Genomic DNA, 276313 nt, shown 5'->3' on the forward strand with positions numbered 1-276313 from the left:
ATACCATTAGTCTCCTTTATGCTCGTTAACCGGCACTAATTAGTTTTTGTGGTGTTTCTTGTTTTGATAAATCAATAGTCGGTTGATGGATAAACATTAACATTGGAACACAAGTTTACATTAAATTAGCAGATATTTGTTCTAGGAAATAGAATAAATCAGTATACGTCATTGCTTTCATACGTTTTCTATTTTAGCTTAGTTTAAAATAATTGTCATTTTATTTTAAACTATGCTATTTTCTTAAGATTTGTATTCGAATATATTTTAAATGTTATAATAAAGAAAAAAGATTCAGTTGGTTATCATTTTGCATTTTATAATATAAGAATATACCTAATGTCTTAAGGATCACTAGAAGGATGTTTTACATTTTCTAATACTATATTAATTTGGTGTGGAATAAAATCTTCATATCTTTATAATTTTTAAAGATTATTCATTATATAAAACGATTGTTATATTTTACATTTTCTTTGAAAAAAAATTATTTTTTTACATTATTTCTAATTTATCTGGAATATTTTCTAGTATTTATAACATACTTAGACTTTATGCATTCTTAAAACATTTATGTCTGTTTCTACCAAAGTAGGTTAACTTTAATCTCAATTTAACTTAGTTTTTATTTTAATCTAATTTTTAGGACTAGACTAGAAAAAGATAGAAAGTAAGTTAAATCAAAATTAAAGGTAATCTGCATTGGTAGAAATAGACATTAAACGTTTTGTTAAAGTTTTGTACACATTTGTGTACTTTGTATCGAAAATTATGAGATTGTGATTCCGCCAAGAATAATCCTACTTTTAACGGAAATTGTGTCCATTTTTGTCGTACTGGTTGCCTTTCAGCATCGCTTATTCTTACAACAATGTCAGTCGAGAAACATTATAAATTCGTCACAATTTGCTTTTGCGTTAGCCACATCTTTTTTTCTCGGAGTATATAACCGACGTGATTTCCTCGGTCACCGTAATGTCGTTATCCTCCGGGAGTCATATCTCCGGCTGTAATAAAACGCCTTTCCCCTTCTGTTTCTCTCTTTTCGTACCCGCTTTATGCCCATACAGCCGACTTTATCTCATCTTATCTCCACACATATTGCTTGACCTTTCCTCCTTGCATCTCACTGTTTTCGCTTGTCCACCTCGTACGTTGTTTCTCGTCGCTTCTTTCTCTTCTTATCTCTCTTCCGCGGATTCCCTCACGTTCGTTCCTCTTCTCATTCTCATTTCCCTTTTTCTTTATCCGCTTGACCACCGTCAAGCGTGAGCTAACTTGGTCGTGTCAAAATCGATCGCATGCCGCATGATATTGACTATACGTGTGCTGTCACACACGCAGGGCAGATAGGATTTAAATCTTCCTGACGCGGCTGTCGTTACAGAGCAATCGTTACGAATGATCTTTTTGCGGAAATTACGATAGACGCGGTTTTGTCCACGGCGCGTGGAATGCGAGGAGAGAGAAGAGACCGCGTGCCAGTATCCGACGAGAGAATGCGAATGGTTGTGTTCTTTCATTTTTTTTTTATTCCTACATCACGGCTCACACGATTTCTACGAACCGCGGCGCGTGTGCATGACTGTCACGAAGGTTAACGCAGTGATATGTATTACAGTGATATGATCGTACATCACGGGGGACCAGTCGGATCTGTCGGATCTTCGATTGTATAAGCGGGCAGTAGGTGAAGTTGGTCGAGGTCAGACGACGCGGGGGGATACGTCCGATACGTTCGTTCTCGCGTTAATAAATCTCGCGAAGCAGAATCTGTACGTTAACGTTGGTTGATCGGCGAAGAAGAAGGTGCAAATAAGGTACGGGAATACGGTACCACGATTTACTCTCGACATACGCCATATTCTCAAGACGGCCGGCCGTCCCAAGAATGTCATCGGGTAGAAGAACAGGAATAGACACGCAGTACACCTCGCGCAATGATACAAACAGCAATCGTTCCAAACTTATTATCGCCGGTAAGAAACTCATAAATGCTTATGACTTGCTTGTCGGTTTTTGCCGTGGCGTTCGTACGATCCAGTTAAAGCGACGTTTCGCCGGATTGACTCGGCAACCAGCTGGAGATGGACTCCGGCGCGGAGGAGCTGGAGGAGATTCGCCGTGTCCCCGGCTGCATCCTACGAGACAGAGCGAGGGAGAAAGATGGGACAAATAAGAATGTGGGGGAGAGAGAGACAGGACGGCAGACAGGTAGGGTAAGGAGGCGAGAGAACGGGAGTACAAAGAAGAGGTGGAGGAGCCTGGGGAGTCCCTTCAACGTCATTTGTAATACCGGATGGCCTAATGATGCGACTGGTCGTGACAGGACGGGAATAAGAGTGGAAGCGTGCGAGCGCGTCGGAGATTCACCGTGGGTCTCTCCCTCGCGTACCGAGGTACACGAAAGGGGGTATATGGAACGGGCAGAAGAGAAGGTGGTCATACACATCCACGTGTCTTGGTCATTCGATTGTTAAGGACGCGAGGAAAGCCTCGGGGACGTATTCCGCCCGTCCTATGATGCGCGACGGCGATTTGCTTTGCCGTCGTTGTAGATCACGGCAAAGAGGGATCTATCTATCCATCGTGCGCGCACCACTACAACCACCGTAATATATTGTATACGCGAGCGTGACCTTTTTACGATTCGCAGGGAAAAATACGTGCGCCCGTAGAAATTAATCTCCCACCGGCTGCCTCCGCGAGGAGCCACGATAATTTACTCGCGCGGAGGAGGCTATTGTGCTCATTGCCATGTCTCGATCCTGACGACACGTGTGCGACTCGCAAAAAGCTGATAGTGGATGGGGTTCGACATGGAAGGGGTTCGACAGTCATTTAAGAGAGATTGCATGGTTTTTCGTCGATCGTAATATGAAGTTACACGGTTTATCCCATCATCGCAAATGGGATTTTAGTGGCAGATTCTTTGATGAGCGTGGAATAGAGTCCTAATTAAATGAATAAATAAATAGATTTATTTATCTCTTGATTAATTCCCCCAAAATACGTACAAGCAAATCGAATATAAAAAGAAAAATTTACGATATTTATTATATAGAAAGATTGAAGCTTATAGAAATAGAAGTGATAAGATGTATGTATATGATATAATATGTCTCATCTGCTGCTGGAAACTTGTTAGATTTCGAATAAGCATTGCAATGGTAAAATGAATAAGAATTCACGCTATAATTTATTTAAAAAAGTAACGATGTAGGCCGTGGGAATAATACAAGATAATATAATAGAGTTAGTATCAATTACACTCTAGATATTATGGAATTTCTTTATTCAATAATGGGTAGTCTAGTCTACATTCAGTTCCCGGAAATGCTTCGAAATGTAGATAAATACGTGTATCCGTGAAGTTGCGATGCTAAAGTACCAAGTATGCCCTCGAAGCGAGAGGCCACGTTGCACGCGATGATTCCCCCGCGAATCGTGACGATCTTCGACGCAACGCGCTTTTCTTCCCCGCGTCACTATGGGCACGACCGACGCCGCGCCGCGAGCCGGTGCACTCCGGAGCACGGCGTAGCTAATGATGCAGAACGTGCAGCAGTGTTTTCTTGCGGCCAACTAAGTAGCGGGATTCAAAAAAATCGACAACCCGCCGTAAGTTACGTCTGCGTGGTCGTCGTCCAGACGTTAAGAAGTCCACGCAGACGCGCCATAAATTATAGGCTGAGAATAATTTAAACGAAACTCTCCGGGGTTTGTTAGTTTTATTTAACTCAACGGGTGTCGCAGAATTATCGGCTCTCCGATGTGCATTTATTATTCATCGCGCTGATTTATTATTCATCCCGGTAATATGGTATACGGCGGATATATGGCGGATTGAATGGCGGACGAAGCGGATTGAAGGTAGAAATTTGTGCGCCAACGAAGGCATTCAGACGTCATGTTTCCTGCCGGGGAGTTGGCCGAAACAAAGTGAGTTAGTAAACTAGTTTTCAGATTGTGAAGAAGGTAGCTTATTACTTTTATCCATAATTCCCCGCTTTGATTCTGTTCAGCTACTAGCTGTTAGATGTGTGTATGCTATTAGTTGATTATTGCCAAATTAATGATATTACCTACTTTGATTACCTTGCATTTCAAATAGCGATATTTATCCACACTTCGATAGTATGTAATTCAGTGCATTCCATTTATCATAAGATTTTAAGAGCGCGACTTCAGAGTCTTCTTAAATATTTTTTTATTTATATATTATATCACATTTAGATGTTTATAGAAAGATTCGCTGTACTAGATTTTGTTACGGTGCGTTTGCTTCTCTTCCGGTCGGTCAATTCTGTTGGCGTGATCATCGAGGACGAACGATTGAACTTTCTCAGTACGATACCGATCGTGACTCGAGCTTTTCTTTCTTCAATCAACAACGCGACGCATTAAAGCAATCGACAGAATTGGATCGACAATGAAACCGCACGTTGCTTGAGCGCTTTGGTCAGTTAGATTAATCAATGGTGTGCTTAGATTTATCTTGAACCATAATGGCAATACGTGCCGATTAACGATGGTGTTCGTTGATCTTGTACCTTTCGTGCACGCCATAAATGCGCGTTCATTACGGTAAATGATCCTTCACACGGCAGGTTTTTTTTAATCTCAAACATCTCTTTTTTTATTTGTCTTTTTACTTGTATTTTTAAGAGTAGACAAAATGACCGTAGGTAAAAGATTGCTATAAGTATGAGAAAGAAAATAATTATGCACTTTTATAACACAAAAAGTACTCATTGCATACATATTTTTATGAGAGACATAGAAAATTTGCAAAATCTAAAAGACCTACGTATAAAAAATTTTTTGCATAGCTTTTGATATTACTAAAAATGATATATTTAGCGCAGAATTGATATCTTCTCTAAAATTAGAGTTGAGACATTATTTATAGTTTACCAGAAAACGCTAAATTTTTAAAGAAAATTATTAACTTACGGAAACGTGAAAAAATATTATTATTATTATTACTAATACGTTTTAAAGATACGTTTTGGCAATTAATATCATCATCATCATCATCATCAGCCTGTCATTCTCGTCCACTGTTGAACATAGGCCTCCTCAAGGTGTTTCCATTTTTGTCTATTCTGAGCAGTTTCGATCCAGTTTGTCGGGATTATTTTAAGATCATCTGTCCATCGAGATGGTGGCAATTAATATACGAAACGATAAATTAAAAATAACAAATTCTAGTCTTAACAATTATATTAACAAGCATTATGATTTGTATTGTGTGATCCTAATTAGAATAAAAAATTTGCTTTGTTTTTTATGATAAAGACCATTGTGCTGATTTTTATATAACCGCGTTTTACTTTATTTACCATATTTCAAACGCTTGTTATTAGCAGGTAAATATAATGTACCGTTTTCGATCTTGTTATCGATTTTATTGGATGAAGAAGAAAACAGGCAGAAAATAAGAGAATGCAACATCCGCGATTTCCATGGGGCGACGGCTTGGGTAGGCGTTACCGTCCACGAGGAATCGCGTGGGCCTTTCCGGCGCGGCGTACGAGCCGGGTTCCAGCGCTAATTAAGTAGTTGAGGATCGGAGTAGAATACCCGCAATTATCCAGGATTATATCCCGATAATCCAGCGGGCGCTTCCTGCTTCGTCGCCGGGACGCGCAAAACGGTCGGCTCGTACGTGACACGACTTGCACCTCGCGAATTACGAGCGACGCTCTGAGACGCCACTTTCTTCGTGCCGTTATTCTTCCTCGCCGTGGGGCTTCCAATCGGCGGATTTATGCATCAGTAATTACTTTCCTATCCGGCGAGCTAATAGGTATAGGCAAAGCCGATCGTTTCCTAGTTGAAAGACCTTGAAGACGGCAGCGACCACTCAGCACCGATCTTCTTACGTTGTTGGTTCAGTTCTGCGTTGGTAGCAACTGTCAGACCGCCCATCGCGAGCGTCTATCCGCATCGTCTCCGATAAAGTGGTCGGTGCACCCGATAATCCTCGCTGCGATTAATCGACGGAGATACATGCCGATTTTTTTTTCCGAAAGAAAGCACAACGTTCTCGGCTACTTTGATGAGTTTGGGATTTCATCGGCATTACGAACATTTTTCCGATCGGAATAGTATAAGTATAATAAGTAAAATCGTGCCTGGTGAGAAAGCAATTCTCCGTTTAATAACATCAAGCGGTTATTTCATCTTTTAAAAGATGTAAGATACTGGCTGAGAGATTTAATTTAATATATATTGAATTTGACTTCATAAATAGTTAGGATAGGTTGACTATTGGGTTTGTTTGAAATATATAAACTTTCCGAACTTGAAATTTAAATGTTTTTATTTCGAACTTTTCGAACAACTCATCAATTATTCGATTTTTTGCCTCAGAGTTGTAGTTTATTTTCATATAGTACATTTATATTTAATTATATTTATTATAATATTATTTTAATCCTTGTTTCTATTTATACACGCTTTAAAAAAAAGGTAATTTATCGATAAAATTTTTATTTTGTAAATTAATATACAGAGATATTGTATATTAACGTAATATATTCTTGCAATATGTTCGTAAACAAATATCACTTATACATTCGCAATCTATTCAGCTGAGAAATGAATTCTTCAATGTGATAAAAATTAATGAAACATGGAAACACATTCATCTTAAGTGGCACATACCGTGCAAGATGTTGCAATGTACAGATGTGAGTTCTTTCTTCCAGGTCTCGCGGTAAGCTGTTTGCCGATCGCTGACTTGCCAATAACATCGCCATTTGTATAGGCATATAGGAGATGAGGCCTACACGGGTTTCTTACGAGTCAGACTTTGAGACGCGATCCGCGATAGTCCCGGTTGCAATCGCCGCCTCCGAGGACGCATCTTTTCAGAATAGAACGTGCCTTTTTTCGTTCGCGAATATTTCGCGATTGCATTTCCGGCGTTCTTTTTCGAGCGTTTGAAACAATCTTTATATTTCTGCTCTTCTCGAGGTTACCAATTCTCGAAGCTGCCAATAATGCGTCTCGATAAAGCGGTATCTGAAATTTCACGCGATCGAGACCGCAATAAGACCCCTTTAGATCCTCGGTATAATATACGGATACCTTCCGATTTATATCTTTACTTCAGTAATAGGCTCTTAAATTTTTTCCGGCTGGTTAGTATCTCGTTTGTTGCCGTTACGCGTCTGTCTCACTTATTCGAGATTCGTTTTGTGAAAATAGCTCTGTGCAGATTGCAACATGAAACTTGATTTTTTAAATTCCTGATCGGCATTTATTAACGCTCTCAATAACTAAATTGTCTTTTTCTAACTTTCTGGTTTATAATCAAGAGTATATTACAAAAAAAAAAAACAAAGAATAGATTGCGAAATGTAAGATTAATACTATAATCATCATCAGAAGCGATTTTTAATATAATAAGATAAAAAAAATAACCAGAAATTTTGTCAATTTTTTCTATTTGGAATTATATTAACGTCATTTTTAATGAAAAATATATTGATTAATCCTTTGCATATGTGCAAAGAGACTTTTCGACGCTCCGTGTCTCTCTTATGAAGTTTGAATTAAAAACGCGCGGCTTTGCACAAAGGGCCTTTTCTGCATGTTCTTTCTCGATTGTCCGCTAAAACAAAGAGGATAAAAAAGGGTTCAAATTAGTAAAGAAGAATTTTTAAAATATTTTTTAGGATTTCTTAAGCAGTCATTATTCATGTATTTCAAAAAATACTCAAATGCTACGAAAAATTGCGCATTTAAGGGTTAATTTATAAGTCATACTTTAAGTGTCGCATTTACGTAGAAAATTTTCGTGCTACACAGCAGTCGCACAAATGGTCTCATCTTACAAGCATATTTATTCATTTTCAGTTTTTAGCCTGCTAAGATACGTAAATGAATATTTGAAGACACAGCTATTAATTATACATTTGCAATTTTATTTCTCGATAAAAAGATTATTCTCGACGCGGTTTCTTGCGCGTTCGCAAATCTGACAAACGACATGAGTTGCGTTTCTAATATTTTTAGGAAATGTTGTTTTATATGCTAGCCGACGCTCGTTACGAGGCAATAACTTTCGAAGAATTCGCGCTCTTTTCTCACAGTTCTGATTCTCGCTACCGCGAACATTCCGAGGACGGAGGTGGAAAGCCATAAGGAAGGTACAACGGGAAACGATTTCTCGATTCTTCGCCGAGTCACGACCTCTCTCTATGGACGCCTCCTCATCGGTCTTGTGCTGTTTGCGTTCGGTTTATGCTTGCGGAAACTTCTCCCCCTACGCTTCGGGGAGAGAAGTACGTATAATAACTCCCTAAAAGTTTCTTTCCGTTTACAAGCAGGTTAGCGGTAACTTTCGTTATTCGGCTCGTATATTCGGCATGGATGAGCGTATTATAGCTCTATCTTTTCAATCTTCCTGATTACACGCACGAGAATGAAGTAACGAATAAAAAGATGCCTTTAATAACAGAAATCGATGCAAGCTTGCTTCCGCGTTTATCGCTCTCGCCTTCCTCCCCGTCCTGGATGTCGACGAGTCGTGCCTCCGAGATGGAATAGGACGCGAGGTAATTAAGTGGACTGGCCAGTCGCGAGGGTCCATCGTTCTTGTGCGCGCGTATTCCATTAACCGAGAAGAGAGCTCGTAAGTCTTCCTGGCGGGCTTGTGAATCGCGCGGCGCGCATGCATATACGCGCGCTTTCGCTCGCGCGGTTAGCGCAAGGATAAGGAATGGATGGCACATACAACCCCGAGGGAGAATAGGCAAGAAATTTAAGAGACTTCTCTCTCCCTCCTTTTCTCTTTCTTCCTATCGTCTCTTTTTCTCCCTTTCTTTCTCTGCCGAGATCCCATGAAACGAGGCGTTAACGCGCGTGGGAGAGCGCATTGCCGCGAAAGAACAATGCTCGTTCAAGTGTTACCTGTGCGAAATGGTGTTAAACATCACTGATCCGTGCGCTACCAAGCGACGAATAGATTCTTCTTTTAGACGCCGTGTATCATCTGCGTTAGGTGTTTCTCTATTGAGATAAGCAGAAGGAAATACTTATGCTTGACGTATAGACAAATAATTTATCGTTAATCACGTTTCTCCTTGCTACACGCTGTTTCCCGATTGTATTTTCATGATCTTTTACGAAATGATGTATTGTTTCCCGCTAACGCATTTCTCATTTGACGGAAGAAAGTGCTGAAAAGTACATTTTTATTTTCCAGCAAATACTTTACTTAAAATTGAATTTTTTTCGTCAATATTATATTTTTATACTTGTGTTGTTTTTTGCAAGAGAAATTTCAGTTATAACATTCAGTTCTAATTTAATTATACACGGATAGAACGGTTTTGCTGAAGTAAAAAATTATCTAAAAATTTAGCTAGATACAGATCTGAAAATTATTTTGTTGGACCATCAAAACAACTGTATAGAACACTCAAACTGATTGCTAAAATGTCAAAATTTTTTACAGCATTATCATCATACTTCAGCGACCTACTATAATTATTTTGATGGTGCAACAAAATTATTTTCAGATCTGTATCTAGCTAAATTTTTAGATACTTCAGCAAAACCGTTCTTTCCGTGTAGCGTATTCCTTGGCGAGTAATTAACGGCGCTTCGGTGAAATCAATTAGCAACTGTTCTCATCTATCTTGTCATGTCGAAACACTAGCATCATGCAAACACAATGAGATTAAATTACTTTGTAAGTACCAGGTAGCTATTAAATGCTGAAAACTTACAATAATGAACATTCTATTTAATCATATACGCTGCATCTCAATGATCTTTAATGTTTTAACTTTGTTATCGTTTCAGCACTTTCGTGATAAAAAAAAAACATAAAATGTATAGCAAATGCACAGTAAACATCAGAGAAACGAGAAGGAAGTCGTTACAACTGAGACAGCTGTGCACAATTTCTCGCCTGTTCATATTGCCGTGAAATCGACTTTTGCGTAGGAAACGTGATTAAACTTGTTTAAACTCGTTATACAAGCGTGACGAGAAGGCTCGGCACAAAAAGACGCATCCGGTTTTGGTACAGCCGGATCGATTGGCACACGAGGCGAATCGATCGAGAGCATTTCATCTGGCATTACTGAAACGATCTAAGATACCGCGCGATAAAGACTCGCCGCCACGTACTCGATTCGCGAATTGCAATTCACGGTCGCCCTCGTTTCTTCGACCGATCTCTTGGCGCAACGGTATCGGCCATCTCTCTCCCTCTCTCTCTCTCTCTTTCTTTTTCTTAATACATCGCAACCCCTTAGATTTGCCGTTACTCGCAACGAGCCTCTTATCCAGATGTGTGGAATCGCGCGGTGCGGTCGCGGGTGCGCGACGGTAATGGCGATCGTGCAAAACCGTGAATGGGAAATCGTGACGCTCCCTGAGCTCCGGGCGATTTTGTTGCGGCCGATAATTCTCCGGGAGGCGCGGACGCTTAATAGATATTCCCGTCGGGGCCATGAAGATTATTCGTTGTACTCTATTTTTCCTGGCATTTATGCAACGGGTTCTTGTCCGCGCCGCAACAAAAGTCCCTCTCGCCCTACTGGCGCGAGGTAGAAGCAACTTGGGTCGTTAGTATTTCCGCGAGGAGAGATCGCGCCGCGCTGCACGGAAACTATAGTCGGTGCAACGAAGGAAGAAGTACTCTTTGTGTATAATCGTTGCGCTTTGGCAACGAAGAAAAAAAGTATATCCCGTTCCGTCGAGCGCCGGCCGCTACAAAGACCGACGCGAAGAAGGGAGAGTGTTGGAAGGACCGCGTTAAAGAAGCGTAGAAATCGAAACCGAGCGAGGCAAAACCGCTGCGGCCAAGCAGTTACAGGTTGCAGTGGCGTCTACCGCGTCTCAGGGTATAAAGAGAGAAAGAGAAAGATAGAGAGCGAGCGAGGGGAGATAGAGCGGGAGAAGAGAGGGTCTCGATTCGCGCACGGTGGCTTTAATACATGTAAAACGCGTGGAGTGTGCGCTGGCGAACGCGGCGCTACTCCAGAAGTAACAAAACCGCTAAATTATCGGCTTGTCCCGCTCTCAGGCAAGTCAGCCTGACTGCAACCGTGAGCGGGCGAGGTCTAGATAGGCCTCGTCAGTATTCGAAGTCGAAGGAGAATATGAGTGAAGCCGATGTACCTGAAGGATTCAAGCGTGATAGACGTGAGTCATAATACGCGCGGTCGCCTACCCGTTGATCAAACTATTTTTTCCTCCATCTCGTTCTTCGATGATGAAGGTGTAGCGGCGATATATACCTGCGTATAGGTACGTAGTAATTATGTGCGTTGTGTGACGTCTCTCAAAGCCAGAATTCAGAATTCCCCCATGCGCCGCTCTTTTATATATATTCCTTCTCCCGTCGTAGAATACTTGGAATCAAATGAAAATTTCTATCTCGTTCGCAAAGGTATACGACGTAACGTTCATATTCATCATAAGGTTTACTGTAGCTGAAATTTGTTTAGATTCCATATTCATATTTACTTAGTACCGTGGATTTAGTAAATGAAAGATCGTCTCGTCTCGGAATGTTGAATGTGCGATATCACGATTGCGATAGTAGAGAAAGACGCGCAAGTGAGTGCGCTAAGTCTCTATGACGCCTATAGAGAATCGTGACGTTCCTCACGTGATCGTTGCCGCAGTCACGACTTATTCCTACGGTCTCATCGAAACGTGACTCTTAATCGAGGTGACGAGAGATTCTAGATCTTGAGTAACGGAAATCTTGCATTCTTGCCCTATTCTGGCACTATACAATATTATATTAGTCTCTCCTATTTTCTATCGTTATTTTGTCTGATCTCAATTTATTTTTTCAAGAAAATGTATCAATAATCCAATATTTTAAAGGATTCTGAATTTTAACAACCGATAAAAAGATGAGCCAAAAAATTTACTTTAAAATGATATATTAAAAGTGGAAATTACTAAACTTGTGTGCTCAAAAACTAAATATCTATTTCCTAATTTTATAGCGATATATAAAGAATATTGTTATTGCTGTCAGTAATTATTACGCAAAAATTAGGATTTTTTCTTTATTTTTTTACCTGTGAAAGAATTTCGAGACGCGCATGTCTCAAGGTCCTCGGAAACGAATGTAATCGCAGAAACGTAGGCAGTAGATTTGCATATTTCACGGATTGAGGGAGCACGATGGGGCAAGGTGAGGCGCGTTAATAATCACGGAGATCCATCTTCGAGGAGTAATTTCGCGCCTCGACGTGTATTGAAGGGCAACGACTGACGGGGTACATTGCGATGCTCGATTAATTGGAGGATAACCTTCCTCAGCGGTCAGTGTCATCTGCACACAACGAGATCGTTCTGTACGTGTGCACTCTCTTGGGCGCCTTTCGACGTGCCACACCGACGACGACGACGGGGAGAAGAGAAAGAGAAGGATGGAAAAGGGAGACGCGGAAAGGGCGACGAGCGAGAAAAACGTGAAACGATGGCCAGGCTAGAGAATGAGAGAGGGACGAAACGAGCCCGATTAAAGTATAGAGTTCACGTACGCTCGGAGCATCGGGATGTCGGGACGTCACCCGTGGAAACGTTTATACGACCTCCTCTCGCCGGACTAATAATATATGCAAGTTCGCTCGCGAGGTTTATAGTCGGTATCACGATCAACGAATGGTCCCTCGTTTGACTTCAGCGCTCGCCAAGTCCGCGGCAGTACGATAGACAATGAACCGCGGGCAATGATTATTTCTACTATTGTGTCGCTCGCAATGGGGCGTGGAAAACGAGCGCCTTGAGATGCATCGCCGAAAATGACTCTGCAGATGTACGCTCTTCCCAGAAACGTACGTACGTAATAAAGTAACGGATAGCTGCGCGGTGAGTTAACTTGTTAGTCGCCGTGACGGAAGGTAACGACTCTTTTGAAGATCATACGTCTCCTTCCTAATTCGCCCATATTATATTATATGACGTCGGGGAATTAAATCTTAGTTAATTTAATGACTTGATAAACGAATACGAATAACGTTAGAGTGTTATACAAAATAGACGAACGCTCCAAAAATAGAATAAAACAAGATCTGTAATATTCATAACAGAACCACTTTTTATGAAAAAAAGTTTTTAAATAAGTTATTTTAATAATTTTTATGTAAATAACTTTTATTTCATAATATTAATATAATTAATATAAATGTTAGAAAAAGTATATTCTGATATTACTTTTTTGGATTATTTGAAATGATTGAATAATGAATTTCTTTTGGACATTATAATACAATTATAAATGCAATATGTAATGTAATACGTTACGTGGAATACGCAAAAAATTTAGTAATTATATAGTGAACTGCATGCTACATATAGATAAATCTCGTCGATAATTGCAGCCTGAAAATATAAATCTTATTTGAGGATCGATACAAGTACATCCGCTTTCGAAAACAGTTCGTTTGATACAGGCAGGTTCTCTTTCTCTGATGTAGATAGATAATTATCGTTTGGGGATATTCTTGCTTTGTCTCTTGACCCGGAAATATTCACGGGTGGCAACACATCCATTAGATTATCTACGTGCGCTTATAGCAACATTCGGCGCTAATTAAATGCAAGCCCTATAATCAGTGTTACAAGGCATGACGCGTTACGCGTGTGATACGCGACTTTGTTATCCAACTGCATCGTCAGCGTCCGACGCTCGTCGAGTCTGAGCCAGAAAATCGATGCCTCGAAGCGATGATCGTTTTTATTCATTCTCAGCTATGCCGACCGATCTCTTCCTGCGCGGATCATAAGACTGATGTGTTCATATATCATCGTCATGAAACGCTTGTTTCGAATCTTCCCAGGAAAATACACGCTATATGGTGAGATTAGAATTAATTCGGTAAAATTATCTTTGCGTATTTTAAGTTTATCTAATTTCAAGAAAGATGTCAATTAGCAGAAATCGAATAAAGTTTTGTAGATTATTTTATTGAATAAGATTTATATCTTTTCTAATTTTTAAATTGACCGATGTTGATATTCCCTATTTACAGAGGGCTATTATTTTTATATTAGGTTAATAAAATTTACGATTAGGTCACATTTAGTGTTAAATGTGTGTGCCATATATCGCCTAAATAATTTTAAAGTATTTTTGTCTTTAATGCAAAAGTTAGCGCTTTATTGTGTACTCTCTCTTTATTATCTACCATTTCTTCTATTAGATGATATTCTCTGGAGAATATATCGTGTCTTTCGCGTGCCTAGCTGTTAAGTCATTGAATGCCTTGCTATATTGATCGACGTGCGCGATTACAGCTAACTCACCACGATGATTTGCAAGTAATGCGAAGACAGAGGACGATAATTAAATTCATCAAAGAACTCTAAGCCATTCCGCTACAAGATGAACCATGTGATCGTCAGATAAAACATCAATTCGAAAATAAACAATAAGAAAGTATTATTTTTTAGAGAATTGATTAAATAGAAAGTTTATATTGCAAAATATATTGCTGAGTTGCTTTTTTACGTACACAAGATAGTTCCTCTCGTCATTATCGTTAAAGAAAAACCGGCGCTAAGAAAAACTGCTATTAGGTGTACATTAATGGCGCGATGTTCCACACGGATATTATCAAGAACCGACGTTCTTTTTAAACTGTCTATAAATTGCTATAATAAGATAGCCGTTAATAACATTCATATATCTTAAATACTCTTGAAAATCACACTCGTGTCGCGGGGAATACAAATGAGCGGAGAGACCATTTAACGGACACCTGCGTACCGGTCGTGCTGGGTATTAAAGGGTTAACGGTGGTATTCCGAGTCTAGGATAGAACGTAAAAATTCGCGGTACATTTATGCAGCTCATTAAAGAGGCAGGAGAGGCTTGTTTTCGCTAGATAGAAGAGATACGCAACTGGTAGCCCGTCCGAATAATTTCCATAATTGATCAGACGCTCGTCCGCGTTCTAACGGACGGCGAGAAAGTCGCGGAAAAAGTCGTGCATATGCATCGTAACGTAAATTCCGCCGATAATGAGACGGGTAAATATCGGTTGCCACGCACGTTTAACCGGAATGCCTTGGAACGGGCTCGGCCGTTTCACAGACCGGGAGAGTTATTGAATCCGTCCGGTCGCGCTTAAATCGATGCATGATGCGCAATCCGCTCGTTTCTTCTCGCGGGCTGTCCTATGGCCCTCGGCCGCCACTCGGAACGAACCGATGATCCGGCTCACGGCTATATGCCGTATACGCCATGCGCACGCGGGCGTTTCATTACTCAATTAACCGGCTCGCGCGTCCTACGCAGCGCGAAGGATGACGACGTGCGTGTCGTTCGGTCTGTATAGGTAAATCGAGTGGCGGCGTATCGTGTACGATACTTCGTAAATACGGAGGACGTCGTCGTCCGCTCGATGATATGCGGATATTCCCCACCGGTAATCAGTGGAGTCGTGTCTTGCGAAATGTGTATGTCGCGACTTCGAGCGGGCTCTCGAGGACTCGAGGCACTCGAGCGGCCGCCGCCGCGCCGGCCGGATAGATGGTAATAAACAAGACGTCGCATTATTATTATCGTTATTATTGTTACTCTTATTTTGCAGCTGCCGCCGGCGATTTTAATTTAGCAGCCTTGAGATGTAAAGGACGCGCCAGCATCGTGACAATATTTGAAGCGACAACCGTCTCCTTTGATCAAGACGATGTCAGACGGAGCATCGTGAAAATATTTCTCGAGCGATAATATTGCTGCGTCTCTCAGTGATTCACATTCTTTTGCAGATTTTTTATTTGGGTGTCAAAATGTCACAAATGTTTTATGTTACTTCAACGTTTAGGTATATACAAAAGTGTTTAATTATTTTTCTTGGAATTTTTATATCTTTGTACTAGAGAGAGAGAGAGAGAGAGAGAGAGTTTTTTATCCCTGTACATTTTCAATTTCAGTCACGGATTACCTCCTCGATTCCTGGACGTTATAATTACGCGCACGTAAATTACAGGGGTGTAGCTAATAATTTTCCGCAGTAGCCGATGTAACTAGGCGGGAATAATAATAAAGACCGTTAACCCTGCCATCGCTTGTCGCAGCGTCGTTAAGCAGGCTCGCTAGCGTCGTAGGAACTTTACGCGTCGCGGCGACGGTTCTCTCTTTATCCATATTGCCCGTCCCGTGACCGTGACAATTTACTCGTCGTTGTTTGTCGGGTGCTCCGCGCCCCATGACGAAAACGGGATCTCGACGAGGCTTAAGGTTTTACGATGCTGTTTCCGCTAATTTTAACGAGAAACAGTTAAATGTCCCGAGCGCTAGCGCGGACACGAATGTTAAGGAAGCAGCGCTTCACGGTCTCAGGACACATACGCGAAAACTTGCTCTACAACGTTACACGTTTATGTAGCTCATTGGTATGTTAGACCGACTATGTTTGCGCAAGTACCGCTCGTCGAACGTGAAATCGGTGACCTCGCAGGTAAACCTTTAGAATTTTAATCCTCCTTTGCTAAATGTTCCTTTATTTCCCGTTATTCTTTATTATTACACACATCGTTTGTTCGCAAGTTCGCAAAAATCGCAGTTGAATTATTTATTTAACGTGTCCTGATATACAGAGTTGAATGAAGAACATTTCTTTTAAACGGTCAATTAATTTCTCAAGTGTTTCGAATAATTTACGGCGCAATGATGCCGTAACTTATAATGATATTTAAAGTGTTCTTGATAAATGAGTGAGCAAATACAAAAGATGAAAGGAAGGAGGTCGAGTGTCGAAGAAGTGGGCGAAGAAGTGGGCAGCTTATACGCTAGCCGACTGTCATAGGTGGTTACATCAATCTCGTCTGTCAAGGCAGCTGGCAATTGTACGGTACCATGAAGCAAGAAGTACGATACACTCCAGCATTGTTCTCGAAGGCTCTTAGCGTAATCATCCGTATAGGCATGCTTGCGATTTTATAAGTCCGTTGACACGGGAAAAAATAGATGTTAAAGTAAAACGTCGCATGCAAATCTTCTTACTATAATAAAACCTTTTTACTTCTCTTTTAGTTGCGTTTTTGGTAGGGGATTTACATAAAACATTTTTCAATAGTTTAATGAATTATAATACGATGTATAATACGACTTCTTGGCGATAAAACCAATACCATTACAATTTTTCTGTTTAAAAATTTTTTCTCTAAAATAATCGTAATCTATGTCAGATTAATTACTCAATACTCGAAATTTGTCTGGAACAAGAAGATACTAAAAAGGATACTAAAAAGGATGAGCTGGTACACGGTTAGATATTAAGGATTAATATCATAGAAAGAACAAAACTCATAAATAATTCCACAACTCATGCATTTTGATAGTTCCATTATGATTCTGTATAACAGACTCTAGCTCTGATACTAATAGCATCCATAACACTTGTCAATCTTTTATGACGACAATGTTGATTAATTTGATAAATATATTGTCCTTTATTGAAGATAAATTTTATGTTCCAATCGAAATCTAGTAATTTATTGCAGATAAAAATGAGTTTGTGGCGGTTTTCCAAGTCATCGCGTGCTTAAGAGTGCAGGAATGCAACATCTTGCTATCACCAATGACACTCATGTTCTCTTAAATGTATGACGTACTCGATCCGTCTTCTATTTATGTTAAATTGTATAACATTTTCTTCTTGTCTGCATGTTTGTCTGCATTTTTTCCTGCAAAATAACATGGTTATAATATTTAATATATGTTTAAATATATATATAATTATAAAACAGTTTTTAAATTTTAAATAAGCATGCAATTGATGTTATTCATTATACTTGGTTTGCGCATATATTCGATGCAATATAAACCGCAATGATTGCTACCCTTAGTTTGGCACTTTGAAGTATTTATCTTCAATATCTTATTTTGGACGCATAACAAATAATACTTAAAATGTATATACTTTCAAAATGTAATGACGTTTGACAATTTTTATACGCAATTACTCATTCTTTTATAAGAATTTAAAATAATGCATTGTGTGCAAATAGTGCAGGTTGAAAAATTAAAAAGATCTCTTTGAAGTCAAAAGTTTCTCTTTTTTCTTTTAACACGTCCCGTGCCCACCATTTTTGCTTTAAATTCAGACCACGTGTACCACCGGTGACTTACATCAGCGCATTTATTACATGACGTTAAAAACGTATGATTTATAATAAGTTTAAGATTAAAAAATATATTGTTATTAAAATGAAGAGACAACGTCATTTCTACAAAATGCAGTACAAAATAAAACAAGAAAATTTATTTAAATAATTAATAATTTTAAAAAGAGTACAGAGAGTGCTACAAAACAAATAGAATATATAGAATATATAGTTTATATAGAATATATAAACATAGAAAAATATAAAACAAGTTAAATAGTTTTATATAAATAATATGATTAAAACGATATATTACAATATTTTTTATTAATACAAGCTAAACATAGATGATTATTAAGGCTCTTAGAAACTTTTTAGAACTAATTATGAGTTTGAGAGCATACTAGATACAATATATAAATAAAGCAATAAACAGTCTGCTATATGTATATAAGGCAAAATAAAAAAAAAACTGATCGCCACGCCCTGTGTACTACCGTGTACTACATGTATACACGGTGTACACTGTGTACGCGTAAAAAAGAATAGAATATATTTAAAAAATTATTTTATGAAGCGTTTAATATTTCATCTCAAGGCTGGTCTTGACGTATGTTTGGCGTCTATTTTGACATCATACAGCGTGCTAATGACACTCAAAGTTACATTACATTCAGGATGACGAGACTCGATCCGGCAGGTAACATATTACTGCTTGCATTATTATCACTCAATGAAACATGATCATTTCCAATGGACAATTATTGATTTAATAATTTCTTGTGATTAATTAATTAATTATTTGATACTAGTTATTTAGCGAAACGATTTTCTGCGCGACTTTTTTTGTATTAAACAGGGACTATAGATAGGAATTATAAATTATTGTTTAATTGCGGGATTTATGCACGATTGTTAATTCTTTGCGGATATATTGATTAGAATCAATTTTATATCGCGCTTTGTGTGTGTGTGTGTGTGAATTTCTCGTTTACCTAAATGTAATTTGTTAATCAATTTCAGAGTGAGAATATACACGAATCACAGAATTAATTAGTGATTCAAGTAACGAGCCATAATATATCAATCGCTCATTAATTATTAATTCTTGATGCATTAAATAAAATATTTATCAATTAATTTATTACGTTAAATATTTGGTACCGACGACATGTAGGTTAGCATACAGATCTCTATACTCGTTTATTTGAAGTGTATAGAGATATCGCATAACTTTTTGCTGACGATGACCCCCCAATGGGTACGACCTTGACGAGGTGGTGGTGGCTCAGTACTCTGAGGGTTTGAAAATCCAATGACGGGGAAGCTAACAGTACCTATTGCACAAAACACAGCATTGCCATGAATCGTTCAAAGGTTTTTATGTGGTTTATTGCGCCCATCCAGAGAATAGCGCATCGGTTTTCGTCGACAAATTGCCGTCAAGTTGAATAAACGAACCGCAGACGATTCATTGCATTGCACATCGTATTCGGGAGTGCCGCGCAAGCAATCAGACTACAGGACTGCTTTTAAGGTCCGTTTGGATCTGTATTCTCATTCGTGTCGATAATTGCACTTTCAACATATGACAGCGTGAAATCTCACTGAGACATTTGCTGGACAATGTTCTTTGCACGGCAAGTGCATTGCGGCACGAGATGATACTGACCGCATAAACTTCGTGCATGCGTAATATGCATGTTTGCACGCTTTATGCAAATTTAGTAAGTTGCTGGTAAATCGGCTGATTGAGAACACGCTCTGTCTCCGACAGACAATTCGGCCTCAATCGGTAAGAATTTGATCAAGGGAATTATTTTTTTTCTCGTCACGTCTATCAGCTTTATCATTCACCATCCTTGGCACCATCCTTGAGCTCGTATGAATCGCACCTACTTATGTCGACTGAACCAGAGCTTGGCATCGATTTTATGCGGGACGAGAAATTATCTCCTATTATCTAGATTTCCCAGATTGTTAAACATCAGCCATATATATTTTTCTCTTATTTAGTCTACCCTGCTTCATGATATCATCTAGCCGCACTCTAGTGAGTCTAGTGTCTCATGTGAATTGTTGCCAAGTAGTCGAGATTAATGTGATTTTTGTACGGAGCAAAAATCAGCAACGATTGAATTCATCGATCTATTCTGTCTTTTTTCGATTGGGGCTTAACTCTTGCTCGAAGTCATCGTGTATTCTGATTTACTTGTCGTCTCGAAATGCAGACTCGTCTGACCAAGTCGGATATCTTATCATGGGCTTCACAAACGAAAGTGCTGTACAATGTTGTATAAGAGACTTGTATCGATAATTAGTTTGCGCATAGTCGTAATTAACAGCGAATATTTTTTCCGAGTGTTATATCCAAGTACAATCTAAAGAGTAAGCCTGATAATTTATATAAGCCTGATTTATATAATATTATTTTTCATTTGTGCAAAATTATTCTTTTCCATTTATTCTGATTGTTTTAGTTTAATGATGTTTAAAAAATAATTAAAGAAAATAACTTGCGGATTAGAGATTCTGCTGGATTAGCCAGTAAGAAGGACCCTTTAAGAAGGTCACGGGTCAGAAATTTCGCTGGATTAACTAGCAAGTAGGTCGCACGCCGTACGATTATAATCAATGTGTTTGCTAAGGATATGAGGTTTTGCGCAAATACTAACGAATTAAAATTTAAGAGAAAATAGGAATTTATGTTAAATAATGGGATAGGGTTGCTTGGATTACTAAGCATACAGGAACACTAGGACTGCTAGGAAGAGATACTACAGTCAGTAGGGATATACTAATTGTAAAACCGTTAAAATTTTGAAAGGATTAGTAATGAAGCAAAATTTGATATTTTAATTTAACAAAATTATATTTATTTTTAAAAATTAATCTCTTTTAAAAAGTTAAAAATGTGTGATGTGTGTAGAATTGTTAATTATATATAGTATATCGGCGAATGTACTATATAGGATCTTTAGAGATTGGTCCGTTTTTATTGAAAGATATTTTATAGTAAACCTGAAATTCAATGACTATCTAAATTCCCGCAGGAGTGACTGATCCACACAGACACAGGTTTAGGAAACCCATAGACTCAAGCTCGATACACTGCGGTAACACACACACACACATACACGCGCTTTTGTGAGCGATAGTTCAATAAATAGTTGAAGAAAAGTAGAAGTAAAAGTCAATAGCCGGCATCGGTTTGCTAATGCATTTCCGATGTACATTCGCTTTGTAATCGACATATATGCGAACCTTGGACAGGCCATTCCAAGACCAAAGGTACCATGAAACTGATCACTGTTTTGAAAGCATGGTCTTGTTCTCTAGAGAGCATCTCTAATGATGTAGCTCTCGAATATAAATCTTATCTCTTAGTAGGGTTCGCTTGACGAATTTGTCTTTGTTTTCTTTTATTTCCTATTTTTGCTCATTTTTATATTTTTAGGATATTGATTATCAATACCAGTTTTATCAAATATACTAATAATTTATTGTTTTATTAAATTTAATATCAATAAATTTTATAAGCAGATAAAAAGTGTGCAAACAAGAATAGTGAACTACGCACATGCTGTTGTATTTTTTTACAAGAATAAATTAATTTTTTTTAAATTCTATTTCTGAAGTCGGAGATGAATTTTAAAGTAAAGATTAGTTTAACGAATTACTTTGAAGTTTACTTTCGCCCTGGATTTTATATTTAACGAAAAAAATTAGAGAGAGAAAGAGCAGCACCTAAACTTTTTTAACCCAGGAACGGTCGTCTGTGTGTGTGGGGTGATTTTTATTCGTACATCCCAATATCGAAAAAATAAAGCTCACATCACAGTAATTTTAATGTATGTCTTTCGTTTTTAAAATATTTTTTATCTGCTTATTTTATCTGACTAATTCAAGTTGCATTTTATTGATTAAAAGTAATTGATTAAAAATTTATGTATACATATTACATACACGTATAAGATGAAAGAATCTCTTACGACTTTTCTCGTTTTTAAAGTTCAAAGACTTGTGAACTTCTAAAGCTTAGTTTGAGTAAAAATTCAAGATTACAATGTCAAAGACTATCCTTTAATTATTAACTTTTTCTAATTCATAATATTAGGAATAAAGAGCAACGACAAAATTTAATTTCTAACATCAAATTAAAAAAGTCACGAGCATAATTATTTAAGGGGAGAGTGAGGTAACTGCGAACACGGGGTAAACGATACTATTGTAGTACATTAGAGTAGTGATATTCTCCAACTTCTCGCATCCAGCGATAGTCCGATATACGCTCAGTGGTACGAGTACGAGAAGTGGGAGAATATCACTACTCTAATATACTACAATAGTATCGTTTACCCCGTGTTCGCAGTTACCCCACTCTCCCCTACTGCAAAATTAATTACTGCAAGTGTGCAAGAATGTAAACTAACTTTAGGATAAAGATAATAGATAAAGATTTTGGATTTCTAGTGTATTGTAAGAAAAATAGGGAAAACATTAAAAAGATAACAAAATAGTAGATAGAGAAGTAGTAAAGGGTAGCTAGAGTGAAACGGAGGATTGTTTGTAAAAGACTGTCGATCGATCGAGAAATCTAGGCAGGCAGCGTAGGCGGATAACTGTAAAATGGACAAAATATATCTGTCCCGGGAATACGGTGACGCAGACTCAATGTGAGGAGCAAAAATCGGGAACACGATATTCCACTTGGCGCGTACTAGACCTTTCATGGCACGGCGTATAGTGTGGCGGGTTAAGAAATTGAAATCGATTTGGTGGATCTTCTCGCTTCGATAGCCATCGCCGCCGCGGCCACCGCGTCAATGCCGGACGATTTGCCGCTAATTGAGATTAATGCCGGCCGCGAATTCCTCAAGGTAAACGGAAAGTCCGACGTAGACGGGATAACTGCGGCGATGGCTATCTGGTACAACGGTCCGCGTTGTAACAAGACTCGTGCGTACTTAACTGCTCCTCGGGACGAGACGAGTACTGATAACTGCCACGGCGGACGTGCTGTGCGTGCCTGTATACCTGTTTGCCCGCATACCCGAGAGAGAGAGAGAGAGAGAGTCACCCTCGCAGAATCTCTCGTATCTCTTATCGAAGCTAGAACGAACCATTGTCGCACGTTTGTCAATTTTGAATTAATTTTGCGGCTGGTCTTCCTTCTTGCGCTGAGTGATAAAATAAGGATTGTTAATCGGGGCTTTTATTGTCGACGAAAGCGTGAAATAACGTACATCCAACATTATTCTGTATAAACGTACACGGCCAAACGAGAGATTCTAGCGAATGGTTCGCTTCGACTAACATTAGTAAAACTTTCCGTTCATGTAATTGAATTTCCTCGAAATACTGTTCCCACGCGTGATCGATAAGGCTGTGGTTACGGTGGACGTAATATATGTGTGTACATCGGAAACTGGATCACTGATGAATTTAGGACGAATGTTAGAACTAATCAAATATATTGAGGGAAATATAGGAAGAGAACGGGAACGCAATAAAATAAAGTGGATTTATAACGCGTACCTCGGAAAAAGTTTCCTACTTTAATCTTGCTTTTTTTAAATCTAAATTAGGTAGCACGAAGGAAAATTGACAAAATAATTGACAACATATATTTATTTAGTCATAAAGTGCATATATGCGTAATGATATTAATTTGAAACATGATATGAAATAAAAAAATTGCAACAATTACACAGAAATATTCTGTGGCGCAAATAAAAATTTAATTATTATATTATTAAATTATACAACCATCAGATTATCTCAGTACTGTTCCGTATGGGCAATCCAAATTTACAATAATTATACTGCTTTTTCAATTTTCAAACACATAAATCTCTTCCCAATCAAAGGATATAATCGCGGTTAGGATTACATATACCTCGCAGATCTAAAAAAGATTTAATCAGTGATTTATCATGCTTCTTTATACGTTCTGTCCCCTTTTCCTCAGAATTCCGTCTCAATCTTTGGCCAACCGTGGCGTCGCTGCCGGCGAAAATAGTTTAATCATAGTGATTAATAATAATCTCGACTTTATCATTATCGTTTTTTCTCCCAACCGACGACAGCGAACCGCTACTGACCAAAAAGGAAGAGCGCGACACGTCTGCGACCTTGGTAACCTCCGTGGCATCTAATTAGTCCGGCCGCCTCTGCCGCGATGTCTGCAACGGCGACGGCGATGGCGTCGGCGACGCGCCAGCTGCAACGCGGATTAACGGCGGTATTTCAGTAGTCGACGATCTTCTCCATGGTAATAAGCGTACGAGACCGTGACAGCGAGTGTCAGCAAAAACTAGTTTATTAATATGGATAGCACGTTTGGTGTAATCTACGTTCTTACCTCCGCCGTGACGTCGCGTCGCCGCGCCATCCGCGACACGGTCCATCCGGGTCTGTCCTGTCGTTCTCTTTACTACGTGAGAGAGAAACGATGTATTGAAGAAAACGTCCCCCGGATTGTTGCCGTCGATTTTTTTCCCCCCTCGGATACGACTATCTGACAGACCGATCGACCTACTCGCCGCAAAATATTTCACGACGCATTGATATATGGTATCGCGCGCAACTCCGGATCGCCGGATCGATCGTTGTATTGAGAACGATAGGTCGATTCGAAAAGCGCATTGTCCACTTCATTGGTGATACGTTATCAAGTTTATATGCTCTCTCTACCCTCTAGTTGTTCTTTGAGAATAGCCGCTGCGATGCCCAAATCACTTGAGCAATCTACATACGCGTGCGAGATACGTGCCCATAAAAGTGTTTTTTTCTCTGGCAATCTCGTTAAATCTTTAAAAGGATTATATTATACGTATATCCTAGAAACTCCCGTTTGAGTGTCCAATAAAAACCATCTTAATTACAATCTTACTCATCATAAAATCGTTACGTGATAATCTTTAATAATATATTCCGTAATATGCATCTCGCCTTTTCACTTACCGGACTTACAACTTTTTGTTTACCAGCAAAATGTGCCTCAAATTCCAAGTTTATCACAAAAATTATATTTACATATAGAAATTATTATCTTTGAATTTATATTACCATAATTGTTTGCTGTTTTATACGCAACGAGGAAGTACGCGAATTATTCTGAATATTCTGTGTAAATTCTATTTATTCTATGTAAATTTATAGTTTGTTTTATTTCTTTTTACTTTTTTATATTTTATACATTTAGATTTTTATTATAAATGTAATCTCAAGTTCATTTACATAGTTTTGCATAATTTTAAGTTTTGCTAGTTTTATAGTTATGCATAGTTTTAAACTTAGTTTATATAATACAGCCATGTCTTTTGAAGTTAAAGAACGACTTCGGGCGAGTCGTAAAGGCGATCGACACCGCATGCTGTTATATGTTATATCATATGATGCACGTGTGTTTCATAAACTATAGATAGGAATTCCTGAATTGCAAATTGCGATCTAAGACAGGAAATCGTAGTAGGGAAGTGACTGGAAGGTATAAGCTGGGTGTATTAATGCCCCGTTGGCCAATCTGCACGTCATTAGATAAAACTATGCAAAACCAGCCGCAGGACGACAGCCGTCGTCCTCCCGATAACGTTAATTATAGTAAATTATAATAACAGTATTTTTTATGGTATAACACATCCTGTATAAAGCAGAATTGCCTCGCTATGGCAAACTAAAGCAAATAATAATTAGGGAATTATTATGAGAAAAATTATTATAAGATAGAAGTAAAATTTTATAATTCCATTGTGCAAGAACGTAACAAAAAATTTATATGTCTGCATATTTCGATGCACTTATGCAACAAAGATATTTGTAGCGTTTATAAGCAATGCGATATATAGAAATATACTTGATGACAATTAAGTATTTATACAAAGCATATAAAATATTAATTTTAGTTTTATTTTTGAGCAGATCCAAATTTTCAGTATTTTTTCCTGTCATTTTTCTAAGTGCGAGAGAGTGTGAAATCGATCATTATTAGAAAATAAAACTGAAGATATGTTGACATCTAATGTCCATTTTTATCAATGCGGATTAACTCTCAATTTAACCTACTTTTATTTTTTTCTAATTCTTAAAACTAGAAAAGGATAAAAAGCAAATTAAATCAAGATTAAAGTTAATCCGCATTGGTAGAAATAGACATTAGTCTTTTAAAGTGACACGGTCTTTCAGTGGTCAATATTTCTCTTTAGCAAGAAGTTTTTGCCTTTTATTTTCACTTTGAAACATCTAATGTGTAAATTCGATGGCTATAGATAATGTAGGATGTCATGTCGCGAGCATACGATAACGAGAAATCGCGCAGCGGCACGACCAAGTTTGTAGTAGGTATATCCGGTCGATACCCGATCGAAACAGGTGCGCGTGAGATCGGAGACGCGCAAAAATAACGAGAGCAGGTCCGTTTCCCCCGATAAGCGCGCGGCCGGACCTACTTCTCGAGTCAGCCAGAGCGCCAGTCGTCCTCGTCCTCGGCGCCATCCACAGCTCTGCAAGTGCAATCCACAACCGAATGCTTTCACGTCAATAAATGCTTTTAACGGCGATGCAAGGCGGCGATGCGCGAGCGCGATCTTTCCCGGCGCGAGATTCTCCTCTTTTTACCAACTGAAACGGCGTTAATGCGAAAGCGAGCGACCGCGACGGGGGCCTCGGCCGCGACATTCTTTTAACTCCTCGTTCGCGGAAACGACGCGTCAGACCCGAGAAAAAGATATCCACGAGCGAGCGACTCTTGCGCGGCGCCGATCGTGGAACAATATTTGCAAAGCTAATCGTAATATACGCGAGGCCGCTGTCGTCTCTTGACAGCGTTTTTCATCCGCGTTTCAGCGCAAAGGAAACGACACTTTATCGACTTGTTGTCTTATTCGGGCTAAAAATGGCCGGCTTGTTCTTGAACAAGAAAGTATTGGTATTTTTATTCGATTAAATATCAGCAACGTGTGGATTAATGTTACGTGTGTGATTAACATTATTAACAAATATCCGTACTGAATAGTAAAAACCAATATCACTAACAGAAGTAGTAAAAGTTCGGTTATTTTTAACGACTTTTCTGTACAAGAATAAAATTTCACTATAACCAAAGTAACCTTCTTGCAAATTAATCTATTAACTTTATTTAATATCATGACATTTTTAAATAAATAAAGTATTCTTATCACGGCAAGTATTCAGGAAAAATAAAATAGAGATTTAGAACATACGCATACTCGTATACCGATATTTACAAAGATTTTGTTCCATAATTTAGATTTTGTACCATAATTGACCACTTAATTACTGTTTCTTGTAATTAGCAATTTTCGCGTGACACGAGGATATTAATGATCCATCTGATTCAATGTCATTAGTTGAGTGCTCGTTATTACTTGATTATCGGTTACGCGGCGATTAACTGTGGACTTGCTTACTCCGCGGCATTTAAAATATTAATTTATGTTATTTTTCCGCGCGATCTGAATATAAATCGCTCTTTACGGTCGCGGTGGCAAGTGCGTCGATAACAAACTATTCACCGCGGACGTTATCTCCGACTCTCACTTCTCTTTTTCCCCGATCTTCACAAATCAGGAGATTGATCTTCCCATTCCGTTCCTTCGTCTTCCTTTCCCGCTTCTACGACGATTTGCTTCTTTAATCCGCTCATTTGCGAACGCGACGATGTCGTTTTATCGTTTAGACCGGAAATTAAGCGGATACACGCATGCGGAATATTATCCGTACGCGATAATCGTGGGGTAACTCAATTCGCGCTCAGGCAAAAACACCGTGATCGGAAGCGAGTGACGAAGCACGTAGGTGGTTACGTACGCCTGGACAAGTTTACCAGCGGACATAAAAGGTAATGCCGTGAGATAAACGCCTTCGCATGTGTCGCCATGTCAATGACTTCGTTTAGAAGAGACAAAATCCAAAAGCTGTCACAGAGCACGATACATGGTTAAGATGTTTCGAAGCGACACTCTTGGAATAATCGTATATCACTTTGAATTCATTATAAAAAATATCATATTAATGTAAATATAAATTACTATACATAGATGCGTTTTACATATTTCTATTTCTTTAAATTAGTGACTTAAAATAATTGTCAAGTAAAAAGTACTGAGTAAAATTAGTACGGATATATTATTATGAGGATTATTAACATAATTAATTTGTTTGATACATTGTTTGATATATCAGCGCCTCTTTAAATATAATAATTCGCGTGGAGGGTCACACACATAATTACTATTATATAAATATAACAATAAGTGTAACGAAATTTAAATATTAAATATATAAAAAATATATATATGTATATCTAAAATATATTTCTCTTTTCTAAAATGTTTTTTGCAGTGAAAAGTTGACGGTTTATCGGTTTTACTATTTTCCTACTTAAACCGTTCCAGATTCGCTATTTTCGATCCGATGCAAACGAGATGCGAGTGGCGCGGAAAAAGTCACGGTCGATAGACGCGCGCGGCGATGCGGTTTGCGCCTTCCTCAAGGTGCGACGCGAGAACGCTTCGTGTAAATCATGTCGGGCAGGCGGTGGTACTGTGCGAGGAGTGCGCGAGAACTTCGCCTTCGAGTTCGAATTTACGATTCTTCGCCGGCGAAGATAACCGGAGATAAAGTGTACCGGGAGTGCGCGGAGTTACGAGGCCGTGCGGAGGCATTCAGTCGGCGGGATAGCGCCGCGAGAACGCCGCCGTGCACGTGTGTGTTGTGTCCCGCAGCGCATCGCGGCGCCCGAGCAGCGCGTAGGTAGGTAGCTGGGTCGCCAGGTAGGTGGGTTCGGCTGTGGAATTACTTCGTACTTCTCAGGACGAAGGGTTTACAGCTTGCCCTGCCGCGTGAAAACGGCGGCGCCGCGCCGTGCCGCGGCCGCTGCGCACATGCAGTAAAATCCGAAACCCGTCGATCGTCCGTAAAAATAGCTGACGAGTCGTTACCGCTTATCGCACCGTCATACGCGCGTAAAAGGATCTGCCATTTAACGCGGCCGTGTGTGCGAATGCGTTTCCAGCGCGACCTGACCCGGCAATAAACTCGTCGTTAAGCTAAACGCCGCGGTGTTCCTCCTGTTGCTTCGATATTCAATTTAAAGCGACGCCCGGGTCGAGATATTGAATGCAATTGACACGCTATAGTCTGAAGTTACGCCGAGAATAAATTACACGCATAATCGCACAATTGATTGTAAATGATGGTGTTTCACTGCGAGTGTGCGTAGCGATATGTTCTTTGTGACTGCGCATTAGTATGCTAACTACACCTTGTAAACGTACACGTACACACTTATTTTTATCTATACCTTGTAAACGTGCGCGTACACATTTATTTTTAATCGTACATTTTGTAAGAGCGAGATATTAAATTTAGAATTATACATTATTTAAGTTACATTGTCAATCCGCAGATAACTTTTTAATTTTAATTGAAATTGGTCTTTGTTTCAATTGTTACACATCGAAACGTTTAATATTAAAATGAACCGTCGCGACGGATAGGAATTCCGATATAAATTATCAAGAAAAGACGAGTCAACCGTGAAGGCGAGAAGTGGAGAAAGAAGAAAACATTACGTCTTATTATCATATCTGAAACTTTTCGTTAAATTGAATTCCAAGTATCGCGTTCCACTTGGTGCTTGCATGTCACGATAACAATTTGCAAGTGCCCCTTTGGCTTTCGTATTACCATTTGCATGAGATGTATGGATTCCATGCGGCAACTAGACGAATACAAATCCTGAATGATGACGGCGCGGCGTACCGTTACATTAGCGCGATATACGTAGACGAGCATCATTACGTCCGTTCCTACGTCGCGTCGCGGACGGCCGATCGCCGCGGGAATGATAGAGGGCAAGGGTGCTTCCTCAAAATGCGTTATTGCCGTCTCTCGATCGTATCCCCCTGATGTCGGGGCCCCGGAGTAATAGAGAGGAGCATCCTGCAGTCAGCGGGAGTCTGACCCCCGGATCACGACTTACGAATAATAGCCGAGCGGGCGCGCGGGGTCCGCGGGGTTCGTCTATCCCCGCGCGCGGCGCGGATGCATCGATCTTGCGCCTACTACCTCTCATCCCTTATAAGTCGCATGCCAATATCCCACAGTCCAGGAACTCATTATCTTGCGTCTGCCTCAAATCGCCCACGTCCGAAACACATTACGTCCAACGTATGTGGCGTCGTGTGAAAAGGTCGAAAGGCCAGAGACAAAATTCTTATCGGCGTCGCGTACACGACCCTTCTTTCGCTTTCTCATGCTGTTCCCCCGTTGCGCGTTTCCCACGTCCTTTCACTTTCTCTGTATAAATTCGGTTTACACATAATGCGTATCGCATAATTCGCATTAAAACAAATATGTTTTTTTTTTTTTCAGGCTCGCCAGTATATGTATTTCATAATGCTCACGCGCATTTAACAACCGGTTTATAAATACTTAAATAAATGCATATGGTTAAACGTTTTTCTTAAGGAATTCAGTGTTGAAGAATTTTAAGAAAATATTTTTTATTAAATAAGAATTACTCTATTAATTCAATAATTGATTAGTATAATTTCTGTTTTAGCTAATTTATTGAATTTTCATCAATTTTTATAAGAAATATTGTTTTGGTTAATTCGTGCATGAATATATTAGATATTGTTTAAAATTACCAGTAATTTAATAACGTAATTTAGTAATATAATTTAGTAATGTATTTGTAGACAGAATTATGTTATCTAAATTTATCCTTTTATTAAGATTCTCTATTTATTCTAATAAAACGAGACACATATGAAAAATGTACATTTCTAATAAAAACAGGAATAACAGCAGCAGGAGATATGTACGAAACGGAAAGGAGTGACGTATTCGATTAATGTAAACTGATGTCGCTGAATTTTATTTCTGTGGACACAAGCCAAGTCGCGGCGTGGCGACGTCGGGATGTCGACGTCGCGCTGATTTCTCAAGCACGAAAATTGTGGCGTACGTATTTGGGTCGTTTGGCTGGATCGCGAAAATTGCACTCTCGTCAGGAGATAAAAAGAACGGAGTCGTGAGTGGAAAACTTGCAGAAGACGGGACGGCGCGGCGCGGCAGCATCGCGAGAGCGCTTCGCTGCTCGGACGGAATTTCTCCGCGGGCCAGCGAATAGCGACAAGCAGTTCACAATAGATCCTTCGTAGTCTCTCCGGCCGTGTAATTTCGCTCTGGCGGAGGATCATTTACCGTCCGCGGAACTACGGGGTGAGGTAATATTACGCGGAATCATCGTTAAAGCTCTATCATTCTACGGTGAACAATCTCAAAGGCTCGCGGGATGGGCGCTTCATCCTTTATCAAGGGAGAGTGATCGATCTCATTTTCTCTCAATTTCACGTCGGTTGGTAATGCACTCGCGTACATGCACGTGCAGCGCGATACACTCTTCTCTTTCAACGAGATTGCTGTGTCTAAGTGGGGTCGATTCAATAAAAATCACTTTTCCGCATCGCGCTATCGAAGGACGGATCGTGAGATTGGTGTTGCCGCTTGCTGAGCGCGTTGTGAAAAATAGAAGTTGCTTTCTGATGATAGTTCTCGAATAGTAAATGCAATTAATTCTCTCCACACTCTACACATAGCGGTTATATATGCTCATCAGCGTTGCAACGATGCAGTTGTTAACGATAAATCTTAAGTTAGTAAACACATTAGCGATAATAATTTTAGTTAGCACACTTGGATTTTTTTTGTAACGATTAAATATAAATTACGTTTTTAGCGACTTATGTTAATTTCTACCAATGTAGATTAATTTTAATATCGGTTTAACTGACTTTTTATTTTTTTCTAGTTCTAAGATTCTAAGAATTAGAACCGAGATTAAAGTTAATCTGCATTGGTATAGCAATGGACACAAGAAACTTACTGTTAATTGAAACAAATGTAGTAAAAGTTAACAAACGAGTTTTTCAGTTTAAGGATTTACTTTATTTTTAAGTCTTTCTCTCGCTTTTTATTGTTATGTAAGTAGTAACGCTCAGTGGAGTCTCTTTCGAATTTCACCAAGTCCAAAGGATCAGTTCCGGCCTTGGAGAGGTTTGCAGAGACCGAAGAGATCTCTTGATATCTCAAAGAAGATATTGCAGCAGAACGGAACGCGGCCGAACAGAGTTTCGCGATTTTACGCTCAGCCGCGGAATTGCGGTCGTTACGCGTCTCCGCTTGAATAATACCTATACGAGTAGATATCGCGCTCTCTGCCGAGCACTTAGTCCGGTCGCGTCTGGCGAATAAAGAGCACGGTTACGCACATGAATGTCTCGGCGCGGGATGAAATACCGCCCTGTTATCCGACTCGCGCGAATCTCTCGGCATCGGATGCGAGAGTAAAGTTGCAAGGTGTATACTTGACGCGGGCGATAACTTCGTCACGGGCTCGGCGCACCTCCTCTTCTGTACATCATGATGGTGATATTCCCATTCTATGCTCGTTCAGTCGGAACGACGCGACGCGACCAGGATCATTTGATTGTCAGTTAGAATGCTGTCCGTAAATAGAGCTTTTTATTGCCGCGGTTTTGGTCGCGCGAAGATTAAGCCTATGTTTAGTAGTTAAGAATCTATGACCGAAACACAAAGTGCGATAGTTCTCTGTGCTGGAGACGCAAAGAAGAGAAAGAGAGCGAGAGAAAGAGAGAATGAAATCTCGCTTCTTGACCGACGAAATATATAATAACGTTAATTCCGACGCTACGGTGCGCAGAGAGAGGTAGCAGTCCCATCACATATTCCGGCATACGCGACTCCCGCAGCGTAATGCAACCTTGTTGCATTGAATAACCGCGGGATCCCGTACGTGCACAGCGGACCGAAACGTCGTCGCGCCGCATGTAGCCATATATTCGCCTCACGGCGTCGCCCACGGCATAATCCTGACACGCGCACAAATTTCCTTGCGCTGCCTGCCTGCGCTCCTGCGAGAGCTCGCGGAGGAACTTTTCCGTTTCCAGGGGAATGCTATACGGTGCGCGATTCTCGACCCTAGCGGGATTAAGGATGCGTCGACCTACACAATGCACGACGTTTGGCGTATTTAGTATTTAGCGACGCTCATAAGTTTATAGGATTACAGATCCCCTCGGAGTTCATTCTTTCCACCACAAAAGATGTAAATCGAAGCCATTGTAGGACATTTAATGCTCGATAAAACGTACTCAACTCATGAGAGACCGTTCTAACTCGCCAAGGATTTATAATAAAGTTTCTCTTACGGTATAGAAACGTTTTTGCTTAATTAAAGTTTTACAGTATCTACATCATGTTTCTTGAATACGGTAACTGCGCCAGTCACGCTTATTGCGAATAGTAATTTAGTATGCAAAGGGTATTGTGGACTAATTCGTAGTCAATTCGCGTGGGACATGGAACTGTAGCATTTATGCAGCATTGAGTACACTCCAAGCAGAGTATATTATTAAACACACTATATGTAACGGCGAATCGACGTCGACGGTTGATTTACGTGATTTTCACTTGTAAGAGGAGGCTTTGTATGCGTTATTCGCGTCGATTGTACGCCGCGCCGCGACATCGATTTTCGCCGGGCGTGACGCAACGACTCCGTTTTTTGGCGTCAACAGTGAAATAAAATAACGATCCTTAATGGTAACCGTCGGAAAGTAACGAATTTACAACACCGCCGCCGGTTGAACCGCAAGAAACGTGTTGATGGCGATCGTGAATTACAACGGGTCGCGACTTACACGCCTGTCGAACCGGTAGCCAGCGGCCTTAATGGCGCAAGTTTCGCTGATCACGCAGGGGAAACGGACTACCATCTCGCGATTAACATCCGGCCAGGGTTCCGATTTGCCACGCGTGTCACGGAGCACGCAACACAGTTACGTGGCGGCAACCGTGACAGTATATCAGGGGGATAATGGCACTCGCGAATACTTTCGCGAAACATACAATTTGGTTATCAATCTTGCGTGCCGCCGTAAAGCTCCCGTAATGGTAATGAAGGAGCTAGATTAAGTATCATTAAACAGGGGCGTGATCGCGGGGAGCAGAAAAAGCGTGCGTTTAACTGAAATACGCCTATCGGATCGCGCGAGTATAATAGACATTTATCATATATGAGAAAATAGATTGTAGCTTTGATCATCAGCGGGAGGCGTTTAATATTCCCTTTGACGCGGACAGCGTATTCAGGTTTTCGCCTCTGTGTAACACACCGTGTGCGTATATCTCGATAAATGTAAAACGTTGTCGCGGCACCGGTACTTCGGACGGACGCTTTTTGCGCGTTCCCTTGCCAAGCGCCTCGTGATGGTGGCTCTCTCGGCTCTCTTTCAAACCGCTTTCATTAGAGTCTTAATTATCCGCCGTGTAATATTAAGTTTTCGAACTGTTTAGCGCACGGCACTCGGTTACGGTGTAACGAGTCCACGTTACACACCGATCTCTCGCGATTATTAAGCCGGGGGAAGGGGGAGAAATGAGCGCTAATGGAGGCTGTAATTTACAAAGCTGCGCTTGTCGAACGTAACTGGTCGTGGCTTAATTACACGGCTCGCAATGCCTTTTACACGCGTGATATCGTGATGTACGCGCGTAGCCATCCCTCAGTGGGGCTCTCGCTGTGACGCAATCCAGAACGCGGACGTTTTTATTCCTATCCTACTGCTACCTACCGCTCGATTAGACTCTTAAGCAACTTCGTCACGTCGCTTTATTATTTTCTTAGAAATATTGATATTAAACTCCTTGCCGGTTTGTCGCTCCCATCGTGTAATGATTTTATGATTGTCGCTATATTTATACTGGCGGGAAGCAGGAAGGGAAGCGTTATTAACTATAGCGGATAAATTCACTGTATTTAATGATGATCATCAATTATGTCTATAAACCTACGAAAGATAGAGGAAGTAAGAGGAATCAATCGCGGTAATTGTGAGGGCAAATATGACTACAATATTTTTCAAAGATGAAATTGCTGGTTAATAATAATAATTACAATAATGCTAATAAATGTAATTATACTTTGAAAGTAAAGTCTTTATGTCTGTTGAAAGATGTACTCTATAATTTCAGTCGTTACAATTACTGAAAGCAGCGATGCTTTAAACTTTCTAAAGGTAAAAGCAAACCTGATATTTAATTTTAACTAAACTAATAATAAATCTTTTGTATACTTAAAATTGCTAAGGAAACTATATACGCTTGTTTACTACAAGATGTCTAACAAATTTATTTTTCTTGGGATTTACAATAATAGATAATTCTCACTTGTGACGTCATAACTCAGTTAAATGCACGTTCTTTTTGCATGCTGGCAAGTGAGATTCAACTGAGTTTTTATCCACAATCGAGACCATGTGCTCTAATGAATCTAATAAACTCACATTAAAAGTGAGGCTATGGATCTGTATTATTATGCGATAGCTTTGTCACCAAAATAAGCAGGTAAATACAAAATGACATCTTACCTGAGTATAAAATACTGCACTCACATAACTGAGTGACTCAGATTACTTGAATGTAAATGGAAAGCAACTAATATCATATTACCAATTTGTGATCATAAAAATATTTAAATTTGTTTTATACATAATCAAAGTTTTTATTAATTAGTTTTTATTAATTTTTTTATTAATTTAGAGATTATGAAATTGCTGTTGCGCAGCTTATGGATGTAGTAAAAATTACTTGCAACAATGCCTTTGGCTATGAAATTACTATTTTAAGCATTGATTCACTCTTTTAGTGTAGGTCGTTCGAATGTTAGTTTTATTAGACTCACACATGGCGGTGTGCCTTCAGGTGAATTATTTCGCAAAATAATCTCATATAACGTAGAAACAAACTTTTTCTAATTATTGAGAAACTAGTCGTACAAATGTGGATCATGTGGCATAAATATTGACGTCGATTTTAATTTGAATAATGTGTGATAATTATCATTCACGTCGATTAGGAAGCACGTTTATCTGCAGATATAAATAAATGCGTAACACTCAAGCAATTATTGGCAGAAAATTCATGGAAATCGAATCGTTTTCTAATATTTAATGCAATCGAGATATTTATTAGAAATTTATTAATTTTTGACATGAAAAGCACTTCTTTCTTTAGTCATCTATATATCCAATATTTATAGAAAATGAAGGCAATCTTAATTTTCCATTTTAGTTTATGTGAGAGAAGCTTGATTATATCGTCGGAAAGTCACGCGGATTCGTTGATGATATACCGCGTTTGTACAAAAGCAATCGGTCTACCTTGCTTTTACCCACAGTAACCATTGCGTTTATCGACGGAATATCGTGCCGGGACAAAGAGCACAGATTCCGCTACGTTTTACTGCGCAAAAATGGTCCGGTCGATTTAGTCTGCCCTTCTCCTTAGTCGATGGAGCGGCTACCGCCGCGAGATCACGGTCCGACTGGAAAATTGCAATAATAACGGTGATTTCGCGTCCATTTGTCCGCAATGAGTGCACGTTGCGCGGAGCGCGGCGGTCGTGTTCACGGTTAGTAAATACCCGGCTGGTCTATATAATTTTCCTCGTGCCACTGGAAGTGCTCGGTTACCCTCCTTTTTTCTTTCATCCTCTCCGCAAACTTTCCTGGGCGGACATGCGAAAGCCCGCAAGCATTCTCAAAGAAATACTAACACTTCGGTGGATAACGAGCAAACGCGCTGAGGAATGTTGATGTAAGAAAAACCATAGGCATATGATTTGTGCCGATGAACACGCTCGGATCGTACATTTTTTCCCGTTTTTCCGCAAATCTCTCAAATCACGCATGCGAAAAGTGATTAACTTGCAATATTATAGCTGATCGAAGCATTTATAATATATGGTATAATATATGCCTAAGCTATACTTATAACAAAATTAAATTAATGCAATAGTATCACGCAACGGTTGTATCAGCGCTTTCTAATCATTTCTGTATTTATTGCCAAATGATACAGTGATTACTTGTATAAAATTATCACAACGAGCGTGTTAATGTAGATTATTAATTTAAATTACACTTGTTTTGAAGTGTTTTGCTGTTTTTCTATAAAATTTAGGACGCTTTAACTTCGTGTGAAGTATCTATAATTAACAAGTTTTTACTTTAGCAAACAAAAATATAGTAAACATATTATATTATGTATTAAGAATAAAGAAATAAAACGCGATTGATCATCTGCAAAAAATTTTAGATATTGGGAGGATCGTAATATTATATTTTTAATATAATTTCTCAAATTATCATATCAAATTATCGCGTCCGCAATTTCGGTTTTTAAATTTGGATTTATTAAACGCAGAGCGTACGCTGTAACCAAGTTCAACTCGAATCGTACCGCGAAATTCAATCTGTTTTATTAAGCTTTTTGTCGGAAACTGTTTCGTTCTTCGTTGTATATGCAATCCCATTTTATACGAGCGGCTTCGTTCGTCCCGTACGCTTCGTTGGCGAAAGTCCTGCAACGATAAATTGCATCCGAATCTCCTCAGACTTGCAATTAGACGACCGGATAGGGAAACACTTTGAAGTATCGAATGCAATGTTCCCGATACTTGTAAGCGACAATGGGAATAACGGTCGGCCGTAGATCTCCCGCTTTTGTCTCCCTCGATTGGCGAGGTGCGATATACCTGGTATACGCACACCACCTATGTGGGCGCGATACATACGCTCGGACGAGCTGTCGTAAGTGCACGATAACGCAAATCCGTACATGGTATATACTGGCCGCGAACGAGGGCGAGCGCGGAGCGGAGCAGCTCCCATTCGGCGTGCCCCCGGTATATACCCGTATTCGTTGAATTCCAATTCCCATTTGTATTCCAGCCACGTCCGCGCGCTCTTTCATCCAGGGAATATCCCGGTTGCACAGATTGTTTCCGAAGCGCGCCTTGCCCCATGCGATTGGCCACGTGTATAAAGTAGACGTGCCGTGTTACAATATACGAACGTCATTATTCCTGGAAGAGGTACCCGTCCCTTTTCGCGTCTTCGTTAGGAAAGGAACTCGCGTATCCGCGCCGGAACGCCGGAAGGGCGGCTAAACGGAGAGGCTGCTATAAGAGAGAGAGAGAGAGAGAGAGGGAGATCGCATCGAGCAAATTATGTTCGTTTGTCTTCTTGTATCATGCGTTGTCGTCTATTTGGCGATTTCTTGCGATTGGATTTCTTGCGACTGGATAGCTCCCAGAGCCATGATTTGTTAATAATTTGTTAGCGTCATATAGAAGAATATGGTCACGCTGTCCTTTCCATCGTATAAATCGTATAAATCGCGTATTCATTTTATTTTTTTCCTGACAGATAATACTAACGAACATATAAATTACAGTTGCCAATTTATAATGCTTTGATAAATGGATCGTGTTTCCTCTTATCCGTATCACGGCGCGTTTCATTTGCGAACGCGTGCGGCGAGGACTCGCGCGGCATGACGCGACGCGCGATGCAAATAGATAGTTAAGTACGAGCCGGGAATATCTCAGACAAATCTTCGGGATCGCGATCGAAGGCCATCGGCGGGCTCGTAAATCGCGCGTTCTCTCTCTCTCTCTCTCTCTCTCTCTCTCTCTTCTCCCTCTCTCCTTGTCGAAGATAGGCTCTGGAACCGCGGGTTCGAGTCGCTCGCGCGGACGAGTCGTTCCGCTTCGGGGGCGAATACGGGCACGCACGCATTTACGCACTTACGCGCGCGTACGCTCGCACGAATTACGAGCAGCGTATATGCAGCGCGTGCAGCGTATGTGCAACACGCACTCTCCGGCGCGGCGCGGCGGATCCCGCGGATTATACGCGCGCATTTACGAGGGCCCGCTACGGGCCGCGCGCGCGCATGCACGAATTGCCCAGAGCGATGGAGATTCTATCGTCTCTCGCATTGCACATGCGGATCGCATGCATCTCGGTGGCGAAGCTGCAAATTGAACATCTGCCGTCTCTCGTCCGCACGAATGCGCATACGTGTCGTAAAATCCTAATTTTTATCGCAGCGCCCCGTCCGTAACGACCGCGAAACGCGGCTATTAAAATTGCTATCCAGACTCCAACTCGCCGTGTCCCTTTATGATACTTCCGATGAAAACCTATCTCGCGTTGGTTATTATATTTTTAATGCGCGGTTTAAGGTATCGTTTTACTCGTTCGAGCTTTCATCGGACAGTAAATCGTACAATAAACTGTTTACATACCGTTTATCCAGGTTTGAAGATATCCTCGGGAGAAGTTTTTCTTTTTATGTGTAAGATATTTTTAGTTTTAATGTTGTAACAATTGCCAATAACGTAATACTATATTTCTCAAATGAAGCAGCTTCGAATTTATATGAATTTATCTTTTTATTTTTGAGAATCTCTTCCTGAGTTCGTTAATTAAAATGTTTAATACGCTTCACGAATAAATTATTGGAATTTTTATATATTGGCAATTTTTTACACATTAGATAGATTTTATGTGGCAGATATTAATTGTAAATTGTAAGTTACGGCTGAATTAACACGAGAACTATATATAAGAGATGTTTTTCGCTGTCTATTAACGTTCGAGCAAAGCTATTGATTATCTCGAAACGGAGAATGCGGAACGTATTCTCCAATCGAACGCACACATTAAAGAGGAAACACGCGTCTCGTACCTATGATATGAATTAAGTACGAGGTCCGGTCGGGTTTTTCCTTTATGAAATATTTTGAAGAATATCTTCCACAATGAGAAATCGATTAAAATTTTCAATACCTTGTAAAATATTTAAAATAAAAACATACCATTGTTACAAAACTCGACATTTAGCCGAATACTTGGGGCTGGATTATCTTAATTATTTAATTGGCTTGTTATATTCTCTATTTTTATATAATTATCGTAATGTGAATAAGATAGAAAGAACATTGAATAACTGTAAAGGCTCACTATTTGGTACTGTTATTTGGGGCATATAAACACTTTATCTCTTTTCCCAGTATATTCTGAAAATTTCTGGGATATAACGAAAAAGAAAAACAGAAATGAGAGAAGATGTACGTTGAATGAAAATGATACGTACGATATTTTAGAAATGTAATATGATAATGTCGTCGCGACCGGTCATATACAACTTGCAACGATGTGCTTGCGCGCCAATTAAAAAGCAGTGGCGGAAAATATTATTCGCGGATCGAATAGAGATGGTGATGATAGTACCTAGATGTTCACATTCGTTCATATGCGGTTACACGGGAAGTATCGCGCCGACAGTTAGATATAATGTAACTAGCACGCACATGCTGGCGCGATTTATGTCACAAGTAATTGATACAGCACCATCGACGTATCATCGACGTACGTAACAAATTCGCACAAGTTATCGCGCGGAGAAATGAGATTAGCGGCGCTGTCGGGCCGTCGCGTGCGAATTAATCGTCTTGCGAATCGGGTGAACGGCGACTTATTTCATGTAAAGCGAATGAAACCGTTACGGGGCCTTTACCCCGGGAGACCTTAACGAAACCGCGCGAAAACAGCCTCATAATTATACGGCTAAAGATTTTACTGTTACTCGCAACGCGCAATTAACGCGCGTGAGAGATTAGAAGACCATATGTTTCGGTTATAGCTACCTGTTGGTAACTATTTGCCCCATAGGACATTTATTATAATCATCGGCGACGGCGGCTTTCGTCTCCGTGCGGTTTTCCGGACATAAATCTGAAACCTTAAACGAGATGAGTTATCAGTCGCGCTCATAATATCTCTATTTACATCGGAGAATGCCTGTGCATAGCGGTGCTATGCCCTGCAAATTAGCGGGTGTTGCTTTGGCCGACTATGCGATTATTGGATAGTAAAATAGCGGAAGAATCGTTAATTGTCGAGTGGAAGTCAATTAAACGGTTGGCCGTTAATTGTGGATAATAGCTCTCGAGTTCGCAATATTTCATTTATATCGCTGCACGCTGATTCAGCAAAATTATTGTGCGACTTATACTCTATATAGTTTCGTGGGAAGCTCGATCTGGATTCTTTTCCACGTCGCTTGTCTAGATATCTCTGTCTGATAAAAAAATTAACGCGCGTGCGTGCTAATATAATTGCGACATTGGGTATCTGTGATCGATCGACTTTCCCGCTATTCCAGAGCGTGCATCCATTTATGGAAGACGTAAGAATAATGCTCGCTATCTGCTCCGGCTAAAGTAATAATAAATCTCTCTTATTATATCCTGATCTCATACTATACAAGTATCTTACTGTACGTATCTTTTTACGTGTTGAATACGAGGAAGAAAGCAGTACTAATACAAAATAATTGAGATGTCAACATTTCTATCTGCTTACATTTATATTTGCTTCAGAAATTTATTAGTTAAGTTTATTCTGACTTTCTTTAATTAATATTGTCGTAACAAGATAAGTATACAATATATATTTTGTATGATCTTTTAAAAGGGACTATACAGCTTAATATTCAGCGATGTAATATATTACGTATTTTTGTATGTAATTATGGATTATTTTTAATTTAGAAAAAAAACATTATAAAAGGTTCTATAAAAATATACGTGTATATTTATAGAAATTTTTAAATTTTGCCATAATGTTGCTTATTCTTTTATTTTTGATAAAATATATCACTTCTCGTTTCATATTCCTGATGTTTTAGGTATATCGAAGTCAAAAGTTAAACGACCTCTGTTTAACCAGCGCTTTTGGTAACGACCTAGGTCGTATGTCAAGTAAATAAATTGAAATTGTCACGAAAAATAAATTGAAGAATGATTCATCGATTATTTCGTTTGATTTGCACTACCATTCTCTTGTTCCGGAAGTCGTTAAAATGTGGCCTATAGCTACTAGATCGACCGATCGTTGTTTGCGTGCTATGACATGCCCACTTTGTTGAAGAACAGTTAGCATCTTGTGAGATTGCGGACAAGAAATCTCCGAGCGCCGCGTGGTTCTCAAATGGGTTTTTCTTTCACGCGACTATTTGCGTGTATATCCTGTATTTGCTACGATTTTGCTCGTTTTAGCGATGCTTAACGGCACAAGCAACTGTCTCTGTTATTTACCAGCCGCCTGTCGTGTACGCATGATCCATCATCGTGCGAATGTAAAATGCGCATTCGACACGCATACTATTTCGTGACATTATGATAAAAATTGTTAATTGCATATTATTTGTAATTATAAATAATTTAATGGAAAATTATTTCTATAAAGTAGCACGCAAAACGGGCTTTTTCGTTTAACTTTTAATAAAATAAGTAAAAAGGTTGACAGCAGACAGACAGAGGATTTCCTGCGGCTTTATGTGTCTACGAATATTTGATTCCATAAATGTAAATTTTTTTAGCGTAAAAATTTAGATTGTTTTATGTGTGTGAATTTTAACCACGTTTTTTTGAACTATTTTTAACATGATGTACATTTGACATTCTTTACACATTTCCGTTTACTTTTACACATTTGCGGTTCGCTATTTTTCATTCCCGCGAGCTTAAATCCCGCTTGTAATCTCCGCTGTTCGCGGAGAAGCTAACAAAAATAATGAAGTAGTGAAGTAGGGTAAAAGAGAAAAGCGATGTTTAATGCTTTCATTTCAAACGCGTACTATTGCAGCTCGTGGCGCCGCTCTATATTTTTCTTTTCGTATTGGTACTTCCGTATTCGTGGAAAGCAAAACTCGCGCGAATACCAGGCGTTTACTATGTTTACTTTTAGTCGTGCATTTTATTTGCATTATTATGATATGATTTTGCGTTACACGAAACCGATTTCAACATTAATAGCATTTATTTACGTCAGCAAATAATCTCGTTGTCGTTCACTAATTAATTGCGCCATTGACGTATTTTGAATTGTATATATTTATAATGTGTTACAAATCGATTACGGTACACCATCGATCGAGAATAATTGATATGTTTGTATAAGATTTAGCCGAAAATTACACGTTAGAAAGCCCGTTCGCGATTTACGAGGTGAAGGGACGTTTCCGCCCAATTAAATGCAAATTAACCGATGACACGATATTAGTTTTTTTTATCGCGTGTTTGTCGTGTTTGAAATCTTTTATTTTTTTCCGAAACTATGCGACCGCCAGATCACGCATGTTGGAACAGTGACTTGAGAGATATATGCGCCGACACATTCGACGTGGTATAATTATTACTACACTGCCAACCCGGCGGTAATGTCAGGCAAGCCGCCTGACATTATTTAGCCGTCTCTATAATTTAATGACCGGCAACAATCGCCAAGCGGCAAGATACCCGGTGTTCATGTTAATTGCTTAATTATTTTGACTTCCTGCTGATACAAATCACGCGACGCCGTATGAAGGTTGAGCAATTATAAACTTCAAAATCACGGTGACGCGATGACATATTCGTTGCTGTGATGTTTGTGTTAAGGGATGCATACAAGTTTACGAAATATAATAAACAAACATTAAAAAATCTAACAAAAAAGAGACAGTTTTTTGTTTTAATATATTTTAATATGTTTTGTTTAGATTTTTACATATAATGCGATATTTATATAAAGTACTCTTATACAATTTATCAAAAGAATTATTTATCTAATTTTTGATTTTATCTCTCTAAATGCGTTACTAATCTTTTTCTATATAATTTTTGACGGTATAATGCTTTGCAGTTAAAATCCGAAAATTGCTTTCTAATGCTCGGTATACAGTCTAAACACATAATTTAATTCGTAAGGATCGCCCGAGGTGCGCGCAAGGCGAGGATCTTTCAGATCAAAAGATCAATTCGGAAGTGAAAATTAGTCGGACTCGCGCGGCTCTTTTCGCGCCGGCCGCGGCAACGCGACGGGCGCGATTCCACGACAGGAGTCCACCGCTCGCGGAGGCGCAAAACCTCGCATCCAATTTTCTAGGAACGCTCACGCGCTCGCGAGTCCATATCGAAGCACCGAGAGAGGCGCCCACCAATATTTTATTGCCGGCCGACAAACATGTTCTTTCACACACGCCGGTTTCGAGAACCGGAACGACGTTATCGCACCGAATCGCTCGGCGACACGCTCCGACCTTCTTGCCGCTCTTCTTCTCTCGGTCGTCCTCGAGGAGGAGATTCTTTCGCGAGGGGCTCTGACTGGAGGGGCAAGGACACTTTATATATAATCCTCCTACCTTCGAGGCTACCTCCTCAAGCAGGAAGGAGAGGAGGAGGAAGAGAAGAAGGAGACGACGACGACGACGACGACGACGACGACGATGCTTTAAAAGAGGCAGAACGAGATGCAGGATGCAGGAGGATGAGACAGGAGAGACGCCTGATCATTCAGACATAATCACGCGGCGGATGTGTGGCGAACGGGATGCGCTCGATGTGATAAACGTAATCCTACCGGATGACACCCGCATTCACGAAATCACGTTTGCCCGTGTCGCGTACTTGTCACGTGTGCGTCACACCTCATTTGCATTTTGATTCCTCCGGTTAATTCCGGCCTTTTTGAACACCCCGACATGTTTCGAAAGGAGGAAAGAAAGGAGATCTGTCCCATTGCGACATCGCTGGAGAGTAGCGAAAGCGCTCTGGACGAGGGGGCATTAATCACCGATTTACACGCTGCTGGGAGGTCCGTCGGTATTTTTCGCTCCGCGCGCCGAGAGAGTTTAACTTGGAATTTATCGCAATGAGATCGGGAAAGTAAACATTATAATTCACGAACAATAATCGAGTTGAAGGAAGAGTTTCGATTAAAGTTTCTGTCCTCGGGATCGGCGAAATAGCACAGGATCGGGGACGACGGAGATTGTGGATTTCGGAGTAAACGCTTATAATGGCAAGGATTCCTCGCGCGGCTCGCAGCTGTTGTTAGAGTAGAAATCACTTTCAACATGGATATCTCCCTACCTTTTACTATTCTTTTCCCGTCGGCGACCCTTTAATGAAAAGGCAAAGTTATTGTAACACGGTACCTAATTTCGTTTAATTGTATATTATTACTAAGGGGGATATGCTATCCGCGGAAATTTGCGAGCTGTGCGGCAGAGTTGGTGGAAGCGGGACTGGTGCCACAGATGATGTAGCCTGGACGTAAGCCCCGTAGGCATTCCGCGCTGGCATTTTATTTCGCGATTATCTGCGCGCCATTAATTGAAAAATAAATTATCAAGCATAACGCACGTTCGGCGCGGCCGATTAATCGTTCGATAACTAATACGCAAATAATATGAGAAATAGAATCCGGATTGCCTTGGTATCCGCCTTTCTTTTGCGCTCGATTCCGTTCTTGTTCCAATGCAATAAAGCCGTCGTAATTTTGTACCTCGGAATTAACTCTCTACACGATTCGACGCGCCGCGAGAGGGCAAAGTTTAAGTGTAAAGGCGGTACCACACTGAATTGTACCTTCGGCGAAAGTGAGAGGTGTACGGCGAATGTTTCATCGTTAGTTCGTTTCCGGCCGGATGTCAATGCGGCACGAATTAAAGAAGGACGATATATGTTTCATTGTTTCGTGTAATAGATCGTGGACTTGCATGTAGTTTTGTTTATAATGAATCACCTTATATATAATGGCATGGTTTGATTGCATTCTGATATTTCTTTTCACAACTTTTATTTGAACAAAACATTATTGTACTGTTATTTTGTTATGTGAAAAAAGTTTGCTTGCCATAAATTTATTTATGACCGATTTATTTAATAATGTAGATTGGAGAAGAAAGATATACTTATTATATATGTTGACAAGAAAATATTTGTTATTTTTATATTTTTCACATTTCGGTACGCATTAGTTTTACAAGAAATCGAATTTAATGGCGATGAAAATTTTAACTGGATATGACATCAGTATTGTTTAAACTACACATTTTAAAACTAGTTCTGATAAGACATAAGAAAATTATCCAGTCGTTCTTTAATATATGCTCAAATGCATCGTCACTTTGAACATGTTATGAATACAGACATGTGTGTATTTGTTAAATTAGATAGCATAGTGTGGTACCACCTTAAGTCGACTAAAACGGCATGTTCGCCTTTGAATAAAGGCGTCACAACGAGGCAGGCCACAATAGTAAAATCATAAGTAATGGTTCGATGGAGGCGTGGCCTATCCCGCCTAAACTATCGTCTCGATTTATTTATTTGACCCTGTTTTGGCGGTTTGCGGCGGTGCCTGTGATGGAACGTTTCGTAATTCAGTTCTGAGGCATTTATGCGTAGCTAATGTGCCTTTTATCATCAAAATTTATGATACAAAAATCACGATAAAAGTTTAATATTATATGTTAAGTCACAAATGATCAATGATGATTTTTGCATAAAATATAAAAATATACGAGAGTAGATCAAGTAGATGAGAGAATATGAGAGTCTTGACTATTAATTCATGATAAATAACATAAATTACAATATGCACAGTAAATTTATTTGATATACTTTTATATATAGATATTATTTAGTGCATATATGTTTTTGATTTTTTCTACATTTTTACATGGAAGCTTAACAAGTTGTAATTGCTCTTGCAATTTTTATATCTCTGATGAACGTAATATTTGATGGTCCAGCCACAAAATGTTTATATATTTCATATTTTTGAAACGTGCCCATATCGGTGCGAAAAATTACGGTACGGTTTCATCCAAAACTTTTCTCATTTAACTTACAGCGTTCGCGATTAAAGTGGAGCTAAGTCATTTGGAGAGCGATTAATGACATCATAATCTTGCCCCAGGTTATATTCAGCCACAAAACATTTTCAGTCGAACATGAATTTATGAAAATTAGATTTAATCGTTCCCAAAGTGATTCAAACTCATTTTCGACGAAAACGCTATTACTTAAAACTTAAAAGGATTAAGTATTTCTGTCTTCCTTTTTTTAAATAAAACCACGCCAAGTATTTACACGAAATGCCAACATTAATCTAGTTTATCTCGTTACATCATAACGCTTTTTAGTGTTTTTAATTTATTTGTACATACATATACATATAAAAGTTGCAAGAGGAACTGAGCAATATCTTTAAAGTTGAATAATCCACTAAGCGCAAAAGGACTAATTAGAATTCCATCAAATGACCAACGCTATGTAGTATACGGAAAAGAGACTGTTAATGCGAGTTTCCGACCTCGCGGGCATCGAAGCGAGCCGTAGCCAAGATCCGAGAAAGTTTCCCACGGGAAAGCAAAGAGCCAAGGATAGTGGATCGTTAGATCGTCAGCTCAAACTCTTAGGGATTTCTAAAGAGCTCGGCAATCCCTGGCGGGCAGACGCGCGATCCGCCCCGCTATAGAACCGCTATGTAAATTTACTCTCCCAGCAATGCGACCGCGGTTGCGTTTCGCAATTAGTGCGGAATGCATTTGACACGAGCGGAATCGGTTGCATCGAATTCGCGAGATTATCGCGATCGGTGGGAAGAAGGAAAGACCCACTCTTCTCGAGTCGAATGATCTCGTGTGATCTCGGCGAGTCGTAAAATTGCGAAGGAGAGAAGAGAGAGAGAGAGAGAGAGAGAGAGAGAGAGATCTCTGAGATCTCGAGGCTCGCGTATGCGTGTGTTTATTCCTTCGAAGCCACCTACGCGAGCGAGAATCTCAATTTGGTCATCCCGTGTTCTGCTCCAGTACCGTTAATCGTGCATACGCTATCGAGCGCGCTAGCGCGGCCGCGAGGGTCGTGTACGCTCGCTAAAGAGTTAATTGGCACATCGATTCACGACGGTAATGACGGCGCTGTAAGGGTAATCGTTAAAAAGAGAACTGACTCGCGGGTACTTCGGCTGTATTTTAGTCTACCCTGATAAGTCGACACGCAACGTCGATCTACCTACTTAAATTTTTCGGGTCATCGGGAACAGTGTACTTTAGCGTCTTTTGTTTTTGTTGCACATTGGGTACGTTAAGATCATTTTTATTTCGAGAAAATTATATAGTATATATATTTAAATTTTACAGTATCTTTTCGAAATTTTATAACTCGGAAATGTGTAACTTATAAGAAACTCCTGACGTGTTCTCTCTTTAATTTGGAGGGACATTCAGATATATTTCTTAAGATAACATAAATTGAAGATGCATAAGGATTCGCATTCGAGGATCCATTGTTTCGTAAAATTTCTCATTTCTTATTTTCTTCGTACAGTTTTGCGGTTTCCTATATAAAAGTTAAAAACATACACGCAGTAAGAGAAAATGGCCATCGCACGGCATAACTTCAATTTATATGAATGTCATAACTCATTTCTGCAATTTTACTGTACCGAGTCTTTTTCTTTACGAAATCTTTCATAGAGCAGTAATGCTATAAAGAAGATAAATTGCAAGTCTTTTTCAATTTAACGTTGGGATTTTGCAGCGTTCTACGCGCAATATCTTCTACTTTAAGATTAAACGAAGAGGGATTGTTCTTATAACATAGAAGCACACTTAACGTAGGTGCTCTAAAATCGAGAACCTGAGTCTCTTCTTTATTTGTATCTCTCAATGTTTATCTCCTGGAAAATCAAAGACACGGTCGTAGGTATCTTCCGTCATATATTTCGCGCAGCTAGCAAGCAATAAGGCGGATTACACGTAATATCTATACGAGATCTTAAAGTATCTCTCTATAAAACGCCTAGATCGATTAAGTTTTTAATAAGCTCGATCGATCCTGTTATACAACGAAAGTGCCTTTATTTTTGCTAATATGTTATATATTACAAACAGGGTATTTACTATCTAAAAAAATCTTTAGCAGAAAATTTTTAGCAGAACTTTTTTCTGCTTAGAAAAATTAGAGAATGCTAATCTTTTTACCAAAATTTTATTTTAGAATTTAAATTTATTCAATACTATCTTATTCAAATTTTTATCAGAGTTTTATCAAAATGTTTGTTACAATTATTTTCTTGTTATTTCTTTAAGCCGCAAAATCATAAACAGACACAAAAGCGAAGAATTTGTTAAATTTGCAATATATTTACATTATTCCATGTTCAATATTTCAGACATAAATTGCTTATTTATTATTCTCAAAGACCTGCAATATTAGAAGCAAGATATTTTTATCAGTATTGCATGTAAATAAGTAAATTTGCGATTAATTCAAGCGAACAAAGAGGCAAATAAATCCAAGTTAGAAGCGTCTTGGAAGAGAAATTCCTCTTTGAAAAACTAATTTCGAAACTTGTTGACATTCATTACTGACTTTTCAGAACACCTTGTATAACTCGTAATACCACGTGCTCGTAATACGCTCGATGCGCGCTCGTACCAAGGGCGATGATAATCGCATGCTAAGCGGATACCGCTTGCCAACGAATTTATCGTCGGGCGTGCTAAAGGAAATCACCGAAGGCGCCGCGCCGCGCCGCTGAGCGCGTATATCTCGATGCAAAAATACAGAAGATCTATTTCTTACGCGCGCATTTCGTGCCCCGGATTCGTATTTCGTGCGAGAACCGGTTTTGCCCCCGCTGAATTGGCGGCGGCTGATAAATCGGCGAGCTCGATTTCGCCCGCGGTCCTCGTCGCCCCCGCGGCGGGACCTACTTAAGGATACCTCTGTCGCGCCGACGTTTCAATTTGTAATCGGAAATATCTTGCGATCGCGCGTGTGCATTATGCAATTTCGGAACGCCGTGCATCGCGCTCCCGTGGCTGCTCAGCCACGGGAGCCGACATTAATCATCCCCTGATCTCATTCAGGGGCACCCCCTCTCCAAAGCCGGCCGGCTACTCCGCGGAAGCTTCACGACCCCCTTCCCCCTTTTTCCCCCCTTCTTCCCCCCTTTTTCCCCTCTTACCTCCGGCGAAATTATATCGTTCCCTTCGTGTACATTAATTTCGCGGCGCCGAACGACGCCTCTCCTCGACCGCTGCAGGGTATCCTGGAAAAGACTTTGAAAACGCGTTCTCGTTGAACGCGGTCGCTGTTTTCTCTCATCGCGCCACCCCAAGATAACGTTTGATATATTGGGTATTTCGAGAACGTGCAGAGAAATTAATTTCTGTATTCGTGTTGCACACTGTGTAATCTTTTTTCTCATTATCTTTCTCCTAAGTACTTGCGTGTTCTTGACCGTACTATATTCTTGTTACCTTATTCTCGTAAAAATGGACGAACACAGAAATATTAATTTTTGTAGTTTCCCTAAAATATTGTTATAAAGTATTTGTGTAACATGCGAATAAGTGATGTTGCACATGCTTATACATTTCTTGCGAGATATTTTATATCTAAAATAATACATTTTGCATTAGCAATATAAATTTGATAATTAACCAGTGTTTACAATTTTGACTAAAAGGAATATTTTTAACAAATTCTAATTAATTCAATCAACTAACGTTTGTAAAGAAAAGAAAAGGATTTCGATATTAAACTAAAAAATATCGATACTTTAGTAAAATATTTTTGAAACTCTATCTCTCTTTTAGTTTGTAAAATATTTGCTTCTCTTATCATAATTTGTAAAAGGAATTGCGTGTTGGTCACCAAGGCTATATATTCAAAGGTTGATACACACTTTCGCATATTTTATTACGATGAATAAAAAAAATGATACAAACGAAATACAGTGAGACGATCGTAACTTCTCGAGGGAATACGCAGATCTCCGTTAACGACTTTATCGCGAACTGCCTTCTGCAAAATAATATATACGTTTTAAAAGATTGTAGCACTGCATTTAATACTGCATTTATAGTGGTATTAGCTTGCGATTAGTTGAATGCGTGCTTTTACATTGTCCGAGATACAGCGAAAAAAAGATCAGACGTAGCCGACATAGTAATGCGACGAATCGCGCTGGCGAAGAAACGCCGTGTAATGTTAACGAACGCGATTGTAAGCACAGAAACGATCGTCGACAGCTTTGTTTTGTGTTGATATCGGTAAGAGTATACATTACGAGAGCTCGCGGGCGGCTACGTATTGCGCGGAGTCATTTCTAAGCGATTCTCTGCACACCACGGGAGTCCCGACAGTGTATTATCAGTGTAAATTCCCCCCTCGCATTCTTTTCCGTGAGTTTTCTTGCGAGTTTACGAACCCACGATTCTGTCAGGGTTTGTAATAATTATTGCGTATTCGAAATAATTGATAGTTATCCAAATGATGTGAGAGCACTCCCTCATGCACACCGTTCCGAGCCAGTTCGAGTCGCGATTAGGAACGGAAAAAATGTATTATAGGTAAGGGAGGAGCGGCTGTTGAAAAGTTGCGATGGAGGACGATGCATCCTGCAAGCCGGCGGCGGCAGCGGCAGCGGCAGCGGCGACGGCGACGGCGACGGCGGCGGTACCACTCCGGTCCGGGGGATCGAAGGTTAACTCGCCTAACGTCGGAGCATAGGCGGAATATAGATGCACGGTACCGTTCGCCGCTTCATTTCCTTGAGTTATGGTCAATTACGGATGCCTTATCTCGTCGGCGTAGGTCCGCGACTACCATCCGCGGGAGGGAGGACGGGAGGAAAGTGAGCGCGAGCGCGCCAGCTTCATTCTCTCACACAGCCGCGCCACGACAGGGAATAATCTAGCGGCGAGTATCTAGCCAGGAAAACATCCCACTCTACGCCGGGCTCTCCGCTAAATCGCGTCTCCTATTCCAGGTTCTCACGGAGACGGAGTGTAATCGGCGAACGGGCGCGTCCAAGTATCCGAGTTTAACTGAAGATCGATCGATCGGTAACTCACTCCGCGAAAATAACATGTCACAAGCGTTTTACGCGCTTGACGTTTATCTTGAATTAAATATCTCGTAATGCTGACGTATTTACTCTCTAAATCTGAATCAGTGAATAGTCACTGATATCGGTGTAAAGTATATATGTCACTGATTCGAATCAGTGCACTGATATCAGTGACTATTCACTGATTCAGATTTAGAGAGATAGTTACTTATTGACAAGAGCAACATGAAACCTGATTATTGCATTGATTTGCAAAATATTTAATAAATGTAAATATTCCATATTGATGCGATGAATTTTATTGCATTTTTAAATAACATTTTTCAAAAGTTCTTCTGTCGCTCTTATTCTATTTCTACTACGGCAGATTAACTTTAATCTTGGTTTAACCTACTTTTTATCTTTTTCTAATTCTTAGAACTTAGGAAAAGATGAAAGGTAAGTTGAACAGAGATTAAAGTTAATCTGCATTGATAGAAACGGACATTAGACATTAGCGTAAGAAAGTCTCTTCAATATTATATATTTTTGACGCAGATTTATTTAATATCTCTATAACTCTGGTTATAGAGATATTAAACAATTTTTCCTTAAAGAAAGCAAGCCTCACAAAATAGGAATTTTTTTCTGAAAATGTTAAAATTTTCTTATATTCCTATAATACATGCAAAGTTATTGCGGTCTATAAAGGACTATGATTTGCTTCCACAAAGGACTTTTATGCGGCTGCAAAATAACTTGCATTTTTGTATGTAATATAAGATTTTCGTAAAATGTAAGCATGAAAACTAGAAGGTAACAAGAAAAATACAGTATTTTTGAAAGAAGAAAATGGAATATATGTCTCGACGATTATTTAATTCAAAAATTCTGCCTACATTCATGTGTTATAAATTTATGCATCGCAATCTTGTGTTTATGAGAAGTTAATGAAAAGTTGCGCACATGTTTACGTATAAATATAGATTTTAAGATTTTAAGAATAGGGAATACGACGATTATTGAAACACCCTGTATGTAAGATCTTTGCACACCGTTTCCTCCCCCGAGTCCCGCATGTCCGATATACTCGCCTGCGCCGCGTAATTAAATTTTACTTCTTGCCGCGCCTGCATCTCTCAGAAACGAGCTCTTGAAATTAATCTCGCTCGTATAAATTGGCCGATGCGCCGTGCGGATGGCCGAGTAGCCGTGTTTATGCCCGGTTACAGCTCTGAGCGGCGTGCGCGTTTTAAGGACGAGCCAACGATAGTGAAAGTCCGTGCAGAAAAGAACGTTTAACAGCGAAAGTTAGTCCCGTTCGACCAATTAAGGCGCGGCTTATATCCCAGAATTAAAGAGAAGGAAATATTTTTACCTCGTAACAATTCGAGATAAGCACGTTAGTCCTCACGCTCCGTAAATAAGCGGTATTCTTAGATTTTATTGGCTACTAGACATAGGATTATACGGATTTTATCGTTTTAGTTGGACGAGGGAATTAAGATTAAAAGTAAATTTATTAAGGTCTGAGTTTCAGATTTATTTCGCTCTGATTTTAATCCGAGCTAATAGTAATCGTAATAGTTTGAGATAGATATGCCGTTTCTGTTATTTTATAAATAAATAAAGAGGATTCATTATAGATAATCCATTGCAAGAAAATTAATTGATGGAGATAAATAACTATCACGAAGAATTATCTCGGCTAAATTTAAAGTTTCAATTTTTGTAAATTTACCAACATATTTTATCATTGTCGATCAACAGAAGAATTTACTTAACTCTTTTTCAGATATATAGATAATAAATTTTGCGAGTAAAAATAAACCCACTAAAATTGAAACGTCTTTCTTCTTTCTTCTAAAATCTGACAGTTCTCCGTTCCCAATAATCCGAGATTGGCGCATCACACCCATTCCATTAGTTCCGCTATCAAATTGACGAGGGTAAGAAATCTACGAAGTAGATTTTACGTCCGGACACCTCGGGGCGATTTAATATCGTTATTAATTTTACTACCGAACTTTTCTGTCGGTTTATAGATTTCCGCTCGGGTATTAAAGGACCCCGGGGCTCTTTAGTCTGCCGGCGGCGACGCGGGACGTGATAATTTTGCAGAATGTCGGGCGTAAAAACGCGACGCGCGGAGCGGAGCGCGCGGTCGACGGACTGTGCATCGGAGTGCTTCGAGTTTTCGCAACTCGTTTACCGCGCGCGCGTCCCATCGACTCGCCTCGATCCCCCCCCCCCCCCCCCGACAGGCAGAGAATTTGCATTTCGCGTTCCGCGCGTGGGTAATAACGCTGAACGCGCTCCGCGCACGCTGACTCGCGCGATCCGTCATCCGTCCTGAAACATGGGGGATGCCCGTTGAATGCCTCGGTCAGAGTTCTCGTATTAAATTACCCGTATTAATCGAACGTGGGAGAAGTACCGTTAGCCGACGCCGAGTCGACGCTGCCGACTGTGCTCCGAGTGCATCGCGACAAATGCTCGTCTCCGCTGAATCTCATGCGGCGCGATATCGCGCGCGCGCGCGCGAGCTTAAGTCGGAAATCAAATGCGCTTCCTCGGCATTCTCTCAACCAAGTATCACGATATAATGACGTATATTTGTAACTCGCAGTATGCAGAAGACCGTCATTCATCAAAGCTCGGATCGCATTCGCGAGGTGTAATTTCTAACGTGGCCGAGCGCTTATAAATACATTTTCGCGCACGATCGGATATACTCTTGATTTGATACGCGATTAGGTGTTTCTCATTTAATTTATATATAGCAATTTTTATATTTATTTTATTATGTAGCAATTATAGCAGTAGATTATAGCAATATTATGTTCATTGAATGCGCATCAAAAAATAATAACGACAAAAATAACAATTTAATATAATCGACTAAGGTAAAGCATTGTGCTCTTTTCATATCTCATAAAGACCTACTTTGCATAGCTCGAGTGTTTGAGAGCTGCAATGGCTTTGCACAAACAGATATTTCCATAGCGTTACCGAAGGAGACCATCTCCAACGATGTCTCGCTCACGATCGATTTATTCAGCCGCAAACAGAGACGCATTGGTGACAACGGGGCGGGACAGAGTCGCGGCTCTGCGACGCGCGCGTCACATTGTTCGTCCTACGTAGCACTTAATCTTCCTTCACCCTTTCAAATACTTCGCGCTGTCCCTTCGAGACACGGCACGTCTCGTCGGCTGACGTTTCAAATTTACATCTCGGTTGACCGATTACCGGCGCGTTTGCATTATACTGTTTATACGTAATATTCACGCGAATGTTATGATTTCCCCCGTGCATTTTCGCGACAAAAAAAAAGCTTCAATTTCTAGTAATAATATTACGATAAACCGAGATATATTTAAGTGTTCGGTGGTTCGCGCTCTGTCGCAGTAAGAAGGAAGAATATAAAAATTCCCTCGGAATTTATTTATTTTGAGATAGTATCAAACGCGCGCGTGTAACCTCCGTGATGCAGTGTAAATTTATCGCCGAAGAAATAAGGGATAGCCGCATCCATTGTTGGTGACAATGAAATAAATGACGATTCCTGGGGATGCAAACGCGGAGGAGGGGGGGGGGAAGAGGGGGAGAGGGGGAGAAGGAGGAGACTATAAATACCGGCCGACGGCATTCACGATGTTGCAATCCGCCCGGGGTGGGTTCCTCCGCCGCTTTTGAATCTAAATTGCGTGTGCAGATAGGGCCGGGCGGGCGCTTCGTAGGGAACGTGAAGCGCATAAAGATACGCGTTTGCTACTTATTAAGCGATGTCTCTTTGCGCATATTGAGCTTATCGTTCGCACCAGGCAACGCATCGCATCGCGATGTTACGTAAACCGTGTCGCGGTCTACGAGAACACGCCCCGTACGCCATACGAGAATTGCGACCCTGAAGCGATAATAGTTATTAGCGTCATATTTATCAACTCGAGCGGAGTCGCGCTTCTCTCTCCCATTCGCGGTTCGCGCCGCGCGCGAGAGAGAGAGTATGAAAGTTAATTCCTTCAAGCTCGCGAGGGTTCATCTCTAAACGAATGGGCGACCTCGACTTCTCGAAGCCGAAGAGCTCTCTCGCGGCTCACACGTAGAAGTTGGACTCTCTTCTCTACCCGGGGTCTTCTCTTCACCCCGCGTGGCTCTTTTTCTGCCTCCGACTTGTTAGAATGCGAAATGTGTTGCCCGCGGTCAGGGCTCGCAGTGACTTCTTAATCGGATATACGAACAAAACGTACGCATCAGCGTCAGATCGCTTGCAAGAGTAATTACGTTATCCATCGTTCGCGATCGCATGCGATATTATTGCCGCGAGCGATTCGACGCCACCGGGTAGGAACGTGCGAAATTGTCTTCCGCGTGATGGAATATATGTCGAAATTTTTTGTGTCAAACATTACGTCTGAAAAGTGAAAAATGCGGAAATGCTGAGGGCAGAGTGTTACATTTTTAGATATGTATCCCTAACTTTTAAAAGTTTTAGATTAGAGTTGTAACTTTCTATACGCAGATTAAATTGTCATTTATTGCTGGCAGTATTGAAAATTTCTTTAACTTATTTTTGTAAGTTATTTTCATACTAATACTCGGTCATTTAATACTTTGTTATAATAGAGAGTTAATAATTATAGAATTAAGTTGCTATTAATTTTATATAATTATAAATAATAGAAGAAGCTTAGTAGAATTCACAGAAAGAGACTATTCATAATTTCTTTATTATCTATCTAACATATGTGTTAAATTTTATAATCGGTAAACCAAGTGTATATTGGAATGATTTATAACTAGCTATAGATTACATTGATATTATTTTTTACAAATTACATCGTATATTTCATAAGAACGAACATTTTGCATAAATTAAACGTAGATATGCTGCCGAGGAAATTGCGCCGAAAAACATTTTTCGGGTGAAATGGGTTGGATGACGTCAGGCAAGTGAGATTTCACAAAGATGCCGGCTACATTATACGCCGGCAGCGTACCTTAGTGCCTCATGGCTGGATGAAAAAGTGAGTGATGTAAAATAAGTGCGCGATAAAGAACCGGATAATCTGGATGCATCTGCGGTTTCATCGGTGCAAACAAGACTGTCGGTGCAAACAAGACTGGGCAAGGCGGCGCATCGAAAGCGGATTCGCGGACATTATAAGATTTTACAGACGCGCGCGCGCGCGCGCGCAAAGTGGATATTTGCACCTCGTATCACACATTCTGCCGCGGCGGTACGCGCGGCGCGGGTAATGGAAAACGCACGTTAATCTTCCCTAATTTTCCTCGGCCGTGCTAGGCGCGCCCACTAATTTCGCTTTGTCGTCGCGCGATAACGACGATTAACGACCAGACGGACAGGCGGGTTTCGTTGGGCATTTCGGTGTTAACTCCTTAACATGTTGAGAGGCTGTACAGCCGTCTGATAACGTCCCGTGACGAATCAGAACTGAAAGAGCAAGTGAATCATTCGAAGTCGTTGTGTGATATTGTACGAAGAGTATCCTATCTTCTAAGAGTTGTCTGTCGGGCATGGATTCCTTGAATTCTTCATATTTTTTAACTTTTCATACATATCTTTTAATTATCCTTATCAATCAAAATTCATATTTTTTATAATTTTATATATTAAAAACAATTTTTAAATATAAATCGATATTAGCTCATCTTATTAATAAGATTTTTTCAAAATCGGTGTTTGGGATATAAAAAGTAATATATATTTGTATAGCTCGCCAAATAAAATTATACAAACTCTTGCTTAGTCAAAGCAATATTCGAAATGGCAACTGATGCTGAATCTGAAATACATAGCTATCTACTTGCTTACTCACGTTTTGTATTAAGTTATAATCAGAGATAACTGTGCTCGTTCAAGCTTGAAATGCATCAATACCTTGACGGCCGAGTATGTTTTATGTATGTATGTTTTATGTGGTTCTCGACTCTGCCATTTCACGATGAGATAAATATAAGTTTGATCCTGCAATAAATATTTTTTATTATAATGCAAAATAAGAGATTTCATTGCAATTTTATATTGCATCTGTTTCGAATGGATTTTTTTTTAAGACAGAAAGAAAAAATCTGGCTAAATATCGTAACTTTTTACTATTTTTCTAATTATCCTTACTCTCTTTTTCATTTACCAATTTTTTGATATCATCTATAATTGAATGTTTTCTGGAGGGCCCTCTTACATTTTTACTTTCTCGTCACGTTTGCGCGTCTAATCCGAATTTTATCCGAGTTATCTAAAACGCAGCGCGCAGATTTCAAAAGTTGTATTCGGGCGTGTACGTTCCAATCTACGTTGCCGAGAATTTCGCGCAACATGCACGCGCCGATCGTAAATTTCGTGGCACCGGTTTCCCCTAATCAGTGGAGTCTCATTCACACAGCGGAATGGACCACGATGGAGAGAAGAGGCTAACGCGGACTAAGCGGCAGTCGGATCCTCGCACATGGCGCTCGTAAATTTCGCGCCTCCGGTTTCCCTAATCAGAGAGGGATGCGGGATAGGAACGGGCGACAGATAGCGTAGGAGAAGAACGTACGAATCTAGTCCACTCGATGCTTTCTTATTGGTGCAGGGCGAGGCGAGCGCGAGTGGCAGGCAGGCTGGCAGGCAGGTAGGCAGGCAGGTAAGCAGGCAGGCAGGCAGGCAGGCAAAGCAGGCAGACAAGTAGGTAGGAGAACTTTCGTTCGAACCAGCGATTCTTCTCGGCGTTATGCACGCGCGCACAAAGTCGTACGTCATGTCGAGCCGTTTAATGGCCTTTTAATACTACCTTACGAGCGGCATGTTTCCCCACCCGCACAGCTCTTTCTGCCACAGCTCCGGCTGGACGCTACCTTTGAATAAGGCGGCCGGGCCGACGGAGACGGCGGTACGACTCCTCTCGCTGCGAGATCTCGCCGTGCCGTGCCGTTGCGTCTCTCCATCGGACGCTCTGTCTCTGTCCGATATAGCAATCGGAAGATTCTTTAAGGGTCTGGTGTCATCGGTCGAACCACGACTCGTAAATCGGAGACGAATTCCCGACGGGGAGAGAAAGAGAGAGAGAGAGAGAGGCTGCGCGACTTCTCGATCGTTTAGCGACCGGAGAGAGCAGATCTCTGTTCGTGAGGATACCTACCAGCGGTTACGCGCCGCTGCGCGTATCTCCCCGCCGGATCTTCTTTGTTGCTCCGATCACGCACGGATGACTATACCCATGGACGTGCACACGCGAGTGTGCTTACGACAAAATGGTTGAGATAAGCTACGATCCTTAATAATAATCCTATCCGATACCAAGAATTCAGTTGAGTGTCTAATAACTAGACGTTTATCGTCTTATTATGACTGTTAGCGCGATAACATTTGTGTGTATTAATAGCAATTTATTTGTTAATATTTTCTAGGATTGCGGTCTCAGATTCTGGAATACTGACGGATCTAGTACAGCGTTCGATTATGTTTCTTTAATATAAGATTAATCAATATTTGATTTCTGATTCCCGTTTCTTAGCTATTGCTAGTTATACGATACAGTTGCTATTAATTTTGTTACTATCGCTGTCGGTATTTTCAAACGATATAATAGCACAATGCAAAATTTATAGGAACTGCGTTAGGGATTGTTTTACGAGCATCGGAGAATAAAGGATCCATGTTCCGAGTTGCCGCGGTGAATTTCTTTAAGGGGGAGTATATAATGCCGCCGGGAGAAGAACTGTGCATCGCGTCTAGTAATCTGTTAGACAACCCCATTATTTGCTCGCTCACCCACTTGAGTTGCATTAGGAGGAATTTTCACGGAGATCTTCCATTATGCATCGTGTACGTCCGCGATAGTCGATTGCCGTATTTAACGTCGAGGGGAACGTTTCTTGCTCGTCGATAACACGAGGAGGCGGAGGTCCGCGATCGTTACGTCATTCATTGGCTGCAGGGAAATGCGGATTCTGTGCGACGAATCGCTCGCGCGTAAATTGGCGCACGTATAACGTAACATTTTACGACATACGTCGGGAGGATGCGCGTATAAATAATCGCGTGTTGACCGGGCGTTAAAGTGTAACGTAAAATTTTATATCATTCGGGACGGTAATACGTTTCCTCTCGTCGCATTCACGCGCGATTTGAAAGCGCTGTATAATTTTCAGGGACGTTTGATCGCGTATACGAAGATTTCCTTACGTATACGTAATACGACGATTTGCCGCAATCGTCGGCCCGATTACGGTTTCAAGCGAAGCATTTATTTGCGAGGTACTTATTTCCCCGCGTTATTTCAGCCTGCCCTAGCGCTGCCGGTAATCATCATTAAAATGCATTCGCAGAAATTGCGTGATGATATTTTCGAATCTCTTCGAATCTCAGTTTCGTTAAAGCCGGCACAGTATCGTGTGTCCCATAAATAATACTGTAACGGAGACAACTTTGCAATTTCTATTTTATTGGGTTAAATTTGTGTACAGTTTGTTACGGAAATGACGTGTATTTATTAGGAATCAGTGCTGTTGTTTGTTATCGTTTCGACGGACTTCTTCCTTCTTTTGACGATCTTCCTTCTGCTGCATTTGATTAAGAATTTTAACTCTTTTATGAGCTCCTTTTTAAAGGATACCTGCAAAACACGCGATTCCTTTTAAAATAATTTCGTAAAGCAAATATAGAAATGGTAATTATTAAACATGTAGTTACGTCGTGTTTGATCGCAATGTTTCGAATGTTCCAGAGAAATACGCATCCCGCAAAAATCCAGGACAACGCAACGCCGCTTATCATAATTAAAAATACTCCACCGACGTCCTCCAAATTCAACGGCTGTACTTGGACTTTAGTCTTTTCCTGAAAACCAAAATTTCAGTAATGGCAGTCTTTTATGCAAACCGATCATAGTTTAAGTGGCGTTAGATTAAAGTTTGCGGATACTAAATGTAAATTTTTCCCTCGGAGTTGCCTCGTGTAATAGTGTAAAATTCATCCAAAGTAGATAGCTTCCTAAATATGGAAGTGAGCGTACACGCTTCGGCTTTAACTTTGCTTTCCAAACGCGCGCAGGTACTTACTTCTGAGTTGCTACGTCATCTTTACACGTACGAACTAAATCGGCGAAGTTTAAGTCAGGCCAACTATAAATGCAGTTAAATAAAGACAGACGTGAAATACTTCGTCTGTGCGTTTTATCTGTTCGCGTAATCAAGCAAAAAAAAAGAGGAAATGAGACAGAAGAAGGGATAGAAAGTTAAAAACTGATAAAAATATATAAGTGGTTGAACATAAAAAATTTGGAAAATTAATAAAAGGTTTATGTAATCATTTTTGGAGACAAAATTAAAGTTTATATAAATAACCTATAGAAAGCGAAAGATTTGTAGTCAATTCAATTATAATCTGCTTAGAGTTAGACTTGAATAACGTATAATACTGTTTAGATCACTATAGATCTAATCTGGTAAGATTTCTTACAGTCTAGTTGGATTTTTAAATTGTGTCAGATATTTATGCAGATATTAGAAAAATTTTTTTACTTGTATATGAATCCTTTATAAATGGACGGTTTTTATCTAAAAAGTGTTATAAATATATTAACACTTTACCAACCGTTCGGATAGATCTATCATTTCATAATCTATCAACGATTATGGGTAGGACTATCTGTCTTGCGTCATGCCATTCCTTTGTGACTCTTAATTAATTTGAAGAAACAGTATTAAAAGAAATCATAAGAGAAAGCGAAAGAAAACCCTTTGGAATGACGTGCGTCACAAAAATTGTGCGATATGTAGCGCTTATTGTTAGTCAGGGTGTAACTCGTGCGGTTGGTAAAGTTTTAATCATTATGTATGATATGATATGATAAGATATGTTTTGAAGATTACGCAGCGTTCGACGTAATCTACGTAATTTTTGTCACGGTACAACATGAGAACATAAATATCATACGTCACACGTATCACCGCCTCGTTTCTGTTTCCACCACTTGGTTTGCAGCTCGTTGATTACACCGGTTTCGTGCAGTTTTAGTATGGCGCCACTCAGATCCATACGGTAAGACGCATCTGTCATCAGAATTATTTCATTAAAACAGTCAAATTATTTTAACCGTTTTGTCGAATTTGCGTAACGGGCACCAATCGGGAGCAATTAGCAGTAATATAATAACTCGTCCCAATTGTCGCTATTGTGTGAATTTCAGTTGTGAACCGACCTTTCTTCATCGCTATCCCGTAGCTTTTGGAATCTAAAAGTCCACCGATCTGCGTAACATTACACTTTCTTTGTATGATATATTCAATTGACGAGGATTCCATGAAGTACGCGTAATTTTCGTTCTGCACCTTCCGCACGCCGTCCTCGTTACTCTTCATAAGTACTTCGTTAGCATGATCCTTCATGTAATTATACATAATCACATACGGTTCATACGTGGAATCCTGCAAAACGAGATCGACCGCTCCGAGCTCACTGGGCATTTCCATAAATAATAACGCGGAATATCATCGTCAGCCAATACATGTGCTATCTTAATCAATACTTGTTGACTATTCCTACTTCTTCCTCTTGCTGATCATGTCACTCACCTGAAAGAAGAAGTACGTTGAGCCGTTTATTTTTGCGCCGTACTTGATTTTCTGTTGGTAAGCCAGTTCCTCCGCCACTTGAAAGGACCACACGACGGATTTCGTGGATAACGCGGCTGCCAAATTGGCGATATACGTGTTCAAAATGATCAGAGCGAAGAACCACCATGCAACAGCCAAAGCTCTCGTTGAAATCCCTCTGAAATGCATACCACAAGTTTCTCGATCTCTCTTCTTGTTTTTAAGATAACGCCTTTAAACAATTAATATCAAATATTTTGTGTGCAAGAATGTTTTAATTATGGGAAAAACATGACTTAATCCATAGCGGATCATCATCAGGGCGACGTTAATCGCAGATTTAGATTGTTTTTCAAACGTGCTGTTTAAAGTCTACTATGCTTCGGCCAATCATAGAGATCTACAAACCCCTTGACTTGCCTATAGAAGTTTGGTCTGCTCAGATAAATTAGAATTGAAGCCGGTGTGTATATAGGGTGTCTGAATAAGTGTACTCGCAGAGGGCAGGTAGAGTGGGGGTTAAATCAACTTGCTTTTTAGACAGTGCTTCTTTCAATGTCTCACCGCACGCGTAGCAACGTAAACGCCGGACCGTCTCTTCTCGCCAAATCGCGCGAACGCATGCTGATTTGCCTTTATTAATTAACCCATCAGGAACAGGCGCCTGGATTGATTTTTATACCCCGGTATCGAAAAAATAAAGCTCACGTTACAATAATTTTGTGCTTCTTTTGTTTTTTAAAATATTTTTTGGTTTCTCTTTATTTTTTCCAAAAATGTTGAGTAAATCCATTTACATATTGTTTTCAAATACTAAAAAATTATAGAACAATAAAAAAATATGCAATATGTAATTAATAACAATGACTTTTAATTGGGGTGTAAAATCACCCCAGATGACCAATTATGTAAAAAAAAGAAAAAAAAACAGGTACCCGTTTCCGAATTAATAATTTATTATTTATTATCATAATCGCAAAACGGTACAGGACTTTTCTATTCAGTTTAACCCGCTCTTTACTTATTCTTTACGCGTGTCATACTTGTTATCAGACACCCTGTATATACGAAGTGAATCACACTTATTAATCGCGCGCACCGCAGTCGACTCTGCGCGACGCGGCGCAAAAACCTGCAGCGACATGAAGTTCCATTGTGCGCTCAACAACTTGTTTGGTTTCATGCAAGAAAAACATCCTCAAAGCACCACACTCCGCAGACATTGACAAGCTAAAGTGGGCATCGACTCACGCGGGTGCGAATCCGGTAGGAGACTTCAAGATGGCTCCGCTCACCAGAAACGGAGTCTCCGTCAGAGTGAAGGGTGTTTCCAACACCTCCGGCTCCTTGATGCACGGGTACGGATTCTTCCATTCTACGGGACAGAGTTTTCCAATCACGAATAACAATGTTGTCACGGTGAGGTACGCTCCGATCAGGTACGCCCAAACGTCTTTCGAAAACGGTCCCAGAAAGGATAGTAAGCCTGGAGGAGCCTTTGTTGGCATTCTGTAGAGAACGCTTATGCCTGAAACATTATTTCATCCAAGCATATAAATTCTGGAATCTCAGTTTTATGCTCCATACTTGTCGATTGTAATACTATATTATGTACCATGTTTTACCTAAGTTCATAAACGGGCTCGTAAAATCCACAGCTTCTTCTCTCGTCGCCGTGATCGTCAGATCCGTGATCGCTAAATCCGCTTTCTTCAAGATCAAATGGGAAAAATTTAGCGTTACATAAGCGTTAATTTTAGTGTTACATAAATCTCTATGGAAAATATTGGATGTGTAACAAAATGTTAATCTGTCCGTTTTTTCTATTGATTATGTTATGTACGTTTTTGTATCTCTCTGTTAAATTGTAAAATGAAGAAAAAGGTGAGAACATCTTTTGAAAATGTTAATTTAAGGGAGTATTCAGTTTTGAAAGGTCGTAAAAAGAGTATTTTTTGTAGGGAAGAAAGCGAATAACGTTAAATTTTGCATGTTTTTTAACCTTATTTTAAGGATATATTTTTATTTTCTAAATAACAAAAATGCTCTTTTTTATGTTATATCCTGGCCACTAGAAGCTTGCAAAAAAAATGTATATGGACGGTGTAAATACTGTACGTAAATGATTCTAGTTGTTCTAGGTATCTGATACTCAAAAACCAAAAATTTTTTTATTCAAGAGAAGTATGGCTATCGTCTGAACTAGAATCAACATTATATGTTTATTAATTTTTTCTTTTATAAAATAAATACTAACAAAATTTTAAGGAAAACCTATAATATTTTTAATAAAAAGACCGCCATTTTCTCGAGAGTGAAAATATTGGTTTAGTTCTAGTTTAGACCATAGCCACACTTCTTCTAAATAAAAAAATTTTCGGTTTTTGCGTTTTAGATACCTACCTAGAACAGCTAGAATTATTTACACCGTCCATATGCGTTTCTTTGCGAGCTCCTAAGTCTAAGTGATCAGAATATAACAAAAAAGAAGAGCGTTTTTGTTATTTATAAAATAAAAAGATATTCTTAAAATAAAGCTAAAAGAATAACATGCAAAGTTGAACGTTATTCGCTTCTTTCGCTTATTCTATTCTTTCGTTTCCTACAAAAAATTCCTGAAAAATATATTTTTTATTATACGACCTTTCAAACCAGAATACTTCCTTAAGATATATTTAATTTTGTATTAGTGATGAAACCGACTTTAAGGGCCGGTTGTTCCAACCTGTTGGTAAACTAACTAATAGTTAAATCATATATGTGTCTTTTGTTTTTCCTTTAAATTAAACAAAGATAGACATATGATTTAACTATTAGTTAGTTCACCAATAGGTCGGAACAACCGGCCCTAAGAAATAAAATACTTGGAAATTATTAGATTCTACCGACGCGACGTATCTGTGAAGAGGCAACTGCTTTATCGATATAAGAAGCTACAACGCGTTGCTCTCGTATTGTATATATACGGTGAAAGGTAGCAGCACTACTCGCGAACGAAGTCGATCGAGTCAATATTCCATTTATATGAGACAAAATCAAAACGCGAAAAAATATTTCATTGACTTACACCATCGATTATTTTTCCCAGCATTCCACTCCACTTCTTGGTTATATTATTTAATGATCCGTAATCGTTATCGGCCTGAACTTCAAAGGTATAATTAAATCCCAGCATTTTGCTCATTTCTTGAATTAAATCTATCGCGAAGCCTTCATATCGATCATTTCCAGTTACTACATGGGATGATTGTTTAAGCATTCCGTACGGATCTGTCTGGAAAATATTCCATTTTAATCTCTCGAGAACAGCTTTTTTTTATCTTATATCTTTATATCAGTTTAATATGCAGATTAAGAGGTACATGGATTAGGAGCATAAATGATGAAGTAATCATTTTTAAATAATTGTTATTTTCTTAAAAAAATATATAAAATCAAATTGTTAAAATTTATTGTTAAATAACATTCTTTCATTCGATTACTTGTCATTATTTCTGAAATATGTATATAATTTGCTAAACATGTTACTGATATTGATATTAATTGTTATTTTAAATTAAAGTATTTTTAACATCAGCAATAATAAAATATTTTACAAGATTTTAGTAGTAGTATTACAAGAGTGAAGTATTTTATCAATAAACTTTTTACATCTTTAATAATTTTGTTTTATATTACCAGTAGAAAAAGTTGTGTCCATTTTTAAAGTGATTCCTTAAAGGTATTCGTTTTTCGTTGACAATTTTTAATTAATTATTAATTTAATTTTTTTATGTAATGTCTACGTTGATGGTAGGAACTTACTAGCGATATCAGGACAAGAAAATGCTTATCACGTAAGCTTTTGTCATCGTCTACTCCGGGGATTCTGTATCCCGGCTTCCATTGAATACCGAAATTCGTTTCCCATCTTCCGACTTTATACAATCCTTCATTTCCTAGATTTACGATGTCTAGTTGGAATTCGGTTCGGAATCCAGCCGTGTCAAATCTTATTAAACCGGTCAGTCCGTGTATTCGCTCCTGTAGGTAAATGAAAAGTTTATACGGATACATACACATTATGTAATTTACTTTCTTGATATCATCTGAGAAGTATGCACGGTTTCACCAGCACTTTATTTGCCGTCTATAAAGTTTATTTCTTTGCATTATTATAAAAAAATAAGCACATTTATTCAGTGAACAAAGATTATATTACAAGGAAAGAATTATTTACAATTGGGGTGAAATCGTATTTATCTAATAATCTAGACGTTATAATTTTTTAGATTTCTAAATTAATTCTAAACATATACGTATGTATCTTTTGGAAGTTATGAAAAATATTAGTTTTGTCGTGTATGTATCTAAATTGTTGTAAACCATAATTGCACATACGTTCCGCATATAATTACTTAAACTGAAACCATGCTCCCAAACTTCCGTGCTGCTGCAAGACAAATTTTTGAGATTTCCCTTGATGCCCTTGCGTAATCGCGCGTAACCGCTCGCGAAAAGTTGTACCGCATCATAAGCAAGTGCCGCTTCCACCCTTAAGTGGGAACCGTCTGGCAAGTTCCAGTTAAAATTCCGAGACCGGAGGGTACGTCGGACAATTGAGCTTTCTGGATCGATTAAACGTACGCCCGTTAAATTCACTCCGGAGTACTGGTACGGTTCTAAGTCTAGGGTCTGCAAGTCCTAATGATCAAAAGCGTATTATATGTGACAAACACATTCACGAATCAGATAATTAAACGTAGCAAGTAACATTTACTTCGCCAGCAATTATAATTTACCTAATTAATAGTTAAGACTTTTTAATCGACCCAACTGGCTATAATAATCGTCATGACAAATACATTGGTTTTGGTCAAATTAATCGTCAAGACGTTTTGACCATGGATTTTGATCCTTTTAAATTGATATAATTGTGATGCTTCTAATATAAGCTTAAGCACATCCTATTTAAATAACGTTTTGACGATTAATTTGACCAAAATCGATGGTCGTATTCATCATGACGATTATTATAGCCAGTTGGGTCGATTAAAAAGTCTTAACTGTTAATTAAACTGTAGGTATAATTAAACGTATTCATTATTTCGAATACATAAGATTTTTCTTCGTGAATTTGTAGCTATAATATTTTTAAGATATTTGATTTTTTACAGTTATATCTTCTGCAACAATTAGATTAGATTAATTAAGCGAAGTGTTAGAGATTATGAAAGAATTCGATATCTTACCAGAGAAGTAATAATCACTCTATATCTTTCTGACATTATTCCGACTTGTTGTGCTTGTTCGAGAACAGACGCAAGAATATTGTACGAACAGTCAATTATGAGATTTCTATATCCAGACATCTTGACTTCCTCCATGGCTTGCCTGGCAAATAAACCGTCTCGTTAACTTTTGAATAGAACGCATCTTCAGAAAAAATCTATGGCGACATGTGCGGCTGCGGGAATGACGTTTGCTTCATATCCAGACAGTCGTGTCGTAAATCATCACGATATTTCCTGGCGTTTACGACGGGGGCTAAATAATGGCACAGGTGCATAGTAATTTTGTTTGACAAACGTCGCTCGCGCATACAAGCAGGTTTATACGAGGGACGACCTATTTATATGGTTCGAGCACGCATACCTAAAATTTGGTCCACTACCTAAATGAAACACCATCGCGAAAGTAGTATTCAGGTTTTGCAATTTGAGCAGGCGGTTTATACGTATCAGGCCATCCGTGTTGTCGTAAATTATTGCATATTCTTTCCACTTGTATTCTTCTATTAAGTTTTGAAAGACCTATGCAATTTTGGAAATTGATATCTTGAATAAATGTATTCAATAATTATCGAGTATTCAATAATATATTCATTAAATATAGATAATTTTAATTTTCTTTGCTCTCAATTTTGCCTAAATTACGTTTGGTTAATAAATTCAATTAGCAAACAATGAGCACAACACGTGAATAATTAAAATAAAATGACGCAGTAAATTTGAAATTATATTTATCTAAACATTGAGACAATGTTTGAACATTTTTTTATAAATATGCAACCTTTTCTATTTGGTTTAAATACTAGATTAATTTCGTATTTTGGTAAAAAGATGATAATTAATAATAATTAATGGTAAAAAGATGATAATTATTCATGTTAGCTCCGATCTTACGGATTTCAATGATCTTGACGTGTATTATCAAGGACATATATGACTCTGTAACTTTCAAAAGGTTTTATATAGCCGTTGCTCGTTGTTTATTAAAAAGTTCAATTAAAAAGTTATTAACAAAAGAAATTTGAAAAATATAATACTTATTTCTGAGTACTGAAAGACGATAAATAAGACAATAATAATGAGACAATAAACCAGCATGTATGTGGAAATGGTACATATATGAGCGGGGAAGAGATTCCGGCTCTCTTTCTTTCTATACCCTCATTCCAAAAAACCTAGTCCACACCTAACTTACATTATTGCGACAGATCTTTGTATATTTAACTGAATGTTTAGGCGGAACTCCTTCCCCTGAATTCCCACCCCGAAAAAAACTGACCTAACCCAAGTCTAATCTTAATTTTAATTTATAAATAGATTATGAGTTAGGTCAGGTTTTTCGGGATAGGGGTGTAAGGAGCGGAGCCCCACGCGGTTTTTTCCCAATGTTATAGTCATAAGACCTCGTAAATATGCAAATAATAAAAGACACTGTTTTACATTGAAATAAGCATCTATAATTGTACAGTTCCACATGGGTGCCCGTATAATGAATAAGTATAAGTTGCAGATTTATATTTAATTTTTAGATATTGAATACATTGCGCAAATATCTGCTAAGATTTTTCTTAAATGTGTACGGCGTCAGAAAATTACATCCTATTCATTAAACTGTTTTGTATTATTAATAACTTTTTAATAAACAATGAGCGACGGCTGAAGCTTTCTGAACGTTACTAACATCGTGTCCTTAACAATATATGTTAAAGTCATTGACATCCGTGAGGTCGGAGTTAATATGCATAATTACCAGGTTGTTTGGTAGATTGAAAGCAGTTTTTGTTTATAAGTTGCCGAATAAATTTATAAATAAGAATAAATACCATGGAGAGCGAGTCGGGGTGCGGATGCAAATTTATTGCATTGCCACGTTTTAGTTCGGAATCCCATCTGGCAGCGATATGAGGTATGTCCAGGGTATCGCACATACTTTGAACGTAGCTCGCTGTCGATTTGTCTTGGGGACCAAATATTCCGATTACCCCGTTGTCTATCAGCTCGCACGCTGCATGATGCAGTTCCCAAAAATGCATAATGTGATCTCGCAAAAATGCTTTGCATGCATTTTTTATATTAACAATCGAGCACTTAATCGCGAATAAATTGAAGCATTATCTATCACTGTGTAAAATTTGCGAAATTGACTTTTGGTTTTGTAACACTTTTTTTAATACATAAGTAGTATATGGAAAAAAAATTTATATGCATCGTAAGATTTTCCGGATGTATGCATGTTGCGCGCGCGTGATAATAAAAATGCCAATAGATTGTACATGTGCCATGTATATAAGAAACGTTTGAAAGATAGGAAATATAAAGTTCTGCATTGATTTAAGCGCAAAAGAAAATTGTATACCTATGTTTGCTACTTGGAATGCATTCTTGTTGATTTGTTTCGTTATGGGTGTTAACGATACATTTCTCGCACGCTCGGGGGTAGACATTTTCTTATTTACTGCTTTGATTGATATTTCAAACGCTTTTTCAATCATCTCGTCGCTGTCGAATAAACCTCCTGCGATCATAACAATTTCAACGATACGCTGGATTAGTTATCGTTATTCTGCTTTTACCCGCATGTGTTATTGCTTGTGAGAAACACGGCGAGCTTACCGATTGATATTCTCCTCGGAAGTCCCAGAATATGGGGCATAAATGCAACAGTGACGTACAGGAGTAGCATTTCTCGGTCATTCTAAAAGAGGATCGTTCTAATAGCAGCGCAACTAGTAAATGGCACAGAGCACGCATTACGGAGCTTCAAAAGTAAACATATTTAATTGTGGGAGTGTCTTTTTAAGATAGATTGAAATTCAATTTGCTTTTGTTTGTTATTGCCACTGCATTAGTGCTCTTGCCTTGCCATCCTAGATGATCTAAACATTCGCAAGCGTGCTAATATGATACATACACACAGTCAGTGTGGTATATTTAGACATTTCTCGCTGTGCCAACGTACTCTGCCAACTACTCTACAGCTTCTCTCAATCTATCTGCTGAAAATAGTTGTCGATACACTGACAGTCTCCGAGAGATGTCAGTGGTACGTATAGATTTGTTTTTTTTTTTTTTCAATAATTTTGAATATAGAAATTTTGAATATGTTAATATAATATATGCATTTTATTCAAATAACCGAAATAAAACGTTCCAGAGATATTATAAATTGTTCAAAAGGCATATTAATCTTTGAATGTTTACTAGATACACACACACACACACACATTATATAATTGAAATACATCTTAATTTCAATCTAGCAGTTTAGCAAGATATTAAGCTATTTGTAATTTTTTAGAAAATAATTTGCACAGATCTATTAATATCACTTTTTTCTACAAATATCTGAAATCTGCAATCTTGTTAAATAAAATTTTTCACGTATGTAATTAACTATGTAATTAACTACTCTATGAGACGGAAGTTAATCATATTTTAATTGGTATATAGTACCATTTTGCAAACGTAAATTTGCCTTTACAAAATTTATTTTGTGAACATTTTCCCTTTTGCTCAAATTCATTCATTTATTCTTGTTCAATGAATTTATTATTCTGTTATGCTATATAGAACGTGCCATTTATAAATGTACATAATGTGCGCATGATGTATTCGGCACATTTTTAAACCTTGATCTCATTATAACAAAGCGCTGTGCGTAGTTCGACGTGACATGAATCTGTTTATCATTCGCGCGGCTCGTTGCCAAAGTAAAATTCAGACGGCATTAGAAAAGTGCATTAAATTTTTCCTTTAACACGAGGAAACAAACCATTTTTGGATTCTAGAGCAATGTTACGTGGTTATCGGCTTCAGATATTCACGCGACAGTCCATTTCACGTGATTTATTACAAGCGTTTCCCGTTCACGACTATGTAAAAAGCACTCATGTTACATTCGTTTAATTTCGGAGTTGATTAACGGCATGAGATCACTCGCGCGAGATTAGTTGTACTTATTGAGAAACATAAACACTGAATAAAGAAATACTTGAGCACGAGGAAAATTCTCCGTATTATCGAACTTGTGTATACCGCGACCCACCCGGCGCTGTCGGAGCTAGTGGCTATACTATTCCATGGTTACTAGTTGCCTGCACTTGCAAGAGCTTGAAAAGTAGGTAATAGGATCGTGCTCTCTCGGTATGCTGTGCTGTTGTTTTGCGCATGATCATCGTGACTTATCTAATTGTTAGGTAGGTGGCAATCATCTTCTATAATTGCCATGAATAGCCGAGAATTTTATGTAATCGACAGTTAAAATATTTCGGATAAACTGCCGAAAATCATCCACGTCCAATTTATGTATTCTTTGCATAATGTTAATGCTTTAATAATGATTTTTTTATGTCGCTATTATTTCTCCCGATTTTTCTATTACTTTTATTAACAATTAATGTGTAGAGGGAATGAAATAATTTAAAATAAATTTGTCGAAAAACTGTATTATATATATCTCTTATAATTCTTTTATTTAGTACACAAGTGCTCTCAAACTATTTTCGATGTAGTTCATGTTAATTTAATGATTCAATTCGACATTTGGAGCCATTATGAATGACAAATTAAAGTAGTAAATCTGTGAGAACAATAGTCTTCTTATTGTTCGAGATTTGTTCCGTCGTTATTTGTCGTTAGTTGGTGACGTTCTTATTACAGTTGGTATAAAACCGTACGGAGGCGTACATTCCCTTGTACTACCATTTTCACTTTTGCTGGACAATCCACTTTTTCTTCGTGCCGGTTTAGAGCCACTGCATTTTGCGATAAATTTCAGTTCGTTTATTAATTCCTGCTTAAAGGGCACCTATAAAGTAAATAATATATCATGTACTTGATAAATAAATATAAATACGTTGTGGAAAAAATAAACGATTGTAGAAATATTCTTAAATGTTTCACGAAGCTCTTCTGAATCGCTAATTATTCATAATTCATCGTTATTTATAATTTATTTGAAATATGCTGAGTTCAAAATGATTAAATTAACGAAATTGTTTAAGATTATCATCATGATGTGTTATATATTAATCACATCATCTTTTAAGTGATGATACAGTTACATCAATATTTTATATATAATTATTTAAATTAATTTTGATTATTCCATGCTCTGTGTTGTACTGGTATTCGGAAAATTCGGTGTGTTTTGATGAAAAGCAATACAATTGCATTGTAAGTAAAAATAGTCCGCTTACATTTTCTCGAATAGATGTTTGGGCAACATCCCAAAGTAATTCGAATATAGTGTACACGCAGGATAAGGCGATTCCTACGGTTAGTACTAAAAATACTCCACCCACATTATCGAGATCAAGTGCCTGCGCTGTACTGGATCCACTATTTTCCTAAACAGCGATTAGTGATAAGTAGATTAGATAGATACGATATATAACATATATTTTATAATAACAAAATCAGTATTAAATCACTCACCTGACATTTACCCCCGCCTCTTTTTTGAGTCCACCATTTTTTCTTGATTTCCTGAATGGTACCACCTTCTGATAGTTTTAAGACAGCTGTGTTAATACTGTGTAGATATTTCGAGTCTGTAACACATTTATCTCCTATATAAGAGTAAAGTATGTGACATAACTATATAGATTTCTCAATTATTGTAAGATTGGAGTAAATTTTTTACTAATGAGGGTTATTTTACATTACAGCATAATATTTTAGAATCATAATATTTAAAAAAGTTAAATAATGAATAAAAGTGCATCTTTAATCTTGAATAAATCTGAGGTGGTAATAAACTCAAGTTGATGATCTTATAGTTAATTTAATAATATATATTATTAATACCGATTTTTGTGTATTGAAACTATGCATAAAATATAAAATATTTGACCATGCTTTATTACTACATATATGCAGATATTATTTTGATAAAGCTTACTTTTTTTTATTGCAATTCCGTACCCTTTCTCGTCCAACAATCCACCTATTTGCGTGAGATCGCAATGTCGCTCTATCTCATATCTGTAATATATATGTATATGTGAAATAAATAAAAATAATAAATAGAAAAGAGAGAGAGATGTGTGTGTGTGTGTGTGTGTGTGTGTGTGTGTGTGTGTGTGTGTGTGTCGTACCCCGAGAAGAATACTATCATAACTGAATAAATTTTTATTTTGAGTTAAGCCCATAAAAAGTATGCCTAAAATGTTATTTACGTGTTACAAGTCTATATGTAAAATCCGCTGCACAAGGCAAAAGTGCCGTTATTCTTTTAAACCGGTTATGTTGCGGTTTCCTGAATAAATAGTGTCATAAGTGAATTAATAAGTGAATCACAGTAGACCTCTTCAAAAAACAGTATAAGTTTTATTATAACGCAAAATATTATAATTGTATTTGCGTTAGTTATCTCACAATTAAAAGAAATTGGATTAAATTTGTTTTTTCCTCTCTCCTGAAAATGATATATTTTTTAGTTGTCTCACTGTTTTTATCGGGGTGCGATATATATGTATAAATAGTAAGTAATACTCGATTGAAGCAGATTCCATCAAAAAAGCATAGTCTTCTTGTTCGGCCTTCACTATGCCGTCTTTATTATCCGGTACGAGAACGTCCTTTCTATTTGCCATCATGGTTTGGTACATTTCTTGATACACCGGGTAATTGCTATCCTTGGAATAGACAAAATTCTTTCAAAGAGTTGAATTAAAATGCAACTTACACACTTATCATGCTTAGGTATTTCTAAATAGTATGCATTTATTGTTTAATTTCTCTCTCAGAAATATTTATTTACGTATTATTAGGGTAATGTTGTGTCAGAAAATTATTACTCTAAAATTACTTTGTGTTATTTATTAATGGTTAATTGTAGTTACATCAATTCTATATATAGAACATTCGATATATAGATTATCTATTCATTATCCATTCTACATATAGAATAGATAATGCTAATAATGCTAATAATCGTATAAAAAGTTATCGAATGTAATAGAATTTATATTTTTCTATAGGGGAGACCGGGGCTATGTGTCTATACTTTACGCTTTTTTCAAGTTTACTGAAAAACTAATAAAGATATTTGGTTAAAATTTTAATGGTGTAACCTTTCAACCTTGCTATTAAAAAAAAACATAATTAGAATCGTTAATCTTTTAACATTTTAAAGAGGCGAATTTTTTAAGTAAGGCAGGTCAAGCGTAGACAGATAGCCCCATATGCTGGGCTATCCGTCCACATATAAAAAATACATTATTTATATTAATTTTTATACTTATTTATAATATTATTTATTATTAATATATAATATCGAAAAAACTGCCTAGTCGTTGGAGTCAGAGCAGTAGTAGGCACTTTGCGCAGATTTTTTGACAGGATTCCTGCGTGGAGCTGACTTTTCTTTATATAGGTATGGTGGCATCAAATTGATTTTAAGTCCGTTGCAAAATCAATGTAATGAGTTTCTTTTGTCCTCTCAATTCTTTAACCTTTTTTTTGTATTTAGGGCCTTTCCTTTATCCTCGGTAGCGTTTGAAATAGAAAATATTCAATAATTTAAGACAATCTCATATATTTAACTTGACGTGTATTTTTAAAATAAAAATTTGATGACGATTTTTGAATCGCAGGATCAAGTAGCTGCTCGTAGGTCATTTTTTTACAGTAGCGAGTGAGAGCCCGAACATTTATTCTAAAATCTAACGCTGTTTTTGCGACAAGATTCTCGCTCGATTTTTATTCTTTTAATCGCTCTAAGTATAGTTTTCTTGGATATGTTTACCTTATCCGTCTTAAGGAAAATCTTTTTTTGTAGTTACGCACCATTATCTATTTATAAAAGAACAATCCTCCATTGAAGTGTGGACACATTGCCCCATCAAAAATAGGACAGATAGCCCCGACCACGTTTTTCAGTCTTTAACATGTTGCGAATTTTAAATTATGCAGAATTAAGATTTGACGCTTCTCACACCTGATAACTATATATTAATTGATAATATTATGAATTGTTTACTTTAATTTGTACTTTAATAGAGTTAAACTAATGTCGCACAGCAAATTTTTCGACCGTCGAAAAATGTGAATAACTGTTTTTGCTTTTCTTTTAACGTATATAGCGTCTGCGAGAGGCATCGCAAGAAAACAAACAACATTTAAATCTCTTACGTAGGGCATTTTTCAATTATTTGTTACAATAGTAGAGACATCTGTCTTTTAAAACTTGAGATAGCACTACTGTGGACACGTAGCCACCGGTCTCCCCTATAAGAAATCTGTTCAAAAAGTTCCTGAACTTTATCTTTATAATTTTTGGGGGTTTTACGTATTTAGCCCTATTTCTTTCGAAAGATCAAAAGATTCGACACTGAAGACATCAAGAAAAATTCGCAGACGGACTTACGCGTGATCCCCCAAAAAACGCGTAGAACTGCTTCTAGAAGTGGAAACGGGAGTTGGGAGTGGTGTATCAACCGAGAAGGCACATATTTCAAAGAAAATAGGGGGCTAAATAAGTTTTAAGTAAATCCTAAAAAATTATAAAGATAAAGCTCGGGAACTTTTTGAACAGACCTCTTATATTATTATTAATTAATTAATTATATATCTACTTGTGTTTCGCGTGCAGGATTAATTACTGTCGTATTTATAAGATATTGTATGTGGTATAAATATTATTATTGAAATTTTCTCTCAATAATGAAATTTTAATAATATATATATATATGTGTGTGTGTGTTTTGTTAATATAAATTTGTTAAAATGTCTGATTTATAATACATCATATTTTTCTTTAATTAAAAAATTACAATATCTTATTGTGCAAATTTTTTAATTATTCAAGTTTTTTAATTATTTAAGATTGTTACATTATGTTTTAAAAATCCATAAATTAAAGAATATAATTCTGTAGAAGAAGTGTAAATTTTTTAGTATAAATTGTTTCAACTTGGCCATTTTATATGTAATAACTTTACATTATTGTTGCAATTTTTTAGTGTTATAAAAATTTCGACAAATTTCGAAAAATTTACCTACTTTGAAGAAGTTGAGCGTAGCTCCTGGCTCTTTTGCGCCATATTTAATTGTTTTTTTTTTGGCTAATCCTTCAACATTGTCAAAAGGCGACAATGAACTTTCTACAGTTAGGCACGCAGCCAGATTGGCTGTATAACTTGACACCATGATAAGACAAAAGAACCACCAGCAGCTCGCAACCATTCGTGTTGAAATGCTTCTGTAAATAAATAATTCAAATTTTGAGATTTAATTCTGGTTTATTAATTTTTAATTTTATAATAATATTTTTATTTTTATAATGAATAAAATTGTACATTGAAATCATATAAAATTCTTGAAAACTGACAAGTAAATATTGATAATTAATATTATAAGAATTTAAAACATGAAATTGGCTAAAGTAGAGAGTAAATGATCAGAAAGTCATAATATCTAAAGAAAGGAAAGTTTTATATTTATGTTCGTATTTTAGAATTATTTAAGTGATGCAATACACATTGTTTTGTATTTTATTTGTAAAAGAATTATTTAATTTTTAAATATTTCATTTTTGATAACTCATTCAATATATTGTCGTTTATATAATAAAAAAAATATAATAACAATGTTTTAGAATATGGACAAATATTTCACACTCACATGGGTGCAATTTCGCTGCCCTGTTGCATAATTGCGCCTATCGCAAACCAAAATGCATTCTTACATGTAAATTGATTCTCGAGCACTTCGGCTTCTTCAATGCAAGGGTAAGGATTGTTCCATTCTGCAGGGCATAATCTACCGATTGCAAACAGTAATAACGATACTATTATGTAAGAACCTATCAAGTAGTACCAGACATCATTCGAAAATGGCAATAAAAAGGAGAATAGATTTGGTGCCGCTTGACTTGGCTTTTTATATAATATGCTTATTCCTGTAAAATTGTAATTTTTTAATATTTGGATTGTGTGTAGAATAGTTTTATGCTACAACAAAATCAAATTTATTTAGCTTATTTATAGTAATATTAAATTATTACATTAATTTCATTGACCTAACTTTACCTAAATTCATTATCGGATTTGTGAAGTCGACGTGGTCTTGCCGGAGGGATGTGATTGTAAGATCCGTGATGGCCAGATCCGCTTCCTGGAAGACCGTTATATCTTTAATTTATGAATCCCGAATTATGTTGGGGCAGCTCTATCTTTTTGTTTTTATTTTATTTTATATTTCTCGACACACATTCAATACTAACGTCAGCTATAATTTTGCCAAGCATTCCGGACCATTTTCCAGTATTGTTATTATACGTTCCGTAGTCCTTTTCGACTTGCAAGGTATAATTAAATTCAAGTATTTTACTAAGTTCGTCTATTATTTCTACCGCGAAACCTTCGTAACGCTCGTTGCCACTTAACTTGGCAATCGACTCTTTTTCCATGCCATAGGGCGGTGTAAGGGATATCAAAACTATAAACGTTTTATTTTGTATGAATCGAACGTCTGATTTTGGAGTACTGATTTCTTGCAGCCAATCGACGTTCTCCCCTGCTGTACTATTCCATTCGCCAATTTTTATTAGACCATTTTTAGTCAAACGTACGATATCCAATTCTATGTTACTACGGAAACCATCTCTATCAAACTTGACAAGGCCTGTTAAACCTTTCGTTTCGGTCTGAAAGCGAAACAGCATCATAAGATTTGCTTCTATAACGAAAGAATGACACAACGAATAAATTAATTCAGAGATAAGAAAAATTTGTTGTAATTGATATCACAAGAATTAAGTATGACAGCGATTTCGGTGTTTTGTATTCATTTGTATTCTTGAAATTGAAATTGCAATTGATGCCAATCAAATTTACGTATAACGCGATTGGATTAAAACACTCGATATGTTAGAAATATCTGAAATATTTAAATTAAAGCATTTTTCACATCTTACCGATCGCAGAAAATTGCTTAAACTCAGTCCGTGTTCCCATCTGACAGTGCCATTGCATGGCAATGCCCTGATGTCGCCCTTTGTAGCATCTTTCAATTGTTTGAAAGCTATCGCAAACAGCTGTACCGCGTCATACATGAGCGCGGGTTCAACTCGCAGTTGCGAGGGGTCGTCTAGGTCCCATTCCTTCTTATGCCTGTCCAGAATTTTTAACACTGTCGGATCTTCAGGGTCAATCAAGCGCACGCCGGTGAAATTGACGCCAGAGTACTGATATGGCTCTAAATCCAGAGTTTGCAGGTCCTGTCATGCATGCGCATTCATCGGCATGTATTATATTTAATCCGTTAGTTCTTTCGGAATGTAAACGGTATTATGCGCGCAAAGTTATACTCGTATAGTTTACATATCATAAAAAAATTCATATTATAATATTAATGAAGCTTAGGACGATGAGATATGTAATGCACTTGTAGTGTCAATGAATACATTGAATTAATTGTTAAAAGTTTCTAGAATTATTTACATGGATCGTTCTTATAATATAATTTTTAATTCTCATGCAAAATTGTCATTTATAATAATAACTAAGCTTCCCCAAAATTATTATTAACTTCCGTTAAATATTGTTATTGCAACATTCATGTATTTTTTGCAGAACAGAAAAATTTCAAAAGTACAATTTTTATATTTCAAGTAGAAATCTGTTGCGAAATAACTTTAACTGTTATTATTCTATAATTTTATTTTTAACTTGTGGAAAGGCCTTATGTATCTTACCAGAGAAGTTACAATCACTTTGTACTTGTCGGACAAAATGCCGACTTGTTGGGCCTGGTTCAGAACGTCGTCGAGAATCTCGTACGAACAGTCGATGACAATGTTCTCTATTCTCGATACTTTGATTTCTTCCATCCCTTGCCTACACAAGATTCGATGCTAAGCTGTACATTTAACTAACTTTCTTCTTCGAAAATTTTCTCCATTATTTAATTCGCCGATCTTTCTAGTCCCACTTAATCATTTTCGACGTTGACATAATTTCCATACTAAAAGCTATCTATAGTTGTCTTGTTGAAGAAATGTCTAAAAGTCACTTATTGAATATTTGAAAAGTGTTATTACATCCTAATGGCCATTAAAAATGCTCACATTTTATAATAATATATTTGACGATTAAGAAAATTAATGTTGAAACAATAAGCGAATGATGAGCATATTTTATATGTGTGTAAGAATCATTAATACGATTGGTACATATATCTGCATATATAAATATGTAAAATCAGTTATTCATGACTAATATTCTCAAGCAAGAAGATGACCAATTTTCTCATGATCGTGGGATTGAAAAACCTTCAAGATATTTATACTCTATATTGTGAGATTAGATATTTCTCATTGTATACCTATAATTCGGTCCGTAGCCTAAATGGTACATGAACGCAGAGGTGCCATGTGCGTCCCATCGCTCCAGCAGTGGACGTAAGCGAATCAGACTGTCGGTGTCTTCGTACAGTATTGCAAAGGATTTCCATTTGAACTCTGTGACGAGTTGATTATAAAGCTGTAAAAGATTTGACCGTTGTGACCGTTATATCAATATGAGAACGGGTTTTATTGAATAAAACATAAATTAAGATAAAGAAAAAGTTAAATAAAGAAAATTGAAGACATAGAATATTACAAAGATACACTACCGCTCAAAAGTATTTGCCAGCTTAAAGAAGTTTGATCAGAGATGAGTTTATTAATAAAATTATTAATAAAATGAAAAAATCAATAATTTGCTACATGTTATTTCAACAATGGTAAACAATGATTTGACAAGAAAATAACATTATTTCAAATTTTATCAATGTGGCCGTCACGTTTTACAGCCTTACAGAGTTTTTGGTATCCTGTTGATTAATTTTGTAATTAATTTTTGGCTTCTAAATACACCAACGTATATATATCACTATATTCTACGATAATTATAAATAATTTGTTAGCTTTTATTTTTTATCCAATGCAGATAAAAATTTTATTTTATTTTTGTAAATATATATAATTGATAAACTTTTTCTTCGAGAAAATTAATTTCGGTTGAAAAGCAAGACACAATTGTATAATTCATATTACTTATATTTATATTATTTATATCAGTTACAGCGTATTTAACGCGATATCAATCTTTTAAATTTCAATTACTTACTCGTGACAACGAGCTTATATGCGGATATACATTTAGACCTAATCCGCGCGGCTGAGAGAGGTCAAGATCCTGTCGCACAGAGATATGTGGTACTTCTATTGTATTGCATATACTTTGCACGTGCTCAGCAATCACTTTGTCCTGAGGTCCAAAAATACCCACTATTCCAAATTTCAGCTGTTCGCATACTAAACATGTCGAAAAATCGATTTTGTACGATTAGAAGTATACGTTTAATATAATCCCAGGCTACGTCATTTCGATCACACTTCCGGAAAAATAATGCGGTAATTATATCTTTTGGGGAAAATTTGTGCAATGCATGTAAAAACAGTTTTTTTACAACGATAAATTGTGTTCATATTTTCTTTTCATATGTATAATTAATAAAATGTAAATTGTGAAAAATTGTATGCCCGATTAAAACGGAAATGTGATCATCTATAATATTTATTTATTAGATATTTTAGTTTAAGAATAAGATTATGTTTAATATTAAGCCTAAGAAGACACAGTCAGATATTCAGTATAAAATGTATGATATATTGAATGATATGATTTGGTATCAAACACGTTACTCTAGCATTTCCCTTACAGAAATTCAATACTGTAAGTGATTATTTGGATAGTGATCAATTACTTATTTCGAGTATTAAAAGTACTGTTTTTAATGCTTTTAATACGCAAAATAAGTAATTAATTAGTAGCCAATTAGTCACTTACAGTATTAAATTTCTATAAGGGTCGCTAGTAGCTTTACCTTTCAATGATGCTTCGTACGCATCCGCTTTAATCTCTTCTATTATCGGTGTCAAGAACACATCCTCGTCCTCAACCCCGTCTTTATTCACCGCTTTCACCGACGCTTCGAACATATCCAGGATTTCTTCATCTTGATCGAACAACCCCACTGTAATACATGGCCGGCTCTTTTTAAAATCGAGTCTCACTGACACGACCGAAATAGCTCACGAAAGAGCTTTTCCGTGAAGTAGTGCGCATCAACGATATGTGTGCGCAAATCTGATTCAACACAGCTCTTCCAACATTTCTTTTAACATTTAAAGATATTAGCAACGGTGTAATATTATACTCGCCATGGTGCGAAAATTGAATAATAAGAATGTTTGAAAGATTTTTAAATATATTCATAGATTTAATAAACATTATAAAATTGCATTTGGAAACTATAATTTACTGCAAATATTGGTAAATTTTCTTTTGATATTGTAGGTATATTATAGTGTAATATAGATTTTAAAATTCACAAAAAAAAACATGGAAATAATGCCTTTTCATATTTTATTTACATTTTATTCGTCAATCATATTGATAAACGTTTATCTTACCTATTGGTACCTTCTTGGGGAAACCAAGCACACACGCGTGGAACAGGAATATCGGCAATAATATCAGTAGAGGCTTGGTCACCATCTTACGATCATTCCTGCGTACACACAATGAATATAATTAAAATGCATCAGCTTACCGATGAGCATCTTGACAGGTGCAGATGTGTATCCAACAAAGTCAGATATAAACGGCACGTACGCGCCAAGCGCCACGTATATAGCCAAATGGAAAGGTCTTGAACGAGTACTTAACTGGCCCGACGTTATATAAACTAACCAGAAGGCAGCGCGCCGCCTGAAAGTCGCTCTCGGCGCGCATAAATATTTAGACCCGTCTAAAATCAATCTTTCAATATTGAGCTTTAGGTATTTGCTTGATGCTTAATACTCTTAATAAATCCCTGTGAACCCTCTGAGGGATCTCCACGTTACTTTTTCGAGTTTATTTTTCCGTTGGGAAAATATAAGTTCTTTTTTTCTGTCTCTCTGTAATATGTTGTTACAGCGATTATTAGACTGCGCGCCATGAAGTAAATCAATAGTAACGTGTTTGTATAAGCAATTTGTTAGCCATGCACGATACTAATTTTGATAATTTAATATCCGATGCATGCAAAAATTGTCATTCTTTTTCAGTTGCCTAAAAATTCTTGGGCAGATTTAAATTTTTCTTGACAAAATTTTCTTGATCAAAATTGACTATTTTATTTGGCAGTGCTACATTTAGTGCTACATTGTAAAATAGATATTTTTATAAATATACATGTATGTATAACGACATTGCCCCAAATTGTCTATGAACACAAATAAAATGTTGCGCATTTTATTCTACTCAACTCGTCGAATAAAAGTTAATTACATTAAAATTCTCTTTGCTGTCAAAAAATCGTTTCTGAAATAAACTATGCATATAATATTACCTTAATGAAATGGGGCATGTCTCTCACTTTTATTTTATATGTAAGTATTTTTATAAATTTTCGCGGTAGAGTTTTCGAGAGATAAAATCATTAAATGTTTTTATTTTATATTAGAGATTTTTTACTTGACCATTATAGACAGGGATTTTCCTACATAATTTTAGACGATTAAATTAAATTTTTGTTTAAATAAATTATAAAAATAATGAAATTGGCTTAAAAAATATTACATCAACTTTACATTCTTGAAATTTAATTCTTTAAAGTTTTTCTATAGGCTGACAAATAAGTCTTTAAATTCCTTAATTATTTGATTATAATTCGATATTCCTTTAAATTTTTGTTGAGATAAATTGAATGCTGGTATTTATAGAGAAGAAAATATAGATGAGGAATCACAAAAGTTCTGAGTACAAGTTATATTGTTAAATTCGTAGTGTCAGTTATACTCAACTTGAGTCATTTTTAACTATTCCTATAAATCGCCACTGCTCAGTACGTCGCTAGTTTAACTAAAACAATGTTAATTTAACTAAATCAATGGAGTTAAAATAATACTGTTTTGTGTTAAAATAATAAATTTCGACACACATGATTGTTAGAAATAACAAAATGTTATTCAACTCAAGATATTGGTTTAAATTTTATCCTTTAACATCTAACAATGTACATACGTATTTGTAAATACGTAACTGATAAATATTTATTATAATCATGTAAGTGTTTTTCTCGAAATGATTAGTTTATTTGAATCTATACATAAATACTCTTCTCAAAAGCTTGTTATATCCCGGAGGTGAACAGCGTCTACCTTGAGCGTGTGAATTTTTAGCGACATCGTACGCATTCGGCGTTCCACGTAGTCTACTGTCATCGTGCCAAGTGCACGCAGTCTGGCGCTTTCTTTTTCATTCATTCAATCAAAGCGGGGCTTTCGCATTCATGCCTATATATCATTACTTATCACGGCCGAATTAGATACTTCACAACGTGTCGGTGTTATTCAATCGCATTAAGCGCAACAAATAATTAACAAACATCGAGGATTTTGCTGCGATCAAGGATTTTTGTGACGGTCCGGCACACGAGGTCGACACGACGCCAACACTGTAAACTAACGAAAATCTTAAGAGAACGCATAACGACGTCGATATATTTATAGACGCCGAGCATCGCCGCCGCCACCGGTGCTTGTCGCGTTCGCCGCGTGTGACATAGATTTCGACGATATACAATCGAAGATATTTTTTTTTCTTTAGAGAATCGCCGTTGCATGTAATTCTTCTGTCAGCCTCAAGAATTTATTTGCTCTATCTCTTTCCCGTACTTTATTTTATGTACAATACTTATCGTGATATCTGGAGACACGAAGGGTATTCTCCCCGAGAATAAATCTAGTCACTTTATCAAGTGCGTAGTCGCACGTATCGTCGCGTTCGAAGAAACAAACTTGGCCGGACCAATTTCCCAGACCTCTCTCCAAACTCGTTTTACTTTGGTCGTTTAAGACTCAATCACTGGCTGAAAATTCTCGGGCGGCGGGGGAGCGGAAAAGATTTTCAAGGGGATAGAAGCGCGGCGTGAGTTACATACAAGTTTTAGTTTTATACCAAATGAAGCACGTATCGGGATTCAACTGATAGCCGAAACGGGAAAACGGTTATTCCCCGCGCGAGTGGATCGTTCCCGAGGGCTTGCATGGGCTTACCTAAAGACGTGACGTTGCGATACGTTCCACTTGGCACTTTTGAGACGCGTGTGCCTTACCGTACGAAACTCGCGCGGCACGCGACTCTAAATCCGAACGGCATGGCATGGCATGGCACTTCTCGCGCGCGGCTCAACCCGGCAGCGCATGCTCTAAACTCCCTTCCCAAAATTTTCACGATCCGTCGTGGCGACGAGGAACGCTTGTCGTCCGCGTCGTCGTCGTCGTCGTCGACGGGCAGAGTGGGAATCTAATGTGCGATGGTACTTTCAGGGAAACGTGTCAAGGATTGGTCAGCGTCGGTATCACAGAGACCTAAGAAATTTCAAAGAAATTTTTATATTTTAAGAAATTTTTCTGTGTTTTTTTAAATATATATATACACAACTATATATTTTTTTAAAATCACGCATCTCCATCGCGAACGTAAACTGAACCAAAAACTGAACTCCTACACAGCCAGTATTCATTTGATGCTGCGAAAGAATCGAAAATCGTAAAAAGATATTCACGTAATATATTTTTGATAAAATATAAATCCGAATATTTTATCAAATATATATAAATATTTTTTTAGATTTCTATATCTATCTCTTAAGTTTCTATTTCCATATCACTTGGAATTTTACAAAGTTATGAAAGGCAGCCGTGCATGCGCTTAAAATGGACTATGCTGTCGCAAAATAGGTCCCCCGTCTCCCAAAATGAGAAATATTTGTAAAATATTAAAACTATTAGTTTCCTACGTATATCGTTAGCAACAATCACACACACCGTAAAGAAACTGCTCAAAAATATTTATAGCAATGCGCATATCGTCCACATGCATCTATATATTTATCTACGTTAGATTTAATTACGTTGATGCTCTGACGTTAAGGGTGGAGTTGAGAGAGCGTTAATGTAAATGTTAAAGAAATTAGTTGCGTGGGTAACGCAAACCAAGATTGCAATCGCAGGTAAGAGTATAACCACGCGGGAAATTAATATGAAATTGAAATTATAATTATCGCTATTACTACCTGGAAATAAGAAAAAAGATAAAACAATCATTATTAATACTTTAATCTTGTACCAATTTTTTTAATTGATTTTAATCTCTATGGTTATAAGTCAGTAGCGTTATTCTATTCTAATCTCTATTCTAATTTCTATTCTAATCTCTGATTTCTATTCTATTAATCTCGACCATTACGCAAAAAATCGGATTCATATTTTATCAAGAGCGAAATACATTTATTATTGAGAATATTTCTTATATGTATAAATGTCAATATATGTTTACATATCAATCGATGAACAGTGTATAAGGATACCTTAATACATGAAATAAACACATTGGCATTTTTTAAGTGTAACATTAAGATTTTTATTTTTATATAATTTTACTTCAGATTAAGATTCTTTTATATTATTTAATTATTTGTCAGAACAATTTAGAAACAACAGGGAATCGATGAACAATACAGTTAGCTGATTATACACTGTTAAATTCATAGGGTTAAATTAAACTCAATTTTGAGTAATTTTTAACTATTCCATAGGTCGCCACTGCTCCAGACTGCTCCTACTCAATATGTAGTTAATTTAACTAAAACAATGTTAATTTGACTAAACCAATGGAGTTAAAATAATCCTATTTTGTTTCAAACTAATAAATTTTGACGCACATGGTAGTTAAAAATAACAAAATAAATATAACTCATGGTATTGGTTTAAATTTCATCCTTTAACCTTTAACAGTGTAGACTAACAATATGATATATTGCCATGATCAAACAACAATAATCGCGGTCAATCGGGGAAATGGATGTGATGAGGGCAATTATAACAAGAAGCGTTTAAATGAGAATTTACAGACGAATAATTTATTCACATTTAATATGTGTTGATGCTTGTATTACATTTTATATAAGAAGTAGAATCGCGATAGGCTCTTAACAAACTCGTATGTCGCGACATATGAACGCAAGTATGTAACAAGTATGTAATAGTATCGACGATATTTACAATGAGTATTGTTATATGCGTACGTGTACGTGTGTGTATATGTATGTATCGCATATCTGTGCGTACTTCTCTATGGTTTGCATTCAAAGTTCGATAAACTGTGTACAACGAAATTCGTGTGGAAGGTGCAAGTACAGGAGAAAGAAATAAAATGCATTTTACGCTCCTCCTCGCTTTTACGCTCGATCTTAAAATAATATTCGCGTACAAGCTATTGGAATGTCACACACTCTTCAACACGGCGTCGAACATTCATACATTCACACCTTGTTGATTTATACGGCACTCTTTCTCGAGAGTTTAAATATTAGACTGGAATCGCGGTGCTTGTTTTTCACTTTTACGTTAACATTTTTTCTCCTTTCACGATAGAGGGAAGACTCAAATGAATACTGCTTGGTTCACAAGGTCCGCATGATTACGCGATTAAATGGAAACGTTAATCGGACGAACGAATATATCAGCGAGAATAATGATATATATTTCGTGAAAACAATCCTGTTAGGAGAGTAGAGCAGTCTTTTAGATTAGATAGAATATCGACAATGCATTACTTACGCGAACGCGTCGCGCGGCTCGAAATACATCATCTATACATCTGGATAATTAGAATAGCTTAGACAATTAACTCTAGTTTACTCAAATAATATTTCAATGACCTTATGGACCCCGTTAGACCAGCTAAGGGTAGGAATAAATTCAGATAAAGTATGTTCAAAAATTTTAACTACTTATCGCGAATCACACACACACACACACACACACACACAACCACACACACACAACCACACACACACAACCACACACACACACACACACACACACACACACGCGCGCGCGCGAAACGTTGGTTGGTTTGCGATACAAAATAGTGCAAATGACCATTCGCGATGTCAGATCTTGCGGATTAAAGGTGGAATGCGTAAAAATTCCTTTGCGTTATTTATATTTATCACGAGGAGACCTTCGAAATCGCTATTGTACGCGCGTGTAATTACGTTCCACCGTATCCGAACAAATTGACCTACACGGATGACAATATTCAGATCGATTGCAATAGAATATTTTACGTTATAACGACGGTGCATCTTTAACGGTCGATGAAAGATCACTCCATTCCACGCGACTCTCGTTCATTCGCTCGTTTTCTCGCACGCATCTACCTCGCATGACGCTTTAACAGACGCTTTAACGAGGGACTATGTAGATGGTGAACTATCTTAAATTCAACGGTGGCTCGTAAAAAAAGGACAGACGTGATACACGATTAGAATTAAGTCCCTGTTTGTTTTTACACATTGTCTCTAAATCGTATCGCGAATTCCCGTCGCAACGAATTTACAGGACCCTCCTGGTGCTAGGGTGCTTTCAATGGCGTCTTCTTATTTTCTTTCCTATCGGGAGATGTAGTATCAAATTTGTGTTCGACTTGAAACTTGACAAAATTCAATCTCGCTACAATTGTCTGACGACATTTCGCTTTTTCGTTGTATTTGTTAAAAGTGTTTTTGCAATTAGAAATAATTTTTGTCATTTTTGTGACAATTTTGTGTTTTCTGGATTGTCGCGCCCGTATTTCAAATTAATCGATCATGTATATTTTAATTTACATATGAGCGAGGAAGCAATTAATTTCGCAAAGAAATTCATCACTCGGCCTTTCCGCTCGGCCAGGCGTTCCTTTGTTCACGTCAGAGGTGCTTTTCCAACGAAGTGCCTGTACTTGTTGCATGCCGCGTACTTGCCCTCCTCCGAAACGATCGACAGACTTGAATGTTGCCCCTGACGTCGACAAAGCGCCTTTCCCGACGGCTTTTTATTTCCGTTGCCGCAGTCCAAAGCGTATCGCAATTCGCTCGCCATTTCCGAGCACACGGGCTTCTGAAAGTTCCACGAAAAGACGATTGCGAAAAGGCTCACAAATTGAACCGTGAAACGAGTTATTCAGCTCAAACTCAAAACACTGCAATGCGAAATCTTATCACTTTCCGCTTTGTTTACAAAGATGTAAATTGAAAGTTTCGTTGACGAAAAGTTATTTTAGTTCAAAAGGTTTGAGCGGAAAAACTAATATCACTTAAGAATCTATAATAAATAATATAACTAAATATATGACAGAAGAAATAATTGAAAATGAAAGATTAAAATTTTGAAGTGAAATAATTTTGGATTAGCGTTTTAGGAAAGTTCAAATATGTGCAAATAATAAATTACTATTGGATATAATTGTACATGCAAGCTTGTTTAGAAAGCTCAAAATTTTTGACGTTAAATTTAATATAATCGTTATAGCTTCAAGGAAGGAATCTATATAATGCTACTGACAGTGAAAAATGGAAAAGATAAATGAGCTCACCTCCTGTGAATCCGTGACGGGGGAGAGCAGCAAGAAACATTGCGACACGACTAACAATGTCATACTAAACTGTCACACAACGCGTGTCCTTTCAATTTCATTTACAGTTATAAATAATGCAACATTTTTCGAAATCGCAATTTCCGTACAAGTTACTTCGCCACGACACAGAGATTTGTCTATTCAATAACGAAATTTCGGAAGTCCGCGTGCTCCTTCACATGGATCGGAAATACTTTACATTGCGGCAAAAGCTGCACGTGGATAAAGGTGATTATTTTCTAACATATTGTAATGTTGTACTTGTTCTGTGCGTTGGTTAATTTCTTATTGAAATCTATATATCAGGGTTTAGATTTTGCAATATATAAAGTAAAAAAGAAGGAAATTAATAATTATTATGCACCCTTTAATGCGAAATTCTTGTTCTTAACGAGAATTGAAATTAAATTGTTATTTACGAAAGAGTCTCAGCAGATCGAGTTTCAAGAATGACTTTCTTGAACTTGGAGAAAATCTTATCCTTCACTTAATTAGAAGGAATTTACATATATACATGTATATAAAGAAATCCCTTCTAATTAAGCGAAGAATGAAACTTTATACATACACATAGAATAGTACCAATATAAGAGGAAAAATATGAAATTAATCGAGAGAACATATTTATCCATATGTTTTTAAGTATCATTATACTATTGAAAGTTACAAATTGCTGAGTACTCCAATTTTAGCGAGAACGCGGTAGGTTTCCTTTATATCCACTTGCTCTTTCGGATTATCACTTATGACAACATTATCAACTCGAGAAGCGAACGGACTTCCGCGCACACTTACGATCGCATATTGGTTAGCTCGACAGTTACATATTATGTACAGTAAAATGTTTTGTTTAATCTGGTATACTATACATTCACTATCTAGCCGGTATAAAATCGTGATTGTTCTTAAAAGTTCATCCGCAGCACTATAAGTTGTGAACACCGCGGTTCTAGGTTCTTTTTTTTTTAAGTATTTTGATGTCGATTGAAACGTTTGCGACTTCGCGAGGAAGGACTTGGCCTTTCCTATTGCGAGGTTTAAAGTCTTCGTTCATTAATCTAAGTTTTGATATGAGCAAAATGGCAAACACGTTGACTTTTCCAATCTTTCTTTTACGTCGTCTTTTCACTTTGGTTATTTATTACATATATTGCGATAATTGTACGTTTCTCTAATTTTTCTATTGAAAAATTGGCACTGTTATTAATCGAATTTTAATAGTTTGTTCGCATGAATAGAAATTTATTCAAAATATTGAATAAGTTATACTCTTGTGAGCGCCGTAACTTAAGGAGAAATATTTCTGTATTTCCCAAATTGTTTCGTTAAATTGAATGATATACTTGATAGAATTTTGGAAGGAAGATTGGAAAGGTCAAGGCTCGTTGCTTTTTTCTTGTCCGATTATTTTCGTTTGTCCCTATAATTTTACGATCTTTATACAGTTTTCCGATCTCCCGTGATGGAGTTCTTCCTTAGGTCCACTGAACTCGGATCGGATACGCTTTTGAGGTACGGCTTGAGTTTAAGAATCTGTTTATTCGCAGCGCAGCGCGTACCGTCGCTAGTGCAGATCAGTAAAACCTTCGCAGATCGGTTTCCCCGAGGATTTCTGCTTCTAGAACAGAACACCAAAATGCCCGAGTCAGATTCGTTATATTAGTCACTGTAAACTGTTGCGGTAATCAAAAGCGGGAAAAGAGGTGCGCTAATTATCGATATGCTTATATAAAAAGCAAACAAAAATAACTTGTAGCTCTATCATGCTTTCTCATTGCTTCTTCGACAATGTAAACATAATTAGGAAATATCTATTATCACAGTTGTCGTAATTTTTTACCCGAAGCATCGCGATTAATCATTATTCTACGACGGAAAATAAGATCCAATCTCGTATCTACATAATCCAAAAATATAATTAGTACACTTATTTTAATTCTTTATTTATAATGTTTTTTTTTATTATCGCGACATATTGTGTCCATCGTATTCAATATCGTGGCAGTCATAATGATGACGAGGAATGCGACTCGACCAAGCCTTACATATCATAAAAGTTCAAGTATTCGCCATCCGATCCGTTCGAAAGCCCGTACTATTCATCGTGTAAGACGTGAGTCTCGTCCCACGATCGATTTAAGCCGATTTGAATTTTTGGAGAGAGCTTCGCCCACGGTGCTTCCCTGCAGGAGTGCAATGCGGTTTGAAAGGAGGCGGCACAGTAATACCACCGACGTCCGTCAGCTCATAGGAGCTGTTTGCTTTTGCGTGTACGCGGGGAATGATCCGCGCAAAGCATATTCGTATCCCTGGGCGAGCCCTCTTCAAATAGTTGCCTGTTTGTTTACCCCTTTGAATATATGTAAACGGTAGCGCGAATACCGTGTACACCGCGCGGTACCGCGGTCATCGTGAATTGCGCAGCGCGGGACTTTGCATACGTTAATTCCATTTTCCGCGCTCGACCACAGCGCGAAATTTCGCTGGAAATTTTTTCATCAAGGTTTTCTTTGCCTGTGTTTTTATGGTTTTTACGTCTCTCTCCGGTAATCACGACGCTCTCATATATTGCCGATGAACGTGACTTTCTATTTGTGCAAGCGGCAATCTAGATTGGGATTAGAACAACCGATGTGACCCTTTAACATTAAAATAAAAGGAGAGAAATGTATTTAAAAATATATAATTGAGATTGAGTCGTTTAAAATCCAGAATTTATGGAAATGAATCTTTGGGAAGGAACGCGGCAATTATGTAAAGACTAATCCTTTCAAACGTTAGTAATTAAATTCTAGCGATCCTTCTCTCGCTTTTTCCGTTTTTCGCGCATCAAAAACTCGGGCTTGAATACTGTTTGGATTTCTCACAAGTCACGAATACTCTGGGCATTTCTTCAACATAGAGGCTTGAAGCGACACGTCCTCTCAGTGGCCAGCGAAGACGGACGAATGTCTTGCCTGTCCGACTAACGACGATATTCGCGCGCAGCGAGACAATGAGGGAACGACGATGCATGGCGATTATGACAGAGGTAGAAAAATGAGGGGAAACTATGCGTCATCTTCGCCGAGAGAGAGAGTCCCGAGCCGTGTGAGCGATAGCGATCAGACCCGAGTGGTTCTGTATCAAGACCATTAGAGAGGAACTCCACCGTCGTGCGAGCATCAACTGATGTATTCGCGCGGTATGTGAATGTCGGGATAGATCGCGTCGGGGTCGAGCCGCGTGGCGGCCGCGGCGGATCCTGACGCGGTGATTTCCGGCGTGGCTACCATCGCGCGACTACCATCCTCCAGGTGCTATTTCGCGTCACTCACCCGCTCCTCGATGGCCACTTTCCGGCTCTTCCACACGAACTCGCAGACCGCGATCACGCATGCGACCCCCATGCCGCCCATCAGCACCACGAAGACACCGCCGACGTTCGCCAGGCCGAGCTCGTTCGCCGCCGAGCTGCTCTTCGAGGTGTCGTCCTATAGCCCGATGAGAGAGAAACATCGATTAGCTCTTGTGGCGCATTAACGCGGGCGGTTACAGGTAGAATATGGGCCCGCTGCATCGGTAATGCGCCGCTGGGGAAACGGTGGTTTTCGCGTAATGCACGCGCGGCTTTCGCGCTCGGGTGTTCATTATTGAAGCGGTTCGTACGTGGGTTGCGCGTAGCGTCGTGTGGATAGTACTGCGAAAATTTGATCGCGCCTACTCTTAGGCTGATGGGTTAAAGTGTTGAGAGGAATGGGAGTAGCGCGTTGCCTATTAAATCTTCTAATTGGCGTTCAATCTTTTAATCGATACTTTAATATTCTCTAAACCAGTTAAAATTATCGTGTTTAATAGTGTTTTTATGTCTATGTATATCTTTATATCTGATTAATAATACATTTATTTCAGATTGTAATACAGAAAATACCTTTTTATTATAAAATTTATTTACTCAAAGAGAATAAGGAATAGAAAAGGTACAAAGCGTTTCTCATCTTGATTCCTTATTCAGACACAAAATTGAAATTTAACAACAAAATGCTTTCTTTGGTATTGACGTTATCTTTTACTTTTAGAATAAAATTAATAATTATAGCATAGTGTAAACACCACTAGACTTTTAGTATTTTACGATAATTGCGAATGGAGAATGACATCGAGGAGTTAATTCCTCCTGTGTCGCTATAATCAATCCATCTACGTTCGTCCGTCAAACAAGTTTGCTCGAGGGAGGAGAAACCCCCCCTCGGTGTGAATTATCGGAAGAATTTATCGGCGAAGCTGCGCGAGAAATAGCAGTGCGCGTAACGATGATCGCGAGCTCGGCGAAGCCTCGATTTCGCGAATTCGCGAAATAGTCTTCCCCGCGTGCCGCCTCAGCCTCCAGCCCTCTCATCCCTGACGGATGAGGGGAGTTTGCTGGAGTCTGGCGCAAGAATTTCGAACGCGCACTTCTTGAGTGCGCTATAGCGCGCCCGAATATCCTTCATGAGAAAAGAGAAATGACGGTGGATTAAAAGGGAATTCACGCGGTTTTCTTTTAAAAGTCATACCAGATAAGACGGGTATAGCGGATAAAGAAATCACGATGAGAAACAATTAATTAGGTCAGACGGAAATTCCACGCAAAAGTATGATGGTCAATAAACTTTTGTTCATCGATTTACCATCAAAAATAAAAGGCAATTATTGCAGTTAAAATTATTTTTGTGCAATTTTAACAAATACACTGTATCTATTTGAATCATTTTCGCGACAACATTATTAAGTTAAGGGTATCTATTTTATTTTTTTATCAAACCTTTTCCCTTCCAGATTTTCTTCAAGTTAATCTTTCTGCGATATACGAGTTAAAACTTTTCGTAGTTATATTATCGTTATTGTCATATTACACAAGTTCTCCAAAAGTTTATCGCTAGATAACCGCAGACTCGCGGATCCTGAGATTACAAGTAAACCGTGTAAATTCGCCTTAAGATACACATTAGCTCACCCTGCAGGATCCGCCGCCTCGCTTCTCCTTCCACCAGCGCGTTTTCAGCATGTGTAGCTTCCCTTCCTCCTGGAGCTTCAGGATGGCCCCGCTTATGGCCGTTCTGTACGGCGAGTCTGAAGTTCCAAGGTCGTTTTGAGGAACTCCTCCTAGGCTGCTTTTATCGCCTCGTAGCGCCGTACTTCCGCGCGAAACTTTCCGGAAGTACCGTTGCGGCAATCGTTCCCTCGCGCCAACGTTTCGCCGGCAATCCCGCGCGCAATCGTTTCCCTTCATGGCGACACTCGACTATCGACCGGTATTTTCGCGCAGCCGCGAGATCAGCAGGGCGACCGGCAATGCGATTTTATTCGATCTCTCGGGATAAACCGACCGGCCCGCTCGCTCGCGCGCGCGAATCTCTCGATTCGACGAGGGAACGATTTGCATTTTCTTTCTACCAGAATTTCATTTGCGTGAAGGAAAAGTTTTAATTGAATGGGAATTTCTTTTATTCAGTCGAGTCGATAGGCCGATATAAGTACTTTATACTGCAATATTGATTAGGTACATTTCTTTTTCCTTCCAAATGTACCGCGTTCGCTACTTCCATTAATGGGAGCTATTAAGATGTCGTACTGTTGGAAGTTGATAAACAAAATTATCTTCTCTTTTTGCTAAATTATTAAAGTTGCGCGCGTTAATTTTATAAGCTTCCGCAATGACATCCTCAAAAGATCGAGAAAAAGAGAAATGAATACAGCGTAAACTAAAAGCCATAGATAGAAATGGGATGAATAATAATATTCACATCATGAACATCGGAAAAGCTGATATTTCATATTTTAAATAGCGAGTACATATTAATACATCGTTCGTTTGTATCAGATTGAATGTGACGAACGTAATGATCCTTTAATAATTGTAGATTTTAATGTTCTCTGCTATTGACCACAACTGTCGAAACCTGCTGATAAATACTTCAGCCATGGAACCATTTATTATCCCAAATTTTGAATCACATGTCTACCGAGTAATGCGCGCGGATTGCCGAGATGCGGCAAAAAAATTCAATTAAGCTCGCTTTGTGTTGAATATAGCATTGAAATCCACAACTATTGAGGGACATATTACACATCCGGTTTGTGTCCAACCAACACGAATCGACGATATATTAAATTACTTTGTCGCAATTGAAGCGTTATATCCGTAGTGACTTAAAATATTCAAATAATAAAGATAAAATATTAAATGAAAAACCGCTTTCTTTTATTTCGTATTATTTTCAACACGAGCGACGTGAATTACAAATTATGATTTATTAATAGCCGTACAAAAAGTATTTCAAGAAATTTATGTTGACTCTCCGGACTCTCCCTTTTGCACTTCTCTCTTTTCCTTCACGTTTTTAATCATCGGACTTCTTTTCACCTTTTTACGATTCTCGTTTGAGAACACGCGTCTATACGCGACTACGCGAGTCGCATGAATTTTTTATCGCAATTCCTCGCGCGCGTAATGCACATGTATAAAGCATTTCTATTAACACTTACTTGGCGGCATGGCGATGCCGTATCCCTTGGAGTCCAAGAGACCGCCGACTTGAGTGAGGTCGCAGTTCCTCTCAATTACGTATTCGATGGAGGTGGATTCCATCAGGAATGCGTAACTGCCTTTCCCCTTGATCACTCGATCCACGCCCTCGACGTTGCTCCCCGTAAATACCGACGGCTTCGCCGAGTCCATGAAGGACCACATGCGTTGGTACGTCGAGAAATTGGAATCCTAGATCATGCCGGGAATTTCGTGGTTGAGTACGCGTGCCGTTAAACGGTGGAACGTCGGAGTGGAAATCGGTTAACCTCGAAGATAGGCATGCCTTACTTCGGAAGGAGAGAATATCGCATCCGCGCACGCTTACATCCCTAATTGCACGCATCGGCGATCTCGAATTAATAGAGAGAATATTCCCGGGGTCGCATCCTGCGGTTCCGCTGTTGCTCTGATTGGAGATTCTTAGCCCGTCAGAAGCGGATCTGACTCAATTACTTGCGGGATTTGAGATAACAATTAATGTACTATCTCATTTAGCCTTATCGCTCAGTTTCTACTTTACGTAGTTTTATTATTTTATTGGACGGCATTCGATTTCTTTTTTTGTATACATCGCGTAACTGATGTATGTACGCGTATTTTCGCGACAAACGTTATAATTCTCAATATAGGAAACGCTTCATGTCACTCTATTTTTGATAACAGCAGTGCATATAATGTAAAGGCATTAATCTCACCTTGAAGAAGCTCGCCGTGCTGCCGCCTTTGAGAGCACCGTATTTGATCTTCGTCTGCTTAGCGAGATCCTCGGCGCTCTCGATCGGGGAATCCATCCTCTCGACGGTGAGAAAAGCCGCGAGATTAGCCGTATAAGAGGAGATCATGATCAGCGTGAAGAACCACCACATACCGGCGACCATGCGAGTCGACACGGCCCTACGGTAAAGAGATCAAAGGCTGCACACTGTTTTCCACCGCAACGAGGCTCTAAATCGGAAAATCAAGCATGCGAGTTTGCCCCGCCGCGCCGTAAAGTATAGTCCGCGTAAACCGCCTCTCGTTTGTAGATCCATGCGCGATAAAGCGGAACGTGTCGAAAATACGAATCGCACAGAAAAAGGAATCAATGGCACCTGCCGTTCGCGCGCCGGAAGTTTTCCGAGGGGTATAACTTCGCCCGCCGCCTTCCACGCGAGGGGTAATGGAGCGTACGGAAGTTCAACTTCGCTTTATGTAACGAGCCAGCTGTATACGTCGCGGGGGTGTACAGCCCCCGCGCCGCGCGCCGTTCCGCAGTTAAGCGATTCGCGTTCGCTATTAAACGGCAAATGCGGGGAGTTGGCGAGCGGAACGGACGTATATGTGCGCGAAACATGTGCGGGCGAATTATTTTACATGCGAAAACTGAGCGAGAGTATACATAAACGCAATTATGTCGTGTATAACGAGCACGCGGAATTATTGGAAACTACTTGTGTAACGGGCATTCCAAGCTTTCAGGCGCATGCCACGCAATATCATGCATTTCGATAACTAGGTACAAGCAAAGCGCTGTGATTAATTTTGCCGCATTTGTACACGGCATACCGGAAATCGCGCGCGCGTTGCGAGGATATGTAATTCTTTAATCTTAGCGCATCATAACTTTGTTAGAGCGCGTTTTACTCGAAACCTTTTAATTTCGAGTATTAAACGCTCTCCTAATTCAGTATATAAAGTTAATTTCCCATTAAGAGAAAGAGTCTGCTTCGAATTAACTAGAAAATAAAGTTTTGTTACACCCTGCTGCAGCTTCATTCGCCGTCTATCCTTTAATTAAGTGGATTCCTAATTAAGCCATCGATTAAATTTTCATCAAGGGAAGAGTCCCGACACCAAACGCCGTTAAGGAATACATTCCTGCCACGTAATTCTCACGTTTCCCGGCATACTTGGATGTACAATCAGTTGCAGCAAGTCTACGATATAGCACAGCCAGTTTATCGGTTCTTACATCATTTGCATAATCATAAAACGCGATGACGCGCCGTACGTTCGCGCTTCCCTCACACGATTAAATTAGTTTTACACACTGGTGGCCGACAGCGACATAGATTCTACATTGTCGTACACCACGTTTATGTATACTGCGTGCTTCTTCAGTCACTTACTTCGGCGCTATATCGGAGCCTTGCTGCATGAGCGAGCCTATGGTGAACCAGAGCGAGTTCAGTAGGGTGAACTCGTTCTCAAGGACCTCGGACTGCCCGTTGCACGGATGGGGGTTCTCCCACTCGTAGGGGCTGAACCTGCGGACAGGTGAAAGGGGAAGGACCGAGATTAGATGATCAAAGCGTGCACCTATCCGCGGATTCTCTGTCTGTCTGTGTGTGTGTGTGTCGTCACTCTCTGAAATTGATGATATAAATTTATGGAATTACATTATATGTTTCGTGAGATCAGTGAACCAATTGAGATGTCTTGCTGATGCGATACAATGATTTCTCACCATGAAAGCAATATACGCGAATACTACAAGAAACATATAATGAGTAATGGGGTTATATATACATACGAATACATAAGAGATTGTATATACATACAAATATATATATATATATATATATATATATGTAATCTCTTTGCAATATTTAGTCAAAATGATAAAAATACAATAAAGAAGAATTATTCTAATATAAATCTCATTGTCTCGGCGTAAGAAGAATTTATTTTATTATAACGATTGTTTATTCTTTTAGTTTTAATAATATCGCCTAATTATGTATAAAACTTGCTTAATTAATATTCTTAATTAATTATATAAGGTCATAAGTTAAAAGTTAATGCCGCGCGCGTTTCTTTTTTCTTATCGCACGCGCGTTTAGGAATAACGTGGTACAGCTCACTATAACATTCCATTTTGTTCTCGTACTTTTTAATACAAATATGAAAATTGCTTAATTTGGGCATCTTGATGAGATGATTTATCCGCTTATGCTTTTTCCTATCGATCGCTCCTACGATCTATGCACGAGGAAGGCAATAATGATGATTTATAGTTTCGCTAAGGTATAATTAGCAGTGTGACATGCAACGAATGCGATAAGCACGTATTTTGCGCATGAAGATCCTTATCTTGATGCGTTAAAGGGCTTACTTTGGCAAAATATCACAACCCTGCCGCATTAGGGAGCCAATGGTGAACCACAAACAGTTAAGTAGCTTGAAGCGATTCTCCAGACGATCCGGATTTTTGTTGCACGGATGCGGGTTGTACCATTCGTATGGCGTGAATCTAAACTTAACGATTCCAAACACGTTCTGATCCAATGGCATCAAACGCGGTTTTTGTTATAAAAAAATTACCTTGAAAATTTTTGCATTATCTTATAAAGAAGTTCATCTTGATATATACGTTACAATTATTTAAACCAATTTCTGTCAAGCTTGTAAATAATTTTCACGAAATATCTAACGCAATATGTGAAACAACAGAATTATATTAGACCGATAGAATAATTGGATATTCTCGCCGTGGAAATAAGTTAGGAAACAACACGGATGTCGATATAAATTAAAATTTTAATCATTAATTTTTCTGAAACAAAGACGTGCAAGAATCATCGAAGCAAGATAGGCTCACGTTTCCTTCGTACTTAATTCATCGATGCATCATGTTACAGGAGACGACGCGATCGCATCGATTAGATAGGGGATCAAATTTCCAGAACAGTGCAGTCACGACATTTCGTCGCGGAGGAATTTAAAATGGTTTCACTTGCCTGGCTAGTATAAAGAGGAGCACGGAGACCCCGAGATAAGCCGTTGCCATGTAGATCCAAACGTCGAGGCTAAGAGGGCTGAGGAACGAGAACAAATTCGGCGGTTGCTTTATGGGTTTGCGGTAAAGTATGCTGATCCCTGGAAATTCAAAATTTCTCATTTTATGCTCAGCCACGGCGGAGACCGCAAGTAGGTAGGTAGCATTGATGTGTGGACACAGTGGACCGAATATAATCACCCGTGAGATTTACTCCGGTTTTCGTTACGACCATCTATGGCTTACGAAGATACATAATGGCCCCACAAAATTGCGCTCGGAGAAATTATTTCGGAGATACGCAGGACAAAGATTGCTCGCCGTGTGTGTGATATTTTAAATTTTATCCCGTTATTTTAACTTGAGAATAATTTTGCATTTATGACACTATTGTACACGTACCATTATTTTTTCAGAAATACGATTTTTAAATTTCTGCTTTGGCCGTTTTATACAGAAATGTAATTAAATAATATTTTTTCGGTAAAAGCAGTCATTTCTTTGATACCAATAATGTGTTTGCCTAAAATTCCCGTGCGTGCTTATCTTTTCCCCGCTATTTCCCGAGGCTTGTGAAAGCATGCAATAACATTGTTAAAAAAATGTCATAACGTTATTTCAAGCTAATCGCGTAAAGGTATATATATTTTTTACAACTCTTTTCATAACGTGTTTATGGAAATCGTAAAATCGTGGCCGGTGTTTGCTGCACGACTTCGTAATGTTGTTGGCTCTCACCTAAAGGCATGAACGGCGTCGTGAAGTCCACAACCTGTTCCCGATCGTACGTGATGGTGAGATCACCGATCGCGAGATCGGCCTTTTGCTCGAGCAGCTCCTTCATCATCCCGTCCCATTCCTTCGTCTGCGCGTTGTACGAGCCGTAACGTCCGTCCGGCACAAGCCGGAACGTATAATTGAATCCAAGCAGCCGCGATATCTCGTAAATCAAGTCGATGCTGTAGCCTTCGAATTGCGCATTTCCGGTGAGCTTCTCGCTCGAGTCCTTCCGCATACAGTACGGCGCGCTCTGCGATCAGGTAATGAGCTGCTGTCAATACTGTGCGGCGTATAGGCATTTAAAGGAGCGCTACGAGTTTATCGGGTACATCGGGGCATTCGGGAGATAGCTCCCGACGAGATCGCCAGTGAAGTTATAATCTGCATGAAATAATCTTGGCGAAGCGCCTCATATCAGTATCGGGATTGAAGTTGGATTAGAAGAATTTAATGCAAGGCAATGTGTGTGTGTTCAACATTTCTTTCAACACAGCTTTGAAAAAATATCAGGGTTTATTTTGCGAATAACATTATCTTAGATATCAAGTGAATCTGATTTTGTTTTAAGTATAGATGGCAAAATACTTAATGATGGAAATTGAAATTATGAGAAAATTTTGATAAATTTCCAGATTTATCGAGAGATAGAGCTTGAAATAATATTATCTTCGTTATTAAATAAATCTAATTTCTAAATTTTGCGTTTTAAGTATAGATGGCAAAATACTTAATCGAAAAATTATAAGAAAAGAACTACTGATAATTTTTGATGAATTTCCAGATCCATCGAGAGATAGAGCTTAAAATAAATTTAGATATTTAAATACTTTTTAATTAAGATTCCGCCATAAACACATGTTAGAATAGTATTTGTTGTATTTATTCCTGGCAATAGAAACACGTAAATTAATATATTTTTATGCCTTTATATTGGAAAATGGAACTTTCTAAATTTTACTGATTTTAAAAATGAAATTCAGAGAATGATCTTTTATATAACATTTGATATAAGTTTCGTAGCATTCTGCAATGTACACCTAGGACACGTTGCATGTTCTTATCAGTGACAGATCCGTTTAGCTGCGGATCCGAACGTATATACCGAAGAAACGTTAGGGCATCGAAGTTTTTACGAGAACGATTCTCACGCAACGTATCCCGCTTCTTACCGCGCGGGAAACTTGCTGTCGTCCCTTTCTCGGGCGAGTTTCGAAGTACTTAATACATTACCCAGTACATTATTTGTCGCCGCAATTAGCGTTGAGAATAAGTAATGTGAATCGAGCGCGTCGCGAAAACTTCAATTAAGTCGCGCGCATATCTGGTTTCCGCGTCCCTCTTATCTTCTTCTTTCCTCGCCGAGTAAAAAGGGGAAGCGGGAAGTTAACGAGTGCGCAAGCTTCGCTAATGGATGGAAAAAATTTTTCCATCCCGCTGTGCCTGCGCTGCTTAAATGCGGCGACGTTCCTGTTTTGTTCGCGCCTCGATTAAAGCAACGATTTCCGAGCCCGCTGCGCGATTGTCACGATTTTTGCAGACATGTCTTCGAACGAAATAAATAATGATTTAGTATATTTCTTTATTCCAATTGAAACTTCGCATAATGTTTTTAAAATTTATATCGCAAATTGAATAATTTTTTTCTTTTCCTAGAGTTTCATATGCATTTTGTAACATAATTACCTTAAATTTCTACTTTCTACCTCGTTAGTACAACTTGTTTTAAACGCTAATAAGATAAGAGAGATTTAGTGCGATTTAAAGACACGTATATTGTAGTATTTTAATAAATTAAACTACTTAATTAATTGATATTTATTATTTTTCTATAACAGAAAACCAACAAAGAATGCAATTTCTATAATACAATCAAATCAGTTAAAGAAATAGGAAAAATATAATATTACACATTATCTTATTTCATTCAAATTAAATAGTATTCAATTATTTATGAGATTCAAAGAAACCAAACTTAAGTATTCGAAGATGAAAGTTTTATTCAATATATTATTCTGATGTTTGAGGGAGGAAAGCCGCGCGCGCGCGCATTCTTTGGAAACACGGTTACTCACCAGTATAGTCGTCACGATGAAAGTCTTATTCTGTAAGTTTTCAACAATTTGAGTGTAAACGTCGCCGTAGCTCCTCGTGAAGTTGATACCTTTGGTACTGTTCCAAGTACCGATTTTCTTCAAGCCTTCTTTGTTATTCAGCTCGATGATGTCTAGAACGAAGTCGGAGCGAAATCCCTGATGATCGAACTTGATAATACCCGTGAGCCCCGTCATCTCTACCTGATATACACGTCGAAAATATTTAGCAGTTAAAATTGTACATATGCTATATTCCTAAATATCATATTTAGTTATTAATTTTACGTAATCACGAGAGATTATTGATATTATATGCTTGTTTTTAAATAGGATATCAAAATATATTGTTGATATTTTTGATTATATATATGCATATTAAAATATTGAAATATCTGACATGACGGTTTATGCGCGAATAAATCAAAGTACAGCCGATAAGAATTTAATATGTAACGTTGTGCGTGCGTGATGTGCGGAGATTAGCGAGTCTTAAAAATTGTGTCAAAAATTTTGCTAAATTTAAATTTCTGATTTCACATCTTTGATGTTTTGTTGCTGGCAAAAAATTCATTAACACAATTTAATTTTATGTAAATTTTACTCATATATATAAATCTGCACTTAATTACCAACATATTCAATGACTTGACCGAAAGAAATTTGAGAACGAAGATAGATGTATGTACACACAGCCGAATTTGGGTACGAGTCGATTCACGGTGCATTTATTACGTATACGCATATAAAGGATATGTCTAAACATTTACCGCTCGTAAATTCGATACGAAACGGGCATCTGGCGGCAGTATGCCGGGTGTTACACTTCGCAATTACTTGGGAAACACTGAAGATGCCGTTAATACGCGACTATATTTTGAGGCGGAAATTCTATCATAATAAATTGTTCGTAAAGCGATTCGCGAGTAATTACGTACCGCATGATAACCGAACTCTGGATCGTCTTTCCCTTGCGCACATATTGTACATTCCGAAAACGATGCGGTGTAATTGCGGACGAAATTCTGGGCGACTGCTTGTAATTACCGTTTCATGAATATCGCGAAATTAAATTCTGTTCTGACACTCCGAGATTAATTTAGGTGCTATCATTACCGACGACTTATGACGTGATCCTTGGAAGGACTGAACCAATTTCAATTGATCAATGTAGCGTCATTAGACGAACGTCATATCAATATCACAAATAGATACACATAACTATGATATATTATCATGCCTACCGGAAAAAAAATTATCAGTGACAACATAATGTGCATTATTCATCACAAAATCTAGAAAACTAACGAGTGAATTCTGACATAATCATAGCATTTTAAAACATTTTCTTTGTCTAAAAATATTCTTCATTATCGTCACAGTATGAAATAATGTTGAAGATTCATAATTTTAAATGTATAAAAGAGTATTATGAATCATATCTTTCAAAATATGATTTTAGATAAAATAAACTATAGATTGAAAAATATTTTTTTAAATGTTATTTTTTTCATGATTGATAAGAGGTATTCTGAGTTTTTATAAAGATTAGAGACATTACGTAACTTGTAAGCCCGCACACACGGACGCGTATATCGCGTAATTGGGTAGTTGCGTAACAAGTCCGCCGAAATTACACGTCTGGTTCTATCGACAGTTTTTGCTTATCCCGATCGGGACATTCGGCCGCGTGAGCGACAGGTTTCGTTCGTTCGTGACATATACGCAGTCACGAGTGCACGCGAGAGCCGCCTCGGCGTCAGAACATATCTTCCAGTACTTGTCAATTTCAACACGGCGACGTGTATGACGAGGCACGTTTCCATATCCTGCGTGCAATGCATATTTATATTTACGGTAACTCGTATCTACTGACGCTGTGCGTTACCATATCCTGTGCCATGCCGTTCGATTTCGCTGTTAAGCAGCTGCAGTGCTTGTACGCCGTGACAGCATTTGCTGCGAATAAATAGATTACATCGGGATCATGCGAGATGCAATCAATATGAATAATTCTCCAACGTCTACCACACGCACATAGATTACCTCGTGTATACTAATTTATCTATTTAAAAAAAAATTTGATAAGCTAAATTTCTTTAAAAAATACATTGTGTGCTTTTTATTTAGCGACTCAAGTCGACACAAGCGTCATTCTATCTTTGTTGCTCACTAGATGTTGAAAAGAGACAGAATTAACGCTTGTGTCGACTTGAGTCGCTAAATGAAAAGCACACATTATTGTCTGACCGGAGAGAGAAGCTCGTAGTATTCACGCAAAATTTTATAAAAAATAGAATATAGGGTTTTATTATAAATACAATGTTTCAACGCGTCAATGTTGTGGCTTTATCCTTTTTACTGTCTTAAGTCTTAATAATTGATTTATTAACAGTCTGAGCCTTTAAATGTTCATATATTCGAAAACGCTCCATTTAGCATAAAAATCTGAATCTTTATTATCTTCAAGTAGGTTTTTTTTAGAAAGTAAATTTAAAGAAAGAGTTACGAAACCAGTTCGTATCGATTAGAAACTTCGTCGTACATGGCTTGAATATCGTGCTTGTAAATCTATGCACAAGCTATGCGATGCACAGCATACATACGGCCTATGCAGTCCTTCGCGTCAGGATGCTCCGCGGCGAAACCGCGAACAACAATTTGTCAGCACGCGTGACAGCTTCGTTTAAACTGGAGTAACTTTCCATTGTCCCACGGGAACAATCGCGCGGATCGCGGCAAGTCAATGCGTCCGTGCTCCGCATGATTTCCTTCCACGTGACCACGCGTGTGTCACGTGTTTATCAAATGTTTTCCTCTACTCGCGAAGAATAACGCGAAGATAATCTTTTGCGCGTTGCATTCAAAGTCAACCGGAAAACGCGCGGGATTTACACATTTACATATATCCGCATTACATTAAATATGCAAAAGTCTTGGCTCTTTCATTACTTTTTAGTATACACAAACTCTGTATCAAAGTCATATCTGATGTTGACTTGCGATATCAAAAGTATGATTAATTTTCATGCTACATGATCATGATAAATATGGACTTTGAAGGTAAGAAGATCAATCCATCTGTTACGTAATTTTTAATATATACATGCGAACGTTAAATAAGCCTTAAAAAATCTATAGAAATGTTAGAAGATGGTAGTGCCAATATATGCGTGTGTGTGATTTACCTCTGATTGAGATATTCCGAGGAAGGAAAATTAAAAATTTTATTTTATACCTTACGCGTTACGGGATAACGGATGATGGCTTATCATGCATTGTGCGTAATGCACATGGCAAGACTCGTGTGCTGCTTGTTAATGAGCGGTACGTGGATTATGTGAAAGGCGAGCGAGCGAGCGAGTTGGTTGGATTAAGCGTATCGTTATAATGGCTTATTACGTTGTCGGTGCGATCGATTGGTGGTGCGCGAGATTAATTTCTCCCTAGCGTGATATATTCGCGATAACCCGCTTTCTGCCTTGCATCGTTGCATCGTTGAATACGAGCGTGCACTAATCATGCAGAAAGGTGGCTGTCGATAAACATATCGCCTTTGCTATTATATTGCGAGCGCCTCGTCAACCCGTGTTTTACGGGAATCGCGGCGAAATATTTTACGCTTGAAAGAATTGCGGAGATCCCGTCACACACATTGTCCCTCATTGTCACTCCGTCACTCATTGTCCCTAATGTAAATTCATTTGACTGCTTAATTAGTTTAAATTAAATTCGGCTAAGCCTAACAATCCATATTCATGACAGTTACGCGTGGAATATTTGGTATTGTATTTGGTATATTTGGTATTGTATGCTAAACGTAAATAAGCTAATTTGGTATTTAATTTATCTAATATAAAGATTATGCATTCAATGTTAGAAATGTGAGAATTACGTCGTTCATATAAATAAAACCGCTATGAAAATATAGATTTATATCGATGGATTGTGTATCTAAAATTAAGACAATCGCCGCGTATAGAAATTAAAAACTAAATAAAGAAATGTGAGAGAAATAAAAGTATTTACCGAGATTATTAATGCATTATTTACTATTTTACTTATATACATACATATTATAACTTAATTAATTTATATTTATTAGAATAGTTCAAAAAAGCGTATAAGACTTTGACACAAAGAGCATAGATGTTTTATACTTGAAAATACACATAATACATTAAAAGTTCTAGTCAATTACTCACGATCTTCATGTAGTTGATGAGCGAGTATCCGTGAGGCCAGGTGTCCGTTGATTCGCAGGATAACGGCTTGATATCGATCTGTTGGGACGTGTCGAGGTCGTGTAATGCCTTGGCGAAGAGATGGACGGCATCGTACAGCAACGACGTTTCAGTCTACGAATTGCAAACATGACGAGATGTCATCGACATGAGAGATACGGCGTATATAAGATACTTCGCGCAAAGTGATTGGATGGAAGATTTTAAGAAACGTTGGGCGCGCGAAAAGGCTCGCCTTGAAAAAAGCATCTTTCCGTCTAGAAAAAAGCTATCTCAATATTGCGTGACATATATAATCCGAACCTATCACTTTATGTATCTTATGCACGTGTCTACCGAATATCCTAGAAAATTATAAGATAGTATTTTATATTAAATTTTGGCAACGATTTTCACTCGCAAAAAGTGAGGAGTATCCTTTTTCATGTCTCAAACTTCCAATGATAATTATAATTTTGTTAATTGAATCATAATAGAACTTTCATATTATCCAAGTTTGGATTTTCCAAATAAAGTATTATAAACCGAAGTTTAATTCTGTGTTATTACAAAATCAATTTCGAGTATTTATTAGTACATGTATATTCATTGATGCAATAAAGTATATTGTGCGTGATTATCGTATGAGACTCTTAATACATATATACATATCAAGAGAATTATACATTCGATAGTACCTAGGTGCGAGATTTCAAAGGGAAATTTTCGACCTACGGACTATCTTGGGTGGAATTTGCAATTCCACACACTCGCGATATTGAAATTATCCAAAGGAGGAGAAAGGTTAAATCTCTCGAATTCACCATTTCACGAAAGGACTTTTGGAGATAGAGATCGGAGGTGGAGAAATTCTTGTTTCCGCCTTAACGCGCGGAAGAACGAAATCTCGGAGGATTTCACGGCAAATTGGCGCCTTTGTTTCCCCGACATTTATATTTCGTGACTCATGCGCGCGACATCCCCGCGATACTGTCGCTGTAAAAGCGATATCACCTCCGATATCGCGCCGTAGGGGTGTATATTCCTCCCGATATATTCGGGACAACCAATATCCTTACCGGATTTTACGAGGCCTCTCTCGCGGAGAGCGTATTTACGAAGAAACTAGTCAATGTATCCGATTCACGTGTTTCCCGATATGAAGGAACTATAGGATGATATCCTTACGCCGACCGAAAGTTTCTTTCGAGAAGTCTCCCAAGAAAACGACGCGCTTTCCCCTAACTTTATTCATTACTCGCGCATCACTCGCGAAAGGTAAAAGATGCGGCACGTCGTACGGTTTACGTTAAAATTTCATGCTGAAAAATATCGACGTGCTGAATTTATTTCCGAGTATCGATAGAAGTCTTTTCTTTTTTGGGTTATTTGGAAAGCTATCATAAAATTATCCGAAAAGGTTTCCGACCGAAATAATCCCGTCTTTCGTCAGTTGTCTTATCATGGAAATTCGGATGACATCTGAAGAGGGTCCCGATAGTTTCTCGATACTTCGTGAGCAAGCGGGAAATCGATTCCGATTGCGCGACTACGATCGGGATAGCTTTGGGATAGCTCCTCATGCTTCTTTTATCCAAAAAGCATGCGGCTAAATTTTATATCACTTTATTTTATTTTAATACTACCTTTATTCTACTCGATATAGAACACACAGAATGCCTCAGAATTCTTTAAGTAATTTTCTATTTTGACGATTTTTAATCTTTTTACTCTTCCATATAATCAGAATAAGATTCATATAAAATTAATAAAAAGAATAATTTTTTTTCAGTATTTTCCTTAATTTCAAGAAATTTAAATTCAAACTATAGCTCGTTGCTATGCGATATTTTGATACGATGTAGTACCTACAATACATTAAATACGGACAATGCTACACAATAATCGTACAATTTCATAGAGCTGCAGTTTCCAATATTCACAAATGAATCGATTGACGTTCTTGATTAAACGTTCTCGCTTTTCGCAGATAATTCACTCGTATGAAATGTGAGATGTTGGATCGGTTTAACGCTTCATTGACTCTACGAATAATGAATTATAAACGTAAAAACGACCGTTTTATATCGTCGTGAAATTTTTTTTAAAGCACAGCTATTAATTTCAGTATGTTTCTTGCCGTAAAACTTATGAGAATTAGAAAATATGTAAACGCACTGTATCAAAATAAATTATATTAAAATTACTTCTGCAGTAGATGTTGTTTTATTTGTCTGGCAATTAAGAAACGTATCTTTAACTTACCTTTATGGTAGTGAGATTATTCTGCTCCACGCGTGCGTGAAAGAAAAGAAAAGCACAATTAATTATTAAATTTTCCAAAATCGAAGTAAGTACAAAGTATTTTTTTATACCTTAAAAGAATGAAAAATTATAATGTAAAAAGTATAATGTATAATATATGTAGGGCGTATAATAATATAATGTGTATAGGGCGTTAAATTCGATGACAGAAGATAACTGTGACTGTGTGTCCGGGTGTGTCCTCGATGCGTGAAATACCGGGAATGAAGAAAGATAGTCCTTTGATCACCCATAGAAAGTCGCAAACCCGGATGTACTTGCTAACTAGTAAGGAACCAAATTGTGCCGTGTAATTACCGCGTTGAACTTCTTACGTAAGTCTACGGGACAAGTGGTGTCGCAAAATAATCTGCAATTTATGCACAAGCCTGGAATAACGAGCTTATGCTCGTTGCCGGTCCTAACGATTCCACCGGGCTGTATCCCCGCGTCTGTAATCGAATCAATGTATTGTCCGTTTGTTTGTCGCCGCGTGTACGCGATTGAGTTAATTAGCCTGGCTTTGACACGCTCGTAATGGGATTGCCCACATCCCTCCGAGGGACAGACATATCCCCGTTACGGAATTCGCCCAAACGTGATTGTTCGTTATGTGACGATGCCTTTGCGTAATGTCGTCGTTAAATCTCGAATCGGCGGCGCCGATGTTGTGACTATGTTAACTCTCATAACTGTTCCAATGATGTCTTGGCGCTGCTTAATGTTTTGTCCATACTTTGTGTGTATAAGCGTAATGCGACACTAAACCAAATTATTAATTATTGAGTTAGGAGATATGATAATTAAACACTTCTGTTTTTCTGAAAGGTATTACCGATGTTATTTGAGAAAATGGATTAATCATAAAAAGGATAAAGATATATACTTTATTTACCCCAAGGGGCCTTAAAGGGCGTTTTTGAAGGGACGTACCCAACCCTATTCACCACTTCATCCTATTCTATTCCTCCATTCCTATTTCCTCCTTTGGACCAAAACGGTTTAACGTCTCTTCCGAAAGACGGAAAAATGGATTAATCATATATCAATACATATTTATTTGATTCTCCAGGCATTTACATATTTTCTTAAATGTAGCTGCGTGTGGGTTTATAGAACGTCCTTAAATTAATGGAGAAAGAAATAGTCTTTTATATACCGATAAATCTTTCATGAATACGACGTCTATTTAGAGATCTTCTGTCAATTGTACGGTCTTAGAAGGATTCGTTCCATAAGAATGAAAAACGTTTTCCCGTTTGTATAGATGTAGAAGAACGAAATCAATCTACTTTCTATTCATCATGGCTCACGTATTCTTAAGTTATTGAATATATGATCTGATTTCTTAATCTTTCTAAAATCTACAAAGCAAAAGTAAAGTAAAGTAACTAATGAATGTATATTATCATCGAAAGATTAAGGCTTTATATATTTAGTATTTTTTTTATTAATTGCCGAGTGTAAAAAACTGTAGGTATTAGTTTTACTCACAAGTATCTGAATTCGGATTATTCAAGAAGCTCGGTTACTCTTTTTCTTTATTATTCAGCGATTTTTATATTTCTAATTTTAACGGTGGGAAGTCTGATGGGCGGCACCTCCGTAAAGCTGCGACACTGTGCCTGATGAAACTGGCAAATTGAGAAAGTTTTTATTACTAGCGTCTCTGCGTGCCACGAATCGATGGCGCAGTCTTTGGCGCCATTCGTTTTGCGACTTCCAATTGACGATTTTATAAGTTTTATTTTAGAAGATCGTACAAGAAAGTCGACCGAGAGAGAGAGAGAGAGAGAGAGAGAGAGAGAGAGAGAGAGAGAGAGAGAGAGAGAGAGAGAGAGAGAGAGAGAGAGAGAGAGAGAGAGAGAGAGAGAGAGAGAGAGAGAGAGAGAGAGAGAGAGAGAGAGAGAGAGAGAGAGAGAGAGAGAAAGAGAGAGAGAGAGAGAGAGAGAGAGAGAGAGAGAGAGAGAGAGAGAGAGAGAGAGAGAGAGAGAGAGAGAGAGAGAGAGAGAGAGAGAGAGAGAGAGAGAGAGAGTTTCTTTGTGCCGGCATTTCGTTCTTTTCCTCTCTTCGAAGCGAGTATCGAAGACGCACTATCTGTCGCCACGATGATATATCTTCCGTGAACTATTGGTTGTCTCTCCATGTCATGGGAAAGCCACCGCGAATTCTGTCGCCTATGTCATGTGACAGAAAACAAAGTACGCGGAGGCATGTTCCTGATAAAAAAGAGTTGTGTGCAATTATTTTTTTACCGTAAATAAGTCTCAAAAGATAAGAGAATACGAGATTTGTACATTTCGAAAACAAATATCAAGTAATTATTAATTAGTAATTTTTTTTAAGAGGCCAATAAGGCTATCAAACAATTGAACCAGTCAGATAACCGTAGTTAATTAGTAATTAATATCGAGCAGTATTCTCGATAGTAATATTCTCGACTATAGCATTTTTTTTCTCTTAGGTTTAAATTAGATCGGTATGTGTTGAATTATTACTGTACTATACAGTAGCCTTGGATTAATTCCGTGGATTAATATTCTCGAAATATATGTAATTTTTTTCTATATTAATTAATTAGTTACTCAAAATTAAAATATATGAAACTATAAAGGCTTTGAATAATGTGAGGATCAAAAGTAGGTATAAGTGAAAGAAAGAAATGTTTTGAATATACAGAAAATATTCCTTTACTTAGCCAGTAATAACTAATAAAAATGATTGTTTAATTCGACCTAACTGACCACATTTATTATATATGTATAATATCTTTTTCGTTCTTACTGTAAGCGTGACCATATGAGTATATAATGCGATTGGAAGAAAATTTAAAATTTTTATATCCTTTTTATTAATATTATACCACATGTTTATCACATGCATGAGCAGAATTATTATCTTTACATTATGAACGGGTCACGGATCAAACATACATTTTTCTAAAAGAAAATTTATGTTGAAATTACAAGGGAGACAGAGTGGAAGAAAACCAACGATTACAGAGTTTCCTTTGTATGCCGGTAATTATTTACTGATCTCAATTAGTTATTTTATTTTAGAATTTTACTAAATTTATTTTGTGTTTTACTAATGTAAGTTCGTTCTTAAATATTAATCAATTTGTCCAAATTATTTAATTTTAACAGACGTTCACGGAATTAAACCAAGAATTGTGCAAATTCCACGTTATAAATAACATTGACACTTTCATAAAAATAAACTAAACCTTGAACAATTTATTTTATTATTTCTGTTGCTATATTTTCTTATAAATCTGGAATTGTAAGAATAGAGAATTAGAATAGAATAGAATTGCAAGTATAGAGATATCTTAGTTATTATAATTATATTTGTATTAAAAATTCTCACGCTTTCAGAAACGTTCAGGAACGTCGTTGTTTTGTAAAAAGAGGCATAAAAGTATACATATCAAACAGACTGGTATATTGAATCAAATAATCTGTATATAATCTATAATTTTACGTAATAACATTTTAAATTCACGAGTAATGTTATTAAAAAATAGATTGTACGAAAATAGGCTTAAGAAGTACATCCTTATTTTTTATCACGCTATGGCAACAGAGTAAATATTAGGGCGCTTGAATCACACCTCGACTTTCACGCGAAAAAGAGGGAGGTGACATAAAAAAAACATCTTTTACGGAATAATGTCGCGACACGCTGCAACGAACGATGCAGCAGATCCGTCACATACTCGCGTACGAGGTACTGCAGCTACGTATACCGCAGAACATCGGCAAAAAGTTGTTGGGAAGTTCGTGCGAACGTGCAACCGTGTCCGGGCAAATTGGCCTTTTTAAGGGCCCGGGCGCGCTGGACCCAGCAGATGTTGCTTCCGTCGAAATAGCCGAACGTATACGGATTCGCGCTTCTCAACTTTTCTGCAGTTGATGCCGTGCCAGATGCGACGGACGATATAATTCGCTTTTCGCGAATTGGCGTTTCGTTATATTCGCTTCTTTTATGGCGTGTGGCGGCAACGCATCGTGCAAGATTCGCTCTTAAAATCCTTAAATTTTTATTTTACGTCACTCGAAGTTTACGAGACCAGACTGTATTTATGGAACTACAACGAAATATGGTTTGACACAAGCCATATTTATTAGCCATTATTTATTAGTAAAAAAAAAACGTTAGGCAGACTTATGCTCTTCAAGCTTAAGACTTAATTGTAAGATGTAAGAATGATGTAAATTTAATCAAGAAAATAATTATTAATGATAATTAGCGATTCTTTTTCTATTGGTAATTTATAAGCATCCTTCCGAAAATTATGTTTTATATATAGTTATATGTTATATCTATATATTTATAAATGCTTTCTTTACTCACGCACATATGTAAGGAACCACGTAAAGTAGATTATATGTTAGCATGTTAGGACGACAAGCTGCAGATATAAATGGAACAATGGTGAGAATGAGGGTGCTGACTCGAGTAATCTTGACAGATGAATGAAGATAAAGGAGCAAAGACTGCTATTTCACGAGACATCGTGATTAGTCATTCCCTAATAGTTACCTATGTGTCATTAATCGAGTGACGCTCAATCAACGAGTCGTGAAGCAAAAAACAAGCGATTAGTCTCTGAATTGATTTGTCTTTAAATCTATGTACGCGTGTTACTCAATACTAATGAATTTCTATTCACTGTAATGCATATTATATTGTACGAAAAGTAAGTTTTCCAAACATTATTTAGAGGATTTAATTAATATCATAGATTGAGAGGATTAAACATTGCGATGGGAGATAATAATATGACGATAATAAATCTTTTAACAATTTTTAGCAAAGTTTTACATGTCCTATGTGAAAATCTGATGAATTATTATATTTCGTATAGATTCTGACGCTGTTGACGTTAAATCTTACGCTGTAACGCCATACAGGACGTCGGTATATCGACTTAATCGATACATCCAATAAAATGTCGACACCTAATGGAAGTACCTGCAAACTCATGTGTACTTTCATGTACACCGTCTATGTACGTATATACCGATTAATTTGCCGTCGTTTCATTACGCCGCGCCGTGTACAGAGTATGTTCGGCACAGAAGTAGGTAAACTGCACACGTAATTTCCTACGCTGCGAGTCGCGCGCGCGACGTTTCTCGCCTTCGTGTATGGATTGTATTTTGAAATCGGCTTACGGAAGTAAAGGAAGTAGTACGCGAACTGCACCCGCAGCGAAACTAACACGGAAATCATGTTTACGCATGGACTACGTTCTACCTGACCTGGCCTCTTCAAATTCGAGGCGCGCATAAAAACGGAGATGTGTTTGCGGTTTCCGAGAACCGAGAAGGTAGTTATGTGATGTGGAATTGAAGAGCAACTTGCTTGTAGTTTCGCCGTACATATTAACATTACTAACATTACGCTGTACGGATATAAACTTGCGTAATATAATATTACAGTTGCGGTGTATAATAATATAACAATAAAATAGTATTCCAGCTTGATGCTGCTTGTTAATATAATAATACAGAGATGTGTACATTACTTTAGTTTAGTAACATTATTATTTTACAAATATTTTAAGATTTACACTTATTTCAAGCAATCAGTCTTAGAAAGTGTTTTATCTTTATTATTTATAGATTTAATATTTTAAACTGAAATCACCTGAGAATTTGATATAGATGTAATTTTTTGTTTTATAATAAATAATTCTTATTGTTAGATGAATCTTTTACGCGGAGTATGCCACAGGTATACAAGAGATTTACAACAAAGAGAATTAGGACGACATAAACAGGCGCGTGCTAGATGTACGTACTTTATATACATATGTATACACTGGAAAAATTTTATACTTTTGTGAAAAAAATTTGCTGGTTAAAGTTTTTATGTAAAGTAATCAATATATGTGTAGATTTAACAAATGTCTGCTATGTTAATTGAACTTAACGAATATAAAATTATTAAAATAATTTAAAAACTATATTGAATTAACAAAAATAGTGGACCGTTTGAAACATGTGCTTTATATTGCATGTGATTTATGTTATGTTTAACACAAATTTTCCAACTGTGTAGTTTATTAATTACTTTATATATATAGTTTGAAATATAGAATAATATTGATCGATAAATTTTTCTATCTTTATTGAAAAGAAAATCTCAGATGGAAAGTAACAAAAACTCCAAGTAGATAGATTCGAAAGCTTTCAGAAATTTTACTCTACTCTCGGATTTAAATATCTTCGCTCCAAAGCTCAAGACATATACAGAGAACAGTTATATTCATATAAGTTCATGTCTGTGTATTCTTAATGCTTACATAATTTTACACAAATATACTGAATATAGTAAAGATGCAGTTTCTACTTTCTTAACGGATCAATTTGTTTCTAACAAAAATTTGGTCGGCTTTAATTTGTAACGTTTTTCTAGTGTTTATTAAATGACATTTCTGTCACTCAAGGCCTAAATTAAAATCTAATTGATGTAAAATTAAACGCGATAATTTATTGGGAAAATTATCTTGCTAATACTGTCCTATTTTTAATAATCAGAATATTGTGATTAGCTTGACATAGTTATACTTTATCTTGGCCTTCGATTCATTAGAGAAGAAACGTAGATAATTTAGTGATAAAGTAGTATTGTGCATGCCTGTTTAATCACAAAGATTTTGATTTTCTCGCGTCACACATAGTACTAATGGCTAGCGAGTTCGTTCAACGGAATCGAGAACGGGACCCGACAGTCGTTCAGGTCTTTTGCGGTATTTGCATTCTTATGAGAATCGGCACGTGTCACAGGGAATTCAATTTCCTCACGGGCGGTAGTCAAGTTCCAAATGGGGTAATACCCAATTATTACATTCGCCCCCGTTATTCCCGGCCATGTCAAAGAGTGCGAGCCGGCTCGCGCTAAGTCTTTCGCGCGAGCGAAAGAACCGGAGAAGAAGTAGATCGATGCGGCCGTCAAGCGGGCTTGCGCGAAGAATGCGAAATTAGAGTGTTATTACGTGAGACGCGCGCGGCCGCTTTAAGGACGGGAACATATTTCGCCGTGAAACGATCTTTGCATTTGCATACATAACATCCGTACGCTTACACTTTGCGACGCCGTATATCTCGCGCCGCGTATTATTTATATATTTATATACTTTATGCCCGAGACGAACTTTGAGAGCGAAATATCGACATCGGTAAAATAAACGACTTCAATATGACCGTAACGCGGCATAGTGGCCTGCTCTCTCCTATATCGGCAATCCATTTCCGGTTATCGTTAACTTCCATGTGAGATGCATCTTACCTTGTTACTGTTCTGTCCCATGTCGAGCTCGCGATTGTAGCGCTTCTCACCGTAGATCCAGTCCTGAATTACCTTCTGGATTTCCGGCTTCTCCGGGTCCACTAATCGAAAGGCAGTGATATTGGTCCCGCCGTGCTTGAATTCTTCTAAGTCGACGGTATGCAAGTCCTGAAAAGAATTCGGATTGATCGTGACGTGAATTCTCATTAGTTACATGCTTCTAGATTATAAAATTTCATATCAGCTGCAGCAGTCTATAGGTACTCTGTGGAATATATAGTCTTCTTCTGTTATCGCATTTGATAGATTTTATGAGTGACCACTTGTATTCAATTTTTAGAAATTACCTTAGATATTTTTTCTATCGATCGCTTGAATATTATTCGGTCTCACAAATGTTATCTTAACGTATTAATGAATGTCATAGAAAACGACGGTGTAAAAATAATAATTCTATATTTTTACGAATTAAAAATTTCTCTCTTTCCCAATATCGAGCATGCAAATAATAAAATCTAAATATTTTCTGGAAGAAGCAGGAATTATGTTTCAAATCGAATTGGTAAAACTTCCGTTGGAAGTTTCGTTTTATGATTTATATAATTGAACGTGATTTAACCATATAAGATAAATCTCAATCGGATTCACATGGTAAAGCCAATGTGACGTTAGATTTTCTGGAGGATATTTTCTCGTGACGTTCCACGACTTATTTCAGATTACGTATAGGATCCCGCGAATCACAGATGTCGAACCTAGTAAAGCTGGACGATTTCCGTTCGACTCCAGAGATTGATGTTTTGTTTCCTATAATAGTTCAGGTCTGTCAGTTTTTTCACGCTGCAAAAATCTCGTGTCCGACTTGTTAGAAGAAAAAAAAAAGCATCCAGGTTGTTCTCCGGTCTCCGTATCGTCCTTCGCTCTCCACGATTTCTGACTATTCCCAGCAATCAAAGGGAAATTGAAAGGTCGATGTTTTATATTGGATGAAGAAGTCATAAAAGCAGCGCAAGCGATTTGCGAACGCCTTTCAGTTAATGGATTTTGTATTGACAAGCGTAAGAGGAGCGAGATGACAAATAATTCCAACGTGGAAAGAGTCCATTTTAAAAAAGTTATATGGAATATATTTTAAAAGATTAAAAATAAATTTTTTATCTTAAAAATTTATTCTGTTTTACATCATGCTTTAACATGCCTTATTATATTTAATTAAAATTACACGATAAAGTGCACACGCTTTTGTGTATAATGTAAAATATTGTGTTGAAAAATCGCATTTACATTGTTCAAATAAATACATGTAATAGAAATAAACATATAATTATATCAGTATAAATATTTAGCTCTAGATTTTAATTTCGAGTTTATTAATTTATTAATTTTAATGATCAAAATATTGAGCATTGAAGATTTAATTAAATTACGATTAATGATATTTTCATTAATATTTTCATTAAAAAGAGGATTTATTTCTATAATTGTTAAATGTACTATAAAATGAATAAAAAGAGATTCGGTATGTTTTTCTTAAATTATGGATATAATTTTCGATATTTGACTTGTAATTCGAACCGGATATGCGAGTAGAAGAAAATAGAAGTACATTTTATGTGTATATTGATTCTCGATTAAATAGCCATAGTAAAATACGTTAAAGTATTAAAACAAAATTTTCGATACAGCAATCGTCGGCCTGACGAACTGGATCGATCATTCCTCGTGTACATTTCTCTCTTTCAGAATTACTATGAAATATAATATTGGGTATGAAACGCATCGCCATTTATATTCGCCGCGATTGGCATCTGAGGCAGGAAGGACGTTTGAATTTGTATTCTCCATGATAGTATTCAGTAGCTATCGACAGGAGTGGAGATAACTCAAGCACGAAGCATCTGCTCTCAGAGGCCGGTATCTGTATCGCGCGGTGACGCTTGTGGGCCGACGTGATTTAAAGTCGCGTGCAGCTCGAAGGCGCGTCCATCCCGGTCCATCTTTTCAAATACTCGCGGTGGATCGCGTCGCGGCCATTTATTATCCTTTGTCCCGCATCCGGAGCATGATGGATAAGTCCGTGTTCCCGATCTCCCTGTCTCTTCGCCAAGTAGGTGGGACACCAGTTGGCGACATCGTACGTTCCCGCGATGTCACGCGAATCGATTGAACGCCGCGCAGCGATTGATCATCGTCTCGCCTCGAGCTACATCCGGTTTGCAACTCTTTCAAGATACACGTCGCAACGCGGCGGCGATACCGCTTGCCCGTCCGCGCAATAACGGCGGTCGATGGGACTGCATTCTCCGTTACGTCCACGAATTTCCCTCGTCCTTAATCCCGTTCTGTCCTTTATCACCCCTTTGGTGATCGTTGCGCAACACGATTACCGAATCTCTTGGGAGGCAACACGAAGATGGAGGCCATAAAAGGAATCATTTGGAAGCGCAAGTTAGAAGATTATGAAGATCAGTAAGTTCAAAATTTGCACCCACGCTTAATAAAGTAAAATATCAATGTACGTAGAATCGACTTTTTTTAGAAATAAAATTATAGTATCAATAATTTTGGAATAAAAATAAGAGATCAAAAAAATGTTCGCAAACACACGCAAACTTAACATAAGATTTATATCCATTTCTACCAATGTAGATTAACTTTAATTTCGATTTAAATTACTTTTTATCTTTTTCTAATTTTCAAAACTAGGAAAAGATAAAAAGTAAGCTAAACCGAGATTAAAGTTAATCTGCATTGATATATAAATGGACATAATTAATCAATATACTTATAGTATTAAATATCAAATAATAATATATAAAAAAAATATTGTGAGTACTAAAACAGTAAAATCTAGTAAATAATAAATAGAATATACTAAATAGTTAATAATAGAATATACTAAAATCTTTGTTAAAAAACTGCTGTTATCGAATTTGTTATATGTACATATAGAAGACTTTGAATTATTCAAACACATTAATTATTCATGATACTATTGGTGTTTGCAGAACCAATAACAGATAAACAAGAAAATGATATATAGACATGTGTATATAATGATATATGAATGATATATGGATAATAATTGTTATAGATATAGGTTCAATAAATATAAATATAAATAAATAATATATAATGTTAATAAATACCTTTGAGTAATGCGAAGAACACTTTCCGATGATAAAATTAATGGTTATTTATTTAAATCCGTTTATTCACTCACATACATACACACACGTACATACACTTTTTAACGAGTTTAAAGTTGCTGCTCATTTTATCATTGGAAAATCATTATGTTACCCCATTTGCTCATCAATTCCAATTACTTCACTCGAGATGTGCATTTAATACACAATGTAATATTGTACGTATGCACCGATTATTGTCATCGCAGGAATAACTGATAAAGCGAGGGAACAACGGCGATGAAAACTCGAAAGTGCCTGTGAGGATACGATGGCGAGTGCTGTTGTTGCATGCACCCACTCGTACAACCTTTTTCAGTGTGGCGATTTATGTCTCTCGCACGCAACATTTTATTAACACGCTGCTTCAAACGCGCGAAATTCCTTTCGCATTATGCGCGCCGAGGAGATTATGCGGTAACTAAACCTCTACCCTTAAAGGCTACACTTCAAGTCTCGACCATTTGAGGCTACGCTGTCCATATATGGTCCTCGCAACTTTCGCGTGTAATTCTGCAGGGTCTAATCAACCAAATTAAAAAAAAATTATATGTGAAATAAAGGTAGGAAAGACTGAAGAATATAATAGAATTAAAAAATTTGTCAATAATTAATATTAAATTGTTCAAAAACGTCGATTTTTGAAGGTGCAATTTTGACAACATGAATGAGCGTTTGAAATAGACTCTAGGTCCAAATATGAACCCAAGTAGCCTTTAAGAGTTAAATTAATACCCGTAGAAGAGAAGCTTTGTTATTTACCCTCCATATATAGTTTACCGATCGCAGTTACTCAATTCGACGATGATCGTGGCACGTATATTTTCGGATAGTTTTCGTCTATGGAATAGATTTCGTCACATTGGAAAATAGATTACTCTCCTCGCGTGTCCGTCTCGATACGGTACCAAAGCTATTGTATTGTATAAATATACATGTACTGTCGGATTTTTGTTTATCAACAAGACTAACATACGGGCGAGTAACAAAGAGAATGGCTTTTTTTCTCAGTGCGTTATCATCGTGCCCGCGGCATATGATAGATCCCGGCAAGAATATCGCTTTTCACACAACACTGCGTCCATGCGTGGTTGTTACGGAGTCTATCACGGAATTTCGTTGGCTCGTAAACTTGTTGTTTTGAAACGCGAACACCCAGCGAACCTATGTGGGCGCGCGGCGCGGAGAGCATCATCGTTTGACAGATGTTCAGCTTTTATACATCGATGCGTATTATGGCGCCGTACAAACATGGCGAATCGGTGAAAGAAAATATTTTGCAGCGGTATTTTAAATATTTAATTTGCAGTCGATTATAATTATACGATTGCGGTGACAGTTGAAGAGTACAGGGGAAAAACGATGCCCAATGTCTATCCGGAGTAATTTCGAGGAAAACAACAATTTTAAATTTCGAGACATCAGATATCTTAGGAAGCTATTGAGAGTACTAGCAATGAATATCGGAATATGCATAGTGTTTACTTATTGTTTACTAGTGTTTACTTATTGTTAGTGTTTACATTTTATGTTGGATGGTTCTTACCTACAAGCGCGTGGACTATCGTTTTTCCCCAGCACGATACATCTTTCGGCCTTATTTCCAACGAATTGTTATTGTTCTTGATCGAAACAGATAAGAATCATAAAAGTTCTTTGAAAATGTCACAAGATAGCATGAACAGATTAATTTCGACACAAAGTGGACTTTGATTTTTTCCCCCTGTAATTTTTTACCCTTCAATTATGTACCGATAAGAATTCTTTTGCTAATTTTGCGTTAGCTATTTTACTTTTTGAAGAAAGAATACATATGATGGAAAAATATTTTCCCATTGTAAAAATTCTATTAACTTTGCTCACATTATGCAGATTGAAATACATATTAGAAATTGATAATAGTTGTTCCGTTTTTAGTAAAAACATTAAATAGTGAAAGATCCGTAATTACTGTGATTAAATCTCAGTTTAGTTTAAATTAACATCTTTAGTTCGGATTTTACATTGAACGTTTAGTTTCGTCTAATAATATCAGATTACATCTTCGTACTTAATAATTAATTAAATACTTTGCTAATTTGGTGGGTTAATAAATAAATGTATACATTTCTTTTAAAGTAAACGTGATTTCTTTAAAGGCTTTCAGGATTTCGTAGCCATCTAATTAACTTCTTTAAGCGATTTTCGAGATTTTCACAGTTTTCTGATTAAAGGCCGTGTTGAAAGCCGTTTTATTTGAACGGAATTTTGCTTGAGAAGTATTCTATTTCAGCGCGGAATAGGATATTCCCGGGACGAGCTCAAGAGCTCCAAAGTGTAGCGTGAAAATCCAAGGGCGTATCATCCTAAGCGATGGATGTCCGTAATAAGCACTTTAATGGCGGCCAAGACTATAACGACTATAACAATCATCGTAACCGTAACAGGCATAATAACCGTAATGATCGCGCGGGGACTGGGGGTGTACGCGTCGACGCCACCCATAAATTCGTAGAAGCAGAATGCTGAAAGCAAAATTCGTATATGGTCTCAGCTCTCCACCGTGGGACCCGCGCGAGAGAACAGACTCCCATAATTTCATTGCGAAAATCACTGTTTTATGAGGCGAACTTAATTCAATGAAAGGCAATTCGTCGAAAGCCAAGCCGGAGTGACCGAGCAGGATTCATTAATGCTCTTGCCCCGGTATCCGCCGAGGGAAAGGGCGCTCTGGGCTATACGGTGTGTGTTATACCTACATCCGACCGCGTGTAACACAGCCGTGCTTCCCCGATCCTGTGCCGCGGAAAGGTCAGGTTGATGGATGATGGCCAATTTTTCCCTCCGAGAGCCTTGACGACTGACCGGCGTAAGTGAAAATAAATAGTCTCCAACGCGAGACATATCGTCTCGGGAATCGAGCGGGGCACACCGTTAAATTCCCTCACGCGATGGAGATCGGTCGCGGCATTAAGCAATTATTAAGCAGCTTCCTATCCTTTTCATCTCGCCGAGTTTTATCGTGTCGAGCAATCTGGTCACACCTCTCCGAACTAATAATTTATCATTTGCTTTCCCATTATATTAGATAACGTTTCGTTTACACTCGGTAAAAATTCTTTTTTTTTTTTTTTTAAATAGCTCCGCTCCATTTATTTTCGGGATTTTTCTTTCGTTTGCGTAATAATTAATATTAAGAGTAAACTTCCCACGCACAGTTTATAAATTAATAGTTTAAGCTGATAGCTAAGTTAAACGATGCAAATTTTACAGGGAAACCATTAGGGGCGATTATATATTATTAATGAAAATTTATATACATACGCACATGGCCAACCTCATTAATCTTCCTCAAGTTACTGTTGATAAATATTAAACGGATAATGTATCAATTTTTACTGGTTCATTGAAGATATACAAGCGATTTTGCACTCATCCGCGTCAGTAAAATAAAGCAAAATAATGGAAGAAATTTTACGATTAATTTAGGATTCATCGCGTTTGTGACACCGTTAAACCGGAATTGACCAATATCGGCGATCGATGTACATTCGCCGTCGGTATTAATCGGTGTTATTCCCGTAAAACAAACCGACCATCGTCAGTACAGAGTCAACGGAAAGAAGCCCGGGGGAAAAAAGAACGTAGCTCGATTCTTCCGCGCTCGAACAAATACCCTCGCTGATTTACATTTTAATGGATCTAAATTGAAATCTAGTAAGGGGAAGGGGGAAAAGTACCGAGATAAATTGCGTCGCTCGCGGTTATATAGCGTGTCCGTTTAAAGCCCCATTTATTTTTTATCACTTATTGCCGTCGCGGATGTCGAGTCGCGTCGCGTCGCGTCGTCGTCGGCGCGACGACGCGCTTCTCATAGCGTCCCCGACTGACGTGACGCCTGCCTTTCCGCTTCAACTCGCACTGTCGAGACGGCTGTAAATTACTAATTATCCTGAGACAGCTTCCAATTTTAACTGCAGCAGGCCGACGTTTTCGCTTTTTACTCATTCAAAAGTCACATTGCGCGTTTGCACCTGCGTAACGTTTTCATCATGCTCGCAATGAGCTTGCAGACGAGCGTGTAAAGCAAAATTTAAAAATTTTACTCCTCGTATTGCAATTGAAAATTACATTCCATACGCGAGATCTCGCGATGGACCCTTTTGTCGCGATTAAATTAGTTATTCACGAAAATTATTCTCTTTCCTTGGAACTGTATTCTAATCTGATATAAAAAAAGGACATAGTTTATTGAATCTTATTTGCATTATCGATCTTATAGAGTCAATGTTCCTTTTTAACATTCAACGTCAATCTGAGGAGCTTTTTGTAGCTCGAAGATATATTTTGATGTCTTAATAATTCTCAACAGATCCTTAATTTTAATATTTTATAAATTATACTATTAAGTGTGTTATTTAAAAAAATTGAAATATATCATTTTTACGCTTTATCCTAAATAATGATTTATTCGCTGTATATCAATAGAATCTATCATATTGCTTCGCGACTTCATAGCGTGGCAGAATAAATTATTACCTTTAAAATAATAAATAATCAGGCAAATTTGCTACTATCACAAAATAATACCGCCAACGTTATTCAACGTCACGTTGAGCTGCATTTTACGTTTCGCTGTATATCACGGCGGATCTCTCTCACTGACGGCGGATGGCAATCTTTGAACCGTTCGTACGGTGAGCGATCCCTTGTCTTTTTAGTGGTAATTTACGAGAGGTTCAAATATTCCGGGAGTAAAGTTATCGATCTTGAGTCTTCGTGGGAAGCGCCAACTCCTTCGGCGCAGCTTTCTTGACAGGGAGGCACCGAAGACAGGGAGAGAGCCGCAGGTGGCTCAGACGATGAAGATTGCGAGAATTAGTCTTACAAGCAACGCGCCTGATGCAATTTCGCGACTCCTACGTGTCTACTCCGGATTACTCCGTGGCCTATGACGGACGGAAAGTCGATTGTTAATCGCATTTAATCTTGGGGGTACCTACCAGTGACGTGATAAGGTAGCTGTGATAGTCGCTCATCATTCCAATCTGTTGCGCTTGTTTCAGCACATCGTAGATCCTCTCGGTGGAACAGTCGAGCACGATATGCGACTCCGCAGAATTCTTGATTTGTTTTAGCAACGGCCTGAAACAAAACAATTTTCTCTGTAAGATGTACTTATTCTTAAACTTTTATAAAGGAAATGTTGAATTGTGCTGGTAGAATTTAAGCGACAAGAGAAGGTCTCAAAGTATGTCGAAAATTTTGCTGCAGAAACATCTCAATTTTTATTTCAAATTTTTGCTAGTTTGCAAAAAAAACAGATTAAATATGATTGGGCCAAGCAGCAAAAGCAGAAATCCAAACAAAAATTTTTAATTGGAATTTTCTAATGCAGTCTGTCGAGATGTAATTGGTGAAAGAAAGGCAAACGTCAAAAGCACATAATATAATAATGTGAAATTTTGTCTCTCTGCAGATCACTTCGCGCGAAAACTCATTCGCTCACTCGCGATGCTCTTCGGGAGCAGAACGGTTCCGATTCCGGACATGCTTTTCGTCGTGTACTACTTTTAAAATTTCATACTACTACCGGCTGCTCTCCGGCCTCTCGGCCACCCTTCGGGTTTCTCCCTCTCGCTTCCAGTCATTCAACATGCACGATAATGCGAATCTCCTTATGCAGCCCGTGGAAGTCGGGATCCGGACTCGCCATGGGAATTTTTCATGCTCTATGCATAATTTAGCGAAAGTGCCCTTTATGCCCGCGTTGCTCTCGTAGCTGTATCGTCCTGCGAATTTCATTTCTGTCCCCGTCCCCGTTGGTGACGATTGCATCTCTCTTTTCGCGTCTGCGACTTTATCGAACAATGAAATGGAGAAGGGCGAGTGTTGACGGAAATGCGAGTTATATGGTAATTTTTAATAAACAATTGTAATTTTCTTTTAGATTATATAGATTTATTTCAGTACAATTTTATTGCTATACTAATTAGATGATATTAAGAGTATTTATTGTTATATTAATTCGATTATATTAAAAGTATAGGCTTATAATCAGCATCATTGCTGATGCCTCATCTCTTGAAGTGTTGTTCTCTATCACATTTGTCTTCGTGTAGAACATCTATATCTCTTGCACTTCAAAAAAGCTATTATTATTAATTATTATTATTATTATAGTCAGATATACTTCTAAATGTTGGATTGATTAGTAATGTATCAGAAAATTTATTTCTCGAATAGTTATCATATTGCAATACAAATTTTCGAACGCACATATAAAGTACTATTTTATATATATATATACATACATATAAAATATATGTGTATATAAGTATATTATATATATAAATGTATACAATAAATATGTCTTAATGCGTCGATTTGATCGGCATTATGACCATACTATTTCTTCGTAGCAACAGTTTACTACAGTAATAAGCGTTCAGCAGCGTCACGTATATCGCACAATACACCCTGCCTTTGGATAGCTTTACGATATTACAGAGAAATAACCGTGAAACGCCTCGAAATATTGTAGCATCATTTCGGCGTCTCGACGCCGATTACTCGCATTTTGTCACCTCTCAACCCCTTAAAGGCTTACCGTTTTCATCGTGTTGGCCAACAACCCGGCTCTTACCCGAGATTACCTACTCCGAGAATCATAACTAAAGTCGCTTAAGAAATTTTCTGTGACTCTTTCGACATGGAACTTAAACGCTTATTTGATCGGTTGACGATGCTCGTTTAGAAATTTATGTGCGTGTGCATTTTGTGGCACTATATTTAATGATTTTTTGAGGATATGATTTGTGAGTGTTTATTATCTAAAGGCAATTTCTTTCGTGTCACACGTATTCACACATGCATTCTACATGTTTTCTATTTTATTTTTACGTAATATTACGCACACGTGTAAACATAGAAATTTATGTTTTATAATTTATATAAAGCGTCAATCTTCAAACTAAATTAATCCATTGTATTCTGTGATTGTTACGTTATCATCAATAACGGAAATAACGTTCTATTTTATCAGAAAAAATATGAAAAGGTTTTTTGGGAACGTGTCCTAGCTTGACTACAGCATTCGCTTCAATGAATCATGCTCGTATTTGCATTATTTATCATTATTACCGCACGATTGACGATTAATACGATAATTACGAATATGGCATTATTTGTTATTAATGCTATCATTACTATGCAATTGCGTAATGATTGTCATTCTAAATTAGTTATCCTATCGCGTTTATACCGATTCTAAGCTATTTCTCTCTCAATTACGTTGATGGTTATAGGTATTGCAGCAATCACGTTGTGTTAACGGATGACCCGAGGTATAGATATTCATCCAATACCAAGGGTTAATGTATATTATATATGCGCACAAAATAATTTACCGATCAATTTCGGCAAGTTACAAATTGCGAGTATGTATTATGAAATTTTTATGAGTTGTGTGTCATAAGAACTTTGTGACTTTTCATTGTATTATCACGCAAAACCCAACATTACAGAATGTACAGAATATGTGAGACTATGAAAATATTTTGAAAATAATTTAGCATAACGTTCTAACTTTTTCAACGTAATTTTTCGCGATATGCAAATATGAAGCAACATAACATATTGATTTTGATATCAATTTTACGGAATTACGAATCGAAGAATCTAATTATCAAAATTTATTGAAGTATCATAAATCTTATCACGAATTTCATTTACCGAAAATAATTTAATTTTACAACGGATTTAGATAAAGGAAGAAGATATAATTGTGATCGTGTATCCAATCACAAATGGTTTTTGCGATATCGATTGCAATATAAAATTTATTAACAATAAGAAATCGCTACGTTGCTTCAAACGATTCTCCATGTTCGAACTTCTTTCTCTCTCTCTCGATATAATTCTCGATTTTGAGAGACGCACTCTCGAAAAAATCAAACAGTATAACGTAAGACGAGGAAACGTCTTCCGTTTGCTCTTTTTTTCCTTCTCCCGCAAAGAGGCCACTCCTTGCGGTACTTCAGTCGACCGTCACCATCGCTCCAGATAAGCTTTCGAGAGATGGCTCGTGCGATACTCAGCCTCCTGCGGGAGGAGGATGCGGGAAGAGTTGAAAAAGACGCCGTACCGTCTCAAAACGCACAACGGCGAGAGAGCACAGTCTCGGAATTTTTAATCTTCTCGCGTACGGAAAGAGAGTTACGAATGAACGCCACGGATCTGACATGGTTTCTGAATTGTGAGACAAAAGATGTGAATACAAAGCAAGACTCGCAATTGCCGCCCGTTTCTCTCTTTTTTTTTTACATCCTCGTAGATAAATATGATGCGTGATTATATGTAGTTTTCAAATCTTGCAAAATATTTGAACTTGTACGTATTACAAAGATATACAAGAAACAAATTTATAATCATTAATTTTCTAGCGAAAGATTTTAAAATATATGACTGTAATAAACTTTAGTTTGTCACCACAGATTGTACAATAATAAATCATTATTCTGATTATGATAAATATTAATCTTTTATTTTTGTATGACAATCAATAAATGTTATTGTAATTTTAAATGCTTTTTTAAGGATACCCTTAGAATAAATATCTTTTTATACCGATTATAAAACTTTGTTTTTATATTTACAGATATTTCCCAAATCTGCAGCTTCTAAACATATGTAGTCAGAAATTCTATTACGCGAGTAACAGATATGTTGATAACGGAGATGTACTGTTATAAATAATATTTGTCAAATATATTCAAATATGTAAGATTTTAATCGATCAATATATACTTCCTAAGGTACAGTAAATGTTACGTCGATACACGGCAGCGAAAGCAATTATTCACAAGACACGCGCTATCGAGATGTGGATTCTCTCAATTTATAATGATGAAACAACGAAGGACGACGCGCTGATGAAAAACGCGTCCAGCAATTCGATATGCTCGATAATCAATATCCTCGATGGTTACGCTCTGCTCCAATATTTGTTTTTCATCAAGAAAATGCAAAATGCCGAGAACGTATCAATTCCGCGGCCTCGTTAAATGAATGACGCAAATCTTCACATGCAAGGAACTATTGGAACCATGCTATTTGATCGCATGAAATTTTTTTCGCGAAATATCGCGCCTCAATATGATAACATTAAATGTTCTTTATTTGCTTAATAAGAATTATGCCGCGCTACCACATATATATAACAATAAGAACATTTTGCAACCTATGATAAGAATTTTTTATTTATTCTTAAAATTTATTCACCCATTTTGATTATAATCCAGAATTCAATCTTTCCTTATTTTTATTTTGTCATTATAATATTAATTGTAGGTAGCAAAGTAGCTTTCAATCGTTCAACACTTAGACACAATACGATGAAGATGTACGCATATCTGATATTACGTTATTTCATGCTACCAGTTCAATTCAATCAGTAGATGATACCGGGCAGTGTATTGAAATCGGATAATCAATAAAGCACAGTTGCGTGAGTCGATTAAATGCTTTATTGCGGCCACACGTTGCCGGAGAGACTTCTACTTGTCAGTGCTTGGCAGTTAACGCGTTCCTGCTTTACAGAGTGCTTTCACCATCTCGAAAAGACTTACGAAAGTAATAAAAATAACGTGGTGCATTGTTGGTATTACTGTGTGCGGCTGAGTTCCTTTTCACCGATTTAATTCCCTTCGATTTTCGGTTTTATGATTCGCTATTGGCTCTATGAAAAGATTCTTGATAGTCTCTTGACTTCGATTGTGATAGCAACGGTTGCTTGGCTTGATTAGAAGAAACACCAGAGTAAAATAAACGCGGCATTTATTGTTAGCTGGCGAAAGACGATTCTTATGGGGACTAGACAGTCATATTGGTCAAAAATGATGCTTTTTTGGGGGAATTTCTTACAAAGAAATGAATTGAAACGGAGAATTGTCCTTTAACACAATTTATTTGGATCATAAACTATAACAAAAAAATTTTTTTACTTAGTTTTAGTTTTTAATGCTTGAAAATATGTATTAAAAACTTTAAACGCATTTTTCTCAGTTTCTTATTTTTTTTCGTTTTGCAGTGCTAACTCAAATACAGAGGCTTAGATCGACTTGAAAAAAATTGAGCATGTTTACAATACAAATGCATGTATAATTTCGGACTGAACCTCTAAAAAGTCTGTGCAAACTCTAGTTTTTGAGAATAAAAATCAAACAGCTCTTTTTTAGAGATTCAGTCCGAAATTATACATTGTGAGCATGCTCAATTGTTTTCAAGCGTAAAGGACAAGTCTCGGTTTCAATTCATTTCTTTATAATAAATTCCCAAGAGTTTTTCGACAAATATGACTGCCTTGTAGTCCCCTTAAGTTGCATATAAAACTTGAGCGAGTATTTTTTTAATAACATTATAAAATATTATAAAGAACAATCTTTAGCGTCGTAGCTAAGAAAATTTTTGTATGGAATATAAAAAAATTTGAATGGATTGCAGCTGACATATATTTATTGTTACTGGACTATACAAATGCATTATATTGTTAATATCGTTTAAAATTAAAAAGAAATGTGAGTAAATATCTTAAATACATTTTATTTAGATATTTTACAGTGCTTTAAATAGCAATTTTTTGTGTACGTGGATATTTTGCATTTTTTTTAAAATAAAAGTTTGAAAAGTTATTTTCCTTTTCAAATACTGTGAAGTAGATCTGCTTAAATAATTATGATTTTGCTTCGGTAATCCTTTCAAAGGACGACTCGGTTGAAGTTAAGTGGACTTTAAGTATACGCATTCAATAGAATAATTTATTTTCTCCTGTTAATTATCTGCTGTCTTGTTATACCTTTGGCGATCTTACTACCTGTCGACGGGATTTCCTCAGCGAAGATCCAACTTGGCGAGTCGGTTTTGAGTGAAGCGGATGCAGAAGTTGGGACAGAGGGTGAGGGAAGATAAGCGAGCTTCCTGTTGTTATGTACTCTTAGGTCGCCCCGAGGGAGAGAATCACTGCGTCAGTTACAGCGAGGCTGCGTTACGTCATGCCTTTTCTTTTAGCGAGTCTCGGGAGGCTCCTTTGGCGCTGAGTCGGATGAATTTCTCTATTGGACCGGTCTACAAGAAGGACGGTACTCCGCGCAATACTTTGTCACAATGTCGGTCTGTTCCGCGAGCTTGGCCATCTTGCTACGTTCGTGGAAAAACGCGCAGAATTCCATTCCCTTTGTTATATTACGTCCGTTGTTTCAACGAATTATCCCCAAACGTCCTGTCTTGAATAACATCATGTAGGCGAGTACTTTCATGTAGGACATTAATTAAGTACCTTTTGAAAAAAAATTCCCAGTTATATTTCCTTAAGACATATCTGTGGTAGAAACCCGGTATGTGCTCTCCCGTACTTGTTACGTTAAAATTTGTAAAAGCTCACAGCGATATAATTTGAACTCTGTTCTCTTGAATTATTTAATTTGCCGTGGCATACCTGTTTGAAAGACATACGCTAACGTGATATGTAATCTCCAAGTAAAATCCAAACTTTTATTTTGTTTCAATGTAACTTAATTTTGATTTTAGAACGGTACTTTTTATAAAATTATTTTTCCATTTTGAAGCTAAATCGAAATTTGAAAAATTATTAGATACTTCTTGTAACAAAGCTACATCGAAACTGAATTAAAAATTTATTAAAAAATTTAAATATAATATAATATATGCACAATTTCTTCTCCTCTTTAATATAATTATTAATACATTTTATCAAGTTTTATTAGCCATAGTCTTTGATTTGTTAAGAAAATTAAGACATCACAGTATTACATTAGATTATTCTTGCTATACAAAAAAGCATAGTATCGCTTTTTTTTCTCAAGAATTCTTTAATCAACTTTAACATAAAGACGCTTCATTCTTATTATATGAAAATCGTTGTGTTTATAGTACTTTTCTAATATAATATTGTAGTACATAGAGGATAATTTATCCATAATATCAATAAGATCAATAAGATCAATAATGGTTTTTGAGAGATTCGGCTTTTTTACTCAAGATGGAGAACAGTTCGCCCATAATAGACACGTAATGTTACTGCGACGTACATTATTATCATAAATTGGTCAAGTCCCGCTCAAAACGGGGCAACGAAGACGAAGTCGCGAAGTTCGCGCGTAAACGTGAGAAACAAGTACGCCCTTAACGCTGCACGCTTGGAATTAAGGCGATAAGAGCGCCGGTAGAAGCAATAAAGGAGATGCGGCGCGGCTTATTTCCGGGTCTGCTCGGCGGAGTTGCCGCAGGAATACCGTACAGATGCGCGACGGAACAAATTTTCTCGCGTCGCCTATAATTTTAAGAGAGCTGCACTCGACTCGTGGAAGCAAGATAAATATCTCCCCTCTAGCGCAGAAAGATAGACGGAGTCTCTCTCTCTCTCTCTCTCTCTCTCTCTCTCTCTCTCTCTCTATTTCTCTCTTTCCTAAAATTCTCTGCTCGCGACACGAATTTCAAGTTCCTAAAACGACCAAGTGACGCTTCTCAAGACAGTCTAAGAAAGAGTAGAATCACCTAACTGCTTGATCATTGGACGCGGGAGATATATATCGCGGGACGATCGTCTCGCGAGTTCACGGTTGAATAAGACGCTTCGTCCTCGAGATAGTGTTCTTCTTTGTAGCTTATCCGGCAGTCGTGTGAAACTGTATTCTCAAAGTAACCGCAGTTGGAAAAGTATAACATACATCGGGCGTAATCGTGAGACGGATAAGCGCACAGCGATATTTAGAATGTTCCAAGATATTCTTTATCTCTTTGACAAACTCTGCAAAAGTAGATTCGAATTAGGACATCTTATCACAGTTATCGATGTAAATTATGTAAATTAGGTGAATAATTTTTTGAATTTAAGTGCTGCATAAAAGATCTATAACTTTCCAAAACTGGACATATAGGTATATAATTTTTGTAATATAAAAATTTTTTTAATGTGACCCGATTAGATATCTATTCGTGAAAATTAAAAAATGTAAGTTTTAATTAAACATTTAACATTTATAAATTGGATAAAATACATTTCTTATTATTAGTCTATAAATAAAGCTGGAACAGGGAGGAAAAGAGCGAGGGATGATAATTTTCGATTTAGAAATTTAATTAATCTGTAACTGTTCCGAAAAGAGTCGCGTACCATGAAACTTAAACAATTTGCCGCATTACATGGAATTCCCTAATTAAAAACTGAGGTAAACTCACGTTAATTGGATCCTGCAGCGAACATCGGCGCGGATCTCAATTAGGGCTCTTTACGACGTGAAAAATTGCGTGCCAGGTCGTACATACGACCAGACAAAGTCGAGTTATATATTGCAACGGCTTTATCAGCCGCGGTTTTTTACTCGGAGATATGTTGCACGTGTCCGAGCATCAGTTTGTGACGTTTCCGAAACGGCGGCGGGTATACGTGCGAAATATGAACCCGGGGTCCTCGCCACGCCCATGCCCCAGGATGGATCGTCCTGCCGACTCTCGTCTCTTTTTCGCGTCAGGCGCCGCGCCGCGCCGGACGCGTTACGGACGCATATCTCCTCCTGCTTCGTGGCGGTGGCGGTGGCGGTGGCGGTGGCGAGAGAGAATCGGCGGTGCGAGCAAAAGTGCAAGCTCCCATCATCCAAAGCGCTCCGGAGGAGCGAATGCGGAAGCGCTTCATAAAACGGAGAATAATTTCACCTCGTGGATTAATTTCGCATCAAAGCAACGCTGCACGGAGTTCAAGGTATCGCGATGAGCGACGACGCGCACCGACGACGACGACGACGACGAATTTTATTCCTCGCTCTAATTCATCCTGTCTGGGAGACGGCGACGACGGTCGCCGATCTCTCATTGTTCCCTTATCCCAGACGTTAATGAGTTAATTACGGCTCGCGGTCGCGTCTCTCGCCAACAGAGTCTCGCTTAATTAACTTACTCGGTCATTTCCTGTCTAGTTTCTAGATCGCTTCGCCGTGATATAAGTAGAAATGGAAAATTGGGTTAACCACACTTGACACCCGTCCGCGGGTACGCCAGGCAGAGTCGGATTACTACTCTAAATAACTGGTTGCAACCAGTCAATGCGCCAATTCATTCGCAGTTGACGAAACTTAGTAGACGCGAGAGGTTTCACGCCACGTTTATCTTATACTGAATGGACTTGTAAATGTTCAGGAAAAGCGCTGCCTTCATTCTTGTTGCAAAGAAATGTTTTACATGAAACAGTTGTAACCAATGTATTTGTTTTTCGATTATAAAAAAACGAATGTTCTCCGAAGAGCTACTGTTTTGTAATTTACAGTTATTTCTATAATTGTTTTATTTAAAAAAAATCAAATTATCTCTCTCTAAAGAAGAATTTTTCGTAAAATATCAAGAAGTTAAAGAAATTTCTAAGGAATATTTGCTATGTAATTAATGTTACAGTTTCTATCTTGACTGTAGACGTGTTATTTTAATAAAAATTCCTTCCTTTTATTAATTAGTATCTAAAATAGAAAAGTAAGTCTGTAACTGTCCTTATTTACTTTAAATATAAAATTTGTTACAAGTGTGATCGAAATTAAAAAGGTATTAATTGGTTGCATTTTAAAACAAATAAAGTCAGAAGCTGTGCAAGAATGCGCGCTTAATATAGTGAGCTTCAATTCTTTGTGCGCGCTTTGTTACCGTAACATTAATTACTTAATGGATACTCCTTCCTCGGCGGTTGTTTTTTTCCGGCTTCGTTTCCCGGTGCCTCACGGACGATCATTCCCTTTTTGCGTTGAGCAACTCGGTTGGAACGCAGAAATAATCGATACCTCGGCGGCTACTAGACTAGTCGGTACCGAAGATAAACTGAAAGAAGGTCACTCGGACTCGGAGCGAAAACTACGTTCGGGAATGAAGAAAGTAATTTATTCCGCTTGTCTACGTCGTCAGGAAGACGCGCGTTTATTACGTTCTAGATCGGATATCTTCGGCAAAAGTTTCGACTGTAATAAAAAAAGAAAGCAACAAAGCTCACTCTACCTGATAAAAACGATTATTCGTGTACATTTGTCTCTCGTCCGTTTTTTTGAATTTTTTTTCACTGGGTCTATGTCACGATACACAAATCGCTACAAATTTGTTCTACATTGTTAGTTTCCAAGCTCCTTAGTTATATGAGCTTTAATGAGCTTTACTAGCTTTATAATCGTCTTTCCGTCACATTATAGTCGCGAGCTTCAATCGCATATATTTGTATCGATTAATTCATGCGCTTAGTTTATTGTTAAGAATCAGTGCTTTCATCTGCTTGGTATATGTATCGAAGGTATAGATTGTTGTTAGAGTTACATATAATTTTTAATTAACTTTAATCGCCATAATATCAGTAACATGGAAACTCTCCAATGTGTAACACTAATTAAGAGGATCATAATGGACTAACAACTATAAATTTTCATGTTAATCCCTTATACATTAGAAACTGACATTGCTGTTTGTTTTGTCAATTCGCGATAATACGCGAGTTTGCTCTTTCATTTAAATTGGAGAAATCCGAGTTTGTATTTTACACATGTATGAAGCAAGTGTATACTTGCTTATTATAAATTTCTTTGTAGATTACGGTGCAAAATATCGAATGCCCTTTATGTTTCAGTTCAGAGCAAAAAACTACCTTTTGAAAGTCATACTGATTAATAATTAAAGAATGATATTTACAAACATTCTATATGTATATCCGTTTTTATACGTGATTGAACATATCCGCTTTACTCTGCAGAAGCTTTGTAATATTTTTTTTGTTACACGAGTTTGTGGTAATTATCGCCGATTCTATAAGACCGGCGTTCGATAAGTCATATCAAGGCAAATGTATACAAGATTTTTGCATTGTTTTCACACGTACATTTTGCACGAATGGCTATTTCGCGTAGTAAAAAAATTACTATCCAATTGGTAACCACGTTATTAAAAATCATCATATGGGAGTTACATGATTTACAATTTCGATATTTTTACTGGCGAAATTATGGTGTAATAAGAGTGACGTAACATCTTACGGTCAATCACAGAAATAGAGATTGACTACCGTGGATATTCGCGGGGATCTTGGTATCTCTTTCGCGGCGTTGCATCTAACTTGGATAAGTAATCTTTCATGCGCGACACATGCCGCGCGACTGACTGGATAGAAATAAGCAAAGAAGCCCCGACGGGACGTAAGACGTAAGTACCAAACATACCGAGTGGCGGAATAACGCATTGCAGTCCGCCGAGCGTTTCGTCGAAAATATCGCTGTGCTGTTGCGCGGGGAATTGCGCAATAAACTTCCAATTTTACGTACAATGCGTGGATACCGTTGCTTCTTTGACGGAGAAATAAGTGTCGCGCGGTTTATGGTCAGCCATGCATACAAAGGAATTGCCTTGACCGTTTGATCTAACGACGTGTCATCGTCGAATCCTCCTGACAGAAATATATCTCTCCAAAGTGTGACTCCACATTTTTTCCGGTTGCAAAAAAAAAAAAGATATAAATAGAGTAAAAATATAGAATCGTATCCATTCATTTATGTTACGCTACGTTATGTTTACGCATTTCATTTTTGAATTGCGGAAATATGTTCATCAACATCAAAGTTTCTTTACAACAGCCCGTTTACGTGCTTATAAATTCCACGGAAATATAATTTGTGCAACACATCCGATTATGCGAGCGCAAAGGCTCGTTAAGGGCACTTTTATCGCGTTTATTTGCAATTCCAGATACGTTGAGAGACAGTAAGAGAGATATCTTGGCTGCCAAAGTTCAACGAGAAACCCGTCAAGATATTATAAATTTTCCCATTGTTTTGCGCCAGACTCCGCGCGATCTTCGTAATCTCCGCAAGAACGATCCACCACAGCCCGTCGTCGCGCCCCAAAAAGCGCTTTGTGCTTACGAATTATTTACTCCCGTGCCTTCGATCGTGGCGGCTGAGAGCTGCCGCGTTTTGCCAGCTTCTTGCTTCGTTAATAATGTTACCATGTGAAGTATCGTAAAGTAGACGATTCCTCTCCGTAACGAGGAAGCGGAGAAAATCAGGAGAACTGTGTGGCTCTTTAATGGCCGCGCCAGAAAGTCTGTTTGAAATATTAACGGACTAAATCCATTGTCTTCTGCGATGTAAGCACTTTTCAAGCGGTCACAAATCTTTATAGATCTTTAATCGATATCACTTACGTGAACAATGTGAAAGACCTTTTTCATCCCTCGAAAGGCAATTCTTCTCTCGTTTCGTATCCAGGGCGATCGATTCTTTCAACTCTTGTTGCGATATTAATACAAAACACAATGTCAAATGCAAAGGAAGATCCGTCTTCACGAAAACGTAACTTTCACTGCTTTATGACATTTGAAACTTTTTTGAAACTTTTATAATCCCATGTATTAACCCATATTAATTATTACACAAATTAAATATCTATTGAAAAGCGAACATACTTTACATAATCAAATTCAAATTTTTATCACTAAACGTATGGCATATTTTGCTAAACACTAGAACTACCGAGGAAGTCATAATGACCCGTTTGACATTTTTTAATAATTTATTACTCATTTTTAAAACATCTTAATTTTTGAAATTTTCCTTGACTTTTATTGAAATTACATAGATGATTAATTTTTTTAATTTGTTTTCTCTTTTATTTTCTAAGATTTCTTTGGTAGAAATAAATATAGATTAATCTCTAGTTCTATAGTGTTAAACAATTACAGCGTGGAAAAAAAAATGCAAGTAGGCTGTTTGTACGACATATTATATAGTTTTGTATGCTTTCTAACATCTCAATTTTCGAATCGCAGGTGCATGTCTTATAAAACAATTTTTGCTTATTGTTCAATTCTTTTTCGCGACGACTGAAACTCCCTTTTCTTCTCGCAAATTTTATCATCGAAAACTTTCAGTTTTCTTATCCCGCCTTGCCAGGAGCAGGGAAAAGAAGAAGGGCGATGTCATTTAAGTCCACTCTTACGTATCTGGTATCCATTCGGCTCCGTTAGTTCTCCGCAGGAGACGCGACGCTACGAGCATTACCCTGAAGACCGGCTCCCGCGAAATGAGGTTTCCATCAGTTAGTTTGCAAATTCCCACGAGTTACTTGGCCGCACAACGACGGAGTTTCAGTGCGCGAGTCGTGCTCAAACTCACGTTAGCTCGATCGGGGGGTGGTTCGGGTTAAACTTTTGCTGGAAGGGAGCCTGCCTCATCTTCGAGGTTGCGCGCCGAAGACACTTGCGCTCATCCAAAATGAAAGTGTGTATTCATAAAACATAAAATCTGTAATATCTTTATAATATATCTTACGATGAAATAATTGTATTATTTTATAAAGAACACGACATACGAATATACATCATCTAAACTTTATACAATATATTGAGAAAGTAGGGTAGAGCGGGGTCAAAAGTAACGCGGGGCGAAAGTAACAACTCAAATATCTATAGTTATATAGGCATAGATGCGAATGCGTCTGTTGGTTAACGGATGGACGGTGCCAGACTAGAGTCAAGCTCAACAGGGTCTTCTTTCCCCGCTAATTTTTCCAAGCCCGTTCCCTTGGCAGTGGTTTCGCTAGATAGTAGATAGGGACAGTGGGAATCTCGTTAATCCTACCGGAGTGATACGATCTCACTCTAAAGCTATAGTGAGTCATGATTCACTAAAGATCGACTGATAGATGACTTTAATAGAGAAATTTTCCATTCAAAATTATAGAGTGACATAATTTAATCCTATCGACGCTAGCTACTGCACTCGAAAAGTGTGCACCCTTTTACTCCAAATGGAATTTTACTCCAATTTATACCTAGAGCGCAATTTTACTCTTTCTTAGAGTGGCGAATCACTCGAAGTGCACAGGTTCAATTTTCACTTTTCGTTAAACTTGCATCTCACTCGTTTTGAGTGATATTTCACCCTTTGACTTTTAGAGAGAACGAAGTATGTTAAAATGGATACACATTGCAGTACAGATTAAGTGTTGCGCGAATAAAGGATGATTGTCGCTACAAGTGACCGGAAGTAGCAGCGCGCTTTTCGGGATTTCAAGAATTCACGGTGTCAAAGTTCAGACAGTCATCGTAATAGTCAGCTGTTTTGCCGAAATCTTGTAAACAGGTTTTTCGTTGATCGTTGTTTTTCCTTGTCTCATGTGTTCGGAAAAATCGTTATGCTTTCTAGAAGCAGAATGCCAAGATGAAGAAAACAGTTTCCCTGCTTGACAATAAATTGTTATTTGATATAAATCATTATAAGGGGCATAATTTGCGCCGATACTTCTAAGGATGTTCGAATTTCGAACAAAGTGTCAATGTTAATTATTGCAAGTATTAAAATCAAGTACACATATATAATTAATAGTAAATGTTACTAAGATGATAAAAAAGGCATTATTCGAACTACCGTTTTTCTTCCAAATACTGCGCAAAGTAATTAACAGTTCTTGCGAAAACAATTAATAATAATTCCGTTAATTTATATTCATGAATGTCGATGGCCTCTCTGAAACCGGGCTTTAGCGACTTCAAAGTATCAGTAGCCTATAATTTCTGTTAACGAAGTAACGTTATCGAAGATCGATATTTTTAAGTGTCTCGACAGTACCTCGTGCGATATTCGAGATTGTTAGCGCGAGATAAAGACGTTCTTACGGCGTTTGATCTTCCTCGCGTATCTGTCACAGTTAATCCCCGCGGATTGAAGACCCGCGCTTTGTGCCAGCGGAGACGTCAGATTTAGATCATACATCAGCGAAACGGAAGACGTTCTTGTCGACCGCTAGGAAAATATGACCGTGCGCGCGACCACTTAAGAAATTGTATAAGAGACACGATGCATCATCGTCCTTTGGGAATAGACGAGAGAACGCTGCTCGGGATGCGTGATGGATGTTGTAATATCCCAAGAACATGGAGCGGGTGGAGCGCAGATATTGGTAATAAGCCCGAATCATTTGGGAAATTAACTCTCCTGACAATTCAATAGAATTTCTCGTTCCAATAACAGCCACTATAATAATTGCTGATGGTACTAATGTATGCTAGCTTCTAATGATAACACTCGCTATAACAATAACGTTACGTCGAATAATGCATAATTATTCGTGCGTTAAGCTGCTCCTTTGATCGCATAAAAGATCGCGCAAATATATAGTTTCACTGGGCGGTTGTTCAATTTCTTTCTTTACGAACAATACGTTAAATTTTATCTAAATGTGCACGCTGTTAGATCAATTAGATTGCACCGGTATAAATCAAATACAAACGCTAAATTTGCGGGAAATCACACGGTTGTTTGAATTTTTTGACGACCACTGATATGCACGAAACGTGACAGTGCATTTTTATACGGTTGTCATCGCGCGGAATTACGGATTGTTGTTGAACACGGCGCAGATACGAAAGTTTCAGTTATAAATTGTGAAACTGTGCAACGTTTCGATAGGCAGCGATGGCTGAATAAAGCGGCTTTTGTGCGCACGATAATATGCTGCTTTTTGAAAGAACCGGAGCGGTTGATGGACGACGGTAATATCTTCTATATGTCGCGGCATGAAAAAGGCACGAGCGCTAAAAACTCAGGGAAGGTCAGTAATAGCGTTATATATGCTAATACTTTATGTATGACATCGTGGAACTTTTTTCCCGATAAGTCGCAAAGCTGCTGCGGCACTTCGATAACCAGTATGTTTAAGTTAAAGCCACGTCCAAGTTGTCGATGATACGTCGCTTTTCGAGCTCGTATTGGCAATTAGTTGCATTTGAATACGAATAAAATCCCGTGCGCTTCATAAGTGGCACTTAAATTTGAATGACGGTGAAAGAAATCATTCAAAGAGAGTGATGTTTCAAGTATTATGTACGTGTGAAAATTATGCACGACTTTATCTGTATTTTAGTAAAGACTGCAAGCAAAATGTCAAAGATGTAATTCTCAACTTATCAATTAATCTATTATTACAAAAAAATAAAATCCTGATAATTTTTTAATTTTTTCTTGATTTGCATATAATACCTATAATTAAATGTTTAAATTATATGTTATTTTAACCAATTTATATTTTGATTCCAAAAATTTAAAAAAATTGTAGAAGTGAATATCGTTCAAGTTAACATGTACTAAATCAGAAGTAATTATATAAATAGTAAAGGTCTATGTTCTTTTTCTGCTCAAAATTTCTGTAACGTATTTCACAAATATAAAAGTTGCTTATACGATGTAAAGATTCGGATTACAAATATAGAGTGTACACGAGGATTGGACGATGTACTTGAATTGCGTGCGTGAAATATTACTGCAGCTAATAATATCAAAACGAACGACAATCTTGGACGTACACGCATCACGAGCCCTATTTGAGATACCTCGTATATTTGGGGGAAAAACGTACGTCTAGATACACTTTTGTATTATCTCCGTATTTACGCTGTCGTCGTAAGTACACGGGCATAAACAGTATTTCGCGCGAGGACATCGCTACACGTAGGTAATGGAAAGTTGCGCCTCTCTCTTTCTCTCGCGCAACATTTTTATCGCGACCTACAAAACGAGGGAGGAAGAACTCACGGTATAACTTCATTGTACGTTGCACGGCGACATGCGACATGGAGAAGAGTCTCCCTTCATCACGAGTCGATCCATCCCTCTTAATATAAACCGGTAGCAATTATATAATTCAATTTTGTAATTTATGCGGAAAACTTCACATCTCTCGCGCTAATAGTTGAAGCCTCGTGAGTAAACTCGTGTATTTCTTAATCGCGTTTGCTGCTCATAAACTCACTGCGGTGTCAACAAGTAGTCCAACATTTGCCGCCTTGTCTCTTAAACTTGGCGTTGTGTCGAAATAAAATATTCGCTTGCAACTAGAACGGAAATGAATTTTGCCAACGTAGCACATAATTGTGATTCGCGGAGTACAATTTAAAGGGGAAGAGAATAAATTTCTTATCGATTTCTTATATTTCACTCTTCTGAGTTCTGAGTAATATAAGTAATATACGTATAATAAGTTATATTAAAAATATGGCAAATGGTATATTTGCTTTTTTTTTAATATTGAAGAAAATATGGTGAAACACCATTCTTACACGGAAAAAACGGTTTTGCCGAAGTATTTAAAAATTTAGCTAGATACAGATCTGAAAATAGTTTTGTTGCACCATCAAAATAATTATAGTAGGTCGCTAAAGTATGATGATAATGCTGTGTAAAAAATTTTGACATTTTAGCAATCAGTTTGAGTGCTCTATATAATTACTTTGATGGTGCAACAAAATTATTTTCAGATCTATATCTAGCTAAATTTTTAGATACTTCAGCAAAACCGTTCTTTCCATGTAAGTTTTGCGTTTGCAGCTTTTGCCGAAAATTTAAAACATTTTACCTCCATAACTATATACTAACAAACATATACTTAAAATAATTAGAGAAATAATTAAAAAATAATTCATATGTTTCGATCCATATAAAGATCCGTAAGATATTATCGCGTTTCTTCATAAACTTTCATCAGATATAACTTGTCATGGTAAATCTGCCGACGAGTCGGGAGTAATTTAAAGTTCGGATAGGACTGAAAGAAATTGAGTGGATCTAGGGTGGAAGTTTTCTAATTAATCGACGAAAGCCGGCGTAACGGCCACGGCTGATGAAAAATTCTATCATTCGCTTTCTCGAACCGCCACTAGGGGAAAACCGAAGATGAGGATTGAGATTATGGCCGGCGCTAAAGATTGCTGTCTATATGGAGAGGGACACGGCTCGAGAGTCAGCTCTCTCGTACGATCTTCAACGCTAAATCGGAGCCTCACTTGAAGAAGCTATTGCGGATCCTCGTTAAAAAGAAATTGCTCCCTGATCGATACCGTCCACCGAATCTTGGAGGGACTCGTCCCCTTGGCAGAGCACTGTGGAATGCAACGGAAGTCTCATATAAATTAAGACGCGCCCACGCGCGAACTATATCAAGGGTGAGACGAGAGCGATCGACCTCTATCTGTCGGCGACAGCTGCTTTATCGGAAAATCAATTTTTCATGGAATCGTTCGGGCTCCCATAACACCTCATGTTGAGAATCGTACTCAATATAGAGAGGATTTCGTCAAGAAACTGTCAATCTGACGCTAAGGCTACGAAACGAATTACCTTTAGAGAAATCAATCCCTGTGTCCAATTATTTCAATTGTTTCAACGCATTTCGGTATTAATAAGCTTTTATGGAATTATCCACTGGAAATAAAAAAAAATCTGCTTAAAATAAGTAGCAATAAAAGAAATTAGATCTTGATATGTCCGAATAATTATAACTTGAATATATCCGAAAAAAACTTTATAGTTCGAAGTAAATTTTTACTAATTATTTTATTTTCGTTATTTGTAAGTTTTGGATTTTATTAATACATATACTTTAATGATGTCGTTAATTTTAGATATAAAATTTTTTTGTATATATAGTTTTATAAAAAATAATATAAATATATTATCTCAATATATTCTTATCTCATTCTCAACGAGATATGGTACCGAAACATGTAATAATTGAAGATATCCGAATAATAGAATTGTTACAATCATTTATCTATTTATTAATCTATTCAACTCAAAATAATTAGTAAATACAATACAATGGACGAAGAAAAATAAAGCTCATATGTTGAAAAGAAAACTAAAAAGACATAAAGAAATATAAAAAAAGAATTAAATGTGCACAAGTTTTATTATAATCTTTTTATTCTGGTAAAACTATAACTTTTATTGCTTACCTCAACCTTTTTTTAAACTTTTTTTTATCTATGCGTACTTTTGTATATTCACAACGCCCCGTTATTTATGTAATGCACGTTTATTTTGAAACTATTTAGATTTGGGATATCCCTAGTGATACGTAGAGAAATAATAGCCCATATAACATTACGAGCAAGTGAGAGAACTCGGCGGTAATCGAGAAAGGTAATGGTAAATAAAATTAATTTTACCCTAACGAGCGTTTCACGAGTTTGTGGAGCGTGTCAGAAACGAGGGGGCGGGGGGGGGGGCAGGCGAGCAGTTATTCCGTGTTGGTCGGTGAACTGTACTCGACTCCAGGACGGGGCCGTCCGTTGAGATGTAACTTGCACGCAGTCACTAACCCCCGAAACCATTTCTCATCCCGACTTCGTGCGCCGTGCAAGAGTACGATGGTGGTATAACCGGTGGGAGAAGTGCGCGAAGCACGCGATGCCATGCCGGCGAAAGCAAGGCAGAACCGCCAACCCAGCCAGAAGAATCCATTCGACGAAGGTAACGGATGAGGCGAGAAAGTTTGCACGGCGATAACTCATCGTTCACACCTTATTTACCTAGTCGTCTCCGCTTTCACCCAGGTCGATCGTTCCTTACGTCTCTGCAGTTCGACGGAATTGAATTTTAACATAGGTTTTCTTTCGAATGTCGAACTTGTACATTTGACCCGAAGAAAGAGAAAGAGGGTGGGGGGAAAGGAGGGAGGGAGAAATTATTTTTCTCAAAGTTATCGTTATTGTGAAAAGCACAGCATTCGCAGCTTTTCACAAATCTTCCATCTTACGGAAACGTTGCCAAGTGGAAGATTAATCGTATTTCGTCATCGGACGATTGAGGTTGCGAGTTGCGAGATATTTCACTCTTGAGAGATCACAGGCAGTGGTAGAGACAATTGGGAGGCGACGACAGCGAGAAAGTCGTCATCGCAAACGCGTCTCGGCGACATTGCGGAAGACCGTGCATCATTCCGTCACATATTTATACCTCCGCGCGCGGTGCACGGGAGACGAAGGAGTGGAGAGGAGAGAGGACCGTGGCTTATCGCCTCGAGATTGCGGCTAAATCTCTCCCCGGGGCGCAACGGGCGCGCTCGCGCACTGCACGCGGAAAGTTCCGGGTTTAACAAACGGTTGCTTGCGACGAAATTGCTCGTCGCCAGAGCCGGCGCCGCGCCGCGCCGCGCCGCGCCGTGCAAAGAGGAAGTTCTCGAATGTCGTCGAGCGGCTTGCATCCACCAGAATCCCCCCAGCGCGCGGCTTGTTTGCGATATCGTTTTATAATCGCAGCTTTTGTTTTCGTCGTTGTTGGCAAACACGTATGAGTTCCGAAGTAAGTGGTGAAGAAGCCAACATCGCTTATAATAACAACGCTTATAATAATAAAGATATTTGCGGACACGAGGAAGCAATTGCGTCACAATCGTCACAAACCTACGCGGATTTTGTCGTAAACCGCCGGTGACGGTGCTCGTGAAACAAAAGTTAACTCTCCGTCTGTATACGTGGGTCTACGACGTCCGAGCTAATGATATCTGCTCGTAATTGCAAAACTTGTAAGTCTGCCAGAAAATATTAAATAAACGATGTTTCATCAAAATGACTATAAAATCGTCAACTACAATGTAGACAGACGTTTCGTGAATTTTTTCAGATTTTTTAAAATATTTTAAAGTAAGGAAAAATAGCGTCAAATGTGACAGACCCACGTATACACTCCAAGGGTGCAAAAAAACGTATACAGACGGATGGTTAATTTTTTAAATTGTCTTTATTTTTGCTTAAATTATCAAAGGAATTTTTAACTTTTCAGTTTGATCTCTCGTTTTAATGATATTATTGTATCTAGAATTAAGAAATTCAGTGCAATAATGAAATAAAATCTAAAATTTTTTAAATTATTGTATTTCTCTATTTTTGCTTATTTAAATTATCAGAGGAACTTTTAACTTTTCAGTTTGATCTCGTTTTAATGATATTGTATCTAGAATTAAAAGTTCAGCGCAACAATGTAACGAAGCCATATAAATCGTGATTTATCAGTTTCAAACACGACTTTGTATTTAGAGGAAATTTTATTTTTTGTGAATTTATTTTGTTGTTGAAACTCAAACCTTCAATTGCGCTTAGAGTTTATCGGTTCATGCGGAATTTATTGTTAACTGCGAGAGAATCGATTGTATCGTAGAGAAACGCAGCGCGGCGAGTGAGGGAAACCGGATGCAATGTCAATACAACAACAACGAACGCGCAGGTTTAACCATGCCCACTTTTACGCTTGAATTAACATACTCATTTGTTTCCCCCGAGAGGAAACTCGCTTAACCTCAGCGGACCCCGCCCAAGCCCCTTGCTGTACATCGCGAGATGCAGATGCAGCCGGATGCGCTGGAAGGGCCATATTCCCGGGAGATTATTCATGGTGCATCTCCATCGCCACTTGATTCCTCGACCTCGGTACACCAGCCGCAACAAAGATTACGTTTGAGCAAAACGCAGTACCCGCTAAGTTTTATCTCGTTATTGAATGCGACTGTCGTCGACGGGTTTAACTTCTTGGATAAATTGCCACCGGAAGAAAACGTATTACGCTCATTCGTCGTCCAAGTGAAACGTTTAATTCGTTTCTTTCACGAAAATGAATACGCGTTTTTCGTGTGCAGACACAATTTTGCGTGTCCCATTTTCCATTCTTGTTATGCGTATAAAGTGACGGTGTATATTCTATTTACATTAACAATTGTAATAAATTTTATAATAGATTAAATCATAATGCTCTTATTGTAGAGTGATACATCTAATTTCACTGCTTTAAAATTAGTGACACACCGTTTTAAGTATATATATTTTAAACATGAATCAATCTATTCTATTTTAAAACTCTATTTAGAAAAGAAATGAGCTTCATTATAAGTAACTTGCTACTAATATATCCAGTATAAGAACGTTTAATTAATAAATACAAATTAAAAATGTCACAAAATGCGCTGAATTATACATAACTTGTTCCAGAAATGTGAATTGATTACCTAGATAATTATTACCATAATTATTACCAGAATATACCAAATTAAAATATTTAATAGAAACATTGATTTTGCAATTCTCTATGAGAAGGAATTGCAGAGTCTCTCTCGAAGAGACTCTATTACATATTTGGAAGATTAATGTATTGAAAGATGATAAAACTATCGTCCAATAATTGATACATATTTTCTTAAAGATTTTCATGTTATAAAGACGCTGCAAATCTCTCGTGGTTTCAGGCAAGTCTATTAATGCAGTAATCTGTCATCGAGGTTTGCCAAATGTTTTCATTGCAAAAGCGCAAATCAGATGTAAGATGAAACTGCAGGAATAAGATATCGCTGCGATTTTGAAACTTTATTTCGCAGTGGTGTTTACTTTTAGATGATTTTACCTACGTAAATTCTGAAATTTTCCATAAATTTTTTATAAATATTTATATTTATGCTACATTAAATTGCGAAGATAGAATCTAAGATATCTTGGATATCCGAGATATTCAAGTATATCCAGTGAATAGCGAAATCTAACAAGATGTACTGAATTTGTTTACAAATATGTTGAAAAATAAATAATAATATGTATAAATAAAATTCTAATCCTAATAAAGTATATTTGATTCTTACATGAATGCTTACATAAGTAATATTATTATTATTATTATATGATAGAATTTTGAAAAGATGTGTCCGAACTCGATCTAACAATAAGTCAAGACTTAACATAACAATTGATTTACTTAACTTAAAATTATAAAAATTATAAAAATACACATATATTTGTAATTAATAAATATATTTGTATTTTTATAATTATCTAATTTTAAGTTAAGTAAGTCAACTCTTATATTAAGTCTTGACTTATTGTTAGATTGAGTTTGGACACATCTTCTCAAAATTCTATCTGAATTATGTACATTTATTTAGTATTTTTGTATAAAATTCAAAGATAAATGTTGAAAAACTATTAATTAATATTACTTTGCATTTTTAACATATATGTTTGGATATACTCTTACTTTTTTCCGCGTTATTTATTTTTATCACATACCGACGTCACATTCTGAAACTATTAAATATATTTTTATCGTAAATTGTATTGCTCTTAAAACACAGCTGTTGCATGATCGTTTACTCTTGCTACGTATCTCAACTCGATTTCATTGCTGATCAAACATTTATCGCGAAAGTTTGCAAAGTGGTAGAAATCTGAAATTCCCTCGTTGCTTACACCCCCGGGAAGATCCCCACGCCGCGCGCCGGGCACATTGATGTGCACGCGTACACGTGCACGCGCGAATACTTTCTTTTCCTCGATGGCAGTTTTAGTACCGTGGGGAGAAATTACCACGGAAAAGCAACCGGAATCGTGGTATTAGGCCGCACAGCGCGCCAGTTTTAAGCGAATTCATAGCCGACACGCGATGTCTGCTTCAAGAAATACACGCGGGATATGTAAAATTATTTTGGCCGGTTATTTCACGAGGAACGTTATGCTTCTTGAGACATTTCGATATGTATGATAAATAGCGTGCATATATTCTGCTTATTTAAACATGACTGTTATCATTATTGAAGTGAGAATTTTTACAGCGCTTCTCTGGTTATTCAATATTAATTTAGTTATGAAATTCTAAATTGATGGACATTGAAAAGATAAAACAATATATTCTTTATTATAAACGCGTTTGTACGAGTAAAGAACCTGAGTCTATAATTCAATAATAACTTTTTGTCCGTTTTATATAGGGTAAGGAAGGGCTATTTGAGTCAGTTTAAAGAAACAATTGGATAACAAATTTTAAAGGCAAAAAACCAAAACGCCTCCGAACTAAAAAAAAGTCCCTGCCTATCCTGAAAGTTGAAGAGCTCCTCCCTGTCTTGAAAATGTTTCATTCGATTTTTTTCTTTAACCGACTCGAATAGCCCCTACTTACTCCATGTACGCGTTTCAGAAAATGAAGGGATGCATTGCGCGTATATATCTGTATTATAGCATTATAGATAAGTATACTTTTATCAGTTTCGGTCCAAAGCACCGCGCCGCGCCGGCGAGGCATTATTGCGCAGTTGGTCAAAGAAAAACTTCCGCGCAGAGTCTCACGGAGAGATGATCCTAATTGACGAGGCAGGCACGGCAAGGGAAGAAGAGCAGTATTCCGCCCGCTCATTCGGCGCGATGTTCCTTTGATCAATCGGACGGTCGGAGTCGACGGCGGAAAACGTGACGTAAGATTTGCCGGACCATCCATGCGGCTGCGAACGGAAGCTACCCTCGAAGTTCGTGGCCGTGGCGGATTGGCTGATGCGTTTGAAGTCTTCTCGAGAGGGAAACTCCTCTTATCATCATGCCAGTCGTATAACTGCAGGCGGGGGCCCGAACGTACATATACCCCGAAACCGAGCGTTTCCACATGGCCGGCTTCGAAACATTTCAATTACTTATGCCGTACCAGTTCTCTCTCTCTCTCTCTCTCTCTCTCTCTCTCTCTCTCTCTCTCTCTCTCTCTCTCTCTCTCTCTCTCTCTCTCTCTCTCTCTCTCGAGCGCGCGCGCGCGCGCGCGCGCGCACGGCTTCCTTCCATCTTCCCGTTTCTCTCCATTAGGCGAGTGACTTAGCGACGACGCGGACGTCCGCCAGCATTTTAGGTAAGGAACCTTGGAACTTCCCGGATTTCGATGTACAGACAAATCGTTTGAGTTACCGCTCGACATATTCTCGCGGTCTCTCGATTCCGCGAAAGATTAAACGCCGCTAAGCGTAAACGCGATGTTAGTCCATATGTATGAAATCCGTGTACACACGGATACCAACTCTTAAGCGATTCGCCATGTAAATGGTATTGGAAGTCACTCGTCTGCAAAATATTCGTGGCTCTGCTTTATTTGGCTTTAGCACGTACCGTTCGTTTGATCTTCCGTGATATAGAAAACCGTGATATACTGTAAAATGTGCGAAATAGTAACACGTGGAGCTGACGCACTGAGCGTGCATAATGTTAGAGAAATGTTAGAGTGTTCTTTCGCGAATTTGTATTTTTATATCTTAATATCGTACAATTCTTTTTAATTGGGATCAATTTACGATAGACACTTTGTTCTCCTTATTGCAAATAGTGCAAAATGTACAGTATTTAAATAGAATCGTTATTTATTGTGACAGTTATGCCATATATAAGTGAACTCGTTTTTAACCCAAATGGTTTTTAACTCCACTCCATGTTTTCAACCCGCGCACTTGTTGCACAGGGAAGTGTCATTCGCGAAAATCAACGCACGAATATTATTCGAAACGTGTTGGAAGCGATTTTAAAGCGGTCATCTCGCGCTCGACTACGCTTACCGGAGATAAAGTTTTATATCACTGTCGGCCGGGCGGGCACGCGAAATGCAGAAGGGGGGTAACTGTTTGCGCGGGGGTATAAGCTGATGTTTAACCGCGAAGCTGTATCGCCGGTAAAACTCGCGTATCTCTTCTCCCCCGCGATTTTCCGTGTCAGTTCTCTTTTCTCTTAGCCGTCGAAGTGTTCTCCACGATAAAGCGCGCGATCTTGTCGATCCGTTCGTGAGCCGTTTCTCTTACGGAATCTCCTCCGCGAAAGCTAAGCACTTCCAGGTGTCCATCCGCTTCGAAAGTCACAGCTTCAGAGATAATCTCTCGCTCATGTGAGTTTCAACGGAAATCACTGCGACTACATTATGCGTTCGAGCAGTATAGTCGGCGCGTTCTTATCTCCTTGCCGCTCTGAGAAACTCTATCCGTGTATCAAGCTTACGGAATATTCATACTCGAGGTCACTGAGAATTACAATTTAAGCGCTACTATCTTATCAAACGCCTCTATATCGCGATTTTCTCTGCCAAACCTTCCTTCATCCGCATAAATTTTTACGGGACAGTTTTAATCGCTTTTTACGGATTTTTCAGTCTCGAGGAAAGTTCAGTCACGGACTTTAGGCGACGCGACGCTTCTTCTTTTCTTTGCGTCTGCTCGTCTCGAAAAATATGAGACGGTTTTATTTCGCCGCCGGTGATCCTTGTTTCTGCTCGGGCTTCATTCGCTTTCCTTTTGTCCATACCGCGGGAGCGCACGGCGCTAAAGCGGAACGCCGAAATAAATGATCGGGGAATTATTCACTTTGCGAATCTTGGTGAGTGGCTGTAGGGAGCGGGACCGAGATAAGATACGACTTCATTTCCGCTTCGCGGCCGCGTTACGCTCCGCGAGCATCGTTCATTTCCTTCGTTCACATCGGGGAATAACTGCGTGTCAGGGCGCATCGAAGTTAATCTTTCAACATCTTGAGAAGACGCGATATCGAATTTTTCAAGCGCGTCAACAATGTATTGCGGTTGAAGTAGTATATTATTAAAATCATCATTTTTGGTGATTTTAATAATATAATATTTCATGTCTCTATAATACGTTATTTTCTTTCCACTTATATACTGTTCACAATACTACTATATAATAGAAATTTTTAACCCCTTGACTGCCGATGACGAGAATTCTCGTCATTTTGGACTTCGCGTTCAGTGTCGCGAAAATGCATTTTCTCATCATAAAATATTTTGTTATATTAGAGCCGCTAGTGATTTTATTACTGAAGCAATGTGTAACTAGAAGTTTTTGGGTGTGTTAAACACGATTGTTTTAGTCCAATTTGCAAAGTGTTGCCTCAGAAAAAAGATATGGCTATCAGAAAAATGAAAATTTTTGAATATTCTCGTTATGAGATATTTTGTTATATTAAGTTTTACAATGAATTAATGACTGAAACAAGGTACATTTAAAAGTTTTTGAGTATGATAAACATGATTTATAAGTCATGCTTGAAAAAGAATGTTTAAACAATTTTATGACAATTTTTTTTTTAATTTGACTTGAAACTCGTTATCAGCACCATCAAAAACCTCTCTATATAAATTTTCATTAATTTTTGAGGATCTTTTATGTTTGGTATTTTAGGGCCACTCGAGGAAAATGGTGCGATACTCAAGGGGTTAACATGTTGTCTGTCAAGTGAGTTTTATTGTGTACGCCACAGTAGAATTTTCATTATCATAAGCATATATAAAATATTGTGCGATATGATTAAATAAGATTAAATTATATCCTCATTACGTGTATTGAATTTCGTTTATTTTTTACTTTTACATTACTCTTATTACACGTTATTATCTAGCTACTTATATCATTCAAAATTTTATATTAAATGACATTTATTTCCTACAAGCGTTTCGATAACAGATGACTGCCACTGCGTTAATCTGTTAATTTGCACAAGTGAAGCTAAAAATGTCATATGGCGGCATTAATTAATCGATCGGTAGTCCAATTGATAAGCGCAATTATTTCAACATTTGAATTTTAAAGTAAATCAAAATAAAGTCCTTAATAAATTATCCTTCCTTACCATACGGAAATTCTAGAATTGTTTCATTTCACCGAGAGGAAAAGATGCGCACCGCTCGCACGACACATGCGGGCGCGATCCGGCAGAAGTTTTGTAAATTGGTCGCTTTGCTGGAACAAGGAGAATGTAGCGCAAGCGATGAATTTTAAGATAGGATACGTTGCACGTCCAGAGGCAAATCTAACCGAATTTATTCAAATCCCTATCGTTTTACCCTTCTAACCGTAGGGCGGCAGCAATAAGTCACCGTCGCGGATCGCTACTATGAATAATGCAATTTACGAAAAACTTTTTCCGCAGACCGAGTAATACGCGCCGATGCAATGCAGGGGACAAGCATAAATATAATTCTTCAACTTTTTCAGAGGTTAAGAGAGAAATTAAAATAATAATGTAAATGAGCGAATATGCTGGCTCTTGAAAGTGCAGGTAGCAAAAAAGATACTTAAACTGTTATTTCATTTTTAACTACCATTTTATTAAAATCTTCTTCTTCCTCTTATTGTATTTTGCCCTGTTCTTTAACAGTTTTTTCATAGATCCGTTACTTTCCTTGGGAGATTCATGTCTAACTCTCTCTCTCTGTCTCTCCACGTTTAGGCGATCTTCCTAGTGGCCTAGTCGTTTGTGGTGTTTCCATTTTGGCCCATTTGCCGATCCTTGCATCACTCATCCTATCGACATGGTCTCTCGACTGTCGTCTTTCTCGAACCCACTGCACTACATCCTGGACTCCGCATTGTTCCCTTATGGACGAATTTGCTATGCGATTTCGTAAGCTGATACCTAATATTGAGCGCAATGTCCTCATCTCTGTTGTTCTAGCCATCGATTTTGTTCTCGTTGCCTCTCTGCTCTCGTTTCAGCTGCATATGTTACTATGGTTGAACATACACTTTATAAACTCGTATCTTACTCTCAATCTTCATGTATCTATTCTGTCCTACATGTTTGCTTTCGGACTTCTTGCATTGTATCTCTATCGCTGCTTATCGAGACTCTCAAGTAGCGAAAGGCTCTATCACTGGTTCGATCGATCTGTCATATATCGCCACTGTTAAAATATATTTCGTAGAAAATACAAGAAAATGCTTCAAATTCTCTGTAACCTTGTTCGTTTACGAATCATACAATGGATTCGTTTCCCCCCTGGATGAAAATATCGAGTGTCAGAATAGTTTTTCAATTATAAGTGGTTAAATCTCAGTAAATATTCTCGCCAATTAAATTCCATAAATGCAAATATAGATAAGGATAAATCTTACTCCTTGCTTTATTCCAATTGTACTTTAACAGAATTTTAATTAAAGGCTTAGCGAGGAGCTTAATCGCGAGACGCTTCTTAGGGTAGTTCCGGCGATCTCATCGTCGGAAGGATAAGCGAGGCAAACGGGTTATCAGCGGAAAATAGAACGGGAGAGAGGGAAGATTCGCCCATTGGATATGTCCTACAGTTGACACAGTTTCCTAACGGCGCGGGCGGCGCAAGTCAGCTGACACGATCGATACCGACATGTCCACGTCGCGACTTTGCCTAAGATCGTCGTTGTAGTAAGCGTTACACACCGACACGATGTTTCAATCTTAATGGGCCATTCTCGGCGCGCAGTCATACCGGTGCGCCACGTGCGACACGACTGATGTTTGGGCTCACCGTTAATGCGACGATAATATCGATCGCAGACGACTGAAGTCCCTCTGAGACTGTCTCGACACATCGACTCCGGCGCGGAGATCTACGTGCTGTTGCTAGCGAACGAGAGCGATCGGTCGAAGCCATTCTCGTTGCGTGTGGGATAAATCGGAAGTTAGGGTACGATCAAGAAAAAAGATGGCTCTAAGTTTCTCTTAAAAAACGTTTATGCTTTTGCTGAAGCTTTATAAGGTTTCTGCTGGATCAAGAGAACGATCCTACAAAGATTATTGAGATTTTCGATATACCTTCTCTTCTCGTTATGATGTTAAACATCTTATAAATATATGATAAAGAGATCCTTTTATGTCTTTCAGGGGTCCGAGAAATTGTAGGATATTATTCATATTCATTTATATGATTATTGTAAATCTAACAGACGAGAGAAAACGTAAATTGATATAAGTTATTAATGTAACCGGCTTCTGCTTCTTGGGAAAGAATAACTTACGAATGCGTCCCATTTCTTTAAATTTGATACATAAATTTTGATGAGGCTCGAAAAGATATTTGCAGAAATTCAAGTACTTCTATATAAATCACGCGTTCTGACCTCAACTCACAAAATCAATTCTACTGGTGAGACGACAGCCAGCTCGGCACGGCATTATCATTTGTAATATTATTGCTTTCCTTTCAATGGAAATTCGAAAATGTCTTCCGAAAGCACAATAAAGAAAAATAATAATAATAAAACAGAAATAATGGTACGCCCGGCGGGTAAACTAATTTCTTGGAGAGCGTCACAGATTATATACGAAGTATAAAGCATAAGTCTGTAAGTCGTCTTATAATGAACGAGAAATGTTGGAATATCGACATGGGACCGCGGGGGGCTTAATGCCTCGCTACCCTGGAAAGGAAGCTGTAGCGCGTCGTGAAAGAATAAGAGTGGATAGAACTGACTCACCGATACTCTGATCCCTCGCTCAGCTGTCTAACCGTAATGGGAAATTCGCTGGGTCCGTGCGCTTTCAGAAGTTCCTGCAATCGCACGAGCCCCTCGTTGTTCTCGTAGATAATGGTAAAACTCTTCCAGCCCCAGGCCTTCACCAGATCGACGTACGCCTGGAACACGGGTGATCAATCACAAGGTATGTTATTATTACAGTCGAGTTAACAGCTGCCGTAACGCTTTTACGTCTTTGGTACAATGTAATTTAACTCTCGGGCTCTCTACGTCGATCGTGATAATGTGCCGTCGCACGAGAGGCAACAAGTGCAATGAATTAACATCTCTCGTTAAAGAGTAATAACACGTAGAATTTAATGAGTATTATTATTAGAACGTAATATCTGAAGTTATATTATAGGAGTGTATATAATAATATAACTATATATAAATACATGTGATTATATGCTATTGAGTAATGGAATGAAAATATGACGAAATTAGAGTATGAAACGTTGATAGCGTTGAATAAATGAAATATCTGCAATTACTTGTTATTTTTATCTTGCACAGATCACAGATATAGAGCTTTAATTTAAGAATACATATAATCAACCGGAGGAGCATAGCCTATTGGTTGAGATACCCTTAAGAGGTACCACGCACTTGTACAATGATAAGGTGAGTACAGAGATAGCCTGTTATGGCGAACGGAAAACTGCAGGTGTTGCACAACAAAACATAATCTGAAATTTTATCTATAATACATATAATTAGAACTAAAACTAAAAAATGCGATTACAATTAACACTACTTTAATTTAAATTTTTTTATTTGGTAACATACGCCACCTAAATGCTTGTTATGTAAACAAATGGGAGGATTATATCGAAAATAATTTTGTCGCGATATTACTAAATTAATTCGTACAAATGGTTATTATGCGATTATCATCATGTGGATGTGTATAAGTTATTTAGAAAAGAGTTTCCACTTATGCTAGTCGATAAAATATTCAATATCTATTGTTATAACATGAGAGAGAAATCTTAAGACACATAACAAAATTTTACAGAATAAATTAAAAATAATCAAATATTATTTTTAAGCCTCAAAAATTTAATGTGTGTATTGTTGTGCTTGTTTACATTATAAGAGTAACTAACATTGCTGTCATGTCGACAAATTTTTATGCAGCTATACTGATATTTATTGAATGCGTAAAGTGACGATATATGCGCATTTGTAAAGCGGCGGCGTGAAAAAATTTTATGTAGATTTGCGAATGTGGAAACTACGTTGTCATCCACAGTTAGTAATAAATTGCATATTGGGAATGGAATATACAACGGGACGTCGCAAGAAGAATTCGCGCACGGACATGTTTCGAATTCCGTTAGAATTCTGAATTCTGACAATATTTGAGCTTTAACAATATGTTGCCGATGACATATCGCCGGCGTTGTCCATAAATCACAACCGAGTCGTACGCGAGCTCCATAGGTACCATTATTGCGGGCATAGAACATCGTGAACTGCCGTAGTTATCCGCGAACAACGCTGCCATTATCGTTACATTTCCTCGATTCGTTATTTCGAAATAAGTTAGACATCGTGCATTCTCAAAAGCGCTGCGTTATTGTTGACAATGACGTCTTTATGGTCGCTTTCACATTTTATTATCGATTCTACTAACCCTTTCTTAAGTCATCATCCAAAAATGATAAATTTATGATTCATCAATTAGTATCGATTTGCTGAAAATAATTTTTAGTGCTAAAATCATCGAGTTAGGGAAACCTTATTTAAACTTTAGGAGCACAAATTTAAACAAGTTATTTTAATGATTTTAAAACAGAATTTTATTTGTACGTATATTGTATTTTATATATTATAATTTCTGATGGGAATGAAATAAAAGTTCGCGACAAAGCATTTCTGTCTTAAAACAAGCCTTTTGCTGCATACTTTCTACAATACATTGTATTATGATGCGACGGAGTGTCTTTTGTGAGAATAGAGCTTGTAAGAGACTAGCTTTGCCATGCAATGGTTCCTCTATAGTCCAAGCTTTTAACTAGGAAAACAAGTATCACACAGTCGCGACGGTCTCCAATAGCTGAATCGAAGACGAGCTGGAGAGATATTTTCGCCAGAATTCACTTCACAGCCGCGCTTTTTCCAATAATCTAAATTCGCCATGAAAGAGCGAATGTATATTTTTCAACAAAAAAACCCTTCGCTGTGGTTCCACGTACCATCAGCGTCTGTCTCCATTTTTACTTTGTCCAGCAAATACGCGAATTTCAAGACTTTATACTACCGGCCATTTCGAGACTTCCTTCGCCGTACTTTTTGGCGACAGAACCAGATATCCAGCTCATAATATTCGTCCGAAGTAATCTCAAGTCGTTTGGGTTACAATGCGCGATGTCACGTGTTCTAGACCACCGCCTTAATTTCTTGGCAAGTATGTAAAATTATTTCGCGAATTTCGTCAATTGAGTTCTGTGCGCTCGATTTTTTTATTAGTTAGTCTCTTATCATAAAATATCTGTTTTAAATTGTAAATATCTTGCTTCTTTCTTTTATTTCTCTTATATTCTTTTTCTTTAATTTTCTAGAAAATGTAATAGCAGCCTTGCTTACGTCTTGTCTTTTGAATGCGGAAAATAAAAATAATGTCTCTGCTGAGTTTCTTGCTAAAAGTAAAAATGTACGAGGACCATGAACGTGCAGCTTGAATTTTTATCTTCTATATCTTAAGATATATATACATGTATAAAATGGCAACAAGATAAAAAAATAAAATTTTTACAAAATGCACAATTTTACAATTTAGGTACACAAAATATGACATATAACTTACTAGTACCTTTCAATATCACAGTTTCACGATTGCAATCAATATTTTTTGTATGAAGAATTTTTAAGTATAAACAGTTCATATAATTTTCTATTTTTATGCATTTTAAGCGTGTATTCCACACATGTTTAAAATGTATTCTTGCTGCCTCGTCATATTTTCATATGATGTTCATGCCGCATTTTGCTTACATCTAGCAATGCTAAAATCGAATGTTCTAAATGTACAACATTAATATGAGCTGATTACTCCGAAAGTGTTGTAGCTCTAACTTGGGAGCACAGTTAAGTAGGGCGCGAGTAGAAATTAGTGCGATGTACCTACTTTAGAGAGTAAGATATTCCAAACTTATCTTATTCCGCTTCCCAAAATCATCTCGTCCATGAAATTTATTACAAGTGCTATGAGCGTGCGAAACTGCGATTTCGCAAGCAGTAACTTACAGTTCAGAACGTCGGATCGCACCGCGATTTTATTCATATCGCCGCTCGTTATTTTACACGGTACGAATTCATATAAAAAAAAAAGTAACATGCAGATTTTTCAACGATATACCATCGTGCACCGTTTTTGGTCATTTTTTCACCTGTTAACAGAGACGATGGTGCGGTTATCGACCCCGTTACTTGTCCATTTGCGATGCTAACAGGCTCGTATTGTCACAGAGAGGGCGGACAACGCTTGCTGGCGAATTGCCAGGTCGTATTCATTAATAATATGGTGATTATAAGCTGTAAGTTTTTGCCGAATTGGGAATTTACTAAATTTAGCAAGTTACACTCTTAATTGTCTATACAGGTCAGCCGACAGCGATGTAAGAGTGCACTGCTCCTCTGTAATTCATCGCAGAGAATAAATATCTCGGGGAGTCGATTATTTGCATGCTTGGTAAAATGGAAAAATGGATTAGGCGATATATTTCCTTCCCGTCGGGCGAAAGGGAATCCGGTTCCTATTCCGGAACCCGGCAGCGGAACCGCATACAATTCGGGCCCTCGTAAGAGTGTTCGTCGGGGTAACCCAAAATGACCTGGAGACGCCGTCGGGAGATCCGGGAAGAGTTTTCTTTTCTGTATAAGCGTTCGAGTTCCCTGGAAACCTCTAGCAGGGAGATAGGGTTTGGAACGCGAAGAGCACCGCAGTTGCGGCGGTGTCCGGATCTTCCCCTCGGACCTTAAAAATCCAGGAGAGGGCCACGTGTTCGTCGGGGTAACCCAAAATGACCTGGAGACGCCGTCGGGAGATCCGGGAAGAGTTTTCTTTTCTGTATAAGCGTTCGAGTTCCCTGGAAACCTCTAGCAGGGAGATAGGGTTTGGAACGCGAAGAGCACCGCAGTTGCGGCGGTGTCCGGATCTTCCCCTCGGACCTTGAAAATCCAGGAGAGGGCCCCGACGAACCACCAGAAGAATATAAATAACTTCAATATTATATATCGTCTATAAAAAATAAACAATTTCCACCTATATGACATTTTTTTTGCAAATGCACTTTTTGGCCTCGATTGTTCCATATCATTATTTCACAGGGTTTAGGCCAACAAGTTTTTTGGCCATTTACAGATGAGTTTCAATGTTTATTCAAGAAGTTACATAGATAGTTGTTGTGTATTTTTTTTAGCACAGTTTTTTGTCTCGTCTGAAAACTTAGTAATTATCACATGGGCGATGTTGTTTATTCATTGACGGTACATATCACAAATGAGTTATCTCTTTTGAAGTTTGCAAAAATCCAGGCACAAGTTAAATTAGGTTGAACAAACAGCGTTTGTTTAAACTCGCCACTCGGTGCTGTAATGCGATATGGAATGACAAATGTTGCTTGGTGTAGGTTGACTTTCTGAAATGCTAATGCCTGCTCCTAAATGCTACAAGGCAAGGTATGTGCTTGGTAGATGTATTGTAATGGATACATCGGCCATTGTATTCCTTTTCTATATAATTTGTAATTTTATCAAATTTTTAATTAAAATCTATATACAATGTATATAATCAAAATCTATTAAAATAAATCTATTAAAATTAAATGGATATTTGAGAAAAACAACGATAAAGCGCAATTACTTTATTAAAATTTATATTAGCCTAAACATAATTTATGGCATGCGTGGATATGATTAAAACAGTCATAATTGAATATTTGTTTATGGATACTGGAGGTAAATATATAACCTTTATATAACCTAGTTTCCTATATTTCATACGTTTTACTTAAATTGACGGTAATTAGTAATAAACTTGGATGCGCCGGCAACAAAACAGCTTTTTTAAAAAAGGGAACTTGTTTTCCGCGTGTGTAATGTGAAGTCATTACTGGTTTAACAAAACCGATGTAATTTACGCGACGATCCAATTTCTGTAAACTCTCCCCGTTCCCCGCCCAGTTGTTCCCAGGAATAAATCGGTCGGTGTGTTCGCGCGGAATACTGACCGGCGCTGTATACCCATGCATCTCCCATAATCGCGGGGCTTCGTGACTTCGATCGCGACAACTATGCCCGACTATGTCCGTCGTGTATTCGCACGTGCCGAACCAACCCCAATCGGGGTATCCTATGAATAACGCACTACGCTCGCCACTACGGCGAACGCCAAAATCTCGTTCGCCCGTTTGTGTATTTTGCGCGCGGTAATGTATCGCGACCGGGGATCGATGTTTAAATTACATCGAGTGTAGAGCACGACGTAAATTACAGTCCGCGATGCTTGTAAAATATCTGAGCGTTTCGTAGCGAGAGGGTTGCGTGCCCGATAATTTCACCGAGCTTCCGGCGATAAGCGACGACTGTGCGATCGAATCTGGCGTTCGCGTCCGGAAATAACTGGATCTTCCGAAGATATATTTCGACGTTTTTATTGATGCAATGCATTCGTTCGGAATTAATATCCGCAAACTCGTGAAGCGACACGCATTTGCGCCTCTATGAATCAACATTGGGTGCTTTTCATTTAGCGACACAAGTCGACGCAAGCGTCATTCTGTCTTTTTTCAACATCTATAGTGAATAAGAAAGATAGAGTGGCGCTTGTGTTCACCCATTGTGTGCGCTATGAAGTGTTAATCATTAATCTTGTTTCACTGTAATACTTGATACATAAAATACTTTATCTGAAAAAAATGGAAGAAAAATTGAATTATTTTGTTTGAGGATTTTAATAATCGGTCTCTTGTATAATTCATTCAGTTCAGAAACTATCTTTGTATCTCTGTTTTAGGCACCCTAAAAAACCTATTTAACCTGTTGTTCTAAATGTTGTTGTTATCGCATAATTAAGTGCGAGATAAAGGAATTAATAAGTAACAAGTAGAATCTATTTATGTATTAGTTTATAGAAAATTAGAATAAAGATTTAATATTAAAGTTAAGAAATTTGTTTAATAAGTCTGTAAAAATCTTTTTATTGTATTATTAATACATTTATTTGAGATGTTTTTTATTACATTTAAATAGCGAGATGCATAACTGTGGTAAATCAAATTGCTACATGATCATATATTGAAAGCCACAGCATATTATTAAATTATCTCATTAGTATAAATACATACATTATCTAATTATGTATTTATCACTTAATTATCATTATTTTAGTATTGATCCATGTATTGTAATTTAATATAAATATTTACTATGCGTCTATATTTGTCTACATATTTATTTTTGAATCAGTACAATTTTTTGTAAAGGCAATTTGCATTTATAACGACAATCGTAGATTTATTTGTGAAATAAAAAAAGGTAAAAAGAGTGATGTCCTTCAAGAAAATTCATTATTCATGATATCCAACTGAATAAACCTTCCAGTTGTTACAATCAATTCTGTCAATCTCTCAAAGTTCCGTTCGTTCCGAATCATTTTTCATTCCGAGGAATCGATGCGTATCGAGATACGCTGCCTCAAAAGTTTCGGGGAGCGATCCAGAGATACTTTGCGAGAAAGGCATAGTGTCGCCGAAATTACGTATTCACAGAGCACGACGCGGACATATAGGAGTACGCGGACCTCGTGGCCGATGCAAATTGGGCGGAAATATTTCAGCGGTGAAATATTTAAGTCGCCTTACGCGTTGCCGCGGTGGCTCTTATCATAGTATCGGAGTTCGCGCGTGACACGAGATTTATTACGCTCGTTACATTGCCATTTCGAGCACGTCTGCGGTCGAGTACGTTACGCTTCACACGACAGTGACCGTAATGCAGGTTGATCCGCGTCTCCTTACGCGCGTCCCCTCTTTTACCTAATTCGGAATAAATTGTTCTTTACTAAAAAATATTAAGATCGCAGGCAATACAGTTATTAAGAATATTCGTAAATAAATTTTTCGAGAATATGAGCATACAAGAAAAAATTATTACGCAATTGGTATTACACAAGTAGTTTTAATCCCTTAAGTCCAAGGAAGCCCCTATGTGCTTTTTTGCTTTAAATCCTTATAACTCGACGTCTTAATTAAAATTTTTAGACTGTAATTGTTATTAAGCGGTAAAAAGAATTGCTCTTTTCAAAAGTCTAGTCGGCGATGAGGTGGGATATCTGAAAATAAGATATAAAAGTTGAAAGGTAGTTAAAAAACGTAAGTGACTTCTTTTTACTGACAAATATTCAACTAATAAATAATTTCACTTACCTTTTTGAGCAAAATTTTTGTTATAGATTACTCAAATAATAATTATATCAATTTATTTTACTCAAAAAAGTGGACAAAATCATTTATTAGTTGAATATTTGTAAAAAGGCAAGAATAACTTATTTTTTATCTCTACTTTCAACCTTTATAGCTTCTTTTTTAGATATCCCACTCCATTACCGACTAGATTTTCGAAAAGAGCAACTCCTTTTACCTCTAAATATCAATTACAATTTAACAATTTTGATTAAAACCCGAATTACACAAGGATTTAAAACAGCAAAGCGCGTAGGGGCCTCCTTATAGGACTTAGTGATGGGTTAATTTGACAATGTATTGATTAGCGCAACAATTATAAGAGTATTTATGGGAACATGAATGAAATAGAATGAAATGCGGGCGGAAATGCGAAAATGTGCCGTTAATTACGAATAGCTTTTAATTGAGATATAAATAGCAAGCTATTTGATAACCAAGAATTAAAAAGGTATTCGATCAATGATGGCTTTGCTCCGTGAAAGTCGTAGCTCGAAATTTATCAAAGAATCCATCTCGTTAAAAGGAACGGCCACATGAATTCGGCGCATTCTGCTCGCGCGCGCAGATGGCACATAAGGCGTGAGCGAGGGCGTGAGTGCATATGCTTTTATCTCGCCGCCGCCGTCGCCGCCGCCGCGCCGCGTGGATACGTCCCACGGTCGATGCTGCTTTCCATAATGAACGCGGCGCGTCAGTCTGCGAGTTCGCAGATGCATTCTTTCTCCGGATGCAGCGCGGCACAAGTTCTACCGTGTTGCATTTTTCAGACGGATTTTTATGCCGAACTCTGAGAAGCGCGCGCGATTCGCGGCGTCCTCGATTTACTCGGATTAAGCGCGATTCGAGATGCATTCGCACGTCGCATTCTCGGTGAATAATATAATTTATTTTACATGGTTTACATTGGTTTTCGCGGACGTAGCGTTTTTGCTCGTGGAATATCACGTTCCGAAAACTCAATTTTATAGGACGCTTTTATAAAGTACAATTCCTTTGGATAATCAATTATTTTATGTTTCATGAGAATAATTCTTTTGTAAAAACGTGCTTCTAATTTTCATGTTTTTATGAAATATTTTTGCTTGTCAAGTAACAATAAATGCATCACATCACTTATTGTTGGAAATAATTGGAAAAATCGTATTGTAACATACTTTTTACTGTGTCTAAAACGTTCATCTTTCAGTTTTATTTTTAAGTTCGTTCATCCGGTTTATAATTTTTTTATACGTACGTCCAATCAAAAGTTTTTAAAACGTTCTACGCTTTCACATTGGGTTCTTACGCGTGTAAAGAGCTTTGCTCTCTTATTATTGAGTTCTTATGCGCGTAAGATCTACGTAAAGGAGTAGTTACTCGTAGTAGCGCGACTAACGAACTGCTTGCGGACGTATTCCTTGTAATAAGATCTCAAAAGAAGGACCATCCGTCTTTGTTCCAAGCTTGTATAATTATTTTAGTCAGCTAGACCGAGTAGTGTGCGCAAAAATCTTCCTAACATAGTTTTTACTGCGTCTAAAACGTTCACATTTCAAGTTTTAATTTGTCACACTTAATCCTTAAATGCACAATTTTTCGTTGTATTCTGAATATTTTTAAAACAAATAATGACTGTTTAAGGAATCCTAAAAAAAAATATTTAAAAAATTCTTCTTTATTAATTCAAACCCTCTAAACTCTTTGAATCATTTGAACTCTTTTTACACTATTTTTGTGATGACATGAGTGCAAACCCGCACGTTTTCAGTTTGAACTTTATAAGGAAGAGTACGATCGAAAAATCGCTTTGCATATATGCAAAACTGCGCACTTAAGGATTAAGTTCGCTCATTCGGTTTATCATTTTTACATGTGTATATCCAATCAACAGTTCTTAAACGTTCTACTCTTTCGCATTAGATTCTTACGCGCGTAAAGAGCCTCGCCCACTCATTAAGTTCTTACGCGTACATCTACGTAAAGTAGTAGTTACCCATGGTAGAGCGACTAACGAACCGCTTGCGGACGTACTCCTTGTAACAAGATCTCAAAAGGAGGAACATCCGTCTGTGCTCCGAGCTCGTATGATTTTTCTAGCCAGCTCGACCGAGCAGTGCGCGCGACCGAAATCTTCTTTTTGCTCCTTCTTTTCTCAAGATGTTTTCCGCAAAAAGTCCCGCTCTCTCTCATCTTCAGAATAAATCCCTATTCGTTCCGACGTGTGTAGGATTCAGACACTATAAGGCGCTTAATGTATATCTATGAGAATACCGCACTTTGAATTGTAGGGGCAAATAAGTGAAGCCTAAATGTGCCCTACAGTTTCATAAAAAAATAAAATTTCTGTTAGAGAGATAAATTTTTAAGATGCCCCAAATTTCACGGATTTCCTTTTGTTTATGGATTCTTTCACAAAATCACAATTGATTTTCCATAGCAGAAATGTCAGGGTACCAATAATCGTTGCTAATAAACATTTGAAAATTTCATTAATTATAAATTTTTACAATTTAAGCTTCAGAAGTATATAAAAAGTTAAAAAAATTTTACTATGTTAGGTAAAAGTAAACTAGCAAAATTCTAAGAAAATTACTTAAAAAATAATATTTAAATTTAAATGTTCAAATTGCGAAGATGACATCTAATTATACGATTGATTATGAATTATATCGATTCATTGAAATCTATTACAAATTGTAATTGTAATTCTATTCTATTGTAATTAAATTCTATTATAAATTAAAGGTTCTAGAGATCAAATGGCAGCGTGTGGAAGCTGGAATGTATATTATATTGAGATATATTATTTTACTATTGTACAATGGCCGAATAGTTTACGTATTAAATCATGCTATTGTGACTATCAATCAAATTTCGATACAGTCGATTACCATAACATATTATAATAGTTGATGGCAAAATTTGCATATAGAATATCCAATTAACATTAATCCCAAGCGTGAGAAACCACTTTCAATTTCGGTTTTACATTATTATACTCTGACCGCTTATTGATGACTTTTGAACGCTTTTCAGGCGATAAATGTTTGATCAATTTACGCCTCTTAAATTTATATCACGTTTCGTTACGCGATTATGATTTATCAATTACGAGTATTGAGGAAGAAAATGTGGCCTCTTCTGAACATTGCACAATTAATCGTGAAATTAACAAAATTATAATCCCGGAGCATCGTTCTCTTAGTTATTGTGTCGTAGTAGATTTCAATTTTCTACTTCCATTTCCTTTGGAAGATATCCATCTTCTAATAATATCTTATAACATATCTAGACATCTCTACCTATTTCTTACTAATACCGCGCATTGCAATGTATTAATATTTGTATTACTGATGTAGAACACGTATTGAATTTTCATTTAATTCACCTCAATTATTTCATATTTTTAGTAAACGTTATTATTAAAGCACTAACTATATAAAATATCACTTTTTGTTACGCAAGAAAGTAATACTTTAAATTAATCTAAAAAATAAATTTTAAATTAACGCTATTGGAAATTGAAGAATTATTTATTCTGTATCTTTTTAATTAATAGGTAAGTGAAATTTAATTATTAAATTTGTTATTACGTAAACATAACAAGAGCAGGAATTTTTGGATAATAACATCTAATTTAATATTCTATTTAAAATTTTATCTATATTATCTTAATATGATGCGATATACGTGGCGCATAAAGCATTTCAGAATTAATTGAATAAAAAAAGATAATTATCATTTACGAGTTGAAAAAATTAGCTATATAAAGTGACTAAATTTCAAATTTCAGAAGAAATTTTGTTTAGTATTGTGTGTCTGATATATATACAATATATCTATATATATAAGTGTGTGTATATATTCGTTTTTATCGTCCCTTCCTGTATTGCCGCACACCGAATTTGAGCTTCAGCAGCTTTCCGGAAATAACAAGTTAGTAGGGACAATGGTTGTCGATTGTTAGTTTTTATTTGTGCCTGGGAGTCCGTAATCCAGCGTGGCAATTGTTTCGAAAGTTTTAACTCCAATGAGAAATAAAATTTCCGGCTTTCTTACACGCATTTTTTCCAGCGATTTTCGGATGCCGTTTCTATATACGGTATTACGGTACGCGTGTTACCGTCAATGGAAAACAAATGAAATTTACCAAATATAATGTCAGCTACGTCATTTATAAATTACCTTTGAAATAAAATATGCGTGCGAGAGAAAGGAAATTATTAAATGCGCACCATTATTGGCGCACAATTTGTGACTTTAAGGTAAATCTGAAATTATGTGTCGCATTGTCGCATGTTACACTGAATGTGCGTGTGGAATCACATCGCAGTGGATGCCGCTGCTAACATTTGGATGCGTTACATTATATTGCGAAATTGCGAATTGTAGTATATTATTCGTATAACGTAATGATGAAGAGGAAATACGCATATCAGAAATAAAATTATATCCCGACACTAATGCAAATTTTCTCTCTTTCTCTTTCTCTCTCTCCCTCTCGGATTGTCGGTATTATAGTTAATTGCACTCGGTGATGCTTCAAACGAATTTCTATTAAATTTCGCTTACAATGTACGTACACAAAATCTAGGACGATCGCCACATCGGGCTTTTTGCTCGCTGTGCAACGTTGGCTCCGCTGAAATTTCTCGTTGGCTCGAATTTCACAGCGTGTGCAGCTTATCGCGCATAGCAAACAACAAATAAAACTATTTCTGTTGTAATAACCCTCGTTGGAATAATTAATATCGAGGGCGCTTGTGGCAGCAATTTTGACCGACGATACGACCAGTAAATTAATTAATCATATTTCGTGTATTTCCGGCGGTTGAATTTCACTTGACGACAAAATCAATTTTTATCTGCGTATATAAATTCAATATTTATTATTGGTTGATATAAGTGGCATATTGATTATACATTAATTGCAGGGATGAAAAAAATAGTCGAATGAGACAGAAAAATCATACGATGTAAATCAAACGTCAATTAAATTCTCGTATATCTGCGATATACGCATGGATTTCTGTCCGAGGCAATGAAATTCGAAAAACATCCTCCTTATCTCCGACTACTTCGAATCCTATTCGCGATGAATGCACTTTGCATTTTCTGCGACGACGCCGCGGCGGTTCTTTTCTCCGCGCGTCATCTCCTATTTGAAGTTTTCGAGATGCATTAGGAGAGAGAGAGAGAGAGAGAGAAGTGAGCGAGAAATCGGGCGCTCTTAATTCCGCTCCTAATATAACTCCGTTTAATGCATTCGTAAATAATGCATTCTCGGGTGTGCGCGTAGCCTTCAAAGTGTGCAGCACTGCAGCCATTTCAGTTCGGTTCGCCGCCCCGCGCCGCGCCGTCGTACTTGGAGGATGTCACTGTCGGCATTAAAATTGCCTTCAGAATAGCGCGATGGTGGCGAACTGCGAAGGTGAGACGTCGATTACGAGCGATGAAACTTGCGGCAACAAGCGGCTTAGTCCGCCGCGAACAACGGGATAATCCTCCCAAACGCGCGCTCTTCCCTCTTCCTCCCTCTCGATTACGTTCGTTCTCTTCTCGAACGCGAAACGAGATTACGTCTGACGTGCTGCTAGACGCAACGGAGTTATTCACTTCCGACGTAATACAACCGCTTTATTCGACGGTACCATATTCCACGTCCGCGCGCTCCGCCGTGTACGATATTGCGTCTACATTTCTTGACGATCGCCCTTCCTTCGTACCCTCCCCCCCCCTCCCTCTCCGGCCCTTCGTCCCTTCAATAAAGCGCATCGTTCCACGCGCACGCTCTCTCCAGAAATAATGCTAGCAATATACCGCGGATGAGTTTCACCGAAGATTGATTCTGTCAAGATAATTACGCGGAGTATCTGCGTAAGTAATCCCGATAGGTTTACGAGGATCTTGATTTCGAGAGAGCTCACTCTCTAATTTGCATCAATTGCAACAATTTCAGTTTTTCAAGAGAGAAAAATGCTGATAATAGAACACAATCTAAAATTAAAACAATAATAACGCAATCTAACAAATTAAAACGTAAAGAGACACAAAAATATTAAACTTGGAAACAGTTAAAGGAGATTGTCATTGTCTCTATGCATGTGTGAATATGTACATAAATGTATGAGGTAAAGGAGAAATAAATATTTTAATTTTTAGTTAAAAAGTTAGTTCTTTTTTCGCGATACGTTAATCGTTGCACAACAAATCGCAATAATTCTAGATTCTGAGAAAAGTTAAGAGCAACCCGTGTACATACACCGCGATTGAGATGATTAGTCGGATAATTCGCGGTTTTGATCGTTATCACGTATCGGTCTCGACGAGTGGAACGCTCATCAACGTGTCAGAGATGAATGCACGAGAATGCAATCCATTTACCACCCGACACGCTCTTTTCACCGTAATGGATGAAAAAAGGCAAGCAGAAGCGATGCGGTCGGCGTTACGAGCGATTGCCAAACGAGCGCGAAGAAATCCTGCGAAAGAGGAAACGGAAGTAAATAGCTAATCGGCGAGGATACGGAAGATACGGGAAAAAGGGTGCAATCGGCTTTCAATCGCGTTGGCTGTACGTGGTTTCGCTGAATGACATTGATTAGTAACCCAACCCCAGAGAAATAAACGTTTCGCTCGGAGTACACCCACGGCTGGGCGAATTCTTGACTTGTCTATAGTGCCTAAAATGCGAACCGAGAAAGCGAGAGAGAGAGAGAGAGAGAGAGAGAGAGAGAGAGAGAGAGAGAGAGAGAGAGAGAGAGAGAGAGAGAGAGAGAGAGAGAGAGAGAGAGAGAGAGAGAGAGAAGAGCGATAGATATACGTTGTTGAGGAGAGTGCGCGTTCAGTCATTGAATGCCGCACCCTGAGCAGAATCGAGTGGGCACTTACCGATTGTTTAGATAGTTTGGACAGGGATAACTTGAGCGGTAAATGAGATGACGGTTGACTTAGGATAAAATAACTTGTGATATTATTATGTATTTTGTGTTTGAATTACATAAAAGAATGCTACGAAGTGTGAAAAAGATTTAGCCAAAAAAATAATCTAAGAGAATAGTTTAGTTTCTCTTAGATAAATAAAAAGTTTTTAAAAATAGTTTCTATTATGTCCCAATGCTTCTATGTTTATAGCGCATAGGTACTTGCCATTATGCTTTATGGGAAATTACATAATAAAATAATAATTATCTTTTCTTTCCAGGATTTTTTCAATTTTGCGCAATTGCTCTTTAATCAAGATATTATATAACATAACATATTCATACATAAAACATAATATAAAGTATTAAAATAATGAATAATAAAATTTTATTATTAACAATTTTAATAATATATTTAATATTGGACATTAAACATTTTCAATAAATGAGTTATTTCGAATTTTTCCCAGAGGGAAAAAATAAACCTTTGTCAAATAACTTTTTATTAAAATTAACCTAAATTAAAAATAAATTTAGAATAATTTTATTATCAAATCAGAACTTTTTTATGCACGTGATATAATAATAGCTGATTAAGGGCAGATGCATTTAATTTAAAGTACGCGAAAAATGTTTTATTTTTTCAAGGCTCTATACTCTCTATAGGGCTTTCCTTAGGGCCTGATGATGGTACCAGTATTGGTTGTACGAAGTGGAGCAGTAAAGCGCAATGAGCAAAAGCTCGATTAGGAAACAGTACAAATTGAATTCCAACAGCAACATAGTGGCTGATTCAACCGATCCATCCACACCGGCTGCTGGCCCGACGACCATCGGAGCACAGAAGCCGGTCCATTATAGGCCACGAGGAAGATCGTTAAATCATTGCTGCGGTAATGGCAATTGCGCCCTTCGCGGTTCATTAACACCAACATATCGCCCGCTATATCATCATAATGTCGATTATCTTGCAAACGGAATGACCAATGCCATTCCATCATTTAAAGTTCAAAAGTAAACAATGTTTAGGTAGAAATTCTCTTTCGGTATACAGAATAATTTTAATTATACAGAATTCTCCAATTAAAATGTATTCATGATCATAGAGGAAATGCCCTAATGATTACGTATATCTATACAATCAATATTACATCTAGCGATCATTAGTGATAGCTAGACATCTTACAATTAGATAATTAAGGGAATTCATACTAAACAATGAACAATCACCGTATATTTCTTAATGTTTAAGATGTGACCCTCAATGATAGTAATAATGAGCAGTATAATATTTAATTTAATATAAAGCAATCGTAGTAAATATTTCTACGAGAACGTAATAGCTATGCGTAATTTAACAAACTTATTTATTTATAAGAAATGTTACAAACAGTAATTCCAATTCTAAGGTGCTGAGGTACATGAAATTTAAACAATTTTATTTATTTATTTGTCAAAGTTTACTTATTTGTCAGATAAAGAACATGTGGTCTCTCTCTTTCTCTAATTAAAATTTTATGGTTAAGAGAGCGATAATTTTATGAGATTGTAAAGTATTTGTTCCTAATGGCTTACCAAGGGATTCTTTCATCTAGCTAGGATAGAAGAAAATAGCACGGCAGAAGGAGCAGTCTACGTTCGTGCGCAGGAATGCGAATCGAAATACCTGACAATTCGATTTCGACGCGAACAATACGAACTGTCCGAAAGTTCAAAGCGAGATTGGATAGATTCGTCTTCGCGTTTGAATGTAATAATTGGTGCGTCTCGTTCAGGGACATTTCGAATGCGAAAGTAATAGAGCAATTTTTAACGTATCATTGTTTCCGTAGAAAGATTAAAAGCGTTTTTATGTGCTAAAATAGTGTCATTAACAATATTTTTTACCAACTAGTAAAATGCAAAAAATAAAAGAGCAGTATTCCAAATATTATATTATTTACATTGTGCGTTGCTATTTTTATCACAAAAATAATTGAAACAATAATAATTGTTGTTTCTATTAATGGTTTCAAATAAAATAATAATTGTTATTTCTTTATATGCTCTAAAAGTAAGTTTATAAAAATAACGTTTTTAATTTAAATAAGCATTTATTTTATGTGAAATCCAATTATAACATTTTATCAAGTTTTTATAATATTTTATCAAGTTTAAATAAATAATGAATAAATCGTAGTTTATGTGTAAAAGCTTGAAGGTACCTTAACGCAATATTTTCTTGCAGTTGATACTTTTCATAAATAGGAATTGTTTATTTTCATTTTGCCGGAATAATGCGCCGTTTGCGATAGTAATTTGTTATCGTTTTGCGGAAAATCGTGGCGCGGAAGGGTATTAAAGTTATCCCCACAATTCACCCGATGTGAATCAAAGAGACTCACTGGTCGTGCTTTTTATTCTATTTTTCTGCTCCCTGCAATCGCCTTCGGTTCCTTTGAACTACGCATAAGATGGTACCGGAAAGTAAAATATTTCCGCCGTCGAGTTGACTGAATGAGGCTGTCGCTCGTTTGAAGGAATCGACGCCAACCGTTCGCCCACCTCCGCCGTCTTTTTTTTCCCCCTCCGATTTTTCCTTTTCCTCCGAGTCGAGTACTCTAATCAGGATGCCGCTGCTCTCCTAGTGAATTTTGCATTTTCGCCGCGTTGGAAATGGCGGGATTCCGTTGAGAAAAGAACTCGGGCGAGAGAAAACCAAAACCCTGTTCTAACACCGTGAAATAACTGACGACGTAAGCTACTTCCCTCCAGGTTTACTAGACTCCACAATGGAAACCTGAGACTGAGGAAACCTGATGTTTATCACTTTCAGAACGCGAAAGCTTATTAAACGTTTCTCCGCCTTCTTTATGTCCTCCAACCTCTCGCGCGCGCTCGCATTTCATTGTGCGAACATCGGATTTTGCAAATTAAGAAACTGAACCTCTATCATGAATCTTACACGAGTTTTTAATCTGAAAAGGTGCAACTTCCTCAATCGATCATCGTTGTATTAGTTCAGATATATTAATTATTCTAATATGAAATCTGTGTTTTATTCTCTTTTTATATCCTCTATAAATATAAATTTATCTTTTACAACTTGCAAATATAGATATTTAGATATTTTAAATCCAATTCTTATTGTTTGTATATAAATTGATTTTGTATAAGAATTACTTCTTTCTCCATGTTTTAATCAGGCATTGGAATATTAGAAAATACTAATTTGATTACTTTTCATAACAAATTTTGGTCAAATATTTTTATAAAAACATTTTGTTCAAATATTTTACACAAATTACGCAGTCTGTTAGATAAAACAGATAAAAATGTGCGTCAGATGTATATTCGCATGAATATACGTACTAATTAGAGTTGCGTCAGTGATTGCGAGAGTTTATCAGAATATTTCGAAATACTAGAATAGCAACATTAAAAATTTGTGATTTTTAACAAATGCTGGAGAGTCAGTGATGCGACACGCGAATGGATTCTAATTGAAATTCTCTGATAAGAGAAAGAGAGAGAGAGAGAGAGAAAGAGAGAGAGAGAGAGAAAGCGAGAAAAAAGAGCGCATAGCTTTAGATATGCGGTGACCTTTAAATTGTGTCCTCAGTGCATCATTGCTGAAAGCCCTTTGATCGAGGATGTCAAAGCCAACCCACGCGACCGTAAATTATTATCTAGTCATCAATATTTCATACGAAATCCGTAAAGGACTTCGGGAAATTCGTCACGTAGAAATAAATTCTGTCTGTTGATCGTGTTTTACTACTTATGGATCTAAGAATTACTAACACACGCTTGCTTTTTAACATAGGCAATAAAATTGAATACCGTATTTAGTAATAATTGTGTAAAAATCATATTTTTCCCGAGTAACATCCATATCATTAGATACATATTTAAGGTACAAATAAAGAGCAATTGTTTTCTGATGTCTACGTCAAGGGGAAATTTCATTTTCGCTGGCTTTCATCGTTTCCTTTGGGACATGCTTGCGCGTTTCATTCGCCCGCAGCGAACGGATTTATCGACTTTCTCGCGAATGTTCTCTCGCGTTTGAAGCGTAAAGCGCCTCGCAGCCGTGGATATTTATTTTCTACTCGCAAGTCCCTTCAAAAATAAAAGAAAACTCAGTGATGGGCGATGAGCAGGATTCCACCACATCCTATACAGAGAATAAACAAAACGCTTTCGGAGGACAAATCTAGTGGCAAATATTGAGAGGACGAGAGGAACGAGCGAAGAAGAAAGAGTCACCAGGTGCGAATAACAAATATTGAGGAAAGAAAAGGGTTGCATTCATGAAACAACAAGACAGACAGAGAGAGGCAGAGAGAGGGGGGGGGGGCGAAGAGAAAGAGTGAGGGAGAGAGAGGAGGGGGAGAAAGAGAGAGAACTCTCGTTAACCTAAAAAGCCCGTGAGCTATACAAACCCGCGACCAGGGCTTTCAGCCGTACCCCTTCATGAAACTTCGCGCTTATTAAGAGAAATTCAAAAAGTTTCAGTTCTTTTGCGTTAAGTTCAGAACTACCGCACTGTGGGCATATAGTACTCGATGCATATAGATACAACCAAATGCAACAGCGAATGCGCCTTGGCCGCGAAAGCGATCTTTCATATTATAACTTAATAAAAGTGCGGACTCTCTCTCGATATAATCTTTCGGCTAAATGTGAAATTTGCGTGAACTTGTTAATGGCTTCAATTATATTTTTGATAAACTAATAAGAAAGGAAAACTTTAAACGCCTGAAATAAATATTCTTTTGTCATTATTGAAAATTTTTGATGTTTTTCTAGACCTCATTGATGATTTTTCTTTCAAAACTTCAATTATAATTACAGCGCAACGTAAAATGCGAAGCACGGAGTGTGGAAATTACCTTGATTTGAGCGACAACCGTTAATCCCACAATCTAAAAAGGCCATGTTTGTCGTCGATGAGGGTAGAGGTAAAACAGCTATGAGAGAGGCAAGAAATCCGTGAGGAGAAGGGTCACGAAGGCAGATTTTGCGCGACGGGCGCCGCTTTAATGAGGCTATTATTCTGGCTAAAAGTTTGTGTATACGTACCTTGGACAAAGTGGTGGGATGCGGATAGAGGTTGACGAGGCAGCTCTGCCGTCTAAGCCGGTAGTCCCAGCGCGTCTCCAAGTGCGGAATTTCCATGGTGTCGCAAATGCTCTGCACGTGGGACGCCGTGTGCGCGCTCTGCGGTCCAAAAATCGCCGCCACGCCGCCTCGCAGTAGGTGGCACACTGTAACAAACGCCAGGGTATAAGCGCGATCAGTAAGGGTCGTTGCTGAAGCACGAGAGATTCTTTCTGACACGGAGAAGGGATTTAGCCGGCATTTGTGTCTTGATTACCAAAGTTGATTACCAAAATCATAGCAATAAATTTTCTCAATGGAAAGCGTAAGTTGGAAAGAACTGCAGATAACCAATTATCTGATTAAATTACATATTTTTCCATATATATTTTACTTCTATCTAACTTGGAATTTATTTATTCGGACAAAGTGTACGAAAAGCGCATTTATTTTCGTAAATCTCGTGTTTTATGTGTGTGTGTGTGTGTTTACAATATTGTTGAATTTACTGCATAAAGCAGACGGTTTTTTAGGAAAATGCAATTATAAATATATTATGATGTGCATCTGTCTACTAGAATAACTCGTTTCGTACATCCCAACATAAATATGAAACTGCGCAAACTGAAATTGGGAAATGGCGTGTGGATCAATTAATTAGTCAGCTCGCTTCTATTATGATAATGTATATGTAGATGCGGGAGCGTAACACGCAGTTACGCGAGCAAGATAAGCATGACGTTGAACGCCAGGGGCAGCGTACTGTGATGTTAAGCTGAACGAAACGGAATGACCTGTCCCATCATAATATATCGATCATGTCACCGTCAACTAATGTGATTAAGGTTGTTTCGCACATCGACAACGTACCGTCCGTATCATATGAAGCCCATTATCGATTAATCACCACAACTCGGGCGAACTTAGTAGCGTAACGCAACACACCGCGCGTGGAAGCTTGTCGGACGATCTCGCGATCTCTCACGAGCACTCTCCATTCGCCCCAGTCGTGATAAACGACTCGGTATTACCCGGGACGTTCGCCAGGATCGCCGCTGTCCGCCAGGATCTTCCACCGGCTCGATGCAAAACTCCTGTCAATCTCTCCCATTCACTCCCAATTTCATTTAGCGAATAAACGTTTTTCGTTATCTTTTGCATGGCCGATTTCGTTCATATTGCATATCGGGTGCCCTTTTCACGATAGTGCCCTTTTTCCTCTTTCCGAACGACAGTGACGATAAATCACCGTATTGAGCCGAACATCTATTCGACACCGAATATTGCGGGTTTCTCATCTCTCTCAAGCTGACGCGTGTCAGCTTCTCTTCTCTCGTACTCGTGCTCTTTGCGGGCGAAAAAAAAAAAATAACGTTGATATTTCGGCGGAGAGTTTCACGTTCTCGAGTTCCATCCCCTTCAATTACAACATCGCGATTATCATGCCGATTTCGTTCATCGTAGATTTCCACTTATCTCGGTTTATCCAGAGTATCTCGGTCGGGGTGGCCGATCGTGGATAAGTCATAATGAGAATTTTTTGCTCGCGGAAACTCCTCTCTCGATAAGCGCGCGAGCGGGTAAACTTCGGGAAGAAAATTGTCTCGGCGCTCCGCCGAGTAGCTTGGCGGAAGATTGCTTTGGAACTCGTTTATGATATCTCTCATTAATAATAAAAAAAAAAGAATATATTATATCGTCGTCGTTCTTACGAGATCGCCGCGGATACGCGTGAAAATTGCTCGAAAGGTCATTCCACCTAATGGCGAAACATCGCGAGTGTTTCGATAGCGATATGCTCGCAGCGCCTCGTTAAATCGACATTTTTCTCGTGGCTGCCATTTATTTTTACTCACACTAATAATTAAATTCTGCGACACGAGTACAAGCCACCCTAACGAACTGACATTAATTTCTCTCTCGTCCTCCTCGCCTCTGATTTGAACCACGAGATAATTTTTCTTTTCCCCGACGATATACGACGAAAAAAGAAAGAAAAATACGCTTTGAAATAATCGGTTCGTAATCCAGCACGGCATTGCTACTAATAATTATATATATTCTTCATTTTTTTATATCGCTGAGTAAAGTATTTTATTGAAGAAAATCTTTTTCGCTATTGCTTCTCTCATATATCCCCTTAATTGAGCAATAATTATTATTGATTATTTAAAAAATTGTACTCTTTTTTTTTATTAGATTCTGTAATTATTTATTACATATATTCACGAAAAAAGGATAGAAAATGCATTTAATGGGAACGGATTTATTATAATTCATGAAAAATTATAAGATAATGTAACATGTATGAAAATTGCGCTTTTTTAATAAAAATTTAATAAAATTGGGTTTGATCTTTAATTTGCGGTATTATTATTCCTATTATTAGCATATCATTCTCTCTTATTTTTAGCACTAAATACTACTTTTCTGCAATAATATTTTGATGGCAGCAACGGATCATGCAGCAAAATATTCCCTTATTTTAATAGGCGAAGAACTCACTATTATAAATAATCAAAGATAAATAAAGTTCAGCAACATTAAATAATTAATAAGTTTGCGAGAGCTTGAATAATAAGTTGAAACTGAGTAAATGGAAATTTTCAGCTCCCCTAGACGAACTTCAACCACGAAGATAATTCGATCTTCCCTTTAACGTTTCGCCTTTCGCTCTAAGCTAGAATCATTTCCAAATCTGACAAAGAATCCAGAAACTGAGAGAACTGCGCGCGCCTTCCGGCACAGGCGAATATGTATTAATAGCATCAGCGACTTTTCTGAAAATTTGATTAAACCGCTTTGTAAAAGCGCAACATCCGGATCGCAGCGGAGCGTGTAAGCGCGAGCGAGTCACCGGGCAAGCGACAGCTTTAATCCGGAGTTACCTTTTGATCATTTATTCCGAGCGAAAACCATCTAATGTCCCCTGCAGGCTGCTCTACTCCGGCGAAAGGATCGCGGGAAGGGAGGAAGAGAAAGAGAGAGAGAGAGAGAGAGAGAGAGAGAGAGAGAGAGAGAGAGAGAGAGAGAGAGAGAGAGAGAGAGAGAGAGAGAGAGAGAGAGAAAGGGGAACGGTTGCGCAACCCTCGCCCCCCCCCCCCCGCGTTTCACCTGTGCATATACCTTACCGCAGTCGGAATCTCTATAATCGGGGGGCAAAGTCGGCTTCTACGGGCACAGGAGCCTCAAAGTAATACCTGGACAGCGCTGGCGGCGTTTTAAGGTTGAAATATATGATATGCGCTATATTGAAATTCCGGATGCAATTTCGTCGGATGGCCCCAGGGCGCCCCGCGAATGGCCATACACATCAGTATGTATCGAGAATTCCGGTTTTTTTCCCCTCTTCCTCTCTTTCTCTTTTTTTCTCCGGTCACAGCACGCTGGGGGTCTCGACGATCTCTTTTCCGAGGTGGGCCCCGGTATCAATTCGAGCTCCACATTGTGGATCAGGAGCAATACGCGCGCGCTCGTCTTTTGCTCGCTTTGAGAGATGCAGGTTGTGCGATGGAATGTGGAAGAGCTTTGTATATCGTCTATCGCGCTATCAATTCGACGGAAATACGTAAACAGCGGGGATTGAGGAATTGATAAGTCATACTATAAACAGCACGTGTATGTACAGGTTGGTAATTTATATAGAAATGGATATAATGGCTTGTAGTGAAATCTGTTAAAAGGCAAATTTCAGTCAAGTATACGAATACTTCGTCAAATTTTCGAGCTATTTTTCTCGAAATATCTAAATTAATTTTATTACTTGGAATTTTTTCGAGTATTGCCATCTCTTTCTTTAGTGGCACTACGCATTTCGGTTCTATATTTGGTGATATCGTGATATAATTCAAGAATGACGTCGATCTGACTTTATAACAATAATAGAATTAAGTTAATGCAGTAATTTATATTGCTAGAGCATCATGGTATTGTAATGAGTGCATGTATGTAATTTACTTAAATCATAAAATTATTTAAATTTTCTTTCTGTGTTCTCTTACAACTGAAGCCTACCATTTTTAATGCTTTTAATTAAAACTCCAATTTTTTGCCATATTAATAAAATCACAAATTACATTTGAAAAAGATAAACGTATAAAAAAACGAGTTTTATATTTATTTAATTTTTAAATTTAAATACAGTTATATAACGTAATAAAATTATCAAAAAAATAAAATAATATAAATAGGAGCGTGTTTTCCACTCTCTTTCACTGTATATTTAAATTTTATTTCTATATCATGAAATATTATCGTTTAATCATGGATGTTTTTCGACTTAAATATTCTTCAGAACTTACTATAATTTTACAACATTTGTACATGTAAATTATAATGTATAACACTAAAATATAATAAAATATGTTTTTATGAAACTTTATACTTTATATTTTTAATTTTCTTTCTCGAGCCAATCTACAGTTGAAATAATAAGTAGACTAAATATCATAAATACTAGAAAAATAAACACGGTCGAAATGTTTCAATGTTCTTGTAATGTTCTATTTTAGTCAAGGAAATGTAAAATATTATACATCATGTATTTACTGACTTGTACTGCCGCGATACGACTGCTCTTCGTTCGTTTAAAAATAAAACAAGAAAGAAGAAACAATCGCTCACAATGGAGCAATTGCTTTCTTTACTAATGTCATATTATACAACATTGGAAACCTAAGGATTACAGTTCACGTTATCTGATATATATCTTATTATTCTCGCATTCCCGAGATATAATATTGCATTGCATCGCAATTGTTCCTGACAAAGTTGACCGTCCTTCGCTAACACGGATTTCCATCTTAGGCTGTTACCAGACGTCAGTGTGTGGCACAGGACCGCGGTTATTTCTATGCTCTATAAGCGTCTTAGATACTACTCGTGCTCTCTCACCGGCAGGCAGCTGGATACATATTGTAAGTGCAATGGAGTCGACATGGCATCCAGTTGCTCTGGTTGTATCGTTGTGTCCTGGCTTTGCGCACAGATAGGATTATCACTCGGTAATATATCAAAGCCAGTTGGCGAGAGCGACCCCGGCACCGAGTAATATCTAATCCCGCGGTTCTCTCTTCCTCCCTTCTCGAGCCCTTCTATCTGTGAACCTTGATCGCGCCTGTTCATCATCGACTGTAATTTCACCCTTCACCTCAAAACTGCAGTCATGACAATGACACTCCATATTTAAATTTAAATTTTCTTTTTATTAAAGCCATAAAACGTGCTGAGATAATTTTAAACTCGACGCATGACTTCGATATAAAAAATAATAATAATAATTAGAAAATACCTAAATGTCTAAATTTTTTATTAAAGTTGTCTCTTATAATAATATAATATGATATGGCATTAAATATTTACTGTGGTCTTTTTCCTAATAGTGTAAAATACATAAAATATATAACGCGGGAATATTTAATGTATCATACAATATAAAAAAAACTTTTTTTATTCCCCAAAAAGATTAAAAGTATAAATGGAGGGGTAAAAACCATAGTGGTGTAAGTCTAATTTTTAAAAATATTTTCTCGTGTGCATAGATGCAATTTATATATTGTACAGATTGCATCTATGCACACGAGAAAATATTTTTAAAAATTTGACTTACACCACTATGGTTTTTACCCCTCCAAATGTAGGCAACTTTTAAAATCATCTTTGGAGTTTTCATATGAAAGACAAATCTTTATGAAAGGAGTAAACGAATATGAAACGTGATCAGATTTTTAATTTTTTACTTATTTTTAGTATTTTTCGGTTTTACTTTCCTAATTAAAGTATAAAACTTTCTCGTTTAGTATTAATGTGTGTGTGTGTAACTTCTAAAGTATCCTATATATATGCAGTTCTCTTATTTTTCTTGCCATTTCCTCGACATTGCGCGGTCGAAATTCTTACTGTCTGTCCTTAGGAAAGTGATATGTTTCTATTCTCTCGGGGCTTTTCCCCGTCGGTTTCACTCGAGTATTTCAGTACGTTTGGTGGCCACCAGCCATAACTTCGTTTTCTTTTCTCCTTCCTCGGTGAAACTCCCTTATTCTCTCTCTCTCTCTCTCTCTCTTTCTCTCGCGCTCGTTCCTTATTCAAGATTAGGGCATTCGATGGCGTAAGAGTATCTACATTGCATGCCTCTCCTCCGCTCTCTCTTTTTATCCGCGGATTTATATTCTCAATCTGACTTGCGAGCACACATTCGCCTTCAATTCTTATTTCTCGGATGACAAGTCTGATTTGCGAGTTGGAAGTTAGCATCGCCGACTTAGCCGGTGAAATCCGCGAAATCTAGTCCGCGGATGAGCCGGCAAAATGTGAAACAGTCTGCGTTAACGCGGTCGCGTAAGCTCAATATCTTGGGAGATTCTCGAAATCCACTTTCGCTCTTCATAAATTTGCCGGGATCGCGCGGCATAATAATCACCGATAAAGATCGCGAGGAAAGTTGTGGCCGGATATTGGTACGGGCGCGGTTAATAAGATATTTTGCTTTACGACTTGACACTTCCGGCACCTGGGACATTTATAGCTTCTATTGAATTCCATTGAGTTCTATTGAATTCTCGTCGACGCCTCGTTGAGGACGGAAAGTCCAGTCTCGCGCGCGACGTTTTCACGAGACGTACGTGGTATCGGAACCGGTCGGCCTCGATACACCCTGCTTCGAGAGACAGTATCGGAATAAGATATCAGTATTATCGAGTGTGGTTTCTAGCTCATGCTCTTTTCGGTCCTGTTGATCCTGTTGACGTATGTTCGCTTTTCCACTTTTTATCTTAGAGATAGTCTTCTTTCTTAAAATTATTTTCAACAATTTTGAAAATTTTCAAGTTTATTTTATATTTTATTATCTAATTACATGGAAAATTACAGTTAGAGAAGGAATTTTAGCAATTGCTTGCGATATCTAATTTCCAAACTATTTCTATAAGCAGGGATCGAGAGCCATAGATTTCTCAATCCGAACTATTACGAAGGAAATCGAGCGAAATCAAATCGTTTCTCAACGACAGGCAACTCACGGCCTAATCGGCCGCTTTAAATTATCCTGTCCCTTACAGTACGGTTCATTTATAAGTGATTAATCCAAAACAGTCGTTAAACCTAAGGCGACTCGATGAGCCAACTAATCGTCTTTTTGCTCACGTGCTCACAGTTTACGAAATCCGATGCGCGTGCTGATTCGTACTCGTCGATTGTACGAGCGAGAGAGCGCGCGGCCAGGATTATGTTAATTCGTTCGTCAGCGGTGCGCGATCGCTAGGTGGCTGCATCTACCACATCTACGAGATAGACGAAGAAGGGAAGCAACGTGGCGTACAGATACCGGGGAAGGAAACTTGCAGAGCTCCGAGAGTGATTTTAATCCCTTCGCAATGAGGACCGAATTGTCCTTTAATCTTCCTAATGCCGTTCTCGGGGAACTAACTGCTATACCCAGGAGCGGATGAAACCTGCCCGGGTTAGAGGAGAAACGAATGTTTTCTTACGTGGAATCTAACTGTCCGTCCTCCGACTGAAACCCGTCACGCGCACGATCGTGATTTTACTTCACCATCATGAAACAGAAAAATCTCAGATTCCCATTTTACTGCAATAAGTAGATTGTTTCGTTCCTGTCACACGTAAGCAAAATTCTTTAATGTCACAGTGTATCTGTGGCAAATATTTGAAACAGAAAATATCTGCGGTCAAAAAGATATACGTTCCTAGTATATTTATTTATGATGATAAAATTGCAAATATGTGTGTGTGTACCTCAATCATAAATTATTTTATATAAAAGCTGTGTGTATATATATATATATATATATAATTTATGTAAAAAAAAGAGTAAATCACATTTTAAATAAGAGTGGAAGTAATTCATATTTTAAATAAATATTGCAGATACATATACGATAACACAGTATCTGCAGTGCTGCAAATAGCAGAATGTTTTAACTTTTATTCGTATCTTCTTCAATCAAGTACAAGTACAAGTGAACAGAACTCTTGTAAGAGTTACAACATTCTGTCTGCAACATTGTAACTATATCATCACGCGGATATCTGCACTTGTCGGTTCGAATTGTTTAAACTTTTTAAAAAGCAAACTAATTTGTATTTTAATTCACTTTCCGCTTTAGATCTGGGTAATTAACGTGTGGACACGTATGCGTATTGAATGTTTTAAAACACGAGCGTTTTATATTCACCGTGAAAACACAAAAGATGTTCCTGCCAGGAGGTGTCCAATCTACTAAAAATTTCATGCTAATTTAAGATTCCGAGCAGGTTTACAATATTACCGCCGATCGAAGGTTAAATACGCGGCTTCCCTTCGCTGGGGGGTTGGGCTGACTTCGGCAAGAGGGATTTACGTTTATCGTCTATTCGTCGAACGAGCTGTAGCGGCGTGCGCGAAGGAAGATCTCCTCATGGCCGAAGATCGATAGACGCACAAATAATGCATTGCTCGTCGGACAAAGAACCCTTCCTCGTGCGAAACACGCTTTATCACGTTCCGTCGCGGTACGATTCCGATGCGAAGATAAAAGCGACCAGCTGCAGAAAGAATGGGAATGGAAGACGTCAGCGTTACGAGATCGGTAATCCTTCAGCGTGTGTATGCATCCCTATTTACAACGCGAAAGACGACCGATTAATTTACCGTGCTTGGCAGTAATTTTTCACTTTCGCTTCTCAAAAGTGTAGATTTACGATAATCTCGAAATAAGAGATAGAGAGATGAAAAAGTATAGATATTATTTTATTATATTTTGTTATAATTTTATAATGATATTAATCAAATCAAATTTGTCAAATCAAATTAATCAAATTGATAGTAACTTTTATATATTGTTAATTTAATGTCAACGCGCGTAATAATTAACCCTCCATTGCTTTCGTGTTAGACGAGCGCTAACATCACATCTTATTTCTTTAATTGCATAGATGTGACACAAAAGTTGACTCTGAAACTTTTTGACTTTTCATTTACAACCTTTTAGATTATATTTGTATGATAATTTTCCAAAATTTCGTTAACACAATTTTTAGATTAGACTTTGAAGGTACTAACATGTGATATATCTATGCGCTCATGTCAAGAGCAAATAGATATATCACAATTAGAGTCGACGCGACTCGTGCTGTTGCTAAATGTAAGTTTTAGATTGATGTGCCGATTGATGCTTCATCCTCCTGTTCTTACAAGACTGTATTTGGGAGGGAGGGGTCACTATTTTCAACTTCTAATCGACCGTTAACTTTTCAGAATAGCCAACTTCTATTAACTATTCAGAAAAGTTAATGGTCGGTTAGAATTTAACAGATGTTAGAAATAGTAGCCCTTAATCTAAGAAAACTATGTGGCAATATCACACTAATACATTGATAAACATATGTACAAGCGCGGCGCAGGGCTAATACGAGAGCACTGACGTTCGTTTGATGAATCAGAACAATGGAGGGTTAAAATTATTTTAATTAAAATATTCTATCTCGCATTATTAAGTTATATCAAGAAGACTTTGAACGTGCAATAGGTATGACGGAATTACGTTATGCATGATTAAGATGTAATTAAGAATCCGTAGAGTTTTGTAGCCGTGCAAACCGTTAAAATCTAAAGGCAGTAATTCTTCATCTCTCTAGCTCTTATTTCAAGATCATTGTAACCTATCGGTAATTCAAGCCTGAGACTCTTTCGTACCTTCTTCTATTATCGTGAATAAGTTCGTCCTTATCATGCAATTACATTACAAAGGGCTTGGGTTATTCTCATGGTACTGTCGTTCATGCAATTCTTCGCGACGACTTCGGCAGTTCTCCCGACTTTCAGTAATTCGATATTAAGCAGCCCGTTCTTGGCTGCTTCTTCATTTTGTCTCGTTTAGCATCTCCATAGTAACTTTAACCCTTTCATCGCTGACACGAATGCTGTGAGGAACACAGCATTAAAGTTAAATTCTAATATAGTTTTGATAACAAGTTTAATAAGCGAGAACTTTTCCTTTTAACGTTTCAATATTCATTAGTTTTTTTTATTATTAGTTGTATTTACTATTAATAAATATGATCTTTTAAACGTTTATATTAAATATTAAATATTTATTCAGAAAAATGGATTATGTAAATTAGGTATATTAATGCAGGCGCAAGCGCGAGATGCGTATCCCAAAACTTTGAACATGTAAATCAGGCAATATATGTATATGAATTTTTTTCTTAGAAAGAGAGATACGTATTATATTTAAAACAATGAAAGAGTTAAGCCCCTTGCACAATGCCAGGCAACAGGCAATAGGAACAGGAAATAACAAAAAATTAATTACAACCTAAAAAATTCGAATGCTATGATTGGTTGACAACAGGCAATAGGCACAGAATTTCCAACGTGACGGAAACTCTGTGTCTATTGCCTCTGTTGACAGTATCACTGTTTATTCTGCATTTATACATGATTTCTGATTTCTATTCCCTGTTCCTATTGCCTGTCGCCTGGCATTATGCAAGGGGCTTTAAAGTTAAATGGAATGCGATTTTCTACTTCTGTCGCATTGATTTGTATGCAGATCGCTAGAAAGAATAAGTTATATAAAACCATGAAAACTTTTTTCGATTTATACGAGGCCTTTTACATTCAAGATGACTCTTATCAAAATTAAAGAAAAAGCATCGTTTTAAGATGCAGATAAGGAATGCGATTATACTTAATTAGCCATCAAGTTGTGACATAGCAGTTTATAATCACTCGCAACTGACTGATAAGGGAAAGTAATTAAAGTGTCTACAACAAATTAAAAGCATATTAAAATAAAAAATAAAATAATAAATGCAATAAAAAAAGTTGTTTAAAAATATTATTTTTTTGTTGTATAATTATAGAAAGCGGGATCTCTTTTATGACATTTAAAGTAAATTATTGAGTATATTGGAAGTAAAAACATGTTTTAACAACAATATAAAAATAATGGGTTCAAAAGAACGTGGTATGATAGGTAAAGACATATGTAATCATATAGATATAGAATATAAAAAAGATAATGATAAATTAAGATCGGGTGTGCAGAGATAAAGTACGATCGAAACCGACGCGATTAAAACGTTAAAAGATAGTGCTCATTACAATTGCAACCAATTTTCCGACGCGCTGTTGAAAAGTTCATTTTCGACGGTCTTTAAACTCTCGAGTTCTTCGTGTCGAGCGTAGTTTTTGCGGAAACTTCGAAGATTAGCTTAATGCATTAGCACGGGAGGTCGTATTAGTCAGCTCCCTACGGCACGCTTTCGGAGTTAACTACCCATCGGTTAACTACCCTCTTCCAAAGGCCCGAGTCTATCGGCCGAGCAGGTAACTGAAATCTCTTCCGCTTCGAAGACGTTTCCGGTGATGATAAGCAAACTGCTATGATGAAACGATTGAAATAGCAAATCGATATTCGCTTTCGGTCCGAATTATATAGATTTGGCGTATGCACAATTTGCATTTTTATTCTTCAGCTAGTCTTTTTTTTTCAATCTTATTTTTTGATAAGCAGATAGAAAAAATACCTATAGCTATTGTAATATCTGCTGTAATATTTTAGTTAAGTGTTTCGTTTTTTGTGCAAAGATGAAGGAAATATCGACATTTATAACAAACAAAATGTATTTTTAGATTGAATTTATGGAGAAAGATACCGAATGCGTGTTGCATGATTTGTAAATTTAACTTTTATAGCGGATATATAATTTTCTCTCATCTGAATCTCCTGATGCATTCGATATTGGCAACTTGATACTACGAGCACGATCATTTCTCCTTGCCATAACGTCGTCGCAATAAAATCTTATGTTTCATCGGGTGGTGAGCGTCTACGATGTATCGCGATACGCGAGATGCATTTTGAAAAAGCTACAGTTGAACATCAAAGATAATGTCACTACAAACAGTACAAATTATTACGGTTACATGCCTTCGAGCAATTGTTACAAATATCGCTACGATATACTGCTATTATTTGAAATGGTACGACGCAATGATGCTTCTTATAAATAACCTGCACGCTATAAAATTCGTCAGTCATGCGATACGATCATAATAATAAATTATATTTATTGTTACGATATTTTTGACTTAGTTTCACAGTTAACAATTAATTTTCGACAAAAACGTTTCTGGATTTTCTCGTGCTTCCTAAGCTGCACGAAAAACTTAAATATTATAAAAACGTTTCAGAAACAGCAAAAAGAAAAACTAATTAAGATTCCTTCACAAATAAAATCTGCCTCATTTCTCGACTGTCGCGTTAAACTGGACATCGTAGTCGTGGAACGTAATCGCGACGACGAGATCGTGATTTACTGTTAGCGGCATAGTGACCATTTTATGATCACCTTAGCTGCCATTACGGACGTTACTGCTACGGGCGATATTATACGCGCAGCAACGTAGGGCCGATCCATTTTTCAAGAGTCTCGCGATTACGGCACGGGGATTACCCTGGTTCCATATACCTCATATAATTCGCTTTATGTGTCGACATAGAATGTCCCATAACTTTCTTGATAAACTTTCTTGATTCTCTCACAGGTTATTGTGAAAAATATATTTAAATATTGTTAAATATAGAAACTCTTTTTTTGTGAACATTTCAAGAACTGATTTAGCTTTTATTTATTTCGTTCTTTCAAATCTCATTCAATCTAATTATCTATATTGTACCAAGAAAGTTGTGTGATGGCGCTTCGATAACAGTTCGATAATTTTTAATAAATTTGTTGAATAATTTTCATTCTTTCGCTTGCTGTTTTATATATTCTGATATTTCATGCCTACAAGATATTTTTAAATTTCATTAATTCAAACTCTTTTACTAATTTTGTACAAGATGTTCTTCAGTTAATTTTTGTTCAAAATTTAATTAGAGAAACTTGATTATGAAAATATTTAATTTATTCACCAAATTTTGGTGACACGATAAATATCTTTACCAGATTTTTCCCGAGAAAAAAAAACTGCCTCCAGGTTGGTCAAGCAATTCATAGCTGAGCGAACACAAACATGTTAGTAGTGAGATAGTCTATATATACACAGATATGTGCGCATGTATATAGTTATATAATATATACAATATATATGTATATAATATATTATACGAGACTATACATATGTCTGAAAGCCTTGTGTACATACGAAGACTCCGCAAACCAGGCGGAGTGGTCCGGGAAAGTAGATCGGGCGACGGAATTTTCACGGTATTCTCGTTCCCTCACGCTCCGCGGCGACGGTTTATGAATTTTATGAGGCGGGGGCTCATATAACACTGGCCCCGTGAATCGCAAGCAGAGTGCTTATTTACTCCTCGGCTCGTTAATTCTCAGTAAAGTAAAGCATGAACGGTAATCCGGCCGGTAGATGCCGAACGAGGATTATACCGTTTTAGGATGTGTTTGCACGTTTCTTTTGATGATCCGTCCCAATTGAATCACCTCATATGAAAGAAAGGTATAGAAAACGTTCCCGCAAAAATTATGTTCGCGTTGCGCAACTAAAGCGATTAAATCATTCTCTTGAAAAGTAACGAATTAGGAAGTTAATAGAATAGGATAATAGAGACAGGAAGAGTGAGAGTAGGGAAGAGTCAGAGAGGGGCACGAGAGAGAAAAAAACAAAGAGAAAGAACTGTACTTTCCTATTCTGTGAGTTATATAACTAAACGACAGCTTTGTTATAGTTATTGTTGTTGCACAAATATCACATAGTAAAAAAGCTGCGCAACAAACAATATAACGATAACGAAACTGTCGTTAAGAATTACAGAATCAGCCCCCCGGGGTTTTCTGTCTTTTAGTCGAGCCCAAGCCATCATCAAGAGAAGTAATCATCCATGGACAAAACAATAACTATGGCCGGTATTCATAGTCAGATCTTATATATAAGATCGTCTTAAGTTTATCTTTAGATATTCTGTAGCCAATGAAACGAGTTGTTCAGCATCTAAAGATAAACTTAAGACGATCTTAAATATAAGATCTGACTATGAATACCGGCCAATAATTGGATCTGCAAGTTAGTCGGCATCTCCTGAACGGAAATTCTCATGGTAAGTCAGTGGGATCCTATATACGGTTTGAGAACGGAACGAGGGGAGTCGATCGCTACAATATTTAATTACTGACAAAGACGACAGACGTACACGGTCAATCGAAATCCTTGGGAATGATGGCTCACGACTAATTGTAAGACGAGTTCGGTAACGTCATTTTAATAGTTGGTACTCTCTCTCACTTTCTAAACTATAAATGTTGTTAATTGCGTTTAGAATATTACAATTTTGTTTCTATATTTTATTGCACTGTTTTCGGCACGCAATTTACAAAGTAAATGCAAATAATAACATGTGTTTCATTTTTATCACCATTTTTGGCCGCGCTCGTAAAAGTTGTCGCGCAGATATAAAGAATATGAAGACAAAGCGTTTATTCCGATCGCTTCCGCATACATGAAACGGGTGATAACGACAGAATTTAAATCGCATTGTACACGAAGTTTTACGGCGGTTCCTATATTTATAGACAATTCGCGATGGAAAGTTATAGTAATATTTCGAAATCGACCAAGGAAAAAAGCCAGATTTAACTTGTACTTTAAAATCGAGTTGCTGATACGTTAAATTCTTGAGAAAGTTAAAAAATATGTTATGTCGGCGACACTGTAATTCATACTGAGAAAAAAATATGTGTATCTTTTTATATTTTGTTATATACAGAGGGTGACAAGAGTACTGGAGCGGTGGAGAGGGATTTATGCTCCAGAAAGATTGGGCTCATTCGGCGAGAACAACGATTGCGACGTGCAAGAAGCTGTTCCTCGATTTTTGGGGCAAGGATCCCAAGTAATAACACATCGCAGTCAAAATGACATCATTTGACGTCATATTGACCCAATATTACGTCATGTTTGGTTAATATGATGTCAAAATGATGTCATTTCGACTGCGATATGTTACTTGGGATGTTTGACCGCCAAACTCGCCGGATTTCAACCCCATGGACTTTTCTGTTGTCCATCTTGGAGCAGAAGATTTCTGGGACTCGCTTTAAATCAACGGAGTCCCTCGAAGTGGCCTTGCAACGTGCCTGGGATAAAATTACCATCCTGCAGCATTGCGCGTGTGAACAATTTTCGAAGCGGCTTCGAAAATGTATTAAAGTCAAAGGAAGCAATTTTGAACATTTATTGTAATTTTCTTTGTTTAATTTTGTTACTAATGTTCTAATAAAATTTTATGTTCTGTTTAAAGTGTAGATATTTAATTTCTGTACCGATTTCTAGCTGCTTAATGTTTTTAAAAAAATTCCTTTCTCGTCGCTCTGTATACTCTTTTTAATGTTTATAGCTTCATGGTTAGTATAAATATAATATAATTGAGCGTTCAACTTGTAAATTGAAATTCTAACAACTCGAAACGTCTTCATAATCCAAATGTTAACTTAAGTCACTTTTCAATTTAACTTTGATGAATTTACATCACAAAAATTTAAGATTATTAAAGATTACTTCATAATATCTCCTTCCATCAATTTCTAAGGTGGACCTCGGTAATGGAGGAGAAATTCCCACCGACATCGAGCTAATTCTCTGTCAGGATTGGCCGGATAATCACAGTTCTACAGTATTCTATACTTTTCCCGTGGGGAAGAGTAGTCATTTGTCTCGCGGTAATCCAAAAATCCATTGAGGAAACTCCGAAACCGTAGATTACGTTGGAGTACGGAATGGTAGGATGGAGGAAGAGAGGTGCGGAAGAGCGGAAAGCCGGAAATGGTACATTCGCTCAAGCACGAGCATGAGAAGACCCGCGGCGAGGAGAGATGCACTCGCTGGATTTAAATATATTAATTTCCAGTTCGGTCGCGCAGCGCGGGGTTTCGCGTTTGGTACGCGACAATTACACGATATAGGACAGAGAACGATTTATCACGTTTTGTCGGGGCTTCGCGTTAACGAGTCACGAATGAGACCCGTTCCTCCCGCCATGGCGTTGATACCGAGCGCGTCATGCCCGCGAAAGCGTTCTTTCCGTTATTAATTCAATCGCCGATTATCGATATCGGCTCTCGAACCACACGCTTTTCCATCGCTGATAAACGCAGGATTGATACGGTTCGCTCGCAATCGGAAGCATCCGCTGCATTCCTATTACAACGCAACGCTTATACTGACGCAAAGCTTGAGTATTATTCTTCTATCGGTCCTCCCTGCCGAGGAACATGATGGGAATTCAATCTTCTTGCACATAATTGTTTTCAGATCGTTGGATAATGGACTTCGTCGCGCGAGCGTGATGGAATGTACTCAAAAGACGTTACCATGTCTATAATTGATTGGTACCTCTTTTTCCCCTTTCTCCTTCGAAGTATTACTTCCTTTGGAGTTTATCGCAGAGGGAAGTGATACATCACTTTATCCACGACAGTGTAATGTAAGGTCCTGCAACTTGGAAGAATGAAGGATTGGAAATGTCTTTACAACGCGAGTAATGTGTTACGACGTAACGCCTGCTAAAACCGCCCCGACATTCTAACGCTTATTAGTTGATAAATTAAATCAGACGTACACGTTTATTGAAGATCTCAGGATATAAAAGGCTGAAAAACTTTTAACGCAATGCAGTTTTTTACGACCATGTGCAAACAAAGATATTTTAGATTTTTAGAATATGCATTTTTATATATACTAGTATAAAATTACGTTAAAAAAATGCCGAAAATAAAAAAAATATTAAAATAATTGTATAACAAAAAGAGATAGATATAAAATTGTTGATCTTCAAAGCAAAACTATTTGCAGAATAAATGTTTCGTCAAGAAATAAAAAATATTAAAGAGAATAAGATAACGTGTTCAGTTCATAACAATTAAGTGACACAATACGCAAGAAACACACGTGTATATATATATGATAAAATAAATATGACGAAAACTATAAAATCCGCGAACGGTGGACAAGAAGCGTGCAGTCGGGGAAGAGCTGGCGCATGTAAATGCAAAAGGCTAAAACCCGGGATTACGGATTCAAAATGTCTGGCCTGTTTTTGAACGGCGGATCTGATCGAAGGACGATTTTCTGGCGGAATCCGCGGTATGCAAATGCAGCGGCGCGTGGTTGTATTTGCGTACGCTGAACGGCTGAAAGGTGCGCGCGATGCGTGAATTTGTGCGGTCACACACAGCCGTGTAACGCACTACGCATTCCGCTGTCGCACGCGTGTAAATTGTATAATATCGCGGCTGATCGAAATACGCGAATGACGCGATTATATATCCGCCGCGTGTAAATTGCGTCGATCGCAAAGCTCCCTGTTTTGGTCAAAGCATAATCCATCGCTCGCAGAGATTCGCCTAATTGAAGACGGTAAGTTTCGAATGCCTGTTAAACGCCAAAGAGATTTTAATTGAGCGTACAAAGCTCGCTTGCAATAAATTTAAAATTATATTAAAGCCCATTTAAAATTAGGCGACAAATCAGACACGCCGTTAAAGTTTAATTTATGAAAATTCTTGTACGTTTAAACCATTAACGTCACGATATTTGAGATATCCTCTGTAGTATTAAATTATGTGTGTTTAAGTAAAGCAATCATTAGAACTTTCCCAATTCAATCATTCCGTTTCAATTATCTTTATTGGATACTTGTATATTCAAAAATATATTATTTGTGCAGTGCTTTATCTTTTAAAAATTTATACAGAATTTGCAAATATAATGTCTGTTACCCTATTACGCAAAACTCGGACGTTTTTAATACACCGCTTTGTTTATCATTTCTCTGATTCACTGCAACCATTTTTGTAATTGCGGTATCTGATGATAGTCATTCGTTCACTCTAACAAAAATTTGCAAAGCGCACAATTTTATATTTTACACACAGCGACGTAAATGGTAAAATACTTAAAAAGGACCATTTTCTAGTGTTCTTACATTTCTATGAAAATTATATTTCACTCATGCAATATTGCACAATTACTAACGGTTTGTCCGCTTATATACAACGTACAGGAATTTCCAATAATTTAACGCAAACGTGACATTAATTAATCGTCAAAATGAACGCGTCGTTAATCCGTTACAGAAAGACCACGTGCCCACTAACTAACACGTGTCAAATACATCTCGATCGTCAAATGCAGGGACGTATACGAAATCAATGGATCACGCTAGATCGATAGAAGGCCATTCGTTACGCAATAAATTACAATTTACTTGAATCCGGTGCTAATCTGGCAGTAAGCCACCTGGGCTATTCGCCGAGATCCGGGACAAAATTATACCAAATCGCCGGGCAACGTATAGTCGCCCGTTCCATCCGTTAACTCTCTGTTGATCATCTGAATAACTTCCATGCAAGTCATTGTCGCATCGACAAGTAATTATCGTATCCATTTGCGTTCGTCTATAATTGAAATGCGAGAAATAATTAAATACATTCAAAAAGAGCCAATCGGTTTTATCTTTTATTAATTCTTTGATGGATAATGACTTTTGCAAATTAAATCTTACTTTGTTATAAGTAAATAACGTTAAATTTTTAGTTAATTTTAAATAAATGAACACCACAGATCTCACAATCAGAGAATTAGAAAAGTTGTAAAAATAATTGATGTGGAATCAACGTATTATTAAGAAAAGTACAGGTTTAAATTGATTAAAAAAGTAGATTATGAAGGTAAGTAACATTTCCAAGCATTTTGCACAATAATTATTAAAGTTGCGAATTTAATAACTTTATTCGATTAATAACTTGCGTAAAAGAGGAAACATGTACTTTTCAGTTTCGTATTTTACAAAATTAATACTATATAAGCAAAAGAGAATTTATTTAATTATTTCATTTAATTTCGCGTAATTCAGCAAAAGAGTGGCAAATTATATTAAAACAATAGCTTGTAAAGTAGTGTCTTTTCCACTTTTCGCAAAACACTCTCCAATGCGAGAAGACCACAAATTAAGTTATAATGAGTTTTGCTCCTCCTCCCAGCAGCGTTACCGCGTCTAATGTCAGTTTAGTTAATAGAGCTGTAACGCGAAGAATTAGCGAGATAGTCCTGCAGGAGTAATCACATGTCTGGGAAATTTCATAGAATCTCATTCCTTGCGTAATTCCGGGAATGGTTACTTTTAGTTTAATAAAACGAGAGTGCGTATGGGTCGTCAATGGATATTGAAAATACGAGGATTAGGCGATCGCGAGAAGGGAGTCGATCTACATGTATGTAGTCGTTACCCCGCATTGTAATTAAGTCAAAGTCTATAGGTACAATGTATGTATAGTGGGCTAGTAGCGTATGCGGTCCACTGCCGGTACCGTGGATTATTATGTACCGTCCCGATAGTATCTACTATACGTGGAACGCGGAACGCCATGCTACCGGTATCGTAATACAATGTTGATAGTGGCCACTTGTTGTGTTTAGAACATCGTCCGGAACATTTTCGTGTATATGAAATTGTCCCACGCGAAAAATTCTCTAAAATTGTTTGCCCCAAAATAACAGCTTCGTTATTTTCATTATCGTTATCAATTGAAGATCGGTTTTAATTTCGTCTAATGCTTAAAATTGAAAAGCAACACGCAAGATGATGACTAACTATAGATGCATACTTTACGAATATAAAGAAATATGATTTTAGACGCAAGATATTTTATTTTTCTAATTAAAAATGAAATTTTCACAGATTAAGAATATTTATTTGTACATTTATGCATTTACGAAATATTCTTTTACTTGCAAATGTATACACAGGGTGCTGAAAAACTATGTAGACAAACACTCGTGGGAGGAGAAGTCCAGGGAAACAAGATGAACAATTTTTCCCGGTGGAAAACGATAAAAAAATGTCAAGTTCGGGAGCTTAGGGGTAGTAAAGGTCGTGTCTGAACTTTTTTTTCTGGGGCCACATGCGTAGATGAGGCCATCATTTATGAGACATCTATCGAATCAGCTGAGGAACTCGTTGGAAGGATAGCGGTCGCGGCAGCGTCGATATGCAACACGCTAAACATCTTTAAACGTGTACGAGTTTCCAAGCAGAAACCCTGTGAACTCTGCTATGAGGTTGGCGGTCGAAACTTCGAGCAATTGCTTTGAGTTGTCACAATGGCTCTCTATCGTATGCGCTATTATACTGCAATCACCAATAAAACAAGTTTTGTGGATCACTTCAGTTTTGCACAAACTCATCATCCCACATCCTTCACCATCCCTTAGGATCTGAAGGAGGCATTTCTGACCGTTCTCCCCCGGGAAAAAAGTCCTTCATCTTGTTACCCTGGACCCTCCTCACCGAGTTTGTCTATATAGTTTTTCAGCACCCTGTATATAGTGCTGCAAATACCTAAAATCTTATCGATTAACGTGAAAATTGCTTTAACCGCAATTCAATTCGACGAAGCCGCGAGTAATAAGTAGGTAATGCACAAATGAAACATTGATTACTCTGCCGAGCTGTTGATTATTATTGCAGCCTGAACTTTTTTAGATAACTAGTAGATATCACTGTGAACGAGATTTCACGAACGAAGCAAGATATGACAAGACCACTGCGATTATCTTTTGAGAAAAATTGATAGTAAATAGTGAAAAAATGAAATTATTCAAAAGTCGCGGAGTATAACTGTTGTGCACGGAGTGTGCCTATAATTTGATTTGGAGCTCTTGTAGATGCGGTCATCCCTCAAATTAACACGCTGCCGTGCTTCGAACCGCTGTCAATCACGTCCGAGGGCTCCCTTTGCAATGCCACATCTCCAACAATGCGTACGTTCCGTCAGTTATTTTGTTATTGTAGAGAGCTCTTCAGCCCCCAACCCAAATAAACCAAATCAAATTAAACGCTAATTACTATACAAGCGTGACAACATCCTCGATTTACATGCCCACAGAAGAGTGAATTCGCACAGAAATGTATGCTTTATTAGACTAAATTGAGTTAATCTGAAATATTATGAAACATATGTGGATCTATTATTTATGCCAAATAGCCGTGAAAAATTTACTTACAGCTTTACAAAAAAGCTTTTCTGTTAATAAAATTATTAGCGGTTTGATTTTCCTGCAAATGGCGGTAGTTACTCTCACCGTTACTTTGGACTACTCTATTATTTAAAAGCATTGGTCATAATTGCAATTGTTTACTATTGTGTAATATAACAATAGAATAATGCAAAGAAAAAAGAAATTTTAATTTTTATATACGGTACACTAAAAGTATCGAACAAATTGTTGTAAGGTATAAAAAATTAAAACCCACAGTGGACGATTATTTTCTATTATGCGAATAACAGAGGATATTAATATCCTCTTGGACGCATATTTCTACTCGATCACCAAAAAGCATCTTGAATAGAAACATTTGGACAAACTTATGCGATGTCATTCCATTCGCGCGGAATCGCCGAATTGTGAAGCGGCAAACGCGTATTCCGCTCCGTGCGCATCCATAACGGAGAAGAAATGAGTATTCGAGGTACTCCGCAGACGGAAAACGGAACTAAGATCACGCGGGATTGCGTGAAGTCTACGTCGTGAATTCAATTTTCATTTGCTTAGGGACGACGATGTCTCTATCTCGCGTATTTGCGCGTAGAGGCGCGCGCGCGCATTCCTGCTCCGGTGTCTCCGGTTATATTACATTTTCAAACGAGAGACGCTTCTCATACGGCATTATCCGGTCGCTTGATGCCAACGTGTGGCATCGCGGTGCCGTAACGCGGAGGCAGGACGAACAGGAATGCGTATATCTGGAGGGAAGCAGAACTTCTCGTACAGCGACGTGGAATTGCATTACCGGCAACCGCCTTTCCTCGGTAGGTAGACGGGTGGGTAAGTAAGGTAAGTATATACGTAAAATGTCACCGGTGTAGAAATACATATTTCCAGTTTCTCGCACAGCAATCGATACGAATTGCCCGTCTGATCGCGATCGCGAGTGAAAAATGCGCGAGAGATCGTGGCATTCTACTGAAATTCAAAATCCCAAGAAGTTCTAATCTCATGAAATTTAGTTTTAGAAACCTGTGTTTTGCGTGTTTTTATTAAATTTTAAATTCACAGTTTCTATTGATAAAGTCTTGTTAACCCTAGCTCGCCACATTCCGGTCCAGTGGACCGCTGAATGTTTTTCGGTTTTCACATAATAACATAAGTTTCTAGTTTCCTTATAATAAATTCACTTTAAACTCAAATCATTTTCTTGACCTGACATTATCATAAACATCTTATTCAGACTCTGTATTTCCAATTCCTATACATTACAAACTTAAAAATATTAATTAAAATGAAAATGACAATGCACACGGACCAGAGTGTGGCGAATTAAAGATTCGAAAATGAGTGCTAACTAAAAATCGTATATACATATGTCAGCATTTTAAGTTATATCTAGATGTATCGTATCTCCGAAATTTGTACACATTTTATGAAACATATGTATTATTTTGTTCATTAAACTAAATAATTTACACAAATGTTGTTGTGCTTGAAATAGACAAAAAACGACTTGTTGCTAAAAACCGTATTCTGTTTCAAATCTTATTTTTTACACAGATCTTCCTGGAAAAGCGGATTTTTTAATTATCAATATATCATAAATTATATAAATATTAAAATATCGATTACTCAAATGTCGCAATTTACGTAAGTTAATGTCAAAATCACTAATGCGCTTAAACCGAAGATCACCGCTGCAATTTTTATAGCTGTCATTTGACGTTGATATTCTTTACTGCTAAAATATTATGCGGCTGTACGCTTATATTGTCAATGCGATAACACAAACAAATACTCTTTAGGAGGTTAAAAGATTACTGATTGATCGAGATGTTATAGAACTTAACGACTTCAGTGCAAGCAACTGAAGAGTCTGATATCGTAAGTCGTAAGGGAATAGCACGACGGAAAGAGGCAACTTTATATAACTCCGAGAACGCTTAATGAAGGAGATAGGCGGTGTAAAGTTTGACAAAGCTAACGATCGTTGAAGCCTGGTAATGAAGTTGAATGTTGCTCAATGTGTAAAAGAGGAGAATACCGTGCATATAAGAGGGAGTTATGAGAACGATGTTAGGGCGGAGAATAGTTTACAACAACAGAACCGCACGAATGATTCGTCGTTTTGACGTAACTGCAGAAATGCAAGGCGTCTTTCACCCATAACAATCTCGTTTTAATGGGAAATAGAAATCTTAAGAAGGACAATCTAACTTCAATATCCTATATTCTAAATTTAATTGGATAGAACGAATAGTGAGATTTGTATGTTATATTAATGCTATATTAATTAAATCTTTTAAATATAAAATTTTAGTATTCTATTAATACTAATATCTAATTCGGAATTTTAGTATCAGTATTATATAGTTTTTATAGTTAAGTGTATATTTACTATTAGAGATATATTCATATCAACACGCACGCGCGGAAAATTCTAATTTAACTTGGAAAGTCAACCATTTCCGTACATACATAGTTTAATCATGTTGAGGAGGCTCTTGAGTGTCCATTGTGATATTAATCTCAGATTAGGTTAACATAAACCAGCTCTAGTCGAGCACGATTACCGAAAGGAGGATCTTGCTAGGTTTGCGAGCGTTTCAGTCAGCGTTGATTAACGTTGTCCGATGAGACGTCTGGCCTCGTACGTCAGCCACCTATATCGCAATCCCTTTTGCCGCAACTTGATCGTATTTATCGCATTCAGTGCTTCAAGGATGTAATACAGTGGTTTGTATGCATTTGCGGGCTCTATATCTATTTCGTATTATTCCTCCATTCGCATTTATAAAATGCATTGAGAATCTATTATCGAACTTGCAACATGCTTTGTTGCACATGCCAACTTGTTTCTTGTTTTATTATTAGATTATTTCTGATATTGTTTATAATATTATTTTATAATATTGTATATATATATACATATATATATAATATTTTATAATATTATAATATTCTAATAGTAATATTTTCATAAAGAATTTAAAAATTGTTTATTAAAATTTAATCTGCTAAATATAAATTGAAAATTTTATAATGATTTTTCTTTAATATTATTGCACAATTCTTGCTTGGCATTCGGTAAACGAGTCTAGGAATAAGAAAATCTCAAATTTAAAGATAATTCGACAGATTTGTTCAAGTAATCTTAATTATTCCTTAAATTATTAAAGAATTTCTTAAATTACATTAAAGCAATTATTAAAAGTATGAATGATCGTTTTCTGTGCCTGCCGAGGATCGCTCCAATTTCCTATCTATATTCAGTGGTTCGTTATCGTAAAATTGGTGTCCACGAGCTTGGCCCCATTCACGACCAACCGATAACCGTCCCTTCTATCGTCCTGAGGAAATAGGACAGTGACCTCGCATAGGGCACGAAACTGGCAACAGATATCCTATGTACTTATATGTGTTTTGCACCGCGCGGTACTAAGCGACGTTGACAATCTACGACGACGTCTTCTGCGTCGCTCTGTCGAGTATCTGCTCCGCAATTCCGCAAACTCATTCGCAAACCCGCCGCGCAAGTACCGTTCGATATACGTAACGAACCTGCAGTGCTCGTAGTGCCATGTAATCAAAAACAAACATCCGCGGGATTTAAAGATATTCCAGGGCAAGTAAGATGATTAAATTTAATGCGATAACGATTTTGACATGAAGTATCAAATCAGTTTTTTATATAATACGAATTCCATTTTATGCATACAATATACAGATAGGAAGCAAAACATTATATATATGTATAATCTTTGATATTATATAAATTATGCGTACAATAATTATATCTTTTTACAAAAATAATTCACAAAAAAACAAGCAAACTTATACTAATACTTATATTTGACCAAAGAGTTTTATAAAAAATTGTACGAATTAAATGCGTAATATTCTTCATTGTATTTCAAAATATGTATATAATCACAACTTAATTAAATTTTACTTGTTTATTTATTATTGACAAGAGTAACAAGAAAAAATGAGCTTTAAGAGTTATTTTCAAAACGTTAATTTAAACATTCAAAAGGTTAATTTAAACGTGGTCAACTGTGCGTGAGTTAACGTTATATAACATTTAATTAACAATTTGATACAAGTTATAAATCGTATATTTCGGCTATTATACTTTAAAGTGTGCTAAAGTGATTTATAACTTGTATCAAATTGTTAATTAAATGTTACGTAACGTAAATTCATGCACAATTAGCCGCGTTTGAATCTCAAAAGCCCACTTTTTCCTTGTTACTCGTTAATTTTAAGTGGCAGTCTTTAATTAATTAAATTTATTTAGTTATGCTTCATCTGTAAACAAAGCATTAACTTGATTATAAAAACATTTAAGCGTATACTAATATAAAATAAAATAATATTTAGATATTGATATTATATATAATTATATATTTGGTACGCGCGGTATATTCGACAGATTTTCCGATTAATACAAACGTCATGATATTTGACGTAGATTAACAGATTGCCAGAATAATATCTTTAAGATTATATATTAAATAAGATATTAAGATTATATGTGAAACATTATATTATGTAATTACTTTCATTAACTTGCAATGCAACATCTTAAGATGTATTTATGCTACATAAGCCGTTTGCAACGGTATTTTAGCTCTGTACACTGCGATTGTGTACTTATTGGGTACGTCTTATTGTTAGCTACTATACAAAGCCGGGTCAGCGTCGTAATTTCAGCGACATAGCGTAAACCTATCTGCGACTTTGCGACAGGAGGACTATTACCGGGTGTGTCTAAGGATCGTGTAGACAATACAAGTCGTGCGATTGGGAACAAGTCTGTATAACTGAATCGAGGGAAACTTGCGCAGAGAAACTTCGCGCGGCATTTATGGCCGGGCTCATCCTGATATACTAGACCACGTATGTAAGTGCCCTCGGTAACGCGCTGAGATATTTGACGGCGATTAGTAAGGGCGCAATGGGTGACTTTGCGCGGCCTTAAGCCAATAATTCTCCACGACGCGTAGCAAGATCATAATTAAGCAAGATGTTAGAGGAAAATCTCTTCCTATTCCCACAGACGCACGCATCCAAACAGACATCACCCAAACGGAAAGATATTCAGACGTTGTTCTCGGATATTCACGAAAGAAATATGTTTACGGGACAGCTTTTGTGTGTTCCGTTCTAACATGCATATCTTTCACGTATGTGTCTTAAAAAGTGCATTTGTCGGTCGGAAGAAATAAAATGGGGAACAAGCTTTCTTTCCTATCCGAAATATCAATCGTTCGCCCCCGAACGTCGCGCGGTAGTTGCTTACCTAGATGCCGGTTTCCCACGCCACCCGGGATCGAAATTTCATCACGCGATCGTAAGAAAGTTGAAGACCCCCGTACCCGCGGATCGTCTGAGTGTTAAACTCGCCCGGGATGAGAAAGTTTTTACAACTTCGCGAGCACAACCGTTATGATCCCCCGGTCCGCGATGAGATTCACGAACGACTTTCGACACGTCGTCGCTCGATCGCGGATCAAATCCGGGAATCCGGGAATCCGCGGAGGAGATATCGCGGTAATGGAAATTTCGCTTCCCGAAATTTGCCTCGTTTCCATCGTAACCCCGCCCATCCGTCCCAGTTTACGCGTTGACTGGCACGAACATGCGTGGAAACGATTGACGCATATCTCTACGGCGCAAACGATATCGCGGCAAATCCTCGCGATTCGTCCTTTTTTTCTTAATCCCTAGCTTGATATTTTTCAGAGGTCAAACAGATCCCTACCAGCTTTACATAATCCTCTTATCGCGTATACAGCTTTAGAAATATCGTCTTGAGAGGATTATTTTGTATACTTCTAAACTAATCAGATTACGCCACGCAAGTAAATTGTGTCATAAGGGAATAATATTGTATTACAAATTGAAATGGAAAGGGCCAATGACCGAGCAGCAATAGTTGTTAAATAATTAACTTATTAATTTGCATGTACAATATATAAATTGGTACGTTTCGACTTCACCGAGTCTTCTTCAGCCGTAAACATTTAAAGACGTTTAACATTTCTACGCTCTTTGAAAGCTTACATAACGCGTGAAAGTTGCACGCTTCAATACAAAAATTGATGTTGATCACAATTTCGTATTTATAACGATCAAGGACTGTTACAACGCTTATGCGCGATGATTTCCGCGCAGCGACGACGCGCGTTAAGTTCGATCGGGCTCGAATCTCGAATACGTGCGCGGATGATGCCTGGCTCGTTCGTCGCTTCCGGCGGAACGGCCGACGCGGACGCGGAAATGGGCCGTGGGATTTCGCGTCGCGTAATCGGAAACAGCGCGGTCGCACGAGCGTGAGAGCCTCGTGGAAGGGAGAATCCCGGAATTCGACGTTGCGACGAGTAAGCGCGTATGCAAAGCAGGCGACGGTCCGCGGAGCTGAAGCTTAATGAAAAATCGATGCGCCCTGTTTCCGGAGCGCCAACCGTTATCCGAGAGAGAGAGAGGGGAGAGAGAGAGGAGGATGGGCGCGGACCGGCGGATACGGGACCACCTGGTAGTAAGAGTTCGCGGGCGTCGGTGCCGCGACCCCGTAACCAGACCAGAGTGGATGGCCCCTCGTGCAGATAAAAATCCTACGACTATGCAAATTCCTCCCGTGTTAGAATCCCGCGTAGGATTAACACGACCCAAGACCGCATCGTCGTCGGAAGAACGTGGCACGGAGCTCGCTCTTATATTCCGCTCCTTTGTCGCGCGGCCAAAAGCTCGCTTCAGTGGAACGCTCCACGAGCATTCGCGAATTCAGCGTCTCATTGGACCCTCGTATCTAATGAGAGAATTAAACTGCAGAAAGTAAGAATTACCGCGGATTGTTAAACCGCCCTCGGTCCTGCGAACGCTTTTGAAGTTTGTTTATTTCGAATGTTTTATTATTTTTAATTACATATATTTAATGTTAATAGTGTATCGTTCGAGATGTAAATTTAAATCGATGTGAGATAGTACCAAGTAAAATTGACTTTTAATAATAGAACATTTAAAAAATAAAACAGTAAAAATGAGACAAGGCTTCGATAAGTAAAGTTTTGTTAAATCTAGTCTTAACAAGTCAGAAAATTCTTTTTCAAAAGGAAAATAATTGCGTGTTATTTACTTGATAATCACTTTATGCTCACGTGCTGATAACATTAACTGTTAAATTAATTGATACACCCCGAGCGCGCAGTGTGAGATGTTAATACTCCACGGCTAAATTATATCTTTTTGCCATAAGCGTTCGTTTATTTCGATGACGTTTATTACCAGGGTGCAACGAAGGATACATTTATTTGCGGCTATTATCCGGCGCGCAACAAATAGCACTTTATTTGCAAGAAAACGACGCGGTGACGTCTCGGGACATTTATTAATGACTCGCCGTGTCGTCAACCGCTTGTCGCGAATATTCATTCGCAAAGTTGTATTGTAAGATTTTCTCTTTTCCGCTAACAATCCGATTAACGTCCCCTCTCGCGTCCTCCCTCCGACATCCTTATGCAAGCGTAATTTATTGTTCTCTACAAATGCTACGCGGAGCAAGAACCGACCGCGATGAAACTTTCTTTCTACTGTTTTAGAGACAAAAATCTTCACCGCTGTGTCTAATGGAATTACATAAAATTAATCACGCTCGTCGTATGAAAGCTCGAGCATGAGGTACGATCTTGTTCCTTATAAGTCTTCCATGAATAGTGAAAGATACGAATCAGTCATATTAAATTACACTCGAAAGAACGAACGATTCCGTGATTATTCCAAGACGAAACAGAATAATGAGAATAAAATTTATAAAAGTGTTTTCTGAAAAAATTCCATTATTTTTATCGTCCCTGTCGCGATCTGAAATTTCAATTTAAGTTAAATAGCCGTGTATTTTGGTATGCAGATGAACGTATTCGAAGGATTGTGCCGCAAAGTTACTTGGAAAGTTATGTACCATTCCTTTTCTGCTAGCGTTTCTTAGATTTTCACCATTAAAAAAAAAGATCGAAAATTATTCGTTAGAAAATTTAATTCTCGACAGATTATTGGTATTTCGATCGTATGTAGCATTATACAGTCAGGAATTGACTTCTTTTCCATGGATTAAGTAGTTCCTCAGAAACAATGAATAATTTGTAATCAATTTGCTATAATCGATAAAGATTATGTCAAATAATTTCCTATTACTGTAAAAAATTATTATCTATATTGTTATATACATAATTTATACAATAAATAATTTTTCCATACATGAATAATTTTTTATATCTATTTTTTTTAAACAATATTTTATTTAATTATTGCTATTAAATTGTTTGTATGATGAAAATAGTTCTTTTATTTTAAGTAGTATTATTAAAACAACATATTGCATTGGTGTACATTTATATATGTTCAAAAAATGTATATAGACTCCCATAATTTTTGTAATAAACGCCATACTGATTTTATTAAATTACCTTTACATGCAGAATGTAAAGATTTGATGTATTGAAAGCTATATTCTTACACAAAACTGTTTGAGTTTTTTTTTTTTTGACAGAGGAGGAAGTATTATCCCATCAAAAACGTTCAACGCCGTAGTAATTTTTAAGAGACCGCCCTTTATTGAAAATTATTCGCGAATGCTAGCCACTAGGTAAAAATAGAAAATTCCCGGTTTTTGGCAAGAATTCGTGAGAAGATGGCGGGAGTTAATAGAATTCCTGTAATACCGAGGATGATGCAGTCCTGTGTAATCCCGTAATGTGTCACCCTGTCGAACATTTCACACGCTTTGACAAAACGTTCCGATATTCCAATAGCGGTACTTCAATTTGTAATCAGCTATTACCTATTAATAAAACGATGTAAACCTTCCTTTACCAGTTATTCTGTTTCATAAATCCATTAACTGATTAACTAATCAGCCTATCAATACAACATTCTTTTTAGTTCTTTTACGGTATTAAAAAAAATATATATAATAATAATAACATTATAAATTTGACAAAACAAACGAGACTATTTTTACGCATTATTATTTATTAATCTATTTTCATTTCTTATGTAAAAATATAGATGTAAATATAAAATACTAAAAAATACTCAGATTATATAAAAAATTTCTACAAAGAAGTTTTTTATATTTATTGTAGATAAGGGATTACCTTTTCTAAACTTATACTTTATAAAAATAATAAAAACCCTTTCAGTATCCTATAGCAATTGATATTTATGACACAACCATAAATTCTGAAATAAAATATTATATTTTTGTTGATGGAAAAATATTGAATATGTTGAATTTGAAAGTAATTTGGAAGTTGAAATAAAACTGTAATGAAACGTAACTTGCCCGTGAGATTCGGCAGAAAATGTATATTGCGCACGAGGAACTCGATTACTATTTCCACTTTAAAAGAGTTTAATCGTTTGACGTGGGTCAAGTTGAAATTGAATCAAACGTATCGATATTCGCGTGACCAACGATATTCGAGCACATTTGTTTACCGATACTCCTCGATATTTCTGTTGCGACACTTGTCGCAGATAAATGAGAGAAGCATATGCGTATAGTTTTGTTGAACAACAGCTGGAAACAATACGAGATATTGAACTCGAATGTTTTATACTGAGCTACTAGTTGACAAAAGCGTAGTAAATCTTGAATCTTTGTGTAACGGAATAGTCGTATCATAGATTTCAGATTTTTGTCCAATAAAATAATAATTTCTTTACGTATTTATATAGCTTCAATTTGTGTAATTAAATTGAACGTGTAATTTAGAACAATAATTATTTAAAAATAATTCAAGAAAGATTTATTTTAAGTTTACAAATTGCTCCAATATATATTTATTATTATTATTTTTAATAAAGCCATAATATTTTTTAATAAAGTTTCGCAATCTTATAAAATCATATAAAATTTTGTAATTTTATAACGCGTGTACTACTACGGCATACTGTTGAAAACTTTTATACCTACAAACATTTATCTATTTTGTGAAGAAATAGAATTTCCCTAAGGCTGATAAGATAATAAACGGATAACATGATAAGTTACGGTATCAGTTAACTTGATATCACTCTACACAGTATAATTTGAAATTCACGGTTATTTCTGTACGATTCTCTCGCTTCGAGTCTCTAAAGTGCGGACTCTGCGGCGGAGAATAATAGCATAATTGTAACATTTTTATTCGAGCTATTGTAATTAATTTGATTAGAAGGGAGGATGGCGAAAAGGCTTATGTAAGAAGAGGATGACGAGAAGAAGGAAGGAAGGAAGGAGAAGAAACGGTCGTACGAGCGCGAGAGGATTTCCGCGGCGGCGCGTCGCTAATTTTATTAAAAGTAGTAAAACGCAGGGTACGAAATTATAGCTCCGAAACTCGCTTCCTTAATTGAGGAAAAAGTTTGGATCGCGCCGCAGCGAGTTCCATAAACGGTGCGACGCCGCCCATCGCTGGAGCCAGCCGGTGCGATCGATTTACCGTATACCGGCGAAACTTTCGTCTATCAACCGAAAGTGGTGGTTTCGTTGGGCCTGCCTCTCGTTGTGCTTTGTGAAAATTCAAAATTAACCAAGCCAAAATGAGATACTGAACACGCGCGATCTCCGCCCGCTCCCCCGAACGCTTACATTGTAGATCGTCGTAATTTGTTATAGATTGGATAGATTAATGAGATAGTTAAAGCGCGACAAACTGATATCGTTTTGACAGTATCGCTTTAAAAGAAGCGTTTCAAACGAGAGATTGGTTTATTTAGTGGAGCATGTTTAATGGCTGTAATATTTTTGTCATGTGTGCTGCCATTTTTCGAGATTGCAAGAATTATTTTTTTCAAATGAAAACTCATTTCTCTTTTGTAGTAAAATCCGCAGTCTGTGCAAGAGGCAATAATATAATTCCCACGAAAATGGTAAACGTTTCAATAATAGGTACATATCTATTCTAATATAATATATTAACGGCATTTGATATTGCAAAATAATGGTAATTACCCGTTGTAATTTGTTTCACCTCAGACGATCAGGTATGAACGGTTGATAGCTTCATTTGCTTGTGATAATTAATTCTGCATAATTTAGGGCAGCGCCCTAAGTCTGCTAGCGATTAAGCAGCATGTCGGAGCGCGTACACAATTAGGGGGAACGAGGGGTCCCTACCGATATAATATGATATAATGCGAATGATAACATCGTTCGGAACTCTTAAGTGCTTCCCTATGAGTATCTTACACTGTAGTTTGGTGTCCCGACTTAGACGGATTCTCTTAACCGGCTTTGCAAGAGAATCTCTTAGTACATTGCAAATAGCCTCCGTTACGACCAGTTTTTTATTGTTTATTAAATACTTGCTACAATACAACAAATATGATATATCGCACGCTCTCTCTTTTTGTCTTTTAAAAAAAATTCCAATTTTTTTCTGTATATGCAAATGAATTTTCCATTCAAACATTTCAAACATCATTCTTTATGTTATTAAGAATGCAATACGTTCAATTAAAGAGATAAAACAAAAGGTTATATATAATCAAAACAAAAGTTACACTAATTCATACAAATTTTACTGTCATACGTTTGCGATTGTATTTAAAAATGTTAAAAAATGATTAATTAAACGGACATTCTTGTTGTAAAAATTTACAAGATGTGCAGGACACACGTATGTGTGTGTGTGTGTGTGTGTGTGTGTGTGTGTGTGTGTGTGTGTGTGTGTGGTATATTTTGTACATTTCACACATAATTTTTTTAGTGCAATCAAAAATAATATTATGTAAAATTAATTAAAGATGCCTATTTATACGCTATGAATTTTGATGGACGCCCTTCTACGACATTGGATTTCCTTAACGAAGAAACATTCGTAATGTAAGATTAAGCGAGTAGTTTTATACCGCGAACGGGAAACCACTTCCGACTTTTTCTTAGTTATACTGTACCAGCGAGGGCCATATCCGAGAATTTCAAGTAGATTTACTAAATAACGAGGATCTCCTTCTTAACGAACTTCGCCGGCTCGTAAATTTATTTTAATTTTAAGGACGGCAAAACGGCGCGTACTTTAAAGAAGAGAAAAATAGCGGAAGTTACCGGGAAAATAGTCAGCTATTCTAAGACTTGCGTGAGAGATGGGAGGGACGGGAAGAATTACGTTAAATAATGAGAAATAAAAGAAAGTCCACTCATCGTAAGGGTCATCGTGGTTTCTTTATTAAATCGTTCTGACTAAACAGACAGTTACTTTTGTTAATCAAACAACTTCATAATACGGAAACATGAGCATGCTCTCTCATGTTTCCCTTTTCCGTTACATTCAATTTTAATGTACGTTTTAAGAAAAATTCATACGTTTATATTGCAAACCATGAGATAAAAGTTTTATAATTATTATCACATCACACGTCACAATTTTTAATTGTTAATTTTTAAAGATAAAAGTAATTAAATGTTTTTCTTGAAACTTCTTTTATTATCATAATATTAAAATTCTTAATGACTTATAACGTTTTTAAACTGTCGATATTTTAATGCAAAAGCCAATACTTTCTTTAATTTTGTCTGCCATAAAAATATGTATGGTAAATTTTAGCGAACCTGAAATAGTATTTTACAGAGGCGCTCCATCGCTTTCGCAAAATATCTTCGCTATTATTTGCATTCGTATTTTTTCGCGTCTGCGAAATAGGTACGTTTAATTGCTCGCATATAAGCCCGCGCAAAACACAATCCGATTCATCCCGTCGCGAAAGCCCCGCGGACAGAAAAACGCGCGGTGAAAGGAACGGACGGAAATTGCGGCGACCCGTAAGTATTCATAACGTTCGCCTAGCTTTTTGCACACCGTTACATGCGCATTTTATTGGACGCATCGTGATTTAGGTATTGGACGTTATTATCTCCGTTTTTAAAATTCAAATATTATGAAACAATTGCCCAGTTTCCTTCGCGAGATATTGTATAGTAAGTTAGATAAGAATAAATTCCGCGTAAAAAAAATATTATACGAAAGTAAACAGTAAACACACGTACAAGCTGATATTCTCAATTATTTTCGTAATATTTTCTTATTAATTATTATAAGAATACTTGGCAGTTGCTTTCATAAAATTTTATTACTTAATTCTATATTTTCTCCGTTCTTGCTACTTCGCCATTCAGCTTTTTTGTTACCCAAATAAAATGATATAGTCAGTGTCCTAAACTGATTTAATAACTATTGTCACTTTAGAAGGTACTTCAAGGGACGAATGAAAATATCCGAGTTGGACAGGCACAATGCGATTTTCAAGAAGTGAAAGAGCTAATTATTTTGCGAATTACACGGGTGAGAGAGAACATTTACGAGCGCACTACGGCAGCAGCGGTGGCGCCGTTGTTATAATTGAAAAGCTCAAAACCATAATTACGGCGGCGCACTTTCGAGGCAGGCAGCGACCCTTATGCGCGTTCCGTAATTGCATGAAAAGCTAACGCACTCTTGCCACGGTCCGAGCGAGTAAGTTCCTCGCCAACATTTCGCAAGCTGGCCGAGAAGAAAAGAGAGAGAGAGAGCGGCCAGCATTCTGAGCTGGCCTTAACAAGACGCGCTACGTGTTCTGATTAAATCGGTTACGACGTTTGCACGGTGTGACATTTAATGCATATGATTAGAAGATCTAGCACGGATACACGCAAACCTAACATCTAGCGCAAATCGCCATAGGTTTGTAGATTCACAAATGTACACGTCAAATTATAATTATTAGATACAAAATATTGGTACGCTTTATTGCAAGGACCACCTTAATTTATATACATTAAGAAAATTTATCACTATAAAATTATATATGTGTGATAAAAGAGTATACATATATATAGAGAAAGGGATTCTACAGAATTTTGAGAATTTGTAAATACATTTTTATACGTGTTATCTACTTTTGCAGGAAATAGAACAACTTATTTCATAGCATATAATATCACGAACTGTTTATTCTAATATGTCACGCAGTTTCAAACTATCTCACGTAATTATGTAAACTTTTTTAAGCTTCCATAGAGTATGGATGCACAAGAGAGGTAGTTTTCTTAATCTTGTAATATTGATACTTTGAAAATATGGTATTATAAATTACATGACAGTTACGTTGTTATATCATTTTTTTAACATATTTAATTTAGCTTCGATTAAATATTAAAGTAGAAAATAGTAATTTTAAATACAAACAATTCTGTAATCTTAAATGCCTTAGAATGTGCTTTTAGTATGTGAGAAATAAGATCCTGTTTCCAGAAAAAGAAATGTTTAATACACATGTTCCTGTGTAGTGTCTCGATTCTCACGATGTCGCCCTGCGCGCCCTTATTGTGACCGTGTTATTTCTCACTTTTCACCAAGCGTGTACGAAATAGCTACCTTAGGTTCAGAAAAATAAAAAGCGTTTTGCCAACGCGAGAAGCGACTACATTATTCATGACTGTCGTTGCCGCACAATTCGCGATTCCATCCCTTTCTTTATCCTGCGTCCTAGTTCTGTGGTTGCTGCCGATCTCATTGCCGTTCGCCGTGTATCTAGTATCTGTTGACGCACCGAAACGTGATCGGAAATCACATCGCGGGAAGACAACACGTCGTTATGTTCAAACCACATTTGGCGAGAACGCGGTTTGCACCTGTATTGTTTGCACGACTGCTAATGAGCGCGTGCCACCTGGCTATCGTGTATAATTACTCACGGGATTGGTCGTGTTTAATCGTCATTCGTAAATCGACGACCTGTTTATGAAGGCTGGAATAATCTACCGATAACTATTAGCCGATATTCAGAACTATTGGAAAATTAGCGTTAATGAATCAAGGGATTTCGATGGTAAGCAGAACGTCGCTTTTGTAATTTCAAGAGACCGAAGCATCGAAATTACTTGTGTATGTATCCTTTTATAATATTAATTGATTACAAAACCGCAGGAAATCTTTCAAAAAATATTTTTCATTAAGTTAAACAAAATTATACTTGTTTAGGAGTATTATTTAGAATAGGTTTCGGTCTTTTGGCTTTATATTCTTTGATCAAACTGGCATTTTAATTAACATCTTATTTTCTGCATTAAATAGTTTTCTTTTTTTCCTCTCCCAAGGCGGCTGACATTGTAATGGAGGATTTGGAGACCCATTGCCTTGGTGCTCTTGACTTTGACCTTCCTTTTTATTGTAGGTATGTAGACGATAGTTTTGCTATAATTCCGTTGTCAAGACTAAATGACATACTTGATGTGTTCAATAGTTACCACCCGCGATTAAATTTCACATATGAACTAGAAAACAACGATGGCCTCCCGTTTCTCGACACGATAGTCATCCGCGATGGAAATAGATTGACCTCGAATTGGTATAGAAAACCAACGTTCTCCGGCCGTTACACGAATTATTTCTCTAGCCATCCATTGAAATATAAAGTGAATACAATTACAAGCTTAGTCGATCATGCTGTTCTATTGTCTGATGCTCGCTACCATGATTCAAACATCAATTTAGTCAAAAAAATTTTGGTGAATAACTCCTTCCCAATGGATCTCATTAATAAGCACATCAACAATAGAATTAAGCAGCTGCGACACAAACCAGATATTGCTAGCTCGCCGGTTCAATTTGATCCTCGACGTTGCGTGGTACTACCATATGTTAAAGATCTTGGCGGGACTATAAGTCGCACACTCAGTAATGTCGGTATTACTACAGTTTATACTGTCCCCAAAAAATTAGATACCATCATAAAAAAGGGCAAGGATCGTCTCGATAAAAACCAGTCTACTGAGGTGGTTTATAGAATCAACTGTAACGATTGTTGTGCTTCCTATATTGGTCAAACGAAGCGATACTTGAAAACTCGCGTCACGGAACATTTCAATGATATAAAAAAGATTGATCATCAGCATTCTGTGGTCAGCAAGCACCGCGTTTCTCTCGGCCACGAATTTAAATGGTCTGAAGTTGAAATACTTCATAAAGAAAAAAATACTAAAAAAAGAGAAATCGCTGAAATGTTTCTCATCAAAAAATATTCCGATACCATTAATTTACAGAAAGATACGGACAACTTAAACCCTATTTATGACAACGTCATCTCTTGTTTATAATTTGTATTGGGGTCACCCGCTCCGTCTACCTTTCGATCTGTTCTCAACTACATGACGCGATATGTTCAGTTCGTTTCCGACTTCCATCGCATAAACATGTAATTGCTGTGCCGTTCTGACGATACTTCGTTAACTCAACGAGCATGATACGAACCGGTGCCTTTGGAAAACTTTCTCTGTGTAACTAAGTTTTTTCTTTGTTCGTGTTCCTTTTTACTTTTTTGACAACTTACTGACAAATTTATTTTTTAGCACTCTGTGACTTTTCTATCAAAATTTCACGACTTGTTGACTGAGAATTGTTTGATAATGGCACGTTTTCCTCATCAGGTATTTTTAAGTGTTACTCACGATTTAAATTCCGTACATGTTTTGACCCGCTGTATTGACGCTGCGATTTTTATAATTGTTTGTTGTTAGATTACTTGAGAAGGACCCGAAGCTTGGGTCGAAACGTCGTGTAATTGTGAAAATTTTGGCCAATTATAGTCGATTAAATATACGCACCTTTTGTTATTTATTATTGGCGGAACAAACACATATTTCTTATATTTTCTTTTTTTGTTCGCTCAAAAACCAAACTCTCTTTATAAATATTTGCGACAGGATATGAATTTACAATCTAAGTTTATACAGCTGTAAATACAGCTAATTAAAATAAACAAAAAAGTAGTTCACGCGCACAAAATGTTTTGAATATAAAATATATCATAACTAGCATAATAAAGAAGCCGTGATACAATAATAATGGAGACAAATGACAAATTAATTTAATATCGCTCATAATGCCATGGACTGAATAGAATCTGTCAACTGACAATGCAGGCATAGACATTTTTCCCATTTCAGGCTAAAAGACACCACTGCTAATGAAGAAATTACGTTTGATCAACGCTCCGCTCATTAGTGTCTGAGAAAAAATTGGGTCGATACGTTCTTATTGTCGTGAAAGAGATCGTGGCAAGCTATTTAATTTGAATCTAGGTCTTGAAGCAACTTTTAATAATTTTGTATATTTTTAAAATTACATTTCCTTTTCACACTTTATCATATATATTTTTTAATATATGAATTTTTTATATAAAGAGGATAAAAAGAGTATTACTACAAATAAGACTTTATCTAATTTGTATATTTTATTAATCTTTTATATCAAAGTTTTTTCATTATCTGACAACTTATTATAACAATATTGTCATTATTGTATCACATCATAATAGAGACCATCAAAAGATTATATTATTTTTTTATATTTAAAAAAGTTGTTATATTTGTAACAGATGGCATATTACAATCCTCTTTTTCCCCTCGGTAACAGAGATGCCATTTTCATTATTGAAATTTATTCTTGAGCTGACGTTTTTGGGCTCAACTTCTGTATTTTTTCCAACCTATTTACCGTTTATGTATCCAGAATTCTTCCATAAAAACGTCGGCTCTCTTATAAGATTCTTTTCTTTTCTCTTGTTTAAGTTAGGCGTGAATTAAACATGGTCAACACATACATACACGCCGTTTCAAGGACTGGAGATAATGGAGAGTTAACGACGCGCGTCGCACGCGAGTGTCTCTCGATTTCCCTCGTTCCGAACATTCGAAATCACGTACCACGGCATTCGCAAACGCTTCTCGCAATACTTTCTCGAAAGTTGGTGCAACAATGTGAAAGAAGAAACTTTTAAAGTTACGGCAAAATTAGAGCGGACCGTGTTCTATCTCGGCACCGTCGCGTCGCCGCGCAGCTTGTGGTTACTCCGGTTACTCCTACGGCCCCGGCGCGGAACTTTTCGTTTCATCCCGGTGATTTTTGGGAAATTGGCTTAGCGAAAGCGAAACGAGCGGGACAACGCTACCGCTTGCGCGCGGCGAGTTGCTTCACCCCCCGGTGGGTAGTTACGGGAACCTCCCTCGGACATACGCCGTCGCCGTAAGCGTAAAATATCACGAAGCGTCTCTTATACTTTCGCAAGGGTATTCCGGTATATTCTCATTTTCGCGCTAGCGCCGAGGAACGTTCAACTTTGGAAGATTCTTTTCGTTCACGCAAGTTACACGATAATCGATTAATAATATATACGAAGTGTATATGTGTGTGTGTGTGTGTGTGTGCGGCACGTAATATAACACAGACTGTATTACGTGTGCACACGAAATCTTCAATTTCGTTAGAAAAATATTAATCTATCGTATTTTTATTCCTGGAAAAAGTTATTCGAATCCATATAAATCGCAAATTAATATATAATCGTTTTCTTTATGATTATGAACAAAGTTTAATGCTAATTAATGCTAATTTTCATAAAATTATTTTATAAAAATTATACAATTTTAAATATAATACACTCATTGTAAATTTCCAAGTTCAGATTATAAAGTCTTAATTCTTTTAAAGCCCTAAAAATTATTTAATAAATCATAGATATATAAGTTAATAGATATTTTTAAAATCTTGAGATCCTAAATAAATATATTTTTTACATGAATGTAAACTGAGAATAAAATTTTGCTACCGTCATTGCATTTTCAAAGTTTATTCGTGAAAATCGACATTTTCACTGAAGTAAAGAAATATTTTGTTCCATTTGGCTTACTTGGCAAAGTGTATTTTCCCTACCTTAGCAAAAACATGGAAAGAACTGGGGAAAATCTCTATTCGCAAAGATTATCGCGCAATGCATACCGAGCATGGACCGAGCTCAACAACTGTCTGCTGAAACTACCGTGCTACTGTTTACCGCTATCGCTTCGTGCGCTTTTTTCCAACGAGACGCAGTGGAGCGACGAGCCTAATCGAATGCGCGCATCCTCGTTAACCCCCGTTCCAACTGGAGTTGCACGACGGAGAACGACGGGCTGTATTACCTAAAATTCCGAAATAACCAGGCGAAATCGTAAAACTGTATTGCCAACAACCGCGCTGCCAAAGGCTGCAATGGCAAAGGTACGAAGCGAACAAAGGCGAACCGCACTCACCGATGTTTTTCCGTTGTATCATAAAAAGACGTGAGGCGAGACCGTCCAAACGGCCATGCGCTCTTTCTATTTGTCGAACGAAGAGGTTCATCGCCCCGGGGGCGAACGAAACCTAAACAACGAGAAGAACACGAGACCTGACGTGAATTTCCAGCATTTAATTTATCCCGCTATTGCGTCCGACGTCGCAGACAACCGTTTATCAGTACTACTTCTTCTCTCGTCTTTCTTTCTCTCGAGCGACTGTGAAGTAATTGCATCGCTAACCAAATAAATGGTCAATGCATATACAACACATATCACTCACTTTGCTACAACAACGATATAATTCAAAATTAGTCATTTTTCAGTTGTTTGCAAAAAAATAGTGAGAATTTAATACACTAAATGAAGAGTCAATATATATGGAGCTAAATATTCTTATTCCTCTTCAGTCAGTTATTAATAAAATGTTCATCAAACTTATTTTCTGGAAATCTGTGTTTTTTGAGTTATGTCATTGCTGCAGCAAATGAGCGATATGTATAATGTTGGCAACTTTGTTATTAGTATTTGTAATATTCATAATTTATGCATAGCAGATTTGAATATCTCCATATTTTTTTCATCCCGATCAGCACTATATAAAGTTATTTTTACTGTATTTTATTTATATTTATTGTATTTTACTTATTTTTTTATTTTATTTTTTGTTTTATCGTTGAAATCGTGTGTTCCTTACTTTTGACAATTCGAATACTTTAAATAAAATTCGTAATTAGATTTTTAATTAGACTTCCAAGTCATTCAAATATATCTAATGCAGTTTTATTTATCTGAAGCAAAAATGACAAAATTTTATTCGCATTTAATATTCAAAATGTTTTGGCTATAGATAAATTGATTGTCTTTTTTATTTGCATCTTTAAATTACTTAAAATATTCGAATTTCTCATTCAATTTGCGATCTAGATATTTAATTATATCAAAATATTAATATCTGGATTCCGTCATATTCCTAATGTTACTCTACATTATTATTCATAAAGCTCAAATCTTGCGTAATTCGCATTACGTTCCCATTATACGTCATTGTTAACAAAGCTTGAATCTCGTGTTCGCCATTATAGCGTAATACACCTATTGTTAACGAAGTTTGAGCTACACGTCCGACAGAATGCTCGTTACTCTTGCACTGTGCGATTTCGCCACTGATTTACAGGAGGAGATAAATTTTTTTGAATGACCCAACGGTAGCGAATTCGAGCGTCGCCGAATGCGCGCGGGACGAATGTGCCCAGCCAGCTAGCTCGACCGTAGCGATCGGCATGTCCCAAGGAGATTTGTTAACTTCTGGCAAACAGAAGTTTATCAATAAAATTGCTTTCACGGTGTAATACGGTGCTGGAGCACCGCCAAATTCGGCTATCCGGCTACCCTGGTGCGCGCGTTTTACGGCGGTTCACACGCTCGCACACATTTGCGGCTTGACCGATGCGCCTGCATGCGACTCCAGTGTGCATATTTAGAATGCACCGTTCGCTTTAATCATTTAGTAACTCGACATGGTAATTACGTTGGCCCTGGTTAATTCCATGCGCAAATATCCGCCGAGTTATTATTTTGTGCTGGACGTTATTAATTTCCGGCTGCATATATAGTTAAACGACTAACTGCAGGCTTGTATTGTATAATATATATCATGCAGAGTTATTTTCATATTAAACCCTATAACTTTCTCAACGTAGTAAAGAAATTCATGGCCTACTTTCTGGATCAAGTAACAACTTCTTATATATCACCGTGTCTTTCGAATAAGATATGAGAGGTACACGGAGAGAAAAATCAAATTATTTTTACGTAATAATTTTTTCACCTTAAATTTCTATCTATTTCTCATGTTATTATCCTGTGAATTGAAGTATTTTTAACGTGTTTGACAGCTATCTTATACTAAGTACGCTTGTCCTAGGATTATTACTCGAAATAAATCTTTATTTAATAACAACGCCACTATAAAAACAGCAGACGCTCTGCCTCTTTAAATTTACATGCGACCCACCGGATTTTACCGTGTCGCTCATGTAAAGTCTCAGCCGCCTAGCACCATGGCACCTAGCACAATATATATACATATACGTATATACGTATTTTTACTAAACGCCCACCGAAAAATGTCGTGGGTCAATAGTAACTGTAAAACAGCTGAATGACACGCATTGGTGGCGACGCTAGTAACTAAATCAGTGGCAACGCTAGTAACTAAAACTTGGTAATCGTATGATAATACATATATCTATAAAGCTTTTCTAATAAAAACAGTATCCATCTTCTAAAAGCATGAATTTTGTAGGATAAGAAGTTGAATTTATTGTAAATATAACATGAGAAAAGTATAAGGTATTTATAATACAGTTTCACATAGTATTACGACTTGATTTTTCTCTCCGTGTAGAAAGTTAAATTAAAAAATGACATTAAATAATAAAATAATTGAATGTAATATTTGAGAAATAATATCTGAATATTTAGATATTGAGATACTTCTTTTATTTATTATTACTATTTATATGTTAATGTTTTATCATTTTTTAAAGAAATACCATCATTGTACCATATTCCATCTACATTGCAATGTCTCAATACATAGAGTCCAAAAGATTTACAAATCATATTATTTTGCACATTATTTTCTACTATTAAAGTACAATAGTATAATACAATAGTAGAACATTTTGTATATATAATACATATTTTTATACAAAGAACAATTTAATATTAATTTTATGAATAAAAGAATAATTATTTTCACTCATTATAATTTAGATTAAGAATTTAAATACTAATTTAGATCATTAACTAATTTTATTCATGTATAACTTATACGTAAGAATTTAGGCAAACACTTATATTTTTTAAAGACGTTCGAGTATCTAAATATTCAGATATTATTTCTCAAATATTACATTCAATTTTTAAATGTAACTTTTAAAAAACATGGATGATTTGTGCGAGCGACCGCCATTAAAACATTATGTTGCAAAGTGCGTATTCGAATAAAGTAAAACTTTTAGCATGTTAAATCTAACTTCGATTCACGAACGCGATGCACTAGACGTGCCGAAACTGCAAGTAACAAGATTGAACGTTAGAGAGGTTTCGCCTCACCTGAGATAAGGATGTTAGGGCGCTCTAGTATTGGAGAACGGGATCGTCACATCGAGGAATTAACTGACAGCTCTGTTCGAGCATTGGTGAGAGTGAAGCTTCACGTGAACAACAACGTTGAATCCTCAATCGTGTAAATGCAGTTTATTTCGCACATCAAGCAAGTCATACGAACTTTCGAGGCAGTTATGCGCGGTTTGGCATGCCATATATGTATAGATACGTTAACGCAAAGTTTCCCGCCAACATAGTAGCCACTTGCTCGCATAGCACAAGCTATTGCCTTAAACTATTTGACTTTTATTGATATCACTAACTGAAGTGATATCTAGTTTTTTCTAATTTCTTAGTTTTAATGTTCTGATTTATACGCTATTAATAAAGAAGCAATCTTTCAACACATTCTTTTCGTTTCTTTAATTAGAGTGAGAGAAAATTTTCTTGCAATAAAAATATATTTTGGTAAAATCTTTGTGATTTTGGATTTGTTAATTGCATAGTATTTAAACACTAAATTTTGAAGAAGCTAGAAAGTTTATCATGTTCATATTTTTTATTCTAAATATATATGCGGGTGTAAACATTTGTTAAAATTTAAAATTACTTTTGCAATATTTTACTTACAATAGATATGCGTGGTATAATAAAAAATAATAATAATAAAGGCAGATATAATACTAATCGACAACACTTTCAATTCTAAATAAAACAAAATTTTAAAAATCGCGTCACACTGATGGACGCTGAGTAACGATAAAAATAGCCGATCTTCAGGAGAAAATTTCTGAAGCGAGCAAAGGATGACGGAATCTCATGTGTTTCGACGAGTATTTTCGATTCAATTATGAAACTCACCTCGTTTCGAGGCGTGGAAACTATCCTGTGGCTGTATCACCTCGACCTGGGCGCTGAGGCGAGACTTGGGTAGGATGTCTCGGTTGGCGTTGATCTTCTCCGCGGCGTAGCGAAAGGCCACTTCCTGCTTGTCGTCCGACGGATGAAACAGCCCGCCTGGGAAATCACGCATCCATATTAAAGGGTGCTACTTTGACGAGATCCACGCGCGTGCACTCCTCCTTATTTTCCGTCCACGGCCGCCATCACAAGATATCTTTATCCAACCTTCTATCTATCTGCTTCTCCGTGTCCACCGGCGCGCGATAAAGATTTATGGTCTATTTACACCTTCGCGAGATGATCCCGACTAGAGCCGTGTTTCGTGTAACTTCACTGCTTAATGTATTTTATGCGCATGTGTTTACATGTTATATCTATTCAGCGCTTTTGAAATGATTCTGACGTCTTTGGCATAATTGAAAAGAAAATGCTTTAATATTTAAATTTAAATATAATACATTTTAATAGATATACAGTTTAAAAAATTGCAATTATTTTGAAAAAGTTATATTAAGTTCGAGTATTTTCTTATTTGTAAAATAGGTTCTAACAGATTCTAAAATTTATTGTCTCTTATCAAGGAAAGAAAGATATCACTTGAAAAAATTTATCTAGCGCCGGGATAACGTCACACGAATAACGGATTTGTAAAAAAAAAATATATAAGAAAAGAACGAATAACAACGTTACATCATAGTCCAACTGCTATGCAACGAAATTGGATTGAAGTTCGCAAAATATCTTTATACTTAAAATGATAGTATCCCAATCGAAAGTTTCTACATGCAAACACAGATTTATTTTTATTCGATCGAGGAAAGTGACGCATGTAACTGCACGTTCCATCCGTTGCCGTTTCCATCGTTTCGCGTCGCATAAGTATTCCCGACAGTTTCTTCGTGTGGTCCGCTGAAATTCCGCGCCTTCCAATTCATTCGGTTAGGAGAAATTGGCGCCATAAATTGATTTTAATCTCGTGTACGTCATAAAGTAACTGGTACGAGCAGCTGCGCCGGCTTGACTCTGCGATTTATAGAATTTGCGGGATAGATTTACGTCTCTCGTTAGCGACCCGCTATCGATTCTCTTTGGCGCACCGAGGTAAGGTTGCCCGATTCGCCACGCTCATTGTGACAATAATAAAGCCTAATAATGCGAACGAGAGCGAAAATATATAGCTTGAAAATGTAACGCGAAGAAAGAACAATGAACGCACGGTATTCACAGCAGGAGAATAAATTCCATCGTGATTTCTTTGCCAGATTCATACGCGGAAATAAAATTAGTACACTTGTAAAACTTTTGTCAAGGAGAGAAGGAGAAGTGGAAGCTAGCAGATTAAAAGCGCGTAATATAACGCTGTACGTATAGACACCTATGTAATCGGTATATCAAGTCGGTCGTAAAATCATCGCAAAACATCGGTGAAAATACGTTTATGTAAATTAGATGTTTTTTTTCGGGCCGGTTTCGCGTTGAATTAATTAATCTCGAATTCATTAATCCACTAATGAATTTCGCACAGAATGATCGGGGATATCAATAACCCATCGCTATTGTTGTTGCAATCATTACGCTGCAATAAAAATGTTAAATTGCTGTTCGAAATATACATTGAAGCTTATTCTTAGTGTTCCTCGTGTCAAGCTATACGCCATTTAATTACACGTGCGAATAAACGAACTTGCCACTACCGGTTGACGCAAATAAATCACGAAAATTATACACGAGCACGGGCGCGTGCTGCTTTTAATTTTCGCGTCGATTTGACGGCCTCCGAAACAACGTTTATAATAACGTTGAATTCAAAACGAGCGAATAATGAGCTATTGTTCTAAAACAAAAGATTGCTTGTAATCCTGATTACAACGGTGCGTGAAAGACAGCTTTGTGAGCGTATAAATTATAAACCCGATTACATTTTTCAGTGTAACTATTTTGTGCGTAATCCGTTATACGTAACAAGCATTCATTACACGTGTGAACTACACGAGAGCAAATTAAAAAAGATTTGCATATCGTACTACTGCATATTTTTATCAGAAACGAAAACAGATTTTTATACTCTTCCATGTCAGCTATTCAATTTGCAAACATAATTTTCTTTCAAAGAGAGACTATGCAATTGTGTGACCAGCAATAACAATGGAAATAGCAGATGGAAATACTACAGAAGACGCGGCAAGAAAGTTACGGATATTGAACTGGTACTGAAGAAGATGCTGAAAAAAATTAGAAAACTAAGAAATGCGAAACGCTTAAAATTCAATCGGCGTAATGTAAGTTAAAAGAATTTCTAAGTCTTATCTCTCTTTCTTTCTTTTTCTTCCTCTCTGTCTGTCTATACATATAGAATATCGTACTCTTTCGGTAAATTTCTTCCTTTTCCAGCTTTCATACAGAAAGCTATTGGCCATATACGGCATTGGTGATATGCCACGGAACAAGCGTACGGATGTAGTACGAACGAATGCATCAAAACTCGCAGCAAGTACAGCACGTATCTCCCTGAACTCGGACATGTATATCGATCCACTTTTGCTTCTCTCTCGCTACCACGGAAAAGAAAGCGTTCGGAAATCGAGTGTATCATGAATTCACGTTTCGATAAAAGTTCAGAGTATAGTCGGGCATTCGGTGCATCACGTACATCCGCGTGTATGTCCGCGCGTCGTAAACGTCGACAGGAAACGACAATCATAATGTTAAACAGCGACGTGACGGTTTCGCATGTGCGTGAAATGTACGAACTGTTCTTGTTTTATCATATTTTCAAGATATAAGGTTGCAAAAAGCTTATATACAAATAAAACGCTTCTTTTATGAACAATTTATGTTTCCTCTTATTGCGAACGTGATTGGTCGTCTCGATTCAGTCGATTGATCGAGTGTATGTACAAATGTTTTTTGCATAAATAATAACAAATAAACAACATCACAAGGCGCACGCGAAGCGTGCGCTATAATCTAGTGAAATAAAAATCAATGATGTGCAAATCAATGATTTTCAGATGTAAAAATATCATGGCTGATATAACGTTATATTATCATTAGATCCTGATAACAATAAAGTTATTCAACTAATTAATTAACTAAAGATTCTCGATGTTAAAATTAACGAGTAATAAGGAAAAGTGGGTTTTGAAAGCCAAACGGTTAGTCGTGCGTGAATTAACGGTAATTTAATTAATAATTTCCTACAAATTATAAATTGTAGGTTTCAGCTCTACTTTGAGCCATCTTCAGCGACCTGGTGATAGATAAATTAAATAATTTGAAATTTTTAGTTCAAATACTATGCAGATTGTAAATATTGGCAGAATTTTTTTGGTATTTTCTCTTAAAAATTACACTATCTTGGACGTTCAATTTTTAAATACTCACCTTATGCTCGTCGGAGAGCTGGATATTATTTAATTTATCTATTACCGCAACCGCTGAACATGGTTTAAAGTAGAGCTAAAACGTATGATTTATAATTTATAGGAAATTATTAATTAAATGTTACATATAGCGTTAATTCACGCACGACTAACCGCGTTTGATTCTCGAAGCCCACTTTTCCTTGTTACTCGTTAATAAAGTTATTAACTTTGTTTGTAGGCAACGATAACGTGTATATCGATTGATGTAACAGAGAATCTACGTTCCATTAAATAGATGAAATTTTATTTTCTATTAGAAAGTATGGATGAAAGTTTTACGATCGCGTAATTTTCTGTACACAAAGTTAATATGTCTTGGTTTTCATGTAATAGCAACCAGAAGCTTTTGCAACAAAATTGTAAACTATATTTTTAAAGCCGCTTGTATAGGAATAGAAATGTATAAAAATATTCTATGATATAAAAAACAAAAATGTAACATAGTAATGAGATATTTTTTAGTATTATATTATAAACTAATTATAAAATAATATTATCTATATTATTTTATTATTAGTTTCTAATATATTTTAATAGTTATATAAAAGGCCAATGCTTGCTGATTTTTTTTATTGTGACAAAATATAAATAGCAATTATACAATTTTTTATGTAAATACTTGCAAAACATGTAAAAACTTGGAAACCTTTAAAATTTTTTCTCGATTTAAATTATGTAAAATTATTGCTTAGCCACTGTCTATGTGTAAAGAACTTTTAAAAAAATGTATTATATGTTTATTGTAAATTTATATGTTATTCTGGCCGCGAGATTTTTCAGATTTTCGCGACTCGTAAGCGAAATGTGCTATCACCGTGTCTGTCGTTCACAGAGCCAGCTACTTTCAATATACCCGCAGGCAGATGGTTAGCGACATTTAACTGTGAAATACCTCTTGTTTATATATCCGCTACATGCACAACAGTACACGCGTGGTTGGTATTGGAGTGATTTTCTCTCTGACGCGCAGCAACCAGAACTTCGGTAATTGTCGTCGCACACGGTAAAATGCGTGTTATCCGCGTCACGTTGCCTGTGTTCCACTTGCACTACCATCAATGCCAATTAAATAAAGCACCGTTAGTAGCGCAGCCTTTTATCGTTGCCATTAATTTCAATTATTTGCTTGGCCGGAAAAACATTTTCACGAAGCCACTATAATTTAACGATATTTGGCGATTGTCTACGTCTACGTAGTAGTAGATATATAAACCAAGAATTGTAGATTGAAAGCACAAGACGATATAATTAGTCGAAAAATAGCTTTTTTTAAATAAAACTTTAAAAATTTAGTTAAATACCTGTTTTAATTAAACACTTGATTATAAAGATCGACACATAAAAGAGATATAAAAAATAAAAAAGATAACACATAATAATGTTAAGCAAACGATAAAGTTAGAAAGATTAGAGAGATTAGTATTTTCATATACATATATTTAATTGTATAGTTCTTTTTAGGGATAAAACAAGATTTTACATGAGTAAATCATTCCAAGTCTTTTTACGTTAAAAAAAAAACTGGCGCGTGCTTTAATCATTGCATGATTAACTATCTCAATAACTATCATAATATTCCATTAAGTTCACTTGAGATTAACTGAGAAATAAGATTTCATCTGCTTATAATATTCGCAAATCTTCATCTTCGAATATTATCTCGAAAAGTCGCGCTACCTTTTCTTCTCGTGGATATTATCGATCGGGACATTGATAATAATTTTACTGACGCCATTGAATGCGGTCGAAAGGGTCACGGCTTTCACACCGAGGGAAACTGGGAAAGATACTCACCTATCCTAATGAAATCAGGAAGAGCCGCGGCGTGGGCGGCGAGGAGCGCCAGCAGCAGTAGCAGCCACCTCGCAGCCATTTCCGGTTCCGGTTCACCCCGCCGTCTCCCCCTGCGCCCTCCGTCGCAGCCTCCACCGCCGCTGCCTGGAGCCCCTCTCTTCCTCTCTCTCTCTCTCTCGCTCTCTCTTATTCGCTCCTTCCTTTTCTCTTTGTCCTCCCGCAGGAATTTACGCCACTGGAAAACAAGATTGGACAGCGAGTTCATTAAAATGCACGCCGCAAGTCTTCGTATCCGGTCTGAATATCTGCCTTCGTTTACAAGAGAATTGTATTTTAAACGCGCCGCGACGTCATCAATTGCCGACACGAAATCAGCGATGATTCAGGAATGTCACTGCCTTGTAAGGATTGGAGAGCAATAGAAGGGTCGACGGAATTGAGGGATAATAGGCTATTAAGGAGGACATCAATGCCGCGATATTGAACGCGGAATTGTAGGAATAAGATATCACAAAGCGTTAATCAAATTAGATAATATATACAATATATACATATAGATAATATATAATATAAAAAACGCGGCATACTTTTATTGTATAACGTATCTTTATTGTTAAATATTTTACAGTGACAAGACGAGTCAGTTGATACACGCGACACTCGGCACTCGGTTTTCGGTTCTCGTTTTTCTGCCGCGCGGCGTACAGCGTGACGCTTTATGTACACAAATTCGGTACGCTCCACCATTTGGAAAGCAAAGAGCACGATATTTCGGCGTGTAGTATTTATTTTACAATACATTAAATATTTTCTACATAGAATAGGCTAGGATGTGGCTTTGGTATGTGTGTTGTGACGTACACAGCGTGCTGTATACGTACACTAGGTCACCGCGCTATCACTCTCCCTTCGATACTCGAGTGATAGCGAGCCCCTCCGAGTTGCGTATTATCCCTCGACCCTGTAATTGTTCCCCGCGAGCAATTAATGATACCGAACTTTGACATTGCGATTAATTAACTCTCGCGATTAGGCGCTCGTAACGGCATTACACTATGCACGCATTGGCATTAATAATGTCGATTTATTAAAGCAGTGTTTCGCGCAATTTATGTCCATCTCTATCAATGTAGATTGACTTTAATCTCGGTTTAATCTTGCTTTTTATTGTCTTCTAATTTTCAGAACTAAGAAAAGATATAAAAAGTATAAGTTAAACCGAAATTAAAGTTACGTTGGTAGAAATAAACATTAGAGTCGTTTAAAATAGAAATTCAAACGTTTCAAATTTTTCGTTTAAGTACAAATTATCTGTTACTATTTCCGAATTGAGAGCAAATCATCGGATCGTATGATTCAGATAACGAAAAGCCATGTATCATTTATTAATTATATATTTCACGTATTTCGCGGGATTGCGCGTCGCGTTCGGGCAATGTTGGGAATGTCATGCAAAATGCAGCGTGATTATCGTACTCTGATAATTAATACGCGCGCAATCATGATTAACAGCGTTTCCGTGAATGTTATGTTGAGTTTGTGCTTCGAGAAACCCTGAGAGAAAGGACGAGACTTGAGAGATACCGAATAACGGCGGAGTTCGTCATGGAGTAAGTTTACATTATTTGTTACTTGCAAAATTAATTGGCTAGATCATTTATTTAAGTGATTTAAGTAAGATCTTTTGGGACAAAGAATAATATTTTATAAGGTTTACAAAATTTTATAAAAATTAAAACCTGAAAACAACTTTTTTCGAAAATTATAATAACTATTTTATCAAATATCTTCTTGCAAAGTAATATGCAAATAAAAAGTTCGATGTGTAAAATAACAATTTTATGAAATGTTATCTGTTTTAAATGCTGTTATAATACATGTAGATTTCATATTTGTATTTTCGCAGCGGCAACGTAGTTGAAATGTAGCTACAACTCCGCTGTTGCGCGTCGTGCCGGTGAATGACAAATTATCTTTTATTTTAATTTGAAGTAATGGTTCTGTTAATGGTACACATAAATATAACATCTCACAGAACCATTGCCTTGAAATGAATGGATTGAGAGAGATTAATGCAAATGTTTAACTCTGGAATATATATAAACGTCTATTGACCCATTGCATATTGAAATGTACGCGTATATAAAGCTTACAGAATAGAACTTATTGTTATCGACATGTTATTGACTAGTTAGATTATTTACTGGTACAAAGTTTAATGCTGTATTAAGCAGTAAAATAATTATTGCGCACGTAAAGCGCGGTATAAAAAATTATAGAAAATTTAAGCTTGTAAAATAAAAAGACAATAGGAAGTATTTCAGTTAAAATATGCTTAATAAAAAGTGTTAAATAACAATAAAGAGTTATTTTTCCAAAAGAGTAATTAATTCTAAATCCGCTAAAAATATCTTTTACATTTTTTATTAAGCTATATGGATTAGAAATATATAGATTTTCGGAAAACAGAATTTCAGAAAGTAAAAACCCAAAGATAAAATATATTAATAATATTTATGGTAAAGGATATTTAATATTAAGAGCACGCACATTGTAATTGATAGATATTATATTTCTGAGTTTATTCATTAGATAAATAATGAGAAATAAGGGAAGTAGAAACAAATAAAACTATAACAAATAATATATGTATAAAATATTGATGTATTTAAAATATAAAGCTTTTATCGAAATAACTTTATGGTGCTCGTACATCATGCAGGACAATGAAAAGCGGAATGAAATATTTACTCTTTCTCCATGTCTGTAATTTTATATGTGAAATAAAAATTGTATATTAAATATTTATAATCTATATCTATATAGTAAGGAAATATTATTAATATTTAGATACGTTACTTTTTCTTCTTTTCCCATTTTAATATATTTTTAATAGAAGGTCTTTCTGATATTGATATCTTTTGCCAAAATCAGATTAATTATATAAATTGAAATGCAAGAAAGTAACATTCAAAATTTTTAGTAAATTATTCCAGAGTTGATCAGTTATACGTGTGATTTTGTATTAAATAATAATGCTTAAATTTATATTAAAATATAATATTGAAATACAGTCCTTATACTGAATCACATTTAAAAAAAATAATGGTAGCGCGTAACGTAATAACGAGATATTTATGTCAACATGAGAGTTCATGAAAATATACACAGGTATAGAAAATATAAAAATTCAAACCGACTGCAACATTGATTGTATCTATCAGTCGTTTCGAATTTTATATTAATCTCTCTTCCTCTCTCTTCCTCTCTCTCTCTCTCTCTCTCTCTCTCTCTCTCTCTCTCTCTCTCTCTCTCTCTCTCTCTCTCTCTCTCTCTCTCTCTCTCTCTCTCTCTCTCTCTCTCTCTCTCTCTTTCTCTCTCTCTCTTTCTCTGAGCATTATCAACCGTGACACATCAAACTTCAAACTTCAAACGAATTCCGAAAGTTTTTTTCGGCTTATAAGTTTGCTTGCCAATTTATAAGTTGATACTTTTGTTGCATCGTCGTTATTATAAAGTACGTTCATTTTTCAAGAATGCCACGTAAATTGGTCACAAATTCATTCTGCTAATGTCATTATTTAAGAAATGTGGAAACGAACAAAGAAAAAATAGAACTTTTCTCTACCTACGATATACATATACAAAATTAAATTAAACTCTATAAAAAAATGAACCGTTAAATCAATTATTATTTTTGAGCAAAAGGTTATTAAATTTATAACAAAAGATACGCAATGAAAAACATTAAAGACGTAGAGGTAAAAATGTTCCGCAGCAGTTATTGCTTTTTTCTATTGCGACTATTATATAGCCCATGGTAGTGTGAAGTAAATTAAACAGTAGAAAAAAGCGGCACGAGTAGTTATGGTTGACCCCGGCATAGGTAGAACGACTATAATAGACGTATAAATATCTCTCTCTCTCTCTCTCTCTCACATTCATCTCTTTTTAAATATAAGTTTCGCGAAATGTTATACAACGGCTACATACACCGGTAGTCTGCGGTAGCATTACGTAAGCGTCGCGCTGTGAATATAATTCTGAAATATATTATACGCGTTGAAATATATTCCGCGAAATTCCAAGGCACGCTCCTTGCTTCGCCGGTTTCTTCCTTTTGTTGCAGTTGCCCCATAATACTCGACGAAAGTAAATGTTGCCATGTGTGGTCAGATTTTGCACAAAAATGCAGGAAAACGCCCTCGCTGATTTTAAGTTACAACATCCCTTGGAATATACATTCAAATTTCATTACAAATAATTATCGCGTTTTTTTCTCACTTTAAATGTATGTAGAGTACCTACTTTTTTCTCTCAGTCTACTTAATTTTCGTTAATTCAAAGTAAACTGTTATATTTTAAATAAAAAGAGTTTTTCTCTGTTTAATATTGGCCATTAAATGTATTAAATTCTTTTTTTTTAATTAAATTCGTAGTAATGGATTAGTCCTTATAGATTTATCGTTCGAAATTGGATTACTTCATGTATTTTGATTTCCCAGCGGAAATATGTATTCAAATTGCTAATTGTGCGCGTTCGTTAATTTTTCCGCGGGTCACTCGGAAATTACAAAACTGCGTGCTTTTCTTTTCGTTTACGCGTTTATCATCTTTGCAAAATAACATTGCGGCAGCCGGGATTGAGAGCAATGAAATACAATTGCCAGCAAGTCAACTAAGCAAAGGCGCTGTTGGGAAGGCGAGCGAAAGAAAAAGAGTAGGACTGCCCGCGCGTTTTCTAAACTGAAGCTGGAGGGCTTTTTTTTCGCGAGCCCGCGAAACGTATAGCTACAATGGCGATGCGTATATACAAATATACGAGCTTTGCGAGAGGCAGAACCGAGTCGGATTGCGCAAGGTTGGTAAATGCGGTCCGAGAATACAGTGAAAATACATAGCGCTACCCCGCGCCGCACCGCGCCGAACTACTATGTGTATACGCGCCCTAGAAAAATATTTGTTAATCCCGCGATGCAGATTTCGTTAAGCGACACAAATCCCTTATTCGCTTTCGGGAATAATCCTCTCTTTCATTATGGAGATCATCGCGTGCGAGGATAGATCGCGTTGTATTTTTCCGTTTTGTTTCCCCTGAGCTTTTGTATTTGGCGCATATGTTATTCACAGACTGCATTGGACGTCCATAAGAATTACCAGAGAGAGAGAGAGAGAGAGAGAAATTGTCAATCCATAACACGATAAAGCAACATGCGCGTATACCAGGGTAAAGTGCGTTGCCTTTGTCATCGCTTGATATTTCTGTCAATCGAATGGTTTCAAAATGCATGAATTCGTGCGATTAAATTTATCGTACGTTTTATTGAGCGTAGCTCGAATTCTTTGGCAACATATCCTTTTCAATTATCGAAAATAATCAAGTGTCAAAAATTAAATGTTACAGGTGTAAAGATATAACGTATAACAATTACATTTACCAAATTACCATCATTATTTCCATTTCATGGTCATTTAATATTTGCTTTTATATATTATTTTGGTTATATCCAAAATTGTTGAGTCATGTTACCATCATCTGGCCATCTGGCCATCACTACGATAGTGCATGCGCGTAATCAATTCTAACTATCTTAAATTATATTACATGTTGTGTGAAACAATAATACATTGCAATCATTTACGCTGCGATAAGTTTCAACTACGGTAAAATCGCTAAAAGCAATTTGCAGCTTCAGTTTCTATACGTGAATTAACCGGAAGCGGTGATACCGATGGATCATTCAAAATTATACAGTAAACACTAAACATATAACTTCTAAAGACATAATTATTATAAAAAACGGTTAAAAAGATTTATTATCGCGATAAAATAGCAATTATAGTCGGTGACTCATAGATTAATTTAACATAACATCAAAATCTAACATTACGTAACAAATTAATTCATACATCAAATAATGCAGGTATATAAAACACTAGATTTTTAACAAAATTGCGCACGATAGGATCATGAAAGAGAACTTTTTACGTATTACTAAGAATAATATAGTATCTACGTAATACATGGTAGAAATTGCCTTGCCAGCGCCACGACACTTGTCAGCGCCATGCAAGTTTGCCACGCCACAGCCTTATCCTAAAAAACTGGAAAGAGCCATATCAGGGCCATGTCCGCGCCTAATATGGCATTTACATAAAATTGAACGGGCGCAGGTCTGGATTTGACTGAGTTTCTAATGCGATCCACACTTGCGCCACATTAGGTGCTGTCGAGATTCTTCTCTTTGGCTTCTAGATCGACTTCTTAATTGTTTTAGAAATTATTAACATATGTATACGTATGTTAAAATTGAGACAGGATTATTTTATCCTTCACCTGCCGCGGCCGGGGTTCTTCGGCTGGCAGGGCTCTACTAATTTATCTGGCAATAAATGATAATAAATAATAATAAATAATAAATGATAATAAATAATAATAATAAATAATAATAAATAATAATAAATAAATGGTAAATAAATAATTTGGTTCGGCAATAAATAATAAATAATTAAATTGGGCGCTAATCAGTTTTAGAAGAACTGATAGGCTACAACTACATCTATCGTAACGCTGCTGACAGCACTGTGCGGGGATATATCGCGGGCCTGCGAGCCCGTCCCTAATTGGCCCGCGCTATCGCGCCGAAGGGCCGCGCGCCTGGGAGGGGCGCGTCGCACGTCATCGATTCCTCTATCGAGCGCATTTTCGCGGTCGTTCTCCGGCGTTGGCACGTAAAAATTTTGGAGGTTATCGCGCCGTTATCTGCTGCTGGCTGCCGAGACCCGAGACCCGAGCCCGGACGGATACGAGCCGATGTGAAAGAAGAACACATTTTCGGTGAGGTTGCCGTGAACATTTCGCGTGAATAAAGCCACGACACCGCCCTCCGGGTCGCGTTCTTGCTCGTACCGACTCGTACATAATTCGCGTTAACTGCCGAGAAGGCTTACTTTGGTGTTGGTGGTCGGTATGGAGAGCGAGAGGCCCCGGGATAGTCTCGTTGGCTTCGGGGGATCGCGGATTGAGATTGCAGGCTCCTGGAGATCGCGACCGTGGAAGGGACGCAGGCGACTACGTGGCAGCGACCTGATTTCGAGATCGCGAATCCACCATTTCTCGCGTTTTTCGTGCTTGCAACCGCGTGTACCATTTCGTGTATTATTTTGCGTCGTAATTAGTGTTGCCGTGTACTAGAGTTTGATTGAGAGTGTCGCGCGTGTTAAGCTTCGGAAACGTCACCCGGGTACCCACGGGTATACTCTCTTCTCCTTCTAACTCGCTGAGATAGAAAGAGAGCGGAGTATTGCTCGTGTGCACTCGGGTGATGTTTCCGAACGCAGCCTTATACCGGTGCGATATTAATTTAGATTTTGTGCCCTGCATCTAATTTTTCCAAATTTTTTCTTGTTGCTATTAAGTGTGACCAACATCATCAGTGTCATGTAAGGGATAATTTATACATATTTATACAGATGTCTGAAAGCGACGACGGCGAAAAAATGATTTATCGATTTAAAATTGTGAGATTTGTTAAACGTGGGAGAAAAGGTCTCACGAAAGAAATTGATATTGTCCCTTCAGCCTGGATTGACTGAGACGAGAAAACAAAAAGATTAAAAGTTCCGTTTCTTCCTCCTCCATATACAAAAAAGAACATCAATGAACTCCACGATATGGTGAAACAAGAATCTGAAGTACCAGACTCATGGCCATTCTACAATATTGACATTGTTGGGCAAGCAAGTATGTAGTATGTACAAATAATATTTCCTTTTTTTTTAATAAAAGAACCTTATGAATATTATATCCGAACTGACAAAGGTGTTCACAGACTAGCTCGATCCAACAGATCACAGCTAACGCACATAATGGTGATGCACAAAAATTAAAACTAAATTCTAAATCTATAATTAAATTGCGTCGATCTGTAAATGCCTTTATGTAGTTAAAAATTTTATTTTAATTAAAAATGGTAAACTAATTAACTTATAGGTTTCTATTAATTAATCGCAATAAATGTAATAAAATAATTATTTCAGAGACATTCACAGAAGCTATGGATCGTTTGATACTTCTTGGTCGAACTGAGACTGCTTTTTCGCAAGATTCGGAAGACGACGAAGAAAAAATAAAAAAAGCAGAGACAGTTTACCGACAACAAAAGTTGAAAAAAAATGTAGATGAAATTAAAAATCCTTTTTAATGAAATTCCTGTGTTCACAAAAAAATCTTGCAGTCAGTCAGGTTTGATGCATTTTAAAATGTAGAATAATATTATTTAACTTAACTCCAACTAAACACAATCCAGGTTTTAATATTATATTATATTAATTGTAGATAAAAATAAATCTGCTATGAAGTCATCAAAATTGTCGGAGAAGAAGTTTACGGCTGTAAGGTCAAAATTATTGGAGAATAATGTTACGGAAAAAAGTATTATTGTACCAACTGCAAAAACATCTGAACCAGAACCAGAATCAGAACTATCAAATAGTGAGTTTTTTGTTCTTTATTTTGTTCTATATATTTAAAATTGATTAAAAATGTGTATCGTGAACATTATTTTGATTATTATTTTCAATGAGTATTTATATGACTCAGCTAATGAAGCTGAGCATCATATCGCAAGCAAGCTTAACTTGACTTCGACAAAATGATATTTATAAAACGAACTGTAGTAAATCTGCGGGGTAAGGACCTACGGAGAGTCGCACCTTAGAGACTATTTCTGCGTTCTATTTTCGTTTAGTTTAAAGTACAGTCTTCTCGCTGCTTCTGCGTACTTACTGCAATCAGTAATTAATAGTCGACGGACACATACACTCGACTACCTTTTTTTCCATTGATAGACAAAGGGAGACGCGAGATGCGCTCAATTGCGTTTTTTCTTCCAATTTCATAAATTGCTCCATTTTTAATTTTTTATTAAAATTTAATTTTATCGATTTCTGTACTGGGGTATACCACTGAAATTCTATCATGAACTTTTACAATAAGATAGGATGAGCTAGAATGTATTTAGGTGTACTCGCGAATAAAGGCCTTATAGTTATAGTGTTAAGTGAAAAGAAGTACAAAGTATTTGTTTTTTATCTGGAACATAGAAAATTAATAATTGTAAAACTGTCGATGTAATAAGACTGCGATTATTTGCCAAATATAAGGTATTTTATTTTTAATTATAATGGTGTCATTTTATCACCCTATTGAACTTAATACCACTTCCTTTATCTCGTTGATATAGAGTCACGTTTGTCATTGTATACATATTTATTTTCATGTTTCCTCGAGATCGCCGATTTAGTTCGTGAATTAATGTAATAGGACAGCAAAGGCTGACATTATACAGCGTATGAACTCTTGCGTTATGCATGCTCGCAGCACGTAGTGCACCATTTACCTATTTATCCACCCGCTATGAACTGTTGCTAGAATTACCGACTCGCGATAGTTAACCAAGGGAACGGCACGCTACTTCGCTAAACGTTTTGCCGCTTCCGGTCTGCGCCCATGAGACCTTTCCAACGGGCGGAAATGTTGCAGCGGCGTAACGCACAGTTTACACGTGTGCCGATAGCTTATTCTCTTTCCGCATAATTTATAAGGCTTACAGTCACCGACTTCCTTCGAGAGCGACGTGACCGATACGAGCGTGGATCACCCCCGTCGCATATACATCCACGGAATTCCCGATATATCGGCGTACCCGCGACATAACGCCCTTTTGCAGATGGGTTGTAAAGCTAGAACCCTATCCCCTATCCGCTCCGTTTCCGATGCACGCAATCTCCATCAATTTGTATCGCGCAGCCTGTTGCAGCACAATAAAATAAAATGGGGAGCGCGAATGCGGTTGGCGCGTGTTTTAATTTTCGATATTAAATTGATATTTTTAAAATGGATTATTCAATAGCATCCGTTGGACGTAAAATGATAAGAGTCCTCTGTAGGAAAGTCTGTCGATAGTTTCAATCGGATTATTTGCGGAATATCGGGTCATATTACGAGGTACCAGGAGAAATGTGAGGAAAAATGGTGCAAGATATATAATATTACATAAAAAATTAAGTACAAAATGAGCTCATACTAATAATATTTGTACCTTGTTTTGTCATAAAAATTTTCTAAATAAGCAAGCAGTTACTTTATATAAAAAAAAGAATATTAACAGTATTTTGGAACTGATTGGAGATGGAATCTCAAATTATATAAAGAGACATAAAACTCGAAATATTATATCTACATCGCTAAATAAATGAAAGTTGCATTATTTTCGATAAGAACACATTCCTTTTAATATTAATCAGCTTTATCGTCATATACTTTGTACCTTCTGTTAAACTGCATATACAATTATTAGTTAAAAGATGGAATAGAATAATTGAAGATGTTTTTAAACATACATATATAATTTTGCAAACTTATTGCCTTATTTTAAATGGATGCCTAGCATCTTTATTCGTAATAACCTTACAAATCGTTGTTCTTTTATTCTCGAATCTTCAGTTATCTTCAATCTCATCGCTTCTCCATCTTGGAAAATATCGTGCCATTGTATCGCGCTATCATTTCGTATTCTTTCCTTCTCTATCGAGGAAGATCCTCGTAAGAGAGAAGATATATTCGCCTTGGGATATCATAAAGTAATATTGACACTTCTCAAAGAAAGAAAACAATTTTTTAGATTGTTTAACGGAAAACTGGCTCTGGCTTTTCAGTAAGATAATAAATTAAAACAATTTTTTAAATTTTTGTTGCATGACATTGTTATTTGCAATTAATATACAAAGAAAATACAGATATATGTATTTTTATATTAAAATATAATTAGAGCATGTGATCTGATAATGTAATCTAACCCACTTTTTTAATAAAATCACGAAAATTTAATTTTCTCGACTCTAAGATTAAAATCTTTTTTAAGTTCTTAGCAAAGTGAGTTAAACCACCGTTCTAGAAAACATCACCCTTCGATTATGTTACCCTTTGATTTAAAATTAAAAATGCCATTTGCGTCAAGAATCAAACATTGACTCAAGATTATTTAAAAAATGTATTGCTGCATCATTTGAAGTATTCAGTATACCGTTAAGAAGACACTGTCGCGCACCCAGGGAGTGCGTTTTACGCATAATTAAAGGTGCAGTCATGATTTAGTCGCGATATGCACGGATGCGATAAACGAGGGTGTGAACGGAGTAGAAGCGAGCGCTCGAAGAGCCAACATCGGCGCCGTTCAGAGATGCGCACTAAATTTTAATGAACGCTTTGCCTTTGTGCGCTAAGCTCTTTTCACTGGGGACCGTCCCATAGGAGTGCACGGACATGAAATTTTTATGGAAACACGGATCATTCGTCTCGCGCTTCGTCTTTCTATTTCTGCGCGACTATTCGTCCTAGTCTCTCATCATAATGACGTTTTTCCTTATATTTAACGAGAGAATTCCGGCTGTTCTTTTTCGCATAATCGTTCGCGACGCATGCACAATATAAATGGAATAGGGAAGCGCTTAAAACACGAGATCCTATATGTGTGTACTGAATCATCTCGATATCGATCGGATCAGTCCATCTGGCGCAACGCCGACGCGGCGCACCAATTTTAAATGAAAAATTGGGCAAAGTAGGAAACTTGCTACGAACAAGGAACTAGGAACAAGCATTTTGGTAAAAGTGTGCGGAACTTTAATAAAAACCGCAACGTACGTTAAAGTACAAATGACGATCTTTGTCGAACGCTAAATTAAAAATTCTTTTAAATCAGACTTACGTTACCTAAATCGTTATGTAAAAAGCCGAAATATTTTACAATTTTTGTGTTCAGGTCGTCGTACAGCCGTGCCGGAACGGAAAAAGAATATAAATGTTGCGAATAACAAAATGGAAGTTTTATTATTTGTTTCTAATGGGTTTCGCGTTACGAGAAATGGAATACGTAATGCTTTTCGATTTGTCTCACATACGGTTTGTGAATATTTACAATTTCGCCATTAAAATTCAATTTGTTTCTCGTTACTTTCAAATCGTATATTCTTGCAATTCATTACGACATAGTTAACTTATTTATTAATATATATATATATATCTGTTCGCTTTATGTTGGCGTAGGGAGACCCGAGCGGGTAATACTCGTCTATTGGTTTTCTCGCATCGCCGACATTGCTTTTACACAACATCGTGTAACGCGAGTAAATCCCCGTCACAACGCCGAAATTGCCGCATCGCGGCTATAGGATTTCCTATTTTATTTTCCGTTTCGCTTGCGAGTCCCTTTTGTTTAACGTTTCATCGCGACACGGCGCGGCGCAATGCAGCGCGCGGCGCGGCGCGATGTCTTTTCTCTCCTCTTCTATTCTCAAATGGATTTTGCATAAGAACGGGACGCGCCTCGTCTCGCGTGCAGTAAAGCGCGCATAAGTACTTTCTTTCGGAGAAGATATTCATGGCGAGGTCGTAGCAACTGTGCCATCGGAAAACATTCGTAACGGCTTCCATTCGCGAGTCCTCCGCGATTACACTATCCATCTCTCTCTCTCCCCTCTCTCTTTCTCTCTCTCTCTCTTTCTCAAGAAGCTCGTCGTTCCCTTTCTGCATACGATCCGCTTGGACGGCGAAGAAAAGAATGCGAAATGATGCACGATGCTTTCCGAGGGGGAATTGAGAGGAGGACGCGATAAGATTGAAGGATCCTAAGGATTTGTGAAGGAAAGGACAATGTTGGGGCGTTATTGTGAGAAAAGATATCCTTCGATTCAAGATCTGACAGTACAGCCGTGATATTGCATAAATGATGAATGAAGCAATAAGTGCCGTGCGCATTGCATACATGAAATATATTGATACATTATATGTGAGAATTTTTTCTTTATGGAAATGAAAGTACAACGGATCAGGAAAGTGTTAATCTTAAATAATTCTTATTAACTTTGTGCTATGATTAAATTCGATTATTTTATGCAAAGTATAAAGAAGGTGATAGGCCAAAGAAACGAGCTAAAGAAAAGATATAATATTGAAATAAAATTTACTTGTAAATATTAAGTAAAAATTAACGTTTCTTTTTTCGACTTTACTTATTATTAATCTAATATTATTAATCTTCCTCAGTACATTAAGTGAATACAAAAAATAATATTAAATTAAAAATAATCATATTGGTATAATTAAACACTAACTTAAATTAAAATTACCATAACACGTAAATACGTGTTTTACTTAATATTTACAAATAAACCTTATTTCAGTATTACATCTTTTCTTCAACTCGTTTCGTTGGCCTATTATCTTCTTACTTTGCATATTACAAGCCTAATTTTCTAATATATTACGATTATTGTAGAAATAAATGGCACTATAAATTATGTTCAGATGTTCAAGAGTAACATTATTAATATATTCCACTATTTGTGTATGCGCCAATTACACGCGACTATTATACGCCAATTATACGCGACAATAACTTCAAAATATTCGCTATAAATTTACAATTTTTTGCTAGCGTGAAATTCTCGAATATCGCGCTTTCATCTTTTTAATTTATAGACAAGAAAAAAATTACGCAGGTCAACAAGTTCTCGTTTTACAGCATCAGTGCGGGTGTGTAAAGATTTTTTGCTTACGCGTCAGCGGTGAACGCGTCAGGATTTCCAGGATTCTGTGCATTTACGTAATCCTTACCTGTCGACTACCGAGATCGCATGTTTCTGTCACTGCGTGAAGCGAGATTCATGCAAAACACATTCATACATTCGACCACTGCGCGCTATTGTGAATTATGTGTGTGGAAAATCGAGATAATTACGGTAAAACTCCTCTTTCGTTCATGTTCACATCGGATTCGTATAAATATTTAAAAGCTCTTAGTTAAAGGAAATTTTTCGCGTTATTTAACATTAAATTATATTATTCATTGTTCTATTAAAATCTATGGCTTTCAGATAATTCCTGATAATTTACAGATTATAGGGAATATTGTAATAATACCTCTATTGTTGTAACTTATCGTACCGCATTGTTGATTTTATTACTAATAGCTATTCAGAATATTTTAAATAAGCTTATTCGTGATAATAGATTGATTAACAATAATAATATGATAATAGTTTTAATTAATAATAATTCTTGCATTTTAAACGTTTCAATTCTACAAAATTTTATAGAAATCTTTACAAATTAAGAACTTGTTTGAAATATCGAAATAATCGAATTCGATATATTCAAAAAATCTAAAAAAATGTTAAAAATATCTTAAAGTTTGAAAATTGGCAAAATTAAATATTTGGGATATGAGCTCCAAAAAGTGGGATTGAGAGAACCTATCGTTTAAAAATTTAAATACGTTAAGATCTACGGACTTCAAAAATTTAAACATCCCAAAATTTAAAGCCTTAGAGTCCCAGAATGTGAAAGCCCAAAGACAATTAAAGTTTAACATTCTAACCACCTAAGGAACTGCAAATTCAACTTTTCTGAAGGCCACAAATTTAAATATTCAAGGATCCACGAATATATTCTAACTCCGTGGTAGAGTAACTTTATTAATGAAAAACTAAGAAAACTTCAGTACAACATGCCATGCTCGGCTTAATATATTCTCGCAACACGTAGACTTTATAAGCTAGGCATTAGTCGAAGAATGGCAAAATGGTGCGGACGTGGTACCGTTCGGAGTTTGTAGGGGGTTTGTAGGGGAGTTCCCTATAGCCACATCCGGAGGGATCCCGGTATTTTGCGCACCACTATTCAACTCCACAGTTGTGCTTCAGATACTTTTACACAAAAGTCGAAGTTCCGCGAATTTTTTCGCGTTGTTACATATTGTTAAATCCCCTCTGAATCGTAATTCCTTTTTCATATAAGATACATAAAGAGTTGACGAAGTAGATAATAGATAAAAATGTGTTTTGTATTTATTTACGTATTTAATGGTTCTTTGAATAAAAAGAATTTGCTTTCTAGTGCAATTAATTTAATCTTATAGAGAAAAATGTAAATTTTATCATTTATTTATGTTTATGATTTCGTTTAGTTATTCAATATTTAGCCTGTGTGATATAACGTAAAGATTTTGTATATCTCGTTGAAGATAATAAAAACTTCTCAATTTTTTTACTAATAGAGAATGAATATTTAAAACTCGTTTAATTTCTTGTAAACATATGAGGCGCAACAAATGCCGTACTTGTCCGGCTCTTTTACTTCACACTAAATGATAAAGATCGCGCATAAAGGTGAGAGATGGGAGCAACGCTATGAAGCGACGCAGGCGGAAAACGTTTGGATTTCGGGGATGGACGATGTACACACGGTATACGGCAATCTAGATTTGAATATGCATGAGGATCAAGGCGTATGGCACACAGCTTGCACCTTCGGTTTATCGTGACTCGAGATATGTTGCAAAGCCATCTCGATGACAAAACAAATAGCATATCGAGGATTATAAAACTCGCATCCAGAATATACGTGGAATCCTCGGAAAAATATCTGCGCTCTGTGCCGAAAATAACAAGAGACAATTCTATCATCATACTAGCGATGTAATGTACACGTGGACGATGAATTTGATTGAACACCACGTAAATAATATTATAAATTTACAAAAGAAAATAAATCTATTTCGATTAATTTAATTTAAGTTCATTTAATAATGTTTCTAAAGTTGATACATTATTTAAAATATATTTTCTTAGTTTCAGAATTTTCTCGAAGGTTGCTCCTTTTTATCAAACATTTTATTATTATTTTAACGTCGTGCATTTTTCGTGGGAAGCGCGTTTAGTTCGTTAAATTTGATACTACATTGAAAATGACTGTCCTTTATAAAATGTTAAAATAACTCGTTAACTTTTTCATTCCATTAAACCCGTTGATATTTTTGTGGAACGTTTTTGGTACCATCTCATTTTTTCGCGGCAGAGAATTGAACACTCTATTGATAAAAGCCCTCGTAACTTCGCTACGACCGGAACACGTCGGCGGAACGATTTTTCATGCGCGAGAGAACAGACAAAGCTCCCTAAAAACCTGTCCAAAGTGTCTCTCTATCGTAAAGATGGAACGGGCAATTATCGTCGGTGGATGTCGGTCCATAAGCGCACGTGAAAATGTATCGCGTGCATTAACTGGAAGATCCAGCGACTCTTGCGCTGCGCACAACACAACATCTACACCCGCTTTCGGTGTTTGCAATCCCCCCACATATAACTCCGTATTTTTGCGAAGTGTACTTTACGAGAATGCGAGTATCCTCTATACGTGACATCGCGTAATACGCGCTAAACCTTCGCGCGCGCGCGCGTCGTGAAACTTTATACGTGACACGTGAAACTTTATTGTGATTCAACGTTGTTCCTTCCGTTTATGAAATGTAATTTTCGAAGTACCATTTAAATGCGATAGTTTGGATTGTACACAGGCACACATGTTCACGTGTGTCCGTTACATAACTTCGGAATTTACATACTCATACGTATTCATATGTAAATTCCAAACTATCATCTTTTAAGTTTCAACTCTCGACTGTCAATTGAACAGGCATGTCTTCAACAGACGTTTGTCACAATCAGTTTATATCACCTCGTTGTACATGAACAATATAAACAATAATGACCAATGCATAACGATGGAAAACTCACTATATCTCTTTGCTTCTGTTTAATAAATAATAACTTGTGATTAAAAAAGAGCACTGAATTATAAAATCGTAATCGTTTAACGTTCGAAGTAAGTACGAGAGTATCATAAACATCACCGCGCTGAATTTACCTCTATTTAAAATCGCGAAAGGTTAAAAGTGTTGCAAAAAGCATGAATAGCCGTGCGAAATTTTTCCCGAGTTTATTGCGTATTAATAAAATGTACGAGATTGCGCAGCTACGTGCTTTCACGTGGGATAGTCGCACGTTTTATGATCTCGTTGCCCGGCACTCCTATGTTCGTGCAATGGACATCGCGACATCCCAAGACCGTGAACCGAACGACCGCTCTTAGCCGTCGCTCTGCGGAAATTGCACCTGCTATTTGCTCACTCGCGACGCGTGCACGTGCGTTTTTGTCGGCACGCTAATGCTGGAGAGCGGCAAAATTCGGCCGGCGCGTCTAATAAAGTAACGCGCAATAAGAGAATGACGTACGGCCGCATTACAAATGTCCCGCGCCGACCGTCTGGCTTGCAGCAGCCAGCAGCTAGGATACAGAATGTTATATCGCGCCGCACTAATTGCAGGCTTTAAACGCTGCACGTATGTAATGCATCCTAATTGGGAATGTAGTTCCTGAGTGCCTCATTAATGACGTACGCGTTCCACGACCGACTTTTTCCGCGCCGTTTGTAGGTAAAATAAATAATAAATGACTCGCACTGTTATTTCAATCGAACGACACAAATTGGAGATTGCGAGGTTGTCAATCGTATTTACATGTCGTATAAACTAACGGGTATATACGCTAACCGTGGATATACACGCTTTTAGCGCTTATGTCATTTATCGTCATTACGTCCGGTCACTAATCGCTTTATATTATCGGTGCTGAAGCGAAAATATTATGTACATATTGAATGCCTTGTTGTACGGTAACTCGCGTTAATAGTAAATAAATTAATATGCGCAGGACATATACTGTTACGATAAAAGAAACTTTACTGTCACTTTTATTGACAGATATGAACGAGGGCTTTAATTGATGGTACTTCGGGATGTCTTTATTGAAAAAAACTTCTGAACGCGTTCAGAATGAAACTTTTTCTATCGCTTTTGACTCGCTTATTTGCTTTTCTTATAATCCCAGTTAATCATGAACATTACTCATCTTTAGATGACATTTTCACTCGTAAGAAAGATGTAAATAAAGATCTGCAGTTATTTGCATCTTCATGTTATTATACTAGTAATTTCTGAATACGCACAAAAGATTAGTAAATCAAGGTATAAGGAATATAATATCACAAAAGTGGCAATTAATATAATTTTTTAAATGAAAACGTTTTAAGAGCGAAAATTACTATACATTTAGATGAGAGTAAGTATTATTATACATTATACTGTATACTGTGCATTGCTTATCTACGCAGTAAAATATATTTTGTGAATAAAGTACATGCGATATTTATAATGAAGATTCGAGATAGATATTGTTGAATGTAAAATTTTTCTCGAGACGATGGAATATCTTGATGAAAGGAATCATCATACAGCTTTATGTTAACGTACACGAAGTAGGAACAATGTAAATACAGCGCGAAAGCCTTGTCAGAATAATCCAGTTTTATAATGCACTTCATTATGAGGAAGTGGGCTGACGTCCGTTGGGATGGACTGTATGTGTATAGTCGAATAAAACGCGCATATGCACAAACAAGACGGCTTTCCCTTTATACCGTCTTTACATCTTTTTTAAATATTAACTTCGGGAGAACGCGATTCAGGATGCTACCACCGCGTCAGTCTTCAATTTTTTGTCAATTCCAGATTAACGTTGGAAATATTAATTCCGTTTCGAATTGTATTCGCACGAAATGAAATTATCGGTATATTAATATTGCGCGTATTTTAAGCGCGCAATTTTACAATTTTCCGCTTTACGATTGTCTGTATGTGTTTCTCTTTTTTCATTTTTTATTGAAAAATGCTGAATGTAATAAAATAAAACTCGTAAGTCATGCGAATAATTTCGACGTTTTCAAAAATCGCTTTAATGTAATATCAGAATATATTTTTATTATTTTAGGCATTAAAATATATTTCCCTAACGAATTCAATTACCTAATTAAAGTGACTGTGGTAAATTTGAAATTCATTGGAAATTTCTCGAAAAGATGATTTTATTAACTGAGAATTACGAAAAAACGTAATAATACGAAAAGTTGCATTTATAACGCTCATTCATATAGGTATAATGTATATATTTGTCGAAGAATGTCAGATTAAAAGAATTATAAAACACAATGTTTTATTAAATTATAATATCTGGTTACTTGGAAAAATTGGATTAACATCAAAAATTGGTTTAGATAAGCAGCAAACTCAACAAAAAGCCCCCTATTTTTGCCAAAGCTGTCACTCCCTCCCCCCCTCTCTCAACAATATTCTTACCTGTTATAATGTTATACCATAATTTTCTGTGACATATAGTTGATATAGTTGCGTAGTGGAATAGAATAAAACTATTACTACTTTAGTTGCGGAATACAGTAAAAATCATCCCGTATATGCCCTGCTATGTCACAACTAATTAAATTATTCAAATTTAAACGACATATACATATACAGGTCTATTCTAGACAGAAAGTTAATTAAAATTAGTTAGTTAGTTAGTTCCATTGAAAGTGAAAATAAAGATTGTTATGCAACGTGTGATCATAAAAGCTATGTTTTCTATTAAACCAAGAAGGTAGAAACAGATGTTTTTTCTAATTTGTCTCCATCGAAATATTGCTCTTGATGTCCGTCAAAGATATAACACTATCAAAATATTTATACAGTCGTTATCATTTTTACATAGATTTAAGGTAAACGTCCCAGTGCCCGGACACGTACCAGTGTCCGACCACATTGGATAAAAATATTTAATATTTATTTGAACAATTAAAAATAAAAATAATAATTATTGTAAAAAAAACTTTAATATTTAACGATTAATTGGGAAAAAGCTTATTTTTATTTTTAATTGTTCAAATAAATAGTAAATATTTTTCTCCGACAATATTTATCTTAACAATATTTAGTATATGGATTAAGCATGATAATGAATCACATTTCTTTGAAAATTTTTTAGAAATATACGGTTTTTCTCTCTGAGACTACTCATTTCATTGAACTGCAGTTTACTTGCAAAGAGAAACGTTTTAATTCTGAGAGATTTGCTTTATTTTGTAAATAACTTTATAAATATATTTGGGTCATTGTACTACTCTCACAAAAAAATAAAAATATTGTCGCTGTTCTTTTCCATTAACTGTAGAAAAATATTTTGAAATTTATTAATACAACTAACAGTGCGTATGGTAGATAAAGCAACGCGAAGATGAAATGCGACATTTTAACTCAATATGACACCAGAAGGTATAAAGTACAATGAAAACAATAGTACGAAAGCAGAAAATATGCATTACATATTTTGCTTTGCGTGTCAAGTTTACAAAAATCACCATTTGATGTGATTACATTTCGCAACGGAAAAATAGAGCTGCGATTCGATAAATAACTAAAATATTCCGCATTGTATCAGTTGATTCGCATACATTAGCTCTTTCAAAGCGCTCTTTAATAGCGCGCGTTTTCGGAATAATCACTGGGGTTACTGTGAACGGATGTGCCATCCTAAAATGTTCAGCAAATGAGGGAGTTCTTTGTTGCCGGGATAAATTACAACGACAAGCCGCACAAAGCAGCCACAGCAACGTTTAAATTTACCATTGGGTATACGTTGTCACCTGGTCGGACAAACAATCCTTTTGGAATGCCATTATGTATTCACGCGCCGGAAACGTATAAAACAAATACCGGCCGACGTATGTAGTTCATTCGCTATACACTTGCGAGAGCGCAATAGAGCGCGGCGGTAGTTTCCGGAGTGGTAAATAATCCCGCAGCAGGCCGAACCGAGGAACCGAGGGCTAACGATAATTGGCAGCAAAATGAGCTGTCCGGTATTTGTTCTTCGATTATTCAACGCGCGACTTTCGCGTTTTCGATATCGCGCTGTACTCATCCTGAATCGATTTTACCTTAAATCAATATTTTTAAGTAGATTTTACATAATTAATAATTCTAATAGCCTACACATATAATATGTATTAATGTTAATTATTAGCAATAAGTATATTTACTAATAAAAACTAATAATGAATAATGCAGCTTATTAATAATACATTGAATGTATTTTATCAATATTACATTAAACTGCCTCGGCATTTGATACATTATAATATTAACTATTGACTTGGCTGAGTATTATATTGATAAAATTACTATGCCATGATCTGAACCGAAACTTTATCTTCTCCATATTCGATCATTTTCGAAATATGTTCGAATATATCGGATTTCGATATTTCTTCGCATTCCGGTACTCATTTTTCATCTGTCAATTTGAATATTCGATAATCATTTTCGTAATACACTATTTTTTATATAACTTCGTTTGTTAGATGCATAAATAAATATACAATGAAACTTTATAATCAAAAACCGTCATTACTTTTTTAATAATACAATTCACGTTTTGCTCGGGGAAAGACATTATTCGTTTTACATTTTACTTTAGTGTTATTACGATTCCGAATAATAACATTACACAGTACGACGTGAATATTTGTAATAATTTTCATTTCGTTAAAGATCAAAATTCTTGTTACATTATTTCATGTTAATTGTTCATTTTCATTGTCGACGCTCTTTTATGCCGAGTTTTTGCTTACGAAAGTATATTCGGTAAATCAAAGAGATTCTTAATGCGGTACTTTCACAACATTTAATTTGCAAAATGTGACCGCTTTTTATCGAAAAAAAGCTCGTTTCATTGCGCAACAATGAATTTCATTTGCTCCAGGTCACACGGTGGAACTCGCTGCATAAATTACACAACGTTTAATGAAATCAGAGCAACGCGCGCTATTGTCGACGCGCGGAGGAACTGAAGTATTAATTATGGACGTTATTATTCAATAATACATTGCCGTGATTTCTCGCCCGAAATTTGACCAAACGGTGCAGCGCTGCCGCGAGTTTCTAACTCGACCGGAAATTACGCTTGTCACGATGCGAAATCGCGCGCGCAATCGAACGAAATCGATAAATAAAATCCGCGGTGGAGTAACTGGGAGGAGAATATTTCCACACACGGAGAAAACCCACGTGAGAAATGCGCCTAGGGTCGCCGTGAAAATAAATCTGAATAAATCGAACGTTGCAAATCAGATGTGATAGATGCGAGCGATTATTACTGCGGATTCACTGGACTCTGCAATTTTTCTGCCGATATCGCTACACCCAGCCAACTCACACCTACATCTTTCAATATTTCTTATATCTGTTTACATTTATTTATGTTATCTAGGTACGTGCGGCACGTACAATACAGTCCTTTATGCGGTGTGTGTTTCGTTTTGATTTATTTTGAACTACGCTATCCTTACAAACTTACGATCGCAGTATTTCTATTTTAATATAAGGAAGAAATTTAACCAACATTCAATGTGTGTCTTCAGTAACGAATTAATATAAATATGACATACGACATTTGCGTAAAATTGCGGAAATCACTTACATCGAATTGTTTATTAATGAATGATTAACTGCTGCCTGCGAGTGTCAATACGTCGCCGGTCTCGTATGTATTATGGAAAGCACTGGTTGTCTTTTTTTGTTAACTCGATCAAAACTTTCCCGTGACGAAAGCGTCATGTCGGAGAAATGACAAGATAGATCGACAGACAGCGGTCCGGATGGAGAGAAGCGCGGAGAAAAAGCACTGCCAAACTGCGAACAGTCGTCCATAACCGCGAGATCGTTCCCGAGAGACTTGGCGACCGCGTAACCGTCGCCGACGTGAACAAGTGGCACGCGAGAAATCGAAGCCGCGACAAATCGAGCAAGTATCGGACGAGTGTACACTCTACATGAGGAGCCGCTGTCAGGATATAAATAAAAGTAAACGGGGATGTATGCGACACACGGCATACATGTTTGAGAAGAAAACGTTCTAAGAAACAACACGATTGGGACATCGAGTACACGAAGTTGAAGAAGGTATGGAAAGAATTCAATGCTTTAAAATAAATGCGTGTTTCGCGATTATCATAGAGTTGAATAATGATGATACTTATGAATATTTCACTTGGGATTTACATTTTATTTCACCAAACCAGCTGTGTCCACAAATTTATAAAGGACTGTGTGTTAATGCACGTCTGTTACTTTCGTATGTAGTCTGTATGTATATATGTCGCCTCGCAAATCGATGGCTGAAGAAAGAAGAATACAATAAGTAAAATGCGTTTTGAATGCTACAAGAGAGCAAAAAATCTCAACAGTTCGCCGATAAATTCATTCAGCCGTGAATTATTGGTACTGGCGCTAATTACCGGTCCGCAACGACAAATCATGTGTTCCTTTCGGGCGCGAACGCGAAACCGATTAAGAAACTCGTCGACCGGAAGAAATTAATGATATTGAATTACGAGATGAATTTCGCCATAATAGTCCAAGAAAAGACGATAAATATATCTGTAAATAACTAGACATAAATTTGGTTCTTAGTTCTCAAAGATGATAGAAAGGACGGTATGCATTTTAGGAATTTTGGGGAGCACGCAGGTATCGTTGAATTCATTTTTTTTTCACTCAGTATCACTTGCTTTTATCAAATTCTGCAAAATTGTATCAAATCGACCGTTGCTTCCTTCGGTATAAAATGTGTTTAAAAATTTTTACTGAATACTACGATGTTTTTGGCCATTTTTCTCGGATTCAGCAAGTGATTCCGAGTGGAAAAAAAATGAATCCAATGATCCCTGCGGGCTCTCTAAAATGCTTAAAATGTATACCCTCCTTTATATTCGAAATGTCGTTTTAAAAAGAGGGGAAACAGAGATACAGGCATGTAAAATTTTTTCTTCGTATTATTATTCGGGTTTACCTTGGCATTCGTTTTCTACTTGCCAAAATTCTTTTGAGTAAATACATAATTATACATCAATATATATATATATATATATATATATATATATATACAATATGTATATAGGTTACAGGAATTCCCACGTTTTGTACTCGTTTCCCTCACTGGGTTTCTGTAAATCTAGGATTAGCGTGAGCGCCTGTCTGGCTCTGTGCGAGCCGATAAAGTCAGACTCAACAATGGATATTTGAGCGAATTCCGGCGCGTTTCGGCTTCAGGCTATATCAGTACTTTGAAATAGAGCAAGCCGCGTGTCAAATACAACGTGCATTAGATTCTATGTCAGCGATTGATTGATGATAAATAGCACGGACTTTCCATATCGCAATTTCGTTGCTCGAAATTCACGCCACTTTAGACTTTATTCAAAATTGAAATCTTTAACTGTGGTATTGTCAATATGTTGTTAAATCGTTCTTCTCGTTGACATAAATGTTGGACATTATATGTAGAGATCAGTCAGTTATAATTCGTTAGACTTTTTGGCGGATAACATCAAGGATTTATTACTAGAGACGTGTGCGCTCACTTTAATTTACCCGTACATTTATAAAACTACTAGAAAACATTTTACATCCGTTACTCTTATCCCGCATATTTTGCACGCATCATAAACACAAATTATTCTCTATTTTATATGCTCGCGTATCACTCGAAAATTTTGCGCATACTACATATAGTTATGTTCCAATATCAATGTGAAATGACAGTCTCTCGACAGAGAAACGAATGTCGCATATTAATTCGTTTATCGAAATATCGGCAGATATTACATTATTCATACCCGCGTACATTTCAAGCTATTTTTAAATAAAATAGATCAGATCGAAAAACTACAGATCGAATATCTATAGAATCAAAGCGCGCAACAAATGCCGACAATTAGTAATTGATGTCATACACGTGTGGGTTATTCCAACCAATTATCCTTTTCGAGCCTTCGATTTATTTAATCAATTATGTCTATCGCGCGAAGGACATAACAAGTTTTTGTGCCCAGATAGATAGAGAAATGTAGATAGCTAATTAAAAGTTTATCGAACAACGACCAAGGGACTAGAATGGATTCACTTCTCCCTATAACAAAGGCTTCGTGGATATATTCACAACGACGGAATTAAACTTTTAATGAATTTCCCGGAATAGAGGGACATAGAAAACACAACTTCTTTAATTCCATGAGTCGCCTCTTTTATACGATGTGCTTAGTAAAAATCAAAATTTTTCAATCTGCAATTATATTTGCCTAGTACAGAACTTATTTTACACAATTAAGAATGATTCGAAGTTTCGTTCCCAGAGAAACTTTGATATAATAATTATTATTATTATTCCTCGTAGTAATATTTTATTTAACAATAGATATTCATGTAAATTAAATGAATACAATTTCAAGAAAAAATGTGACATTTCTTCAACATGTTTATATAGTAAACACATTTTTCTTAAATGTATGAAACTATTAATATATAAATAAGATCTTTTATATCATGTCTTTATTACAAACGATAAATCAATTAATATGCGATGATAATAATAATAAGTGAAATTGAATCGATATAAATCTTACGATTAAATAGAAAAGATGTCATTTTCGATCGGTCCGGATCTTGATTGCCTAATAATATAATATTTCTGTGTGAATTTTGTATACTTTTTCCAACTTAGCAAACTGCCCGCCGATTATTTATTAAATATCATCACGTGCCTCAGTGATCAAATTGGCAAAAATGCCCATCACGAATTGTAGAGAGGGTCCGAACCTTGGATCCAACCCGACCGAGGATGGCATCTTCTCTATTTAATTATAAGATTTCATATCGGTCCAACTTTATTTATTTTCGTTTATCGTTTGTAATAACTCTGGCTAGAGTAATGTTTTTTGCAATAAATTTTTTACAGTGATTTAAAAGGGATGCTTATTAGAATTAGAAGTTAAATCTATTATCGATTTAAATATGTGGATTTATTGTTCCAACAAAAAAACTGTGTGTCAAGACCGACAAGTAATCGGCGCGCAGTTTGCTAATTGTAAGTTGGAAAAAATAGGTATATACAGTACCGGCGGAAAGTTTCGGGACAACCCTGTATAGTCGTATTTTACTTAATTGATTGGATTAATTACAAACATATCTAAACATAACTAATTGTTATATCAAGTTAGGAGACCCCTTTTCCCTCCTTTTCCTTCGTGCGTAATTATAACGACATTCACTGATTCATATACTCGTATTGGATGAAAGGCACAATTGCGCCTTCACGTTGTCCCGAAACTTTCCGCCGGTACTGTGAAATTCATACAGAAATATTATTATTAGGCTACACCAAGACACTGCAGCCCAACCGAAGACGGCACTTTCTCTATTTAATTTCTCTATGTAATTTGCAATATTTGTTTCGCTGCTGAGACGCTGTCACATTAGTATATACAATGTTGGAACACGATCGTATAGTACGCGCAAACTTTTCGAGTAATACGTTAATATTTTCCGAATTATATTCGTGAAGAGGTCTTGATTAGTTCGACTGAATACACAAACGTACGCATTATTTCTACGAATCTCTATTACGCAAAATATTTCAGTTGCAAATCAAATATATATATCTCTCTCAATGTGCTATCTATCTTTTGCAGAGAGATACCAATGGAATTTCTCTAACAATTCAATCGTCACCGTCCATCGTTCGATAAACGAAGAGAAATAGTCGACACTGTGTGTTGTGAAAGCTTAGGTCTTCGATTCTTTCGCTCATTGAGTGAACCCGATAAATCACACACGGTGGAAGGTTAAATTGACGTCGCGACGCATTATCCTGTCGATCCCTCGATCTTATGGCGCCGCGGTTTACGCAACAAACCGTTTATCGCCTTCTAAACCTCTTCGAAGTTGCTCGATGGCATTCGCGCACGGCGACAAATCACCGACAGACATCTTTTTATCGAGCGCAATTTTACCTAAACCCTCGCAGTGCCAGACCAAGTTTATTGCTCGGCGTTGTCTGCTATCGCTCGTATAAACGTCTTTCAGCGTTCTATTCTGTGTCGTTAATCGTTATCATCGAGTCTTTTTTTTCCTGGGTGTGAAAGTCACGAAGCGATCGAATCGCGGAGCCAATTTTGAAGGAAATTAAACTTATCGAAATACGTGCACATTCATGTTTGTTCGCGCTCACTTGCTTGGTTTGCACTACAATTTTAACTACGTTATACTGAAAACAACGTGATAGTTAATAAGTGCAGATTACTGGATAACTAGGCTAATTAGTAGTTTGTAACATTACTATTACAGCGCGGCGGGGAAATAGATGTAAAGAGCGAACGTGCGCAAAAATGTAGGTTCGGACAAAGTTGTAGATCTCGGGGAAACTCGGGACGACAAGTAATAATTTTCATAGTGGATGCTTGTAGATAAGAAGACCCGGGGAAAATTAAGCATCGGTAGTGGTGAGCCTCACGAACGACGAATTCCGGAAGGTCGAAGAATGGACTCAAATTACGGTTGACTCTATCTCGCAGAACCGCACGAATACGAGGCTATTCTTTACCTTTCGGCTTTCTCTCCTCCGCGGGTTTTTTTTCCGTCTCTCCCAAGATGTCTCGAATAGCAATGTCCCACGGAAAAGAATTGCGTTACGGAAAAAAGGCTTCGAGCGTCGCACGAAGGAAATTTCGTGAGCCAAATGGAACTATAAGAACATAAACGTAGTCCATTTATTGGCTGTAACAGCAATTATTGCGGGAACTGTCGAGATAACTCTTACTCAAAACGGAACCAATCTCGATAAATCAGCCTAATAGAAAAGTAAATGCTAAAAAAAGAATAGAATTACAAAAATAAATAGTCCAACATATAAAGATAGTATAAATACATTGTCCTCTCTGATAAGTGAAATGTATTAAAATATGATACTAAAAATATCAAGATTTTTCTTTTTGATAACGTGAAAAATATTTTTTGTTTTAATAGAGACTTTAGACAATTTAACGTCAATTTTTTGACCATTTATTATCAGATTTTGCTAGAACAATTATTTGAGAATCCGATTGTTTTCATATGCTGGTTGAAACTATTTGGTGCCTGCAGGGTTTATACTTTGGAATTGGATTTTCTCTAAACCATTTTAAATGCCCAACCGAAACTAAATCAAAACATGTCACTGGGCATAGGAAAGCGTGAAATTCATGTCTGCATTCGCCTTTTAGTCAGTTCAAATACAGCCTTCGGTATTTTTGTACGATAGAATTTTGTCTGTTTTTGTCTATCCCAACAACACACACTGCAAATAATTGCCCGTGTATATCGTTTACCTGCGGTTTGAATATATGTATAAAACGATTCACACGACGCGCTGCCGGGGCTTTCGGGTGTGGCTTTGTTGGCGCCGAGCCATACTCGAACGTCACCCCAGAATCTGCTTAAACAATCGAGGTATCGTGTGCTCCCCCATACGATGAATAAATCTCATTACGTAGAAATCGCATTGTTTTATCTGTTTACGATTGGATGGGAAAGAGAAGAGATTAAAACGAAAATCAGATAAAGCCATTTTTATCTAGTCGCAGAGACCAAATCACATTTTTGTATTTGAACCCGCAGACTATGCGCGTATATTTCCAAGACACTTGCTACAAAGAACTTAAAGAGAGAATAATCCGCTTAATCAATCTCAAATTAATCGTATTGGATGTATTTATGCAAAAAAAACTACATCTTTTAATACTATTTTTAAGATGCGAGTTTACATGGATAAATATTTAACTAAATAAATAAATTTAAAAGAATTCAAGTAATCTTATAAATTCATAATTGGTTTTCCTTCGCATAACGTATTCCATTGGAATGCCCGTTTGAAAAATATTTCAATATTGTTTAACTTGTAAGTAGAGAATTTTCGTCAAAGGAATACCTCTCGTCGAGATATATACGCTTGATTAAAAACGGCCTGTCCTTACGAGAATGGCAGAAAAATAGGACATAATCACGACCGGTTGCCTAGATTTTCCGGTTCTGTGAGATAGGAGAAATATTTGTCGGAAGATTGAGTAAAATATTACACCGCGCGGTGCGGCCGCGATGATTAATCGTTTCTCACTTTAGAATTAATTACTGGCTCAGTTGGACATAATTATAGTTAACTCAGCACCGATTACCGTGCGAACGATGCACCCGGTGCTCCTATTTCAGCGATTTGTATAAGTTGCTTGATTCGTGGCTCGGTCCCGCCCGTTAGCTGATGAACCTGCGCGAAAGTTAATTCGACAATTCGATACATCTGGCGCTCATACCGGAAATAGATATTCGCGTTGGTAATCACGAGTACGGATTGCTCGCACCACTTCGAATTCCAATTAAAAGTTAAACGGTTCCTATCAGGGCTAAATTACCATTTGCGCAGGCAATCAATTCGCATTTATACCAATAAGTTCGTTAATTAAAGAACGAAGTGTGAGAAACGATTGACAAAATATTCATCCGTTTTAGCCTTTTGATTTATCCAATGCTTTAACAACTCGTCGTCGATCTCTTGAAACAGATGTTGAAGAATCATTTAAAGATTTAAACAAACTTAGATAGAATGTAGCAAAATATAAATACATTTTTATTCTCATTTCATAGTATAAATTCTTAGTATTAACTTTACGACATTTATTTAATAATCCTAGTTGAATATAGAGGAGCATGGTATCAATTCATTAAACATGTATCGAATGCATTTGGGTCACAAGTGACTTGCATTAATTTTAGGCTGCATCGTTCAGCCCCTGATCGATGATACACTAATCAAACCACGTGCAATTATGGTAAATGGCACAGATCGAGGCCACTAAATCTGATCTGATGTTGAGTGATGCGTCATTTAACAGCGATACCATGATTGTCTTCAGTGAATGTTTCGTACGCTTCCCAACGTCCCGTAATCGATCGAGAAGACATAATCGGCGACACTAAAACCGAATTAGAGCGCGTGACGGTGTATCTTCTCATTACTGCCACAAAGGAGTATCCTTAACAGGATCAGCGATTACGCGCCGCCTATTGTGCACGTGTTCAATCCACACACACATACACGCATACACACTCTATCCCGCCGAAACAGCGGTCCTACTTTAAAAATTACTTTCGCAACATATTGCGACAACTCGTCGCATTACGATGAAAGTTGGATGGCATTCTTTCTTTTCACGCAGGAAATCCCTGCCGGGCCAAAATACTTCGGCGGCGCGATGTAAAATAGAAACAAGCTTCGCGCTTCGGAAACTTCGGGGATGGACATATGGGCCGACGTATATGAAGCGTATATACATCGGGATATTTGAAGAAATGAGACAGAAATATTCTCATTGTTATGTCGTGAAATATTTGCGGGTGAGATGAAAAACAGTTTCTATTGTACGTGACTGATTTGAAGAAACTTCTATCGCGCTAAATCGAATTGCCGATCTTAATAGATAAGATGTAATTAAGGAAAATAGATGCGTCCGTCTAATCTACTACAATTTTGACCAAAAAAGATGATGAGAAGAAGAAAGGAAGAGAGAAAGAGGGAGGGAAGGAGGGGAGAGAGAGAAATTTATTTATTATTTTGAAATTTTGTCAAAATAAGTGAGATATAAAATATCGAAAAAAAATCTAAATAATATAATCGAGCAGAAGAGAAAACACATGATAAATAGAATAATATTTTAATAGAATAATAAAAAATATTTCAACTGAACTAATCGTTACAAAAACATAAGTCTTCTTCGGGATATTGTAAGAAGCGACGAAACTTAAAAAAATGTTCTATTCATACATTTAATGGATAAAAAGGTCAGTAAATTGATGAGAGGACTCTCGTCACATCGCAAACTCCGGTATGTCGTGCGTAGCGCTACGAAATTGCATTTCCCGCTCTGATGGCAATAATTGCGTGCACCATTTACCTGCTAGTAGAACTCGGTTACACTTGCAGGTAATGGGAATCGTTCGATCTCCACGGAAACCATTCCGCAGTATTATTCGTATACATCCTGTGATCACATCCGGATCCAATGATCGTTAAGCTTCACCGGTAGGTACGAGGACATATCAATTTGCCTAATCAGCCAAAGTATGGGACAAGCAAAAATATCAATTAGCGATTCCACTTCGTATTCGCGACACATACTTGCTAAATAGATATATATGAAAGGGATATATGAAAGGGATAGAGTTTTAGTAAATTAAACTTCAAATGTGTTTTAAATGTAGAAAAATCATAGATATTAGTCGACTTCAAAAGGATTTTATAATAATAGGAATGTAAAGTTCTATTAACAAGTTGATATTAAACATGAGAGAAACAGCTGTTTTTTTTAATTTCCGCTAATATTAAAACATGCACTAACTAATTAAAATTAATATAAGCAGATATAAGTTTTTAAATTAGTATAGTAATATAATTCAACATTATATGTAACTCCTACTTTAATTGCGATGCATTTCCATATAATTGAATGAATTCTATCAACTAATCACTCCGGCTTTTATTTTGCAAGAGGTAAAAATTGTTAGATATACTTTCATATTATCCATTGAATGTTTCAACATCCTTTGTGCCTCTATATACATACGATGTTATAAGATAATGGTAACGTATTGATAAGTGCATAAATATGCACAAATTGCAAGAAATTATAAACTGAATATAAAAATATGGAAAAAACGGTTTTGCTGTAATATATAAAATTAAGCCAGATACACAAATCTGAAAATAATTGGTAGACCATCAACATAATTATACAAAATCATAATGCTGTAAAAAGTTTTGACATTCTATATTGTAGCAACTAGCTTGAACATCTAATGTAGTCGAACGATCCAGCATAATTATTTTTTAATCTATATTTAGCTAAATTTTTTGATCGATACTTTAGTAAAAAACGTTCTTTTTGTGCAAAAAAATTATGAATCAAATAGTATTTTTTTCAAGTTAATTAACCTAAAACATAATTTAAATGTACGAGAATTATAGATAACTCAAAATGTTCGTTGGCGCTTTTCTTGCCGTAATACGAAAATTCGTTTTAATATTGTACCTAATTGTAGTTAACATTACTAATAATTAATGTTAACTTCTAGTGCTACAACACACAACATGATATACAATACAATCTTGTAATGTGATACTCAACGGTATGTGTGTCTGCCTCTTAAAATCCTTTATTACTGCATCACCGCTTAACATATCATGATATTTGTGGTCATTATGGAGTAACCGCTAATTACTGCGTGTTAGACAAGCTAGTGAGAATTGTGCTGAAATTCGAGTTAATACAATTAACGTCATATTTCTTGTATGTGATTTACACTTTCATATATTTTTCCATGTTGGAAAATATAGTAAGATGGTTCTTCGACATGACGATACGACAATAATGCGGTTGCGGTTTCGAAGGAATATGGTATTGCGATAATATAAAAAGGCACTGCTGCATGAAGATGAACTTCTAGCCTGGATAATTCTACGTCGACGATCCTTGGCCTACTTCGAAAACGATCTTCCGTCCGTTTTTTTTTCCCCCTAAGGTTCTGGCCGCACGTCAGAATTTTCGCGGAAATTTATTGGTCGATTGTTCGCGTTCCTACGACCTCTTGGAACCTCCACGGGCCGTTTCCTGCGCTGACTTATCGCGTAATACCGACGAAGGAGGAACGAGAACGCGGTCGCGATGTTCCGTTACCAACGGGTCAATGAGTGGGTTCACGTTAACCGTCCCTGGAAAGAAATCTGCCGATCGTGCAGCTCGATTAGTCTTTCACCCGTACTCGAGTGCAGTAACCACCGATTAAAAATGAAAAAGTTCTTATATCTTACATACTTTCTTGAGATAAAAAATGGGTGACCATTTTGATTTTATCGACCATTAATGATCGAGAGAATAACTGATCTTTGAAAATCTATTATGTAGAATCGGTCGATTTATTTTCTATGAGAAAATATATATTGAACCTATACTGCCGTCACAAAAATAGAAAGTCGGTATGCAAGCAGAAAGTAGGTAAATAGAAAATTAACAGTAATAATGAATTAATTAATTGCGTTAAAATTCGATATCTGATATTACTCTACTACTTTAGTGTATATATACATATACATATAATTATATATATACACACACGCATATCTATACATACATAATAATGTATATAAAATAATATATATATATGTTTATACACATATGTCCAATCCATTATTTATTTATTAATTAATTAATTATAAATTGAACAATAATGTAGCTCTCTATTTTAGAACTCCATGATGCATTAATCTAAATTATATATTTCGTAATGCCGTAATATATTTAATTACGTTAAGATAAAACTATTTTTGTTATTCTTTAGCCAATTTATGTATTTTTATTATACTTATTGTACAATGTATTACTGTAATCCTATTTTGCGTTACTCTCTTATATCAAAGAATGATACAAAGTAGAGATGACGCAGATTGCGTCAGAATTTTCTAGCACCTTGCAATCATATGCAACCATGCCGCGACGGCATTATGCGTGCATACAGGATGACGCAAAGAAATCTCTCTGGCAAACGAGAATATTTTCTGACATCTTGTTAAATAACAAAGACATCTTTCGCCTCCTTCAACATTTATCTAATGCGATTGCATAAACGACAAGTTAAAAAATAAAAACCAAAAAATTGTGAGAAGGAAGATGAGAAATTACGGAATCTACGTATTGATTTTGTAAATAAAGAATAGATTTAACATTATAGATACTAATTTTTGACGATAAAATCTTGTAATTTTTATTATTTAAATCAGTTTTGCGGGCGCATTATTATATATTTATCAGCTGAATCCATAAACTTTTCTTCATGTAAACTGTTACTGCTTAGTTTATTATTAAAACTGAAGGGAAAATGTTCACTTCAGTATACGTGATATAGTCTCTTACAGGATTACGTAAGTCCAACTTTGTTTTATTATAGTATTGTTACAGGATAAATATTATATAGCCTTTAGTCCGCGTCGGTTCATGGAATTGCTTATTTTCTTTCATTCCTTTACTTATATTTTGCTATTGACTGCTATTTGTCAGCTCTTATTTTATTCCAAATTAAAATATTGTTTTTTAATTAATAGTATTATAAATATTAATTTCATATCTTGCAAACCATATAAAATTATAATCGATTATCACAAGTAGACGACAGTAATGACAAATTCAGAATGAAAGGAAACTAAAATTTACTGACAGATTTTTCTAAAGACAGAACTAAAAAAAAGATAAAGGATTAGTTAAAATGTTTGTAACTTTAACTGTTGCTTATAAAGGTGTCAAATAAATGATGATTTTTAAGTCAAATTACAAATATATACATGGCAAATAATAGTGACAAACAGTTACACGTACACCCAGATTATGTTTACAAAACAATTTCGGAAAATATACGGGCATCTTGATAGTACACCGTGGGTTGTAATTTATCAGTATCGCCCGATTTGTCAGAACGGCGATATCATTCGTATATTCGTATCCCCCCATTTTAACGGAGATACTTCGATAATCCCTTTTCAATCTATGCGAGCGAGTTTTTGTAGAGTTTCCGGATCAAGCGTAGCGAGAGCAGATAAGTATGCAACAAAATTGAAACTGAACCTGATCGCGGGTTCGACAAAAGATAAAGTTTATAATCGCACCGATAATCATTGTAACAGTTTTGAAATTAGCCGACGGAATTCATTTAATGCACAAGTTGTAGCCGTACTATCGGCGCAACTCTAACGATGCATTTTCTAAAATTAAATGCGCATTTAGATGTGGTTAGCTTGGCGCGGAAAATTCTCTCACGGAACGATCCGGAATATTCGTACGAATCGAGTAAATTGTAATCACCGCGATTTACCGTTCAGAGTGTAACCTACATTTTAATCAATAACTCGATTGTGTAACGATCTTCATGTTGAATTAATTCGCCGATAATGGCTTCAAATCCTAACTGTAATAGCACACATAACGTCATAATCCTCTCTCGCGCATATATATTCAATAAAAATGTATTGCATTCAATCAATCTAAAGTAAATGCAATATAAATCTCATTATGCTTTATGCAGGAAAAAAATAACTACGATTTTTTTTAGTTTTTTCTCAAAAGATATAACGTCTGTGTCTAATCTTCCGAAACGGCAATTGTTAACGACATTCAAAATTCGATAGACTATATACGGGGTTTTACAAATTTCTTACGTTTGCTTTTGCGTATAGATTCCTGACGTAATTGAAGTTGATCTTTGTCCAACAAGACTGCCTCAGGGGCCGCTAACTATAAGTATCTGAAAATCTAGAGAAATGCGAAATAAGTTTCAAAGGATGCAAATTACAAAACTTCGTTCTTTATTTAATTTCAAGTGAATTTTACTTTGGCAGAATCCTTATTTAAAAGTCCTTATTTCGCTACGAAGATATGCACAGCTAAACGGTGAACAAATATACACTCTGTATTGATATAAAAGTTTGTATACACATACACAAGAAATGTAAGAAGAATCGAGGATAAGTATCCTGTATATTTTATGTAACATAAATGAATATTTTCCTTATAAACTCTGATTTGGAAGTATATTGGAAAAGTAACATGCAATAACATTAGATAATTGTTATAAATACGAAATGTAAAGATATGTCATTATCACGGTACGATATTCACTTAATAGTTCAGTGGATTAAATGTAACAGTTTCTGAGAGTGATAACGCCATCATCATTATCTCGTGTTACAGTATATCATATTGCTCCTTGCATAGATACAGACACATATTCGCTAATGGATTCTACCGATAATCCTGTTCAAAGCAGAAATGAGAGGAGGAAGCATTTCCATGTTCCTTAATTTCTAGGAATCTTCGTTATTTATACCGGTCTTTCTCAAGAGCGATCTTAGAAACTTCATGGAGAACATTTTTACTCGAAAACGTCGGAACTGCATAGCAGTTCCACAGCCCATAAAGCTTTAAGAACGGCATAGTAAACAGGCGATGGTGAATAAAGCATCGAGCGAGTGCACTGAGTGGCGGGGGAAGGAACTTATCGCGAGATACTTAATTTCGTCGGCTCGACCATAGTAAAGCGCGGCGCACACGCGATAAATCAGACGTAACGGTCGTAAGCAGCTTCCCGGAAAAATCTCTCGCTGCAGCGCCGGTGTGTATCGAGCTGACCTTTTTGCTGGGAAGATATATTTTCCAATTTCCGAATGACGTCGCCCCCGGGGGCAAAATCTCGGCGCGATCGGATAACAGTGAGTTTCTATATCCGCGAGTTGCTAAGAGTCCGCTATTTAAGTCGCGAGATCAAGCGGTTGCCGATTTATCTTGGCTTTACTGCATGGCTGTAACAATGTAAGTACTAAAACAAAAACCAAGTTTCTTGTAAATTATTTCGAAGAGAAGCCGATTTATATATATATATATATATATATACACAGTAAAAAATTTTGTGTCAATGGAAGTCCACTCTCAATTTTGTGTTAAAATAACTCATTCATCGTGTTATTTTTGACATTTAGAAATGTTATAAATGTCGATATAACATTTCTAAATGTCAAAAATAACACGATGAATGAGTTATTTTAACACAAAATTGAGAGTGGACTTCCATTGACACAAAATTTTTTACTGTGTATATATATATACTATATTCTCCTTCTTTCTATTTAATTAAATAAATTATAAAATTTCCAAGGTTAGATTTTTTAAGTTACTTTTTAGAGGAAGACAAGATTTAAGCATAATACCTGCGTAATGTAAATTAAAAATACACTACTTATTATATTATATAAGTTTAAAATGCCTACTGAACGTCTGTAATTAAGACGGCAGGTAAAATGATTCGATATGTAAGCCGTAGATAGAGTTTGTTAAAATGTGAAATGGTAACGATGACAAGAAGCGAAGTATCTCGTGATTAATTAGCACCATCGTCGTAACTGACATAAATCCCAATGGACGCGCTGTAAGGGGCAACCGCTCCTGATGACACGATTTCAAATTTGATGAAAGCTGAATAGAGCACGCCCGATATAAAGGTGAAGAGGATGAGGCCGGATAGAGAGCATAAATGCGGTGTATACTGACGCGGTGACGGAAAATACTACGAGAGAAGAAGCGGACTCCTTGTTTTATAAAGGGGGAAGAACGTGTTGCAAAGTATGGAAATATCCGCCGGGGATTTGAAGTTCAGTAGAGCATTAATTAAACTGCCTTGCTAATTTCCGGAACTTATAAACCGACGGTTTATTAATTTCCCTCGCGTTTAAAGGAATAAGCGCGGTATCGAAGTTCCTTGCTCAGATGATTTTCTGTGTCGCGTAATTGTACATTAATTTCATTCACTAAGAAGAAGGAATCTGCGAAATCTTTTGCGAGAACTTATTCAATGAATTTCGTATTTAATTATAAATTTTACTTCTTGGGGAAAAAAAGATTCTTGCGATTCTTTTCTTTTTAAGAATGAATAATTCTCGATCGCAATGTCGGAAAATTGAAAGGCGTTAATGCAGAAGATCTTCATGTTGCTGTCGAGGCATCATATTTCGAAGTTAACGGTAGTTTTGGCAACGGTACGAAGATCTCCCGTATTCCCCGAAGATTGAACGTATCATACCTATCGTTATCGAATCTCATTAAAGTCATAATGATGCAAATCCATGCGAATCCTTTCAAGTTATCGCGCTATTCCGCGCGCTTATTAACGTTAGGTATTGATAAAGTATCGATATTTAAGAATTGTACGTGGTTTATACGATAGAGATGGTTGTACGATACGTTCGCATGTAATTACGCTTTAAAATGTGAGGTTTAAATAATTAAAGACAAATACGGATTGCGATGCATGAACTGCTTCGCGATTATCGTTGTACACTGACAGTTTATTGTTTAAATATGAGTCTAGTACTTAGCGCTAGTTTCTCACTGACCCATATTCTAACATAAATATGGATACATGTTAAACGAACGTAAGTAAAGATTTACGAACTAACTTCGTGATTTGGATACTGAGCGACTTTACTAATGATGAATATCTTTTGTTTGTGTTTCACGAAAGATAAACGATAGAACATATTTAAGGAGATAACAGCAGCCATTTACATGAAAGTACATTTACTTTAACGTCAACTATTATTTTTATAGGCTAGTGAAATTTCACGTTCATCAATTTGCAATCTTCATTTGTCTCATAAATTAATAGAAATTTAACAAAAAGAAATCTCTAAAAATTTAATAAGAAAGATCATAAGTTTAAGTATCTATTATTATGCAGGGCTGCGTTCCACAATTTAACCTCGGTAACTAAAATGCTATAGTGTACGTGATGTAAACTATAGATTTTATAGTTACGAAGGTTGAATTTTGAAACACAATATGTGCATAATAGTAGAATACTATGTTTTTACAAAACGAATTCTCGGATTTATTAATTTTTATATTATACATATAAAATTTTCAATAAATTTCATCTCTTGTTTTAAAAAATAGGTTGTATTTTAATTTAACATTTTCCCGGGAAAGAGTTTACATTTTTCATGTTTAATTAGATTATCTCCTTAATTTGATTACTTTCATAAATTTACAATTATTGCACACCTATAAATACTTTAATAGCAGTTGTTCGTAGTGTGAGCTTATCCTACTTTTTTTATAATTTTAAGTTACAAACTGTATTTAGCTAATTAATCGTGATGCAATAAAAGTCGTATAGTGCGATATCAGGATATCACTACCGCCTACGGGGCATGGAAGAACGTTCGATATTCGTAGGTGTGCCATCAAGGCCCATAATACGTACTCGTGTATATAGGGCATCCTCTGATTGAATATCAAGATACACAGCTTCCGGCAATTAGCGATGCCTGGGCATGTTCATCGAAAATTTAGATTAAGGTAAATACCGAACTTGGCAATATCCCCGAAACTTAGGCGTCACGGTAATTTATTAACAGACTCGGGCACCAGGCAGGGGAGAATAAATCCGTTGAATATATGTGAATCGATGATTACTGAGCTCACAAACTATGACTGCATCTCCGGATCTTCACTAATTCCTTCCATCAGATAAATATACCTATACGTAGATTACGCTTGTGCATATTCGCACGAGTATTACAGCGATAAAATCGAGAAGCAGGAAAAATTTATTAAATTATAAATATACCTCCCCACTCTTATTGCTCTTTGAATTTAACTGTAGTGATATATAGAAAAGCTCGAACGATTTAAAACGATTACATGTGAAAAAGTTTAAATTCCGACAAAAGTAACGTATGTATTTTATCGTTTCGTTACGTTATTATCTCGCCGTTTTGTTATTCTTTATCATTTTATTAAATGTTTCTTTTCAATTGCGAATGTAGCTTTTAGAAATACGCTTCCTATTTCAGAATTTCGTTATTATGGCGTATCTCGAAAACCAATTTTTCGCATTTCGAAATTTCGTAGCGCGATTTCAGCACATAACGCGGAAACAAAAATTTTGGTTGGATTAATTAAAATGCATGCGAATCTGTGGATATCCGATTTACATAAATAAAATATGTAACGAGTTTATGTACGTGTGCTTCGCGTATACACGCTGAATGCTCTCTCCGCCAAAACCGACGAAAAACGGACGCATTAATTCCAATGCGGTGACACGAAGTTACGCTGGTCGTTGAGATGCAGCCAGCCGGACGGGATCCCGTGGTCAAACAGACTCGCCGGCACATAGCTCAGGTCACCGTGTTCTGTCACCTCCGATCTATCCCCTGCTCTTCTTTCGCGTCGAACGCGCGACCCGACGCGAATCGCATCCTCCCCGCTGCGGCGGCGAGAGGGAGAGACACGAAACCGCACACACGGGGGTAATTTTGCGTAATTCACCACCAGCATATCCCGGCCAAACTTGTCATTCTCGGCAGGGAGAGCTTTTTGGCACGCGGTGCTTTACGTAGCCCACATTTTCGCGAGCCGCTCGCAAATTTTGCCGCGTGGAATGCGCGACCACCACAATTCGATTATTCGATCAGTCATTTGCATTTTATATCGGCCAAATTATTGCATTTTTATATAAACGTCATGAAATATTTAATACGCTTAATCTCGTCTCCATATTAAACGCCAAAATAATAAAAATATATTTTTTTAAAATAATATTTAGAAGTCGATGCTTTCTATAATTGCAAGCTTTATGAGAACGACGGAGAATGTTATAACAGAATAAAAAAATATATAATTTATTTTTTATAATAAACAATTTCTAGGTACATCGTATTAATGAATCGAATCTAAATCAGATCACTATTATGGCCGGCGAGGAGTGTTATTTCCCGAGACAGATATTAGGATCGTTACAGGTATCAATTACACGATCGGGTACGTGTTTGTCACAGGACAATATGTCTCCGCAGGGCAACATGGCAACCATAATCGTCTCGCGGTAATAACCGTCGTAACGTTACAGATGTGCCATCGTTATATGTTATTGCCGTTGAGAGATAGTCTAATCGTTTCGTTGTAATTGATTCTCTAAATTGCACCGACCGGCTGCCGCCAGGTGGAAATAATAACGTTACAACGACGTTATCGTCGTGCCCGTATTTGCATTTGCACGATACCAATATTACTTTATCATTCGAAGACAATCGAAGGACGGGTGTTTCTTATTATTAATACTTCCCAATGCTACCAACGCGATTCTCAGACTTGGTGTTCGAGTGATAGGACAAGCAAATTACAATGAGAGTAAACAGAAATTAATTGCTGATCACTATGTTCGTAGAAATTACTAATTACTAATCGTGCAGTTGCTGTTGTTTCTACAGCGACTGCACGATTTTCATTTCTACGTTAAGTAAAGTTGTATTGTTTTTTGTTTATCGCGAAGAACCTATTTCTCACTGTATCTATTTCATTCTCTATTTTCTTATCTTTTTCCATTGGAATCTAATTTATCTAGTCTAACTGGATGATACGAAAGCAAATTTCTATCTGTTTTACTAGTATGGTATATTACATTAATTTTCGTTCGTTCTCGTTCTTTTTCGCAAGACAGTGTATATTTATGAAAATATATAATACGTGCAATTCTAGACCCACACGCCGAATCAAAGCGCAATCGAGTTAACTTCAAAAAGAAAAACAGAATAGCCGAAGTAGTTGCCTCGACCTGGCTCTCAAGTTTCAGGCAATCAGCTCTTTGTGTCGTTTGATAGCAGATCGGCGATTAACGGACAATGGTATTGTTGTTTTGACACTCGCCGCGAGGCATTCGCGCTTATTTAGCCTCCCTTTCAAACATCAACAACCATTCTATACAGACCATTCTCTCGTTCTAGTTTCTCATCCTCCCTTCTGCGATAGCCTTCTACCTTCTTTACAACTCGTGCGTCATTCATTTTCTTTTCCTTTCATCCCTGTCGAACGTAAAGCTTCCATCTTAAATTCTGTTTGTTCAAAAAGTGATTTGCAAGGATTCACGTTATCTTGATTCACTTGCCGATATTATAAATAATTAGCTTATTTCGCTTTTTTCTTGTCATTCTTAAGTCATAGATTTTTTGTTTCTATTTCCATCTTAATCTATTTTGTTTTATAAACCTTAGAACATGTAAGAGAAAGTAATGAAACATGAGCTTCATACGGCCTAAAAATTGAATATTATTAAACATTTTTATGATATTTATATCTTCGACATAGTTTCTATATATACATCATAATCCTAAAACTGTCACTAGATTCTTGCTTGAATTTTGTACCATTTCCTAAAGCTTTTTAATGTTATTTTAATTCTGTATTTTTCCAATTTTTATTCAATCATGAAGAATTTAAAAAAAAAATTCAATTTTTTGTATTTTTTTACGCTATTAATATGCATAAATAGGCAGTAAAAATAAAACGGCTACATTGGAAATTGTGAGATATGCAGTGAAAAAATTAAGCAGCATAATTGCAATCTCATACATCTATTCATTCAGAAACTGGCAAACGTTTGTTATGGCGAAAAATAAATATCACAGGGATTCACATTCGTTATTTTATGGAAACGTGCGTTAGACAGAATCGGTTATAGTTGACAAATTTCGGTTAAGCACTCGCCCATTGAGTTGCATGGAAATCGGTTCGATGGAAGCCGAGTTATTTCACATACATGTATAAGCGAACCGGGGTAGGATTGGAGGAGCTTAACGTAGCGAGCGTTATTGCAAAGTTTGCATGTTATTTTCGTCCGGATCCTCTCAACACACACGCAGAATTCGTTCCGCTTTGTAAGCCTGTCTTAAAAATTTCCAAATACAGTTCGAGAACATAATCCTCGTTAATCAAGATTTCATTTTTCATCTATTTTCTTTGATAAAAGATTCATAGTCAAAGTTCATGTTGTTTATCAGTGTGATTGTTGAAATTCATTATTATCTTAATCATTTCTAAGACAAGTATTTTATTAGTCTAAGAAAAACACTGTACGAATGCATACAGCAAATAGTACAAAAATTGACTATTTTATCTCAAATAAATTTTTTATTAACAATTCATTCATTTGATTTTATATTTTATTTTATAGAAATATATGAAATCGTAGCTCAATTGCCATCGAACCATTAAAAATATATGATATAAATCACTAGTTTCTTGCATTTTGTCACTCGCATCTAGACGGAAACGGAAGTCTGGATATCGTCGTAAAACATTCATTCGCAGCATGCGAAATCGCACGACGCAACGCGAAATGTGACAAGGTGAAGCGAGAAAGTGACATCGCGTCCGCGAGAATACTACGGTGTGGTTTATTTATAACCGCTTTTCAACAGTTAACTCGTGACCACACGTGCCCGCACTTGTCCGTCCCCACCCTAATTTATTCCGCGCTCTCCCCCGTCCTCATTGAACTCATACCCCCGTGCTTTATTTTCATGCGAGATTGGACGGATGTGTCGTGCACTTTCACGCTCTTGCCATCTGCCATCAAGCTTAACAAGGGAAACGCGTAACAAACAAGTGAAACAAGCAATTTATATCTCACGCTACGATCGTTGGATACAGTTTTCCATGATAGAGCATGCTTCTGTTTTCTTTTCTTTTTCCCTCTTTCTCTTTCCGTTTTCTCCGTTTTTCGCTGCTGATTATTTATCCGCCATATATTCTCTTCTTTTCTAAGCTTGGAAGTATTAGGTTTTTAATTTTGATGGTTTGCACAATGCAAGCACATTTCATTTCGACTTTATCTTAACAATTGCCTTTTATTTCATGGGAGAACAAGTTGTACCTAAGGGCACGTGCACTCAAGAGGATAAATGTCATTTTCCATTGTACCGCTTCAAAGATTAAATTCTATTAGCTTAACGTTAATAAATGAAAATGAGAAGAAAGAGAGAGAGAAGCCATATAAAATTAAGTATCTCTTTTTTTATGAAAGGTAAGAAGTGTTCAATATAACTTTAACTGTGCAATAATAGCAGTAAACTATAAATTTTTTAAAATATATACTAATGTATATAACTATAAAAATTTTGATACTTTCAAGTAATTTTTTTATAATATGACTTTAAAATAAAACACCATGCTATAAATTAACTGTAAAACTGATATTTTTATATGACATATTTATTTTTATTTCTATACTAACTCGATAGGTAAAATTTAGAATTATATAAATAAAAAAATTGTATTAAATAAATACAGAAAATATTTTATAAATTAATGATACAATAAAATATAATATTAAATTAAAGTTTCACAGGGAATAATAGATATCATAAAATTCATTTAATGAAGTTGATTTCATCTATTCTTACAAAGTCTGCAGATGCAAATGTAGCGTTACTTATTTCACTAAACCTATTTTCTCCGTTATTTGCCTCATCTCATTTACATGCAAGATCAAGATAGATACGCTATTCTTTCTCTGTTACTCTTATCCTTTTATTTTTTTTCAAACTCACCTCATTTGCATAATTTATTTTGCAATATGTAATTGTAACTTGCAATGAGCCATAAACAGAAGTTATTCTTTCCATACTTCGCATTTTCTCTCTCTCTTTTTTGTTTACTTTTGTTATATATCGCACTCGTGGATGTATGAACGAGTGGGATGCATTAAGGCAATGCAGAAACAGGCGTATCTCTAAACGCTTTTAGCTCGGCCAAAATTTACCTTCGCCGATAGTGCTACTTGCTGCTGGACAGTTTATTTTCATGCAAAACAGGAGGGTTTCCGTTACGCTCTCGCGCAGCCGAGTGGAGTAGTACACGCACACAATTGACGATACAAACGCAGCGACCCGGTAATTTATCCCGTGATTCACGATGACCGAATCGGCTCTTTTTTTATTTTCTATCCACAATATAAACTTTTCTATTTTCCACTCACAGAATCGTAAACAATATTACATTTAAAAAAACACTGTTTATTATTATCTATATTGATAGTAATTCTCTCTCTCCCTCTCCCCCCCTCTCTCTCTCTTTTAATATAAATCGTTTTTATATTAATTTGAAACATTACTGAACTGATGATGTTCATAAAGATATTTTTTTAGAGATTATTATATACATAAAAAGTACAGAATACGAAATACTTATTATTATTATTTATAATTCTAATATATTTTGTTGACAATTAGCATATATTTCACAAGTGTGGAAAATACATAAATGTTAATAATATCACTTCCGATAATGGCTTTTGCTTGGAAATTTATAGCTTGTATATCTTTTTAAATTTATCGCATGTATTATATACGCGTGTTACCAACGTTGCCAATAGATATTGGCAACAAACAATATTTATGACTACAGAAAACTTGTAATTTGCTGTCAATAGCCTCAGGGTAATATCTCGACTGCGGCAAAAAATTGTAAAAAAAAATATTCAACCGAGGTTTCGTATATGAGATTTAGTATCGTAGATTAATGACACGTATATGTGCCATCGAATATACATAGTCACGTATGTACATGGTCGAATATGATGGATCTTTGACGCTGGTCCACGCGATGGAAATATAGACTATTTGCACTTACTGATAACGCGCAGTCATTCACTGTCGGTAGTCGTGGAGCGCGGCCGAGCGCAATCGCGGGCTGCACACGGACCGTCTGTTTCTACTGGTATGTCGATCGCGCCGCAGCAAACGTCGGTTCGTACCCCTGCGCTTCGTTCGTCCACAATCGCGAGATAAGATTACTGCAGAGTGGATTGTCCTGCATTCCACTCTACATTTGTATGAGAGGGCCACACGCATACCGTCGAATGCGCCAGTAATTTATGTTGCCAACCGCGCTTGGACGAATAATACATCTCCCTGCTCTCGCGCTTCCTCTCTTCTTGTTTTTGAGTCGCGATTATTCACCGCCCGAGATATATATCGTTCCAGACATTTCTCGCACACGAAAATACCATTCGAGCAGAGGACCTCGTTCTTCCGCTACGATAAGTCTTCCGGCGGTCCTTTTTCCGGCGAATATGTCGCGGAACGATATTGCGACAACCGAAACGCATTCGGTGCTTTAAAAACGCATGTTATTTCTGAAAACTCCGAAAACTCGTTCTTTATTAGAAATGTTTACCCCGGCATGACTGTAGAAAAATTGAGCTCAATCCGTTACCAAATAAAAACAAATTCCTTTCTGGCACAGCAACGAAAGGCGGGCGCTGTGTTAAAAAGGATTAATTGGATTGCATTCGTTAGGGAAAAAGTAGACAAAAAACACTCCGCGATTCGAGAACCGCGCTCTTGTTTGCTGCTGCTTATTAATATTTCTAGCAAATTATAGCCAGTCTCTTTTTACCTTTTTGCAAGGGAATAGTGCAGCGCTATTTTGCAATGTTATTTTCGCAGCATAATGCATATACGCACTATTAACCATAAATATTTAAGTCACATCCACCATCATTAGATCAGACATTTCTTTTTTATCACAACACCCATATCATCATTTTTCTTTTAATTTTTAACTCGTGATAACTCATTCATCATAATGCATATCAAAATTAAATAAAAGAACAACGTAGAGAAAATAATTCCAATAAAAAAACAGTCTACTGTAATCGTAGAACAGAATCATCTTTCATTGGTTATTTAAATTTTAAAAAGGTAAAATTCGCAGAATATTATCATGAAAAGTAGAAAAATACAATATTTAAAGCTAAAAAATAATATTACAAAATATTAGATCGTAACAATAGAAAAAACATTATAAAACATAATATATTATAAAATACTATATAAAATAAAATATTGCTATCAAAAATCATTTAAAGTTAAATAAACGATTGTATTATATATTATACATTAATATGAAATATGTATAATATATCTGAATTACAATATCCAAGTTAAAACACATTTGCATGAATTTCACAATAAATGATCCCGTTCCAGTTTGCAATGAAATAAAATGTTGCGATTTATTTGGAAGTTATTTAAATCAGAATTCTGAAAGGTATAATAACGTTGTATAATACATAGAAGTTTATTTGGATTAATGCTCCAATCTAAAGTATACACGACACGACCGACATATCTGCGCATATAAATTTCAATTTGTGAAATGTAAAACGCATTCTTAAGTCTGATCTTGCAACGTGAATGGTTCTCAAATAAATACGTTATGAATCGAAGTTTTCCACTTACTTTTGTAATTCATACACGCTGATTTCACGTCGCGGAAAGATATAAAGGTGCACGGTACGTCCGTGAATAAAGAGTATCGAGTTATCTTCGCGAATTGGAGCTGTCATTGAAAGTAACGCCTGGCGAGGGTGTATGTATACGCGGTGCATCAGCGATCGGGTTGGTGTCCTCGACGCCGTCGTTGTGAAGCGGACTCGCGTGCGCGACGTGTCGTCGTTGTCGCCGCGTGGATATCGGAAAAGCATTCGCGTGAATCTTAGGAGACTCACGACGATGGCGACGAATCGCTTTCTTCACACCGGAAGAGCGGAAACGCCGAGTGAAAATCCGTGACAAAGACGCGCGATGCCGTACGGCTCGCCCGCATGCGAGACGTTTCTTTGTTGAATGACTATGCAAATATTATCGGAGACGCAAACCGAATGGTATGCAAACGGAATCGTTTCGTGTATGAGTAAAGCAAAATCGATTCTACGGCTGAATTGGTTACTTCGCAAAGAGACCCCTTTGCTGATAACAGTAGATGTTACCGGATAAACAAATTGTTAAACAATCGTTTTTGCAAACGACACGTTTTGGAAAATAATTTGTAATGTTGAAATAATTTTATTGAAAAACAATCTTTAATAAATAAATAAAATATTGAATTTTTTATCGTATCGAAACTGCCGATACTTTATCGTGTTTTATTTATCACGGAATTAGAATTGAATATCATCAGATAGAAAAGTTGTACAATTTGTTACCGATCATTTTTCTCGAACGGAAAACAAATCACTTTGAAAAGAGGTGGAGGAGGTTAGATGCACAGACCGAGACAGCTGTTGTAAATTATCGCTCGCGGTTCTGTGCACGGTAAGAAAAAAACGGATATGCAAGTGCATGGGTGCTTGTAAGAAGAACCATCGTATCCTCGTGATTTTTAATCAGGTTTTACTCATGTTGCCAAGCTTGTACCTCAGAGAATGTAGCGAAAAAGTAATCGAAGACTACGTAAAATATGCAGGAAAATGTATGCGCACGAAGCGAGTTTGTTGAGCCGCAATTTGCCAACAGCGGAGCACTATGAAAAAAATAGCTACAAAATGAATTTGTAAAAAAAAAAGAGCAAACAGATCAGATATATTCTCCGTGACAGATGGATCAACCGTGGGTGAACCTCAACAGGGAACGCCTGACAGTTTCGCGACCATAAATCTTGATTTTCCCTCGGGTCGAGTCACAATCGATACGACGGAACGAGAGGGAGCCGAGCAAGGCTTTCATCGTTACCATCGCGCGGTTGTTAATGAGGACTCCCCGGAATTATGGTACCGAACAGAGTGGCCACAATGAAATTTTGAGGATACAGACAATGCGCTTTACACATACGCGCGTAGAGGAAAATGGGGTAAAACCATCAGATGGGTGAGTCGAATCTGTTATAGCCTTTCATAAAAAGTACCACGACTGCATCGTCAATGATTAACGCAATTTAAGTGCACGGCATTTTATCGAACAATTCCTGCTTCATTCTTGATTCTACCATTGTTGCCTTTATTTCTTTTGAAGCAGAAATGACGCGCGATTTTATATCATATTTCTTCACAAAGCAAAATATGGCGCGAAGAGATATATAAATCAATAAATAATAAGTATAATAGTAGTATTGATTAATAATAGTATCATCCTCCTGCGATTTTTTGCGAATGGCGAAAATCTCGAAAAATGTAAAAAATTTACTTCTCCGTAGCGCCTCGTTTACTGCATTAACAAAGACAAATACAGCGCCTGACACAATGTACTTTTATCGCGGACGTGTAAATGTAGTTTTTTATACGTGTTCATAACTCGAAACTCTCTTAGCAGCGGACTTAACCGTTTCCACCTCGAAGCAGCAGGCTTCATCTATCCACGCGAGAGTACTCCAAAGACTCAGCTAATCGTACGCTTTTATATCTCTGCCACAAGGGTCCGTCCTTTTACGAGACACGCAGAAGTAACATTTAAGTTGCCTCGATGACGACCATTCACTCGTCATACACCTTTTTACGACACAATCTCAGACCAATAAAGTTGTTCGTGACGATACAATTTTTCAAAGAGTATATCTAAATAACAAGATTAATAGAATTTTCATTAAAAATTTAAGATTTGTGGATATGTTCAAAATTAAATAAAAATTGATAAGTTAAAATTAAGTATTCAAATGTTATACCAAAATATATTTATTTTATATCATTTTTTGCTTTAGCTGAAGAAAAATTTTGTTTATCTATATGTAAAATGCAAAGCATTTGGAATTTTATATATAACCGTCTATATGAGTGTACAATTGAGCAATACAATAATGATAAAGATTTTACAATTTCGCGGGAATCGGAGAAATAAGTTCCATACACGTAATGTTCGGGAAAAAATGATGCATTGGGTGAAGAGTAATTTATAACACTTGAATTTTGCATGTATATAAATACGTAAAATGATCACATATCGTGAACTTAGCTACTAAGTAATTCACTTGTATTTAATTTAACATCCTCGAAACCTAAATACACTCAGTTTTTCTTTTCTTTCTTTTTGACCTGGGAACACGTTTATGTACGCGATTTGTTATCGTATCACCATTTATTTCTTCTATTATATTACTGCTATTTTCATTCCTCGTCTTTTACACTGTGGCGAATCTTTCGAATCACTTTCCTATTGTTTATCTGACTCTTGACCTACCGATCGTACGTTCAACTCGACGATCCTTACACTGTTATCTCCACTAGCAAATTTATTTTTCCTGTTTGATTTTTATCAATCTGCATTTGATTTTATAGGAATTATGGGACTTGACAGAATCGCGAAAATCCTTATACAATCAATTAGAGAAATTGCCATTTACGGTCGAGGCTGGATCTTGGTAGCCTATATAACAATAATAATTTCTGTGTGAATTTTGTATACCTTTTTCTAAACTCAGTAAAAACTGCGCGCCAATATTTTATCGGTTTTTAAAACACAGTTCTTTCACTGAGAGAAATGTTTTGGTGATTAAAACTATACTCGTTTTGTGAGACGTAGCATAGTGAACTTGTATGCGATATGTGGTTCATACATCCAAAATTCTGGTAACGGCGCCTTAACGCGTCGATACATAGTAGTCGATACAGAGACATTTAGTCATAGGTATCTAGATGTCTAGATACCTATGACTAAATGTCTCTGTATCGACTACCAGATAGTTTGGTATTATTAACTAGATCGTCTTGTTACACGATTATTCACTATACTGTTTGGTAAACCGTCTAGAGAAGATTACCAAACTGTCTAGATACCTATGACTAAATGTCTCTGTATCGACTACTATGTATCGACGCGTTAAGGCGCCGTTACCAGAATTTTGGATGTATGAACCATATATCGCATACAAGTTCACTATGCTACGTCTTACAAAACAAGTATAGTTTTAATCACCAACAAATTTCTCTCAGTGTTGTTGGAACAGTAAGTCCACACTTAAATCCATACTTAAATAGATGATCAATTTAACTTTTTGATGCTGATAAGCATCAAATCACATTATTAAATCACCGCACTGCAAATCCAAGTGTGTTATTTAGCAGATTTAGCTCAAGCTCTTCTTACACATTTCTTACCGTTTTAAATCACGTAATTTAACACGATTGAATGTATTAACTTTTAATTTAATATGATAAAACATGTTAAATGACGTAATTTAACACATAAAGAAACATGAAAAAGAGCTTCAGTCTAATGTGTCATTTTTAGACGTTTATACGTGATGTAAAAATAAACACTTGGATTTGCAGTGTGTAAAGAATTTATTGCCCTAGCCAGAATTCGATCCTGGACCTCTTACATTCCGTGACAGGTGTCATCCATTCAACTAATTCATGCGGAGGTAAAATCTTTATAACTAGTAAACGAAGTAATCAATGTTAATGAGAGTTAGCAAGTTTAAACATTTTCTCAGATTCTAACAGACTTATTAAAAATAGTATTGTATCACTTTTTTTCATAATTATTATAACTTCCCTTTAACTCTATAGAACAAAAAAACAGCAAAGAAGCTAAATATAAATTATATTTATGTGATAATATTTGAGATGTTGATCAAAAAATTATAATATAAAATCTATATTTATAATCGCGTTTGTGCTGAAAAATTCAGTTGCAACTAGTCATGAGATATATGCAATACGGTTTAGTAAATAGATTTTAAGAGTTAATTCCAGGTTCATTATGTCATATTTGTAATCGCGATTTAATTAAAAGATATAAATTTGAAACATTTAGTAAAATTTAGTAAATGTACACATATATACATTGACTAGTAAGTGTATACATTTCTATATTCTATCTTTTGTCGATTAGGATTTAAATAACAGTATTTTCATTCCGAAATATTATAAACCGCAAAATATGTAATAATAGCTCATGTATCGAAACTAGAATTAAAATACAAGAAACGAGATATTCGATGTGCAGTTATTCTGTAATATTTTGCTAGATATTTCATAAGAGCGAGCCTAGCTGATGAACGGCCTTCGTGTTTATTTTGGTAGAGACGCGCGCGTTACGCAATATCACAGCGCACCGTATTATCATTCGCGATGAAACTCGAGCGGATAGCAGCGCGAGACACTCCATGTATTACCTATCGAAACACGATAATTCTTACAAGCAATTAGTTCAGTTATTAGGTCGTACAATTAATTAACTCCATGATCCGTCTGTAAATTTATCGATTATTTATCAATTATAAATAAATATTTCATGCAATCTATTCTCATTTCACTTAAAAATCAAAGTGATAGAGATTACAAATTATAAAGTATCTATATTTTATCGCTATATTTATTATTAGCGACGATAATTTCAATATAGTTTAGATTCGAATATATTGTGCATCATGTTCTGATTTTTTACTGATTTAAATATAACAATATTTATTCATTATTTTCATTACATTGTTCGTTGTATTGAGAGCATAGAATACACGAGTCGTTGAATATATTGATTGAATACCTCCACATATATTACGCGTGCAATACTGAATTTTGATATTTTTATATATTTCCGTATGATCATATCTTAATCAATTCTCAACTTTATTAACTTTATTATATCGCGCGTATTAGAATGACGTCATTTTTCAGGCATAAGCGGAACGTCATGTATACGAAACGAATTGACTTCGAGTAACATATATGATGCGTTTAATTAATAAATATAGTCGTAATTAAGCCGGGTGTCGAGCTAATTATTGAACTTTATATTTTTCACGTGTTATTTACACAATCGCGTTTCGACGAGGTTCCGGCAATGTAAAGTGCGCGTGCGATTAACGGTAGTGCCGTGTAAAATGCCATGCGATTATAATACGTGCGATTATTACGCGCGATCGTAATTAACCGTATTTTCGTGAGTGACTGTATTACACGAGTGCTTCGAGCAAATTTGAGAGGAGGAGATGATTTGAGACACATCGGGCGACAGCGGAGCAACAATAGGGTGAATCAATTATTATTTCTTATTTTATTTGTTACTTACAGAATTATTCTTTTAGATATTAATTATTCTTGGCTACAATTAATATATATTTCTGTTTTAGTTTCGGCGTAGTCACAACTCTACCTCTGCGCATCGTATTGGTGAGTGATATATTATATTTTATTATAAGATAATGAATCTTCGTGATAATTATATCAATAAATACAATATGTAATAATAATATATGCATTAATATGTTTGAAAAACAAGAGCATAAGAACATAGATAAATATCAAATCACATATAAAGGTCTGTTATCTTGAAATAAATGAGCTAAAATATATTGTATTAATATAAATATTTAATCTTGAAATTGGTATAATCATCTAATTTATTGAATATATACACGAATTTCCAAGTAAAACTATCGGAAAATGCAATTGAAAACACTATATAAAGGCATTAATAATTTATATGTCAATAATTTTATTTTGTGTTCAATGTTTTATTATAATTTTTACACCAAATAAATTATAATGGATTATATTAGCTATACATTTTGAGTTAAATTTCAATTCGGTTTATTGTTCAAGTAATTAATGTGAGTAAAATAAAATTAAAAAAGAATACCGACTTTTTAGATTACTAGAACATGAGTAAGTACATACTCATACTTATTAAAATAAACTAATAAATTAACTATTTTATAAAACTAAATTATAAAATAAATGTAATAATAAAACAATCAATAGCTAAAGAAAATTCAGCAAACAAAAGATTTTATCCGATATCATCCATATATATATAATTCTTTTTAATCGTAATAATAATAATTTTTTTATTAATTCGCATATAATTCTAAACAATTTCAATCCCTCATATTCGAGGTTTTTAATGCATTATACACATGTACAATTCAGAGATTTATATTATATATTCATCTGTTTGACATTAGTTACAGAAATCGAGTCAGATACAAAAATATACGATTTATACTTTTTATCGATATTCAAATTAAATATAATAGCCATATTTAATAAAATCTGTACACGACAACTCAAATCTTTCATTTAAATATTATAAGATATTAATAATTAATAAAAAAAATTCCTATTAGCCTTAAAATCAATGGTTCTATATATATTTGAAATACGCCGTTGATTTTTGCAACACAGTATAGTGATACTGATGCTTTATTCGTTATCCTTGAGATTATTATTGTACATGTCGATATCTCACAAAACGTCAAAGTAAAAAAATCTCCTAAATTGATCGTTCATTCATCTATGCAAGATAGAAATGCAGATGCACATGACAAGTAATCACTCAATTTATTAAAGAGAATCCTAATGCTGTAGAATACAATTGCATAATGTTATAATAAAGAATTACTTATCATGTATGTCTGTACATCTCTTTTGTATAGATGATTAAACGGCCAAGTTCAGATAATATTT

At 36.9% G+C, this 276313-nt stretch overlaps 3 protein-coding genes and 3 long non-coding RNA genes across 21 annotated transcripts; 3 read left to right on the forward strand and 3 right to left on the reverse strand.

The window, feature by feature from the left end:
• Nucleotides 1-60179: 60179 nt before the first annotated feature.
• Nucleotides 60180-71700, reverse strand: LOC139775468 (glutamate receptor ionotropic, kainate 2-like). 11 transcript variants are annotated; one of them, XM_071711492.1, is made up of 16 exons: nt 71613-71700; nt 70235-70379; nt 69978-70136; nt 69445-69674; nt 67986-68143; nt 67583-67724; nt 66732-67034; nt 66156-66374; nt 65419-65625; nt 63977-64061; nt 63603-63879; nt 62331-62529; nt 61958-62183; nt 61693-61808; nt 60448-60594; nt 60180-60370 (listed from the first exon to the last, which is right to left on the reverse strand). In XM_071711492.1, exons 2-16 carry the CDS (start codon nt 70302-70304, stop codon nt 60248-60250), a joined length of 2661 nt encoding a protein of 886 aa, XP_071567593.1. In that variant the 5' UTR covers nt 70305-70379; nt 71613-71700; the 3' UTR covers nt 60180-60247. The 11 variants fall into 11 exon arrangements, 10 of the variants coding, with proteins under 10 accessions (XP_071567593.1, XP_071567591.1, XP_071567596.1 ...); XM_071711490.1 differs by having other exon boundaries at nt 70235-70316; nt 71613-71699; XM_071711495.1 differs by having other exon boundaries at nt 69445-69578; nt 70235-70316; nt 71394-71694.
• A 350-nt stretch (nt 71701-72050) lies between these two features.
• On the reverse strand, nt 72051-84876 carry LOC139775467 (glutamate receptor ionotropic, kainate 2-like). Of its 2 annotated transcripts, none has more exons than XM_071711486.1 (16): nt 84720-84876; nt 82089-82186; nt 81500-81649; nt 80740-80927; nt 79952-80109; nt 79323-79464; nt 78543-78845; nt 77850-78272; nt 77656-77740; nt 77249-77525; nt 76628-76826; nt 74117-74259; nt 73524-73606; nt 73058-73173; nt 72820-72969; nt 72051-72428 (listed from the first exon to the last, which is right to left on the reverse strand). In XM_071711486.1, exons 2-16 carry the CDS (start codon nt 82171-82173, stop codon nt 72246-72248), a joined length of 2685 nt encoding a protein of 894 aa, XP_071567587.1. In that variant the 5' UTR covers nt 82174-82186; nt 84720-84876; the 3' UTR covers nt 72051-72245. The 2 variants fall into 2 exon arrangements, with proteins under 2 accessions (XP_071567587.1, XP_071567586.1); XM_071711485.1 differs by having other exon boundaries at nt 73058-73191.
• Nucleotides 84877-88658: 3782 nt separating this feature from the next.
• On the reverse strand, nt 88659-223270 carry Kair1d (Kainate-type ionotropic glutamate receptor subunit 1D). 4 transcript variants are annotated; one of them, XM_071711517.1, is made up of 18 exons: nt 223040-223270; nt 217779-217934; nt 173653-173837; nt 154176-154333; nt 124301-124442; nt 116131-116298; nt 108793-108813; nt 106510-106662; nt 102287-102508; nt 100173-100464; nt 99397-99535; nt 98772-98909; nt 97786-97923; nt 96373-96571; nt 95635-95866; nt 94103-94218; nt 92445-92600; nt 88659-90742 (listed from the first exon to the last, which is right to left on the reverse strand). In XM_071711517.1, exons 1-18 carry the CDS (start codon nt 223116-223118, stop codon nt 90692-90694), a joined length of 2745 nt encoding a protein of 914 aa, XP_071567618.1. In that variant the 5' UTR covers nt 223119-223270; the 3' UTR covers nt 88659-90691. The 4 variants fall into 4 exon arrangements, with proteins under 4 accessions (XP_071567618.1, XP_071567617.1, XP_071567620.1 ...); XM_071711516.1 differs by having other exon boundaries at nt 88659-90745; XM_071711519.1 differs by lacking the exon at nt 98772-98909 and having other exon boundaries at nt 88659-90745.
• On the forward strand, nt 139134-158362 carry LOC139775490 (uncharacterized). 2 transcript variants are annotated; one of them, XR_011718837.1, is made up of 4 exons: nt 139134-139286; nt 154731-154838; nt 157620-157756; nt 157822-158362. It is a non-coding gene; the product is annotated as an uncharacterized lncRNA (long non-coding RNA). The 2 variants fall into 2 exon arrangements; XR_011718838.1 differs by lacking the exons at nt 154731-154838; nt 157620-157756; nt 157822-158362 and adding an exon at nt 142042-142776.
• On the forward strand, nt 187496-188935 carry LOC139775491 (uncharacterized). The gene is made up of 2 exons (XR_011718839.1): nt 187496-187736; nt 188403-188935. It is a non-coding gene; the product is annotated as an uncharacterized lncRNA (long non-coding RNA).
• Nucleotides 223271-229650: 6380 nt separating the features above from the next.
• Nucleotides 229651-232219, forward strand: LOC139775481 (uncharacterized). The gene is made up of 4 exons (XR_011718835.1): nt 229651-229877; nt 230513-230783; nt 231080-231284; nt 231378-232219. It is a non-coding gene; the product is annotated as an uncharacterized lncRNA (long non-coding RNA).
• The last annotated feature ends 44094 nt before the right edge of the window (nt 232220-276313 follow it).

The sequence above is a fragment of the Temnothorax nylanderi genome, unplaced genomic scaffold (assembly GCF_030848795.1).
Source record: "Temnothorax nylanderi isolate EJ_2023f unplaced genomic scaffold, tnyl_v1.0 TNYL_tig0099_pilon, whole genome shotgun sequence".
NCBI classification, from domain to species: Eukaryota; Metazoa; Arthropoda; class Insecta; order Hymenoptera; family Formicidae; genus Temnothorax; species Temnothorax nylanderi.

Excerpts from the sequence above, each read along its gene's own strand:
- LOC139775468 (XM_071711487.1), bottom strand. Across the intron at positions 68,144-69,444 it reads ACCCCGACTCGCTCTCCATG|GTCTTTCAAAACTTAATAGA; the intron begins GTATTTATTCTT and ends AAAATTGCATAG. Across the intron at positions 64,062-65,418 it reads TGGGAAAAATAATCGATGGT|AAAGCGGATTTAGCGATCAC; the intron begins GTAAGTCAATGA and ends TTGATCTTGAAG.
- LOC139775467 (XM_071711485.1), bottom strand. The coding sequence starts at position 82,173 with ATGGTGACCAAGCCTCTACTGATATTATTGCCGATATTCCTGTTCCAC. Across the intron at positions 76,827-77,248 it reads GGCAGCGAAATTGCACCCAT|AAGCATTTCAACACGAATGG; the intron begins GTGAGTGTGAAA and ends ATTTATTTACAG. Across the intron at positions 73,607-74,116 it reads ATGGAATCTGCTTCAATCGA|ATATGAGATAGAGCGACATT; the intron begins GTATTACTTACT and ends TATATATTACAG.
- Kair1d (XM_071711516.1), bottom strand. The coding sequence starts at position 223,118 with ATGGCTGCGAGGTGGCTGCTACTGCTGCTGGCGCTCCTCGCCGCCCAC. Across the intron at positions 96,572-97,785 it reads GGCTCCGATATAGCGCCGAA|GGCCGTGTCGACTCGCATGG; the intron begins GTAAGTGACTGA and ends TCTTTACCGTAG. Across the intron at positions 95,867-96,372 it reads GCACGGCGAGCTTCTTCAAG|GATTCCAATTTCTCGACGTA; the intron begins GTGAGATTAATG and ends GGCATGATCTAG.